This window comes from Talpa europaea (genome assembly GCF_964194135.1).
Source record: "Talpa europaea genome assembly, chromosome: 2".
NCBI lineage: Eukaryota > Metazoa > Chordata > Mammalia > Eulipotyphla > Talpidae > Talpa > Talpa europaea.
This window is the reverse complement of record NC_140068.1, coordinates 58938545-59226902: the sequence shown is the minus strand read 5'-3', so window position 1 is coordinate 59226902 and position 288358 is coordinate 58938545. Positions and strand designations below refer to the sequence as shown.

The following is a 288358-nucleotide window of genomic DNA, read 5'->3' as shown; positions in this document are numbered from 1 at the left end:
GATAAACTATACTGAAAAGGGCACATTGTTCCTAAACTAGAGGATTACACAGAAAAAAAAGTTATCCCAGAAGAAAGCAAAGAAACAAAAACATATGACCTGTGAAAAAATTCAGCATAAAATAAACGCAAATAAAAATTTAAAAAGTAATAATATGAAACATATGGAGGACAACGGGTGCCTGGGTGGTAGGTGAAGTGTGGAGACATGCACTTAAGGAGGTGAGATGTACGCCTCTAAGTCACATACAGTGTTGTAAACCAATGTTACCTAGATAAGAAAATAATTAGTTACAAATAATACTATCAAACATAAGTACATACAAATAGGAGTAAGGATCTCCCTCTCTAAGGTAGTTGGAATAGATCCATTGCAACTGTAACTTCCTTTTGTTCTCAGGAATTGTTAGCTCTGACTATCTGACAGTAATGTGAAAGTACTGGGCAACAGAGTCCAGCACATAATGGGATTTAACAAACGTTGATTCAATCTGAGGTTGAAAGAGCAAAGTAATGAGTAATAGTCGATGAGAAAATTCTAGGTTCCTGTATGAAAAAGGGTCTCAATATGTTAAAGTAGGAGCCGTGTTTTGCTTCTTCAGGTCATTGGTTGTTCCAATGGGATAGATGGTAACAAATATTAATACATAAGTACATAATGAAAAAAGGTGAAATAATTAGATCAAATCTTCACTTCTTAACTAAACTGAAAAAAAAAAACCCAACAAACATGCATATTGAAAAACATGCATATTGAAAAACATGTCAAATGTGTGTGTGTACATGCGTGTATGTGTGTGAATGTGTGTGTGTGTGTGTTTTAACTGAGGAACACACACTCTGGTCTTGTTCAGGGCTGAAGGTCTGTGGCTTGCACCATTCTCCATGTTGCCATAACAGCTTAGCAGATGGTGTTCTAAAAAGTAAACATGGATCTAAAACAGTCATCTATATTAAGTTGTGATGCCCAAGTATGCTTACATTTTGCTCTTGTGGTATAATAAACATAGTTAACTTTGTACACAGTCTGCATATGGTTATACACATGCTCCTCCATTTACTGTGGGGTTGCATCCTGATTAACCCATTGAAGTTGGAAATATGTCTCATACACATAACCTACTGAACATCAGTTTAGCCTAGCACACCCTTAACATTCTCAGAACCCTTATATTAGCATACAGTTGGGCCATGATCTTGTATTTCATCTTCCTTTCTTCTCAGTAGAAGGAGGAGACAAAGATGGGCATTTGTAGACATGATGGGATGCAAAAACACAATATCCAAACATACTGGCAGCACAGTGCCATGTAGCCTGTTGTTTGCTTAGTCTTTATGATAGTGTGGCTGGCTGGGAGCTGCCTAGCATCACATGAGGAATTACTAGCCTGGAAAAAAAAGTCAAAATACAAAATTTTTCCTGAATGTGGATTACTTTCATGCCATTGTCAAGTTGGAAAATTTCAAGTTGAATCATCATAAATCAGGGTCCATCTATACATGAAATTAAGACGATGGCACCCAGAACCAATGCTTCATAGACACACCCTAAATCCAGCAGACTATTCAGCATCTTTAGCTGGAAGTAAACTGGGCACGTATAGTGACCTTCCACCGGAAGAATTAAACAGTAAGGATTAAAGCCCATCCCAGTGGGTCTGGGAGGAATGCGGAGTGGAGGTAGGCAAGGCTTGATACATTTCAGCCTCAGTAATGATAATGTATTTCAGAATACCCTCTACTTTTTGTGCTCAGAGAACTTTGAGAGTGAGAAAGCAGAGAGCTGTGTACAGTGTACTTGACTGAAGACTTGGAAAGAAAGAGAGAAGGAATTTGGGGGAAGATTGTTTCTCTCCAACTCCTCCCATCAGGAGCTCTCCTTGCTTGGTTTATAATTATTCCAGTGCCCACATTCTAAATTAGCTTAATAACATTTAAGTATAAGGTAGATTTACTCTGAAATTGCTGAAGCATAAGCTCACAGAACATACTTTGGGAATTCATGATTAAAATAAATGTCTTTTGTAATCTTGAATGTACTTTCACGCAGAGGAAACTTTGCTTTTTGTAGCTAATCCCATCAAATATGAAATCCTCTAATCCTAGCAAATACCAAATCTCCCATTAAATATTAGTGAATATTGATGGTGCTGTTTAAAAATGAAAATTATGAAAGCTGAATCCAGACTGGCATCATTCTTCAAATTAATTTCTTAAAAGCAGCATAAATTGCAAAGAACTATTGTTTATTCATAGCATTTGCATTGTATTCACATCCATGAAACTGTCAAAGCTTTGAGGTTTTTGTTCTTTTCTTACATGTTCTTATGTTTCATTTAGTCTTTCACCTAATAGCTTTAGATCATGACAGTGAAAGTCCTTTTGTTTCCATAGTGATATGTGGCATTTCACTGATTAGTATGGAGAATACTAAAGGATGAGACAATATGGGTATGTTGATGCAACATAATAATATTTATCACTTGTTCTGTGACTAGTCCACAAACAGCATTGTCTTTGAAGAGCCCTTTGCACTTAACATGGAAGTTTGGTACTGTATCTGGTACGTAGGTCTTCAATCTGATTTTTTTTTAAGTTTTTTTTTTTTTTATAGAGGCATGTTTTCCTTTTTTCTTTGTTTGTTTGTTTTGTTTATACATGCACTGAGTACAGTCAGAAGCGAGGGAGGATGAGAGAATTCACCAGAGCCAGAGCGGGGAGCAGAGCAGGCAGAAGGACCGAAGTACACTGCTGAGGGGAGCAGCGGGCGGCAGGAGAGGTCTGCGCGCCATGTGGGACCCTCCTCCGGTGGCCGGGAAGCAGCCGGGGATCTCAACCGCTGCGCCACCGGGGAGGCCCTTCAATCTGATTTTGAGGGCAACTCTTTCCTCCCCTGCATCTTTACTGAGATTAGTGCATTGGCAAGTTTAAGGTATACAATGTATTAATTTAATACACATATATTGTAGAATGATTACCACCATTGATTAGCTAACACCTTCATCACATCACCAAATTGCTATTTTTTTGTGTGTGTGGTGAGAATATTTATGGTTTAATCTCTTAGAAACTTTCATATGCTTTCTAATAATCACTGCTGTGGTTCCCCAGAGCTTATTTATCTTATATCTTGACGTTTGTACTATCAAAAGCAAAACTGAGGCATGTTAAAAATGTTCAGTTTATTTGAGCAAAAACCATGCTGAATCAAGCAACATCAAAATGCAAGTAGGAGTATGCACTTGACAGGAGAGAAATACATATACAGAGAAGTGGGGAAGGGGGACAAGAAAGGAAATTATTTTACTGTAGTAGCTTATTTATTTTGACAGCTAGTTGACTGTGATTGGTTATCCGGTTAACTTTATTTCTCAAATCTTGAAGCATTTAGTGTCTTAGGTTTTTGTTTACTTACATATGCCACCAAAGTATTAGAATCATCCAGTCTAATGGCCTCCATGTTTAATTAATTTAGCAATATTCTTTGACCAGTATCTTCCCATTCTCCCTACGTTTTTGATCCTGGTAACTATTATTCTAGTCTATGTTACTATGAGTTCAACAGCTTTTTTAGATTCCACATAAAAATGGCATACAGTGTTTGTCGTTCTCTGTCTCACTTTTTTCACTTAGCAAAATGCTCTCCAGCTTCATCCACGTTGTCATAAATGGCAGGATGTTCTTATTTCTGTTGGCTGAATAATAATATTCATATATATAATTTCACATCTTCTTTATTCACATCCATGAGTGGACAATTGTTTCCATATCTTGGCCACTATGAATAGTGCTGCAGTGAACATGGAGTAAAAATATTTCTTCAAGATCCAGTTTTCATTATATATACCTGTTGTCAATAAACTTTTAAAAAGTAAACCCCAAATCAACTAAAAAGATAATCTGGGGCCTCCCAGGTGGCGCAAAGGGTTAAGCACCACAATATGAAGCAATCCGCAGCCTCTGCAGCACAAGTTCAATCCCCTGCCAGCCAGAGAGATACCCACATGGTTCAGCAGACGGCTCCTCAGCAGTGTATTTCAGTCAATCTGACTGTTCTGTTCCCTGCTCTGTCTCTGGTGAATCCTCTCACCCTCCCTCACCTCTGGACTGTACCCCAGCTACTGTATAAATAAAAAATCTTTAAAAAAAAAAAAAAAAAAAGAAGGAAGGAAGGGCCTCCCCTGGTGGCTCAGCGGTTGAGCGCTGGGCTGCAAAGCTGCCCGCAGCCTCTGCAGCGCTGGTTCGATCCCCGGCTGCTCCCCGGCCACTGGAGGAGGGTCCCACATGGCGGGCAGACCTCTCCTGCCGCCTGCTGCTCCCCTCAGCAGTGTACTTCAACGGTCTGCCTGCTCTACTCCACGCTCTGGCTCTGGTGAATTCTCTCACCCTCCTGCACTTCTGATTGTACCCAGTGCTTGTATAAATTAAATAAATAAATAAATAAAAAAGGAAGAAAGAAACCCACCCCACTTGTAAACTCCAAACATCCCTAGGGGTGTGGGTCTGACCAGTCTGCGCCTTCCCCCGCGCGCCTGCGCTGCAGCCTCCGGGCTGTAGGGGCCGCTGCGCACGGCGCTGGCCGACCGCGCGGGGCCGCTCTTCCCCGCAGGCGGAGGCGAGGCGCGGTGCTGCGGTGACCCGGCGGCGGGTGAGCGGCGGCGGGCGAGGGTCGCGGGCCCGCAGGCTGCGGGGTCGCAGGACGGCCAGGTGCGGCGGCCTGGGTGGTATTTTCTCCTCGCCGCTCCGTGGGCCCCTGGAAACCTCACCCAAGACCAGGCGCTCCCCGGCCGCACGCAGTCTCCCCCCTTATTTTCTAGGCGCTTGACGCTGGTCGGTGCCCCCCAAAACCTCCACCTCCAAACCCCTCTCACCCCCCGGGTAGTTTCTCGCTGTCCCGACACTCCAGACTCTCCCACGGAGGAGGAAATAGTTTTGTGACTTTTCAGGTGAGATGCCGCTTGACTTTGGGAGCTCATAGCAGTTTACCCTGCGGCGCGGGGCCTGGAACTCGTCGGTTTGGGGGGTCAGCGCGTCCAGCCCGCTGCAGTGAGGGTGCCCGGCGTGGGGGAGGGTGGGCCAGGGGTGCTTGACACCCGCAGACCGTTTGCAACAGCCAGTGCCAGAGCTTTCCCCTTCCGGTACAGTAAATTCAAGAGATGGAAAGATACTTTTAAAAAGTACATTTTCCATTTAAAACAACATTAGATCATATAAATTTGTTTACAATTTTATGGCACTAGCTTATAAGTGCAGAGTCCTTTTATAGGTGGGGAGGTGTGAGATGGTGGCCTAGGGGAGGTGTGGAAGTTGAGAGACCTGGTTTATTGCACTCTCCCATTGTCAAAGATTCATTTCTTTGAGTGTAGATTTCTCTCTCTCTCTCTCTCTCTCTCTCTCTCTCTCTCTCTCTCTCTCTCTCTCTCTCTCTCTCTCTCTCAAAGGGATTGGATTAGATGGTGAAGACACTGAACATTTGTTAAATCCTTTAAAAAGTGTTAGTCATTTAACCCATAGGTAATCAGTTCTATGCCGTAGATAGCACCCATTTTATAACGGTGGAAACTGACTCTCAGAAGGTTATCACTCAAAGACGTAGAGCTTATACATGCCGCAGTTGGAATATGAGGCTATGCTAGATTACTTCAAGACAGATAGTCCTCTTGATTCTACTCCAAACTTATTTATATTAACTTAAATTATTTTAAGGTGCTCTGCCCCGTACGTCAAGTTATTTCTTAAATATTATGATAGTATGGTTGTGGAACTAAAATCACAAGTGTATTTATATTTTCGTGAAAATATTTCGTCTGTTTTATAATTTCCTAAGCCCCTTAAAAGACTGCTTATTGCTAAGGCTCCTTCTCACTAACTCTTATATGATTCTGGAAATTTGATTTAACTTCTGCTGAGATGCTTATTTCAAAAATGTATGTCTGAAAATTAAGTTTTTTTTCTAAGTAACTCATTTTCTTTATATCAATTTAATTTTTATATGCAATATAATACAGTTATGGCAATGTGAATTGCTTAGTGTCAGCTGTCCAGTAATTTCTGGATCATCCCCCTGAGCAAGAATTTTACTAAAAGAGGGAAAATCACTCAAAACCACCAATACTGTCAAGGACTATCTTGTGAAACTTCCCACATTGTATATTATTAGTACAAAGTGGGTCACTTTTATTACTCACAATTTGAATGACTCTATGGAGTTGTGCAACAGTACAGTCCTTTGTTTCTTCCTTTCCCCTTTACATATTTTCTTTACAAGAGGATAGGTTGAAAAGTTAAAGAACTTTTTATTAGGAAGGGAAATATGAAGCAAATGCAAATTTGTTTAGATCTCTTTTACAGCATGTATGAAAAAATTCCTATTTTAAAAAATTATAAAAACCAGTTTCATATGCATAAAGGAACAAGAAATGGGTAATGGAAAAATGAAAAAAAATTAAGAGTAGGGGCACCTAGACAGATTGTGCAGCCAGTGGTGTCTCCGTGGATAACTAATTTATTGAGTATTTTGCAAACAGGCCCACACATAAACTGATCATCAAATAGCCAGGTGCAGGGCAGTGCCAAGTTCCAGTCTTGCCTGCTAGTCTCAGTGTGTGTTATTTGATATTTCCCTTTTACAGTGCTGTGGGGCAGGCAGATTAAGAGATAAATGAGAAGATTGTTTTGTTTTTATAGTTACACATAAAAAATTCTTGGTTATTAAAAACCCTTTCAGGTAAATGGCCTCGGTAATCTATATTTTTTAATTAAAAATATAGATGTGGTTAAAGTTTATTAGTTCACTTTGGTATAAACAAGTTCATGAAATTTGGCAATAACTTGTAGTATCTTTGGTGACTAGAACTCATAAAGGAGAAGCAGCAATAATATGAGCTTTCTTATACTATTTATGTCACATATAGTAGAAAATGTTATTTCATGCTTTCCAGAAAGTGTCACAAACAATAGAAATTTTGTACATTAAATCTTAAAATATAGTGTAGTAGGTAATGCCTTACTATGTAACCCCTCCCTATTGTTTTTACTTTTCTGATAGACTTTTTGATACTTTTTGTTTGGTTTCTCGTATTTTTAAAAATTGAGATAGTTTACAGTATTATATATGATTTAGGGAAATTGGTGCACACCTCTTCAGGTTTATGTTACATACCACACCCACTACCAAAGCACCTGTGAGGTCCCTTTTATGGTTATTTTGCATGTTGTCAAAAAAGTTGGTGCAAGAAACAGGCATGTAATTAGACCACTTCTTCAGCAGAAAACATAGGATTTTTACCAACCTTTGGGGCACGATGAGTTTCAAACAATTGTGTTGGAACAACTTTCAGGCATGTTAAGGAATTTTTTCAGAAGTTGTCTGTGGTGAAAAAGAACCCAGTGTTCCAGTGGAGAAAATGTGTAATTTGCATGCAGGAGAAAAAAGCAATTGCCAGATACAGTTTGAATGGTGATGAAATAAGTGTTTTCCAGTTGTTATCTTATATAGTTTACAAAGTACCCAAGGGGAACTTCATAAAGGTGGTAAACATAGAGTGATGATTGCTCTATTTTGCTGTAATGTATCCTGGATGAAAAAGATGAGATGACTTGTCACTGATGAGTCAGCTAACCCTCAGTGTTTCAGGAATGTTCATTGACTGCTCTGATTCCAGGTTGATATACATGCCCAAGAAAGACTGAAAACCAAATATGGTATTTCAACCACTCTAGTACCTAGTTACTGTCACTTCATCCCAAGCCAGTTTAATTTTGAAGACTTTGTGGCTCTAGTTAGAAATTTAACTATTTTTGAAAAGTTGGCAAATCCTGAAATTGCTACAGGATTGCTAACTAATGTGAAAATGGATCCAGAAAGTGATGTTCATGATGATGATTATAATGATGATGGCAACAATAGCCACAACATCCACATGGAACAAGTGATGGAATAGCCAGCTATGAACATTTCAGAGACCCTTGCAAATGTAGAAATTGTTGCAGTTTTTTTTCCCTTCAAGGAGATGTTCCTGATGTGGTACTTACCCAGTTAAGTGCTATACTATAGTTGAATATTTAGTTACAACTATACTCCCAATATCTTCTGTAACTAATAAAATTGAAAAAATACTGCTTTTATAAAGTCTATAAAATGGAAGATTTAATACTGGTACAGAAACCCAGTGAGTGTTTAAATATAAATGACTCTTCATAATAGCATTTATTATCTAGTGGGATTTTAGCATTTCCCCCAAATTTTTATTATAATATACTTTTATTATATTGACACATAATATTACAAATACTAATTTCAGCCTTTCTTTGAAAGGTTTCTTTGCCTATCACCTCCCTTAACAAGGAGAAAGAATACAGATACTTACCCTCCCTGTGTGGTACTGGTGCTTGGGTGGGCCAGTGGAAGAAGATGGAGGCGCATGAAGGGAAAAGTAGGCCTAGGGTGAAGTTGTAGGAGAATTTGAGCAAAGGAATCCTAGTACTTCTTTTGATGTCCCAAAAGATCTGTTGGAAGGTGAGGAAGAACGAAAATGAAAGGAAGCAAAGGTGTGGATGACCTACTGGCCACTCCTACCCTTAGTAACTAAGTCATAGAAATAAATACAGTGTGATTCAGACCAACAAATAATTCTATTCTGTTAGAAAAGGAAAAAAAAAAACTTTTGCCTACCTTAAGGGTTTATTCTGAGACCAAAAAAATTAACAGTTTTTCAAAACAAAACTTAAAGCACCATTTACAAAGTCATAAGTTATACAAAGTTATGGGTTACATAAATCAATGAAATAAGTGACAGTCATTTTTTTGGTATTATCTAACCATGAATTCAAAAAGAAAATGAGTATACAATGATATTTAAAGAGCTTTATCAAAGAAACAATCATAAAGGAGAAAAAAATCTCGTTATTTTATTTTGTAGGTAATAATTATCCTAAGTCCAGATGTCTTCAGCACCTGAGCCTCCGAAATCCACAAAGGAACCACCCAAACAGAAAGACTTTCGAAACCCGGGGCTCAGAGGGGTCCGCACCACAACCTTATTTAGAGCTGTGAATCCAGAGCTCTTCATTAAACCTGTAAGAAATATATCCAGGATAAGACTTGATGTTTAATTTAACTAGATTATCAGAAATAGAAAGTTTATGACACTGTAACAGTTGATTTTGTAGAAATTTTATAAAATACAGAGACCTTTCTGAATAAAAGCAGGTAGAAGGAAAAATCAAATACCTTTTCACTGATTATGCATATGTAACTATTTCGAAGACATTTGAGAACTGTAATGGGAAATGTGTGCATTTTAATAAATTACTTCTCAAACTCCTCAATCTATTTAAAATTTTATTTTAATAGTTGCATTAATTTGAAGGAAATTTTTGTTTGTCCCGATACTATTAAGTAATTAAGACCTCCATTCAAACAAGAAAATAAAATGGAAATCTGATCATTCTTCTAGCCTTTATTAATGTTTTTACCTAAGGAATATTGCAAACATTTTGTGACAGATTTCAAAATGTACATTTGTATACTGTTTGGGAGTTAGCTAATCATTTATATTATTCCAAATTGGTGAATATATTTGGTTTGATAAATTTTATTTTATTTTTTAAGATTTATTTATTTTAATGCATACAAAAGCTGGGGCACAGGCCAGAATGCAGGGGGTAAGAGTATTCACCAGAGACAGAGTGGGGAGCAGAACAGGCAGACTGACTGAAATACACTACTGAGGGGAGCAGCAGGTGGAGTGAGACAGGAGAGGTCTGCCGTGCCATGTGGGTTGCTCCCTGGCCGGCCGGGGATCGAACTCGTGATGTAGAGGCTGTGGATTGCTTCATAGTGTGGTGCTTAACCCCTTGCGCCACCAGGGAGGCCCTAAATTTTATTTTCAATAGATATTTGTTTTAAAATAATTGTAAATGGGGCCTCCCCGGTGGCACAGCAGTTGAGCACTGGGCTGTGAAGCTGCCCGCAGCCTCTGCAGCACCGGTTCTATCCCCGGCCACTGGCGAGGGTCCCACCTGGCATGCAGACCTCTCCTGCCATGCCCGCTGCTCCCCTCAGCAGTGTATTTCGTCAGTCTGCCTATTCTGCTCCCAACTCTGGCTCTGGTGAATTCTCTCACCCTCCCATGCTTCTAACTGTACCCAGTGTTTGTATAAATAAATAACTAAGTAAATCTTTAAAAATAAAATAATTGTAAATGAAATCAAATTATTATAAATATGTGTACATGTTCTGAATTTGATTAGAATCTTAATAACAGTGGCCAGTGTAAACTGTTTAAAGTCAAAAACAATCGTTAAATCAAGGAGTATGTTTTTAAATCTTTTGAACTCTATTAATTGCCAAATGTATTTCAAGAAATGTAAATTTAGGCTGTTTTGAGTTTGTCTCCTTTCTTAGCTATTGATTGAAGTGAAAAGGTTTGCCCTTTGTTCTTTGATTAAGGTGTAGAATAATGATAATAACAGAAGTTATGGTAACACAGGCAGAAAATATGAACTATCATTTGTATCACAACTGTGCACTCAGTGTGACCTAAAATAGTTTAATTTGTTGAGTGTGAACACACAAAAGAGAGTGAGTTATAGTAATAGATAAAACAAAACACTTTGTGAAATTGTGAACATCTTTCCTATAAAAATCTTTTTAAAATAAAAAATTTCACAACTGCATCATTTTGCCCTTGTATAGTCTTGGACTTTCCAGCAGTAATTCTAGGTTATTATAACAGCATACATACAGACTATCTGTTCCAATCACTAAATTTCTTAAAGTAATAAAATAGGTTCCCAGAGAACAGTTATTGTTATTTTTGCTGTATCTAACATGTGACATGAAGTGCCTTTTGCCAGTTTATCCATGAACTCACATTAGAAAAATAGCAAATGTACTTTTTCCTTACTTCCTAATAAAATGAACTAATTTGATGTTTGCAGATGGGGATGATTGGGCTCAGAGGCATTAAATAACCTCTCCATTTCACAAAGATAACACTGAAAATTCTGAGCACTGGACCAATCTTACCTCCTGACCTTCATATGCTTCTTCTCCAACTGTCACCTTCCTGAAGGTGAATGTCTGAGATGTCTACAGTAGAAAGACTGTAGAAGAGAAGCAAGAGTCTTCTAGAACCTCTAAATTAACAAAAGTTGTATTAATTGAATAAACACTAAAATTATTAATTGAAAATACTGCTATAAGAATGCTACTAGCATGGTAATAAAGACTTTATGTTTTAAGAGGAATGTGCAGTGTTTGGGTCCTCAAACTGTTAGTGTTAATGAGGCTTTTTAATTTTTTTCTTTAACAGAACAAACCTGTAATGGCTTTTGGATTGATAACCCTTTCTCTTTGTGTGGCTTATATTGGTTATCTACATGCAACGCAAGAGAATAAAAAAGACCTCTATGAAGCTGTTGATAGTGAGGGACACAGTTATATGAGGAGGAGAACATCTAAATGGGATTAATAATGCTGGTTACTACACATGGAAATCTTCATATAAAATCTTCAAATAAAAGACTTTGTAAGTGCACAGATTCTTGTTACGTGTTTTAGATTATACTGAGGAAAGAAGATAGCTGTTGCAAACCAGACCACTATAGTAAATTTTGTTATTTCAAAACTGCAGCAATTATCTTATTCTTTATCCATGGAAAGAGCTTCTCAATATTTTTCTTTAACCCCTCTTGTGGAAGTGCCAGGAGAATAGAAGTCTTTTTTTTAATTTAATAAACTCTATAATAAAAGAACTCAGTTTGTTAAATGTGCATGGTATTTTAAATACTTTGAATTGTGCATTTACCACTGATGTAAGGGCTTTTATTTTGAAATTTGCAAAGGCAGTCTTTATTCTCTAGCTGGCATAGACCTATATTTGTGAAGTAAAGCCTATAGTCAACGTTAAAGCCAAGTAGTTTTTAGAGTCACAGATGGTACATATATTTTGGTTTTATAATAGCTATTTTTGGTCCGCCTTTATTTTAATTGAAAAGATACTCCTACTCAACTACTGAAATAGAGGTGAAATGAGACAATAACCTAAAGTAATTGGAGTTTTTCTTTTTCTTTTTTTTTTTTAAAGATTTATTTATGCATACAAGAGCTGGGGTACAGGCCAGTGTTGCAGGGGTGAGAGGATTCACCAGAGACAGAGTAGGGAGCAGAACAGGCAGATCTACTGAAATACACTGCTGAGAGGAGCAGCGGACGAGACAGGAGAGGTCTGTTGTGTCGTGTGGGATAGCTCCCTGGCCGGCCGGGGATCGAACTCGTGCTGCAGAGACTGCGGATTACTTCATAGTGAGGTGCTTAACCCCTTGCACCACCAGGGAGGCCCAGTTGAAGTTTTTCTTAAAAAAAAAAAAAAAGTAGTATTATACTGAGGTATGATGTTACTTGATTACAACTAAATATTATCTGTTTTAGTTTGTGTAAATTAATGTTACAGTGATAATGTAAGATGAGGCCAAATGTTCTTACATTCATTTAATCTAGAACTATCAGTACATAAGAAGGTCCTGGGTTTATCTTGTATGATTTATGTCTTTCTGACAAGGATTCTGGACTTGTTTAATTTCTAGATATTTACCCCACTCTCTCAATTACTATTATTGGGGCTCAGTAATACATCTCACCTCTGAATTTTATTTCATTTGTTATTACCAAGTAATAATAACTGTACAGGCAGAGTTTATCATCTTAATGTAACTTTTTGATTTCTAGTACCTTATTATGGTTTCGCAAGGTACAGAAAAATGCAATTGTGTCTGACTTGTAGATAATGAAGAGTTAATATTCAGTTATTGACACGCAGTTAAATTAAATTGTTATGGATCCCTAAATATTTCCTTGCTGTCTCTGTATGTAGTATACTATACTTCATATAGTTTAAAATGCACCTAGGTGGTACAACATGCATTTTAATTTAATTATCTTTTTGCTTTTAGTTTCTCTGTGTACTTTGTTAAAGAAATACTGGGTTGTTAGAAAAGTTATGACTCATTTTTTCTATGTTTTCTATGCAAAAATACATCATGACTTTTCCAACAACCCAGTAGACTACATTTACTGTTGTATTATCATTTTTTGGAAATCTTTTGCTATATTACAAAATAGGTTGATATTTGCTTAGGAAGCTGTTAGTTAAATTATCAAGAGCTCATCATGGGGGCCTCCCTGGTGGCACAAGGGGTTAAGCACAGCACTGTGAATCAATCTGCAGCCTCTGCAGCACGAGTTCAATCCCCAGCCTGCCAGGGAGCTAACCCACATGGCACAGCAGACCTCTCCTGTCTCGCCTGCTGCTCCCCTCAGCAGTGTACTTCAGTTAGTCTGCCTGTTCTCTGACACCACTCTGTCTCTGGTGAATCCTCTCACTCCCTGCAACTCTGCCCTGTACCCCAGCTCTTGTATGCATAAATAAATAAATCTTAAAAGAAAAAAAGAGATCATGCCAGCCCAGAAGTGTAGGAAAAACTGTATGGAGTACAGCCCTACGCTGTGTGACCTCTATGTGAATAAACGAGGGTAGCCGTGGATTCAGTGAGACACACCACTCGAAAAAAATGTGTGAGGGAAAATCACATTGGATTTTAGGAACAAGTGCCTATGATACTTTTTACAGAGTGGTTGCATGTAATATCAATAGTATAGTCTGTGTGTGCCTTGTATGTTGATGTTTTCATTCATTCTCTAAGGGAAAATATCACTTTAACAAAATCAATTATATCTAATAGGAAGATGGTCAGGGAAAGATATAGCATTTTGGAGTCTGGATTCAAATAGTTAAAGGAAGGTTTTTCACTACTGGAAAAGTAGATTAGGTCTTGAGGCACGTCTTGATATCAATTGCTAAGCAGCACGTGATCTTTTATTCCCAGGGAAGTACTAATCTGTTCTGTTGGGAGAGCTATTTACCCAGATGAGCAACCTGTTGATAAACTAGCTCTTAAGCATTTCCTCAAGCAAAGAGTGAAGTTATTTATTGGCTTGTAGTCTTACCTTCTATAGGGTGACCAGTCTTTTCCAGTTTGTCAGGCACTGAGGAGGTTCTTGGGGTGCAGGACTTTCCATTTTTAAAAAAGGAAAATAAATTAGTTAACTATGTAATTTTGAAAACCAGGCTTAGTAATTTTGAGTCCTGACTTAATGAAGTAATTTTTCCTTTAAGGTTCTGCTTCCCCCCGCCCCACTTTTATTGCCACAGCACCAAAATTTCACATTTATTATTAACTTAAAAATTTTAACTCTGGGCCTCCCTGGTGGTGCAAGGGGTTAAGATGCAGTCTATGAAGCTATCCGCAGCCCACTGCAGCATGAGTTCGATCCCCGGCCAGGCAGCTACCCACATGGCACAGCAGACCTCTCCTGACTCTCCCTCTGCTCTCCTCAGCAGTGTACTTCAGTCAATCCACCTGTTCTGTTCCCTACTCTGTCTCTGGTGAATCCTCTCACCCCCCCACAACTCTAGCCTGTACCCCAATTCTTGTATGTATAAATAAATAAATCTTTTAAAAAAATTAAACTCCCTCCTTTTTTGGCTTGAAAGAAATTCTTTAAATAACCCATTTAAAAGAAAATTGTGGGTCTTTTCACCCAACCCAGAGAGGAGTCTATGGTGTTGTTGTTCTGGGTTCCCACTGTTACTTAAAGGCAAACTTTCACAACATCCAGACCCCTGATACTCTGAAATTTAGGAAGAGGATGTCCTCAAATTCCTTGTAGCGGGAACCCATTGGGTGGGCAACAACCTTGACTTCCAAATGGAACAGTACATCTACAAAAGAAAAATGATGACACGTACATCATTAATCTCAAGAGAACCTGGGAGAAGCTTCTGCTGGCAGCTCATGTCTCTGTTGTTACTGAAAATCTGGCAGATGTCAGTGTCATCATCCGTGAATACTGGCCAGTTTGCTGTGCTGAAGTTTACTGCTGACATTGGAGCTACTGCTACTGCTTCACTCCTGGAGCCTTCATTAACCAGATCCAAGCAGCATTCTGGGAGCTGAGACTTCTAGTTACTGATCTCAGGGTAGACCACCAGCCTCTCACAAAGGCATCTGTTGATAACCTGCGAACCATTGTTTTGTGTCATAGACATTCCTCTACACTATGTGGACATTGCCATCCTTGCAGTAATAAAGTAGCTCTTTCAGTGGGTCTCGTGTGGTAGACACCAGCCCCAGAAGTACTGTGCATTCATGGAACCATCAATACCCATGGGAGATCATGCCTAATATCTAGATTCTGCAAAGATTCTGAAGAGATTGAAGAGCAGATTTGCTACTAAAAAGTGTGTGACCAAGAAATTTCAGGGTGAATGGACTACTCCAGCTGCCCTATTTACTACTAATTCAATCCAAGGTCAAAACTGGTCTGAAGACATGCAGATTCCTGACTAAAGACTTGAGTGTTTAGCCTGCCTCTGAAGATTGGGCTGCAACACTTAATAGCTCAGGCCACTGAATGGGTAGGAACAACCACTGAGTAATATTAAGTTGTTCTTCCACAGAGTCTGATACAGAAGATGGAAATAAAATTGACAGAAAATAAAGATTTTTTTGTTAAATGAAAGTGTCATATACTAAGCAACACTCTCTCCCCTTTCCCCCCTGCCACCGTTCCCAAAGATGTTCACATCCTAATCCCTGGAACCTGTGAATAGGTTATCTTATAGGGCCAAAGGGATTTTGCATCTATGATAAAGTTAATGATTTTAAGATGGGGAGATTATCCTTTATTATCTGCCTGATATAATTACAATAATATAATAGAACAGGAAGAAGTGATGTTACTATGGAAACAAGGAGAGAAAAGACTATATGACGATAAGTCATCAGCCAAGGAAAGAAGATAACCTCTGGAAATTGGAAGACTAGAAAATAGATTCCCCCCAGAAGCTTCCAGAAGAAACCAGCCCTACTGACCAATTAGTTTTAGCCGCCTAAGGTTCATTTTGGACTTCTGACCTCCAGAACTACATTTTTTTTGTGTTGTTTTAACATCACTAGTAAATTTGCGATGTTTTAAGTTGATAAACTATGGTGATTTGTTACAGTAATAAGGAAACAAATACAGAAATGTTTCGGAAATAAACGACTATACCATACTCCCTTTTATCATTATTTCTAGTTGCTTTTGTGAGCAAAGCTTGTCTTACCTAGCAACAGTTGCTAAAGTTACCATGCTAGCATGTAGGTGGGAGTGCCTGCTTAAATCTTCCCAGATTCAGTGCCCATATCTTACCTGGCAGAGGCTTTCAGTACCGTCCTTTTACATTAGGCACATACCTGCTACCTAGTAATGGCAAATTATTTAATTTCAACCAGCCTCTAGCATTGTCCTAAAACCTTGAACCTCTTTCTAGCTTTCTTAAAATTTCTAGCTTTCCTTAGAAGTATCTTTCTGATCCTAAGAATATTTTAACTATGTATGGTAAAAGACAAACTGAATTATGATCAGAAATTCGACTTACACAAATTTTGTTTGCTGTGCTGTTTGTAATAAAATAGTTCCACCACCCCCCTTTGGTGAAATCTTCAAAAAGATCCATGACTACAAGCCATTTAAGACACGCTTTTACACTCACAAAGATATACTGGGTAAGTAACTTTTTTTCTCTGTTCTAAAGTTTCATGGCATTGTATGTCATTCTTTTGGCTATATAGACTTTTATCAGCTCTATTTCATTAAATGTAAATAGGGAGGCTAATACCTACCTGGTGGGTTATTATGGGACTTTAATGAAATATTTGTACCTACTGTAAAACCTGGCACATAGGAGTAAATAGGAGTTCTTTTTGTCCTTGCCCAAATTTGGGTAACTTCCATATATATAGGAGGGGAAATATCTCTAATAATGGGTGAAAGAAACTATACTTTTTATAACCTTTATTAGTGGCTGGTCATCTAAAAGTTGGTACATACAGATAGCATGAAACTATTTACTATATGTATAATTCTAATAAGCAAATCTAATTGTTAAAGATTTCCTCCTGATCTTTGAAAACAAAAAAAGCTGGAAAGTGGAAAGTATTTCAGCAAAATTAAAATAGGGAGGAGATCAAATTGGAATCATTCTCTAAAAATATTTCTATCAAAATTGATTTTAACTTTCAGTAAATGTTTATATAATCTCTAAAATGATTTGCCTTTTTTACATTCATGACAGAGGACATCCATTCTTAGATACACATTTATTGATTATTTACCTATGCCTTTGGATATCAGAATCCAAACATTAAGTAGATAAATCTAATTTATAAATAAAACTAGTTAGGAATTAATCTTTTATATTCAATATGTTTGTTATTGACTATTTTAAGTCAAAATAATTGAGTTCTTTATTCTTTGTAAGTAAATTCAAAAATATGTTAAAATATCTATGTAAACACTAGTGGGTATTACATAGGACAGTAGTTCCTCAGCCTAGCATGTTCGACAAGACTTAAAAATATGTTTTTACTATGAATATCCAAATACAGACTCATTGGATTTAATTCTAATCCTACATGGAGCCACTAAATTAGAACCTCCAGAATCAGGCTTCAGTGTATGTTAGTTTTTTGCTTTCTTTCTCTTTTTACACATTTAAGTAGATTTTTATTTGGAAATAATTTAAGATTCAATTTTTACAAGTAGAATAGAGGGTTCCCATGTACTTCTTACTTCATTCCTCTCACTGATGTCTTACCTAAAGCTACTGCATTATCAAAACCAGGAGCTTGGCATTGGCACAATGTATAGAGCTTACGTGCCTGCCCCTCCCCCCACCTTGGTGTATAGTTTATGATATTTACCACAGGTGTAGATTTGTGTAACCATTACCACAATCAGGACACAAAAGGGTACCATTGTAAGAAATTCCCTTGTGTTACCCCTAATGCCCCCTAACCCAAATCCCTGGCAACCACTAATCTGTTTTCCATGTCTATAATTTTATGCATTTTAAAGTTATATAAGTATAGTCATACAATATGTAAATCTCTGAAATGGGCTTTTTCCCCCCCATTCAGCTTAATGCCTTTGAGATCCATCTAGGTTTTCCTTTGTGTGAGTAGTTTGTTCTTTCAACAAGTGCATTTTTTTATTTCTGTCTTTTTATACATAATAGGCTTATATTCATATGTAGTGCTTCTCACCATAGGGATGCTACTCAGTTAATACAAATGTTTTTTAAATGTTAAATCTCCATTTCAATATCAACAAAGTTTTTTTTTATACAAGTCTTTTTTCCATTTCAACGTTAGGTAATATTGGATTCATTTCTCTTCCCAAAATAAATAAAAGTTTTTTTTTTAAAGATTTATTTATTTATGCATACAAGAGCTGGGGTACAGGCCAGAGATGCAGGGGATGAGAGGATTCACCAGAGACAAAGTGGGCAGATCTACTGAAATACATTGCTAAGGGGAGCAGCAAGTGAGACAGGAGCAGTCCGCTGTGCCATGTGGGTGACCTTCCTGGCCAGGGATCAAACTCTGCTGCAGAGGCTGCGGATTGCTTCCTAGTGCGGTGCTTAACCCCTTGCACCATCAGGGAGGCCCCGAAATAAAAGTTTTTGACCAACTGTATTTGATATCTAAGTGCAAGATTAACTTGAGAGATAACAAAATAAAAGTGCGATAAAAATAAGGAGGAAAGTCTCCTTAATAACGCAAGAGGCAGTGATTAAAACTGAACAGTGGTGTTTTTCTTGGATTCTGGTTAAGAGTTTCCTTCATCCTACTTCATGTACTTTGACAATTCTGAAACTATGAATGTTATATAGGCAAATTTCAGTAATGTTCCACCTTTGACCCTTTAAATAGCAATGCATTTAACAGACTACATTTTTCAGTGCATTTTTTGTGAAGGAAAAAATTTTCCCCGTGTATATCAATTTGTTCCCATTTATTGAGAAACAATTAAGAATGTGAAAGTTCCCTATCTACTGTTGCCTGGGAACTTTTAGACACCAGAGCTCACTTTTAACCTTAATAGCACAAAGATTTTTAGGGCAAGGTGTGTTTCAGAAGACCCTTCAAAGTGACATCTGTCCATTTCTCTTCCATGCATATATACCCACATGGCACAAATGACTGTAATGCTGAGAACAACATCCAACAAGAAAGCTATTGCATCTCCACTTCCTAATGGAAACTGTTCTCAGCTTCAACAATAGGGCAGCACCAAAGACAGTGAAATGAGGACTAAGAACAAACTTAGTTCATGATACTGGGATCTTGAGGTGTGTAGATCTTGAGGACTGAAGGCTTCAAAGAGATGGTATAATTTGATCTGACTTGAAAAACTTCTTTCCTGGAGCTAAAACTAAGAGATTCCATGTAATAGGACCTTCCAGGAAGCAACCATTACAGGATTAACAGGTATGTTTTTCCAAAGCTATGCAGGGATCCTGCTATATATATATGTGTGTGTGTATATATATATGTGTGTGTGTGTGTATATATATATGTGCGTGTGTGTGTGTGTATATAATCTAAATTGATATATATAATCTAAAATGAGAATAACTAATGTAAAGTAATGGGCTTTAAGCACAAAAAAGGAATAATAGCAGTCTATTCTTGTATCACATTTTTATGAAATGCAGCATGTTGATGGTCTCTGCTTAGTCACATTTCTTCCTAGTTTCATAATTATGTCTATGCACAAGCATGTGAAGAATGTGTCTATCTCTACTGTAGTATGTGCTGTCCTGTTTTTAGACACACAAATTCTCTAGTAGCAAAAATATGATCACCAAACATGTATTTTTAGTTACAGGTAACAGCAACACAACTCAGACTAGACTACACATAAAAGAGAATTTCTCAACACTTTTAGTAGAGAAATCCAGGAGGGATCTGGCATCAGAGAATTCAGTCAGTTTGTGCTTCCTTTCATAGTGAGTTGGCTTAATCATTACTGCAGCCAGGCTCACTGGGAAAGGAGATGAAGTAGTCCCAAACAGCTATAGGCATCAACCACCTCCAGCTTAGAAACTTCAGGGGAAAAAGAGTCATGTTCTCCTTACATTTGTATGCAAAATCCTAGAAAACAGTCTGTTTGACCAGGCTTGAGCAATATCCAATTCTGGGCCAGTTACTTTGAAGGATGGGGGTAAGGACATGTGCCAAGCAGGTTGGCTGCTTTAAGTGACAGAGGGAAGTGCTTGAAGTGAGAGAGGGAAGTTAATGAGAGAAATGGGTCCTGTTACAAGAGGGAGAAAAGAGATGACGGGGAGGCAAGCACATGTGTCAACAATGTACTCTATGCTTATTGCCAAGTGAGGTACCAGAAGAGATGCAGAACTGCAGTACAAGATGTGCTTGTAATTTTAGGAAGTTGATCTCAAGACATAATCACCTAATAAGCTAATAGTAAGTCAGCAAACCTTTGATGTGAGAATTGAATGGAATAAAGAATATGTCCTGTAAGAATTTGGATTGGAGAGAAAGATCATTCTTTCTTCCATGTGATTTCAGGGTTCAAAGTGCTCATCTATCACTCCTGTACAGGTCTTGAGCCAACTTTGACAGCCCATTCAGGTGAAGAAGATAGAGAAAACCCTGTGCCCAGCTCAAATAGCTCAGAATTTATCACCCGGTCCAGCTCTGTTCCTGGCCATCTGATATTGTGTGGTTCTCTAATCTCTTCGGGCTTTTATTTTCTTATCTAGGTTACGAGGTGTTATGGGAATATTTTGGGAATTAAATGAGATCAGTGACAGAAGTCCTAAACCCTTTGTTTGCTCTGCTCAAGCAGCTAACCCCATGAAAATGCACAAGCTAACAAAAGGCATATAGCATATTAAAGAAAGCAATCTGCTACACTTGCCTGACAGAGGTAACACCAGCTTCCAAACAGGATGAGGGAAAGAGGAACTGAATATCTCTTGAATATTCACTCACCATTCTACTTTGGGGGTGTAAAATGTTCTCCTTTCTACCACTTTACTTCCCCAGTTGCCTACCATGTTAATTGGTTGTGATGGAGGGAACAAGTGACCTAACAGTGCTGTGAGTTCCCACCTAGTCAGTTAGGGGAAAGTTACTTCTTTCATTGGTACCTTTACAGAAAAGATTGATGTCTCCTAAAAGAATACATCACTTTGATAATTATTAAATAACTACGTAATAGTGAAAAGGAAAACGAAGAAACAGTCTGCAGATATTTGTAATTGTTTCTTTCCAAATAGATATCGGAGCAGATATTCTGAGTAGAGAAGAGCATTTTCAAGAGGCCTTAGTCAAAGAACTTATTAAAAAAGCAGAAGCTGAAGTATGGATTAAGGTAAAATAAGATGGAAATCAACCTAAATGAATCTTTACAGTTCTCTTAATTTTTGGATTTGTCCCAAACAATATGATCAGGCAGAATTAACTCTGAGTCTTGACTGTCCGTGGGATCTTGGGCAAGTACTTTATCTCCATAGTCTTGACTTCTTTAAATGTAAGAGGAATGGCAATGCTCTCTAGGTTTGTTGAGAGAGTTCAATGAAATAATGTGCCCAGCATACACCGGGTAATGAGTTAAAAGCAGACATGAGGAACTTCTTTCTAAGTTACCCCATGTATGGATCATTCTTGCTCCCTGCATTCTCACTGGACTCAAGCTTTTTTAAAAAGCCATCCTTGGAAATGTCTATTATTGCTTAATGTTTGACATGCAGACCATCCATATGTAGGGTGTAATATTCCTGCATAAGTGCCTATTTTTTTCTAAATGCCTCATCCCAACTAATTCTCATCCCTTCAACTTGCTTTGCTTCTCTCTGAAGTCCTTGATACCTTGTCCAATTGACTGCTGAGTTTCATGGGGCAGTTTGAGTGTCTTGGGGCTCATAGGCAGATCCCAGACACTTAAGGAGAATTTCAATCCTCCACTGCCCACCTCTTGCAGTCATAGATGGAATGACATACATGCCCTCCTAAAGAGAACTAAAACTCTTGAGGCAGGACAAATCACAGTGCTAAGAATGTTATTTCTAAGTTTCTTTATAAAACAGAAATAATATATCACTTCTCAGCCTTTTGGCTAAGATCAAGTGTAAAACAGACATGATAGCAAAGACTGTTGGAAAACTTGATACATTAATAATTAAATGGACTCTTTCTTTCAAAGGCTGATGAACGCCAAAAACTAGCAGTGGAGAAAGCTCTTGAAGAAGCAAATGACAGACACAAAATTTACATAAAGATTCTGGAAGAGGAACATCAAAAAAACTTAAAGGTTTTTATAGTAGCTTATGTGTTCTTTTTTTTTTTATTGAGGCATGCTTTATTTATTTGTTTGTTTGTTTGTTTTGTTTATACATGCACTGGGTACAGTCAGAAGCGCGGGAGGGTGAGAGAATTCACCAGAGCCAGAGCGGGGAACAGAGCAGGCAGAAGGACCGAAGTACACTGCTAAGGGGAGCAGCGGGAGGCAGGAGAGGTCTGCGCGCCATGTGGGACCCTCCTCCAGTGGCCGGGGAGCAGCCGGGGATCGAACCGGTGCCGCAGAGGCTGCGGGCAGCTTCGCAACCCAGCGCTCAACCGCTGCGCCACCAGGGAGGCCCTTATGTGTTGTCTTTTAAGACAAGTTTGTAAAATGCTCTGGCAAGGGTATCAGAGAAAAACAATATAATATGTGCAATAATCTAGATGGATATTCCATGGAGGTTGGTTGGGAGATCCAGGAGTCTCTCAAAAGAGACATTGAATCTATGGCAACAGAGCTGAATGCGTACAGGAAAATCCCATAGCTTTTGCTATAATGAACACAAACTTTTTCAGGGCTCCAAGACCTGAAGGAGTCACCCCTGCTGGCTTGTCTCTTGAGATTTTTTGCCACTGGCTCTCTTTCCTCCTCTCACAGCCCTTCTTTGGGATCTAGAACTTGAACACATCAACTTCCTCCTATCTCGGGGTCTTTCCCTTAATGCTATCCCCACACTTCATCGGATCTTAAATATCATTACTACTCATGGGAACCTTTACCCAACTTATTCTTCTCTGTTGCCCATGCTCTATCCAATTTCACAGCACCTTCATAAGTCACTGTTGTGGTTAAATAACTGTGTGATTACGTGTTGAATGTCTGCCTCCCACGTGGCTGCAGCCCCTTTAAGAGCGTGTGTGTCTCCTTACCTACTCTAGCCCTGCTGCACAGCACAGAGCCTATGCTCAGAAAGTGCTCAAAAGCAGTGGAAGGATGAATCAGCTAGTCTCTTCCTTCTCCTGGGCTCTCTGATTGCATCCTTTGTCCTAAATTTGTAGATACTGCAGTGCCAACAGGAACACCTGAGCTGTTTCTCAAGTAGTTCCTTCAGGACCAGAGATCAGAAAACAAGAACTCTTTCTAACCTGTAACTTATTCAAGTTGCATCAGCTAGGTAATTAGCAAACTTTCCAGCCAGAGACCCAGGGTTTCATTATTTAGTTCAGTACCTCAGTTACAAAATCTGCCCAAAGGAAAAGGAGACATAACTATTTTCACATGTTGGCCTTGGAAGCGACAGGATGGGACATGGTGAAGATGTGATGATTTAAGGGCAGAGGCTGGAGGGAAAGTAGCAGAAGTCTAGAGCCAGGTTTGACCTAACTTAGTAAGACCATAATTAATAAACAATTCAAGGACCATGGACTCATATATTCACAGTTTCAGCAGTGAATACCTACATATATAGTGGATACCTACATATATTAGACCTGTAGTAGGTAAGATTAAGTGGATCATTCTTTCTTGGGCTCCAAAAACTTGCTGGCTGGAAAGGAAGTGCCATCCCAAGGAAGTGGGACCCTTCCTGGTGGATTCCAGTGAACAATCATCCCTGAAGGGTTAGCTGCAGTGATCCATTGCCCTTCCCCTCTTTTGAATGTGAAAAGCATTTATAGCCTATCTTGGCAGCTCTGCTGTTCAACTGGCATATGCTAGAATAGCCAGGCTGGTTCTTAAATTATTGAAATACTTTCTATCCATTGATAAATTGCCACTCCCTAAGATCCTAACACTTTGCTCACCCTGGTTGCTCCCTTCAGACCCCTGGACCTCCTTGAATCTGGCTTTAAAAGGGCGGCCCTTTAGATCGGTAAAGGATTTGACAGAGCCTCTTAGAACCCTGCCAAAACAGGATACACATTTTGAATAATACTCCTGCATTAGGTTGTGAAGATACAAGGATAACAACAGATGTGATGCCAGTTTCAAAGAGCTCACATCCTAGTCTTCCATTAAATACCCCTTACAGCCTTCTGGTACCGTTGATGTACTTAATGTTAAAATAGAAGAAATCTTAAGAAATTTAAAATGAGGTTGACCTTTCTAAAGTTATTATCTAGAATTTGGGAATTTACATTTATACTGTCATTTCAGGAATTTTTTAATGATTTGTCTCAGAAGGACTCATAACATTAGTTGAATTATAAGGTTCTGACCTGACCCTCAGAGCTACTGGCAGAGTTTTCAATCAATAGCCCTTATGATTCTCATACATATTAAAGTTTGAGATTACCAAGGCCTCCCTGCTGACCTAGGGATTAATTCTCAGTACTATCATAGCTACGACCTGAGTTTGAAACCCAGTCAGGGAGTTAACTCACACGGCGCAGCAGACCTCTCCTGCCTCAACCACTGCTCCCCTCAGCAGTGTATCTCAGTAAATCTGTCCATTCTGCTCCCCACTCTGTCTCTGGTGAATCCTCTCACCCCTTGTATGTCTGGCCTACACCCCAGTTCTTCTATGCAAAAAAAAAAATCAATTAAATTTTAAAAAAAGTTTGAGATTATCAGCATATATAGCAGCAAACCAAGTTCTTTGAGAGCTAAATACTATTCTGATATGTACAGGCCATCAGGTAGTGCTCTAATTTGATGCTAGGAATTTGTGGTAGGTCTCAGATGTTTGCTGATAAGAAAAATTTCAAGATTTATCCAATGGATAGTATCTTGAGAAGATATTTATATTATCTTATTCAAACATAATAATATTAAAAAGTACTTGAGAAAAGTTAAGAGAAAGTAAGAAAAGGAAAACTAGAGTAGGAAATGAAGTCAGGCACTAATTTAAAACTTGAAACTGTATGTATGTCTTGTATGTACACCTGTGCAATTATCACTAATTGGCAGTCAATGCCCAGAGGGAAATGCCATGAATCAGGTCATTAGAAAAGCCAGATATTCCTAAATGTGATACTTGGGAGAAACTTCTCCTGAGTAATAAGTGCGTAATAAGTGTCTGTCAAACATCTGTACTGTAAACATGATGGATTTCATGAGGCCGTTTCTTATAACATCTCAAAATATGTTTCTTATAACACACTCAAAATGCATTTCAGTGAAAGTAATTTAATTGGTAGTAATTTGAGTAAGAACACTAACCAACAGTAGGTCACTGAATTAGTTTGATAGCTTTAAATATGTATTCCATCTGCTATGTGAGGCATGAAAATGATTTTAGTTTTTTAAACTATCACATAGAAGAGGTATTAGATTTAATTCTCTGGATCCTAGTTTACAACTGAGCCAGAATAAGGGACTGGGATGTAATTTTTTAAATATTTAAAAATGATTCAAATAGACAAAATTTTATAAGTCTTCATTTATCTAAAATTTAACACTTGAGAGTATCAATTACTGAGAATATACTTGAAAACCTCAAATTAACTTAAAATATCCCATAAGAAGTAAACCTCTCTCTGACTATAAGATAGAAACTTAGACTTTTAGCAGAATCTCTCCATTTCCCCACTCAATTTTTATTTATACTTATTTGACAGCCTGAACCCAACAGACATGGTTGCTTGATTTTACAAATCCAAAATAGATTAAAGGCCAAAAACCAGAAATGACAAAAAGAATTTCATTGACAGCAGCTACAACAGAAGGTCTTTATCCCTATGACATGTGAAGAACAAGAAAAATTACAAAATCAGATGTCAAATCTGAAAGAGCAAAGCACATGGGGTCATTTTTAACAGAGACAAATAGCCCTTGAACTTATACAATAATTAAGTGCAATACAAAGTATCTAGGCCTGTAGTCTTTCATCTTTATCTATTCAATCTGGATAACCAGAAATGTTAGTGTGTTCGTTTTTCTTTTTATGTACTAAGGTAAATGTTAAATACATTTAGAAATATTTCTGTTAAAATATTTTATTGTCAAAAAGTATTAGGGCTTAAAAAACAAAGCTTCTGCATAATGGAAAACCCAGCTAGCATGTCTAAACAGCCAACATTCTCCTGAAATACATTTTCTAAATATATGAAATGAGGCCACTCTGGAGAAGTTCTTAAACTTGATTTCTGTTGTCTAATTTTTCACCATTGCAGTAGCCAAAGGGAGAAGTTGAAAACTTTCCTTCTCAAACAAAGTCAAATAAGTATTTTAATTGTGGAAACATATTTTTAAAGCTACAGTAATTTCAGTTGAAATTTATTCTATTTCAATTTCCCTTAAATCTTACAGTTTTCTTGATTTTCCTCAATTTCATTTGTAGGGTCCACTCAGGAGACACTATAAATTGAGCTGCCTCCATCAGGGGCTCAACAGACAGGGTGGTAGAATTACTTGCTCCTCTTTTCTTGCTTATGTTTCTATTAAAGTGCTTGTGGCACCATTAGGTCATTGGTCTCCTCTGCTGGACAGTTAGCCCTTGAGGACAAGGATTCCAGCCCTGTGTTTATAGCATCTTGTAGGACACCTCGCAGAGTGCCTGGGACGGTGATGTTAGTAGAAATTTCCAAAATGATGATAGTATTTTCATCTCTTCACTTGGTGGAAGGAGCTTGTGAACTGGAATGCTGAAATGACAGTGGGACTGGCAAGCAGGTTCCTACGACTGCAGTAATGTTCAATTGTTTTCTGCTTGAGCCTCAAGTTCCCTCCTACCCAGGAGACACTCAGAAGGCATAGTCATTATTTCCACCATTTTCCAGGACTGAATTCCTGTGGTAGAATCACGTATTTCTAATGATCTATAATATGACACTACAGCATATTTGGACTATCCAGGGCAAAAAGACCTGGATTTTTTTTAAAAAAAGATTTATTTATTATTTATGCATATAAGAACTGGGGTACAGGGCAGAGATGTGGGGGATGAGAGGATTCACCAGAGACAGAGTGGGGAACAGAACAGGCAGACTGAAATACACTGCTGAGGGGTAGCAGCAGGCGAGTCAGGAGAGGTCTGCTAGGCCATGTGGGTCGCTCCCTGTCCGGGTATTGAACTCGTGCTGCAGTGGCTGCTGATAGCTTCATAGGTTGCATCTTAACCCCTTGTGCCACTATGGAAGCTCCAGGGCAAAAAGACTTTTAATCCTCCCCTGTAACCCAAATATATTTCATATTATCTATACACATACTTATGCTATATAGTTTGTGCCTTCCTGGTTTTGTGATATTCTATTAGATTGATGAACTATTATTTTAGTAACCTCTTAGTATGCATTTTAAAAAATCAAAGTGGTAACATCTAAACCTATTTTTGCTGTTGCTTAAGGAAATGGCAGCTAAAACCAAGATAGAAGTGCATCAAGACATGGAAGATGAAATGAAGAGAGAGCACATGGCTGCGGAACAGCGCATGGTCCATAGAATCCAAAGGATCATGATGGAGTGCCACAGGGAGAAGGTCCTCGCTGTGGAGAAAGCCAGGGCTGAAGAAAGACTGATTGCCCAGCAAGCAATTGAGGCCCAGAAAAGGTATTCTAGAAAATGCCTTTGCAGATAAGTATCTTACTCTATCAAAATCCACTTGGAGAGAAAGAGAGACTGTTGAGGCTAATAGGTGGCATGTCCCAGTTTTTGTCTTTTTGCATTTTTATTATGAACAACAGAGAATGACACATTAATATACTATTATATATGTGTATATGCACGTTTCAAAGAAAAATAATAATATGAATACTCAAAGACCTACCACTCATCTGAACGGACTGAAAATTGCTAGCTCTTCTCAAGCTACCAGGTATTCTTCATCAGTTGCATTTCCTTTCTCTCCCCCTCTCAAGCGATATCTGTTATACTAAATATTGTGTTTTCATTCTGTAACTCCAGTTGTAAGAGGCTGAGGAGACTAATCAAGAAATATTTTTCAGTAAACACATAAACTTAATCTTCACGTTCTGTAACCTATATCACAAACTGTTGTTATTGTGTATGTAACTTTTTGATCTTTTTCTTTTTAACACATTCAGTTATGCTATGACAACATATAGTTGGCCTTATGGAAATACATAGCATGAAAATTGCCAAGTTTTGACTTGCTGCTTCCCTATTCACTCCCTGTCTCATGGAGACAATCATTTTAAATAATGGCACAGTATCCTTCCGTACCCTTTTATGTATGTACAGCCATATATATGTGTATAATCCAAAAAAAATTTTACAAAAATCAGATCATCTACATATATGTTTTTAAAAAATTTAAAGTCTTGGACTTGTCCCTTTTGTTTTGCTGCTTGAGATAACAAACAAACGTATTTGTATATAAGTATAGGCAAAATCTTCGTTGTTAGAACTGTTTAGAACAGGGTCATAGGTAAGTCCTGTAGGACTTTTATTTTGCAAAAAATAAGAATGAGGCTGCAGCTCCAGCCAGTTCAGTGATACCACCTCTTTAGCATAGGTGATACACACACAGGTAGTGGGAAGGGGATTGTGAGGAAAGTACTGCATTTACATTTTTCTGACCAGATTTGACTTAGATTCTTAAAGTTACCATCAGATACTCACGAGTGGTCTCAGCCAAACCCATAGCAGGGTGGTTGATGGGCAACCTTCTCCTCTGACAAATGCTTTTTGATTGTTAAGTGCTAATTCAATTCAAAAACTAACATCCACCAGCCTATCTCAGACTGGCGACTCATCATGAGTTTTTCATGTTTCTGTGGCTAAAGACAAAATCTTTTTGTTTTTGGTGGCTCATCCATCTAGCCTACAAATTCATATCCATGTTACCTTTTATAGGAAAGCACTGGAGGAACTTATGGCTACTGGTATGACAGTTATTAAGGATCAGAAGAAGAGTGTAAACCAAATGATAAAGAACAAAGAACATGAAATAAACATCTACTATTGCTTGGCTCAGAAAAAGAAGCAAGAAGAGGCTCAGGAAGTGCTTCAAGAAGCAGAGAAATCACATCAGGCATCGCTTGAAAATGTGATGGATAAACTGGTGAACACTCAGGGGGAGCTGCTGTCTATAGCAAAACAACTGGGAATTATGACAAATTGGAAAGATTTCCTGGAGGAGGAATTACAGGAAACAAGGGCTGCATTTCAGAAATACATCAATTATACATTTCCTAAGCTTTCCCCAGGGCATGCAGATTTTATTATGCCAGAAAGAAAGAAAACACCTGCCAATCTTGCTCAGGAGAATGACACAACTCTTGATTAGAACTCTTGGACTGAAATTTCACTACAAAAGACTTTGTTGCAAAGATTAAATAAATGCACTCAAAAACCGTTCATTGATCTCTGGCTATATGCAGAGTACTATTGGGTTGTGAGCATTGTGATGGATTAAAAAATACTCAAATGCACATTCTAGGCTAGAGTGAATTCCAAGTCTAAGGAGAAAAAACAGGAATCGAAACTGATCAGTGTGGGAACAATCTGAAAAGTGTATCTGGCTTTATTCATGTCTAGACCAGACGTAAGTATCTTGGTATTTGTTGTAGTTGAAAACAATTAAAGGGACATGTTCTTAGAGTGGCCCATTATAGAAACATGTGAGAACTTTCAGCACAGAGGTTATTACTTGGTGAACTGTGATGGCATATGGGAAAAAAACAATTTCCCTCAAAGTCAGTAGGATAAATTTTCAATTTCTGGAAGCCCTATATAAAATAATTCAGAAAGTGCTGACTTATATTTGCCCATTGTGAAAGAAAATATGTGTCTTTGGAGATCATACTCCCTGTCTCAGGAATGAGGAATCTTCAAGTTTATACCCAAGCTCAGGAGTGCTTTGAGCTCATCTCCTTTGAGTCAAAATGCAGAAAATCCTTAAGTACTACAATACTAAGGATAGATACAGGTGAATATCTACTAAATTAAAATTGTAAAAAAATAAAACCCAAGTGATAAAACCTTCAAAAAACTAATATAACATCCTTAAATTATTAATCCCAACTTATATTGGTGTCTTAAAAATTTGGGTGTGATCCATGCCTCTGAATTGTGTACAGTGGTATTAACTGCATGAATTTCAAAGTAGATGGATAATTTCCCTAAAAGCAGAAAACATGACAGTAGACTGAAAATGAAACCTCACCTGAATTTCCAGTATTCCATTTTATGGGCCCTCTCAGCCATCTGTTATGGTACTGGTAAGGATGGTCTGGAATACTGGTAAGGATGGCCCTGATGGATTAAAAAAAGAATGAAAAATATAAGAAAGGTCTTTATCATTTATTGAGCCCCTGCTAGGTTTCAGATATTGTACCAGTTTTTCCTTGCTAAAAAATCTCACAACAACCCCTATAAAGAATATTATTACCTCTATTTTGAAAATGAGGGAACTAAGGCTCAGAAAAGTAAAATCCACAAAATTGTTTGAGAAGTCCAAGGATTTTCCACAGCCACCTAATTTACTGCATATATAAATATTGAATAGGTGTCAAGTATGCATTGCATTCAAAACACATTGGAATTTTTAGGTGAATAATGCTGAATTATTGTGGAGAGCCCTAACTCTTCCTGGACATGGGCTGGGAACCAAGAACGAAGGCGAGCAGAATAGACAACCTCCCTGAATGTGTTTGAGGAGCTCTCCTGATGCCAAGGTGAATTTTTGGTGGGATTCCCTCCCACCAATAGAATGTTAACAAGGACAGATTCTCCCTGAAGTTTCTAGAGAGACCATTTCGCTGCAGCTTGAAGGTGAGAATGGAAAAGCCAAGTGCAAAATGAAATCGAGGTTTCTACTTTTCTGTGCCTGAGATCTCCTATGGGTGGAGATGGGCGTGGAGTCCATTCCGGACATCATTCCCTGACTCAGAGCTTGCGCCTCACTTTTCCACCAATAGAATAATGTCCACAGGGATCAAAGGGCAAGGGGAAATGCTAAGGACAGAGAGAGGAAAGAGTGACTGAGTCTGGATAAAGATTCAATAGAGGGCCTCCCTGATGGCGCAGTGGTTGAGCGCTGGGTTGCGAAGCTGCCCGCAGCCTCTGCAGCACCGATTCAATCCCCGGCTGCTCCCCGGCCACCAGAGGAGGGTCCCACATGGCGCACAGACCTCTCCTGCTCCCCTCGGCAGTATACTTCGTCACTCTGCCTGTTCTGCTTTCGTTCTGGCTCTGGTGAATTCTCTCACCCTCCCGTGCTTCTGACTGTACCCAGTGCTTGTATAAATAAATAAATAAATCTTTAAAAAAAAAAAAAAAACACCAAAACAATTTGTCAGTATTTAAAAAAAAAAAAAAAAAGATTCAATAGACTACTTAGCATAATACATGCGATAAAGACAATACTCAAAATCTTATCATTGTAAGGGCACAGTGCAGGTTTTCTGATCCCATGCAGACCAGGTAAAGGAGGAGTCAGAGTCCTCAGTAGTTTTGCAGGTTTTTTATTGGGGTTCACCAGGCATATGGCAGGCAGGGGTGCTGGCTGCTGGCCTCCTAGCCCCCAGCAAGTCTTCACTCTATCTGGGCTCTCTGGAGTTCGTTCTGCTGCTTCTCGGCTTCTACTGCTGCTGCTGGCGTCCCCATGACCCCGCCCTTAAAAGCACAGTCTTAGCTCAGCTGAATCCCATTTACCTATGCCCACACCCTATTCCAGGTGCCCGCCATCAGGCATGCATTCAGGACAAGGATCCATCATCTATCCTGATGGCGGAAGGGCAGAAAAGCCTGATATTTTCTTTACCCTACAATCATCATTTTTCATTTCTACAGAAACGAGACCACAGTCATATGTGGTTCTGCATTTCTCACACTGATCCGACAGCCTTTTATTCTAAGTTTAGAATGTACCAACTTCACCATAATTTGTTTCTTTGGTTTTTGAATGTGGCTATGAATGATAGCTTTTCTACTTATAGATTTTCAAATATTTTGAGTTAATCATGGGCAGGCTATTTTTATTTTATTTTTAAAAAATTTAATTTTATGAAATGCTTAATAATATTTATTTTAAGAGTTCTTTTACCCAAATCCTTTTTCTCTTCCAATCTGTCAAATTCTGTGAACCAATAAAAATGCTACCATTTTTATTGACTACAGCTGTTAGCACTTTGCTAAGGAATGGAAAGCTTCAAGATGGATAGTGTGCTTCAGCTGAGGGGTTGCATAGAAGCCAGTCATTTGTCTGAAACTTTAAGAACTCAAGTGAAAAGTATACTTACAAATTTACTTACAAATTTAAAGGACAGAATCATGACAGTTTGGATTAAATGACTACAAGATTGTTTCAGATTTATAAAACTTGTAAAAGAAGTTTTATATTTATATAACTTCTAAAAGATGTTAATAAAAGGTATATTCTGCTAAGTCACTTATAATTTTTAACAAACCAATTTAAATAGCTAATGAATATCGCATGAACTGATAAAAAAAAAATTAATGAAGGTATACCAGATTGCTGAGACTCAGATCCCAACACAATAGCCCCTGGCAGTCATGATGCTAAAACTATGCCCCTGGTACCAAAAGTCCCAAAAGAATGAGTTCAGAGACAAAACAGGAAAAGGCTCTGTTTTTCAGTGATTACAGTATGCTAAAGGCAATAGCTAAGATTGAAACTGGAACATATAAATAGAGTAGAAATCCACAAAACTACACAAGTTTGCTATTGCTATGATCTTGGTCCTGGTCTTGGTATTGTTTGAGATATAATAGATATGCTGAGTCTAAATTTTGGGTGGAAAAATATACAGCAAGAATATTTAGGGAAACTCTGACAATAAATGTAACACTAGGCAGTAGCTATTTACTATATGTCAACAGAAATTAAAACAGTAGTCCTGGGCACAAATAGACACAAGACTCAAGGGCACAGAATGAATTTCCGGAAATAGATAAATGCATTTGTTCATTTATAATTTAGCTAGCATATGGCAAAGATGGCTAAGTATATATACACATATATATTCTATGTGTATATACACACATATATATTTTCCATATGTACATTATGTATACAGATATATATGATAATTTATTCACTTAACAGTTTGGGAGCAATTAGGTAGTCTTTGAGGCCAGAAATTACTGAATACTATCTCACATTACATCAAAATATATTCTGGGTGGATTAAAGGTTTAAAAGTAAAAACAAAAATGCAAAAGTATTAGTAGAAAGAATTTCAGAATACTTAAATCAAATTTAGGAAGGCCTTCTGTATTTTGATACAAAACCCATAAGAAAAAAGTATTAATAAAAATGATAAATTAGTCTTCATATTTTTTTTTAATTCTGCTGGCCAAAAATTATAAAGTCAAAAAGAAACTACATATATTTTCTATCAGAGATAGATCAACAACTTTTAGAAAAATATCAAAAACATAATAGAAATTAGAAGAAGTATCAAACATCATTTCAACTTGTAAAAAAATGTTCCAATCATTCAAATGGAATGCAAATTAAAACTACATTGAGAAACTTTTCACCTATTAGATGCAAAGATAAAAAAAATTAAGAAACTGTGTCAGCGAAAGTATAAGAAAACGACATCATCAGACATTTCAAAGGGAGCATAAATTAGTACAAAGTCTATGGAATTCAGTTTGGTAATATCAAAATTAAAAAGTGTATACCCTTTGATTCAGCAATTTCCACTTGTAAGAGTTGATCCCACAGATATTCTTACACATGGAAATGTGTGGAATAGTATATTAAAAAAAAATTGGAAAAATCTAAATAGAACTGGTTAGGTAAACTATGATATATCTCTTCAAAGAAATAATAAGCTTCTATAAAAAATTTATGTGCTGATAAAATATTTCCAAGAATTGCAAGATATATTCACTGAGTGAATTAATATATTGCTGAGTGAAAAGTCAAGATGTAAATAATATACATAATATAGCATCGTCTAATCTATTCTTGGTATAGTATCATAAGAATAGTATAATCTATTTATTCATTCACATTTTCAGCCTCTGAACATCTGCTATGTGTCAGGCATTACACCACACACTTGGAATATGTTAATGAGTACAACAGCGGTGACCTTAACCATAGCAGAACTTACTGTATTTCTGTGAAAAGACAAGCAGCAAGTAACAAGCAGGGACAATATAGAGCATATTAGAAACTGGTAAATTCTTTGTGTAAAAGAAAAAGTAGAGCAGGGTCTGGGAGGTCCCGGGGGCTGGATGAGGAAGAAGATATGTACACTGGTCAGGTCAGGTCTTATAAGGCAAGATTTGAACAAAAACTTGAAGGAGGTGAGGGCTTCGGCCAAAGAAGTATCCGAGAGAAGAGAGGTCCAGGCAGAGGGAGCCAGGGCAAATTCCTAAGGCAGGGATATGTCTGCCCACCTTCTATTACCATTTACAATTTCAAGGTAAGAACTTTGGATGGACACATTCAGTTCATAGCATTATCAAGTTTGCTTTAGATATTTTAATATAAAATATTATAGATAAAAGTGAGCATTCTTTCAGTCCCATTCCTTTTCCCTTAGAGAGAACTACTCTCCTAAAGTGAGTGTGCATCATTTCAATGTTCATTTTACTACACATGTATTCATAACAAAGATATAAACTTTAAATAAATGCTATTATGCATACATTATTCTGCAACTCGTCCTTCCCCCCTCCAACATTACATTTTTAAGATCTATCCATGTTGATATGTCACTGTTTTATTATCCAGAGAGAAGGGGAGTCATAGTAATGTCTATTTAGTTATTTTTATAAAGAAACTGTTTACGAATTGCATTATTTGTTAAGTGCCCTAAAATACTAAGACTATTTTCCCAAAGGTGTGTCAGCTTGCCCCAGGACACTGTAACAAACTCAAAGGGGTATTGTAGGGTACTGTTAAGTTCCAAGGGACATTTGTGATATTTGTCAAATACACACAAAACCACTATTACTAAGCTGTTTATCTTTTAGTTCCTTGTTTTGGCCTAGTTTCACAGTAGTTAGGTACTTTTTTAGGCCTAGGATGCTATGAAAAAAATTATTGAGACATAATGATTACTAGGAACCAGGAAAGTTTGAGAACTTTAAGACTAAGAAACCCATGAACCTGTGTTCTCTGTAAGATCCCATCACCTGGTTTACAATTACAGAACTTACAAGCAGAGTGCCTCAGAGAAGCTGATCAGCCTTGCAAACCTAATTTATTTCATTGATAAAAATAGTAAATGATGATTGGAGCACTGAAAAAAAAATAGTTTAGTGTATTCTGGGGAAATGCTGAAGATAAGTTCTCTAAATTACTTCAAATACATGATTTTTACCAAAAATGCTCCTGGGACTATGACAAAAGATAATGTTCTCTTAGCTATTCATTTGTGCCAGGAGCAGGGGAAGAGTTGAGAGAGGGTCAGGAGAGCTCTTCTTAAAAGACTACAATTGAAGAGAAGGAAGACCTGAGGCCTGGTTTTCTAATGAATATCGCATGTGCTGCACCTGTTATTTCTAAAGATTTAAACTTGTGGTTCATCTCTTCTGAGAAACAAGACACTCAGCTTAAGGATTATTATTGAATACATAACCACCATTTCATCTGAAAGGATAACATCAGGGACATATTTGAGGACTCCATGCATTCCTGCTTGAACATCACTTGGGGTGCTGCCAAGAATGCTCTGAGATTTTCTGCAGAAGGAGAAGGTGGTTAGAAGACTGGGAAGGTGGCAGTGCCACTCTCTGTTACCAACACATCTGCGCATGTTTGCCTCCACAATCCCAGAGTCCAGGCCATCTTACTTGCTTTGCTGCTCCCTATTTTATATAAACTTGGTTTAGCATTTTGCCCCCATGTGCACTGATTTCTATTTAAACAGAGTTTTATAAGAGGGGAAAAAATTGTCATTTTATAAAAAGATAATAAGGATGTTACAGCAGTTTTTAAAAGGAAACAGGAAAAAGCCTGGGTTTGGGTGGAAATTTCTGTACTTGTCAAGGAAAAAAATATGGCTATTTGAAGAAATGCTTTTTTATTTTAACAAAATTGATTTATTAGGTTACTCAGAAGTCTGAGTCAAAAAAAAAAAATACACTGCATTTTCTACCTAAGTGATATCCATCTCCCAAAGGACTATCATGGCCATTATGATAATGTTATTTTGGCAAAAATTTGTGGGCATTAGTGGGTAAAATGTCTTGCATCTTCATAAAGCACCAATAAGACTTTAAAATAAGTGATTATATAACTGATTTTTACTTTCTCTGAGAGAGGGAATCGTCCCAAAAATGTATCAAACATACTCACCTTCAATAATAAATGGATTTAAATGTATTTTTTCCCAGAAGTTAATGTCACATTTTATGACCTATTGTGAAGAAATAATTTGGGGTGCTTTCTGGAGCACTATAATTGAAAAGTGAACCTAGCCTTGCCTTACGGAAAAAGTTTGGCAAGACCTCAAGCCTTCCCTGAGGTCAGTACCAGTCTCGTAGTTGTGTTTGCCTCGTCCTTACTGGATTGTGGGGGCAAGGGTCAGTGCCTCTGGCATCTCTTAGAGAAACACCTAGCAGTGGTGTCGTAAATGCTGAAGTAAAATGTGCTACTCAGTAAGGAAAGTGAGTCCAAGTAGGATGAAAAGTATAGGGTAAGGAAAAATATCAGGGTTTTCTGCCCTCCTGCCATCAGGATAGATGATGGATCCTTGCATGCCTGGTGGCGGGCACCTGGAGTAGGGTGTGGGCATAGGTAGATGGGATTTACCTGGGCTAAGACTGTGCTTTTAAGGGCGGCGTCACGGGGACGCCAGTAGAGCATAAAGAGAAGCCGAGAAAGAAGCAGCAGAAGCTGAGAGAGAAGCAGAGCCATGAGAAGAGCAGAGAGAAGCAGAGAGAAGGCGGAAGAGCCCAGATAGAGTGAAGACCTGCTGGGGTCTGGGAGGCCTGCCAGCCTCCCGGCCCCCCAGCACTCTTGCCTGCTGTGTACCGGGTAAATCCCAATAAAAGACCTGCAAAAACCACTGAGGAGGGACCTCCCCGGTGGCGCAGCGGTTGAACGCTGGGTTGCGAAGTTGCCCGCAGCCTCTGCAGCTCTGGTTCGATTCCCAGCTGCTCCCCGTCCACTGGAGGAGGGTCCCACATGGCGCGCAGACCTCTCCTGCCGCCTGCTGCTCCCCTCACCGCCTGCTGCTCCCCTCACCGCCCGCTGCTCCCCTCAGCAGTGTACTTCGGTCCTTCTGCCTGCTCTGCTCCCCGCTCTGGCTCTGGTGAATTCTCTCACCCTCCCGCGCTTCTGACTGTACCCAGTGCTTGTATAAATAAATAAATCTTTAAAATAAAAAATAAAAAACACTGAGGACTCTGACTTCTTCTTTACCCAGTCTGCTGGATCATAGAAAACCTGCCCTGTGGCCATTCCTGACCGTACAAAAAGCTAATGATAACTTTTTAAATTTTGTTACATCGTTCATTTTTGTACAGTAATTGATTTCTCCCCTCAGAAGTGATGCCCTCCACTCTCTCGCCTGATGGTACACCTATGAACCATCACTCAGCGATAATGTAGGCTGGAGACAGTGGGTTTGGACGTTCATTAAGTTCTTTGGTGCAGTTTTGCTGGGTTTGTGGGGACTCTTAGAGTAGTGGAAGAAGATGGGCTCATAAACAGCAACATGATGCCAAATCCGGGGTATCCCTCCACAGAGGTGTTAACAAGGGACATGGAAGTTTAGAGAAATGTAGTAGCTAGTTTTGGTCTGGGCATTAAAGGAACAGTTCAATTTCCATTGGCAGATTTGGTGAGAAGAAGGTAAGATAATCTAAACAGCGAGAAACTTAGGAAAGACGCAGTCAGGAAAATGTAATAGAGTGTAGTCTATAAGATGGGGGATGTGAGAAATAAGGCTGGAATGAGATCTCAGGGTTTATCATGGGTGTTGTCCAACACCTTGCTAGAGAATTGGGAATTTATTTGCTAGGCAATAATATGATCATGAACATATTTAAAACAGATCACAGAAGATTTCCGCAATAAGATCAGAAAATACAGAACTAACTCAACTAAATAATACTTGAGAATTTGGAGAAGTTCCACCTGCTTTGAAGTCAGCCCTCTAACAGCCCACCTTTGAGGAGAACTGGTGCCAGGTAAGTGCTTTTATCTGGTAAACACAAGATGGAGCCTCAGAAGACAAAAGAGAATCTAGAGTCCACATTTTGCTCAAGTCTTGGAGAGTGGGTCACACCTTGTAGTGAGATCATGGTATTCTTATGCTCTTTATTTGTTTTATTGCCCCAGATTTTGGTAAATTCTGATTCCAGTGTTCCAACCCTGCTTCAGATGTTGTGGACTTTAAAAGCAAGTGTTTAGGGGCCTCCCCGGTGGCGCAGCGGTTGAGTGCTGGGTTGCGAAGCTGCCTGCGGCCTCTGCGGCGCCGGTTCGATCCCCGGCTGCTCCCCGGCCACCGGAGGAGGGTCCCACATGGCGCGCAGACCTCTCCTGCCGCCCGCTGCTCCCCTCAGCAGTGTACTTCGGTCCTTCTGCCTGCTCTGCTCCCTGCTCTGGCTCTGGTGAATTCTCTCACCCTCCGCGCTTCTGACTGTACCCAGTGCATGTATAGACCAAACAAACAGATAATAAATAAATAAGACATGCCTCTAGAAAATTTAAAAAAAAAAAAAATTTAAAAAAAAAAAAAAAAAAAAAAGCAAGTGTTTAGGGGTCCTGAAGGCCAGCAACACTTATTTGTGAGATCCTCAAAGGATGAAGAAATCCCGCTGAGGAAATTCTTCCTCCCACAGCATTCCTAGAGGAAGTCTAGCTTCCTCACTGCATATTCTCCACAGATTTTCAATACTTTTACAGCTATGCACTCTTCTGCAGTGTGAGGGGTAAACCTAGGGATTAGGCATAGGATGGAGTTTGTGTGACTTTAAGCACGTTACTTCATCTCCAGTGCTTCAGTTTCTTGGTTGATAAGATGTGTGTAACAGTTCCTGGGGCCTCCCTGGTGGCACAGGGGTTAAGTCTCAGCGCTATCACCACTATAGCCTGACTTCTATCCTGGCCAGGGAGGTGACCCTCATGGTGCAGCAGACCTTTCCTGTCTTGTCCGCTGCTCCTCTTAGCAGTGTATTTTAGTTAATCCGTCTGTTCTGCTCCCCACTTCTCTGTTGAATCCTCTCACACTCTGCCCCTCTGGCTTACACCCCAGTTCTTCTACACACAAAAAAATAAGTAAATAAATCTTAAAACATACATACACACACACACACACACACACACACACGGGTTTACAACATTGTACATGTCCCATTGCATATTCTTTGCTCCTTTGTCAAAGATCAGTTGTCCATATAAGTGTGGCTTTATTTCTGGGCTCTCTATTTGGTTCCATTGGTTTATGTGTCTGTTTTTGTTCCAATACCAAACTGTTTTAATTATGGCTTTATAGTATAGCTTGAAGTTTGAAAGTGTGATACCTTGTTTCTCCTTTGTTTTCATCAGTAGGATTTTGGGTTTTTGTGTCCATATGAATTTCATCAGTAGTTGTTCTATTTCCTTGAAGAATGTCATTGAGATTTTTATTGGAATAGCATTGAACCGTATATTGCTTTTGGTAGGATGGACATTTTAATAATGTTAATTCTTCCAATCCATGAGCAGGGGATGTCTTTCCATTTCTTTGTGTCTTCTTCTATTTTTAACAGTGTTTTATAATTTTCTTTGTATGACCTTTACCTCTTTTGTTAGGTTAATTCCCAGGTATTTGATTTTTTTTTGTTTCAATTATAAAAGGGGTGGTTTTCTTGATTTCTTCTTCAGATTGATTGTGTATAGGAAGGCTACTGATTTTTGTGTGTTGATTTTGTGTCCTGCTACTTTACAAAGCTGGTTGATTATTTTGAGTGGTTTTTCTGTGGAGCTTTTAGGGTTCTCTATGTATATTATCATATCGTCTGCAAATAGTGATAGTTTTACTTCTTCTTTCCCTATATGGAGTCTTTGTATGTCTTTCTCTTGTCTTATTGCTCTGGCTAGGACCTCCAGTATTATATATATATATATTTTGTATTTTTATTTATTTATTTAATAATAAATTTTATTTTTATATTCCCCATACAATTGCAACCCCCCCCCATTCTGACCCCAATCCCTCCCCTCCCGCCCCCCACTCCCCAAAAAGTGTCTCTGGTTCATAGTTTTTTGTTGATTTTGATTTTCACTTTCTTATAGTTATTCATTTTCCTGGTCCCTTATTTAAGTTTTCTAGATTCCTGCTATGAGTGAGACCATCCGGATTTTTCTTTTTCTTTCTACCTCCAGTATTATATTGAAGAACAGTGGTGAGAGAGGATATCCTTGTCTTGTTCCTGATCTTAAAAGAAAGGCAGGCCTTCAGCTTTTCACCATTGAGAATAATATTGGCTGTGGGTTTGTCATATATGGCTTTTATCATGTTAAGGTATGTTCTTTCTATCCTGAGAATTTCAAGTGCCTTCATCATAAATGGATGTTGGACTTTGTCGAATGCTTTCTCAGCATCTATTGATATGATCATATAGTATTTATTTTTCTTTTTGTTGATATGTTGGATTGCACTGATCAATATTCATATGTTGAACCATCCTTGTGCCCCTGGGATGAATCCCACTTGATCGTGGTGTATTATCCTTTTAATGTATTGTTGGATTCTGTTGGAAAGGATTTTGTTGAGGATTTTTGCAGTGTTCATTAGGGAGATTGGCCTGTAATTTTCCTTTTTTGTGCTGTCTTTGTTTGGTTTTGGTATTAGTATTATATTGGCTTCATAGAACATATTTGGTAGTATTCCTTCTTTTTCAATTTTTGAAAGAGTTTGTGTAGGATAGGCACTAATTCACTGCTGAATGTTTGGTAGAATTCATTTGTGAAGTCGTCTGGCCCTGGGCTTTTGTTTGTGGGGAGTGCTTTGATTACTGCTTCAATTTCGCTGCTTGTAATTGGTCTGTTCAGGTGCTCTATTTCTTCTTTATCCAGCTTTGGATGATTATATCGTTTATCCCAGAACACTTTGATAATTTCAGTATGCCAGGACCCTCTTTGAGACTTGCAATGGGTCCTAAATGGATAGATATGCTTAATGACTATTTTTTGACTTGCAGAATAAACAGTGTAGTGAATGACTTCTCCCTCAAATTTACTGTATATGGTCTTGAATACTACAAAATTTCTGGTCTAGATTATTGAAGAATTTGTAGCAGTAGGATTCCTATTTTGACAGCAGGTGGCAGCCTTGCACATATAGAGGTCAAGTGGCTCCGTGGACTGTGTAGGAATCATTTAAGCCATCTTAGTCGTCACTGTAATTAATGCTGAATTTGGAAGTGATGCTTTGTGTTGCTTTTTGTATGAAAGATGACATTAATAACAGGAGGGAATTTCTTCCTAACTAAGAGCTATGCTTACCCCTGAGGATGACAATGTGATTATTTTTCTTTTGGGGAATGAAAGTCAGACTTTTGGCAGTGTATGTTCCCATTAATTTTCTCATAGAAATTGCCACTTGGCTTTAATAGGACCTCACTCATACATCCTTTAAACATTGCAAATGCGGACGTGTAAACTTTCTAACACTAAAGGACAATTTTAGTAATAGCACTGATGACCTAGCAAAGACCTTTTCATTTTAACTTTCCTTGACATTTAGACTCCGAAGTCAGTTTCATCTTACTCGCTATCAGAGGTAGTAGTTCTTTCTTTTAAACAAGTGGTAAACTCAGCTCTTGTTTTCTCAGCTTGATCCATTATCCATTTCTTAACATCAGCTTGAATTATGCTGGAGTCCTCTGTTTGGGTATTATTAGAGAAAGTCCATAATTGTAGCACATCTGGGCCATTGCAAATTAAAATTAATAGAATTACAAGGCTGGAGGCGACTTAGGGCTCTTCTGTTTCAAATTCTACTTTCCATAAATATGAGGAAACGTCATTTTAGAAAACCATGAAGAGTTACCTGGTCTGTCTTTTCATATTTGCCTCTGTAAGCCAGTCTTCCACTCCCTTTCCTTCACACATCTGTCTTATTTACTGCATTGGCCACATCTAGAATACAGGATAGACTGGGGCAGCAACATACAGGAAAGAGCTAATGCCAGTCTTTGGTGCTACTACTATGCTATATTCTTCAGCCATCCTGACCATTGTAATTAATAATTACAATGTATAATTACATAATAATTTTGAAGTTTGTTTCAATGAGAAGATGGAAAATATGGGTACCGAGATTTGTTACACAGATATCTCCTTGTTATTACCTTCTCATTTGTCTCAGCTGTTCTTAACCTTTATTGAATCAGAAACCCTTTAAGGATATGATGAAACTATGACCCCTTTCCTCCCCCGCCCCCCGCCAAAATGCCATGTACACAAGAGTTTAACTACATTGTCAAGTTCACACAACCTTTGAAGTCCCTCTATACATGTTGATTGAAAATCACGGAGACCAAAAAGAACAGAGGTATCACACGCCCAGACTTCAACTTATACTGTACTATATAGTTATAGAAATGAAAACAGTATGGCACTGGAATAAAAATAGACTCACAGATTAATGAAACATAATTGAGAACCTAGAAATAAACTCACACTTAATAAACCCTTTGCTGGTTCCTCAGCAAAGGAACCAAGAGTATACAATGGAAAAGGGAAAGTCTCTTTAACAAATGGTGCTGGGAAAATTGGGCAGCCACATGCAAAAGAATGAAACTAGACCATTATCTCACTCCATACATGAAAATTCACTCAAACTGGGTTAAAGACTTGCATAAAAGACCTGAAACCATAAAGTACATAGAAGAAAGCATAAGCAAAACACTCTAAGATACTGCTAAATTAACTCACACACTTGTGTACATGAATATAATTGAGGTCATACTGTACATAAATTTTGGTTTTTTGTTTTTAAAAATGAAAGACAAGGTTTTTATTCACATTATTTCGAATGCCTGCCTAATAATTTCATTTTATCAACATTCCTTAAATGTCCTGTTTAGATTTGCAATGTTTTGCTGTTATAGATCTTGCTACTCTAAACATCTTTTGCACACGATCAATTCACATTCTAGAAAAATTTTCTAGAAGGGGAAAATAAAAATCCTTTCATTTTATAACTTGTGTATTCCTGATGTTCAATGTGGATTCATTTCTTAATAATCTGGAAATGTCTTTAAGCAACAAATTTTCTTTTTTTTTTAAAAATAATTTATTTATTTTAAATATTTATTTATTTATTTATTTATTTATTTATTTATTTATTTATACAAGCATTGGGTACAGTCAGAAGTGCGGGAGGTTGAGAGAATTCACCAGAGCCAGAGCAGGGAGCAGAGCAGGCAGAAGGACCGAAGTACACTGCTGAGGGGAGCAGCAGGCGGCAGGAGAGGTCTGCGCGCCATGTGGGACCCTCCTCCGGTGGCTGGGGAGCAGCCGGGGATCGAACCAGCACTGCAGAGGTTGCGGGCAGCTTCGCAACCCAGTGCTCAACCACTACGTCACCGGGGAGGCCCAGCAACAAATTTTCTGTGTAGTTGTTTGTAGTTTAAGAAAAATTACTGGTAGTAACCTGTTCAAAATAAAATGGTGTTGTTTGATGTTCTGATTCAAATATCAGTTTGATCCTATTTCATACTTTAAGGTCCATAGGTGGATCTAAGAAGCACTTTGTTTTAATAGAACAATGTTCCAGACACTACAGACATGGATGTGTCCTAAGTCTTTATCGAACCTATGGTTTTCTCTTCTGGAATCTTGGGCCATCTTGTTACAGACTTCTTTTGGTAGTGGGCCATGAAATAAAATTGTGATCCCTTTTACTTTTTTTTTTTTTTCAAAAGGAGGTAATGTTTATAAGAAATCCATTTCTCACCATACTACCCTCCTTTCCCCATCCTCTTGGAACTGGTTCTTTGCTCTCCCCAAACCCACTTTTAAAGTGCCTCAGTATAGGTCCACGTAGTAGCAAGTCAATACACTAATTTAAAAAAATCTTGTGTTTTACACCCTTATCTACTGGAGGTGTAGTGAACCTGTCTTTTTTCTACTAACAGTTTGGGCCTTTCTGTATTTTGTTTGTTTTGGCTTTTTTTTTTAAAGGGATTTATTCATTTATGTATACAAAAACTGGGGTGTAGGCCATAGTTGCAGAGTGTGAGAGGATTCACCAGAAACAGAGTGGGCAGCAAAATAGGCAGATCTGAAATACACTGCTGAGGGGAGCAGCGGGAAAGACAGGAGGTCTGCTGCGACATGTGGGTTAGCTCCCTGGCTGGGAAACGAACTCATGTCACAGTGGCTGGCCATAGTTTGATAACACTGAGTCTTAATCCGTGGGCCGCTAGGGAGGCCTGTTTTGAGTTCAAAACAGTCTCTCCCGGGCCGCCCTGGTGGCACAAGTGGTTAAGACACAACCTATGAAGCGCTTCACAGCCACTGCAGCACGAGTTCGATCCCCGGCCAGGGAGATACCCACATGGCGCTGCAGACCTCTCCAGCCTTGCCCGCTGCTCCCCTCAGCAGTGTATTTCAGTCAGTCTGCCTGTTCAGTTCCCCACTCTGTCTCTGGTGAATCCTCTCACCCCCCGCACCTCTGGCCTGTACCCCAGCTCTTGTATGCATAAAAATAAAATAAATATTTAAAAAAACACCACCAAAAAACAGCCTCTCCCAAGCTTCAGGGAAAGACTCCGGGTTGGGTTCAGCCACGCCCTCTGGCCCTGCCCCGCCCAAGCCCTGGCCGCACCCCTTCCGCGCGGAGCGTTCCGTTTCTATGGTTACTCCCCGCCGCAGAGCGCGGCCAACGGCCGGCGGCCCGGGAGAAGACCCCGCGCCTGGCGTCCGGCAGGGTCACCCCTCTGGGTGCGCTGCCCCCTGGAGTGGAGGCCGCGAGCAGGAAGCCGAAGGCAGAGGCCTGGCCGGAGGAGCTTCGGCCCTTCGCGGTCGCCCAGGACTGCTCTGCAGCGCCCGGCAGCGCCGAGCAGCGGTCGCTTCGGGCCGCGGCAACCGCGCCCCAGGTCACTCCAAGGGGCGGCGCGGAGCGGGAGCGGGAGCGGGTGCGGGAGCAGGTGCTCTCCCTGCGCTGGGCGCTGCTGCCACGCAGGATAGCGAGGACTTGGGACTCCCACGCTCTGCAGAAGGGCGGGGGAGGGCACAGGGTCAATAGGACCCCCCCACGGTGCCCGACAGTACCTCATTCTGTACAGGCGGAGCTCCAGGCCCTCGGTTTCTAAATACTCAGGAAGATCAGGGATGTGGATTCCCATTAAAACCTGGCTTGCAGTAGTTGGAATTAACCTTCAGGAGTTCATTTTCCCCTCTGCATGCATAGTTCTCATAACATGTTTTGACTATTGTATTTTTTTTTAAAGATTTATTTATGCATATAAGAACTGGGGTTCAGGCCAGAGGTGTGGGGGGTGAGAGGATTCACCAGAGACAGAGTGGGGAACTGAACAGGCAGATTGACTGAAACACACTGCTGAGGGGAGCAGCGGGCGAGATAGGAGAGGTCTGCCGCGCCATGTGGGTAGCTCCCTGGCCAGGGGGCTCTCAAACTCGTGCTGCAGAGGCTGAGGATTGCTTCATAGTGCGGTGCTTAACCCCTTGCGCCATCAGGGAGGCCCCATTTACTTGTATGTTTGTAAGGGGAGGCCCCATTTACTTGTATGTTTGTAAGGAAGAGTCTAAACTCCAACTTGGATGTGCAGGAAAGAAAATTGATCTGAGTAAAATTGTTTCCCAAGACTGTCTTGTAATTATGAGAGGTTCTTTCATCAATGGGGTAAAATCGGCATTTCCTCTTTCAATTTGTACTCTTCTGCCTACACAGGAGAGGGTGGGGGTCTCATTAGTTCTGCTACCCTCCCCCCCATATTGTGTGGTTTATCTTTAAAATCATCATAAAATGTACGTTAGCCATCACCACCGTTTAAGTAAAAGGGGGAAATGTTTCAGCCATTTGACGTTCCAGTTGCTCTGTGTTATCCACAAAGTTCTTCAGTTTTATAAATATGAAGCTAATAAAAAACAGGAGGGACCTAGACAATAACATATTAATAAGTTAATACTGTTATAGAGCAGCCCCGATATTGACCGGGTTGCCTGGCTGTGGGTCTTCACCCACGCGCTTAAAAGGGACTTATTAATACTCCACTGCAGGCACACATAAAAGGTTAATAAAAGGTTTATTTACAAGGGAAAAGGAAATAAGGAAATAAGGAAAATGTACAACTCAGGGAGAAAATAGGGAAATAAAATCTTTAATGCGTCCTACCCAATCCGCCAACCTGGAAACCCAAAAAGCACTCTCGAAGCTGGCCAGACGCTGTGAGCTGGCGGAGAGTCAAAGTGGGGGACCCCCAAAGCCCACGTGTCTGGCTTTATACCAACCTGGCTGCTTAACCCCACCCTCAAGTCCCAGCCACCTTCCCTTTGGTGGTGATGGGATTTGGAGTTCCCAGTGTCTTTGTCTTTGGCCTGGGGTGGGGATGGAGTCCACAAAGCCTGTATGGAATTAGCTTTAGGACATCCTTTCCCCCCTAACAATACCATAACTATAAATATAATAGTGGAGAAATCTAATGAAAAAAGTAATATATAAATGCAATTTTAAAAAACCTCAATTGTTTTATTTAGGCAGAATGCCTCCTACCCAGGCAGAAAGTGTTATAAAGAATATCATTCGAGAAATAGGACAAGAATGTGCAGCTCATGGAGAAATTGTTTCTGAAACTCTAGTTGCTTTTATGGTAAGAATGAATTTTTTTGTGAATTACTGCTTTATTAAAAGTGTCTTATTAATAAAACCATTTTTCTCTCAAAATTCTGTAGAGCTTGTCAAGATGTTATTCAGTTGAAAACATTGAGATCATGGACAAGTTAGTGAAAAATATTTTTTAAAAGCCTATAGAGTTTGTCCGTGTTAGATTTATAGATACTGATTTTATATTTATAGATACTGATTTAGAGTATGAGCTTTAGAGATATTAAATGTCCTGAGTAGGAATAGTTTTAATATATATTTTTGTTTGCTGTTGTAAAAATTACTCAATACTTTAATTCCTTTGTATTTACTTTTTGTTAACAATGCACAATAAAAATATGATAAAATATACAAATAGTTCCCCAATCTAAAATGTATCCATTGCTTTTCAGTCTGTTTCTCCATATAAATTTTCTTATGAATTTGATGTTTATAGCTTTCTGTTTTCAACTTCTAATGAAAGTGCTAATGAGTTGGGTGGTAAGAAAAATAGCTGAAGGATAAACTCCTGAGTGGTTGTTTAAAAATGGAAATATAGTAAGCTAATTTCATGACATGAAATAAAATTATGTAATAGACCGCTTCCTATTCTCAGGTGAAAGCTGTTGTCCTGGATCCAAGTAATGGCTTTAACATGGATAGAACCCTCACGAAAAGTGATGTGCAGAAACTTGTTAAGGTGATTATTCAACACATTTTGAATTATTTATTTTCAGTTCTAAATACAGTATTCCTGTTAGTCTTCAGTTTCTTGAAACCAAAATCCATCAAACAATGCAAACAAGAAGGGATTTATGTTTTCTCTTAAAACAAAATCTGGAGGTACTTAGGCTGTGTTCCTCTGGCTTCTTGGGGTCACCATTGTTTGTTTATGGCTTGCATTCCTTGGTGTTAAGACAGCTACTCCACCTCTGGGTAGGTATAAAGGGGGAAGACAAAGGGTATCCTGTGTGTGCTGATTGAGTCTGTCAATTTCTAACTGGAAAATAATAGCTTTCCCAGGATCCATCCCATTCAATTACACTTACCAGAATGATACTGTAAATGAACAAGGAACAGGATTTTTATTTTTCAACTGAACAAATCTTTGCTCCAATACAAATTTGTATTCTGTTAGTAAGGAAGGAGGGGCAGGGGCAAAGATTCTGGGCAAATACCAACGTCTGCTTCAGTATTTATAGGCATTTTGTCCTAATCTAATGTAATAATAAGAACATTATTGACTTGCCATATGCTGTAAAAGCACATAGTACTAAATTAAGGTTCATGTAATTGTCATATAAGATTTATGAAGTTATTGATTCAGTGTGATTTGTGTTTTTTAATTCGAAAAGAAAAATTGAAACCAAAGCAAAATAATCCAGTTCTGTTAGAAATCAAGAAGATGTGTTTGAGAACCAGTTTTAAAAACTAAGGAAGGCAGGAACTTTAGATATTTTGACTCGTTGGATTAAGGTGCTTAAATATATTTTTCTGAAATATTTTTTTCTGAAGTATTTCCATATGTATATCCTTAAACATTGCTTTTCCTCATGAAATTTTTACCACATTCAGACAGCATAAAGTAAACAATAGATCAAGTTTTTGCCATCAGCTAGTCTGTTAGTTACCTGGGTATGATGATATTGATGAACTCAGGGGAAATCATTTATTACTTTATAATATCAATTGGGCACACTACAAAGCATGACGTCCTCAAAGAGAAATATAATAATAAAGGAGTTTTTAGTGTATAAATATCAGAAAACTACAACTTTGATGTTTCCCTTTATTTTTAAAAATAACTTTAGAAAATACTTCTAAGTGTTTCAGAAAATATGAATGGAAGTACTCATGGGGTATTCTCTTCTAGCTTTGTGTGACTCGACTATTGGATAATAAAAATCCATCCCTGGACACCATTAAGATGCAAGTCTACTTTGATATGAATTATACAAGTCGAGGTAACATAGCTACCTATTTTGGTACTCTTTTAAAAAAGATTCATATTGTATTTCAGGTAAGGAGTGCTTCATTTGGTTGACATTGAAAATTTAATTTTTTTTGGTGTATCTTTTGAAACTGTTACAGGACAGGGAGAGGGGCACCCCAGACCCCGCAAACCTGCCTGCTCTAAATAGGTTCTGCCATCGGCTGCATCAACACAAAACATATGAGACTTTAATGAAAAGGAATTTTAATACAATTAGGAAACAATACAGGAAAGGCAAAGAATACAGTTTCTAGATCAAGCACCCAAAGTTACCCGTCCCCTCGTGGGTAAAAATCCACCCAAGCAGGAGGGAGAGCTAGAAGGAGATCTAGAGGAGGCACATGGAACTGAGAGACACATGAAGAAACTGAGCTTGCCTTTTGGGCGTGGACTGGTTGACCGGATGTGGGTGAGACTCGTGGGGAGGTGACAGTAGCGGTTTTTGTTTTGATTTTGATTTTGCTCTTATCCTCCCGGACTTCTCTGGGTCCCCACTGGAAGATGCTTTAGACTTGTGGCAGGCTTTGGGGCCATGCTCTGGGCCAATCCTGTTTGGGTAGACTTTAGCTATTTAGAGCAGGCAGGTTTGCGGGGTCTGAGGTGCCCCTCCCCCTGCCCTGTAACATAATTTTTTCACACATTGAAGAATCTGATAATGTTGGAAATGATAAATGAGAAAAACACTAATGGCCTAGTGAGTATTAAAAGTAAATTCTAATTATTGTGCCCATAATCATCATGTCTCCAAGGCTCTTGTTTTTAATAAGTGTATCACTAACCCATCATAGTTAGAAATTAAAACATCCAGCCCATATAAGTTAAAAGTTCTTAATTAGCTGATTTTTGTGTTCCTGGTTTATATTAGCTTATATTGCTTACTTAAATTATGTAACTACCTAAAAATAAAATAAAAAATAGGAAATTTACATTTAGAATATTTTTCCTTATTTAATACTTAAATGCATACATCAAAGTCAACCTGGAATTGAGAAAAAGGAAAATAAATTCCTCAGTAGACTGCCTCTGCCCTGTAGTAATGCTTTCATTACTAACCACTTGGTGACTTTCATTGTCTTTGGACCCTCTATTTGTTGAGCTTTCAGTTTTGTTAAACATGTAAAATCATTTATCTTTCCTTATTGCTAATAAATAATGAAACTTCAAAGCAAGAAATAGTTATGAAATTATAATTTAGTTTTTTTAATTTCAAAAGGTTCTAGTTGTTTTGTGCCATAAACTGTACCTGGTTGATATACGGTCCTTGTGAGAGTAAAATGGGGCGTCTAAATTTAGTTGGATGAATTGTACTCCTAGTGGCTCCTACGACGACTAAGTCTAGACCTCAGTATATCACAGCTTCCAGAGGGGAGGGATAGAATTCTTAAGGCAACATCATAGTCTTAGTAATACTATATTCAAAGGAATTTATCTAGAACTAAAATATAAATATGCATAATTGAACAGGAACATTTCTGCTACATATGTGTATATTTATATGTGCTTACATGTAGTATACTGCATGTGCTTATATATCAGTAAAATATATACTTAGTATATTTATATATTGATGTGTGTGAATAGTCTCTTATACCTTTTGCTTAATTGAGAGCTTTTATTTTTTTATTTTTATTTTTTTTAAAGATTTATTTATTAATTTATACAAGCACTGGGTACAGTCAGAAGCATGGGAGGGTGAGTGAATTCACCAGAGCCAGAGCGGGGAGCAGAGCAGGCAGAAGGACCGAAGTACACTACTGAGGGGAGCAGCGGGCAGTAGGAGAGGTCTGCGTGCCATGTGGGACCCTCCTCCAGTGGCCAGGGAGCAGCCGGGGATTGAACTGGCACTGCAGAGGCTGCAGGTATCTTCGCAACCCAGCGCTCAACCGCTGCGCCACCAGGGAGGCCCTAATTGAGAGCTTTTAGCCCTTTCTGATATTTACTGTTTGGCTCATCTAAAGTTTCACATGCTTTGACAAAGTATACTGTTTAAATCACGGTAATATTTTCCACTAGATTTTGGTCTGAAGATTACTTGCTGGCTATAGTTTACTTTTAGTTTTGATTACTACTTCATATGAAAATACTTGTCATACCCAAGCCATTTTCCTCCGGTCCTTCTTTCTTATGTGAGAAAAATTCCAAGTGTCAAATACATGAAAACATTTTTCTTTGCTAATTTTAGAAGAATTTCTGCAAGAACATCACCGGGTTCTGGAGTCTAGATTATGCCCTGTTAGCAGAGAAATTACAGATAACCGAGCAACTGCTAGAGAAGAATTGGAAAGCCTTTACCGAAAGATTGTCAGCTACGTGTTACTGCACTCTGGCCTTGGATCCCCTACAGATATCAGGATTGTTAGAGAGGCAACAGGTGAAAAATACACACCATTTCCACTCCATAAATGATTGCATGTGAATATCGTATCTCATAAATGATGTTAAATTACATGTGTTAAAGATTGACGTTTCCTTTTTATCTGAAAAAAGAATCAGCACAAGTAAGAGGTTAAAACTTAGCTAAACTCCCATTACACTGTATTAATTCTAAAACTCAAGTAGTACCTCTGGAAGGTGAATGTTTTTAGTTTTCTTGGAACTGCATATTTAGGGAAGCATTAGGGAAGCATTAAGGAAGCATTGGCAATATGATTAAGGATACCAAGCTGATTGGGTAACGAGGGCAAGAGGTAAGGAAGATTTTATATTGAGTAAGGGAGTTGAGTGTGTCATCTAAAATAGATGGAGGAAAAGGGCGCTATTTAATTGTCCATTTTCACCCATTTTTATCCTTTGTAATAAGGAATTGGTAAGACTTTTGACTTCCATAATTATTTCAAAACATTAGTTTTTCTATAGAGCCCTAATTAGAGCCTAATGCAAAGCTTTTTCAATGCCCATTTCCAAAAAATTAATGATGGGTGCTTAAATATGCAGTAGTATTATATACAATAGCCCATATGATAAATGATCAATTTTGCTATGTATATACACCAAAATCAAGTATCAGAAATTTAGAGATATGAATAAACATCTCTAAAAACAAGTCTCTCTCTCTCTTTTTAAAAAAGATTTATTTGTTTATGATACAAGAGCCAGGGTGCAGGCCAGAGATGCAGGGGGGTGAGAGGGTTCACCAGTGGGGAGCAGAACAGGCAGATTGACTGAAATACACTGCACAGGGGAGCAGTGGGCAAGACAGGAGAGGTCTGCTGCGCCATGTGGGTAGCTCCATGGCTGGGGATCAAACTCCTGTTGCAGTGGCTGCGGACAACCTCATAGTGCTGCGTCTTAACCCCTTGTGCCACCGAAACAAACCTCTTAACTTTCTGTTAAAAGAGTAATTTAAATTCTAGTATCTGTATTCTAACATTTTGTTGTCCCTTGTGTTTAGCTGCCCTACAGAGTGTTTTTCCTCAGGCTGAGCTTGGGACATTTCTAACTCTTTCAAAAAAGGACAAAGAACGACAGCTGAAAGAACTAAGCATGATAGTTACTGGAATTCGTTTATTTAACCGAGACTGTGGAAAGGGAGGAGAAGGCATTGATGACTGTAGGTATATCAACAGATTAATTCTATCATTTATTTGGGTTTAATATCTAACTTGCAAGGAAAATAATACATAATATTCACTTGCATCCTTTTATTGTTTTGAAGTTTTGTTTTAGGAATAACTACTTTTTGTAATGTATATAGTACTTTTTAATTTTGCTGGAACAAGATTTAAATTTGAAAGTTTAATGCCATGGAGCTAATATGGAAGAGTAAATCAGTGAAAGGAACGAGGAGCCCTGTCCCGAGCTTCTCCCCAGTTCAGTGGGGCTTTGTGTTCTTTAGTAAAAGTCAGTAAAAGGAAATCAAACTCAGTGATTTAAAAAAAATAAGTATCACCCTGGAAAGAAGAGTTGCTGATGATGTTAATATAATAAAAAGGTCCAAGAGGAGGTATCTGCAAATTTGTAAATTTAGGAGCCGTTACTATGCTTTTATGTACTTGATACGTTCATTATTGATAAGCTTGAAAGAACTCATGAAATATTTGATCAGCAACTACCAGCAGAAGTAATTCCTTATGAACTTGGCACGCATGTAGGCCCATTGACAAAGCATAAGGGTTGTTTTTTTTTTTTTTTTAACAGATTACTGATCTAGTACAAGAGAACAGTTTTTTACATTTTCAAATTTGGTATAAGAAGTTAAATTCTTATTCTTCATAAAGATCCCCATCTTGCTGGATTATACTGTTATTTTTTCAATATCCCAAGTTTATTTTTTTAAAGATTTATTTATTTTTGCATAGAAGAACTGGGGTGTAGGTCAGAGATGCAGGGGGTGAGAGGATTCACCAGACACAGAATGGGGAGCAGTACAGGTGGATCTACTGAAATACACTGCTGAGGAGAGCAGCGGGCAAGACAGGAGAAGTCTGCTGCGCCATGTGAGTAGCTCACTGGCCCAGGGATTGACTCATGCAGCAGTGACTGGCGATAGCTTGATAGCTGAGACTTTAATCCCTGAGCCTCCAGGGAGGCCATTTCTTAAGTCGTATACTTTTTTTTTTCTTTTTTTACAAGTAGAAAGGAAGATACACAGGAGGAGAGAGATAGTAATTTTTCTACAGGTACATAGTATAACACATCATTTCAAAGCCTACTTATTCTTTAAGCTCTTTTATATGTTAGTGGCAAAAGCTAATCTCCTCAAACTTTGCTTATCTTTCTGAAGTATCTTTTGTTTGGACTGGTTTTTGTTGTTATTGTTCTTCATGGTATGGAACCCATGAAATATATCCCCTTTATTGTTAAATTGTTAATTTGGTTGAGAACAAAGCTTATTCAACTTGATGTTCAAAATATGACCACTTTCTAGGCTTTTTCTTCTTAATTCTTTTTAAATTCCTCTTATCTCACTTAATATACCTTTAAAAACAGTGCCTGCTATTCTACGCGAAGCAATTCCAGCCACCACTCGCCATATTGATTCCCAGCTTCAGATTGCCCAGGACCAGGCGTACCGCTACACAGCCATCCTGGAGAAAGTAGCCGAGAACCCACTGCTGAGTGAAGAATTTCAGTCCTCTATGTTAAAAGAAGCACTGTATAATGTGCGGCAATATGAGATCTTCCTTCAGATCATTTTGGTGAGTTAATGTCCTAGGATCTGGCCTTTTCCATAGAATATAGTGTTTATATTATGGAGACTTTCTGGCCTTCTCTTCATTTTTCTTTCTATCTTCATAACTTAGCAATATTTTTGGAAGTGCTTGATCTGTCTTCTCTCCATCCCTCTACTCTAAACTGAGAAGAGAACGGTAAACATCCAGATGACTTGACTTCATTACTACAAACTGGGAGTAGTCCTCAGGACTGACTTAGTATCTCTTTGATTTCAGTTTGATCAGGACTTTATTTGCTGTAGTGAACAAATTTGAATTTTCTGGAAAAGAAAAAAGAAGGACTGATCTCAGTCTTATTAACTGTCTTAGCTGAGAGAATGGAATTCCATCCTCTGTGGGCTTTTGAAGTGCAAGGCAGTTGCCAAAGAGGGGAAGCTGTTTATTATTATTGTGCAAGTACAAGTTGTATTTCACAAATATCATTTCTTAAGACATGTACATCAAGACTTGTGTAGACTTCTTCCTCCCAAATTATACTTTCAGGGATTCATTCATAGACTAGACGTCATAGACTTCTTGATTTTTCCTGACAATGTAGGTTAAAAAAATCAGGGTAGAATTTTTGCTTGATTTAGACTTGTTTAAAAGTGCCCATGAAAGAGTATATGAGGAACTTATTAAAAAAAGTGGAGTGAGTGGGAAGAGAAGGAAGCTGTGATCACATTTTCTCTAACATTTGACTGTCATGAAAAACACATTTTTTTACAATTGTAACATTTCTAGAGAGCTGTTTACAATGAAAATGCTACATGATTGTGAACAATTTTTTTTTTTTTGGCAAAATACAGAGTGATTGTTCTAAGACATTGGGAGAAATCAAGAAGTTCTATAGGCCTATTCTGAGAATGGACCCTGCAAATCTAGTATGGTTGGAGAGGAGGTCAAATTTAATCAAACTTTTTAAGAAGCATTACATGTTGTGTATAATTTTCACTTCAGAGGCCACCATTTGCAGATTTATTTCACTTTCTTGTAACTATTGCATAAATCTAAAATACTTAAAGTGCAACATTTCCATCTTTGATTCCTAAAACAAAATTAATGTACAGAGGGGGGGAAATACTGTGGGATAGGCAAGAGACCTAATAAATTGGATACATAATATTCTTTTTTTTTTAAAGATTTATTTATACAAGCACCTGGGTACAGGCCAGATGCACTGGAGGGTGATAGGATTCACCAGAGACAGAGCGGGGAACAGAACAGGCAGACTGATGAAATACACTGCTGAGGGGAGCAGTGGGTGCAACAGGAGAGGTCTGCTGCACCGTGTGGGACCCTTGCTGGCCAGCCAGGATCAAACTGGTGCTGCAGAGACCGCGGAAAGCTTCACAGGGTGGCACTCAACTGCCTGCACCACCAGGGGAGGCGCAGGATACATAATATTCTAACGGAAATAAAGCAGAAGGAGAAGAAATCCTCAAAGAGTAATATGGGTGAAATGAAAACTGGATGCATGTTGCATTTGTGAATTTAAATTTTCATTAGATGAAATATGGTAGTATTTTATAATTTTTATGAATTATTTTTATCATTAAAAAAAGGTCTTATAAAATATAGTCTAGTCAAGCATATGGTTGGGATGCGGGTGTCTGAGAACTTAGAATACCCTTTTTTCATTTCAAATAAATGTCACTCTTTAAAAAAAATAAAAAAATAAATGTCACTCTTTTACACTGTACCAATAAACCCTCACCTCAGCTATTTCTGGCTCATCTCTGGCAGTGCAGTAAAAGTGGGTAAGAACTGGGTTCTGGACTCAGACTCTGGTATAGAACCCTGATTATGTGTTTTCCTAGTTGTAATTCTTGACCAATTTACTTTTATTTTTCTTGGTTTTCTTATTTGCAGTTATACTTTTAAAATTTAATATAGTGCTTATCACATAGTAAGAATAAATACTAGCAATTTTTCAAATTCATCTTTTCACTACCTTATTTCCAGATTTCATTGCTGTATTAGAAATAGATTGCATTGCTTTTAATGCTGTGATTTTAAGCTATCCCTCTCCTTGAATATAATTTTATTAAATGTTGCTATCAAAATAGTTTTCTGAGGAATTCATCTTTGAGGAATGGGGAAATAACAAGTAATCACAGCTGTGTCAGGATCTACTTCTCAGGAATGTAATCTGCTGAATATAAAAGACCATTTGTATACATTTGAAAGCTCTTGTGTTTTAAGAGCTTCATCTACTCAGTAAATATTTCTTGAGCACCATCTGTATACAAGTGCTCTTCTGATATTGGGAATGTCCCTGAGATGGGGTTTCTGTTCTCACTGAGCTTACCTTTAGAGATATGGAGAACATTCAGGGCTTAAAATACAGATGATTTTATAGTGAAATTGTAAAAATCTGAATTTGAATGTTTTCTTCAGTCAGATATAATTACTTGTGCTCAAGAAGTGGAAATGATGGTAAAGCAGTTGGGAGCCCAACTGGAGCAATTAAAAATGACGGTTAAATCTAAGAGTGCTGTCCCAACATCACAAGTCTTTGTAAGTATTTACCATCAACTTTGACCTTTTTTAAGGGTGAATGTATTTTTGAATCTTATAAAACTGGATAAAAGTAATTATAGTTATATATTTACTAAAAATAAATATAAAGTAAATATAAATAAAAAGTAAAGTAAAATATAAAGTAAATACAGTTATAGTTACTAAAAATATAATACTGGTTTTATATAATTGGGCCTATTCTTTATGGTTGTTTTGTAGTAATAGTATAAGTTAGGTGAGAGGATTCCCTTCAAAGGCAATTGCTATTAAAGGAAATGTAGATATGTATTATAATTACCTTAATATAAATATTGGCTGTGGCAACAAAAATAATCCATAATACAGTGTTGAAAATGTGTCCAGAGTAGCTGGTTAGAAATTGCCACCTCTAATGAAGAGATGATAAAATTTGTGACCTTTCTGGAAAGGGAAATAACCATTTTGTTTACTAGGCCTATACTTATACCAACTTTCTGATTGTATGCATTATCTTAGGGGCAGATCTGGTAACCCCAGGGAGGTGTAAGATGCACATGTGGTAATTTATACAGCATATAAAATGCTATATCTTTGATAGTTTTCTATAATCATTCCTAATATTTGGTTTTATTTATTTATTAAAGATTTTATTTATTTTTGCATAGAAGAACTGGGATGTAGGCTGCAGGTGCTGGTGGTGAGAGGATTTACCAGAGACAGGGGAGTAGAGCAGGCAGATCTACTGAAATACACTGCTAAGGGGAGCAGCGGATGAGACAGGAGAGGTCTGCTGTGCCATATATAGGTTAGTTCGGGTATTGAACTTGGGCCGTAGTGGTGATAGTGCTGAGACTTAACCCCTGGGCCACCAGGGAGGCCCTGACAATATTTGATTTTAAAAAGCAAGAAACAAAATGTTAAGTATTTTCACTTATAGGTAAGATCTGGTTAATTTTTTAATTTGTTTCTTCTGTAAATCAGTGACTTTTAATGTGAATAAAAAATTTTTATGTCACTGATCTAAAGTCTTTAATTTGCACCTCAATACAACACATGCCTTAAGATATATCTCTAGACTCTCCAGAATATTTGAATCATGATTTCTCCAGATAAACCTAATTATAATGAGTCATATTTAACTTTATATATCTCTAGAATCTCCAGAATATTTGAATCATGATTTCTCCAGATAAACCTAATTATAATGAGTCATATTTACCAAAAAAGAAGATAATTTCCCCTTGACTTTTTTTTTAAAAAAGATTTATTTATTTATACAAGAACTGGGGTATAGGTCAGAGGCATGGGAGGGTGAGAGAATTTACCAGAGACAGAGTAGGGAGCAGAACAGGCAGTCTGAGTGAAACACACTGCTGAGGGGAGCAGTGGGCGAGGCAGGAGAGGTCTGCTGTGCCATGTGGGTTTCTCCCTATCTGGCGGGGAATGGAACCTGCACTGCAGAGGCTGCAGACAGCTTCACAGCGCTGCGCTCAACCCGCTGAGCCACCAGGGAGGCCCTCCCCTAGACTTTTTGAGGTAAAGTATCCATAAATCTTTCTTTCTTTTTTTTTTTTTAAGATTTATTTATTTATTTATTTAAGCACTGGGTACAGTCAGAAGCACAGGAGGGTGAGAGAATTCACCAGAGCCAGAGCGGGGAGCAGAGCAGGCAGAAGGACCGAAGTACACTGCTGAGGGGAGCAGTGGGCAGCAGGAGAGGTCTGCGTACCATGTGGGACCCTCCTCCAGTGGCTGAGGAGCAGCCGGGGATCGAGCCAGCGCTGCAGAGGCTGCGGGCAGCTTCACAACCCAGTGCTCAACTGCTGCGCCACCGGGGAGGCCCTAAGTATCCATAAATCTTTCTTAGTGGATCAAATGTGTTTGACTTTTTGGGAGTAAATTCACTTTGTGAAAGTCTTACCATTATAAAATACAAGTTTATTTTCTCATAATTCATTAATCCAATTTCTAGCTAGATTCTAGTGTCTGACCTCATGAGATTATCATCGTAAGAATTAATTTTTTTACAAGTAAAATTTGTATTTATTTTAAAAAGTACAATGATTTATATTTTTTTCAGCAGTGACATTTTAAATATTTTTTTTTCCTCAGCCCATCTTCATTGCACTTTCTAATCTGTGGACTGGTTTTCAGGACGAAACTGTTTTAATTAGTGTCCTCACTAATTTAACTACTCACCTTGCGCCCTTTCTGGGCTCTCATGAACTACTCTTTCCTGAGAAAGTATTGCAAGATCTTCTTGAAGGAGTAACTGTGAAAACTGATGTGTGTAGAATGAAAGAACACATGGGTAATGGGAATCAGCCATTATTTCCTTTGCCTCTTAAAATTACTCCCAAAATAAAGTCACTTTTTTGGTATTAACATTTAGTGTTATACCTTTCTGATAAAGTATTAAGCATTTTTCTTGATTATAAGAGTACTTATGTTCCATGTAGAAAATATGGGAAGACAGACATATGTAAGCTGAATCTCTTTCTATCCAGCAAAATCTAGTCCTAACATTACTATCAGTGTGTTGGTTAACAATGGTTTTCTGTGCATATGTATTTCTATTGTAGTCTTAGTGATTTTATTGTTGATATGGGGTAGAAAGGCTATTAATCCTTGCTCGTTTTTTGCAAATAAAGCTTCATTTGTTTGGATTGCTCTTTGCCACATATGTACCTCAGATTGAGGTTGAAATTGGTAAAACAGTAAATTTTATCCCTGTAAATTAATCAAACTTATTTTAGTGCCTTTTAGAGATGCACTGATTTTCTTAGGAAGACTATCTTTATCAATATACTCCTTTTTACTTTTTTGGCTTCTTTTAATAGAAGACAGATTCTATTTTTATATATTTTATTGTATTGTCTATTGTTAAAGACAACTGGAAATTCAGAAAAGATGCCAAAATACAATCTGGGAGTTGAGTTTTTGCCTAGAACCGGAAGCTTTTGCAGAATATGAAATTAGATTATTTGCTCTCTCAATGTCCTTTTCAAATTCTATTTTTGTAAAAGTGGAAAATAAAAATGTAGCAGTAATTTCCACTCTTTTTATTGAATACGTAAAATCTGGAATCTAAGTCAAAGATATTCAAGATGCTTACAGTTCAAAGTTTTTCCTACTGAATTCATTTTATTAAAACAGCCTATCTATGAAATACTAGATGAAGTTGAAAGTTAAAGTCACTTTGTTAGTGGACATTCAACTCATCCATTTTGGCAAGACTGTTTACTTGCAACTTCTTGGATTTAGATGTGTTATTTCCCACCATATTTCAAAACTTTTAGCCACAGAATAGTAGAGGTTACTGCGCCAGTGAATTGGGAGGCCTAATGTTCTTCAGAAAGAATTTAATTTACGCTTGTCACATTGCATAGCTATTCAGGCTTCCAGATGTATTAGGAAAACAAAAACAAAAACAAAAACAAAAACAAACAACAACCAGGGAGGTTCATTTCCCCCAAGGAATAGATGTACCTCTAGTTGTAGCCACAGAGTCATTTGTGGTGTTACAATAGCGCCAGGCACAGAAGTGTAGGTCAGATTGAGAAAGCTAAGAATTTTGGTGGAACAATGTTTTATAAATACAATTTTTTGTTTGTGTAAAAAATTAGCCAATTTACTTATCAAAGTAAATAGGTAACAGTAGGAAGAATTTTTAAAAGTGCAAAGAATAAAAATTATTCATCTTGTTGTCACAACTAAGTTACTAAATTTCCTTGATTCTTCCTGCTCAGAACATTCTCCTCTGTTTCAAGAAATAATAGTTCCTAATATTATAGTCAAAGTATTTTGCCACCTAATATGTTATTAAGAGCTATCCTATCTTGAGTGAAGTTGATCTATAGCAAACTTTACTGCTCATATCATTAGGTCGTTTCCTCTTCTCACTGAATAATGTTTTCCCTGTCCTCTTTTTTCATTTTAGAGAATAGAGTACAACTGGTGGATTTCAGAAAACTAGAATGGCTTTTCCCTGAAACAACAGCAAATTTTGATAAGTTGTTAATTCAGTATCGGGGATTTTGTGCTTACACGTTTGCTACAACAGATGGTCTTCTCCTTCCAGGTATTCCTTAGGAATAATATTGTCCCTCCTTCCCTTCCTTAGTTAGTTTTTTTTTTTTTGTTTTTTTTTTTGCAGAGCACCACCATTTTCAATTAATCACTCTTTAAAACTTTGTAGACTCTGATGGCAAACTAGGAAAGGAGCTAATCTCGTAGTCTGTCATAAACAAGATAATATTATATAAATGATAAGTAATGGTGTGTGTCTGTAGTGGATATGGATGCTATAGTATCATAACATTGGGGCTGACTAACATGCCCCGTGAGGGAGTCTAGACGTGCTACACAGTGTTACTAAAAGATATTATCTTCCAAATAGTTATTTGAAAGAACAACACTATATTGACTGATTTGTTTATTAAAAAATATTCTTTGTCTTTTTATGGTTACATTCCATTAACATAGATCAAGATGTCTATGTAAGACCCCTCTAAGAAAAAGGCCAGTATTTTGTCAAGTAACATTTCTCTATGATGTAGATATTACTAAAGCTTCTCCTAAACAAAAAGTAACTCAGAAATTATGATGAAGTAAATTATTATCCAAAAAATGCTTGTGTTGGGAATAACAGGAAGTCAGCTAGGGCTAGATTCTTCCACCACTAGTCTCTTCCTCCCTTTATTTTTTTTAAAGATTTATTTAGTTATGCATACAAGAGCTGGGGTATAGGCCAGAGATGTGGGGGGTGAGAGGATTCACCAGAGACAGAGTGGGGAGCAGAACAGGCAGACTGACTGAAATACACTGCTGAGGGGAGCAGTGGGCGAGACAGGAGAGGTCTGCTTTGCCATGCGGTTTCTCCCTGGCCAGCTGGGATCGAACTTGTGCTGCAGAGGCTGTAGATTGCTTCATAGTACAGTGCTTAACCCCTTGTGCCACCAGGGAGGGGCCCTCCCTTTATTTTTTAATGTTTCATAATTGGGTATGAACTTTCTTCATTACAAAGAATTGTTGGGGTTGTGTGTATGCAGGCTAACTAATGCACAAATTGATTCATTTTTTTATGGTATCAGATATTTTGAAATGGGAGTAATTAAAGGGTTCATCATGGGGACTGAGAAAATAGTATTCTGAGGCCCTGTGATGGTCATTGGTACTGGGGAGAAAGCAAACAAGAGCCAAGTGGAAGTGAAAAGAGATGGAATGTAGATGTTTTCCTTTCTTTTCCTTGTCTTTTATGTTTTTCTTTTCTTTCTTTCTTTTTATTTATTTATTTGTTTATTTGTTTGTTTGTTTGTTTGTTTGTTTATTTATTTATTTATATAAGCACTGGGTACAGTCAGAAGTGCGGGAGGGTGAGCGAATTCACCAGAGCCAGAGTGGGGAGCAGAGCAGGCAGACTGATGAAGTACACTGCTGAGGGGAGCAGCGGGCTCTGCAGGAGAGGTCTGCGCGCCATGTGGGACTCTCACCTGGTGGCCGGGGATCGAACCGGCACAGCAGAGGCTGCGGGCAGCTTCATAGCCCAGCGCTCAACCGCTGCACCACCAGGGGAGGCCCTGTTTTTCTTTTCTGTTCTTCCTCTTTTCTTTACAAATCAGAAGAGGTGCCAGGAGAGCCACACACAGAGAAAAATATGAAGCTGGTTAGTGGCAGAGGTCACTGACATGCTTGCAAAGTCTATGGGCTAGGATTATGGAGAACCTGGTTTCTAGTTCCAGTTATACCACTGTGAACTGTGGTTATCTTCAGCAAATGTCATGCCTTTGTGCACCTCAGTTTTTGCATCAGGAAAAATAGAAAGACCAAATAAGATGTCTGTTTATTCCCTTCCAAATTCTGCCAACTCTGATTCTAAGAAAGAGGAAGAGAGAGAGAAGTAGAAAGACTTTGCAACTATGGGTTTTTCAAAATCCTCTCTAATTTTGCTAGTCCTGATTACTTTATTTCCCTTTACTACATTATGTCTACTTACTACAATGTTTTTCTGGGCAGCAGCAACCTGCACTACATCAGAGCAATTCTGTAGGATTTCTTTCCTTCCAGTTGGGACCACAGACCTCATGGCTTAGAGCTCAAGGTGACACTGTGGCTTGCAGTCAGATCCTTTTTCAGATGGCTTCACTGATTTGATTGCTTACCATCTTTTCCTTTGCTCAGTACTTCAGTGCCACTGCCCTCCTTTCTATTCTTTAACATTCCAAGCCAATTTTTACCTCACAGCCTTTGTGCTAGCTATTTCCTTCTCTTGGGCAAGCTCTGTCCCCATATAGCTACATGTCATTCTCCTTCATTTTATTCAGCCTTCACTGATTGTCCAATTAAAAATATCAGCCTTCCCTTCCTTCCAGACATTAAACGTTAAAGCAAGTTCAAGGACATTTTGAAAAACCTGACAGATAACTAAAGATAACTTCTCATAAAAGATTTTTAAACATCTGACATCTGAATAGTGAAATATTTTTTTAAATAAAATTATCCTTCAAAATAAGAACATTTAACTTAATAGTCCTTTCACAAAGTAATTTCACATATAATTTAAAATTACTAGTTATAGCTTTGTAGCAAAATAAACACCTACGTAATAGATTAAAAATGGAGTGTATAGAGAAAAGTTCTGTGGGTATACTATGAATATAAAAATCACTTAATACTGCATGCCCAAATCACTTCCTTTTCCTAATTTTCAGGAAATCCAGCAATTGGAATTTTGAAATATAAAGAACAGTATTACACTTTCAATACAAGAGATGCTGCATATTTATTTGCAGAAAATCCTGAAAAGTATATTGATTTAGTTAGAGAAAAGGCGAAAAAAAATGCAGAATTGATTCAGTTACTGGAACTTCATCAACAGTTTGAAACTCTCATACCATATTCCCAGGTAAGCAGGGCTAGTATTTTAAAAATTTGTGATATTCAAAAGTATAATTCATTAAAAAATTTTATTTTGTTGTGGAATGGTTCTCAAGTCCAGGCAGAGAAGAGGTCAGATGAAGACTTTTATAGGTTATCTGAAAATAGCCATGAATAAAATCCACATAGGGTACTGAAAAAAAGATAATGAATCCCATGATGAATTAAGACTGGAAAAATCTGAAAGACAAAGACTGCATTTGGACAGATAAATTAATCGACAGTATTTCCTTATCTAAAATTGAAGGTCCTCAGCACAAATAACATAGGCAATAATTTACTTTATAGTGAATTGTACAATAACTTAACAGGTTTAAGTTACACTAATCTGGAAGACTGCAAAATGGATTGGAAGGCATGTTTCTTTGTATACAGGTGCCTTTTTGTTAATTTATTCAGCAGATATTTACTGAGCCTCTTACTGTGTGCTAGGTACTATTCTTGGCACAGGGGATTTAGCAATGAACAAAAATCCTTACCTGGTGTGGAGCTCTCATTCTAATGCTGAATATTCTCAGTTTCTTCCTCTAGTCTTTCATTTTTATTGTTCACCTTTTAATTACTTAGTATCTCTTCTTTCTCATTCAGTTCCTCTCTTTTTAACTCACTAAAATAAAAACCTAAAAATATATGGTTTAAAATGTTTATTATTTGTTATTTTCATGATCATTATGACTGTGAAGCAGGTTGGTTTGGATAAGTCATCAAGCAGCTGGCAAGAGGATGGTCAGGCTAGTGACAAGTGAAACACGGGGTAATCAGCACTTGGGCAGAAACTCTGGGAACAAGCTATGGACTCAGTGGTTGGATGGGGTGAGGGTGCAGGACAGTTGTGGCATCAGAACCTTGGACAGCTCAGTTGGTGCTCTAGCTCTTGCTACCAATGTGTTCATCTGACACTCCTGCTTCCTTTTGGTTGAGGCAATTCTCCAGAAGAGTAAAAGTTTCTCCCGTTGTGGAGACTTTGGTCTGTTCAGAATCCTTCAGTATGTGGATCAGACAATAGAACTTCAACCTTTGACTGAACTGAGATAATTGCTCTCAAAATTACTGGACCAATTTTAACTCTAGTTTCTGGGGTTTTGTCACGTACCAGTAATCCTGCTAGTACCTGCTAGTACTTGGCTATTATGTGGATATACCATTTTTTTTTTTGCCAATAGGATGGCTATTTGTTTTGCTGTACATCTTTCTGATAGTGAACTTCATCATCTCTTCTTGTATCTGTTACACTTTGCTTTTCTTCATTTCCTTGTATATATGTCACCCATTCAGGTGTCAACTGTTCATACCTTTCCTGGATTTCTTTCTCTGTACTACTCTTTCTGTCTTTAACTTGCTGATTTACAGGAGATCTCTGTCTTCTAAGTATTAATCCATTGTCAGTTATAAAAGTTCAAATGCTGTTTCCCAGCCTGCCTCCTTTCTTATAGCTTTGTCTGAAACCTTCATTGAATAACACACCCTTAATTTTAATGTAGTCATATCTATTACTTTTTTCCTTTAAAGATTGTGCTTTCTGAGGTCTTATTTTGGAAATCCTTCTCTATCCTAAAGTTATTAGTTTTCATTTTCTTCTGTTCTGTTTTTCACATATAGGTCTTTAGTCCATTTGGAGAAAATAAAGAGTTCTGCTTTTGATTTTCCTAATGTAGTAGTAGTATTCTTCATTTAGTGTGCCTGGTTTCCTGATATTATCTACTATAATGTTTGACTTTCCCACTACACATGCTGCCACCTTTACTGTATTGGCAATTAATTCTTATATGAAATGAATTTGTTTGTAGGTTCTCAATTCTGTTCCACTGGTATTTTTGTTAACTCTAGGATGACCCTATATTGCTTTAGTTACTACTGCTTTGTATATTTTATCATCTTATACAACAAGTCCTCTTCTCTGCCTTTTATTTTTTTCAAAATTATCTTATGTCTCATGGATCTTTATATCCTTACATAAATTTCTTAATAACTTTGCCAAATTCCACCCCCTCCCAGATCTTTCTGGGATTTTAATAGGAATTGCATTAAAAATAAGAAAATATTTTTTAAAAAATAACAAAATATTTTTAATGGAGATTCACGTATTTTAGGTTGGGTGTTTCCATCCATAAAAGTATCACATGCTTTTTTTTTGCCATTAATAGTTTCAGTAATCATGATGTGATTAAATTAATTGTTTTAGTATATTTTATCCTTTGCCTACTTCTAAAACAGTATGAAAGATAAATTTAAAATCTAAAATTAAAAAGCTAATAAATATACATGGGGGAAAAAACAAAGGAACAAAAAGATACATGGGGGAAATATGTCCTACTCATTTTAATAAATAATAGAACTGTAACTTTTAACAGTAAAATTATTTATACAGGCCAAGATATTTAGAAAATGTACAATTGTATAAAAATACTAAATACTGTATCCATGGTTTATAACAAGAAAACAAACATTACTATATCTCAGAGCTTGCTGTGTACTCTCTTCAGCCTTACTCTTTTTGCTTTCTCTTGGCACTTATTTGTGAAATTGTTACCATTCATGTACCATTCATTTTTTCTTCTTTTTTTTTTGTGGTAACTTTTTGATGAGCAAAAGGTGTTCGTTTTAGTGTATAATTTGTCACTCCTGTTTATTTGTGCCTTGAACCATTTTATGGTTTAAGAAAGCCTCACATATTCTTAGGCCATAAAAATATTCTCTGTTTTGTTTTTGAAAAACAATTTTTTTAAAAGATATATCCTAAGAATGCTTCAATACTTTAAACAGATGTGATTTTTACCTAATGCTTTTTACTTTATGCCCCACTAGTCTTTAATCCAACTGAATTTGTTTTTTATATCTGGTGGGAGGTGAAATATCCTATGCTCAGTGTAATTTTTCCGTTTGATTCCATTTGATTGGGTGATAGTGAATTGTCCCAGACCATTTGTTCAGTGCTCTTTTCCCTGTTGATCTACAGCATCTTATGTGACAGACTGTTTTTTTTTTTTTTAAAAAAAACTCTATTCCGTCAGGTTATTCCATATTTAAAAAAAAAAAGCTCTATATCTCACTATAACCTTATAATAAGTCTTGATATATGGTAAATTTTCCCACCCCTTTTTCTGTATAGAATCTTGGCTATACCTGATCTATTGATTGATTTGGGGAAAGGAGTTGATCTCTTTTTCTTTGCTATGAGCTGAGTTCCTTAACCTTTGAATATCTATACTCCAGCAACTTCATAGCCAGCATAATCAAACCTTGTTTGAACTGGAATTACTGAATACTTACTATTTAAATAGTGAACCTTCTGCTGGGTGACCCAGCAGAAAATAAACATATTCAACTAAAAAAAATAAAAAATAAAAACAAAAAAAATTAGATCGTAATCAAGCTATGTATACATAATTTAAGATATATCCTAAGGATGCTTCAGTACTTTAAACAGATGTGATTTTTACTTAATGCTTAATAGCTATTTTAAACTTTCCATTCCAACAAGGTATTAATTATGCTTTTAATTGTTAAAATTGGAGAGGAGCATTTGACTTGAGCATGAGTAATGTTAGGTTTACCCCTTCAAAAATACACTTTCTCATTAAGTTTAAAAAGTCAGGCACAAAGCCATAATGCACAAGAAAATAATTACTTTTCTCTGCTGGCATTTATACACATATTCCATGTTCAACAATTCTTGTTTTTCTAATTATTTGCAAGGTTTAGCTAAATATTTTGAGTTACCTATAGCTAATATTTTCCTAAATGTTAATTATAAAACTCCATTTCTTTAGATGAAAGATGTTGACAAACAATATATAAAACCAATTACAATGTGTGAAAGTAGTACACAGACGGATACACACATATTGCCACCAACGATTGTAAGATCATATGAGTGGAATGAATGGGAATTGAGAAGAAAAGCTATAAAACTGGTTTGTAACAATATTTTCTATAATTATAAGTTGGGGAATGTTAAGGCTGTTTTTCTTTTTCTTTTTTCTTTTTTTTTTAAAGGTTTATTTTTATTTATTTATACAAGCACTGGGTACAGTCGGAAGCGCGGGAGGGTGAGAGAATTCACCAGAGCCAGAGCGGGGAGCAGAGCAGGCAGAAGGACCGAAGTACACTGCTGAGGGGAGCAGCGGGCGGCAGGAGAGAGGTCTGCGCGCCATGCGGGACCCTCCTCCGGTGGCCAGGGGGCAGCCGGGGATCGGAACCGGGGCTGCAGAGGCTGCGGGCAGCTTCGCAACCCAGCGCTCAGCCGCTGCGCCACGGGGGAGGCCCAAGGCTGTTTTTCATACAGCTGAATTATTTATGAGTTGTGCATGGAATTTTTTGCTAATATAAAAATAATTAGCATAGTTTATAATTGCCAGCTTTACATTATAAGATTATCTTCTAATTTTAAGCATATATAGAACACAGAACCATGAAACTAATCTTAAATTATGTCATGTAATAACTATAACAATGATAGTGCTTCTCTTCTTTGATCTGTATATATATTTTTAAAGATTTATTTATTTATGCATACAAGAACTGGGTACAGGCCAGAGGTGTGGGGGGTGAGAGGATTCACCAGAAACAGAGCAGGGAACAGAAAGGGCAGACTGACTAAAATACACTGCTGAGGGGAGCAGTGGGCGAGACAGGAGAGGTCTGCTTTGCCATGTGGATATCTCCCTGGCCGGCAGATTGAACTTGCACTGCAGAGGCTGTGGACAGCTTCACAGCTTAACCCTTCGCACCACCAAGGGGGCCCTGATCTATATATTTTTAATATTTTGTATCTATAGTAGTTTTAGCTTACTGTATTAATCTATAAGATACTAGTATTTAAAGTACTCTCAACTTCCTGTAATCACTTAAAGTATATATACCCTTTTATTTCAGGTGTTTTTTATTTTTTTGAGGAGTAGAATGTTACCTCTGTTATATCACAAATACTGTTCCCTCTTGGGCCTCCCCGGTGGCGCAGCGGGTTGAGCGCAGTGCTGTGAAGCTGTCCTCAGCCCTCTTTATCACCAACATGTTCTCTCCAGACACTAGGCAGTTGCATCCTTCTGATTCTCGTTCACATTAATCACAGTAGTACTTACCCTTAAATCCTCTTTGAAATTCTCATCCTTGACTGTCTCAGTGGAATTCTCCCTATTCACCATTTTTTGTAGTATCTTGTTATTTTGAATAGCAGAATATTTATAGTATAAGGGAAATGACCTCATCTATCTATCTATCTATCTATCTATCTATCTATCTATCTATCTATCTATCTATCTATCTTTGTAGCCTTTTCTTAGTACATTTTACCCATCTCTTTAACTGAAATCACTGAAGCCTCTCCAAATGAGAATAAAGACTCTTTGTTCAAAGCTTGCTCTGCCAAGGGAGTAGGCCACAATCACTTGGATTTGGCAGAGATTCAGAGACAGGCAGAGGAGCGGGAAAGCCTTGTAGTGAATACGGGGAAGGATTCAGATATTCTCTAATTAGAGGTTGTTGACATGGGGCACTGGAAACTGGCTAACTGGTTGATAGATTTCTCTAGTTGGCCCTGAATTGGAATTGGGGTGGGGGTGGATGGGTAGAGGAGCGGGGAAATGTGGGACGATAGACCGTGGGGCAGCCAGAAGGTGAGGAAGCTTATCAAATCCTGACTGTCCTGGGCTGGTTGCTACAGAGGTTGTGGGTCAGAGTCCTGTTGTCATATTTGTCTAGCCTTTGTCTCTTAGTCTCTCACGGTTGTCCTACTGTAGGAGGCAGGAATGACACTGAGTAGGTTTTCTGATCCAGCAGAAAAGAAGTCAGAGTCCTAGAGCCCTCAGTGGCTTTTTACAGGCCTTTTTATTGGGTTTACTCGGTACACAGCAGGTAAGGATTCTGGGGGGCCTGGAGGCTGGCAGTCCTCCCAGCCCCCAGCAAGTCTTCATTCTATCTTGGCTCTCCGGCCTTCTCTCAGTTTCTGCTTCTCTTGCTTCTCTCTCTGCTTTCGTTCGTTCTTGGCTTCTACTGGCGTCCCTGTGACGCTGCCCTTAAAAGCCCAGTCTCAGCCCAGGTGAATCCCATCTACCTATGCCACACCCTATTCCAGGTGCCCGCCATCAGGCATGCATTCAGGACCGCAAGGATCCATTATCTATCTTGATGACAGGAGGGCAGAAAAGCCTGACATTTTTCCTTACCCTACACCCACTAACCACATTATTTCCCTTGCTTCTACCCTGTCTGGTAGAAGCTCTTTGGTCTTAAAAAAAAAAAAAAAAAGGATGGCACTTGAGGGGATTATGTTAGGTGAAATAAATCAAAGGAGTAAAAGAAATGTTGCCAAAGCAAAACAAACTCAGATTTGGACACAAAATGGAAGTTATCAGAGGGGAAAGGTGTGGGGACAGATGGATCAGATAGAGGGGTTTGATTGGATGGTGGTGGATATAGCATCTAGACCTTTGGTAGTGGGTGTGGTGTGGCATATATAGTCCAGCTCTGAAGCTATCCACCTGAAACTTTTACAGTGTTGTAAACCAGTGTTACCTCTATAAAAATAAACTTCTATATATTCTCTTTCTACTTAGGCCAATTTGCGTCAGAAAGTGACTCATTCGGTACAAACTGATCTTAGTCACATGAGAAGAGAAAATTATTCACAGGTGTACCCATTAAAGGATGTTGGTACTCAATCTATGAGAGAAGGCAGTACCCGAGTACCCAGACCCCAGATTTACTTAGCTGGTCTCCGTGGGGGACAGACTAAAACCACCTTCGGGGTCAAGGTGAACTTAACCAGAGCTGTTGATGAAACCTAGAGACCATATGTTAAAAATATGAACAATGGTAAATATTGAAAAAAAAATTTCCATCCATGAAAATAAGTTAATTTTGTGGGACTGGCACATTCATTGACTGTATGAATGTTCTTTCGATTCTCATTTACATTCACTGTCAATCTGCTATGAAACATTAAAAGTTGTTTTCTGTATTGCGTTTCATTTCATTAAAATTGTAAAGTAAGAGTCCATCATTTGTTTGTTAAAAAAGTTTGTTAGCAATAATCCTGAAATTATGATGCCATTTAGGTATTAATATAAGATTATTATGACTAGAAGTTTATTTATTTTAAAAATCATGTAATGTTAAACATTAAAATTTTAAAACTTAATATGAACAACTCTTCATATATGTCATGGCCTTTAAATACCACTATTTTCTACTCTTGCTTTTTTCATTCTGTCACCTGGAATCTTATCAAATTCTGTTGGTCCTTAATTTGATCAGATTTTATCTTTTCAGTGAAAATTTCCGTATCACCTTTGAGAGAGTTGTTTCTTCCTTTGGGTTTTCACTGGAATTTACTCATACTCTTAATGCACTTAAAGTAAACAGATGTACATGCATTTGTCTATTCTCCCTGTTAGATTGTGATTTTCTTAGGATTTGAACTGTTTTAATCATTTTTTAAATTCTTGGCATTTATATAGTGTCTTGAATGAATGAAGGGCAAACTAAGCGGCAGAGTTTTTATTTTGGTAGTCAGGGTAGGAGTTGATAAGGAGTTCAGCAGCAAAATCATTGGAAAAGAGCCAGAGAAAGGGAGATTACTTTTGGGAAGTGGTAGGAAGTGAAGGTGGATAAATAAAGGTGGATAAGTTAGAGTTAGTAGCTTTTGCAAGGCAGCCATAAAAGTATGTTGTTAAGACATTAGAAAATCACTGTTGATTCTTCTTGAACAGAAGATTGATTGTGGGAGAGGGGTTTGGAAGTCAGGGAATTCCTGACAATAATTAGGACATGTGGTCATGGATGGTGCGAAGGGGCAAATATGAAATTTAATGAAGGGGGGACATAATATTTTAGGAAAGGGAAGGAAAAAGCAAAGTATGTGTTTAACACTGAATTTAACATTGTCTTTTTGTATTTTTTCCTTAGTTATAAAATGCAACGTTCTTTTGGCTTGTCTGTAGTAATATCCATAGTGAATACTAGTTTTAAAATAATAACATAGCAATTTGGTTTTTGGGTTTTTTCTTAGCAGAATGAAAATAATATGCTTTAAACTGTCATGGAAACAACTATGTCTAGGTGTCTGAATTTGCCTTTTTTTATGTTTAATGCTTTAGTATAGTATACTTTGGACCTTATAACTTTTAATAATTTATTATAAAATAAACTTTTAATTTACCATATTTGAATTTGCAACCTCCTTTATTATTTTTGGTTTTTACCTCCAGCACAGAGGTGACAGTGGAAGATGAGAAAAAGGTAGGTCTTAAAGTTTTAAAAAGTAATTTCTGTTGCTTTAGCAGTTTTAGGGCCATCTACAACAGCTCTGAATCACTAAATCTGATTTCATTTGCCGCCGAACACCATGGTGAAGACTACATTTCCCAGAAGGCCGGTTGGGCTCCCTAGTCTCAGCTTCGCTCGCCAGGTGGGAGTTGCAGGTCACAGAATAACGCCTGGGAACAGAGTTTCACGCTCTTGCTAGCACGGGTTGGGCGGTGCGGGCCAGTCGTCCCTGCGGGTTCTTCCCATTTTAAGGCGTCGCGGGGATTCCTGAACCTACTCGAAGCGCGGAAGCCGGAGGGCGGGCGGCGGGTGGGCGCTCTAGGCCGCCAGCGCTCGTCTCTATGACCGCGGAGGCGGGCCCGGGTGTCCTGCGCGCGGCGCGCGGCGGGAGCGCGCGTCAGTTCCGCGCCGAGCTGTCCGGACGCGATGGCCGCCCCAAAAGGTGAGGCAGGGGCCTGCAAGGTCCCGGGAGCCCGCGGGGGGCGGCGGCAGGCCGGCGGCGGCGCGTGTCCGCGCTTGTCCTCCCTCGGCGGCGGCCGAGCGCCTCGGCGTCCCGCGCCCCGGGGCCAGGCCGAGGCGGAGTTGGTGTGGAGCCGCCGGGCGTCCCGACCCCGCCGCCGGGTCGCGCAACAACCCCCTCCCCGCCGCCCCCCCCGCCCTGCCTCCCGCCGCGGACCCCGCGCGCGCCGGCCCCAGCCCCGACCGCGCCCGCCGGGAGGAGCCGGGGTGGGAGGGAGCCCACTTCACACAGGCCCAGGCTGCGGCGCGCCCCGAGCGGTGGCTCCCCGGGCTGGAGGCTGGACAGTGCTCGCTCCGGCGGGGTCGCGGCTGCGGGGTCGCGGCGGCCGGGGTCCCCGGCGCCTCCCGCGCCGCGGATGCCCGGAGGCGGAAGGGCCCCTCCAGGGGCAGAGCCGAAGCCGCGGCCGGGCGGTAGAAGCGCCACTCAAAACATCACTGGGGCGTGAAAACTGCTCAGAAACCCTAAGGAGAGGGAGAAGGCAGTCGCCGGGAGTTCCTTCCGATGACAGTGTTGTCTGTGGTTGGAAGGAACGCTGATATTTTGGGTGGAAGGTGCCGGCAGTTAAGTAATAATTGCCTTTGGTGACTAATTGCCGTTTCTTGAGGGTGAACCTGATTAACCCCGCAGCGCTTCTGTTGTGCTGAGTGGGCTGTGTGAGTTAGGACCGGACCTGAATTTCTGGATAATAGAGCAGTACCTTGGAAAGGTTGGTTGGGACACACCCATATTCTTTTTCCACCCTGCCACGACTCCCTACCCTCATAGAGCACTTTGACTTCTCTGAATAAATATTGAACAGATGTTTACAGGATATCGTTTTGCATGGGTGCCAAAGTATGTTCCTGGTTGAAGATTCCACGTGTATCATTCAAGTCCTGCTCAGGGGCATTGTCTTTAGTTGCATATGCTTTTCTTATGTAGTCTCCCATGTCATGTAAGTCCCACTCGAAGAGTCTTTGTGTTGCAACACAGGAATTGAAGTCAACATAGAATTGTTTTGAAAATTAACATAGAATGGGGATAGCAAGATTACTGTTGAACGAAACAAATACTAGTGAAGTCAAATCATTATCTGAAATAGTTGCAACAAATTACAGATTTAGGCTTATTGCCAAACATGTTTTATGTGCTTGGGCATGTTGTGACCATTAGAAATGCATAATCCTAACAATTGCAGTTTGCCATAGCGTCCTGCTATTCACAAAGGATTTATCGGAAACTTCCTTAATCTCTCAGTGCTCAAGTATTATAAATAATGTCTATCCCCTCTAAAATATAGTAAAATACAACTGGGGAAAAAAATTAACTTCTCGAGCTTAAAGTTTTTTTTTTTTTTTTTTTTGAGGCAGTTCACAGAAACAAATGATGCAAGAGCTAATGGGAACGTACAAGTAGAAAGACAGTGTAGATGTGCCACTGTGCCAACTCACCAACACAGTTGAGCTACACTTATCGTTATTAGTTTTGGACATGACTGTAATACTCAACAAAATTTACAGTGAATACATAGCATGGACTTTTGCTTTAGCCTCAAAGAACCGAAGTTACTGATTGAAATTTCATAGTGAAAAATTTATGGAGTGCAGAAATATTTTCATCTAATGTTAAGCTGAAAAAAGAGAAAACAGTGCTTAGAAGCATTATGTATTATTTGAGTTTGAAATGGTATTCCATACTAACCCCTTATGTTTTACAAATATCTAAATGTATTCAATTTCTCTTCTGTGTTGCTCAGTTCTTCTCACAAATACAGTATATATTCCCTTATAATCACTTTGCAGCTTTCAAAGTTGATGACAATAATAACTATAGGTCAGAATGAAGGTAGGTTTTAAATAAATGGCTTAAACAGTCACTGTTGTTTTTGGAATCAGGAACCTATTTAATTGCTAAAACAAAGTAGTTTTTAGTTTGGCGGCCGAAACCTCTAGTTTATGAAAGTGCTGATAATCTAGGATATAGTTTGGCAAAGTTTTTCTGTAAAGAGAGCTGGGTGTGCTGTGTCATAACTACTGAAGCTGTGCTATTGCAGGGCGAAAGAGTAACCATAGACAATTTGGAAACTAATATGGCTCTGTTCCAATAAGACTTAATTTATGGACACTAAAATTTGAATTTCATATTATGTTCACGTATCATAAAAAGTTACTTAAGAAACTTTTCCCCACCATTTAAAAATGTAAAATGATTTCAAGCTGGCTATATAGAAATAAGCAGTGAGCTGTAGTTTGTTCACCCCTGATCTAGAGGCTGGGAGGTGTTTTTTCCTATAATGAGTAAAAATTATTGCTGTTTATTTTTGAAGTCATACATTTTTTTCAGTGTAAGAAGGATTGAGAACAAAGGAAGTAGTGTAGTGATTGCCTCCACTTCCTTTTACATTACCAATGCTTTTTAGCTCACAAGTCTTTTAGAAACACAGTTTAGGCAAATACAGGCTCTATTTCTTCCTGGGTGTAGTGTTTTTTCTGTATGACTTGTTAAGACCTGATGTGATTTTTAAAATTTGCCTACAATTTACATATGATTCTTTTATTTACCTGGAGAAAAGTATTTTATTGAGGGTCCGATTTCCTTGTAAGTTCACACCTTAACATAACCGAGCATAATTGTTTTAAACTCCAACTTATATCCCTTTGGAAGTTGTCTTTGAGTTGTAGTTAAGCTCCCAGAGCAGTAAGCAGAAGCATAGTAGCCATGACTAGTTACAGTAGCAGCCCAAAGTTACTCTGTGTCCCTCTGATTTTTAATCTTGGTTTGTAAAAGGTTGATGTATTTGGTCAAATTCAGCCTATTACTTGTCTTTGATGGCCTGTGAGCTAAGAATGTTTTTTACAGATGAACATTTGCAGTTGATTTGATGGAACACTAACTTCGATGAGTGAAGTGAATTGTTACCTCCCAAAAGAATACCATTCTTTTTGATACACCTATATTATAAAGCATTGTAGTCAGTTATTGTATTTTTAATTTGTAAAAAAAAGTAGTGAGAATTTTTTCCTATTATTTAAGTACCTACATTATATTCTTGATCTTGCCTTGTGGTTTGTAAAGCCTAAAATATTTACTATTGGCCCTTTACAGAAATAATTTGCTATTGATCTCTGTTTAACTTGAGCCTGCAGATTTGAACAAAGGTGACAGAGAGCTAGGGAATGACCTGTGGGAGTTGGATAAAGAAAGTAGAAATGGTTTGCGTCTTGATGATGGCAGTATCAGAGCAGGGCCTTGAGTAAGGAGCTATGAGGGAGACTTGTATCCCAGTGCTTGTGGTTTTATTGAAGGTATTGAATGGGCCATGGTATCTGAGTAATGACTACTGCTCAGATATACTTGCAAGCAGTTCTTAAATTGAGTGTTGTAATTTCAAATTTTCTAGAACTGATTTTAATACTTTGTTTTGAAATTATTTATATATATAATGCTATGAAATGAGAGACTAGATGATTTTTTATTATGATAAAGTTCTATAGTAAGTTCCTTTTTTAAAAAAGATTTATTTATGCATACAAGAACTGGGGTACAGGTTAGAGTTGTGGGGGGTGAGAGGATTCACCAGAGACGGAGTGGGGAACTGAACAGGCAGATTGACTGAAATACACTGCTGAGGGGAGCAGTGGGCAGGGCGAGGCAGGAGAGGTCTGCTGTGCCATGTGGGTAGCTCTCTGGTGGGAGATCAAACTTGTGCTGCAGTGACTGTGGATAGCTTCATAGGTTGCCTTTCATAGGTTGCGTCTTAACCCCTTGCGCCACCAGGGAGGCCTTTTTTCCATTAGAATGTACATCATATTTATGTTACTAGTTATACAACCAGTTAAAAAAGAACTTTATAATATTGCACTTCTCAAACTCTATTACATAGATTTCTCTGTCCTCCCTTAATGCAGTCTTAATTTTATAATAATTACATCAATTATCATAATAAGCTGAAACTTAGTAAGGGATAAGCTAGTGAAAAATACACATTTTGGGGGTAGCATTGGTTCACAATACCGTATATAATTTAGAGGTATAGGATCACATCTTTCAGGGGTATATTACCACACCCACTCCCAGTGTACCCATAGTCCTCTCCAGTCCATTTTACCTTCTCCCCTCTTTGTCCTTTACCCTCCCTTCCCCTTCAGGTAAGTAAGCTTACTTTTATCATTCAACTACTTTTGTTTTCCTTCTGTTGTCTTTAAATTTAGAACATAGTTATTTCAAACTTTTTTTTATGCTTTGTTGTCACAAGTGTGAATGATTAAGTATGTAATTTATAACTTCCCAAACTTGAGTTATTATGCTACATAGTCTTGTACTTGAGACATTTTCCAGGAACCAAACTATGCCTAATTGTTGGATATTAGTCAGCTGTGCTTTGTGTATGTATGATTGTGTTCATGCAACTGGAAATTATTGTTTTCAAATAAGTTTTAAATGTCATGGGTTTCAAAAAGTATGTTGTGCTTGAAATTGGAAAACATTTTGATACACTAATGTAGTTTGACTTTTATTAACTGAATATCTTTGTTGCATATATTTTCCAGAAAATGTCAGTTTATTATTCAAGTTATACTGCTTGACAGTGATGACGTTGGTGGCTGCAGTTTATACCATTGCTTTGAGATACACAAGGACAGCAGACAAAGAACTCTACTTTTCAACCACAGCCGTGTGTATCACTGAAGTTATAAAGTTGTTGCTAAGTGTGGGAATTTTAGCTAAGTGAGTATAAATACTTTTTAGTGTGGTAAATTATTATTTTTCCACTTAGTTGAGGTAATTTTTTAATTAGAAAATTGAAGCTGCATCGTTATATTTTTGATTGCTTTAGAGCAGTGTTTCTCAACAGGGGACAATTTTCTTCTCCACCAGGTATTTGGGGGATGCTACTGTTATCTAGTGGGTGGAGGCCAATGATGCTGCTAAACAATGCTCACAACACCCTCCCCAACAAATTATTACTCAGCTGCAAATATCAGTAGTGCTGAGGTTGAAGAACCCAGCTCTAAAGCAGGGACTGTAAACTAAGGCCCATAGTTCAGATCAGCCAGTTTGTTGCCTGATTTTGCTGCAACAGAGACTGTATGACAAAGACTGAAGTATTTTACTATTTGACCCTTACAGAAAAATTTGCTGACACCTGTTTGAGAGAAGAATAATTATAATAGTAGTTAACATTTCTTGAGTGTTTCCTGTGTTAAGTGCAAGGCATGGTGGAAAGGCTTTTTATGAATTACCTCCATTTAACTGTTATACTTTTTTTGGTAAGTACTATAATTAGGAACAAGGGCTTTGGAGTGAGACAGACCTAATTTTAATACTAGACTTACTGAATTATGACTTTGCACATACTTCTTAATCTCTGTAAGCTTCCATTTCTTCATTTTTTGATTGGAGAAAGTAACATAGGGCTATGAGGATGAATAAAGTCTTGTAGGTACATTAATTGGGGAAAGAAGAGTAGGGACGATCTGTGATCTTGAGGATAGGTGAGAATTCATACAGGTTTCAAGATTTGGGTCTCTAAGACTAGGAAAGCAGTGAGGAATAATATGTGTATGCTTTTAGGTAGACATAGATTACATTTAACCACTTTTAAATTTCAATCTGTAAACATATATTTAGTGATAACCCTGTGAGTTTTACAGTATGTTGGATATACAGGTATGAATGAATGAAGTAGATATAGATATGGTTTCCGCTTGCTTGGAACTTAAGTTTAGTGGAAGAGACAAAATATAGCAATAAATGCACACATGATTAATTAAAAGAAACAACTAGAAATAGTTTAGAATGGCAATAAAGAACAGAAAATTAACTTGAGGCTACATGGTAGAAAGCTTTAATATATTAGAGTTTAAAATTTGTATTATAGGTAGAGATATTGTGTCAGCTTAATTTGTTTGGTTGCAAGTAGGGTAAAATCTCTTACCTTTCAGTTTCTTACTTAACAAGAATCATTTTTAATGGAAATTTTGCTTCCATTAGGAGATTCTTCATTCTGAATAATGCCAGATAAAAGGATTTATAGTATCTTGAAAAGACAGTGTTGCAAAGGCAAAAAATCCCTGTTTAAAACACCAGAACAACTTTCACGTGGCAACATAAGAGTTAATAAATTGATTACATTTTAAGGCTTAGCTTTTTTTAAGACAAATACAAAAGGGTAGTGGATGTAGAGGGATGGGAACACATTTTCTTATCCTTGTTCCCCATCTTCCATAGGGAAATGACTTTTGGCTCAGGAGTAAAATAGGATTGTCATGTATGAAATCAACTATTTTAAATTGTAATATCAAATTATGGTTCAATTGTTATTAGCAATAATTTTTAAAAACCAGTATGCAAAGGAAACAGTGAGGCCTTTGATGCAACTCAGAAGTTGGACTAGTGTTCTGTTAACCCACCTGCATAGATTATGTGTTTCATTTTAATGATTTTACAGTTTTGCGTTTGTTTGGTATTTAGTAGTATTCTTCATCTCTTTGATGTTATAGATCAATAGTTTGTTTTGTGGAAACTGTTTTTGGAAATTATATCAAAACCCAAAAATTTCTAAAAATTTATCAGTCAAGTCAAATAATGGTGTTGAAATGACACTGTGGAAAACCAAATACTATAATTCATCACATCATCACCATCAATAATTTGTTGTGTATATCGCCAGCATTATGTAGAGATTCACAAAAGAAGCTCTTTTGTGAACATTTACCTGCAGAGTATATAATGACCATGGACAATCAGGAAAAAGTAAAGAGTTATGACACACATTGCTTTGGTAGTTGGCATTCGACATTATATGACTAACTTGATCTTGACTGTGAAGAAGAATCCTTTAAGTAACGCTGGAAAAAGGCACTGGGAAAAAAATGTGTAAAAAAAGAAAATAGTGAAATGTATTTGAAACTTGGATTTTAAAATGAATGTAATTCTACGAGAATATGTTGGTAAATTATCATGTGTTTATTCAAAAACACATTGGAAGAAATTTTTTTTGACGCATTATTTTATTTAAATACTAATCTGATAACATGTGGTTCAAAAACAGTAATAAACCAAATATAATGAGACATTAAAGACGGGGCTTCAATCTTAGGCAGTGATGCCTGCTTGCCCAGGATTTCACTGACATAAAGCCACATCCACACCTTATTGACCACCATACCATTCAGCAGAGCTCACTTAACAGTGAGCTGTTTGAAGCTACTAGTTTAGCACTATAGAACCTTTTTTCAAGCTCTGTACAGCTGTAGGGATCCTAGGAAAGGTTAGAGGAACCAGCTCAGCTTTGGCATAATGCCAAAATTTGGCCAGCTGAGGCTTCTGGTAAGTCACAGCAGCTGTGGGGGGGGAGGTGGGGAGGCTATTCTTAACAAGAAAATACCGGTTGGAGCAGAGGGTTTACTTTGAAGAGGGCATCTGTGAAATTGTAAATTTCTTGAAATGGTCAAATAAGGAAAGATTAAAGAGTTATTTCAATGTATGTGGTCACAGATTGATTAATTACAAACTGAAATGAGAGGGCATTGCCTAAGCACAGTTTGGGAAAGATACCCAGTGAAAATGTTGAAAGTTGGTTCTTGATCTTGAAAGGAAGTCTGGCTAAAAAGCCATAGTTCTGTCCTCAATGGAGCTAAATTCTTAGCGGCGAACCAGATATCAAGCAAATAATAAATTGGAGTTGTTAAGTAGAGGATGCTGTAAGTAAGTATGGTTTATACAGTGTCACATTTTTCACATTTTTGTGGGTTTTGGTGGTGATGGCACCACTGTTTAAGAAGGCACCAGACTTATTACTATCTAGTGTTCCTTAGTGTAGAAGGCTACGATGTACTTTTGAAAAAATTATATGTTTGGTAAGCTTTGTTCAGGCATGGGTTACAGTCCTGTTGACTGTGTGTTCAATGCTCATGTATTTAAAGATGTCTATAAATAGAAACATGCCCCCCAAATAGGGTTATATATTGATCCCTTGAAAATGTTGCTACCATATGCTCACAGGAACCTAACCCTTATTTCCCCTAGAAGCAACAATTCAATATTCACTAATTCAGTGTCTATGATGATGTTATAGAATATAATTACTGCAGATTATAAGAACCAAGTGTATATCCAATACATCACCAAGTCCTTTAGGTTCTACTTCCAGATCATTACTTAGAGAATTCTAAGATCAGGGCTGTGAAACAAGGAAATTCCCAGGATTTGAGGTGGTAAGGAGGTTCTCTGCCTAGGGAATTTTTAATGTTCATGAACAGAACTCAAGGCACCAATCTAGATGGCTGAGGCTTCTTTCTCTGGTTCTTTCTCTTCCTTTTCCCCTTCCCCAAGTAAGAGTAACAGTTTTGTCCCATGAGGATTGGGTATTTTAACAATGACATTATTAGTGTGGCAGGCTGGAGGGTATGATAACTTGCTAAAACACTGGATGGAAGACAATTGCTTAATTTTAATCCCTAAAGTCTTCCTTGCCCTACTTCTATTTTAAAAAGAACAAATTAAAAAACTAAATTCAGTTAACTTGAAATTGATATGTTTAGGATTTTTAACTTAGAAGAAACAAAGTTGCTTCCTTGAAGAGTGCCTGATACTATTGATGCAAAGAAGATAATGGATTCATTTACATTTTTTCAAAAGATAGTAAAATCACATCTTCCAGGTTGTGATAAAAGAACAGAAGGCAGAGCAATGTATATTTTGGTTGACCTTCAAGAAAACTGGGCAGTAAATATGAGGATTATGCTTAAATGCATTGTTGCTTTAATATATAAAGTTACAAGCTAAAGTTGCCTTTGAAAAACCAAATACTTTGGGGGACTATTATGAAAAATCAGTTTGAAAACCTAAAGAGCAGATATATAGTTTTTTTTTTTTAAAGATTTATTTATTTATTCAAGCACTGGGTACAGTCAGAAGCGTGGGAGGGTGAGAGAATTCACCAGAGTCAGAGCAGGGAACAGAACAGATAGACTGATGAAATACACTGCTGAGGGGAGCAGCGGGCGGCAGGAGAGGTCTGCGTGCCATGTGGGACCCTCTCCGGCAGCTGGGGATCGGCAGCCGGGGATCAAATCACGCTGCAGAGGCTGTGGGCAGCTTCACAGCCCAGCGCTCAACCGCTGCGACACCAGGGGAGGCCCCTATAGCTTATTTTCTTTAGAAAGCAAGTGAATATAGAATACCAAGTTAATCTGTCAGAATGTATTATGTAAAGTGCCAAACAGCTTCCTCTAAGATTGCTGCAACTAAATTTGCTACCATCAGACATTCAAGATTGTTGCTATTGAGAGTGGCAAACTGCCAGAGTAATGTTAAGGAAACATTCTTTCCCCTTGAAACAGGTGAGGGAAACAGGTAAATACAGCTAATTTTCATTTTATTTTTATACCTCTATTTTATCTGTACCTATTATTTCATCTTCTATGATGAGAAGTCTTAAGCTGAGTGCCGTTTTAACTTGCCAAAGGTACCTAGAAAATTATTGGCAGTGGTAGGATTAGAAGACAAGTTCTCTGATCCTAATTTTTAAATTATCAGTCTTGTAGAACAATGAAATCATTGAGCAGTTTTTTGATTAACTAGATAAGCACTTAGCTATTTTCAATAACTTTATTTTGCCTTTTTCTTAAGTTTTTATTTCCAAAATGTTAGCATTTTACCATGTGTTTTATCACATTCTTTCAATGTATGTATGTTTTGTGTGCATGTTACCTATGAACAAGGACTATCACCTGATTATAACAATATTAAAACACATACCAAAATTGATACACTATTTTCTAATTCACAGACTTAGATAAATTTTGCCAGCTGCCTACTAAAATCTTTTAATAGCAAAATAATTATAGTTTTCCTTTAGTTGGCCTGTCTCTTGCTTCCTTCATTCTGGAACAGTTCTGATATTTTTCTTTCCTATCTTTGACATTGTTGGAAAGCAGTCCATTTATTGCTTGCTTTCTTATGATTAAATTTAGGGGTGTTTTTCCTGGAGGAAGAGTCAGGAATATCAGAGAGATGCTGTGCCCTCAGTGCAGCATGTCATGAGGCACATGATATCTCTTTGCTCCATTCATTACTGGTAATTTAACTTTTTTCTGGTTAAGGTAGTTCCTGCTAGGTTTTTCCACATAAAGTTACTAATTTTCTCTTTGTAATTAACAAGTATCCTGTGGGAAGATATTTTGAGACTGTGAATACCTTGTTTCTGTCACAATTTTACTTGATAGTTTTACTATCTCTTGATATTAGACTCCAAAAGGTAACTTCCTAATTCCATCATTCTGTGTGTATTCGTCAGTTGGTGTTCTACTCTGGGAAGGTTTCCCTTCCCTCCTCCTCGCGCTCAGAGTTTCTCTCCCTTTCTCTCCCCTCAACAGCCCTTTCTCAGCATGGATTCATGAATTATTTTATGGGCTGGAACCCATAATTATAATTCATTTTGATGTTCGGATTGTTCCAGATATGGACAGTGGATTGAAGCCGGTGTGCACTGTTAAGTAAGCCCTTGAACCACCAGTTTCTTGTCCCACGACAAGAATTCACAGACTTTTTAAGTAAATAAGCAGAGAGAAGCAAACTTTATTCCAAGAAAGTAAGAAACAGTTTACTTAAAGGAAGCAAGGAAGGACTTCCAGGTGTGCTGTACCTGGGAGGGGCAAAAAGGCTGTTACAGGCCCGTGCTTAGGGGTGGGTATTTAAACTTTTTTTCCTCTATTCTAAAATCTCACCATCCTACTTTGTGATTGGCTCTCTCCCAGTGGCCATATTCCTCTGGGCAGCTGTGCCCATTTTCCGAACTCTTAGAGTTTTGCCTTATCTCCCTTGTCCAAGGTCTCTTAAAATTTACTGTCATTAACCTTCAAATTTACTGTCCTTATTAGCCCTCCCTGATTTCTCTGCCCTTATCTCAGAAGCCTCTTTCAGAGTCCCTGCCTGTAAAGCCCCTGAAGCTACCTTCTTACCCTAGCACTCAGGATCTTCAAGCTTCCTTTTGTTTCTTTTTACATATTTTCCTCAATTTTTGAGCTTTTTCTTTTTAGCATAGCAAGATGTCTAAGATTTAACTTATACTTTTCCCTGCCCCAAGCCCTAAAATCATACATTTTTCCAAGAAACTCTTTTTTTTTTTTTTTTTTTTAAAGATTTGTTTATTGATTGATTGATACATACATACATACAAGCACTGGGTACAGTCAGAAGTGCGGGAGGGTGAGAGAATTCACCAGAGCCAGAGCGGGGAGCAGAGCAGACAGAAGGACCGAAGTACACTGCTGAGGGGAGCAGCGGGCGGCAGGAGAGGTCTGCGCGCCACGTGGGACCCTCCTCCGGTGGCCGGGGAGCAGCTGGGGATCGAACCGGCGCTGCAGAGGCTGCGGGCAGCTTCGCAACCCAGCGCCCAACCGCTGTGCCACCGGGGAGGCCCTCCAAGAAACTCTTGTTCCTTTTTTCCCCAGAATGGTATTTAGAAACCAGATCTGGAAACTAGGTGTGCAACCTTGCTACTAGGGTACTGCTTCCAGGGCTGTTCAGCAGACAGAGCTAGGAAATATATGTGTGCACACACATACACACAATTTTTTTTGTGTTTCTGTATGTGTATATATATGTGTGTGTTTATATTTTGTGTATGTGTTAACAATGAGTTATATATTAATACCTGCACTTCTGATCCAACACCATAGGGGTCATTCTAACCTTCCCCTCCTTTCTATATTTGTTCCCTTCACCAGTGGTGATGAGTCTTACTCCCATTATCCTTAAGATAGTTAATTATTTTCTTAATCCTAGAACACAGAGATTCAGAATTTCTAACAGCTGTGAAAAACCAAACCTAATGTTCAGTAGTTGTATGCAGTTCCTTTGCCTTTAGTTTCAGCGCATATAGTGAAAAGGCTATTTTAGAATACTTACAACATATTGTTAGCTTTTTCTCCTTTAGTGTTATTTTGTTATTTGTTAACACATTGACAGACTTTTTAGTTTCTGTTTGTAATTAATTTTAATTTTCCTGAGTTCTGCTGATTTTACTTACAATTTAGTCTTCTGTATAAAAAGGATATAATAGTTAACTTTGCACATACACTATTGTGCATATGTGTGATTATAGCAAATCATTTTCAAATTGAAAAGGAAGTTACTAAATTCTGTTTTGAGGATAGGGGATGGATTAGCAGTTTGATAATGCAAAAACTGAATAGATTTAAAAATATTTGAATTGCAAGTTGCCAATCTCTAAGTTATAATCTGACTGAAATATAAAACAGTACGTTTAGAACTATTTTGGTTTTTAACAAAACTACTTACTACTAAAATTTGTAGAAAAATTGCTGCTTAGTTAAATACTTTACCAAACCATATCATAGCTATTAAAACTGACATTTTCAAATGGAATTGGTCATCTGTGGCTTGAAGAAAAAGAAGTGAAGACAATTTTACATTATCTTAGAGCAAAGTATATGTTTCATTGTTTGCTGTCTACCAGTCTACAAAGATTAAGTCTAGCAGGATGTATAACTGTACATATACTTTAGGTGTGTTGAATAATAAAACAAATGTATTTTAACACTTTGAACCTCTTATCCATATAAGACCGGAGAAAGTTATTTTACTATTTCCTGGTATTATCTAGAATAGTTAATGTAGCTGTCTGTTACTTATAGCTAACCTAGCCCTATCCTGTTTCTCTTGCTGGGTTTACATTTTTACTGCCTTTTTACACCCATGCTGTAGTGGCTTTAGGCAATAGGAAGTAAAAGTCATATATTTCATATAATAGGTATTTTTGTCTTCAAATGACCTCATTATTGGTTTTTATACCTAAGTCTTTTATGTGAGTTAATTATACTTTGCAGATGATGAGTAATTTGTAAACAAGATTTAAATTTCATAAGTTCCTGTGTAACTTCAGCTGTGTCCCATTTCACATAGTGCTTTGGTAATCTAGCGAAGGATTTTATGCCTTCTAGTAGTTCTCATCAGACCAGGAGCTGAAGGATGAAATACACCTTTGTCTACACCAAGGGCAGAAAGAATTGGTTTCAGCTGGGTGATAGGACATTTAGGGGCAGGCAGCAGCAGAATCTCTGCAGTCAGCAAGGAGCTTCAGTCTTTCATCTGGTAATCTGTTGCACATTGTCTTTTTAATCCAAACATTCCAAGCAGATTGTTCAAATAGGAAATTTAAAGGAAAAACTATGCCTTAAATTAGTTGCTTTTTGATTTTACATGCTCTTTATCAGCGTTTATCAGGCAATGCCATTTATATAATTAATCTGTTTTTAACAAAGGACATTCATTAAAGTGCTTGAGATTTATTTCCAAGAAAATAGCAGGACACAAAAGTAGCAGGAAAAAATGACCTTTTGTTTTCATGTGCAGTTTTTATAGTATATTTAAAGTTGTAGTATGCCCCCCCAGGTAGTAGATACAGAATTGATCATTTATTTTAATCTACTTAATAGTAAAATAAAAGGATAGGCAATATATCTGGAATATATATTGCTGCTTTTTTTTTTTTTACCTTTAGTGAGTAAAGTATACAAGCTTTAGAGTTATATTCCTAGCAAATATGTTAAATGAAGCAGTACTTAATCTATTATTTTTTTATTTTATATATTTTACATCATTTTTCATTTTTGCACAATGTATGCATTTTCATCTTGGTTATAGTCCCCATACAATTCCCACCTCCACCCCTTGTTTTGATCCTACTCCCTCCTCCCCCTGCGTAGTGTGTCTCTGGTTCATAGTTGCTTGTTGATTTTGAGTTTTACTTTATTATAATTAGTCTTTTTCCTGGTCCCTTATTTAGGTTTTCTAAATTCCTGCTATGAGTGACACCATCCGGCATTTTTCTCTTTCTTTCTGACTTATTTCACTGAGCATGATCCCTTCCAGCTCCATCCATGTTGATGCAAATGAGTTTATCTTTTTTGATTGCTGAGTAATATTCCATTGTGTATATGTACCACATTTTCTTGATCCAGTCATCTATTTTTGGGCATTTGGGTTGTTTCCGTAGCTTAGCTATTGTAAATAGTGCTGCTATAAACATAGGGGTGCAGGTCCCCTTTTGAATTAATGTTTCTGTGTCATTTGGGTAAATACCTAGGAGTGGAATTGCTGGATCATATGGAAGCTCCATCTTTAGCAGGTTGTGGAATCTCCACACAGCTTTCCATTGTGGTTGGACCAGTTTGCACTCCCACCAGCAGTGCAGGAGAGTTCCTTTTTCTCCACATTCTTGCCAACATTTGTTGTTGCTAATTTTTTGAATATGTGCCATTCTCATTGGTGTGAGATGGTATCTCATTGTAGTTTTGATTTGCATTTCCCTGATTACAAGTGATGTTGAACATTTTTTCATATGCCTGTTGGCCATTTGCATTTCTCTTTGGAAAAGTTTCTTTTTAGCTCTTCTGCCCATTTTTTGACTGGGTTGTTTACTTTGTTGAGTCTCATCAGCTCTTTGTAGATTTTTGTGATCAGTCCTTTATCATTAGTGTTGTGTGCAAAAATTTTCTCCCAATCCATGGGGTGTCTCTTAGTTTTGGTTACTGTCTCTTTTGCTGTGCAGAAGCTCTTTAATTTGATGTAGTCCCAGCTGTTTATCTTTGCCTTCACTATCACTGCTTTGGGTGATGAGTCTTTAAAGATGTTACTGAGGTGTGTGTCATGTATATATTTCCTTCTATATATTTTATGGTTTCAGGTCTTATGTCAACTCCATTTTGAGTTGGTTTTTGTGCATGGCGTGAGGTAGTATTTAATCTTTTTAATACTAAAGTCATTTATCTCCTTTAAATTTCTGTATGGTTAATTCCCACATTTTCTTTTTTCTTTTTTTAAAGATTTATTTATGCATACAACAGCTGGGGTACAGGCCAGAGATGCGGGGGGTGAGAGGATCCACCAGAGACAGAGTGGGGAGCAGAACAGGCAGACTGACTGAACTACACTGCTGAGGGGAGCAGCAGGCGAGTCAGGAGAGGTCTGCCTCGCCATATAGGTTTCTCCCTGGCCGGCCAGGAATTGAACTTGCATTCGAGAGGCTGTGGATTGCTTCATAGTGCAGTGCTTAACCCCTTGCACCACCAGGGAGGCCCCCCACATTTTCTTTTTTAAATAAAGTTTTAATTTTAATCAGGTGGGGTTGGTTTACCACACTGTATATGTTTTAGGGGTATAAGTTCACATTTCCTCAAATGTTTATCACCCATGCCTACCACCAAAACCCTAACACTCTTCTACCTTATTTCATCGCCTCCTTGCCACCTCTCCCATGGCCCCCAGCTCCCTTCATCCCCCTCTGGTAGCATCAGTTCTGCAGTCAGATTTCTAGGCTTGGTTTTGGATTAGTTTTATCTGTTCCCTGTTTCTTTATATTCCACATATGAATGAAATCATCCTGTATTTGTCTTTATTCTGATTTACTTAGCTTAGTATAATCCCTTTTGGTTCTATGGATACTGTAAATGGCAAGATTTGATTTTTTTTTTTAATTAAACAAGGCTGATAGTGGAACTTTGTTTATTTAATGCAGAAGCATATAAGTCCCTTTATTAGAGAAATTGTACATATTGATGAATATGGTCAATGATCACATCTATGGGTCAGTTCTTCAAAAATCAGAACTAGTATTTAGAATAGATTCTGTGCTCTTCATTACACTGTGAAATGTCTTTATTATTATTTTTTAAAGATTTATTTATTTATACAAGAACTGGGGTACAGGTCAGAGGTGCACCTGAGGGTGAGAGAATTCACCAGAGAGTAGGGGGAGCAGAACAGGCAGAAAGACCAAGGACACTGCTGAGGGGAGCAGTAGGTGAGGCAGGAGAGGTCTGCCTGGCCATGTGAGTATCTCCCTGGCTGGCCGGGGATTGAACTCATGCTGTAGAGGCTGTGGACAGCTTCACAACGCAGTGCTCTACCTGCTGTGCCACCGGGGAGGCCCTGAAATGTCTTTAGCTGAGTAGTATTCCATTGTGTACATATACACTTAGATTGTTTATATAACTTGGCTATTGTAAATAGTGCTGCACATATTTTTCTTTCTTGTACCTCCTAAATATCTTTATCTCACTTTCTAATGTTTTTCTATTATTTTTCAGCTTTTGTTTTTGTGTAAATTCTTTTAGCATCTTCTGCTATTTATTGGTACTTCAAAATATTAGAAGTATATTACTATAATTCTACAGTATCACAGTGAAATTTGAGGTTTCTAGAATAACTGGATTAGAGAAGGAACCAGAAAAAGATACTAAAGCTTTCCTGGCAGTGAAGGAGTAGCTTCTGAGCATCAGCAAAAGGATACAAACAGAAGAGCCTAAGACCTGAAGATATCCTCACACTTTGCAGGTTTGCCACACTTGAAGGGAAGGCTGGCGAGAGGCTTTTTTTTTTTTCCCCTTAAATGTGAAAGCTGAAAAGTGTGGAAGAGATAGGAAAAGTTATAAGGAGAAAAGGGACCACAACCACCTTGATTTTTGATACAGGCATGGTGTTATTAGGAGAGCAATTTGATCCTAAGGAGCCCATATTCTGACAAAGCAGAGAGTAGTTGGTCAACTCTGTTCTCTTGATAGCCAAAAAATTCATTTGATAACTATTGAAGGTTTAGAGTATCTCTAAGGGGTGGAGAGAGCTAAGATGACATGGACATTGCCTATACCCGAGAACCAGGGGGAGGATAAACAGCCGCTGTAAAAGCTTGGAGACTCTTGTCTGGGAGATAAATGCATATGGAAGGAGACAGAATGTGGTAAAAAATACAAACGGGCACTTCTTAGTAGTTCCTAAAGCTTCCACACTATAGTCAGTAATAGCACAGTGAAATAGCACTTTATACAGTCTAAGATTTATATCTCTGCCATCATACGATGCTTACCAGTGAGAATTACATTAAAAAAATGTTCAAGTATGTTTTCTAATATAACACTTTGTTGATATGGGCCTTTTAGTTGCACCTCTTGATTCTTTATTTTAATCTTAAATGTTGTCTTGAATTTTATAATTGAAAACTTTCTTTGAAAAATTATCCTTTATACTCTGTTAAAGAAGTTGAGAAAAAATATGGTATACTTTACATTTGCATTAAAAAGTAGTTTAAAAAGAATGTCATAGTTTTAAAGAGCCAGTCTTCAAAAGTCTATTACATAGAATTGCTCAGTAGAGTCATCTCTGGTATTCTTTCCGTTGCCTGGGTAGTATAATCTCCCAGCAGGAGGTCTACATTACTTTCCAGCATACAGATTTACCTTTGTAATGTGGAACTTAACTGAAATTGGCAACCGAGGAAGATCTCAGTAAGGGGGGATATCTTTAGTTTCTGTGTCTTAGGCCAGATTTCCTGTCTTATGAAAGCATTTTCTTGGGGGCAGGAAGTGTCCAGTGGATAAGCATTAGTGGTCAATTAGACATTATGATCTTTCTGTCCTCCCTCAGAACTTAGTTATTTTTGTACTTCTAAGTATAAAAAAATTAATGTCTAGTGATTATGTTAACCTAAAATGTATAGGCTCATTGTGATGATCATAAACTTTAAGCTGGAACAGATCAATCCCCAACAAGATAGAAGCTGCTGCTGCTGCTTTTTTTTTTTTTTTTTCCCCCCAAATCTAATCTTTCTTAGGGATGTTGTTAGTTGCAGCTAGGATTCTTTTGATAAAGAACATCTTTGCTGTTGATGCTTATTATAAAACATTGTTTTATTTTTATTTTCAGGAAAAAAGTGAACTGATATACAACAGATGTCCTGTAAAATTATATACCTCTATTTGACTTTTGAGAATATGCTTACTTAAATATTTTCCATATTTCATAAGCACTGAACTAATTTGTAAATAATGTCAACCTGAATTTCTCAATTCCTGTCCCAAGGAACATGCACATTTTTTTCTTTTGTTTGTAATTTAAACCTATTACAATCTTGAAAAATGGGATATGCAACTGATGGAGACCAGCTTCAGCTAGATGTCGTGTCAGGGGCCTCAGAAAGGAGAGGACAGCGTCATTGAAATCTTGGGGGGCTGAGGGTCTTAGCGGGTCTTTATTTATACCTTAAGGCGAGCGATACTGAGGCAGAACAAAGACAATCAATACATACTTTCTCATGAACATGTAGCAACTCCCTTGGTCTCACACCAAAAGGGCATTTCTTTGGTTACCTTAAAAAACGTCAGGAACAATTAGTTTCCTAGGTGCAGCTCACTTTCTAACATGATCAATTATATAAGACAGCACAACATTTGGTAACAATTAAGCATTCTATTGAACTCTCCTAGTTTCAGAGTGGGTGTAAAAGTTCTATACTCTATTACTAAAAATCAGCCTATCTCCTTATCACTCAATTAATTTGGCTTATTTATCAATTACTTCAAAGTGGCCTAAAGCAACTCATCAAATCCATGTTAGTTCTACTGAAGTCTAACTCTTAACTAGCAATTCCTAACCTCCACACGGCCTGTGAACTATTGACTTTTTGCATACACCAGGAAATGTGCTGCTGCTGCAAGCATGCAAGCACATAAGCAAGTACCCCCTGGGTTAGGCTACAGTTTCCAAGCACAGCTGGTTCAGGGCAGCTTGTTCTCCATAGTTCTCAGGGCCAAAACATTTCTTTCCTAACTATACCTTTAGCAGTTTGTACTGTCTTTGATAATGATTCAAGTGTAAACAATAAATCAATTAATGTCTAGGTCCGAATTGGGTTTTCACAGGCCAATTAATAACTTACTTTCACATTAACCAAGAACAAAGAGGAGAGCATTAGCAGGCATTGCCATGGAGACTCCCTAGTTCAGATCTTCTTGGGAAGTGCAAGAACTCCCCTCTTCTGGGAAGTATAACTTCTCTCTTCTGGGGAGCACAGGAACTACCCTCTTCTTGGGAGTCTCCCCCAATGCCCTGACCTTGTCAAGAGATAGCATGGGTACCACATGCAACCTGATTAATTAAAAAATCAGGAGGAACGGGCCTCCCCGGTGGCGCAGCGGTTGAGCGCTGGATTGCAAAGCTGCCCGCGGCCTCTGCGGCTCCGGTTCGATCCCCGGCTGCTCCCCGGACACCAGAGGAGGATCCCACATGGTGCGCAGACCTCTCCTGCCGCCCGCTGCTCCCCTCAGCAGTGTGCTTCGGTCCTTCTGCCTGCTCTGCTCCCGGCTCTGGCTCTGGTGAATTCTCTCACCCTCCCGCGCTTCTGACCGTACCCAGTGCATGTGTAAACAAAACAAACAAACAAACATAATAAATAAATAAATAAAAACATGCCTCTATTAAAAAAAAAAAATCAGGAGGAACTTGACGTAATAGCATTTACAGTGGTAGAGATTAATTTTTGTAGATAGTATCAGCAATTCCAGTTATCTGTTATCTCATTATTTACTATACTTAAAAAACAGAGGTTTATGCTGGTAAATCTAATTGTTATATTTTATCAAATAGAGCTTGTAATTGTTTTTCTTTTATGAGGATGTATTATTGGTGTATTTCTTTCAATCTAAAATTAGCTCAAAATGATAAAAAAAAGTTTGCTAAATTAGATCAGTGAGCTTAACACAAAATAGCTCTCCTGTGTGTGAAGGAATCTTATCAAAGGGATGCTGTTCAATTTTCTCCTTTAACCCCAATGATTTCCCTTTTTTGTTTTAAAGAGAAACTGGTAGTCTGGGTAGATTCAAGGCATCTTTAAGAGAAAATGTCTTGGGGAGCCCCAAGGAACTGATGAAGTTAAGTGTGCCATCGTTAGTGTATGCTGTTCAGAACAACATGGCTTTCATAGCTCTCAGCAATCTGGACGCAGCAGTGTACCAGGTAAGTAGAGTAAGTGATGATAAAAAGTGCGGAATCTTAAAAAATGTTTTTATGGTGAAAAGATTATTAACCCTTTGTCACATAATCAGGTAATTTTTTCTTGATAACTATTAATGCTAATCAGAAATAATGTACTTTTGACCCTTGAATATATAACTGGTCACCTTACAGAGAACTTGCAAAGGTGACAATGGAGCTTAGTCTATAGACATATATCCCGCACATATCTCAAATCTTGTCTCACAGGTGTAACATAATTTTAAGGATACTTACTGTAGTTTTTTGTTACTGATTTTTGTTTTCTTGTTGCTACACAATCTGTTTTCTCCAACTTGGTTTTGTTTTCCTTGTTTTTCCTTTAATGTTTAGTATTCCTTATGTTTGAGTGGGAGACAAGAAATCTAATGGGAAAGTCTGAGCATATTGTTTGGGCTTGTTGACTTGGAGCTTTATTGCAGATATGAGGTGGATCTTTGGTTGGGGAGCACTATTGCCTCAAGCTAGCCAAATGCCCCTGGAGAATTGTTTACCACCTTCAGAGGGTGAAGCCCTAGCTAGGTCTAGGAGCTGACTGGTGGACAGCTGAAGAGACCCATATTACGAATGCATGCGCATCAGCTTCTTTAATCTCCCTGGCTTTTGCTTCCCCAAGTTCAATTTTTTTTTTTTAATAGAGGCATGTTTGTTTATTTATTTATTTGTTTGTTTTTTGTTTTATACATGCACTGGGTACAGTCAGAAGCGCGGGAGGGTGAGAGAATTCACCAGAGCCAGAGCAGGGAGCAGAGCAGGCAGAAGGACCGAAGTACACTGCTGAGGGGAGCAGCGGGCGGCAGGAGAGGTCTGCGCGCCATGTGGGACCCTCCTCTGGTGGCCGGGGAGCAGCCGGGGATCGAACCGGCCCTGCAGAGGCTGCGGGCAGCCTCGCAACCCAGCGCTCAACCGCTGTGCCACCGGGGAGGCCCAAGTTCAATTTTTTTCTTCCCATAAAAATAAGACTCCATGTTTCTGTTCAGTTGGGATAAAGAAAATCATAGGAGTAGAGTGTCTCTGGATTTGTTTCCTAAACAGCATGGAGCCAATCCTTATTTTACCCAACCTTCATTCACATCTCACTGCAGAAGTACTTGTTACTTCCTGAGACTTGTGATGGTTTTATTCTGTACATTGTAATGGTTATCACCCTTCCCCACTGCTAGCTTAGAATTCTACTCTGTAGTCTAGGAAATCAGCTTCTGTTTGTTCATCTGCTTTCTAACTATCAGAATTTTGTTACTGTTTTCTCATCTCCCCATCCTTGTGAATTTCTGTTGAGTTTATAATCATGTACAGAATGGTAGCTTGGCACTTACAGAAGGAGTTGGAGTTTAGGGGCACTGACTCCCCATCAAGTTGAAAACCCATGTGTACCTTTTGACTCCCTCAAAACTAACAATTAATAGTTTGCTCATGACTGGAAGGTTTAAAGATAACATGAACAGTTGAAAACATTTTGTGTATGAACTATATGCTGTATTCTTACAATAAAGAAAGCTAGAGAAAGCTATTAAAAATTAAGAGAAAATACATTTATTATACTGCACTATATTTATTCATCTTAAGTTTTATGTCACCTTTTTCTAAGAAAATCCACATATAAGTGGATCCATGAAGTTCAAACACATGTTGTTCAAAAGTCAACTGTATTTGTCTCAGAACTGATGTTAACTGAATTCATTAATTCATTAATTTAGGTGACCTACCAGTTGAAGATTCCCTGTACTGCTTTATGTACTGTTTTAATGTTAAACCGGACACTCAGCAAATTACAGTGGATTTCAGTTTTTATGCTTTGTGGTGGAGTCACACTTGTACAGTGGAAACCAGCCCAAGCTACAAAAGTCATGGTAAGAAACAAGATGCCTACCACAATTAAAATAGTAAACTTCTTTAAGTCTTATAAACTCAGTCATATTGAATGTAGCACAATTACATGTCTTTGATTTAAAGTAATCTTTGCCCAAAGGATAGACTTTTTTGCACTTAGGATAATGTTAATTAAGGATAATCATATTTATTGGCCTTTTTCAAAGAAGAGAATATACATAAAATGTTAAGAGATCGAAGGTAACTTAAACTTAATGTAGTCCACTTCCTTTCTTTTATGGATGACAAAATTGAAGACCAAAGAAGTGAAGTAAATTGTCCAGGGTTAGATAGATAGTAGCTCGGCTGTGAATTGAAATCGTGCCAAACCCCACACAGTACACTTGTTCAGAACTTCTGGACCCTTTTTAAGACATTCTTTAAGAAACATGGGACAAGGTTTTCTCTATCTAATTTTCATTTTTTCATTCAACTTACAAAGATTTTTATCCGTTTGCATATACTGCCACTGCCAGTGATCAGGATTATTGGGGAGTAGTGTTTTTGATAACTAAAATAGGGCAAAAGTGTCCTTGACTTATAACTTTGTTTTTTGGCAGTTAAATGTTAGCCTGCTTTTTATTATTACATGCTTTAATCATTTATTTTCCAAAGAACGGGGAAGTGGAACTTTAATGAATATCTTTCTGAAAGTCAGAATTTTTTCTCTACAATTGAATACCCTATAAAGTAGCTGGGATGTACACAGACCTTGTGAATATAGGAAGTCAATTCCTCTTTAATTAGTTGCTGTTAGAAAATTTTTTTGAGCCTTTAATATATTTTGTCTTCCCACGATGTTTAAGCATGATTATACTCTTGGTGACATTTCAAATCAAATATGCAATATACATTTAACTCCGTGGTACACCTGCAGAGAAATAATTTATGAGGGAAATAAGACAAACATTAGAAGTTAAATGTGAATTTTAAGTATAAACACCTCATACCATTAGAAAATTCTAGGTTCCCCTCACATAGTTATGTGTGTGAAAAACTTAGTAAGCATAGAGTATGGGGTAGTGTATCCTACTTTTGAATCACTCTAGAAGTTATTTCATATTATAAACAATGCAGCATCCTATAACTTCCTCTTACTGCTCTTGTTGTCAGAGTATCTCAAATCCCTACAGACTAGTTGATGATCCTTTGAATGTTGGAGGACAATGTCATCCCCATCCTCAAGTCATTGAGACATCTATTTCTAGCAATAGAATACCTTTTCTGGAGATTTCATCATCTCTGCCTCCTGCTCCATTGTCTGGTATTTGTCTTCTAGGTGCATTCACTTGTTTCTCAGTACAGATGTTGACTGAGTTGTGTGAGGCAAAACTTTCTAATTACCCTTTTTTGAATGTTAGAGATTTATTTATTTATTATTATTATTTTTTTTAATAGAGGCATGCTTTATTTATTTGTTTGCTGGTTTGTTTGTTTGTTTTGTTTATACATGCACTGGGTACAGTCAGAAGCGCGGGAGGGTGAGAGAATTCACCAGAGCCAGAGCGGGGAACAGAGCAGGCAGAAGGACCGAAGTACACTGCTGAGGGGAGCAGCGGGCGGCAGGAGAGGTCTGCGCGCCATGTGGGACCCTCCTCCGGTGGCCGGGGAGCAGCCGGGGATCGAACCGGCTGCAGAGGCCTCGGGCAGCTTCGCAACCCAGCGCTCAACCACTGCGCCACCAGGGAGGCCCTGTTAGAGATTTATTTTAAATATAATTAGCGGTTTTTTTTTTTTGAGGGGGGAGTCTATCTATTATGTATGTTTATATACAACTACATGTAGCTGTTTCAGTTTGTCTCAAATGTGTCTTATGCAGCGGGCTGCTTCTAGATCAAAATAGAGGATGTGTTAGTATTTATTAAACTTGGCTTATTAACTTTGGGTGAGTGGTCAGGCCTTAAAGGTCTTTCCAGTCCTTATCCAATATTAACTTTTTCTTGAGCGTTATGCTTTCTGTAGATTTGACAAATGTGTCCTCTGAGTTGACTGAAAATCTTAGATAGGACCAGAGTTCTCTGGCTGTTTTCAGACTTCTCTTTAGCTTGACATTTTCCCCTTGCTTCATAAACATTTATTCTCACAGTTTTTAATGCCTCAGGAGTTTGAGGGTTACCATAGCTACATAGTTCTGGCTTGAGGTCTCTTACAAGGGTGGTGCAGTCAAGATACAGGGTATGGCTGCCATCAACGGAAGGCTTGACTGGGCGTGGGGAATCTCTTTCAGAGGTGGCTTAGTCACATGCCTGGGAAGCTGGTATTGGGTGTTAGTCTAGCATGATTTTATTTATCAACACTCTGCTGTCTGAATATTCACTTAGATATGAATAGTCGCACTGTTATCCTCACTACATTTTCCTGTCACATTCATAAAAATATTGTGCAAATCTGTCAAATTTCATTATCTAAACATCATTATGCTAAACATCATTATCTTTATGGAATTTCCCTTATCACTTACACTAGGAATCCTTTCAAGTTAGTAAATCTGATAGGAAAGTAGCACTCTCTTATTCAGATTTTAAGTTCTTCAAGTCATCTTTTCTAGAATTTTGCTAATAACAACATCATCAACAGCTGCAATCACTTACATAGCATTAAACACCAGCAGTGTTCTAAGTGCTTTACATATATTAATTCACTTATACCAACACCACTATGAGGCTGGAATTGTTTTTATTTCCATTTTCAGATGAGGAAACTGACAGGTAAGGTTAGTGATATGTTCACAGTCATGTTGCTTGAACCCAGGCAATGTATTTCCAGAGCTTATACTCTTGGTAAGTGTACTGGCTGCCGCAGAGGTCTCAAGCAGTTTTTCTGTAATTTCTGCCTGTGTGAGTATCAGGAAAGTATTTACATAACTCAAGTTTTCTGACATAGCTTTCAATCTCCATTATTCTTCGAAGATTTAGTGAAGTATCTTGATTTGCTATTGTTCTTGGTCAAGATACTACTGAATTTTTTTTTTTTTTTTGCATTTAGCCATGTATTATAGTAGTAAACCATATATCTTGGACTTCACTTACCTTCTAAATGTTTATTTAAAAATTACTATTCACAGAGAAAATGGCAACTAGATTTGAATAGCTCTGTTTTCTTACCATCTAACAGTCTATCATCTAGCCCAAGAAACATACTTTTATCTTCCCAAACTAAGCATTTAAAATTAAATGACTTAAAGTATCTTTGTAAATCTTAACTTATTAGATAGCCTTTAATTACTCATGTTGATTTGTGTTCTTTGCACTTTTCATTAGAATCTCTTAATTCCTCTTGAACCATCTTCCCATTAGCTGTGGAATTCTTATTTGAAGTTTTATTTTAAATTTTGATTTAATCAAGACTGGAGCCCATCTCTCTTAACTGAGTGGCTATCGCTCATGGTAAAATGATATGGTTGCTCTTTCCTAAAGTTTTTATCATGTCTATTTCATTACCTAGCTGTTTCTTTTTAAATTAGAATTAAGTCCAGGGTAGTGTTTATTATTTTTCATAATTATAGATGGGCAGAAAAGCAAGCCAAGAGTTTATCAGACACTTATTTTTAGTAGCTTGAACTTCCTAGCAATTGTTGGCATAGGGGACATTACACACCATTATTTTTTGTCATATTTGTATCAGCCTTGTAACTTGTTAGAAACAATCCATATTTGTCCACAGTAGTCTATAGCAGTGGTTCTCAAACTTTATTGTATATCATAATCATGGAAGGTTAAATAGATTGCTGGGCCCTGTCCCTCCGGAGTTTATGATTCAGTAGGTCTGGAGGGGCCTTGTCAATTTTGATTTCTAACAAGTTCCCAGGTGCTGGTGCTGCTGTCTGGTCCAGGGACTATCCTTTGCAAACCCACTTGTTCTGTATCTCCTTTTACCTTCACAGAAACATTTATTTTTTTTTTAAAAAGATTTTATCTTGTATAGAAGAACTACTCTGGTGAAGACCAGAGTGTAGGAGGAGTAAGGGGGGAAGAGAGGATTCACCAGAGACAGAGTGGGAGCAGAGCAGGCAGACCCAGTGAAATACACTAAGGGGAGCAGGAGGCGAGACAGGATTCTGCTGTGCTATGTGGTTGGAGATCGAAGCCAGGTCAGTATGGTGGGCCAGGGTGGTGATAGTGAGCTGAGACTTAACCCTAGGCCACCAGGCAGGGTCCCCATATGGAGATTTTAGACCAAGCCTTTTCTCTCTCAGTAGTTCACATAAAGTAATACTTTGTATCAGGCCATTAGTTTTGAACAAGGTATCTGTCATTATAGAAATGTATCTTAACCCACTGTTTCAGGGTTACTATTGAGCTAGTATTCATTTCTGATGAAAGCTCATGAAGATTAATTTAGGGGAGAAAGAGGAAATAAAGTTGAAATGATAGACTGGGGTCCATATATATGTATGCACAGTATTATGATAGCTCTCAGTCCCACCCAGCTGTGTATCATCTTTTATCTTCATTCATTTCGTACGTAACAGCATGTCTGGTGCATGGCAGTTATATTATTAGTATTTGATGGAAATTTTAAAAAGTAGGAAATCCTAATCTACTTCATTCTGTAGGTGATTAGAAATAAATTGTTACCTTTTCCATGATTGGGGGCTTGAGTTAGGTGGGTGGCAGTCAAGGAGACAAGGTGACTATGGAAAATTCATTGCTTAACTTAAGTGCTTTGATTACACTATGGGATGGTCTTTTGTTTGGTTCTATCTTACTCTGTAGAATAGCTTTATCTGATATAGTACATACCTTCAGAAGAACTGTAACTGATTTTTGTATTCATTTGTTCTCCCAGATGAATCCTATTTATTAGTCACTGAAAATAACTTTTTGAAAACTGTTGCAGGTGGAACAGAACCCATTGTTCGGGTTTGGCGCTATAGCTATTGCTGTATTGTGCTCAGGATTTGCAGGTAAATCATAAAAGGACTTATTGTCAAAATGTTTGTTCAAAAAGTCAAACTTTAGAGATTTAGTTTATCTCATTTTATTACTATAATTTGATTCCCATTTAAGTTTCATCTTCTTAAAGAGTTTTATTAGCTGTTTTCCAGTGAGTGCCTGGTAGTGATTCACTGAGTTTGGATCTCAGTCATTCACACTTGGAGTTATCTAAGAATATACTCTGTCATCCTTGACCATCCTTTATCCAGCCAAGAATCCAAAAAGTAATGCAAACAGACCTCTGAAAAACTGGAAGAAATTAGCCATCAGAAACTCAGATGCTTTTTCATTTTCCTGGAACTGACACTATCCTCAGACTAAATTCTGCTGCTTCAAGGGTTTAGTTATAGGCTTGGTCTGTTTTTCTCTGGTAATCTCAAATCTTTCTCCTGCTTCAACAGTTTAGGAACCATGGAGTAGGGATGTGAAGGGATGGGTGGAGAGTACCTAGAAACCTAACAAATAAAAGTTAACAGCCAAAAAAAGAAGGGGTAAGAACCAAAACCACTAATGTCAAACAAACATGGAAGTCTGGAATTGTGTAGGGAGAAGTGGTCCTCCACTGACCTAAGAGACAAAGTGTGAATGTTAAATGTAGCAATAAGAAATGAAATATATTCTAAAAGTACTTCCAACGAGAAGAAACTGAAAGTTTTTCTTAGTAAAAAGAGTATTAGTGATAGCTGTATATCTTTATTACTTATCTTATTTGTACTATTTCAAGAATTAGGATTCTGTTTTTGGCTAAGAAACAGGCAGGATGTGGAGATGAAATACTGCTCTTAAGAAAGATTTGGTAAGGATGACAATTCCATTTTAATAATAAACTTAATGATAGTATCATGCTAAAATTTGTTAGGAACCATCAAATTAGAAACAAATTGAGTTATCTGAAGAAGAATATATTTGACTTTTAATACAATTTTTGAATGATTAGATGTTTATGTCTAACATTCTATTAGTGCAGCCTCTCAATAAACAGTTTCCCTCTATGCTTTGAATAGTAAAATATAAGGTGAAATAGAAATAACCAGGTTTGTTTTTATTTTCTGGGTCTTTCCCCATAGGTTCACCGAAAATAGTCTTGTTTTTCATTAGAATTGTTAGTTATTGGTATTACAGTAGTATTTATATTAATATATAATTAATGTCCTTGCTAACCCATACATTCATTTTAAGTATGCATTTATAGTCCTATCCTCAGGCGAAATGTGGTAACTTTATTAGGGGAATCCTGTGCTCCTTTGGAGTATTTGGGGAAAAAATGGATTCTCAAGCCCAGAGAAATGCACATACACACAAAACTTGCTATCAGTTTGGGAGCTCACAGTCCTTTGAAAATTGTGAACGTGGCTTGTGGAAGCCAGTGTTAAAGAAAAATGACTTAACTCAGCAAATTCTATTTACGTTTTTAGTTGTGTGAGAAAAAAAAAAAAATCCCAAGTGGTGGTTACATAGATTATTCTGTAAAGTTAGGCGTTTTCATTACTAATCATCTATTACAGGGATGTAACTTGCCAAAGCAAGTTTTTATTGGCATTAAAACAACTTTTGTGATTTATCTTACTGCTATTTATGTTACTGTGATTTATGTTCTGCCTTAAGTAAAAGGCAAAACCTTTTTTTTAATGAAGCAAAATTTTTTTTTTCTTAAACAATTTTATTTATACAAGCACTGGGTACAGTCAGAAGCACGGGAGGGTGAAAGAATTCACCAGAGCAGGGAACAGAACAGGCGGACTGATGAAATACACTGTCGAGGGGAGCAGCGGGCGGCAGGAGAGGTCTGCACACCATGCGGGACCCTCGCCTGGCAGCCGGGGATCGAACCAGTGCTGCAGAGGCTGTGGGCCACTTTGCAACCCAGCGCTTAAATGCTGCGCCACCGGGGAGGCCCAGAACCTTTTTTTTTTTTTTTTTAAAGATTTATTTATTTATACAAGAACTGGGGTACAGGACAGAGGCACGGGAGGGTGAGAGAATTCACCAGAGACAGAGCGGGGAGCAGAACAGACAGATAGAAGACACTGCTGAGGGGAGCAGCAGGCAAGGCAGGAGAGGTCTGCCGCGCCATGTGGGAATCTCCATGGCTGGCTGGGAATGGAACCCGTGCTACAGAGGCTGTGCACGGCTTCACAGCACTGCACTCAACCCGCAGTGCTGCACTCAACCCGCTGCGCCACCAGTGAGGCCCGGCACAAACTGTTCTTAACAGTAATTTAAGTCTCCTGTCAGTGTAGATTAGAAAGTTCCTTTTTATTTAATTCTATGTTCTTTATAATACAAATTGGTGTATTCATTATGCAGTGTGTGACAACCAACATAATATGCATGTACTTAAATGTTCTCTAGAGTACTTAAAATTAATTTCCAATAATTATCTATTTCATATTTGCATGTCCAATTTTCTTCCAGGAGTGTATTTTGAAAAAGTTTTAAAGAGTTCAGACACTTCCCTTTGGGTGAGAAACATTCAGATGTATCTATCAGGGATTGTTGTGACATTAGTTGGCGTCTACTTGTCTGATGGAGAAGAAGTTAAAGAAAAAGGATTTTTCTATGGTTATACGTATTATGTCTGGGTTGTCATCTGTAAGTATCCAGGAATTAAAAGTTCTGGGTAGATTTATTTTTTTTAAGGTTGATGTCCATTTTAAGCCTTTATAGCATTTTGAAATTGTTCCTTTGATATTGTGAACATCAGTTTGAATTGTAATTTTGGTTTTATTGACTGACTTCTGTGGCACAGCTATCCCAAAGCAATTTTGCCTTCACAATCAGAAGTATCTAATGTGTTAGCAATAAATGTGTACAGTTTAGTAGTAGACCATGTAGCCCTTTGGGCATCTGAAAAATGATGTTGTTTTGTAGAAACTACTATGCAATTTTAGGATAAACTCTCTCAGATGGCTGCTTCTAAGGAAAATAGTATTTTTGTGGGTAAATTACTATGACATCTCTTGGGGATGAAAATTACCTCACCATCATAATGTTTCATGTGAGTGTTACGATTTTCTTTCTTTCTGGATCAAGTTTTTGCAAGTGTTGGAGGCCTCTACACTTCAGTTGTGGTCAAGTACACAGACAACATCATGAAAGGTTTTTCTGCAGCAGCAGCCATTGTCCTTTCTACCATCGCTTCAGTGATGCTGTTTGGATTGCAGATAAGTATGTCTTATTAAGTTTTTAACATGACCTTCTGAATTCATCTTTTATTAAATATAGCAGTTGGTTGTAGTGTTGATGGAAATTCCTAGAAATCCAAAGATGGGGGCCTCCCTGGTGGTGCAGTGGGTTGAGCGCCGCACTGTGAGGCTGTCTGCAACCTCTGCAACATAGGTTCGATTCCCAACTGGCCAGGGAGAAACCCACATGGCGCGGCAGACCTCTCCTGCCTTGCCTGCTGCTCCCCTCAGTAGTGTCTTTGGTCCGTCTGCCTGTTCTGCTCCCCGCTCTGTCTCTGGTGAATTCTCTCACCCTCCCATGCCTCTGACTATACCCCATTTCTTGTGGAAATGTGGGTCAGCAGTATTTAGGTTTAAATGGGCTTAGGCTTAAGCTAAGGGGTAATGGTTATATGAAAAGTGAGGGGGCTACTTAGTTGCTGGAGATATTTTAAAAGATTGTTTTTATTGAGACATTAGTTTACAACACTGTATCTGATGTAGGGGTACAGGGTCATGCTTCTTCAGGTGTATATTACCATCATCTACCATCAAAGTATCATTAATTCTCCACCATAATCTGCTGTTCCCATATCTTTCCCACTTCTATAGTCAGAGTTCTAGGGGTTATTTTGGTGTTGTTCTGTTCCTGTTTTTCTTTATATTCCACATGATTGTAATCATCTATCCCCTTCTGAATTATTTCACTTAGCATAATTCCCTCAAGTTCCACCCATGCTGTTGCATGTGGCAAGAGTTCATTTTTTTTAATAGATGAGTATTCCGTTGTGTATGTATACACCACTTTTTTAGAGTCCACGTTTTCTAAACAGCACTTACGCTGTTTCTATAGCTAAACTATTATAAACAGTGTGAAGCGAATACAGGTATGTGTGTGTATACTTACATCCCTTCAAATAAGTGTTTCTGCATTCTTTGGTAGATACCTAGGAGTGGAACTGCTGGGTCATATGGTAGATCTATTTTTAGTATTTTGAGAAACTTCCATACTGTATTCCATAGGGGTTGGAGCAGTCTACATTCCCACCAGTAGGTGGTTTCCTTTTTCTCCACAACCTTGCCAACACTTGTTTTTGGTCTTTTTGATGTGTACTACTGTTATAGGTGTGAGAAGTGTGGTTCTGATATACATTTCCATGATGATGAGTTTTTTATGTGTCTGTTGGCTATCTTTATGTTGTCTTTGGAGAAGTGTCTATTTAGCAATTTTGCCCTTTAGAGACAGTGCTTCTGCAGCCAGGCCTCTCTCTTCCCTAGGTATTAGAAACAAGGTCAAGGTGAATATAGTGTGATTAGAACACAAGGTAATAAGTACAGGATTTTAGAAAATGATTACTTTCAGCAGTGTAAACTATATAGACTTTGTTTTGAGGAAAGGGCAGAAGAGCTTTCATTTACTCCTTATAGTTTATACCTTCCTGTTTTGGACATGGGGTGTGAGTTGGTTATGAAACTACAATCCAAATCTAAATTTTCTTATTTATACAAGCACTGGGTACAGTCAGAAGCGCGGGAGGGTGAGAGAATTCACCAGAGCCAGAGCAGGACCGAAGTACACTGCTGAGGGGAGCAGCGGGCAGCAGGAGAGGTCTGCGCGCCATGTGGGACCCTCCTCTGGTGGCCGGGGAGCAGCTGGGAATCGAACCGGCGCTGCAGAGGCTGCAGGCAGCTTCGCAACCCAGCGCTCAACCGCTGTGCCACCGGGGAGGCCCTATGAAGGTAAGTTAATGTTACTATAGTTGACATTCTGTCACCACTGCTCTGCCAGTCCTTGTAATATTATTTAAACAGTGATGTTGACTTAACATTTCAGGGTGCTTTTATGCTATAATAATCATTTTCTTATTGATAAGTTGTACCATTAGTAATGCATGAATTAAAGTTGACATAAGTAAAAAAAGAAGACCTAACCTATATTACATGTCATTTTAAAATTGACTCTTACTATAAATGCAAATAGAGGGACACCAACCTTATAGAAATCTTAAGAAAATCATTTTATGGTTCAAATGTTGTGTGTACCGTTTATTACCTGTGCAACCTTGGGGAAGTTACTTAACCTGTGTCTGTTTCTTCACCTGGGGAATGAGAATGATAAAATCACCTGAGATAGGGTTATTTGAGGTGAAGTTCTTAGAATAGTCCCTGGCACATAGTATTATATAAAAAGGCTAACTACTTACCGTGCTTTAGATGCTTTTCTTACCTGATTTGGGTAAGCTTTTAATTGGAGTTTGAATCCATCCTGTGCTCAACAAATCCTTACGCCTCTGATCTTAAGGAATATTTGGGAACAGTATGAAGTGCTTTTTGCTCAGTGTACTTACTGATGGTCAAGGAAATTAATTAGGCAAAGCTAATCTTTCCTAGTTAGAGGTGAACTAAAATTACAGCTTGATGTCATTTCTCTGCCTGCCATTTTTAAGCTGTGTCCTCATTTTTTGAATTAAGGTAAAAAAGACAAGGGTAGTTTAGAAAATGGAATTTTACTTAGTAAAGCATGCACTAATCGTCACTGTCTCTATTAACCTTCAGTCACCTGTGTTTTGCTCGACTACGTTTTTACTCTACATGTTCACAGGTTTCTACAACAATGGAAAAGCCACATTCCACTGTATTTTCTTTTAATCAGTATAAAGGGAAATTTGTATTCTTGGCAAGTGTATAGCCAGTGATTGACGATCTAACTCCACAACTCAAATTTTTCAAAATTTCAAATTGATCTTTAACATGTTGGTCTTAATTAAGGACACAATGCAGATTTCTTTTTTTTCCCTTTCAGCACTCAACTTTGCTTTGGGTACACTTCTCGTATGTATTTCTATATATCTTTATGGATTACCCAGACAAGACACGACATCCATCCAACAAGGAGAAACAGCTTCATCAAAAGAGAGAGTCATTGGTGTATGTCAGTCTTGAAGATTCTTAAAGTTCTTAAGACTAATCTATTTGCATTAAACTAGAGCCTTAAGTCAATCCCAGAAGATAGCTTAAATAAAAACACCAAATTAACTGTGTGGCATAAGCAGTAAGAAGAAAACTGAGTGACTTGCTACAAAGATTTAATGTGACCTGTTTGAGAATGAAGGAATTTTATTATTGTATATAAAAATGTACATACAAAGTATGGAGATATGGCGTTTAAAAAAAAAAATCATGTGACGCCACGATATTCAAGTAACACGGTTTGGGACAATGTTAAGATTTAAAGTGCCAAAGCCATTTCCGTGCTAACTGATCTCTTGTTCAGGTACCAGAGAAGCTGAACCCTCCTTGCTCAACAATTCACATACAGTATTTTGTCTCAGTGGCAGTGAAGACCTAGTCCTTTTCTTACAAAAGGGAGGCAAAGAAAAGGCAGCATGGCTCAGAAACAAATTGAATGTTCTTACGAACTGAATCTATTTCATAACTCAGACAGTGATTTCTGGGTGGTCAAGTAACCCTTCAAGTGCTGTATTTGTGTCATCCATTCTCTGGATTCATAGTCCTTTGCTGTTAGATCTTCAAAACTTTCTAATGTCACTTTTGTACTTTTTTTTAATGAAGTATGTTTAACTGTGGGACTCAACCAGTTGTAAAATTTCAGTGTTTTTTAAAAAACGTTTCTATCATGTTCATGGGAAAATTCAGCAATAAACTTAATTTATTTATATGAAAGTTGATCAATTTCTGTATTTTATATATATGAACATAAGGCAAGATACAAACAGGCCAGCTGGGGCTAAGAGGACTGACTGCATTCATGCTCATTGGACTCTAGGTTGCAGAGTATAGGCTGAATTAATAAAGTTTTCTTAGAGAGATGCTTTCCGAAGGATGGGGCTCTAATCGTCACTGTCTCTATCATTTCACTCAAGATACAAAAATTGAGAGGCTACCACAGATTTGGGAACGTTTGTCCCAAGAAGAGGAGGGGGATATGGGACATGTTTTACATGTCCCAACTGTACATTTTTATTCCCTGGCTGATTTGTTCTAAGGAAATTTAATACTTTCAATAGAAAGTTAGTAATCTGGAAGCTAATTAAAAGTGTGACTGACTGTATAAACGAATCTTTTCTCAGACTAAGAAGGTATACCATACTTGCCAATATAAAACTATGTTCGTTCAACTAGAGAAACTTTGGTTTATGTTTATTGACTGTCACTGGTATTCACAAGAGTTCTAGTAGCAACATTCAGAACAAATTAGAGCCAACCTGAATGGAAATGCTGGATGAAGCTACTAGAACTGATCAAACAGGTCACATTATACTCACGTTACCTAAACAAGTACCATAAAATATACCTTAACAATGTGCAGATACAGGAAGGAAATAAATTAAATTTCAAATATAGCTTAACTGATGAACCAATTTCCATGAAAATATCCTAATATAGAGATACCTGTATGTGTAATTCCTTGCTCTTCAAATGTATCCTGAATTCACGTATTGAGAGTAACTTTTATATATCTACAAAAATATAAGCATAATATCTGTCACCTAGGAGTAGTCGTCAACCTTATTGGGAAAAATAATCCTGATCGTTATTTAATAAATTTATTCAGAACTAGCCATAATTACAAGAAAACTTAGGTTTTTCCCCCTTATTTTTTTTGATGAAAATAATAGCTTTAAGAATAGTCTTTCTGAGAGAATGACACTGTTAAGAAATCTAATCTAAAGTTTACTCTTTTATCTCTGTTAAAGCACAATGAATTTTAAAAAGGTTTAGTATAGTTTTACAAGTCTGTTTAAGTACTTACTGACCCTGAGGGAAACTCAGATGATTCCTTTTTAGGGATATTTAATAATTTGAAAATTCACTTAGTAGAGATTATGATACAGAATAATAGTTTAAATTCTATTCTAAACAGCAATGCACATAAGAATAGGTAACTAGAATTCACCTAGTATTTTAAAAGCCATTTTAATTAGAAATTACATTCTACATACAGGTGTTATTCCAAGAAGTTTCATTCCATTGGCTAGGACAGAACGGACAGCTCTGAAAAGATGAAGTCTGGCCTACAAAATAAATCAAAGAATGATGAACTGTTCGCCAGTAGGCTGGCTATATATGTGAATAAGAATGACCTTAAAAGTATTTTTTAACTTCTTATTTAAAATAGGAACAATATCTCAAAGTACCCATGGGTTTTGCTCAGACAATAGAAGAAATTCCTAGTACTCAAGAGCTGTGGAGTGACAGTGTTATAGTATAGCTTCTGATAAGGGAACCCATCACTCACACTTGATATAGGAAAATGTATTGTGTTGGAAAGTATCTAAACATTTATTGTTTAGTGCAATTCTAATTACTGAGTTTATAAAGTATTTTGCTATATTGAACATTAGGATGCTATTTTAGAAGCATTTACAGGACTAAGTAGTAGTTGCCAGCAGACCTGAATGGAAATGCTGGATGAGGCTAGCAGAACTGATTAACAGATCACACTATACTCATGTTACCGAAACAAGTACAATAAAATATACTTTATCAACGTGCAGATACAGTTTATACAGAGAACATTTAATAAAACATACCCCTGCCACTTCAGAGGGACTGTTCTTTATGTGCAGTGTTTTGTGTGCCACAGCTGCAAGATGACTGCAAATGGAAGAGAAAAATTATGATTAGGGCCAGCAGTAGTTACCAGTTTAGAAACTTAATATTTAATCTTACTCCCTCAACTTAAATCAAAGCCTAGAGCTATTAAAGGACATATCCTAAAATTGGAAAGTTGAGACTAGAATTCACTGCTTTTCTATAACAAGTAAAACAAACTAAATTCAAACTTTAGGTTTTGGTCCTGGCTCAGCTACTGTTCTCAAGGTTATGAGTTCATTGTTAGTTTTGTAAATATAGGGGGATGCCTTTCTAATTATTAGTTTTTCCTCATTTGGGCATTAAGATAAAAGGTACATTTTTATACCTTTTAGCATGGTGTCTGTAGTGAGGAGGTGGGTAGGAACTAGTTACCTGTCTGTTCTGCACAACACACTAACCACTCTTCTTTAGAGCATCTTTTCTGTTAAGGAGTGGAAGCAAGTAGAACAGAGTGCCAGAGAAATGATGCCTTGGATACTGGTTCTAATGATGAAGTGATATTAAAAAGACTTTTATGGCTTCTTCACCTTTATATGGCTAAGTAGAATTTAAAGGAAAAAGAATCTTTCTTCAATCTTGGGAAGAAAAGTTGAAGTTAAGAAAACCCCAATAGGGCCTCCCCGGTGGCGCAGCGGTTGAGCGCTGGGTTGCGAAACTGCGCACGGCCTCTGCGGCGCTGGTTCGATCCCTGGCTGCTCCCCGGCCACCGGAGGAGGGTCCCACATGGCGCGCAGACCTCTCCTGCCGCCCGCTGCTCCCCTCAGCAGTGTACTTCGGTCCTTCTGCCTGCTCTGCTCCCCGCTCTGGCTCTGGTGAATTCTCTCACCCTCCCGCGCTTCTGACTGTACCCAGTGCATGTATAAACAAAACAAACAAACAAAACCAGCAAACAAATAAAGCATGCCTCTATTAAAAAACAAAAAAACAAAAAAACAAAAAAAAAAAAACAAAAAAAAAAAAAAAAAGAAAACCCCAATAGATCTCTAATTTTAGTAAATATTGAATAAAAAATTTAAAAGAAAATTTAAAATTTTCTTTTAAATAGCTTGATGGGAAGATACAGCTGTTGCTACATGAAAGTCGACTTAAATTCTACCCAAAACTTCTAAAAAAGCTACCGCGAAATTTTATCGAAGTCGTACTGACTTGCCTCCCAAATCATTTTCTACCCTCTTGCTGACGATTTTTCTGTGCTTCTGCTTAAGATCCTTTTGAGAATCCTACTGTCCTGAGAAGAAGTCTAAATGCTTTTAAGTACATGGCAAAACAGCCTGTATATGCTTTCGTATCCTTCCTAGAGCTATGCTTGTAGTTTCTTTGTTCTCATTCAACTTTTGGCTTTTTCCCCCTTCTCTGCCACCTTGCTTCTCCTCATTAGTATCTATCACCTTTCTCTAAGAAGCCCTTTCTGATCTCTCAAGGCTGGGCTGAGTGCCCTAACACTGTCTCTTACATCACTATTATAACTCTTATGTGCTGTACTTACCCACCTATGATGAGGGTTTTGGTTCCTGTTCACTAGACAGTAGTGACCACCTCTTATATCACTGAATTAATGCTAGTTTGGAAAGATGAAGCAAAAATTCTTGTAACTTAAAGCATATCACTTTTTGGGTCAAGTGGCTTATTTATAGGAAAACTTTAAAAGAAAGAAAGGTCCTTTGTTAGAGCAGGGCTAAAAATGTCAATTCATACCTTAAAATAGCAAGGTAAGATACCTTAGAGTTAGAAGGTAACTGACAATGTGCCTGGGTTGAAGGTCCTGAGATGATCTATAAAGCACCTCATCGAACCTAAAAGAAAATGACAGGGATAGTTGCCAGGGGAAGACTCCACTTATTTTACTGAGCTAAAATAGTAAGGCAGACATCTTGGATGTAAGATTCACGTTACGTCATTAAAAGTAGCATGGATAGGAAAAAAGGCCTTGAGTACTTGAAGATATAGACACCTTTTTCTTATCAATTCTTTGATGGCTGGAATTTCTCAATCATCTCAATATCCCTTATATATAGCTCAAAGCAAAGACTCAAATCATGGCTGTTAAACTTATGTACAAATTATATAAAACCTCTAGCCATGTTTAGGAATGTAATCTGAAAAACTGAGTCTACCTTCAATGCTAACAAAAGCACATTGTCTTAATTTTCCTCACAAATTAGCTAAATGTGAATACAGTGATTCCTCCTTTGATCCCAGAAAAGATCCAGTGACCATTGTGTGGCAATCAGGGAAAACTGCCTTCTTGTTAACCATGAATATCCTTCCAGAGACTAATCTCTTCAGTCACAAGACTATACCAAGAATGTTTGAGAGAGCGGAGAGATGTGGTCTCTTGCCCAGTGTGGGGCATCAGGTAGATATGTATTTGAAGTTGTGAACTGAAAACAAGAGGAAATGAAGGACTTACTCAGGAGGCAGCACAAAAGGCAGGTTTTTTTCTTTGCTTTTTACAGCAAAAAAGACACGTATCTTTTCAAATCTAAAATGCTATGCTTTTGGGCCTCCCCTGGAGGTGCAGGCGGTTGAGCGCAGTGCTGTGAAGCTGTCCACAGCCTCTGCAGTATGGGTTCGATCCAGGCCACTGGCGAGAATCCCACATGGCGCAGCAGACCTCTCCTGTCTCACTCACTGCTCCCCTCAGCAGTGTATTTCGGTCCTTCTGCCTGTTCTGTTCCCTGCTCTCTCTCTGGTGAATCCTCTCACTCTCCCACACATCTGGCCTGTACCCTGGTTCTTGTATGCATGAATAAATAAATCTTTAAAATAAAAAATAAAATGCTACGCTTTTACCAGGCTTTCCATTTTTATTCATAATTTTGAGGATGTTAGGCATTTAATATTAAGCAGTGATAATATTTTTAAAACCCAAGGAATGACCTCCTGCATGTCCTTTGTCTGCCTTTCAAGGACAGTCATTCACTCTTTGGTCATCCTTCAGTAAAGTCCTGTGTACAGGAGGGGGGCCGGAGCCAGACACTGGCCTATTCACACTGGCAGTGGTCAGGAGAGAGTTATTTTCTGAAGCAGGAGCAGCCATGCTAACACTAGAAAACTTTCATACCTGAGAAGATGCTGGAGAATTGAAACAGACTGTGGCTCTTGTAAACAAGCAGTATTGAAGTCATTAAGGTAACCACATCCAAAAGTCTCTTCCAAACTGTTATCAAAAGTTTAAAAACAAAGGATTAAACAAGAAGTTAGTTGTCCAAGGGCACAGAGTCACAAGTGATGAACACCATCTCAAAATACAGTCTTGATGTAATGTTGTTTGACCAGATGTCTCAATTTTCCCTAGCGCTGTTTCTTTATCTGAAAATGGAATATATTCTTTAGCAGGGTTATTCTGAAGACTAAATAAAGTTTATATATATATATATATATATATATATATATAAATATATAAAAGCATTAAATAGGCACTCAATAAATACTTTAAAAAACTCTAAGAGCCAAATGTAACAAGAGTTCCACTACATTTTAATTAGCTTTAAATACGAGATACTGGAGAAACCCAGAAAACAGAGACTTTGGTCACACCAGAGGCCAGGGTGGTCTGAGTTCCTGGACAGCCCCTTCTCACCTGTGAAGGCGGGCATGTGTGTATTGTAGGAAGACGCCTGTGTCTCCACGACTCTGGAAAACACGATCCCAGCTGAACTGATAGTCAGATAAGAGTAAACCTTTAAAGTCCTAAAATGACAGAGAATATCTTCAGTACCGGGATTTATTCTAGTACCATACAAAAGGATCTCATAGGAAGAAGTCTTAACAGACCTGAATAATAAGCGCTGCAAGTCCAACCTTCTCTGCTGTCTCCTGTGGGTTCTCCAGTTCTTTGGTTGCTGAAACAGACAAAGGCAGCTGTTTTAACCTGCGGGAAACTATAGAATCAGGGACTGAATGGAGATAACATTTTTCAAAAGTGAATATAACAACAAGCAGGTACAGTAAACTAACTTACTTTCCTAATTTGGGGGAATTTAAATAATTTTATTTCCCCTGCTTACATTAAAGAGAAGGAACACAAATTTATATTTCTTGCAAATATTCCCGTTAGATACAGGTGATTTTTCTCAAGGTGAAGTTTCAACAAAGCCATAGGTCTTTTGACTTGTAATTCATTATGTAACTCAGGAACTCTGCACTACCACTCCAACAATGGAATGATGGTGCTGAAGGGTTACTAAAATTGGATTTCTGAAATGAAAAACATCTAAGAGTTCTGGCACCTCTAATTAGCATAAGCTATTGTTGTCAAGGTTAGTAAAAGTTCATTGGAGGGACAGAAGTCCAGCAAAACATAAAAGTGGTACATAAATTGTGATAGTAACAAAAAATGGAATTCACTCTTAACAGAAGCCATGTTCTGTAGCATCCTTAATCGAATCTCATTTAAAACATCTTCCAGAAAAGTAACATCTCCTCTTCGAGTCTTCATTCCCTGCACTACTCCAAAGGGCACATGCTGGCACCTGAAATGGAGTGGGCATTTAGTTAACTGAAAACTAAAACACATCTGGTGATCAAAGTACATAAAATACCCTTTTCAGAGAATAGTCTGAACTTTAACTATCGGAGAGGGGATTTGAAATATGAATGGTTCTGAACAGGCAGTTAGGAACCATGCAGACATTACCTTTCTGCCCAGTCATAGCCCATGATCTTCAGTGTTTGGAAGACTTGCTGGAAGTGCTTTTTTTGCCCTTTATCTGTCTTTAAAAGAAAACGTATTTAAAATAACTATAAAAATAGATTGGACATGCATCAAATGAACATATTGTAGTTTTGATAAAGTCATTGTTGATTGATTTGTTTTAAGTAAACACACAAAAAGAATATTTAAGCTGAGTGCCATAAAAGAAGGAAGAGCTCAGCACTGCACTAAGTCAGGAAGAAATATGGACTTTTAATCCTCTTAGTCTATTTACATTCTTTCTCTCTCAGCTCTTTCTCCTTTTATCTCCAAGAAGGCCACAGTCAAGCTAAAAAGATAATGACAACTTCTTTTTCCTTAAGGGAAAGGGAGGTTATAAATAGGAAGGAAAGAGAAGACAATAGAATACTGCTCAGCATAAAAGGAACAAACTACAGATAAATACAACAGCTTGGGTGGAATTCAAGGACATTCATTATACTGAGTGAAAAGTTTCCATTTATATAACATTTTCAAAGAACAAATTCCTACCGATGTAGAACACAACAGTAGTTGTTACCAAGGTTGAGGATTGGGAGCAGGCGGGAGATGAGACTAAGTAGCTGTCCTAAGGAAGATTTTTTTGTGAAGAAACAGTTATGTATTCTGAATGTGGTGATAGTTAGGCACATGATAAAATTTCATAAAACCACACACAGACACCTCCATGCCCTCACATAAGTGCATATAAAAATTGGCAAAATTTAAATAAAGTCTCTGCCAATGTCTTGGTATTGACTAAGTACCATGGCTATGCAGGCTTTTATCTTTGGGGGAAGCTGGATGAAGGGTACATCGAAACTATTACTTTGAAATGTATTGTGAGTCATATGTGTTTAAAATAAAAAGTTATTTTTTAAAAAGTACATTAAGTGACCTGTACATGTTAATTTCACAATCAATTTCCTGATTTGGGTAAAATGTTTTATTATGAATATGGACTTTTTCATTTTTTTCTTTAAGTATATTTATTGGTTATCACCTTATATACATTTAAGTTGCTAAGACAGTATAACTTAGAAGTTACCACCACCAAAAAAATGATAAATTTCTAAGTAGAGTATGTAACTATGTGATAGATGTAATTATCGTAGTAACCATCTATAGTACATACATATATATTCCATTTTTATATTGCATACCTATAATTACTGTTATATGTCAAATATAGCTTAATAAAAAACTCTTAACATGGAATTCTCTATATAGTTTGACAGAATTATTTTTCCAGTTTTCCAACATGGTATTGTAACAGGGTGGTCCCCAAGAAAGGAGGAAGTTCTAGGTTCCCTGCCCCACCCAAGGGAGGGTGGAGCTGAGCAGGAAGAGGAGAAGTGGCAGAAGAGACTGAGGAGAGAAGCAGGATGGAGCCAGGAGACCTGGAGGAGGCGCATGGAGCCTAGAGACATGTGAAAAAACTGTGCTTGTCTTTTGGTCGTGGACTGGGTGACACAGATGTGGGTGAGACCCGTGGGGAGGTGACAATGGCAGCTTTTATCTTGATGTTGATTTTGCTCTTTTCCTTCTGGGCTTGTCTGGTTGTTTCTTTTCTGTGGGTCCCCACTGGAAGATGCTTTAGACTTGTGGCAGGCTTTGGGGCCTTGCTCTGGGCCGATCCCATATGGATGGAGTTTTACCCACGAGGGGATGGGTAACTTTGGGTGCTTCATTTAGAAACTAGACTCTTTGCCTTACCTGTATTGTTTCCTAGTTTTATTAAAGTTCCTTCCCATTAAAGTCTCATATGTTTTGTGTTGATGCGGCGGATGGCAGAACCCATTTAGAATAGGCAGGCTTGCGGGGCTTGGGCTGCCCCTCTCCCTGTCCTATAACAGTATCAACTTCTGTCTTTGCAGTTTCCATGAGACAAGGATCATAACCTTTTGTTCCTGATTACTTACCACATAAATCATTGTATCAAATTTGTACTTGTCCATTCGATCTATAGCAGCTGCAAGATCTCTGGAAAAATGACCATAAATCAAGAGTTACTAAGCAGATCTCAGTAGTTAACCTGTTTTACCTATTTAATGATAACAAGACCCTTCTAATTAAGACTTCCTATTACCCCACAGTCTAGGGTATAACTACCCAAACTTATATAATGTCAATACCAAACTTTGGTACAAGGCAATAATAATAAAGCACTGTGAGGACCTCCCTGGTGGCGCAAGGGGTTAAGACGCAACCTATGAAGCTATCCATAGCCACTGCGGCGCGAGTTCGATATCTGGCCAGGGAGCTGCCCACATGGCACAGCAGACCTCTCCTGACTTGCCCGCTGCTCCCCTCCACAGTGTATTTCAGTCGATCTGCCCATTCTGTTCCCCAGTCTATCTCTGGTGAGTTCTCTCACCATCTCCCACCCACCCCCCCACCTCTGACCTGTACCCAGTTCTTATATGCATAAGTAAATATCTTAAACTATCATTAAGTACAAAAGATCCAGTTTACAAACAGTATGAGATAATAAAAAAAAACAAAAACCCAGTTTAATGAAAGTTCAAGTAAGGATTAAAAAACATTGAAATTTAAAATTAAAGTTACTTCTGGTTAAAAATATATGACAGTAGTGTTGTAGAGCAACCCCGATACAAAATGGGGTGCCTGACTGTGGGTCCTTTCTCCCTAACAGTAGGATTAAAATGTTTCTAGATCTTTATTTTTTTTTTATAGAGGCATGTTTTTATTTATTATATTTGTTTGTTTGTTTTTTTGTTTATACATGCACTGGGTACAGTCAGAAGTGCGGGAGGGTGAGAGAATTCACCAGAGCCAGAGTGGGGAGCAGAGCAGGCAGAAGGACCGAAGTACACTGCTGAGGGGAGCAGCGGGTGGCAGGAGAGGTCTGCGCACAATGTGGGATCCTCCTCCGGGGCCGGGGAGCAGCCGGGGATCGAACCAGTGCCGCAGAGGCCGCGGGCAGCTTCGCAACCCAGCGCTCAACCGCTGCGCCACCGGGGAGGCCCGTTTCTAGATCTTTAGAAATGTTGGGATCAAACTGTCACAGGACCCACCCTCCTGACCTTGACCTAACACAAAGCAAGCATTCTCAGTGGAGGCAAAAATAGGCTCCTATGAGACACAGTTTTTTTTTTTTTTTTAATACAGAAAGGAAAAGGATGCAAAAAAATACATATAGGTATATATTTGTGGTATTAAAATTCAGTAAGGGTGGGTAAGTAGGAAAAATATGACTAAAGGCTTGAGAGAAGTTATAGTAATAAATATATATATTTACATAATAAATATTAATAGTATTTATATAATAAAACACTAGTATAGAAGATTATCCCCAAATGAAGTCACCAATACCAACATTATCTTTTTTGATTTGCATCAAAGCCAAAACAAATTCTTTGAGCCAATGAAAGAAAAAAAAAAGTTCTAGGTTTGGTTGTCTGAACTGAAATTTGAAAGAAGGAAGAAAAGCCAAGTCTTTTAGGCCAGGTATCTCATTTCATAAAGTAGGAACCATGGCCCAAAGAGTTTATGTTGATGGTCGTGGTCTCAGAACAAAGCAGGTCTCTAGCCCGTGCCCTTGTCAGTATTCTGTACTTTTCCTTTGTTACAATTCCTTTAACCCACGTCCTCACACATACATGTATTCTATGAGGAACCCACTGAAAGGGCAGAAACTAAGCAAGGTGAAATCTGACATTTCAACCAGTGGCCAAAAAGAACTTTTTCCCAAAGCAAAAAAATGTAAGGTAAAATCTAAACCTAACGATAACCCAAAAAATTTACTAGCTTAAGACAGTGATAGAGTAAATGATGTGGCATCTCTGTTCTGAAGGAAAACATCCCAATTTTTTATAAACATTTTTTTTAAAAGATTTATTTATTTATTTATACAAGAACCGGGGCACAGGCCAGATGAGTGGGAGGTGAGAGAATTCAGAGACAGAATGGGAAACAGAACAGGCAGATTGACGAAATACACTGCTGAGGGGAGCAGTGGGTGCGACAGGAGAGGTCTGCTGTGCCATGTGGGACCCTCGACGGCCAGCCAGGATCGAACCAGCACTGCAGAGGCTGCGGACAGCTTCATAGCGCGGTGCTCAACCACCTGCGCCACCAGGGCATGCCCATTTTTTATAAAACACTTTAATGCATACCAGAAGGTGACCACATTTTTTAATCTGACCAGCACTAATCAGCTGGCATGAAAAAATCTGTACTATATACTTTTTTCTGTACTATATTTTTTTTGTATCTAGAAAAAGAAATGTACATATCTAGGCTATTCTTGCTTCCTAGCCCAATTGTATGGAACTGATAAAGGGTAATGCCAAAAAAGTAATATCAAGTAAGAGATGAATTTCCTAAAGGAGAGTAATAGTCAAAATGGTTGCTTAAAGTTGTTTGGAACAAATGATGGTGGTTAACTATAACAAAATATCATTATGCTACAAGAGTGTTTCCTGACCCAATATAAAATCCTGGCCTTGAGATTACTATTAAGGCAGTACTTGAGTAAGGCTGGGTTTGCTTGTGTGTCTCTTTTATTGTCCTGTGTTTTCTTTCCCATTAGCTTTGTCCCAGAAGTAAATAAGAGGGCTTGGTGAGAGCAGTTCTTACAGCTAAACAGAGATTGCTCCTGTCCACTGGGGAAAGCCATGGAGATGGGTACACAAAATAGAAGCAACAGAATCTGTTTCTCTCTCAGCCTATTTTACCACAATCAGAATGAGGTCTGGTATCTGCATGCACATAAATAAGATGGTCTTTACAAAGTGGGGACACCACTGAGTCAGTGTGGTCACCTTCTAGTATACATTTCTTGCCAATGTGCAATCGCAAATTATTTAGTTGATTTTTTTTTTTTTCGTGATTTACAGAACAAGGTATTCCACTGTGGAAATCCTATGATGTTTAATTATAAACAGCTTTTTCAGTTTCTTTCCTGATGATAGTAAACCTCTCCAGGAGCTATAACTGGCAATAAACAGAAAACCAATTGTTGAATGAGCATTATAAATTAGGGTTTGACAAGTGTTGAGAATAAAATTATCTTCTTAAGCATTAATTATAGAACAAAGAACAATGAAGTCATTTGCATATTCTAATGTTGACCTTCACAGAAAATACAAACCTGGTTGCATAGAGGGAAGTCCCATCACTTCGCATTACAGTACAAAATGAGGAGGGGTCACCATTCCTAGAAAGATCCACTATACTTGTTCCTTTTCTAGAAATGCAAAGATGTAATTCTGAAGCAAAATAATGAATTATGATCTGTAAAAGTATAACTATAACATTATCTTTCACAAACTCAAGTACCAATAAACAGTGTTACCAACAAATGAAGAAAAACAAGAAGAAATATGACCATGAATCTATTAAGAGTATGATGTAATATTCGGTTATCTTAGGTTTCTAAAATCTACAGCTCAGGATACTTAGATATTTATGCACCCAGTGAAAGTGAGATTACAACTGCAGCTTAACCATGAAACATTTTTCTAATTCCAGTCATTATAATTCAATATTGGGCTAATTTTTTTTTAAAGATTTATTTATTTATACAAGTACTGGGTACAGTCAGAAACTCAGGAGGGTGAGAGAATTTACCAGAGTCAGAGTGGAGCAGAACAGACTGACTGATGAAATACACTGCTGAGGGGAGCAGCGGGTGGCAGGAAAGGTCTGCGCGCAATGCGGGACCCTCGCCCAGCAGCCGGGGATCGAACCCCTAATTTTTAACATGTCAGAAAGTGCTCTTGATTAATAAAACCATGGATTTTTATTATTTTTCCTGATTGATCAAAAATTATAATCTATATGTAGCAGGGCTTCCATGGTTGCACAAGGGGTTAATTCTCAGCACTATGAAGGTACCAGCAGCCACTGCAGCATGAGTTCAATCCCTGGCCAAGGAGGTGACCCACATGGCGCAGGACCTGACTCGCTTGCTGCTCCCCTCAGCAGTGTATTTCAGTAGATTCGCCTGTTCTGCTCCCCACTCTGTCTCTGGTGAATCCTCTCCTCCCAACACACATACACCTCTGGCCGACACCCCAGCTCTTGTATGCATAAATAAATCTTAAAAACAATCATTTTGTGGCAATCTAAAATTTTCCTTCAGGAGTATTACTGACCATGTTATAAACTACCTTCTCCATGTCTTCCTTTTAATACTTATGCTAGAAGTTGCTCTCTGACAGTATTGAAAAGTACAACTTCCAAGCAACTGGTTTGCTTCAATATTACAGCTGCCTGGTCTGCTATGACTGGTGCTATTTTTGTTTGGCTTACAGGAAATTCAAAGCTAAATCAGATATCTACCTTAAGCAAGAAAACAGAACCTTTGTGCGTGTTATATGATACTCTAACAATCATCCATTAATTCATTTTTTCTGTTCCTGCTTCCTGATTTCTTCCTCTTACCCTTTCAAAGACTTGTCATGCCATTTAATAAGCTGCCTTAACTCTTTTCAGAACAGGATGGGATTTTTTTTTTTTTAAAAAAAAAAGAAGATATAAGATCAATTGTAAGTGTAAGTGTAAGAAGATATAAGATCAATTTCCTTTTCCCCGTTAGACCATTATCAGCATGTGTGAGCTGAGGCAGGTCGCTTGTACTTTCAGTTTCCTCCCATGAAAAGAGGAGACAACATCCTTTTTCCTAACTTACCAGGATTTTGCTATGGCTGCAAAAGACAGCATGTGGGAAAATACTTTGAATAACTAAAAGCACTATAAGCAATGCAGAAAGGCTGCATACCACATTCTGTTTCACTCACTGAAAGAAAATATCAGTTCCAAATTGAAAGAAAAGCAAATAACTTTACTGAATAATAATCTGATCGTACATTGTTTTCTCCAGGAGTCCTTTATTGTCCAGCCACTTTAAGACTTCTTGAGATTTTTCACGATAAAATGATTCTCCTGAGTATTCATCAAAATGTATTCCTAGACGCTAAAGGAGTTCAGAAACAAACAAGTTACTTTAATATCCTATTATCGTCCTTGTCGACAAAGTAGAATGTGCTACAGTCTGTCACACAGATGGGGAAAAAAGACTTAAGTCATTCCTCTGCTCCCCCACACCAGTCAGGTCCTAACAATGGTATTGTGCTGCCCAATCTAGTAGCCAGGTATGTCTATGCAAACTCAAGAAAAATGAAAATTTAGTTTCTGAGTCTACTATTCATACTTTAGGCGCTCAATTTCCATCAGTCTGCTACTATTTCCAGCAGTATAAATATTAAGCAGGAAGCCATATTAGATAGCCCTGGAGTATGTGCTACATCGTGCCCTGCCACACTTCTCTACCTCCTCACTCACTGTTCTTCATCTTGCTCACTCCCTCACACCAGCAACATGACTTCTTGATTAAAACACTCCTTACCCAATACACTCACACAGCACACCTGATCTCCACTGCTTCCCTTTTTCTCCATAGCATCACCATCTATCATGTTACTGTTTAATTTGCTCTGTTGTTAATTTGTTTAATTCACTTTTATCTCCATGCTAGAATGTAAAGTCCACAAGAGAAGGACTTTTATTTTCTTTATTCGCTATTGTTTTCTAGCCCAGCTCCTAAAATGTTCATTAATTCAACAAATTTATACTCATCACATACAGGGCGAAGGAAATAAAAGACAAAATTACTTTAAAAGTAGAAGGACCGATAGAATAAGAGAAAATCCAGACTGAAATGAAGTGTCAGAATGCTACCTGGTGAATATCTCGCCTGTGAAGTTCACAGGTTTTAGGAATGTTTATAGCTCTAACTTTGAAGTCAAAAAACAATATTATAACCCCAATTTTCAACTTGACACAAATTGATTTTTAAAAACATGAGCTTAATATCCAGTAGTACCAGCCAAGAACTGTACCACACTGCAGGAGCACACAAAAGAGAGTGTATCAGTACCTTGTAAATGCGAACATATTCTTCTATGCTCAAATCCCGGAATTTTTGCCACATTGCAAGTGCTTGCTTTTCTCCCAGTTCCAATCGCTGAAAAAACTCATGTGCTGACTTTGCTATACTTTTATCCTCTGCTGCTTCTTTATTAACTTGAACATAAACCTAAAAGTGCAATAGTACATTACAGGCACTGTTATTGTCAATAAAGAAGAAAACAAAACACAATCTTAAGAATTCTCATTTAAAGATTACTCAACTGGGCCTCCCTGGTGGCGCAAAGGGTTAAGCACCGCACTGTAAAGCAATCTGCAGCCTCTGCAGCATGAGTTCGATCCCTGCCCGGCCAGGGAGCTACCCACATGGCGTGGCAGACCTCCCCTATCTTGGCCGCCGCTCCCCTCAGCAGTTTATTTCAGTCAGTGTGCCTGATCTGTTCCCCACTCTGTCTCTGATGGATCCTCTCACCACCCCACATCTCTGGCCTGTGCCCCAGCTCTTGTATGCGTAAATGAATAAATCTTTAAAAAAGAAAAAAGATTACTCAACTGCCTGCATCACAGAATATAATTCTTTATATTGCTGTGGGTCCTTAGGGAACCTAACAGACCTCCTACTCAGAGTGTTTCTAAATGCATAAAATACATCACATTACAAATAATTACATAGAAATACATTTATCCACCAAGTACCTTTACAAATTGATTTATGATGAAGTAATGGAGGAAAATACTAAATTTCTGATAGAGAAAAATTTAATTCTTCTCCCTATCCAAGTTCACAGGTTTAGGCAAAACTAGTGGGGTTTTTTCTTGTTGTTGTGTTTGTTTTTTTTTTTTTTAAAGACTGATTTATTTATGCATACAAGAACTGGGGTACAGACCAGAGGTGACGGGGTGAGAGTAATCACCAGAAACAGAGTAGAGAACAGAACAGGAGGAATTACTGAAATACACTGCTGAGGGGAGCAGCGGGCGAGTCAGGAGAGGTCTGCTGCATGTGGGTACCTCCCTGGCCAGGGATCGAACTGCTGCTGCAGTGGCTGTGGACAGCTTCGTAGGTTGTGTCTTAACCCACTGCACCACCAGGGAGGCCCTTGTTTGTGTTTTAAAGCCAAATTATTATTCCTACAACTTCTGTGAGAAAAGGTTGAAGAAAGTAGGAAGGTACAATCTGGCAAAGCAAAGACCAAATAATGAGTCAGCAGTTGTTTTAGTGAAAGATTTTAAAAGCCATACTCCAAATTATAGGAGACCGGTAAAATATTAATAGATAAGAAAGACCTTTTTGGATAGCTAGTTAATTACACTCCAGCCTGGGCTCCTGAGAGCTGTATGGAGCAACTGCTTCTGGAGAGTTTTTGTACCATCTGTTTTGCTAGTTTTAGTTCAGCATCAACTCAATGACAGAAGTGGGGTTGGGTGGTAAAGAGTTCTTTCAGCTCTAAGATTCTGCATTCATAACCCAGTTGTTAATCATTTTTCAGCCTCTAAAATGCAGTGTTAATAAATGATACTAAAACATCAACATTATAGCTCAAGTATATTTGTATGCATATGGACTATCAAGATTTTAGTAACAAGTTGTAACCTACTTCAAGGTTGAAACATGAACAATAAATTTACTAAGCTCAGATTATTTCCAGCATGAAATAAAAATTGGCAAATAAAATACAAGAAAATATGAAGTCTATAAGCTCTCACAGAAATATCAAAATATCAGGGAGCAGCATTTTGGTAGAAAGATAATTTCGCTGTAGGAAAATGCACTGGGCCAACAGTTTTATCGGTACGACCTACAAAAGATACAGGGCCCTAAACATCTGTCTCAAGATAAAAATGCCTTACCTTTCATAGATGGCTTGGGTTAATTACTGACATGACAGACTTGAATGCTCCTAAATAAAGGTTTAAACTATTTAATTTTTTTTTTCCTCTTGAAAGATTGTGCAGTTATGAGTTACCACAGCAGACCTGAGCCTGCTATCTTTTAAACATCCTGCTTGCAAGGCTGGCTCTGGTCTGACATTGGGAAGTTGGATTTTGGGAATGTTCTCACCAATCTTATTGATCAGAGCAGTTCACAGTGCCTAACCTGTTGGTATGCTTATGCTAAATACCTGCTTTCCTTCTTGGAGTTAGGAATTTGATTGCATGCTAATAAGCAGAGTGCCTGCATGATCAACCCTCAGAAGAAACCTTTGTCATGGAGGATCTAATGAGCTTTCCTGGTAGACATTTCATATATTTCACAATTTGCTGATAGAGAAATTAAGTGCATCCTGTTATGACACTACTAGGAGAGAATTCTTGAAAACCAGGGTCTAGTTTCTTTAGGACCTCGTCCTATGTGCCTTTTTCCCTTTGCTGATTTTGCATTGCATCCATTCTTTCTAACAAATCAGAGCTGTATGACTGAATGCAGAGTCCTATGGTTCCTCTTAGTCAATCACCCTACTTGGGGGTGGTCATGGGGGACCTGACACACATATCAGAAAAAATAAATTTCTATGTAGCCCTATGAGTAAGTCAAAAATAAAGCATACAATGCCCATTAGGAAAGAGGGTAAGAAAATTTTTATAAGGAACAGGAAAACAGCACAGGTGACTTACAAGAAAATACAGTGCAGATTTCCTGACTTTGGAATGACCTATATTCACTGACAACTGCTTAAAAGTTCAGCCCATAGAAGTAAAGATACACACTTAATGTGTGTGATTCAAAATCTCTATTCCACACTTGTATGCATATATTAGCAAATATAAATAAAATGTCCTTGTTTTCAGAACAGAAAAGGCTTTTAGTGCTTTTTTTAAATCTAGGATTCTAAACTCAATCAAACATTTAAACATCTAATATGCATCCAAACTATTAATAAGAAATTTTTAAGAAAAAAGCTCATCAGAATCATTTCCCTTCCTTAAAATTTAAAAATAGAATAATTAATCCCAAACCCCTTCTAAATACTTGAAGAATCTTGGCATTTCAGCATTTGTAGCTATAAACGAAAGATTAAGGAAAATCAACTGGGACTATCAAACAGAACAATAGAGCACCTTAATTAGCATTTAACAATCTGCCTGTAAACACACAGTGCAAAACTTTAATTATTATCATTCATCACTGTTCCAGAAAAGAAGTGCTTTTTCACTTCACAAAATAAATTTTACACTATGTACTTCTGATATTATAGACATGTTTTAATTTAGTTACCAGGAACCTTTTACCCATGAAAAGTATGCATTTGGAAATTTCCTTTTGAGGCATGATCTAGACACAAAGGGATGAAAATTTAAAACTTGGGTTTGATAATAAGGTGGTGTGGCTTAAGTGTTTTTGAGGATGGAAATCCAATTTTTCTTTTAGTTACTAAGATAAGATAATCACTTGTATTCCTTAAAAGAATATTAACCTTTTCATTACTTGTAGATATTGGGACAGTCAAAAAGCCATGCCATTTTATTTCTAATTAAAGTGACTAAAATAATTACAATCAAGTCTTGGGATGATCACCCCAAATGCAAAGAAGTAATTGAAAAATAAGAGTAGGAGATAATCTATTTACTCCCTCTTAATCCCTTGACTTTGATTCTAGAATACTATTAGCTATATCTGCACAGTTTAATTCCTTGGGGTAGGGTTCTAACCCCATCCCTGGTTGTCTGAAAACTGAGAGTAATTATTAAGGATGGTTAGCATAACGGGAACACTAAGGAAGGCCCTATTTATTTGTCCTCTACTCAAAAGGCATTTAAATTTTTATCTCATCTTTTTTTAGAAAACAACATATAATGAATTCATGGTTATGGCTATTGCATTTTACCTTCCACTCATCTAATATTTACATTCTATTTTTATCCTCTGTACCTATAATAAAATCCATATCTTCCACTTTAAGGATGATTAACTTTTTGTAGTTCACCACAGCCTGATAAATACACTTCTGTATTTATTATTATTATTCTGCATGCTGAAAGGCTTTTGCATATTTTAATGGATGGGATAATTACTGAGTTATTAACATGTACCCTGGTCTTGCATGGTATTTCCATCCTTATTTTAAGAACACTCAGATGACAATGAGATACTATAGATTGTCCCCAATAAGAGGGGTTTGGTGGGACAGTCAAGAACAATGTTGAAATACAGAAGCTGCCAGAAGAAAGGAAAGGAGAATTGCCTAGACTAAAGAGTTGGGGAACACTCCCAGGAAAAGCAAATACTGGTGACAGATACTCAGAAGGGTGGTGGCAGATACACAGAAGGAAAAGTTTCATCTATCCAATACACAGGGTGGCTGATCTCTATGCCTGTGGAACTGGGCTACAGCAAGGGCCTCTCAAAGTGTGTCAAAAGCAGACCTGTGAGCCTGCAAGGCCTCATGGAGGCTTGCATACTAGGCATATCTGTCAATACTGGTGTGTACCAAAGACAAGAGGCCTCTACACTTGTCCTGGGATGTACATAAGAGCCTGGGGAAGTCTGTGATTTGGGAAATGTGGAACCCCTAATAGTGACTTAAGTTGACTTATAGCTTATAATTTAAGAGCTATTTTTTGCATATAAGTGTTATAACCAGTTTAATTCATACTACCCATAAGTTTTCCTGAAAAAAGAAATGTGACCTGACTAATAAAGTACTCTTGAATTCAATTCTTTATAAATTAATAATTTTTAAGTGCATAAAATATCTTCTATGTTCTAGAATTGATTTCGACTTGAATTACTTTTTTTTTTTTTTTTAAAGATTTATTTATTTATACAAGCACTGGGTACAGTCAGAAGCGCGGGAGGGTGAGAGAATTCACCAGAGCCAGAGCGGGGAGCAGAGCAGACAGAAGGACCCAAGTACACTGCTCAGGGCAGCAGCGGGCGGCAGGAGAGGTCTGCGCGCCATGTGGGGCCCTCCTCCAGTGGCTGGGGAGCAGCCGGGGATCGAACCAGCGCTGCAAAGGCTGCGGGCAGCTTCGCAACCCAGCGCTCAACCGCTGCGCCCCCGGGGAGGCCCCTGACTTGAATTACTTTTTTTACATAAGTATGAAAAACTGTAATGAGACTCTTTAGTCAGGAAGAGCATGGTCTCTTGTTTGAGATGCAGATACTTCCTCCACATTTTTTTTAAAAGAAACATTATCACTCATTAAATCATGCTTTGATATTTCTTACTTTCTACTTATTACTTTTTTTACTATTGATATAGGGAAGCTCAGGGTCAAATCTCTCCATTAATATTATCTAGTATTACATTATCTCCTGAGTTTCTGTCTTTACTAAATGCCAATCATTACAATTACCTGAAATCCTTTTAGAAAGGGGTATGGTGAAAATAACGAAGCTGTGAGGGTCATTTTGAATTAAGAAAAAAATGTATTCTATTAATGTTAATATATCATGCTACCTTTAGAAATGCCAGTGCTAGGATACAGGGTTAATAATTCATACTTTAATGACATGATTATCTCTTATGAGAAACTCATTTCAGAGGAATTTTTAGTTCTTAAAATCCGTATTATTAGTGAGTAATATGCTACTGTAGCAAAAAAAAAATATATATATTGGGCTATGTATCCTTAAAGATAACAGTGTTAGATGCTATTTAGGTCCATTCAAGTAGTTTAAATCTAGGAGGAACCCCAAGGAATTACTTTTACAAATTATTAAAACAAGAGTAAATAATGATACCCATAAACCCATGGTTCATATTTAACACTTATTTGTTAACTTTTTCCATAAGAGATAAAAGAAATAACTTTTCCTTAAGTAGAAAGACTTTTCCCCCATTGAAGTCAATATTGTGAATTTTAAGCAGAAAATTTATTACTTAACTCATCAGCAAATTCAAGGGGGAGTAACTATTACAAAACTGCGGCAGCCTCTGCCACTGAACGCCAGTGAATTTACTGGAAAGAGGGAGACTTTTATTCAGACACATTAGAGTGAATAAGACTTTTTTTGTGTGTGTGCTGGACTGGACAGTCAATGATGGGTAAGATCGGGGCAGACTAAAGAAGGCACTGGCCAGTCTTATGTTTGTGACTCTTGACAACCTAAGACAGGCGCAGTCCCCGAGGGGCTTAATTATAATAAACTTTGGCATTTAGATCAAACAAGGCTTACATGTCTATAAGTCTAATTTAGGCAACAAGTCCGTAGTAATTAATTTTTTTTTTTTGATGGAAACAAGGCTGTTAAGAGTGTCACCTGTAAACAAGCCTGATGGAATTACTTACAAAGTAGTTTAATTATTAATCATATAGTCATTGTTTCAGAAATAGTAATAACTTAGTAACCTATTTATAATTATATTACTTTTTTGTTTACTTTTTTTTTTTCTATATGTGTACAATTAGTTTTAGGAAATATATGATAAAAAAATAGTGTGGGGCAATAGTAGTTTTATAATAATTACAATACTTTTTACATGAGACAATACCATAAAAATTAAAATGTTTACGAAGAGAATATATTGCTCGTGATCACTAAAAGTAAAAGGTGCCAGTAGGTAAATATCAATGTTTTTGATCATTGTGGTTTTGGGATACGAATCAAGAAAAACTAGCTTAAAGAATACTGTTCTGTGTAAACAAAACTGATTGTGTAGATTCAGTACTTTGAGATTGTTTGCTGTGCCGTGCCATGCCATGGAACATCGATCACATGAACATGAATAACAAAGTAGATGTCTTATGCTGAGAAAAAATTAAATTGTATGAAATCATCTATTGTTAGAAAAGGTATAAAAGTCTATGATGATTTTGAGCACATTACATTCAGATCTTCACTCTTGAAGTGTGTCTGTCTGTCATTTATGCGCCGATTCCTTGAGCATCCTCACAGTTCCTCAATCCTGAGACAGTCCTGCTAGTCTACCGCTGCGTTAGTCCGCGGCACAAAACCACTTCCCCATTTTGTGACAACAAATTAGAACACTGAAAGGTTTAAGTTGCTGGCGAACAAATGACTTTAAGTTCATGTACAACAAAGCCACATGTTCTGGCAAAAAAAAATCATTACAGGTAAAAAAAAATATTTTCCTCATAGAAATGCTATAAGTTCTAACCTGGCTGAGAAACTGAAAAGGGGTGATACTGATCATAATTCAAGTTGGAGGAAGAAGGATGACCAGAAAATCTGCTACCAGATGACCTAAGCCAACTTCAAAACAAATAAGCCAGATGGTTGAAACTGCCAAAACCGAACTACAGCTTTGTCCCTGGTATAGTAATTCAAGGATAAAAAAAAAAGGAAAATGCTATGTTAAATAATTACAACCAGTGGAAATGAATGGCTCAGAAAGGCATTTATAGTTTATGGGGGGAGCACCTAAGGAGGGCAGCCAGATGGCCTGTGTTGGAATCCTGGGTGTTCATCAATAAACTACATAATGAAATGAGTTAGATTCTGACAAATGGTAACTAGTGTATCATACAACAGTCCTACCCTGGAGGTATGCAATAGGTTTTACATGTTTATATGTTTGAGGCTGGTGAGAGAAAATTAGGAAGACAAGGTTCTTTAAAAGAGCTTGCAACTAACTACAATTTGCCAAGGGAAAAAAACAGGGGTTCTACCAGCCTTAGAAAAAAATTTCACAAAAAGAAAAGCACATGCAAATTGTTCTAAAGTGCCAACATTGTTTACTGGTTCACCAACACCACACTTGAAATCATTATCCCTAATTTCTCGTCACCCAGAAAGACGATGAGCTTTATCTATATTGCCAACCTATGCTATTTCTGACACTACAGAGGCGTGACACATGCAAGGACATCTTCCAACTATTAAATATTTCAAGTTGCTTGTATGACTTCTGCTTGTTTTCTTTTAAAATGGGGTAAAAATCATTTATTAATATTTGCTTAAAGCTAAAAAAATAAAGGAAGAAATTCATCACTTATGCTAAAAGTTGATCTTAAAAGTAACCTACAGTGACAACTGTAACTTTAAAATAAAAAGTAGGTCTGCAAAAACTAGCACAAAGATAAAAATAAACCTGGGGGTTGCCATTTTAGACTCTGCATTTTCTCTGTCCTGCAAAGGAAGAAGGAAGAGAGCTGCTGAGTGCTCTAATGGATTTCTAGCTCCTATTACAAACAGTAAGATGGGTGTATTTCACTTGCTCTCCTTTATTAGTGCTGCTCCCCTATGAAGCTATTAGGCAAAAGAACACAGTGAAAGCAACATCACTGTTCCCAGAGTTTTTATTTATTCATAGAGGTACTCTCTGCCCCCATTTCTTTTTTACCTATATCCATCCACCATAGTACCCCCTGTACTGGCTAGTTACGTGTACCTATCAAGTAACAACCTCTAATAAAGATGTATATGCTCTCCTATGTTTTAGAGTCTCAAAAGAAAGTAAATTATATTAAACTGCATGTTTAGGTTTGACTGGAGTTTGAGAACAGAGTTTACTAAAATATTGATAACATTATGGGCAACAGATTTACTATTTTCAGTATTAAAATATTTTGAAGTGGGGGCCTCCCTGGTGCAACCTATGAAGCTGTCTACAGCCACTGAAGCACAAGTTCAATTCCCGGCCAGCCAGGGAGCAGCCCACATGGCGCAATAGACCTCTCCTGACTCGCCCGCTGCTCCCCTCAGCAGTGTACTTCGGTTGATCTGCCTGTTCTGTTCCCCACTCTGTCTCTGGTGAATCCTCTCACCCCCCCACATCTCTGGCCTGCACCCCAACTCTTGTGTGCATAAATAAATCTTTTAAAAAAAAAAAGAGATATGACTTAAAAAAATTTTGAAGTGGGGTGGGAGAAAGATGAGAATAGTAAGTGACATAGGCTAACACATACTCTCAATTGTTAAAAATGTTCTCTCAGTGACACAAGGTGAACAAGCAGATAATTGTCTTTTCTGCACCATGGGCTATCACTGTGGGCCTGGATGTGATTAAAAGGTTGACTGAGTTTATGGTTAAAAAAAAAAAAAAATACCTGCCATTATTCAAAATTTTAAAACACAGTAAAAATTTCAAGCACTAAAATGGTATACCTTATTTATAGACCACGATAAATAATTATTACTATTTCAACTATATTGATAAAATTGTTAATGGGAAAGAGAAAAAATCTTTTGGTTAATATTATAAACATTAGTATTATAGGCATTTAAGATGTTGTGCAGGCAGACTCAGGAGGAAACTACAAACCTTTAAAAGTCTTTAAGAATTTAAGTGTTTTGGGCCGCCCCGGTGGCGCAGCGGTTGAGCGCTGGGTTGCGAAGCTGCCCGCAGCCTCTGCAGCGCTGGTTCGATTCCCGGCTGCTCCCTGGCCACCATAGGAGGGTCCCACATGGCACGCAGACCTCTCCTGCCGCCCGCTGCTCCCCTCAGCAGTGTACTTCGGTCCTTCTGCCTGCTCTGCTCCCCGCTCTGGCTCTGGTGAATTCTCTCACCCTCCCGCGCTTCTGACTGTACCCAGTGCATGTATAAACGAAACAAACGAACAAACAAACAAATAAATAAAAACATGCCTCTATAAAAGAAAAAAAAAATTAAAAAAAAAAAGAATTTAAGTGTTTTTGTTAAATTTAACTATAATCCACTGCAGTAGAAAACGAAGCACTGTCCTTGGCTTTGACTAGAGAATAAAAAGTAAAGAATTACTGGGTCTCCCTGGTGGCGCAGGCAGTTGAACACAGCGCTGTGAAGCTGTCCACGGCCTCTGCAGTGCCAGTTCGATCCCCACCAGCCACAGAGCAACCCACATAACGCAGAAGACCTCTCCTGTCTCGCCTGCTGCTCCCCACAGCAGTGTATTTCGGTCATTCTGCCTGTTCTGTTCCCTACTCTGTCTCTGGTGAATCCTCTCATCCTCCACACCTCGGGCCTGTACCCCAGTTGTTGTATGCATAAATAATCTTAAAAAAAATAAATAAAAGTAAAGAATTACTTTGGCAAGAGTACTTTCCCATGCACAGGCATAACATCTTTAGCTTGATCCCCTGGATGTGACCAATATAGCCAACAAGCTATCTGTGTTTCTTCTTGTAAAGCCAGGAATAGCAGAGACAACAACTGAAACAATGAAAAGGAAATACATCCCTGAGATTAATTGGACAGGGAGATCTTATATTAATTAACTCCAGGAAAGACTGAGGACAGAAGAGCAAAGTATCTAAGGGAGCAAATGAAGCAGAATAAAAAAGGGTTCGCATTGGGCAAAAGTCAGGAGAAGAATCTAAAGATAAAAATTTTTAAAAGTGCACACAAACTCAGATACACAAGCGACTTCCCTATACCAGAACAAAAACAAAAAAGTATAGACTCATTTTTCTCAAAGCAAAATGAATTATAGTTAATACTGTGGAGAAATCTGTGATATATATCAAGTGACAAAAACTAAGCAATTATTGTACTGAATCTATTATCCATGTTTTTATTCTAAGATTTTTTTATACCTTGAGAAATACTGTCCCAAATGAATTAAATTGGTGATAAACACTTGGATTTGAAAATGAAAAGAATCCCATAGTAAAATAAAACCAATATTTTCAATTGCTTTGATTCCATGTTTTAAAGACTAGTCTTTCTTAAGCCTCTGAAACAAAAATGTGTTGCCAACCAAATTGCACTGTACTCTGGGAAAAAAAAAAAGTTGAAGCATTTTCTAATATTTCCTGTCAACTTACTTCAAAGAGATGCTGTAAAGGATTGGACTGGAGTTTTTCTTCATAGCCAAACATTTGGAAGCCGGTTCCCAAAAGACCTACCACAATAATCCATAAATGAAAAAGTTATACAAAAAGTAGCAAAAAGTCATTGTAGGGAACAAATATAGTTCTATAAAAGGATTAACTTTATACAATTATGTATGCTAGGAATAATGCAACATGTTATCTTTTGCTACCCCACTAACTGACACAAGTCAAACTCAATATATTGAGTCACAAATTCAATATACTGAACAGACTGCTGAAATTAATTTCACAGGTACCAATAAATTACCAGCACACCAAAGGCAGGGTCTAGGACTAATTTATCTTAACAGTGCCCAACATTTCCCTAACACACATTAATAGCAAGGATTTACTGAGCTGCTACTTATTGGAAGGACATTATGATGCTAAGGCACTCAAAGCTTGTGAAAACAAACTGATGGGAAATGGCTTGAAAACTTGCTTTTGAAACCTATAAATGTTAAAATAAAACAATGGTAGGAACTGGTTTGGTGTGATAATATCAGTTCTTAAATTAAGGGAAAAAAATAATAAAAGATAAAACTTGAATTATCCCTGGTCATTTCTCCCATTGAAGATGACCAAGCAACAAAATTCTTTTATCTGGCCATATATTTGTCTTGTGCTTGTCAATAACTTTTTTTTAGGTTTTGGTTATAGGTTTAGAATTTGAGAATAGTGTTAATTTGACACTTAAAAATATAGTAATTGAGGTTTGTAAGCTTACAATGAAAATTCCTAATACAGACTGAACATTTAAACTCTTAGACATTTTGCTAAAAGAGGATCACATTATCAGTTTGAAAGATATATGCAGGCTGGGGCCCAGAGCAGCAATAGTTTTATTATTTAACAAATTAATCTGGGGCCTCCCTGGTGCCCTAGGGGTTAAGTCTCAGTGCTATCACCACTAAGGCCTGAGTTTGATCCCCAGCCAGGAAGGTGACCCACATGGCGCAGCAGACCTCTCCTGTCTCACCTGCTGCTCCCCTCAGCAGTATATTTCTTTCAATCCACCTGTTCTACTCCTCTCTCTATCTCTGGTGAATCCTCTAACACCCCCTACCCCAGGCCTTCACCCCTTTTGTACGCATAAATAATAAAAAAAAAAAAATCTGTTTCTACAACCTTATCATCACAAGCTTCAGATCTAAAGGAGCAACTACCACGAGATCTTGCTGATGTAGACTTTTCTGTACAGGGATGAGCAGAAAATGGGATGTCACTGAATAAAGAGATATACAATACTTCAGAACTTAGCCAGGAACTAGAAGAATGACAAATATGAACCAGCTTTATTTACTTTCAAGCTAAAGCAAATGTGATTATAATTCACTGTTTGAGAGCAGCATGTGAGAAGATATGCCCACAGAATACTAAAAAACATAAATGAGAAAAGTAAAGGATATCCTACCTAATACATTTTAAAAAACTAATTTTGTGCTTTGGAACTGTTTGCCAACTTTCAATGGTGGATAGCTGAAACAGTCAAAATTAAAATTCTTCAACAATGATCATTATAATGGAAATGTTGACAGATCATTAAACATAGTAGTCCTTTAGAGAAAAGAGCTATAATAAAATCCTGCAGCTAAGAGTTAATAATACCATAATCACATATTTGCTAATGCCTGTGAAATGACTAACTTGGTCAAACTAATATAAAGCGGATGCCACCTATTAGATCTGACTGTTGAGACAAGAGCCTAAACCTCTGACTCCCAGCTGCTGTGAATGGCAGGTGGATTTTTAAAATACATGGCATGATTTCTGATTCCTCATCAGTAAATAGTAAAGGTACGGTTAACAGGTTCAAATTCTACCCTCTTTTCAGATTTTTGAATAATATTCAGCAAAGGTCATGATAAATTGGTCTTTTGGAAATTTTTTTTTTTTCATTTCACTAGATATGGAACAGAACAGTATTAGCAAATTTTAGAACTAGCAGTGCATGCTGCACTTTATAGAATTAAAATATTTTGTATTCTTCCATTTGAGTTAGTATTGTAAAATACTCCCTGTGATGGATTCATTCATCATTTGGAGCACCTCCTATATGGCAAGCACTATAGACACAAAATTAAGACACTGCCTATTCTTCAAGGAATGTATCATCTTGCAGGGGAGAAAAACAGTGTATCTGAATAAAGCTGAGAGCTAAGAACATGGTGATGGGCAAGGGTGTGGCTGTGTGTCAATGAATGCTTTATATTTAAATTTACTTTTTAATTTATTGTTATTTTCAAATTTACATAACATTGGTTTATATTGTTACTGGTGTTTTGAAAGTATAAGCAACCAACGTATCCACAGTCCACTGACAGATGATGCTAGGTCAGCACTTAATATATACATAGCTGCCAAAGATGCTAAAAAATTTACATTTTACATGCCAGTTCTTCACAATCACAGCAACTTCATTTGTCTTGCCTTTTCAAACTTGGATTATTGGTTTGTATGAGGTAGAAATGATTCTCAATAAAGTCACAACAGTTGAGATCATTTGTTGCACTGAACTGTTTAGAATCTCACTCCTCTTTCCTTTTTGGCTCCTGTCACTGTACAATCTTAGAAGAAAGCCCAAGTATACCACTTCGTTTACTCCTCTGTTACTGTTCCAGAGTGTAAGAACAAATCCACTTTAAGAAAGATGGCCCAAGCAGGTTAGACTTGCTAGACTTCACCAATTATAAAAATGGCAGCACTGTGGTGGGAATGGTATACATAGTCAGACTTACTTCTTCTCTGTATACACCTATATTTAACTAACAAACATGAGCTATTTTTCTTTACTATTACTATTATTTTCTAGATGGAGGTAAGACTGGTTTACAACACTGTAGATGATTTAGGGGATGTCATCACACCACAACCATCATGAAAACACTCATAGTCCTTTACCCTAGACCACTGGGCCTCCTCCCCACTTTGTTTCCATCCCCGCTCTTCCTACTTCTTTTTAACAAAATCAAAAAAGCCTGCATTTATCAGGGCTGCTCTGTGTGACATTTCCTCCCTCCAAACTCACTAATGTAGTGAGAATTACTCTATTAGTCAAGTACAAGATTTAAATAGGAGGCATTACTTCATCCAATGGGATTCTGCCTATATTCTATCCAGATGATCAAGTAACAAAATAACTTATCAATGAAATGAAAAATAGAATCTGAAACTTACTTACCAAACTGCATGCCCCAATCTCCAAGGTAATTCACTCTTGTTACTTGATGTCCTAAAGCTTCTTTGAGATTCGCTATAAAATTTCCTAATAATCAATAAAATACAGTTTCTCAATCTTGTTATCCATTTTGGCAAAAGAATCATGTGCTTGTCTATAATCAAAGCATAACACTGAAAACATGTTTGGCAAAATTTACCAATTTAGTTTTTTTAGTTAAAAACATTGTTGTGTTTTCATCTATGTTATGGGAAGGGAGCAAGGAATTATTCAGGGGACAGTTATCCTAAACAATCTCACAATTTTTACAAGAACAGAATTTTCATCAATATCAAAGGCAGTTTGGGAACACACGATAGAGTAACTGTTATTCCAATTCAACACCAAGGACAGAAAATAACAATCTCAGAAATTAATAAGAAACCTAAAAATTACATTACTCACAATCTCTTGCAGTTTGGGGTTTTAGAAATCATTTAGACGTTGTGTGAGATTTAAAAGGGAAGCTACTTCTATTTTTTTTCCTGACAAGTTGTGGAGCTTTTCTGTTTTATGTCTTCACTAATAAGAGGCCCTTGTGATCTTGACCTGTGATGCCCAAGGAAACTGAAAGATTACGGGGCTGCCCGTTTTGCTAGTTTATATTCTAGTTGGTATGGCTGCAGTAGTGGCAGTTTCCTGACTGTGGTGGTGGCAACTTGGTTCTAGAACAGCAGAAGTGATAGCAGAAAAGGCAGGTGCTCCCTTGGTAATTGAATTCTATGACATCGTCTTGGGAGTCATTTACATCTGCTTAAGCCAAACATTTTTTGGCACTCCCAACAACTCTGTAAATTTTAATATTCTGTAATAGGTCCTTTCCGCTTTTACTAATGTGGATCTAGTTTTCTGCTAATACTCCTTCATCAATACACACAGCTGACTAATTGCTGCAGCTACTTCTTTTCCAGCTTCCTCACTTACAGACTTTCACAATTTATATAGTCCCAACAACAGAAACCACCTTCTCCAGCTGTTACTCAGAATGTATTCCTACTTTTTCTTAGTAATCCAACCAAATGACTTTGGGATAGTTACTTTTGGTATCCTGAGTTTTCTCTTTCATAGATAAGAGTTCACAAAACTTAGCTAACAAGGTTGTTGTGTGAAACTAATTGAGACAATACATGAAAACTCATTTCTCAAGAAATATTACTTCTTCTAGGTCCAAATATTTCCCTTAACAACTGTTAAGCAATTTTTGCTTTATGCATCATTTACTCTGACCTATTCAGTATTTCTTACAGAGTACATTTCTTTTTTTTTTAATATTTTATATAATTTTTACATCATTTTTCATCTTTGCACAATGTATTCATTTTCATTTTGGTTATATTCCCCATACAATTGCACACCCCCCTTATTTTGACTCTAATTCTTCCTCTCCCTGCCCCTCCCTAATCCACCCCCCCAAAAGTGTGTCTCTGGTTTATAGTTGCTTGTTGATTTTGATTATTACTTTGCATTGATTAGTCTTTTTCCTGGTCTCTTATTTAGGTTTTCTAAATTCCTGCTATAAGTGAGACCATCCAGTATTTTTCTTTTTCTTTCTGACTTATTTCGCTGACATGATCCCTTCTAGCTCCATCCATGTTGTTGCAAAATGCATGTGTTTATCTTTTTTGATTGCTGAGTAATATTCCATTGTGTATATGTAGAAGGGAAGGGAATGGAGGCATCACACTTCCAGACTTCAAACTATACTACAAAGCCATAATCATCAAAACTGCCTGGTATTGGAACAAGAACAGACACACAGATCAATGGAATCAAACAGAAAATCCAGAAATAAACCCACAGATTTATGGTCAACTAATCTTTGACAAAGGAGCAAAGAATATGCACTGGAGCAAAGAAAGTTTGTTCAATAAATGGTGCTGGGAAAACTGGGTTGCTACATGCAAAAGAAAGAAGCTCAACTACTACCTCACACCATGCACAAAAACCAACTCAAAATGGATTAAAGAACTAGACATAAGACCTGAAACCATAAAATACATAGAAAGAAATATAGGCGAAACACTACGTGATTTGCACATCAAAGACATCTTTACAGACACATCACCAAAAGCAGTGATAGTGAAGGCAAAGATAAACAGCTGGGACTACATCAAATTAAAGAGCTTCTGCACAGCAAAAGAAACAATAACCAAAACAAAGAGAAACCCCACTGACTGGAAGAACATTTTTGCACACAACACTAATGATAAAGGACAGAGTACATTTCTTATACTTTTCATTCAGTCCTTTCATTTTTTTTCTCTTAAAATGGTGAGAACTTTCTAACAATGAACATTGACTGAAGTTCAATAATAATCTATGCCACAAAGGGCTGATTTCTCCAGTTCTTTTTTTTTCTTTTAAAGATTTGTTTTACTTATGCATACAAGAACTGGGGTATAGGCCAGAGGTGCAGGGAGTGAGAGGATTCACCAGAGACAGAGTGGGGAGCAGAACAGGCAGATCTACTGAAATACACTGTTGAGAGGAGCAGCAAGTGAGTCAGGAGAGGTCTACTGCGCCATGTGGGTCACCGTCCTGGCCGGGGATCGAACTCATGCTGCGGTGCCTGGCAATAGTTTGATAGTGCTGAGACTTAACCCCTTCTGCCACCAGGGAGGCCCTGATTTCTCCAGTGCATTCAAGAAAGGGTTAAATGACTTCTTAAACATGTAATAGACAGATTTCTATAATGGAAGACAGATAAGACAAACTCTAAATTCTCTTCTAATTCTAATATTATACAATTCTAAGTACAACTTTTAAATTATGAAGTAGTATAGTAATTTCTCCTTACTAAATAGCTTTGCTTGAATTTCTAGTCCTGAATACTATACTCAGTTACTCACATGAATGAGTTTTGTTTTCAGAACAAAAGAGATGAGCCAAAATTTGGGTGAGATTACTAATTCCCACATAGTTATTTTTCAGTTTCGAGTCTTTCAGCTCTCCATATGCATACATATTTTTTAACAGAATCATAAATGCATACAAGCTAAAACTGGTTTCTGAGTTAATCTTTTGGATTTGAAACAAATTTATTTCTAAATCAATCCCCCCAGTTCATGTAGATATTAATTACATCAAGCTCATATAAATTCCAAAGGTTTCTGTCCCTTTGTTATTAAGCATTAAACCATTATCATATGTATTACCACATAATGCTCCAAAGACATGTTTCATAATTTTTGCAAAACTAACAACACTTACCTATGATAGTGGAACGCAAATGTCCAACATGAAATTTTTTGGCAATATTAGGTGAACTGCAAATAATTATAAAAGTTATTTTTCTGTTCTAAGAACAAGTGTCCTAAAATTAATTAGGTCATGCCTCCATAGTTTAACACAATTGGGGACAAAGGCCTTTGGCAATTTGGGGAAAGGTAAGTTAAAAATTTGAAATTTAGAGCAAAGTTAAAGTTCATAAACAATCACCTTCAGTGAGACGGTTTCTGTGATTCATGAGGCACACATAGGAAGATACACTTAACGATGATAAAAACATGAAGAAATTCAGAGATATTGTTTTGACACAAACAGCATACTTTATTGGGAATTAAGCTTAGTGTACCAGTTCTCAAATCCTTTATCTTCTTAAAAATTGAGAACTCCAAAGAAATTGTGTGTGTGTGTGTGTGTGTGTGTGTATATATATATATATATATATATAGCTAATGTCTCTCAATTACTGTATCAGAAATTAAAATAGAAAATTGATCCACCACTCCAAAATTAATACATTAATCACTCCCACTCCTGTGTGTTCCTAAGAAACTAAATTTAATAATTTAACAATAGCAAATACTTCTAGAACACTATATTCCACAGGCATAGTCTTATGCACTTTATATGCATTAACTAATTTAATACTCATGAGTATGAGCGATGGATCTATTGTACTTAAACACACTGTACTATTCTGTTTGTGTATGTTTGAAAATTTCCTAAGTTTTGCAATATTAAAAATAGATAAATTAGTATTTTCCTCAATCTTGTAAGAAAGCAAGCCATTTTATTCTTAGTTTATAGATAAGAGACTAACTCAGCAGTCTTTATCATAAACTAATGAGTTTACTCAGAGAGACTGCCTTTTTTTTTGGGGACTGCTATTTCTAAGAAGATAAATGACTAGCAGAGATAGCACAAATGTGAAATCCATAAAATCCACTCTTCTGACTATCCTAAGTTATTAAAAGACAATTTAGAAGCATATTACAACTTCAAGTCATTTCCTGGTAAGTAAAAAATGTACATATTATAAATAGTACAAGGCTTTGTTCTCTGGTAATCAAATTATAATAAAATTCTTAAAATGGTAGAACTATTATCTCTGCCTTAGAGTCTACTAAAATGAAAAACTAGCTCCTCCAAAAAGTAACTGACTTAATTAAAAAAAAAAAATAGCTATTTTTTATTGGAGTCTAAAATTTTAATTCATGGTTTAATGATTTTAAGGAAATGTAATTTCAATGGTTTTCAATTTTTTCCACATACAGTTTCATAAGATCCCAGATGACAATGGTGAAACACCTAGCCTGTCCACTAACTCAATTAACCAACACAAAGTGGTCAGGTACTCACCTGAATTCAACCACAATCTTCTTCGGGGGAAGACCAGAGAAAAGTTCACTTTCTAATCCATAACTTGAACCATCTTGGATTACCTGTTGTAGCACTGTCTGAAAAAGTAAAAGACATAGGATTTAATGATAGGGAAAAAAAGTGCAATTTTCTTAATTATCTTGTTAGTGGGAACTAAATACTGCTAATGTGCTTGTTCTAATTTAATGGAACTGAGAATTTTATAGCGTTGTCAATGGCACCACCTTTGGTTGCTAATGCCAGTGAGGGCAGTAATAACTAACATTAGTTAACATCTACGTGGAGGAGTGGGTCCATGTTCTTCTGAATGTCATGTCTATTCATCTATACAGTAACCAATGATTTAGATTTATTATAGGTGAGTAAAAAAACTAAAGTTTAGTGAGGTTAAGTAACTGCCAAAAATTCCACAGCAAATAGTAACAGAAAACCATAAGTAGCATCCAATAATTTTTTTTTTTTTTTAGATTTATTTATTTATACAAGCACTGGGTACAATCAGAAGCGCAGGAGGGTGAGAGAATTCACCAGAGCCAGAGCAGGGAGCAGAGCAGGCAGAAGGACCAAAGTACACTGCTGAGGGGAGCAGTGGGCGGCAGGAGAGGTCTGCCGCCATGTGGGACCTCCTCCAGTGGCCGGGGAGCAGCCGGGGATCAAACTGGCGCTGCAGAGGCTGCGGGCAGCTTTGCAACCCAGCGCTCAACCGCTGCGCCACCGGGGAGGCCCGCATCTAATAATTATTGAATGCATACTATGTGCCAAGAGCTCTTCGAACCATTTCATATATATTAAGTCATTTAATCCTTAGGATTCACAAGAATCCTAAGAGGTGAGTTTCAATTTTACAAATGAAGAAAAAGTAGAGAGGTTTTAGGTAACTCTCCCAAGGTAATACTATAAAATCAGGTAGCAAAAGGCCTCCCTGGTGGCCTACGGGTTAAGTCTCAGCACTACCACCACAATGGCCAGAGCTCAATCCCAAGCCCTCCCAGCCAGGGAGCTAACCCACATGGCGCAGCAGACCTCTCCTGTCTCGTCCACTGGTCCCCTTAGCTGTGTATTTCTGTAGATTTGCCTGTTCTGCTCCCCACTCTGTCTCTGGTGAATCCTCTCACCACCACCCACCTCTGGCCCACACTCCAGTCCTTCTATGCAAAAATAAATTAAAAAATCAGGTAGCAAAATTTTTTTTCACTCTACAGTTGATGTGCCAACGACCAGTACTACTGCTACTTTAGTGACATGAACGATTACAAGTAGTGGTAGAAAACAAACAAAAAATTTGAATTCAAATGCCTGTAAATTACAGAAAGAAAAAACAATAAGAGTTCTCAGAAACTACCCAAGCATTGACATATCTGAGATTAATTTTCAGTTAACACAGAAATACTGCAGAGTTCACAAAATTCATACCTTTTTTTTTGCTACTAGTGATGACACATTCATGCACAAATTAATTTTTTTAGCATAGAGTTTTGAAATCACTGTTAAAGAGTTTTACTGACTCTTATATTGGTGTTGCTCCACAAAGTGGATTTTGAGACCAAAAACATAGTTGAAGTGAAGAATTTTACTATCATAAAAGTTGGTTAAGATGCTCACTAAATGGAAAAGGCATAGAAGGTAAGAGAAGGCCACAAAGAATATACTCCAACATTTAAGAAGCACCTATAGACTGTAAGATTCAAGTTAGGGTGTTTCTGTTTTTTTGGTCACAATCTTACTGATGGGCATTTTCCATTTAATAGATGCAAAAAACTAACATTTACAGAGTTTGCCCAAGGACACAGAGAAAACAATACTTTCTTCATTCACACTGCAGTAGGACAGAGAAAAAAATCAATATGCAGACATTAAGTAGTGTCTGTCATGTACTAGAGGCCCAATACACGTTAATTATTTCAAGGCTAGGGGTGATAATATTGCAAGTGGGAAGGTAAATGTTGAGAATTCAAACAGATTATTCTACAGTTGAGGTCTACCAATTCCACACCCCTCTTCTTCTTCCAACTATCCTTCTTCCTTGGTTATAACAACAACACTCTACTGATTGTTGTGTCTTAGTTTCCTTTGCAGGCTCCTCTTGCAGTGCCTGCCTCCCATTCCCCACACCCTGTGCTCCGTTCTTGCTTCTAGCTCCTTACTTTACACTTCACCTAGGTGTCAAGTGCTAAGACTTCAACTATTATTTACCTAATAGAATCTCATCTGTGTTATAGACTAATACATCCAAGTCAGGATTGAACATCTCCCAGAGGCACTTCAAATGGAATATACTTCTCTTCCTTCTACATTCTCTATTTCCATGAATTTCGGCCCTAATCACCTAGCTAACCAGGTCAGAAGCTTAAGAGTTTCTAAAATTTTCCCCTTTCCCTCAACCTCCATAACCAATCACTTACTAATCACCATGCCCTGCACATGCTATCTCATGAATGTGATACGCCTCTGTCCTGGCTTATACCCTCATTATCTGTCAGCTAACTACAAAAACAAGTACAACAAAATAATGACACTTATCTTCTCATATAATATACATTTAATCAAGTCTACATTTTATTTTAACTCTTCAATGATACCCTACCATTCAAAAGATTTTTCATTTACTGGTTTGACTTTTGTTTTACATGCATATCAACCTTACTTTTTTAAAATTCTGTACAAATTTGTTAGAAGGTACATTTTTGTGTATGTGATTAAGAAAGGGCCTAATTTCTTTTTTTTTTTTTTTTTGCATGTGGCTGTCCATATTTCTTAACACCAATTGTTAAAGAGGCTTTCCTTTTTTCATTGTATAGTTGTGGCTCCTGTGTGAAAGATTAATTGGCCATATTTTTGTGAGTTTATTTCTGGGATTTCTAGTCTATTCCATTGGTTGGTGTTTCTGTTTTTGTTCCAATACCATACTGTTTTGGTTAATGTTGTTGTGTAATATAGCTTGAAGTTATGGAGTGTGATATTTTTCTTCCTTTCTCCTAGGAAGGTTTGGGGAATTTTGTGGCTCCACACAAGTTTTAAAATTTGTTCTGTTTCCTTGAAAAAATTCATTGGGATTTAGCAGGTACTGAACCTGCAAAGTGCTTTAGGTAACATGGCCATTTTAATGTTTAGTCTTCCAATTCAAGAATAAGGGATATCTTTCCCATTTCTTTTTGACTTCTTTCATTTCTTTAACAGTGTATTGTAGTTTTCAATATCTAGGTCTTTTGCTTTCTTTGTTAGGCTTACACTCAGACATTTCATTCTTTTTGGTGTGACTATAAATGAAACTGATTTTTCATTTTTCTTTCTTCTGATTCATTGCTGGCATATAGAAATGCAACTGATTTGTGTCTATTGATTTTGTATCCTACCACTTATTTATCCTGCCATTTATTATTTCTAGTAGTTTTTTGGGTAGTCTTATAGATTTTCTATCAAAGCCCATGACTAGATGGTTTCTCTAGTGAATTCTACCAAGGCTTCAAAGAAGACCTAATACCTATCCTAAACTCCAATTCTTCTAAGTAAGTAAGTAAGTAAGTAAGTAAGTAAATAAATAAATAAATAAATAAAAAGGCTGGAAAGTCCCCAAACACATTTTATGAGTATAACATTACCTTGATCCTAAAAACAAACAAGGGCAGCACAAAAAGAAAACCACTAAGTACCTCTACAGTACACCTAACATCTAAAACATAGGATTTTATTTGCCTTTTTGACATGGTTACACTCATGTTTTCTTTTATTTCCTATCCCAGAACTGAATTAACTATTATTTTATGTTATTTTCTCTTGAAAGTCATCTGGTGGAAGTTTGGTACCAAAATAATAGTTCTTCATGATGCACAAGTTGGTCATATCATCTTCTAGTTTGGAAAATTTTATTATTTAGTCCCAGACTTGGGAGTTCTTATCAACTTTAATCTCACATTTGACCCTTCTATCTTTGAGAACTAATTTATATGAAGAGATTTTAAGACACTATTAGAGATTTGATTCAAATTAACATTTAATCATCTTCGGTGCTGCCAGAGCTAATAATTCAATTGCAATGCATGAACACACACATTTCATGCAAGCCTAAGTTTCTACATGTGTAAGAAATGACAAATTCACAATTCTCTGCTTGAAGAGCAAGTTTTATAAATTATAAGCTACACATTAATCTTTAACTTCAGAGTGAAAAAATAAAAGTCCTATATGAGCCCTAAGATGGTTGAATTTTTATGTTGATGTGATCAGAAAAATTCATTAGACATGCAGATGACCAACATTTAAGGCCTGAAAATAATGGTGCAAGATATAAATAAACTAGGTTTTCAGAAAACATTTAAAAACTATAACTTAGGGCTTCCCTGGTGGCGCAAGGGGTTAAGCACCGCACTATGAGGCAATTTGCAGCCTCTGTAGCACGAGTTTGATCCCTGGCTGGCCAGGGAGCAACCCACATGACGCAGCAGACCTCTCCTGTTATGCCTGCTGCTCCCCTCAGCAGTGTATTTCAGTCGGTCTGCCTGTTCTGGTCCCCACTCTGTCTCTGGTGAATCATTTCACCCCCCACCCCACATCTCTGGCCTGTACCCTAGTTCTTGTATGCACAAATAAATCTTTAAAAAAAAAACTATAACTTAAAAGATAGGCACATGTAACACTTCCTTTTTAGGATAGGGAGCTCACTATTCTTATAATGTATCTTTGCTACTGTTACTGAATAGGGCTACTATAATCAATCTCCTTGTTCCTTTAATAAAAATCACACTAAATTCAGATTATCAAAGCTATAATAAAAGAAGAATTTCCATGTGAGAAATAGTTGTAGTTCAAAACCTAACTCTTTTATCCCTCTGTTGTCAATTGAAAAGGATTTAGAAATACTTTTAATGATCAAGTTAATGGGTATCCTTAAACTACGGAAAACCTCATTGTTTATAAACTATAATAAAAAATAGAGACTTAATATAAAAAAATAAACTATAATAAAGTATGAAAATGCATGGTTATTGAAATTTTAAATTTATTAAATAAACATACATCATGCCTGAAATATGAACCATATCTTTCAGCTAAGTGTAAGGGCAAAAACTCTTATCTGTTCATAGCACATTTTCCTATTTCAGAGAAAACAAAAAAGGAAAATACTGCCGCCTCTTAGTTGCCTGAAATTTGCAGAGCATTTAGCAAGCTGCTTTTCTACTTCATTAAAATTGAGACAGCAATTGAAAGAATGAATCGCTGATTTAAAAAAGGTAAAGTGGACTCACAGGTTTGCTAAGTTGACACAAAATGTTCACCAAGAGCCCAGAAGTTTGTAGATACTTTTTAATATGCTTGAAACAAATTTCTTCCTTGCCCTTGTGACTGGCTTTGGTTAACTAATTCACCTTGGAATAGGAATTAAAAAAGGATAAAATAAAAAAATTTAGAGATCTTGAGACAAGTATGAAACATTAGCTCTCCTTCAGAAGAATCACAGGCTGATAGGCAATGCCTATAAACTATGTAATTTTGGTAAGAAACTATAGTATTAGGAATTTGCTTTAATTGCTATTTTCAATTGAAGACTGCAGCATTTACTAAGCCCCACCAACCCAATACTGGTGTGTATTTCTATTCTTTTTTCTTTTTTTAATAACAGACAAAAGCAAGTATTATGATAGATTTTAAAGTTCATTTGAGACTAATCTTGCAACAAAAGCTCTCACTATTACTGCCTATCCAGGATTATCTGTCCATGGTCTCACTTGAGTGGATCCAGTTTTTTTAATGAGATTTCCAAACCCCTTCATGTCAACCTGATTTTTCTCTATCTGTGGTCTTTCCTATTCTTATTATATCAATCCCCTCTTTTGCTTTAATATTTGCTATTTTATTAAACAAAGACACTATCTTATGCTTTCTTCTGCATAAATCGAATGCTACCACCTGATCAAAGGCTACCAGGGAAAAGAAACCAGCAGTACTTTTCTTGTATTCAATACAGAATCCATTAATTCACTTAACAGTTATTGCACACCTATGATATACCAGGCACAGTACTAGGACTGTGAATCCAATAGTGAGAAAAAACAGATGATGTAAACTTTAACCGGAATTAGAGTTCAAAGGGCAATAGGAACTAATCGTATAAAAAGAATGTATGATAGCAAGTACAAGAAGCCTGCAAAGGACAGATATACAGTGCTATGGCAGTATATAAATAAAGGGATCAGGAAGGCACTGCCAAAGAAATATCAATATTTGGTCAGTAAGAATTAACTTGGGTGGCACTGAAGGCAGAGGGATCAGAATACTCTAAGGATTTGAGGCAAAAGGAGGCAGAATAAACTGGAGGAAGACCACTGTGGCTAAAGCTGAGACAGTAGTGAAAATACATTATTTCGAATATAACCCGCTCTTACCTTTGTTAAAAGTTCTCTGTTTATTTTGAAATTAATAGTCCCTTGTCCAGTGCTGATTTCACTCACGACTGTATCACATTTTAGCTGAAAAGATAACAATTGAAGCAAAATAAGTCTGTTATAAATAAAGGTTCAATAAGATCTCTATTTCTAACACTAGCCAAACTGTCTTTCAAAGGCAGCAGGTGTGTCATCTCTCAGTCACTTCATGTTCTCTTCTTTTCCTGACTAGAATGTTATTCTGTACTGGGTTGTTTTTTTCTGACTAGAATACTACTCTGTAGTCAGAGTCTTTCTCTTCCTCTTACCTACTGTCTCATCACAAATTCTCCATCTAAAAAGAAAGATAGAGAAGATTACTTTATCCCCACTTCACACAGCTCGACATGTAATGAACACTTTTTCTCTCACCTAGCTTTCAGGATTCATAGAACACTCTGTCAGGACCCACACTGAAACACTTGCACCAATGTGTGAAACACAAATAATTTAAATGCTTTGCCTTAAATGAATATGCTTTAAATTTTTAACCAAGTAGATATTCAAAGCACTTAATGTAGTCATGGAACTTGAACAGAAATCTTTTGTCACCAAAGGTCATTAGTCTTTAAGAACTCACATAGGGCCTCCCCGGTGGCACAGCAGGTTGAGGGCAGCGCTGTGAGGCTGTCTGCAGCCTCTGCGGTGCCAGTTTGATTCCCAGCTGGCCAGGGAGATTCCCACATGGCACGGCAGACCTCTCCTGTCTAGCCCACTGCTCCCCTCAGCAGCGTATTTCGGTCCTTCTGCCTGTTCTGCTCCCTGCTCTGTCTCTTCTGGTGAATTCTCTCACCCTCCCATGCCTCTGTCTTGTACCCCAGTGCCTGCATAAATAAATAAATCATTTAAAAAAAATTCTTAAAAAAAAAACCTCACCTAGACAGGGGAGAGACTAAATATTGTAATTAGGATAATTCAACTACTGATAGTTCTTGATAAAAATCTATGGGGGGAATTTTTTTTTATCAAATATTTACCCAGATACAAAGCTCCTTTAACATAGTAACTTTTTTTTTAAAAAGTTTACCTCTAACTCAGTATTTATTTATTTTTTAAAGATTTATTTATTTATTTATACAAGCACTGGGTACAGTCAGAAGTGCAGAAGGGTGAGAGAATTCACCAGAGGTCCAGAGGGGAGAACAGAGCAGGCAGACTGGCGAAGTACACTGCTGAGGGGAGCAGCGGGTGGCAGGAGAGGTCTGCGCACCATGTGGGACCCTCGCCCGGTGGCTGGGGATCGAACCGGTGCTGCAGAGGCTGCGGGCAGCTTCGCAGCCCAGTGCTCAACCACTGCGCCACCAGGGGAGGCCCTAACATACTAACTTTTTAAACATCTTTTTTAACGAGTATGGCTTTCATTGTTGTAATTCTCTAGAGTACTCAGATACCTCCTCTTTGTCACATGTAATAACCCTATATTTAAGAAAAATCTTAACCAATATCTGTCTTTTCTGATTGTATTACACCAACGACTTAGACTTGGTCATTCTCTATAATCCTTTCAATTACTCTTTTAGGTACCAAACCCATCAGAGAAATTGGAAATGAAAGAGGGTTATTAAATCATCTAACTACTACTTCTCTGCAATCATGACTCTATTTACATCTAATCATTTCTTCTCATATTTTAATGTTCATCTTCTCAGAAACTCATTTTAAAAATTGCAACCCACTGCTCTAATTTATCAGCTTGTTCTCCTAAATTCAGAAGTCCATTCAACTTCAATCTGTAAATTTAATTAACATTTTAGTCCTCTTATAAGTAGTTAATCAAAAAATTGAACAATGTCAGCTCAAGAGGAATGCTTTATAACTAATCTGAAATATCACCCTAACCTTACAGTACATGGCTAAAATGAATTTAAATTGTATTTCCCAAGGCACCTTGAATAAAGAAACGCTATTAAACCCATTATGATGGCTAAGATAGACTGCAGAGTAGTTTTTTCTTTGAAATGATAAATTTATTATAATATCAAAAAGAGATAATAGTGCTCAAAGTACCTTCTCTGCCAGTCTCACTGCTTTATTTTGAATATTCAGTCTTGAATGGTTACTGCTATTTTCCAAAAGAGTATCCACAGAAATCTGAAAATCAGCTTCTTCTCTAAAGATAGACATTAAAAAAGGAAAAAGATGCTGTTACTGTTAAAAAATTACTCATGTAGCAAAACAAAAACTAATCAGTAAGGTTCTTCCTCCACAATGACAATTTTATCAGAAGAAAGTATAACGCTTTCAGAATTTTATAATGCAAAGAAATTAGGAACACCATCAACTTGTATTTATTTAGAATTTTTATCACCTAATAAACAATTTCCTCATCTATCATACAATTGTAGCTTTATGAAAGCTAAATTAGAGTAGCCATCTTTAGAGTAACAATTTTCTTTTGGTATACTGACATTTGGCACATTATAGGTTATTAAATATATTATACTTAACTCTTTTTTTGAAATTGGAACTGCAGATATTGACTTGATCAAGTTTTCTGGGGGAAGATCCAACACTCTAGAAAGCTAAAAACCAAAAAAAAAAGGGGGGGGGCAAATTATTAATACATTTGTCAGGAAATCACCCTGTACCCTCTGAATTATTCTAGGTTAGCAAATTTATATTTCATTTAAACTCATTTTTTAAAATCATAAATAGGTGTTGAATTTTGTCAAGTGCTTTTTCTGCATCAATATTTAGATATCATATTTTATCTTTCTTTTTATGTGATATATTACATTTATTGATTTGCATATGTTGAATTATCCTTGTAACCCTGTATAAATCACAGTCATGATGTATAATTTTATAATATATTATTGAATTTGATTTGCTATGGTTTTGTTGAGGATTTTTTCATCAGACATTGGTCTATAGTTTTCTTTTTCACAATGTTCTTGTGTAGTTTTGGAATCAGGGTAATGTTGGCCTCACAAGGCATACTTGGGAGTGACATTTTTGGAAACACAATACATTTCCCTATCACAGGAAGCAAACCTTGACACAGTGTTGCATGGGCAGTAACAATCAGAGGAGGAACTTCTACAGGGAGATGGAAAAATATCAGCGCTAGTCATAAAAAATTTAACATGCTAAGTCAGAGCCTAAGAGTAATGTGTACCCACAACCAACTGGAGAGATAAAAGTTAGTAAAAAGCTGCAGAATTAATATTTTAGCAAACACATAACTGAGGTGAGTCAAGAAGAAATCTGTTGTGGAAAATGAAGAAGTCACCCACACAATGTGTGAAGAACTAGAAAGTTGGGGCAAGAAACAAAGTCTGGGCGAAGCTGTCAAATATGAGCAAGATTTAAAAAGAAGTCATGACAAATAGTCAAATAAAAGAGTAAGAGGGAGAAGGGGACGATCAGAGGGAAGGGAGGAAAAGGACACACACAGACAGAGACACACACACACACACACACACACACAGAGGAATGTGCCATACAGGAGATCAAAGAGCTCTGTCTAAAAAAAAGTATAACCAAATGATACAAAAAACATTCCTTATAAGTACTACAGAAATTGGAACTTATTAGGAATGTAAATATAATAAACAAGAATTAAAAGACAAGATGGAAAAAATGGAAGAGATTAAAAGGGAGTCTACATATCAAATAAATTGATGATCAAACATCTTGTTATAGCTTTAGAAACAACAAGAAAGGAAAGTAAATTGAAAATAAAAATGTGACATAGAGGGCTAAAATAGGGCCTCCCTGCTGGGGCAGGTGGTTGAACGCAGCACTGTGAAGCTGTCCGCAGCAATCCCCGCCGGTCATGGAACAGCCCACATGTAATGGCAGACCTCTCCTGTCTCGCCCGCTGCTCCCCTCAGCAGTATGTTTCAGTTAGTCTGCCTGTTCTGTTCCCTGCTCTGCCTCTGGTGAATCCTCTCACCCTCCCGCACATCTGGCCTGTACCCCGGCTCTTGTATAAAAATAAAATAAATCTTAAAAAAAAAAAAGGTAAAATCTACTAATAAAAATACAAAATTAAAAAAAAAAGGCTAAAGTAATCAGGTAACAGATCTTTAAAAAATATAAAAGTTAACTAGAAAATAAAAATTGGGGAACAAGATAATCTAATGTTAGGGTAATTGGTCTCCCCAAAATATTAAAATAAGAGCAGCAAAAAAGCAGACAGGAAGGTAAATTGGTTCTCTAGTAGCAAATACATAAGGATACAAACATAAAGCCCAAAGTTACAAAATTAAAAAATGATAGCAAGACAAGACATTTAGGCTTTTAAAGCAAAAAGGAGCAGCTTTTTTTAGCAGTTTCCTGATTTGGTCTCACTTATTAGAAGCTAATAGATCAATCAGTAAAACCCAAGGACAATTAAAGTATTTATATATCTTGGCTTCCTTAAAAGCAGGTCAGATGAGAAGGACTTGTTTGCAGATAGTTTATTTGGGAAGTTATTCCTAAGGGCAGCAGTGGTAGAATGAATACGAAGGAGGAATAGTTGATATAAGATTATACCATCAAAGTCATTGCTATAGGTAACGGGGGCTTAATTTCCATGGTACCTTCTACAAAGTACATTACATACAATGTCTAGCAGAATTGTCCACACAGAAATAGGAAGCAGGAACTTCCATTCACCATTGAATAACGGCCATTCTTCAGTGTTAATTCCATCACACTTTAGCTGAGTAGGGTTGGGACCAGCAAGTTTCAGACAGGATAGGTATTGTTAACAACAAGTAAATGGACATACATGTGAAACTGTTTGCATGAGTGTCAGCTGGGAACAGAGTTGTGACCAAGGAAGATGGAAGATAGGATGCAATATAGAGAAACCAGGAGAATGTCTCTATCTAGATTACTGCCATAGCACACCATTTAGCAGTAAAATGAAATTAGACTTCCTCGCAGCATTATAAATTGTTTTACAAAAGTTGAGGCAAACAAAAAACCCAATTGCAGAAGGATAGTTGCAGTTTGATTATAACATATAAAATAATTTGCAAAATATTACTGTTTATTGATACATCCAGTATCCCCATGTAAAATGACAAGCACAAACATGATTAATGAAAAACCTCTTATGTGAGGAAGAGTTTGCAACAGGAAACAATACCCAGGGTATTTTAACATTATTTATGGTACTTTATTTTACCTCATTGTTAAATTATTTAATTAAAAAAACAATCTACAGATTAAAATAAATTACTATGTTAGGAAAATATAATACAGAAAGTGCAACAGTAAGAGACCCTGGTAAAGTTACTAAATTTCCAAAAATAGCACCCAATGAGGAAAACTCCAGAATGAAATAAATACATTTAACTTTGTAGCCTGTTACCTAGTCATAAAAATCACAATCTGATTTAGGCAAATAATTTAGTGAGGATATTATATAGGACTGAATTTATATACTGGAAAAGCTACAAACTGATGTTTACCTGCTCAGTTGTTTAAAAGTCTAAAGTAAGCTACATAATTTTTTAGATTTTAGGGAAGTAGTACCTAGCAGAATTTGGCTGAAAAACTGGAAATTTTTACAATAACATTGGATTGTTGAATACATTTGCTATCAGTCATGAGAAAAATTAAAATCAGAAATAAACAATCTGCTGTTACTCCTTTATTTCTAACATGAAGCTTCTTGATATTTCTAAATATATTATTTTGACATTCTAATTTTTCACAATTTTCTTACAGTTAAATTCTCACAATTTTCTCTCAAACTTCTTGAAAGATTATTTTTATCTGGGAAGTCATAATTTCTTATAAAACAAAGTAGTTAAAAGTCAAAGTTAAAAAAAATAAAGCATCAACAGTCCTTTTTATAATCTACTTATAAAGAAATCCAGCCAATTAAGTCACACATTAAGAAAAGGATTAGTAGTCACATCTTATCTAATTCAACATAAAATATATGAGACAACATATGTTCTAATCCATCAAGGGGTTAATAATTTCTAAATTTGAAACATCGTTTTTTAAAAAACACTCCAAACTGTAACATTCTTCATAATCTCTTTTCTTAACTACAAGGACTCATTTAGGAAATTCATCAATAATTCTTTCAATGCTCTTTAGTTTCTTTTCTTTCATACAGTCCAATTTTTATAAAATGCAGATCCAGTTTCCTTTCCTTTTATTTTCCCTGTATATCTGCAAATATATATATAATATAAACAGCAACCAATGATAATGATAATTTGATCTAGTTTAAAAATGTTTCTGTACTTTTTTAGTATCAATACTTTCCAACAATCAGATTATTTTTTCAAAAACGAAAATTTTTTTTTTATCAGAGGATAACTTTATAAAAGTACTATTAAGGGCTTTCTATTGAAAATTAAGCAGTATGGTTTAGATATGTAGCTTTCTCATTATCTAACTTCATGTGGGACTAGAGCATTCACTTGGGCTAATACTTAGGTTCTCCCCATAAAAGGCCTCTGAGAGATGCTAATATAACGGCTATATTTGAGATGAGGAGCCTCTTGGATGTGCTTGCTTCTCTCCCTTTTGCACAGAGTCTTTGCAAACAAAAACACTAACAAAAGCGCATATAAATAATTGCTTAACAATTAATGGCAAATCATTGCTTAACTCCCTGTCCCGAGTAATTTCTGTTTTAGCCATCCGTTCAGTGTCTACAAAGCAGAACAGTTGCTGGCCTGCAGTCAGACCAGTCGGACCCAGTCGTGGCATGTGCTTCTTGAGAAGAACCCTGAACTTCCTTCAACCTTGATTTCATTATAATACTAAGATCTCTGCCTCTGAATGGGATTTGCCCTCCATTTTCTGAACACATGGCACATGAAGAAGCATGTTGTCCTACTTTACCTCTGCAAGGTTGCTCCAAAACCGCCTCCCTTTCCCTCCCACATATAGAATAATGTCATCTCTTGTGTTAAGCTATAGGAGACACTCACGCTGGAGATCTCCCTGGAGCTTTTTGTCACAGTAAATCTCAGCTTCAACATCATCTGCTGTGGTTAGAGTCTGCATTTATTCTTGAGGAGCACAAGAACTCACTATTATTGGCCAGTAACATGTTTATGAATGCATACAATGTACCGAGTAGAATCCTAAGCACTATATTAATTCGATGAGAGGTCTAAAGGTAGCTACATAATTTTTTAGACTTTGTGGAAGCAATACCTAGAATTTATGAGCCTACAGAATTCAGTGGGATTTAAACCTATGCACCTTCCACAATGTTCTTAATTCACTTTGCTGCTTGACTCAAGGGATCTTTAGAAAATACTGGTATCAGCCTGGCTCCCAGGTTATCCCTGGTTGGTGGTTATCAAGCCTGGATGATTACTAAAATCATCTGAAGACTTTTGTATATTTACGCCTCTAACTGACCCCGGACAACAGTCCAAGATTTAGGCATCGATAAAATGGAGAGACTTCAAATATCATAGAATGATTGATAAGATTAAATGAGACAGTATTATTGTTTACCTTATATGCATACCACAAATCTCTATTACTGTCGTATATTTTTGAATGTCTTGTCATCAAGACACAAACTGCCTTTTGTTATGGTTAGGCAATAAGATCTTCAAGGATGTTTGTATAGAGAACAGATGTAGAAGAAACAGTGTCTCACTCTAGAGCAAAGGGGAATATGCTTAGTGCCCATTATTAGACTCAGGGTTCCTCTCCAGTAAGGAAGCACACTGCCTGTGTATGTATTGTCTGACCCTATTTATTTGTCTTATGGGAAGAAGAGAGTCTTGGGGATCCATCACAAGAAATGTTGCTACTCTTTATATAGATTTTCTATGGAGTCTGATTATTGTTATTGCTGTAAATAAAATCCTTTTCTTACCCATAAGTCTCATGTTTTTTGTACTCAATCATGGAATTATGTTTAACTTATCACAGACCCCTCATAGTTCTCGACAGGAAGCATTTTGTTAACTTTATCTCATTACATCTTATCAACAGCTGCAAAGTTTAGTAAAACACTGCATGGTACAAGCGAGGTACTCCAAAATAGTAACAATCGTCATCATTGTCATTAGGTCTTGCAATAATTTGGTAAACATGGAATCAATAATTTCATACTATAGCTGACAAGTTAATTAACCAAACAAGAGTCAGTCAATCACATAAATGATGGGACAGGAATTTTAATCCTTTTCACCTTTATCATGTCATCTCACAGCCTTAAAATTATGAACTCATTTGATGAGGCTGCAAACTTTATATTACATCACAATAGCTATTCATTCTTCAGTTATGTACTATACACTTCTATGTTTTATGCACTTTGCTGGTGCTGGGGAATTATTTAACATGCTGTTTTCAGCAAGCTTACAAACACAAAAACAAGCAGAACAAAGTAATGAAATAATCAAACTCATACATTGTTATGACAAAAGTAAACAAGGGACTGAGAGTTGGAAGACATATTTTTCAAACTATAGGTTGCCAGTTGGGAATAAATTCAATGAGCCCCATGCCCCATTTTTTTTTTAAGATAAATTAAGCATTACAAGGTAAGTATTATTGCGTGAAACTTCCCCAGGGTGGGTCATGATGTAAAATTTGGCACAGGAAATAATCTACAAATGGGAATGTAATAGGAATGGAAAAGACCTGGCAATGTTAGAAAAACAAATAATATTGGGGCTAGAATCCTACAGAAAGAAGGGACAGAGTTGTATGGATTAAGGTGAGAAAGATGTTAATATTCTGGAAGAGGGTTTGTAAAATGAATGCAGTTTTAAACAGCTAAGTGGCAGGATTTGGTTTACTTTTTTTTTTTTAAAGATTTATTTATTTATACAAGAACTGGGGTACATGCCAGATGTGTGGGAGGGTGAGAGGATTCATCAGAGACAGAGGAGTGGGGAACAGAATAGGCAGACTAACAAAATACATTGCTAAGGGGAGCAGCAGGAGAGACAGGAGAGGCCTGCACCATGTGGGCATCTCCGCTGCCAGCGGGGATTGAACTGGTACTGCAGAGGCTGCAGACAGCTTCACAGCGCGGCACTCAACCGCCTGTGCCACCAAGGAGGCCCTGGTTTACATTTTAAAAGTCACTTTCCTTGCTACAAGGAGACTGAATTGGAGGGCAAAAATAGACTCACCAGAAGACTGTTGTAAATCACTGTTGTAGGTGATAAGGGTAGCTTGATTTGAGTGGGAAAAGGGAGGGGCAGTGTAGAGTGGAGATGGATTCAAGATGTTTTGAAGACAAAATCAATAGGCCTTGCTGAAGTGAGGTGTCAGACACATACTCTAAATTTTAGAGTACGTATTGTGGTTCCATGAATATATCATGTTCTCCCATGGGTCTGTATGTCTGCACAAGCTATTCTCTCTATACTCTACCCTCTGTTGTGCCAGCATGCACAGGGCAGGTTCACTATTGATTCAGGCAGACAAAGGTGAGTCCCGGAGCCCTCAATGAGTTTTCCAGGCTTTAATGCTCTCTCAGGGAACCAGGTACATGGGCATACCAGACAGGGAGGGTGGCATGCCACCGGGCCTCCCAGCCCCTACAAATCTTTACTCCCTGACATTCTCTCATGATCTCACCTCTTCTGTAGTCACTCATCTTCCCACAGCCGTCCATCTGAGTGATGCCACCCTTATACATGCCTCGCCTCCAGGCTCAGGTGTGCCCACTTACACAGGCCCATACCCTGCTCCAGGTGGCCACAATCAGGCACACGTGCCCTGTACCACACTTCTAAGTACCTTGTGCATCAACACAATCAAGGACGCAGGTGACAACCATGAGGCTGACTGTGCAAAAAGCCTGAGTAACTCACCCTACACCCTCTCAAAGCTCTCACCCTGTTCTCTTGGCATACGCCCACCCATCCTCTGTTTAGGACTGAGTCCGAACATTAGCTTTTCCACAAAGCCTTCCCAGAGACTTAGAAGCTGTTTTCTCCATGTCTCTCTAGCACTTCACACATGCTTCTCATACAGTACTTGCAGATTACACTACAATTACCTGTTTATATACATCTCTTCCCAAGTTAGACTGGAGCCATCCCAGGACAGAAAATTCTATTTACTGTCAATCTTGGCACTGATGATAGTGTTTAGAAAACCACAGACTTGTTACTGGGCAAAGGGTCTAACGATTGTCACTGGATCAGAACCTCTCTCATTGGTTCTAGGTCCTGCCACCTGCTACCACAAATGTAAACCAAATGTGCTTTGGTGCAGCAAAAGAAAAAAAAAAAAAACTTATTTTAACCAACAGGGCAGAGAGGCAGAAAGTCTAGTAACTGATGGTGAAGGTGGAGTTATAGCTACACAAGCCTGCAGGGCTGCCATATCTGTGACAGAGGTCTGCTGTTGCTGAGGTGGGTCCCTCAATCCCACCCACTGGCCTGTGGCCAGTCAACCACCAAGTAGAGCCCACAAGCATTACTCCCTTTTAAAAGCTCCCAGAAGTGACTGTTTGGCCTCACCTCCTTCTCAGCAGCTCAGGAAGAGCCAGGTTCAGACCTAGGCACACTTGCAGTAGTCCCCTCCAGTGTGGGCATTATTTGGATAGCAGAGGGCATAGGTCAGCCACTGGTATTGGAGGGAAAAGCTGTGTGGTTTGTCACCCTGAGGACTTGCAGGTGCAGGGCTCAGTTAAATTACGACTACGTAATCAAAGTTTGCTGAACAAATATGCCATTTCATGTAATATATTCCTTTAATACTAAACTATTAAAGGGATACTCATTCATAAAGGTACTGCACATATTTTTACTTATCCTTCAGATCATCACTCAATGACTTGATATTTGTAGAAAAATAGATTTCTTTAGTCCGTGTTGTCATTATTAAAAGACAAAATTGATCAGAATAAATTTAGAGATCTAATTTTCTCTATTAAACAATTCATGAATTGGGCAGTATCCCATCCAGCAAGTAGAATGGTTATGCAAAGGGACCAGCACAAAATAGAAGGTTGTAATCGGCAAAGAGGGTGGGATAAAATCATTATTAAAAAAAGAGAAAGATTATTTTAAGCACAGTTGGAAAGACCAGTCCTATTTTACATATTATTTCAGCAGTGCTGATCAGTGACTTTCAGATTGATTGGTTTATGATTACACTTTTGATAGAGGTTGAAACTGATTAAACCAGGCTTTAAGTCCAGGTGAGGACTTAATGAATGACTCCATTTTGGGCCTGTTTTTCCTTTTAAACACCATATAACCATATTAGATTCTGTTTAATGATCAGATTGTGCTCCTTGTCTTTACAAATTGAACAGCTAATAGGAAAAAGCTGGTTTGAATTGAGACAAATTTGTGCTCACAAAGTAACTCTCCAATTTATCGATTGGAGATACTTGGATAGATACTTAAATTCTTTGGATCTCAATTTGCTCAATTGTATAACAAGGTTAATATTTCCGTCACTTTGTAGTTTCTGCCCACAAGTAAAACCTAGCTAAGAATCACGTATGACAAATTTTCATGTCCCCAAAGGCATGTTTTTTGACAGATCCTCCCAAATGAAGATTAGGAATGAATGATGAGGCTGGTTGCAAGGAATATAAAACGGAAGACTCCACCACCAGAAAGACAGACATTCCTGGCAACCCCCTCCATCACGAAATACTATGAAACTACCTCATTGTCCCTTCCAGGAGGTATTTTCTTTGGAAATGTTAGTTTTCCTGTGTTCTTTCCTTGTCACAAGGAAATAAATACTTATTCTTTGTGCTTTACTATTCTAGGAGACCCCTGCCCAATTAACTTGATTGTTCATTATAGGAATGTTCAGAAAAAGTTATCAATTCTTCGAGAGACCATTAAAAGTTTATGGCCTAAGACTCCTTCCCTCCTCACCTGGCTCTTTTTATCAATCTTAAAACTTAAGATCTGTATTCAATTGTAATCAGGCCATCTCTTACAATCCCCACCCACTCTCCAACTCTCCACCCTCTACTCATTAAAAGACCAGATTTAAACCTGTGAAAAAATGCACGAGAGGAGTCAATTTAAGATAGGGATAAAGTAAGTCATGGGAGAAAAAAACTCCTTTCTGTCCTCAAACTGAACTGAACCCTGGACTGGGCCAACCTGCGAACATTACAAGCAGCTAGCAAGAGTGAGAACAGTTTGAAAAGTAATGATAAAAGTGAATTTTCATCATGTCACCTTTTGATTCCTTCATGTGGGGAGTTATTTAACCATTACCTCATCCTTGTTTTACGCTCTGTAAAACACCCCCTTTCCAACCTGGGCCCTTCTTGGAACATTTGGATTTCTAACCTGTACTGTTTCCTGAACTGCAACTCTTTGATCCCAAATAAATACAGTTTGCCTTGTTAATGGCCTCCTGAATTTTTAATTAACAAACTATACTTCAAATTCTCAATAAAATTTAACCTTACCTTCCCAGTCCAAGGCACTACCAAAACTGTTGAAGTGTTCTCCCTTACCACAGGAAACCATAAACTCAGCTTTGTCTTATCCAAAGGTCATATTCTGATATTTGGGAAGCAAGCGTTGCATAGGACAGTACAATTATAAGCAGAAAGCCGAGGCACAGAGATATACCCAGGAAAGACCAGAAATACTAGATGAATTAATGTCATTAATAAAGAAATGGGTTTGTAAAGACTATAGCAGGAAGTTTCCTTGCAAATTCCCACAGGTGGCCAGAGTTTTTGAGGAATTTCAGATTCACGTTGCAGTTTTTTATTCCCTTCCTCATTACAAAGATGTTTAAATGTCTCTGAATCAAAAAAATCATGGTATCTTTGCAGCTACCGAAAGTAATGCCAGGACAGGATGCCAAAGTGACTGAAGTTTTTAAATTACATATTTTCGACTGGAAATTCACATCCATCATCAACTTCACTAAGTGTAAGGAACGCTCATTTCTACAAACCCTTATCATGGCCTAGTGACTCTCCACATGGGTAAGGCACACAAAGCTGTGGGGTGGGAAGGTGCGAAGGAAGCAACATGTGCTGGTCAAGGTTTACTTTTCACCCAGGGCGATTTATCTGGGTCGCATTCCCGACCCCCTATCCCGTTGGCCTCGGCAGCCGCAGCAGCTCCACAGGCGGGGCAGAAAGTGGCAGAAACAGGTTTTCTGCGGAACGTCCCTCCTTCTGACAGAAGACAGACCCTCCGCGGTGAAAGGGCTTCGGGGTGCAGGCGGCCCTCCCGCCAGTTCTCGGGTTCATACCTGACGAGCGATGGACCTGCGGAAGCCGCACGCCATGTCGCGTTCTAGGAAACGTCCAGAAGCCGCCAGGTCCAGCGCCTCACCCCGCCCTCCTCTGCATGCCCCGCCTACTCCCGCCGGAAGCCCGCCCCGAGGGTGCGCCCAGCCAATCACGGAGCCGCAAGGCCACCGCTAACCTCTGCCCTGCTGCCGCGAGGGCGCGCGGGAAATCCCGAGCGGGGCTGGAATCCCGCGGGCGGCTGGGGCTATGGCCACTTCCTCGGTGTCCAAGGTACGTGCAGGCGGGCGGGCGTTTACTGGAGCTCCGCCGCCGTCCCGTTCCCCTCTGAAGAAGGAACCTAGCGGAGGTTACGTAGGCTTCGGGTGTGCGGGCTCGAGGGGAGGGAGCGGTGGCGTCTTTGCTCCAGGTGCACTTGAGGCCAACTTTGCTTAGGGAGGGAAGACGCTCGTCTGCCTTAGTGGTGTGGCTGGGAGTGTTGCAGAATTCTAGCCTTTTATCCAGGCAGAGGAAGAACAAGCGGTACTTCAGGAATGGTGAGGTCACGAGCAGCTTTATTACTCATGCATGAGGTCCCAGACCTGCGTAGCCCCGTAAAGTCTGAGCACCTGTTTAAAGACCAAGGGTTCCTTTTGTACACAACTGTCTCCATATCTGTTACATTGATAGCATCGTTTTTCAGCAGGCACACCACCAAAGTCCCTAGACAAGGGGGTGGGGGGGCAAGGCAAAGGGGGAAAGATGCACGCATTCGGGGATGGCCTTGGAGAGAGACCAGCTGGTTGGCTGCCGGCCCTTGTAGGTAAGAGTGCTTAGGTCCTGGCCATGAATCTTGAAAGGGAAGGAACTGTAAGTAAGCAAACTTGTTAATTATGCCTGCATTGGAGTGTTCATTGCACCTGGGCTGGAAGTTCTCCTGGAATCTTTATTATATTCATTTGCACAATAATATATTTTCGCTTTAGGAGAATTTGTAAGTCCTGCTTTGTGAAGGTCAGACGCCTCGAGGCTGTGCTCTAGTCTTCCCTCCTTTTTCCTTTTCATAAATATTTACTGTGCGCCAAGCATTCCATTAGCTGCGGAGATAATGTGGTAAACAAAATACTCCATTTCTGTACTCAAGAAAGGTGTTAAGCACAGATAATCACTAGTGATTATTGTTAGCTAATGAAAAAGTTCTAAGCGAGAGAACAGTAGAGCTACAAGACCCTAATATAATAGATTGCCTGAGGTCAGCGAAGGCATTTTGAAAAAAGTGACACATAGCTGAGACCTGAAAAATGAGTACAAGTTAGGCAGAGGATAGGGAGACTGTCCTACAGATAGACATATTCTTTGATTGAGAAGATAACAGGTAAAATGGCATATTAAAAGAATTGAAAACTTAATATAATCAGAATAGAAATAGAGGGAATGTTAGGAAAAAGAGAATGAAAAAGTAGTGTGTTTGTATGTGTGAGAAAATAGAAGCGTCCTCATTTGGGCTGCCTGGATGATGGGGGATTTCGAGACATGATAGTGTAATTGGTAATGAGAGAATAAACTGGAGCTGTATTGGCTTAGTGTGGTGCCATTAGCAACAATTGGTTATTTAAATTTGAATTAATGTAAAATTAAATATTAAGTTCTTGAATTGCACTAGGCACATGTGACCTTGGCTACCATATTTGCACAGTTCTATGATATTTCCATATCAAAAGTTCAGTTTGATAGTGCTGCTATAAACCAAGTGAACCCTTTAGTAATATTATGAGTGCAGCCCAGAAGCCCCTGAAGTTAAGCTATTGCTATCCAAAAAGCTGCAAATGCAGATGAAGATGCTGCCAAGACTTTCTCCCTATGTTAAAACAGTAGATTAATGAAGAAGGCTATCCAGTGGATCTAATTTTAAATTTTGATTAAAATTAAGAGAAGTTAGGCTTTCCAAGACTATGTATCAAATAGGAACTACAAGTCATAGAGTTTAAGGTGATAGAGGATTGACTGATGGTAGGTACAGATGTCAAAAGCGATGTAACTGCTAGTATTATTTTTTATTAGGAATGGTACTGTTTTTAATTGATAATTTGCCCTGGTTATAAAATTCAATAGGTTTTGTGTGATCTGTCCCTTCATTCTTTTTGTTGCATAAGCCTCATATTTTTATGTCTTCCAGAATTGTGATTTTTTTTTCCTTTTCTTTTTTTAAGGAAAACTTTTATGGCATTGTAACAGAAATGCTTGAAGTGAAATGCTTATGAAGTGGCCTTACATAAATAAGAATCTTAGAGAACTGTTTCATGGAACTGCCAACTTTTTTTGAAAATGTATCTAAACCTCTCTTTCTTTTTAATAGTTTCTGGGTGTTGGCTCTCCTAGACTTCTTCCTCTATCTCAAACACCATCTCTTAATCAGTATTTCGAAGTGGTTAACCATGCTACCTCCACCATATATTAGGACCATTCCTGGCACTCTTCTATCTTATTCCTTTATATCTCCCTTTCCTTTACAAATTTCAGGTGAATATAAAAAGGAAGCAATGACATGTTTGCCATGGCATTGCATAATTTTTTTAAATACATATTTATATTTCAAATAGTCCCACTACTTGCAGATACAAGAGTACACGGCACAATTCTTATACTGTAACCTGTAATCACATGAGCACTTTATATTTGCACAGCTCTCTTTAGTACTATCCCAAGGGGACTTTTTCTAGTTATAATTTTTAAATTTTTTAGGCGGTTGAGCGCAGCACTGTGAAGCTGTCCGCAGCCTCTGCAGCACGAGTTCAATCCCCGCCAGCCAGCCAGATATCCAAATGGCACAGCAGACCTCTTCTGTCTCACCCACTGCTCCCCTCAACAGTGTATTTCAGTCAGTCTGCCTGTTCTGTTCCCTGCTCTGTTTCTGGTGAATCCTCTCACCCTCCCGCACATCTGTCCTGTACCCTGGTTCTTGAATGCATGAATAAATAAATCTTAAAAAAAAAAATGGTAATCTTTAAGAAACTGTCCATGATGTCTGGCTTTATGATTGGTAGAATAAACGTAGAACTAGAAGTTTGGGGGCTATATATCACTAGTCAGATAATAAGACAAAACTAAATGCAGGAAAATTACTTGGCAAGTATTCATTCACTTCATATACTGATTGCCTAAAGTATATGTTAACACTGTCCTAAATATTGGGTAAAGTTATGAATTAAATGCAATTTGTGCTCTGACAATACTTCCAAGATATTTGGGGAGGCAGACCCATAAATAACTATGACATACAACAAAAGTTATTTACAACAGCAAAACAAAGATATTCATCTTGGGATTAAAGACCTCAGGGGAAGGAATAATTCTGACTAGAGAACTGGGGAAGGTTTCCCAGAGTGGTTGAGTTTGATTCAAACTGAATTAGATAAATGAGTAAGAGTTTATCAGATGAAGAAAGATATGTAAAGTGAAGCAATGGCCAAAATTATCTACCTCCTGTCAAGGGTATAGATATTTGGAGTCTAGTTAAATAACAAGTAATTTGGAGATAGGAGAGCATAACAATTTTTTTTTTAATTTTCTTGATCTTCATATTAATTATTAGTACTGATTCTCTTCTCTAAGTTTTATAAAAATGCAACCTTTCCAGGCTTAAATATCATCAGCCTTTATTTTCTTTGCTGTGTAGATCAGGTCCCAAAAAAAACAAAATCAAAGATAAGCATCCCATGAGAAGGTGGTGAAAGAAATGGATAGCCCCTTTGTTTAAGAATTTTCTTTCTATAATTCAGATGAAGAGATGTGATTTCTTAGCATTTTGCAAAAAACAACTTTAATAAAAATCCTCTTTCCTGTAAACTTTTTGGTTATCAGATTTGTCTGCTCCTTGGCTACTTTGACTTTATGCTTTTTTTTTTTCTGTCTTTTTAAAGGGCTGTTTTGTGTTTAAGCCAAACTTCAAGAAGAGAAAGATCTCTGTCCCAGTAGGTAAGCTGACTTAATAATAAATGTGTTAAATTTCCTCTCCTAGAACTTAAACATTAAGAACTAAACTAACCCTAATTGAATTTACTAGAATTTGCTAGTCCTCTTGTCGAAGCTTGGCTTACTTATTTTGTTAACATCACAAATGTAGGTCAAGGGATAGTATCCCAGGGTTCTAAGAGGGAATCCAAATATACCTTCAAAAAGCAAAATGGGAAAATACATTTTCCTCAGAGGATATGTAACATTTTTTAGAAAGATTATCTTAAAATCTCAGTGCTTTCCTAGGGTGAGGTGGAGTGGAATTGACTGCGAAAGGTCAAGAGGGACATTTGGAGTAATGGCTGTGTTCTCTAGATCGAGGGGGTAGTTACTCGAATGTACATTTTTGTTAGGATATACCAAACTTAAAATCGGCATGTTTTATTGTAAGTTATATCTTAGTAAAATTAAATTACTAAGAAATTCTTTCCTTTTTTTTTTTTAAAGATTTATTTATTTAGAACTGGGGTACAGGCCAGAGGTGCAGGGGGTGAGAGGATTCACCAGAGACAGAGTAGGGAACAGAACAGGCAGACCGACTGAAATACACTGCTGAGGGGAGCAGTAGGCGAGTCAGGAGAGGTCTGCAGCACCATATGGATAGCTCCTTGGCTGGGGATCAAACTCGTGCTGCAGAGACTGCAGATAGCTTCATAAGCTGTGTTAACCTCTTGCCACCAGGGAGGCCCACTTCCTTTACTTCATTTATTTCCTGATGTCTGTTTAGTGATCAAGTTAAGACTTCTTCGAAGAAAACACAATATTATTGTCAGAAAGTACTTATTGCCTTGGTTCCCAGTCATGAGTGCACATTAAAATCACTTGAAGTTTTAATTTTTCCTCCCAATATAGTTATAGTTCACTTGCAAGAAACAAAGAATTCCCCTGTAACCTTCCCCCATTTATCTCCATTTTGTATAATATAGTACAGTATCCCAACCAGTAAACCAGTATTGCTACAACCCACCAACCTTCCTTGTATCAATTCAGGGAACATTTTTAAGATACCAATACCCATTGTCTAACCAGATCAACTCTGAGAGTAGGATCCAAGTGTTTGTATTTTTTTATAAGCTCTTCACAGGTTGAGTATTTTTATTCAGTATTCAGCACTGTGAAGATTAATTTCAATAGAAAAAGTATGCAATGGAATTAAGCATACTCATGCACTAGTTTTGAATTTAAAAAGAAAAACTGAGCTATGTCACTGCTTGATTAAATAATAAATAACTTGAATATTTAGGAGTTTTCTAAAGCATCACAGGATGCATATCTTACAGTAATCTTCAGTTTGAGATAAGCTAGATAAGAGACCTGTGTTCAAGAAGAAAATAATAAAATATTGGTTCATAATGAGGGAAACTATGAGTAGAAAATCTGACTTACAAGAATCCATTTTCTCATTAACAGGAAATAAATAGTAATCTTGAACTTCGCAGCCTTATAGACCTACTCTCAGGAAAACCTGATGTTTTCTGTTCCTTACTCTTCTCTCTTCCCAAAAGGAAAAGTGACAGTGATGAACTCAGAAATGGTAGACAAAGAATAGCTCCATTATAAAGTCTCTTATTTTTAAGTAATTGAGTTACAAACATATTTCTTTAGTGTTCTTTAGGATATTACTAAACTTAACTAAAAATAGTTCATTTTCAGAGAAAATTCAAGACTGTTTCCCCATGTAATATTTGATATCATTAACAATGTTATTGTAATAAAATAGCTAACATTTGTTTATTATGTTTATTGTTTAGTCCTCTTAGCAAACAATGAGGAATGTATTATTATCTCCATTAAAAAAAAGGAATCTATCTATCTATCTATCTAAATAGCAGAACTGGGATATGAACCTAGGCTGTCTGATTCTAGAGCCGGTACTCTAACCATTACTTAATGCTGCCTCTCACTATTGAGGCAAGTTTTTGCTTAGAACTCTGCATTGAGTTTCAGCTACAATTTACTAAGATCTGTTTGTTTTAGTATTCGGAAACTTAATGTGTGTAATTTTATAATTTAAGCTTTGCTTTAGAAGGACATTGTGTGTGTGTGTGTGTCTAAGAGCAACAGATACTGGCATAATATGAGAATTTTAGAGGAACCAATCTTGATTATAAGACAGATGGAGCAGAAGTGAGGAAAATACACCCAGATTTTAGCACTTGCCTTCACTGGCTTCAATTTTTGAAACAGATTGCTTGAAGAAATAGGAAGATGCTCTGCATTTTCCCCACCATCTGTTTCCTGACTTGAAGACACTTGGGCATATACTAAGAGAAGATTGGTAACTCTCCTTCCCCTCAGTGGACGAATGGTTGTACCTCCTAGAAAACAACTGGGCAGGAACTTGTAGGGGTGGTACAGAGAGAGGGAGAGAGACCCTGTCAGTGAAGTAAAACACTGAGTGGGAGCAGGAGGGAACCTGACAACAGTGATTGCTTACATTCCCCAGCACTTCCCAAGGCTTTTATTTTTTTTAACCTATCTGATCTATAAATGACTGAGAGAAGTCATGGTAACAGTTTAAAATGCCCTACTGCTGTTGTTTTTCAATTTCTTCCTTTTTTTTTTTTTAAGATTTATCTATGTATGTAACTGGTGTACAGGCCAGGGGTGTGGGTGTGAGAGGATTCACTAGAGTGGGGAGCAGTACAGGCAGATTTGACTGAAATACACTGCTGAGGGGAGCAGCAGGCGGGACAGGAGAGGTCTGCTGCACCATGAGGGTAGCTGGGGAAAGCTTCACAGTGCTGTGCTCAACCCCTTGTGCCACCAGAGAGGCCCTGTTTTTCAATTTCTAATAGTTCTTTTGTTAGGTATTTTGATGTGGCATTACTCAGGAGATAAATTCATGTCTTGATTTGCCACTTTAACATTTTATTGTGGTTTTATTCATTATCAAAGTTATTTCTGCTTTATCTAATAGTAATATCGTATCTCCTTGCTTTTTCTTTGTTCATATTTTTTATACCATAACTTTATCTAACATTTAACTGTGTAATGACTTAAGTATATTCTAAGACTCTTGATACAGTTGAAAATCATTATTTGCTAAAATCTGTATCAATATGACTAGGAGAGCGTTCTTAATGTGGATGAGACTTTCTGTTCCAAAATACCAGTTAACATATAAAGCTATGATCCAATACTAGAAGAATCTCAGTAACAGTAGAAGTAAAAGATATACTTCACATCATTATTTAATCCTGTGAAATTCCTAGCTATTATAATAAAATACCGAACAATAAAAAATAAGGAAAGTAGAAAACAATAAGGAAGTAACACAATTGGTTATAGTTTTGGATAAGTTTTTAACATTAAAAATACCACTTCTCCCCCAAATCAATCTACAGATTTTATTTTATCCAGTCAAAGTACCAATATAATTATTTTTTGAAACAAAAATTGTCTGCAAAAAGATGATTGATGGTGATAGTAGGAGGAAGACCTGAGTTTATGTAACATTAAAATGGACAACAAAAAAACTACAGTAATTAAAGCACATCAGGGGCCTCCCCTGTGGCGCAGTGGTTGAGCGCTGGGTTGCGAAGCTGCCCGGCCTCTGCAGCGCCAGTTCGATCCCCGGCTGCTCCCCGGCCACCGGAGGAGGGTCCCACATGGTGCGCAGACCTCTCCTGCCGCCCGCTGCTCCCCTCAGCAGTGTACTTCGTTCCTTCTGCCTGCTCTGCTCCCCGCTCTGGTGAATTCTCTCACCCTCCCGCGCTTCTGACTGTACCCAGTGCATGTATAAACAAAACAAACAAACAAACAAATAAATAAATAAATAACATGCCTCTATAAAAAAAAAAAAATTAAAATTAAAGCACATCAGGACTGATATGGGAATAGAATAGAATTGGATTCAATAGTACAAAAGAAAAATTCAAAAACTCCCCAAATATGTGTAAGTAGTGATGTTACCGCGAATCAGCGGGAGAAGGGATGGATTATTTAATAAATTAATTATTTTTCAAACTCAAAGTTATAACCCAAGTGTGATGACATCTGTTTACTGGGTCATTATCAATCATAACAGAAAAGAAAACATTTGCTATCACATGATAAGGATAAGTATAGTTCTGTGAAACTTATGATTTTGTTTTTGTTATATGTATGTGTATTGGATTATGAGGTAAGACATACTCCTTATTGTGGATCATGGTTTGAAAACCAGTGCAATAAATGATATTTTGATAAATGACTATCCATATAGAAGAAAAATTTTAGAAAGGATATAAAATATATAGCTAGACTAAATAAAAGACTGGGCTAGACTAAGTTAAACAAATCAGCAAAATAGTATTAGGAGTCATTTGATGAAGGAGAATACACAGTAAATATATGAAGCAAAGTATAAAAGGCCTTAGCTTAAGAACATATAGTGAAAATAGTTAATATTAAAGGTATTATCTCAAACTAGAATCATTAAATAAAACTTACAAGTTCAAAGGTAAATGATAGAAATGTAATTAAAAATTTAAAGGTACAGTTAATATGGTAAAATATATTATATAAAATTAAATACAAAGGGTATTTAAATGTTACCTTTCCTCAAATATATATATTTTTGTACATATATAAAAAATATTCTATGCCGTGAATAACTTTGCACAAAGATTTTCTAACTTGCATTATGTAAAAACGGATACTGACCTATTTCTGTGTTTTTAGAGAACTATTTTAATAAAGGGAAAAATGAATCTGAGGACAGTAAGCTGCGATTTGAAACTTACCAGTTGATGTGGCAGCAGATGAAATCTGAAACTGAGGTGAATATTATTTTTTAGTAATTTAAGATTTATACTACAGACCTATTTGTTGCTTTCCATTTACCTTTCCACCAATTTATTTTTTTTAAAGAGTCATTTTTATTTATTTATGCATACAACAATTGGGGTGTAGGCCAGAGGTGCAGGGGATGAGAGGATTCACTAGCAATAGAGCGGGGAGCAGAACAGGTGGATCTACTGAAATAACACTGCTGAGGGGAGCAGGGGTTAAACAGGAGAGTTCTGTTGTGCCATGTGGATTAGCTCCCTGGCCATTGTAGCTGACAGTAGCTTGATAGTGCTGAGACTTTAACCCCTACACCAGCAGAGAGGCCCCTCCACCAATTTATAAGAGTGTTGATGAAATATAGGTAATACTGGCTAAATATAATCTGTATAATCTTCAGAAAAAAACAAAACTCTGGCATGTTTCAAGTATTATGTGTAGCTTCAGGTACTGGAACATATGTTTATAATAATAGCTGCAAAGCAAAATGTCTTGTATATACCTATTTTGCATATGTACTTTTCAATGGTGGCAGTCTTTTTATTTATTTATTTATTTATTTATTTATTTATTTATTTATTTATTTATTTATTTTTTATAAATTTTATTGTTATATTCCCCATACAATTGCAGCCCCCCATTCTGACCCCAATCCCTCCCCTCCCGCCCCCGCCCCCCTAAAAGTGTCTCTGGTTCATAGTTTTTTGTTGATTTCGATTTTCACTTTCTTATAGTTATTCATTTTCCTGGTCCCTTATTTAAGTTTTCTAGATTCCTGCTATGAGTGAGACCATCCGGTATTTTTCTTTTTCTTTTTGGCTTATTTCGCTGAGCATGATCCCTTCCAGCGCCATCCATGTTGCAGCAAATTGCATGTGTTTATCTTTTTTGAATGCTGAGTAATATTCCATGGTATATATGTACCACATCTTCTTGATCCAGTCATCTATTTTTGGGCATTTGGGTTGTTTCCAAAGCTTAGCTATTGTAAACAGTGCTGCTATAAACATAGGGGTGCAGGTGTTCTTTGGAATTGATGTTTCTGTGTCCTTTGGGTAAATACCTAGGAGTGGAATTGCTGGGTCATATGGAAGCTCTATGTTTAGTAGGTCCAGAAATCTCCACACAGCTTTCCAACAATGGTGGCAGTCTTTAAATTACTCATTAAGTTACACAGGTAAGAAACCAAGCTATTTAGAAATTATTTTTATCCTCATGTTTTCACTTCCAATACTCATATCCATTTACCTTACTCTTTATATTCCAACTCTGAAAAATTTCTCCACTACATCACATTTGTAGCTCTAGAGCCAACGTTTGAGTGGACTTGTTTGGCCATCACAGTGCTATATTTTTTTGTTTGCTTTTTTTAATGCCTTGGGGAGAGTGATGAACTTTCCATTCTTTGTTGCTTTATACTTACTGGCTTTGCTATTCCATGTGACTCTTGAAGTTATTTGAATTTGTGGCTTCTAATTTAAGGCGAACTTGTTTCCTAACCTGAATTGTCATACTACCCTCCTAATCGATATCCCTACCTCTGATGTCAAACCCTTCAGTTCTGTTACTAGCCTCTATAGCACCATTAGTTAAATGAAAAAGTTTTCTATCGTGTACAGCCCTATACCAAGCTACAGAGATTTTTCTAGCCTTTCTACCAGTCTAGCTTTTTCAATATCTTTTAATCTGGACTTCACAGTGATGCCAGAAACCCGGGTTTAAATTGTATGTCTGTTTCAAATCCCATTAGTGGTTCTCTTCACAGGAAAATACCCATACCCTTTACATTATATTGGTTGTGGTCTGTCTCCTTGCTTATTTGTCCAGTCTCATCCCCTGCTACTTCTGTAAGCTAGGATATATCTGTTGTTCTCCAGATGTTTGGTGCTTCCTTCCTTCCTTGGCTCTTCCACTCCCCATTCTTTAATCTTTGTTTTTTTCCTACAGTCATCTCATCTATCAAATGCACTAGTGCTTTGGCTCAAATATATCACCTCCTCAACTTAAGTTGGATGGCCCTACTCTTTGTTCCTTTATTATGATAACATTACACAATGTATTTTATTTTATTTATTTTTAAAAATATTTATACAAGAACTGGGGTACAGGCCAGATGCGTGGGAGGGTGAGAGGATTCACCAGAGACAGAGCGGGGAACAGAACAGGCAGACTGACAAAATACACTGCTGGGGGAGCAGCGGAAGACACAGGAGAGATCTGCTGCGCCATGTGGGATTCTCACCAGCCAGCCGGGATCGAACCCACGCTGCAGAGGTTGTGGAGAGCTTCACAGTGCGGCACTCAACCGCCTACACCACCAGGGAGGCCCTACACAATATATTTTAATTGCAAGTATTATTGCTCAGTTTCTCTGCATTTTTAGAGAACACATTTTATTTGTAAGGTGATTAGCAATGTTTGTTGAATGAGTTAAGTGAAATTCTTTAATGTGAAAATCTAAAGCACTAATCATTGAGATTTAAGGAAAAATCATTTTTTAATTTCACCCATCTTACAATCGTATTACATGTGATCTTTGGGGTAGAACTAATGTAATGTTTTTTCCCCCAAACTGGGAAAGAAACATCACATTTATACTAATAATAATTCATGAAATTTTGTTTTCTTTCAGCAACTACAAGAGGAATTAAATAAAAACCTGTTTGATAGTCTAATTGAATTTCTGCAAAAGGCTCATTCTGGTTTCTGGAAGAATTCAAGAGACTGGGGCTGTCAAATAAAACTCAGAGAAATTCCAACTGCTGCTCTTGTTATAGGTATCTATGTATATGTGTTTGTTTTTTATTTGGTGGTTTTGTTGAGCCTAGAGTAGATTAACTTGTTCTGGTAAAATATAATTTTTTTTCCTCTTTAATTATAGAATTAAAACAACTGTTATTTGCTGTGCATACTTATAAAACCAATAAAAATTCCTTATACTGATTTATATATCTCTAAATTAAAAGAGATTCATGTGGGATCAGCTAGTACCCTCCACCTGTTCTGTCAGAAAAGTGGAAGGAAAATATATTTGTGCTATTCTTTTTTCCTTAGTTAATTTAGGAAAATATATAAAATTTGAGTAAAGTGATAAATTACCAGTATGTTAATTGCTTTTTATGCTTTTTTCTGCCATATCTTCAGTGGAATTTCTCTATGGCCTTAGTTTTATTTCCCTTTGCCTAGTTTATCAATCTGGAACTGTTTTATAATGTGTATTAATTATTTAGAAGAGGATTTGGATGAATTTTTTATAATTGCTTTCAGACTGGAAGTTGCAAGCTTTTTAGGTACTTAAGTATTTTCTAATATCTCATTTTATTTTATTTTTCCTAATATCCCATTTTATTTTATTTTATTTTTCCTAATATCCTATTTTAAACAAATATCTTGGTTGTAGGATAATGGAAGAAATTTCATTGAAATTTTGAAAAGGTAGTTGAATTCGATTCCAAACATCATCTTTATTTCACGTCCAAGTTATTTATTCAGGTTTTGTTATATAGTGGGCTCTCAGATAAGAAATTAATTTTATTGTTTAATACTGCCGCTAAAACTATTCATTGCCTACATCTTATCCAGAGTAGTACTTCTCAAACTTTAATGTTCCTACAGATAAACTCCAGGGGATCCTAGTGAATGCAGAATTTCATTAATATATCTGGGCTGGGGATTGAAATGCTATATTTCTAACAGGTTTCCTGCTGATGCCCACTGTGCTGATCAAAGGACCACATTGATTAATAAGATTCTCATAATGTGATTAATGTATCTCTATGGTACAACCTGCCTTGATTTCAAAACCTTTTCTACTTATGAGAAACTGAGGCCCAGTGATGACTTGCTTGTACTTTTGGGTGCTTTATGTCTCTTCATCAGGTTACAGCATTCAGAAATGAGCACAGGACACAAGAGGGATGCCCTGATAGATTGTTGTGAGAACATTGTTTAAATCCCTTTTCTGCCTATTGCCAAAGGGAGAAAAGAAGCTAATGGAAATCATATTTCAAAGTCAGTGGTTGAAGAGAACATTTTTCCAGTTAAAGATGTTGATTGTCTTGTTTCCAATAGACAGATCTGTTGTTTTAAGTTTATAAAGTTAGTGAAAGATACATCAGTGTTTTGCTAAACTTCTAAATTTGTTCAGACATACAGTGTCATAATAACAGGCCCTAATGCCTGCTAGAAATACTTTTGATAGATCAAAAAAAAAAATCTATACACAAAAATCGCTTAAACACAATTACACATTTTTTTTGTTTTCAAAAAGGTATATGACCATTTAAAAAACAGCCTGCTAACATGTATGTTGCATACTGATAGCCTGGATGATTCTGGACCTTTTTTTTTTCCCCAAGCAGTTGAATTTTTATGGTAGCAAATATCAAGCAATTTTAAGATGCCTGCTGCTGGTTCTTGCTGAAGCATAAAAGCACTTTCTAGATTATGATATTAGGGAGCATATCAGTTAATAAAATATTTCCCAGACTAATGGGTAAATGTCTACTCAACTCCAACTTCAGACAGAGCACTTAAATACTAATAGGTGGAAATAAGAACACAGGATTCAATAAATACCAAAAGGAACTAGAGTTTTAATTTTTTTTTTAGGTTCTCCCCTCAGATCAGTGTAGTTACATTAAATTTACCTGATCATCAGTAGTATTAATGACTGAATTCTCAATTCTTTTTAAAGATTTATTTATGCATACAAGAACTGGGGTACAGGCCAGAGGTGTGAGGGGTGAGAGGATTCATCAGAGACAGAGGGGTGTAGAACAGGCGGACTGACTGAAATACACTGCTGAGGGGAGCATTGGGCAAGGCAGGAGAGGTCTGCTGCGCCATGTGGGTTGCTTCCTGGCCAGGGCTGCAGATAGCTTGACAGTGCTATGCTTAACCCCTCGCACTACCAGAGAGGCCCTGAAATCTCAGTTGTTAAGCCAGTATGACAATAAGGCTAGAATCTATAGTCCCTTGTTTTAGAATGATTATTTAAAAGAGCTCTGTGAATTTGACAAAGTGATAAAATTATTCCTAAGATGTATTCAAGAGTTAACTACACCTCTCCAGTAATTTTTTAAAAAAGATAGATTTATCTATCTATTTATTTATTTATTTATACATACATACAAGTACTGGGTACAGTCAGAAGTGCGGGAGGGTGAGAGGATTCACCAGAGCCAGAGTGGGGAACAGAATAGGCAGAAGGACCGAAGTACACTGCTGAGGGGAACAGTGGGCGGCAGGAGAGGTCTGTGAGCCATGTGGGACCCTCGCCGGCAGCCGGGGATCGAACAGGTGCTGCAGAGGCTGCGGCAGCTTCGCAGGCCAGCGCTCAACCGCTGCGCCATCGGGGGAGGCCCTCCAGTAATTTTTTTAAAAGACAGATTTTTGCCTTCCCATAATACACTGTCTTACCATAATACACATATATATTAAGTGTGCCTCTATTGTTAATTAATGTTTTAAAATTTTTTAGTGATTCACCTGATGTGTTAAACAGCTTTTGCTTTGTTAAATTATTTTTAATAAAAATGATGGTGTTATATTGATGTATTATCCCATAGGTGTGAATGTAACAGATCATGATTTAACATTCAGAAGTCTCACAGAAGCCCTTCAGAATAATGTCACACCATATGTAGTCTCATTGCAAGCTAAAGATTGTCCAGGTAAAGTATGAAGGTCATCATAACCTTAGAGAGGTGTTACAAATCTCATCCATTTCCCCTCCTCCTTCTCTCTCTTCCCCTTTTTTTCTCTTTATTTGTGGGAAGAACACATTACATTTTTGACAAGGCGAGGTTTTATACCTCACAGAGTAATCTTGACTCTTGTAGGACTCTGCCACCTTTTGCTTTGCTTGTTAATGACCCTACCCCTGCCATATCAGTTTCCCTACCAGTAATAGTCCCAGTATTTTACAAGATGTGTTCCTTAACCCAGTGAGATTTTAATTAGTAGAAGGTTTTGACAGGGAACTGAGCATTGAGGGCTGGGGAGCTTTATTTAACTCATCAGAGAGGTAAACTATGTAGGTCTTATATTAAAGCCTCAAATCACCATATTAACTTGCTTTGAAAGGCCACCACGGTAAAAATGGCCCATTGGCAGAACTAATCCCAGGTATTTGAAGCCATTCAGTCATAAAGATGTGGACACTAATGTAGTAAAATGTTCACATTTGTATTGTTAAATAAGGGCTTTATGTGCTTATTTCACTGTCATATTCATAAGCTGATTAAGCTGATTGAAATTAAATAAAAGTCCATAGGTCATCTTTAAAAATGACCATAAGGCAGAATTGTAATCAGAAAAAATAGTTTATGTAGGCTTTTCATCTTTTGGGGCGGGGGGGACTTTTAAAACTTTTCATTGCTCAGTATAAATGCATATTATTCCTAGTATAACTTAGTTTTTATGTGTACATACTAGCCTAGGTAACACTTACTCTAGACAGTACATAAAAGTTTTGCCCTGCTGTTAATTTGATTTAATGAAATTTAAATAATGAGGCTGTTAATGGACATTAATACTTAATATGTTAAATGTTAGTTATATTAATGCTAAGTATAGAAAAACACATTCTACCCAAATAATATAACATACTAATCAAGAAGTTTCAGGGGTTTTTAGATTTGTTTTAAGGGTAATAAGATTTATCTTTCATATTCTGCAGATATAAAACATTTTTTGCAAAAACTGGTCTCCCAGTTGATGGATTGCTCTATAGATGTAGAATCCAAAGAGGAGGGAAATGTTCAGCTCACCCAGAAAAAGCCACATTGTTCAATGGATTCACTTACCAGTTGGTATAAGAGTGCCACGCAGGTAAATGTAAATTGACCATTTTCTCCCAGAAAATTAGCACATGATGAAGAGACTTGGAATTACGTTAAACCTATGTTTGTTTTTTTCTAATAAGGATATGCTTATGCAGATTAGCTATTAGTTCAGTAGTAGCTACTTTCTTTTTCTAAGGCTACTGGAATTTACAAGCATTCTTTTATTAGTATATAACCTAATACTTTGTGTTTAAGTTCTTACAAGGCAATTTAATTTGTGGAAGAATGTCATCTAATGACAAAAGCAGCATTACTTCTGTGGCACATTTTATCTCTATGACAATAGCTGTACCTCAAATGTGTTATCTCTTAGGTTCCTCAATATTAGTTTTTGTGGGCCTCTCCGGTGGCGCAGAGGGTTAAGCACAGCGCTGTGAAGCTGTCCACAGCCTCTGCAGTGCGGGTTCGATTCCCGGCTGGCCAGGGAGAAACCCACTGCAGACCTCTCCTGCCTCACCTGCTGCTCCCCTCAGCAGTGTCTTCCGTCTGTCTGCCTGTTCTGCTCTCCACTCTGTCTCTGGTGAATTCTCTCACCCTCCTGCGCCTCTGACTGTACCCCAGTTCTTGTATAAATAAATAAATCTTTAAAAAAAGGATTAAAAATTTTAAAAAATATTTGTTTTTGTGCAGTAGAACCATGCTCCTAGTATCCATTGTCAACTAAGTCTGATCAGGAATAATCACTTTTTCAAAAAAGTCTAATTTGTTTAGAATTCTTGGGGACTGAGTGCTCTGTAAGAAATATATGTTGAACAAACAATATATAAAAAGAATTACCATTCTATGATGACAGTATCTGGTAAAAATGAGTTGCCTACATGATTCATGGGTAACTGTGCCATAGAACCACAGTCTTAGTTTATGATATATAGCCACTATGGGAAAAAATACTGTGGTGACATTTTCTGAAGAACACATTGTTGAAATCATCATAAGTGATATTTCATTTCACTTTATATAGGGATTTAACTGGCTCTAATGCTTGCCATAGTATCTTAATGCACAGTTTCAGATTTACTAGAAATCAAACAGTATTTGCAATTTATGTCAGATATCATTAAAAGATTAGGGTTGGGCCAACTTATATTTAAAATGCTTTTCAACATGAAATTTCATCGTAGTGCAGCAGCAACTAGTGTTATTTATTAGGCCTTTTAATTAAAAATTCTAGTTCTCATCGAAAGCACAGCGAAATACGACTTTCTGCCAGCGGAAAATCAATTTTATAGAAAATGTTCTCTTCCCCTCATGCATTTCCTGTCATTTCCTTAGCAGAAAATATAAATATTTCATATGAGTTATAGATTGTACTGAACCTTTTCTTCCTGGTTATTATTCCCGTGTCAGACACTGAAAGATTCTGTTAGTAACTGTTGGAATGTTTCTCTTTATTATGTGGGAGAAATAAAAAATAAAGCAATGTTTTTGTCAAATGTAAAGGAAACTATATCAACATGTAGTATTATTATAACATTTATTTGGGTGATAAGACTTACTTTTAACTCATTCTTTCCACAATGGTTTAAAAGAAGACAGACCCAAAATTACCAAGGAAAAAGAGGACTACTGCTAGCCAATGGCAATTTCCTCCTGTTGTGCTTATCTTAAAGGATCTGGAAAGCTTTACCACAAAAGTACTCCAAGACTTCATAATTATTAGCAGGTAGATGGTATATCATCTGAATTTTGTGCAAAATTTTCTTTTTATTAAGAAAACATAACTTTAAAAGCAAATTTCTTCAAAGAAAATGAATGGCAAATACATCTTTATTTTAATACCAACTTGATAGAAACCAACATGATTTCATTCCTTGTACTTGAGTGTTCATAGACCACCTATGAGAATTTCATTTGCTTTTTGCCCCAAGAATGAAAATCAAAAGATTAAGGCTAACCAATTTTTCTTAGCATAAGATAGTATGAAATGCAGTTTTTCTCAAGGTTGTCTGTCCCTTACTTGTTCAGAAATGGATAAACTATTCCAGGTTGAGGTATTTTTGTCAGATCTTGTTTTCTGGTATGTTTCCACCCTTAGAGACTCTTGAGTTACATGTAACTCAAGATGTTTCCTAAATAAGGATGTTTCCTAAATAACATTTTAAAATATAAATATAGATAGTATTATATATAATAATTGCAGTGAGAGACTACTTTCATGATCTCATTGGATTTTCAAAGCTATCCTGTGAGACTCAGAGTTGAACTAATTAATCCTAATTTAAAATCCAGTCAGATGCATTTCCCATGGTACATTTTTTAGGATATAATTTATTTTGGCTTCATTTTTATTTTAACTTCCTTAATAGTTTTGGCTACATTTGTTTAAAGTTATATTGTATTATATTTTATTAACATAATTCCTATTTTGATGAGTATCCCTTTTTTCCCATTGATATTAAAATTTCTGGATACTGAGACAGTGCTAAGATTGAACTATGCACAGTACAGAATAGTGACAGCAAAGTAGTACTTTTTTGAAGTTCAGAATTTTGACCGCTTTAATCATCAAAAGTATTGAAGAAGATCTTAGAACAGTAAGAATCCAGACACTTTATTGACTTCAGAGCCAGAACATCTAGGAAATAACTATATGTGTCTTAGTAGTTATTAAGCGAGTGAGTGACGTGGAAATTTCAGTACTTAGAATGCTGCTTGACACTGCCTGATGAGAGACACTGAAATAAAGGTTATTTAATTAATACGATGTACTGAAATATATTCCCTAAAGAAATTCCACTCTCATATTTTCCTTTGAAAACTAGTCAACATCTACATGAATTTCCACTGATACTCATTTTTGGAATCGCCACATCTCCTATTATCATCCACCGGTTGCTTCCTCATGCAGTATCATCTCTACTGTGTATTGAACTATTCCAGTCTTTGTCTTGCAAGGAGCACCTGACTACAGTACTTGATAAGGTAAAACATTTTACTGGTGAAATAGAATGAAAAGGAAACTGCCAAAAATATATTGTAAAAATAAATGATAGTGGTGAATTTCTACATCTCTCATAGTATGATATTGAACATATTTCATCAGTTTATATTTAATGATTTTTATAGGAGTATAGTATTGCCTCTTCAGATAAAATATAAGCTTATGAAAAGGATAGTATCTGTCTCTACCAACTTTATACTGTCAGTCATTGTTCAATGAAAAACTATAGATTTTTAGAATAAACCATTACAGAATTTAGGCTTCCTAATAACAATAGTAGTGTTTTGAATCTTACAACTTATATAAAATGATTTGAAGTTTTTAGTGAACTCTTCTGTCATGCTGCTCTTGACAAAAAATAAATACTAGCATTTTCTCAGACCTTGCCTCTATATTTCTATATAGACAGACATAAGATTCTGTAGTTTTGATCTTCCACAAATTGATGCTTCACTCAGGACTTTTAAGGTGTGTTTCATACTTCTTTTGTAAGGTAAACTAATGACAACTCTTCATTTGTTTTACTTTTTTTTTTTTTTTTCTATAGAGGTGTTAGCCATCATTTTATTAACATTTTAGGGAAAATTTTTCCAACTTCAGTGTTTGAAATACTTAGTTATGTTCAAATTCAGTTGGCTTTTTCATAAAAGCTGCTTCTCTTTATTAATGTGCATCAATAGAGGTGGAAATAAATCTTATTTGATAATAAGTGTTACCAAAGCCTGAGGTGGGAAAGAAAAAAAAATTGTATAGTCAAAAAGCAGTATTTTTTTGAGTTACAATTTATATAGAGGGTGATAAACATCTTTGATTCTGAAGATGTAGTATGAATAGCTTCTTTTTTGTTGTTACTGTTGTATCATTAAAAAGTCCTTGTTATTTGACCTTAAAAACGCATTAACTATTATAGCTTTCTTAGTTACTGTGCCATACTATCATTCTTACTTATATTTGATACTTACGAAGCATAAAAACTAACAATGAGTGTGTCCTTCGTTTTATCTCTTTTAGCTACTTCTTACAACTCAGTTTCCCTTTAAACTAAGTGAGAAAGTGTTACAGATTCTGACCAACATTTTTTTGTATCATGATTTCTCAATTCAGAACTTTATAAAAGGACTTCAGGTAAGAGGACACAAATGGATTGAAAATTGACAAGCTGATTCTAAATAATTTGCATGTTATTCTTAATTGATTAGTATCCAGATGTTAAATATTTTTGGCTTAGCTACACATTATGCTACACATTACACATTATATGTTCTCTGTTGCATATTCTTTTTCTTAAATAACGCTTTAAGTGTGAAAAACATTTCATAGGCAATGTAAAATTATATTTATTTTTATAACATTGACAATACATTTCTGAATTGTTAGAAGAAATTCTGAATTTTGAATTGTTAGAAGAAAATCCATTAACTTAGCTTCATAACATCTGTTGTAATCTAAAAAATGGACCTTATTCTCTAGTTGTTTAAAGTTAACATTATTTCCTTCTGTTGACAACTCTCTAAACTGCCATAGCAAAGTGTAATCATTGTGAACACACTCCAGTTGTCAAGTTCATTAAAACCTACATATTAGTGACCTTCAGCTCAAAAGGTCACTAATATGATAATACCTCATACTATGGGAGGGCCATTGTGGTGGTAGCACTGAGACTTTACCCCTAGGCCACCAGGAAGGCCCTAATATGTCTTTTTTTTTCAACTTACACTTTTAAAAATGAGTATTTTGAGGGGGCCCTCCGTGGTGGCACAGAGGTTAAAGTCTCAGTGCTATCAAGCTATTGCCAGCCACGGAGGCATGAGTTCAATTCCCAGCCAGAGAGTTTACCCACATGGCACAGTAGACCTCTCCCTTCTCGCCACTATTCCCCTCACCAGTGTATTTTATTAGATCTAACTGTTCTGCCCGCCTCTCTGTCTCTGATGAATCCTCTCATCTGCAGTACCTCTGGTCTCTACCCCAGTTCTTCTGTACATAAATAAATAAAAATATATATTTAAAAAAATAAAAATGAGTATTTAAAAATAGGAAAACATTAGTTTCAGCAATATGTAAAATTAAATGATATTAAGATATAATAATTTGCCAATTTATTTCTCTCATTTCATTCATTCATTCACTAACAAATATTTACCAAGAGCCTACTATGAGCCAAGTACTTTTCCTGAGCCTTGGAGATGCAGAGGACAGAGATATCTTTGCCTTCAAATTGCTTGTCCTTTAGTAAAGGATACAGAAGAATAAACCCACATTTACATTTCTGAATAGTCAGTGCTATGAAAGAAACATGCCTGGGCATTCCATAGTTGGAAGTGTATCATAAGGAGTAGAAGCCTGCCAACACACAATAGGAAGAACATTCCAGATAAAAGCAACTGTGGGAGAAAAGAGGGCTATTAGAAGAGTTATTGTAGTAACTAGACAAGAGCTAGTTACAGTGAAGCTAAAACTAAACAGTGAAGAGGAAACTAATCTGAGGATGACATAGAATTGACAAAATGTGTGGACTATGTGGATGTGTAAGAGAGAACCATAGATGACAGACATACAGGTTCTATTTTGCCAGATGGATTGGAAGTTAGTATTTATTAGTTATACATACTAATGCAAAGCAGAGTCAGTTAGAAAAGAATGAGTTTCTTTGTAAATATGGTTAACTTAAGCATATTTTGATGTAAAGATTTAGCAGTTGAGAATTATTTGGACTAGAAATACTTAGGATTTATCAAAGATGATGGTTGAAGTCATGTAATGAGGGTGAATCATCACCCAGAGAAATGAGGAAAGGATTAAAGGTCAAACCCTATAAGAGTGAGCAACAGAAAAGAAAACTAAAAACAGTATGGAAAATGAATAGAAAAGTAGAACAACACTGATGTCAAGGATTTTAGGAAATACTGTAGTCTTAAATACCATTGAGAAAGTGAGTGAAAAAAAGGACATTAGCTAAATTAATTTTTAGATCTCTGTTTTCTCATCTGTAACATAAAGGGGTCAGATTAGATAATTTTATAGATCCCTAATAATTTACTAAGCACTGGTTTTTGCTCAGTAACTTACTGAATATATACCTTGTTTGATTAATATGTATTATTTTTTTAAGTTTTATTTTATTTTTTATTTTTTAAATAATAAATTTTATTTTTATATTCCCCCATACAACTGCACATGCCCCATTCTGACCCCAATCCCTCCCCTCCTGGCCCCCACCCCCCAAAAAGTGTCTCTGGTTCATAGTTTTTTGTTGATTTTGATTTTCACTTTCTTATAGTTATTCATTTTCCTGAATATGTATTATTATCCACAGTTTTGCACATGAAGAAGCAGATACTTGGGTTAAGTAACTTGACTAAGGTCACACAGTTGATAAGCGACAGGCAAACTTTTAAACCCCATTCATCCAGTTTCCCTGATCATTAGTGTAGGTACTGGCTCCTGTAGGAGGTACAATAGGGCATATAATGTTTGCACCCTTTCCTCATTAGTTGGATATGTTAATCAAGTTGTTAATTGATCTGGATATTGAGAATACTCTTGGACAAAATTGTTATGATAGTAGATTCTTATCCTATCTATAGACCATTTATAACTTGTCTTTCTTAAATTCCTTTCGCCCAGCAAGTCCTTTATATTTGGCTTTTTAAAAATAGTGTTAAAATTGGAATATTATATTAATGTAATTGCAGAATATAAGTAAGAAACAATATAAAATGTGCAAAAAGAATTTTAGCACTTGGCATAAACTATTGCTTTTTATTTTGTCCTTATTTTCAAGTTAGGCTTGCATTTGCCATACAGTCCTAGAAAATGTACTATTTTGTAGGAATTCCTCTTGCTTTGTGTATTTGGTTCTCAGATCTGTGGGCTCAGAAATTCATTTTCAGCTTACCTAGGAGGGGACAAGCTCAAAGTTGTTGTTTATAGCAATTAGATGCCTTAATCCAACATGTTTGTTTATTAATTTGTTGTGGGGAGTGCTAATTGCAAGTGACTAGAATATGTTTTCCCACTATCTAGCAATACCTTTTGGTATCAAGGTATCTGGAAAAAACCCAAATGGATCATAAGAACTTTGCTTAGATTTAAGGTATTTAATGATCTTGTATCTTACAAGTTATGTTTAAATCTGGAAAACCGTTCCCACTTCTATTGTGAACACACTGTAGAGACCACAGCATTCTGGTTACTGGAATATTTATATCTGACAGATGCTGTACCAAGTTTTGCTATGTGAGATAAAACTGAATCACAAAAGATATTTATTATTTTTATCAGTAGGCAAAACTTCAATTGCTGTCTTAATTTAGTTTGTTTAGCAGACCAGTTTTTACACAGAGCTTGTCATCAGTAGTGGCATCTATTAGACTGTTAGGTCATACCCCAGATCCATCCCTACCACAATTACAGTTATTCTAAGTGAGTTCCACCTGCACATAGCTAATTTATCCATTTATATTAGTTTCTTTTAGTTTATGCCTTGAGATTGCAATTTTCTGACCTTGAAAACAATTGGAGCCTTAAATATTAAAGGTACATAACCATTTATGCATTTGTTTGCAGTATTATGACATTATTAAATATATTAGTGTCATAAATATATGTGCTATTTTAAAAAAACTTAAAATTGAGCAGACAAATTATAAGAAATATATTTAATCTTTGTATTTCTTTCAGCTTTCTCTATTAGAGCATTTCTATTCTGAGCCTCTTAGTGTTCTGTGCTGTAATCTTGCTGAAGCCAAAAAAAGAATAAATTTTTTATCAGATAACCAATGTGAAAATGTCCGACGTCTTCCATCGTTTAGGAGGTAAAAAACAAATACATATATAACATATATTATAAGGGAGTTTGTGGCAAAATGAGGGATCCTAAGGGCCAGTTATTTTTGAAGTGGGAAAGGATAATAACTTTTATTTTTAGAGGAAAATAAATCCCTTCTGTTTTCCATTGTGAGAGTTCTTTTATTGGATTTGAAAATTTGGCATAAGGAAAATGTTCCAAGAAGAGGACATAATTTATAGGTTATTGAGAGTTTTTTAATAAATAACATTTATAATTTCTAGAGTTTATAATTTTTCTTTATGATTAGACCCCTATATTGTGAGATGCAGCTGATTTAAGGAGTTAAAAATTACCATTAAACCATCACTGTCATATTGAATTTATTTTTATAAGAAATAAAAGAATGTGACCACCAATCTAGGCAAATACTTTCCCCCTTATGCTACTCAAATATTTGTAATATTTAATTTTTTTCTTTTTGTATATGGGATGGTAAACATTTTAGGCATGTGGAAAAGCAAGCTTCAGAAAAGCAAGTTGCACTGTTGACCAATGAGAGATTTTTGAAGGTAAGAATACAAATGTATTTGTGTCAGTTTTACTGTTTTCACTTTCTTCATGAGAAAGAATATGCACGTAGCACTTATTGAGTTAATTTTATGAAACATCTGTAAATCTTAACATGCATTGCAGAAAGAAGTACTAGGTTTTGATCATCATAGATAATTAAAAATGATAAACTACAGTTCTAAAAGATAAGGCCTTTTTTTTTAACATCAAGAAAAAAAATTATAACACTAGGTTTCTCTGTGGTCTATTATGAAAACACTTCTAGCTCTCAGCTTTCTTTCCACATAACAGATTGCAATCCACAGGCAATCTCACTTTAATGTTCTTTTAAAGACTGTCATAAATAAAAGTGCATAGAAGCCATGCAGTTTAGGGAACTACTATGAAGTAGGTATTGATTTGATTTGCAAAAAATATCATTATACATTGATGACATAATGCCAGGGAAGAAATAACGAGCTTAAAAAGTTCACCATACAACATAAGAAATATCAAATGAAGGAGTTTAATTTTTCTTTTCTTGAGTAAATAATACTTGGACATGGTGCATAGTCCAAAAGGTAAAAATAATATTTAGTGAAAAGACTCCCTGCTACCTGTCCTTCAACTACCCATTTCCCTTTCTGGATACAGCTGGTGTTGCTAGTCTAAGTATCATTCTAGATATATTCACCACATACTCAGATCATTTTTTTTGGTATTTATATGTATATATGTATGTGTGTATATAATTTCTTCCCCCATAGGAAATTACAGAAGTATGCATTGTTCTGTACCTTGTTTGTTTTGCCTTTAATCTTAGAAATCATTCCATATCAGAACTACAGAGTATTCTATTTTTATTTAACAAGTACTTTACTGATGGGAAATTTAAAATGCACAATGTAGTACTTATTTTTATACTCCTCATACCTTTTAGGAAAAAGTTGTTAGAAAGTTAAAATTCATCACTAGTGCTAAGTATGAGTTTTGTCTATATATACTATTTTCAGAGTTTGAATGAAAGCCATGGAATGAATGTTAGTTCCTGGAGGGCATGTGGTTTTACCTTATTTTTGTGAATTTTCCAGAAAAAAAATTGTGACTTTCATTAAACATTATTTCTAATGCAAAAAATGTACACTGGGGGGCCTCCTTGGTGGTAAAAAGGGTTAAGCATCAGCACTATGAAGCAATCCACAGCTACTACAGCACAAGTTCAATTCCCGGCCAGGGAGGTGAACCACATGGTGCAGCAGACTTCTCCTGTCTTGCCCGCTGCTCCCCTCAGAGGTATCTTTCAGTCATTCTGCCTGTTCTGTTTATTCCCCACTCTGTATCTGGTGAAACCTCTCACCTCCCACACCTCTGGCTTGCACCCCAGCTCTTTAAAAAAAAAAGACACTGGACCATAATATAAAATCACTTTCATGTTGCGTTTAATAATAATTTTAATAATCTCTAACCTTTTCAGAATAGTATAGGAAATCCTGTTACCCTAGTGCAGGTTATTTCAGTAGAGGGGAAGTGTAAGAGCCATTGGAAATGGATGTATGCATGTTTACTGAGTCTTTTAAGATTACATACATTAGTTCTCTGCTGTGTCAGCTAGTTGCCAAGTGCATTTCCTGCTAAAACATTTTTTCTTTCAAGAGTGTGATTTTCAAAAACCAGGAATAGATTTTTAGAGCACCTTTAACCATTGAGGTGACAGTGGGAAAGAATATTTAGGATGGCGTATTAGAAAAATAGCCTGACATTTATCTCTTTTTCAGAGACTTCTTGTGTATTTTCTAAGCTTTTATTTATACTGTATTTGTTCTTGTTGCACTTATCAGTCCTATTAGTTATCTTTGTTATATTCAGAATTGAATATTCTGTTATTTAAAGAGATGTTTACTGGACATTTACATAATGATAACTGCGAAAAAACACAAAGTTTGTACTCTGACCTTGAAAAAGTTATCTGCTAGCTACTTGCTAAATTCAAAGGACACAAGATGGCTATGAAAAAGATTAATGTATCTGTTGATTTCTTTTGGTTAGAATGAAAGTATCTTTTAACATTTTATTTTCTCTTTGTAGTTTAGTAAAAATACAGAATGCTATTATGTGTATTTTACTATAGTAAAAATAACGGAAAAAAACTCCATGTAATAATACAGTACTGCATGATACAGGGAAAGATCCTGATCTTGTCCTCAGAAGTCTTGCATTTGAACACCAGTTATTCATTAGGCATATTACTTAAGAAAATCACCTACCCTATTTGAGCCTTAGTTCCTTTATCTATAAAATGGGGTAACAGCTCCTAGTATGATTTCCTCATAAGTTAACGATAATCAAAATCTGTTCAACAGGTGAAAGTGAATTAAAAACAAAAATAAACTTTTATAAATATACATAGATATTATTATATATTTTTACTGATACAATTAAGATATGAATACATACTTTCATTGTCTATTGTTACACATACTGCGAGTAATATTATATATGGTACTCTGTTATATAGACATATAGATTGTATAGTTATATAGACATGCTTACCATTGCAGTTTATCATTTTGTACCCATTTTTTACTCTCCAGTTCCAAAGACATAGATAGACCTACAAAATATACTCCTGAGAAGTATATACTCTGTATCTACACTGTTTCTGCCCTAGAATCTGTTTTGCTTTCTAACTAAACCAGTGGTTCTGGTTTAGTATATATCAGAATCACCTGGAGTGCTAGTTAAAACAGATTTTTGGACTCTATCCCCAGAGTTTCTGATTTTGTAGCTCTGAAGGGGGTGTGAGAATTTGCGTTTCTAGCCAGGTCTTTCATGATACTGATGCTGCTGATCTGTCAACACTATTTGAAAATGATCAAACTAGACTCTCTAGGAGAAAATGTTTATTGTTTTTCGTACTAGATTTTCTTCAATGTAGAACTAATTTAAATCCCAGCCTAAACAAATGAGTCATCTTAATTATCCACTGATTGGACTTAAGTTATTAATAAAACTTTAATCCCCTTAAAATTCTAGATCTTTATACTCAAAGATACTGCTTTAAAACTATATGCCAGTCTTGTATTTTATAAACTTAAAGAATGGGTTTTTTGAGAGTATACTTTTAAATTTAAAACAGTTCAGCTATATAAACCATTTCCTCAGTTATATCATTAGATGAAATATTCTGTCATGTAATTTGAAAAAAAAAACCACATTTTTTAAACCCTAGAATTCCAATCAGCACAGGGAAATAATTAAACATTGAGAATTATGAAGGGGGAGAAAAGCATATTAATATTCATTTTTATACTTATTGTAGTATAGTTGCTGAGATTGTAACATTTCCTGTGAAGCATCCAGGTAAATTCAGTAAGAATAGTCATTTCTACTGTATCACCCAGTTATTTGTGCATACTGTTGTTCCATAAAGCAAAAGTAATATGTAATATAAGTTGCATAAAGTATGAGTGTTAATCAGTAATAGATTCCCTTTTTCGAGAATTTGCTCCCTGTTGAAAAGGTCTTGAAAGCACATGTTAATTAGTGGCTTTACTATCTTTATGTTATGCTTACAGTAAAAGTAGAAATAAAGTATACTCTCTTGATGGTTGTTAAATTACCCATCTCTTTGATTATAGCATCTTTTGTTGTGTTAGGAAGCCCATATTTTTGCAATTCCCAACTCAAATGGTGGGAGGAAAAACATTTTGTTTAGTTCTAAAGTCTTTTCTTTCATTTGCCCTGTACTTGCAGGTAATGACTCATAGATTGCTGACCAAGGGATAGATTTCACTTAGATTTCTAAGTGAATTAGAATTTAGGAAAAGCTATCAGATAGGTTAGATTTGCTTGAATTTATTGATATCTGATGTTTTATTTTCTGCATGGCTGAATGTTAAAAATAGCAAGATATTATTGAAGAAAAGACAGTCCTATCACTTAAAGTCCTTTATTTGACTTCCTAGAGAAAAAATTTTGACCTCCATGCCACAGATCATAATCCTCTAAAGAAAACATAACAGAAGTCAACAGTTTTAAAAGTATTTGAAGCCTGAAAAGCATTTGGTGTGGTGTAGTGTTTTAAAATAATTTTTAAACTGAAAAGTTCTAGACGACAATCTCCCCCAACCCCAAATAGTTTTGAAATGGATTGTTTTCATCCCACAGATTTCTTAGTAGACTTACATCTTGTCATACGTGCTGTATTCTAAATTTATAATATTTGTTGGCTTTGCATTCCTCATTTTTACATTTTTTTTTCCTTAAGTAGGAAAGTGAATAAACCAAATATTCGGGATTATCCCCCAAAAGGGCAAAATTTAGTAAAATCTTCTGCGGTGTTTCTTCCACAGTCTTCCCTTTCAGACATAACTTGAGCGGTATTTCAGGAAAATAAAGTACTTGTTAAATTTAAAAAAGGGGGAGGGCATCAGAGGCAAAGCCTTAGCAACTGTTATTACATTGTTAGTGGGCTCTATATGGATCTCCATACCCTTCTGATGTGAGGTAGAGAATAATCAGCTTTTTTCACTGTGGCACACACCAGGTGACTGCCACAGGCCAAAATCCAGCACAGTGCTCTTTTGCACACTTGTAGACTGGGGGGCTGTGGTATAGTGGCAGTGCTGTTGGTAGGGGGAAGTGAAGTTACAGTAATTCTGGTGTTTCGACAATATCTTCAGACTTGATAGCCCTGACTTAAAATGCCAGGCTTCATTCTGGATATTTTGTGCCTTACATTTACTTAGAATTAAGGCTGCTAATTGGTAATTGTGAATGTTCTCTTGTCAGATTTTCAGAAATTATGTCATTGAAGTTGATATATTTTAATTACTGATTTACATATTTTTAATACATTCTGTGGTTTTTAGGAGGAAATACAGTCATTATTAGAAAACTTGCATGTTTACCATACGAATTACTTCCTGGTTTTGAGATGTCTTCATAAGTTCACCTCTTCTCTTCCGAAGTATCCATTGGGTCGACAGGTAACCAGAATTCCCTCATTTAGAGTCTGTGAAGTAAGAATATTAGTAATTTCTTCCTTTGATTTTTGTAGCATTAAATATTATTTTGAAATGGATCCAAAATTACAGTGAGAGCACAAACTCATTTCAACTGTGCATATAATTGGTCATTGAAAAAAAGTATTATTTGTACTGACACCTACAACTGAAACAAGCACACTGAATTCTAGTAGTGTTGCTTCTTCTAAAATGTATTTGCATTAAGATTTTGTCACTTTCTTTAATACTTCTTTGTCTCATATAATAAGAGAGCAGGTTCTCCTCTGCCTTGAAAAAGTGGGAAAAGGAAGCTACTTGACAATGCTTAATGATTGACCTTGCATTGTACCAAGTACAAGGGAAGCAATATTTCTTACTAACTTATGTTCCCTTGGCCTTTGTATAATACCATAAACCTGTGAACCAGCTGTAGAGTAGATGTTAAAAGAATTCTGTATTCCTAGCTCTGCATCCTTAATTCAGAGGTTTAGAGAACATATATAATTATGTTAGAATGAATTGTTTATGAGGTGATTTCTGTAAGTCTTTTTAATCATATTATCATTTTATCATTGAACAGTGACCAGTGATATCAGCCAATCCCAATATAGTCTCATTTTATTTTTATGTAATTGGTACCTTTATAAAGCCTAATTCATTTAACATGCAAGTCTGTTGTTATCTAAAGGAAATGGTTGTTTTTATTTTAATTGTTTAGGTTTTCTTTTTATATATATATATTTTACATCATTCTTGATTTTTGTACAGTATATGCTCTCTTCTCTCAGGTGTTCCCTGTAAGCTTCACCCATGCACCCATAGTGCCTTGTGCTCTTCCTGCCCCTGTTTTGATACTTCTCCCTTACCCTCCCCTGCAGAATGTCTCTGATTTTTGCCTGTTAATTTTGTTTTTTTATTTATTATGTATTTTTTACCTGATCCCTTATTTGGTTTCCCTGTATTCCTCCTATAAGTGAAACCATCTGATAGTCTTCTTTTTCTTTCTGGCTTATTTCACTGAACATAATCCCTTCCAGCTCCATCCATGTTGCTGCAAATGGCATGAGTTTATCTTTTTTGATTGCTGAGTAATATTTCATTGTGTGTATATACCACATCATCTTTATCCAGTCATCTATTTTGGGGCATTTGGGTTGTTTACATATCTTACCTATTGTTAATAGTGCTGCAGTAAATGGAGGGGTGCAGGTATCCTTTTGAAGTCATGTTTTTGTGTTCTTTGGGTAGATTCCTATGAATGGAATTGCCGGGTCATATGGAAGCTCCATTTCTAGTAGTTTGAGGAACCTCCACGCAGCTTTCCATAGGGCTGGACCAGTTTGCAATCCCACTGACAGTGTATGAGAGTTCCTTTTCCTCCACATCCTCGCCAACATTTGTTATTTCCTGTTTTTTTAATATGTGCCATTCTTACTGGTATAAGATGGTATGTCATTGTGGTCTTCATTGCATTTCCCTAATTATAAGTGATGTTGAACATTTTTTTTATATACCTGTTGGCCATTTGAATTTTGAAGGAAATGGTTGTTTTTAATAACAATTTTTCTTGTATTGATCATTTATAATTTTGCCAAACTAATAGTGTGCAAACAGTGTATCACTCTTAGTTCTTCATGAATGTGCTATTCACTTACAGATCAGAGAGCTGTACTGCATGTGTTTAGAAAAGAACATATGGGATTCAGAGGAGTATGCTTCAGCCTTGCAGCTCTTGAGGTAGGTGGTTTTTTTTTCCTTTTTTGTCTACTTTAAGCCTTCCAGTTAACACCTTCCTCTAAAATTCTGACTCTCATGAAGTTTCAAAAATAGCCATGTTTTGTCTAATACTTGTATATATCTTGAAATTTATGTTTGTGGCTTGTAGTGTTTTTAACGTAGCAACCATCTATTTTTACTGGTTTTAACCTTGTTTTTGAACTTGCGGTTTCAAAAGTAAATTTAGTGATAGTTTTGTCTTAACATCTACACTACATGAGGAGAACTTAAGTATACATCATTTTAATCCAGCCAGCTTGACATTATGGCAGGGGGGAAGGCATCAGTACTCATGGATAGAGAGCTTTGCTGTGGCCCCAACCTTTTTGAGAAGGGGGAAAAATATCTCTATAGTAGTATGCAGCACTGTTGGATGAAATGCATCCTGTACCTTGATGAAGAATAACCATGCAAAAGCAGTTGCTTTGCAACCTGAACGTGTTCTGTTCATACTAACATTCGATAATATATAAATTACGTACCTAATTTTATATTAATAAATATTTTAGTGTTATTACAAGATAACAAATACTATTTCTCGTCTCTAACAAATTTACCTATTTTTTTTTCCCTTAAGATTTATTTATTTATGTAAGAACTGGGGTACAGGTCAGATGTGCAGGAGGATGAGAGAATTCACCAGAGACAGAGCGGGAAACAGAACAGGCAGACTGACTGACTGAAACCACTGCTGAGGGGAGCAGCAGGCGAGACAGGAGAGGTCTGCCCCGCCATGTGGGTATCTCCGCGGCCGGTGGGGATCAAAATGGTGCTGCAAAGGCTGCAGACAGCTTCACAGCACTGCATTCAACCACCTGTGCCACCAGGGAGGCCCCAAATTTACCTTTTAATGTTATAATCATTAATATTCCTTGGCTAATTATATGTCTGATGACATTGTAGTCTTTCTATAAAAATAATGACTATTTGGATAGTGAGAAACAGAAAGTCAAGTGTGAGCTAAGTTTCTGCATAGTCTTATAATTTTTCCTTAGTGAATGTAAGTACTTATATGAGAATATCATAAAGAAGTCTGAGAACTGAATGTTTATTAAGTCTTGGTTCTCCCTGGGCCCACAGGAATAGAATAGATGGGCACAGTAGGAGGAAAATTCACATTGAAAGCACTTTAAGTCCACAGACTTAGTAATACAAATGTTAGTGATCTAGCAGGTGCAGCTTAAGATAGGAAACTAATTTCATGCTATCTGGAAAAATAACTCTCCATGGAACTAGTTGCCACTGAAAGCTGTCTTTCATTACATTTTTTTAAAAATGCCAATAAGTGATCACTATATATTTAATTCAGTTTAAATATTTCTAAGATATCTTTTATATTCCATTTAATACACCTGTCTTAAATATCCAGTTGATTTTTGCTAGGTTTCCTCTTTAACCTTTGTGATTATTTTCTTCCTTCTCTACTTGGGTATTCCCAAATTTCTTTGTCAGGAATGTATTTGTCCTTTTCTTTCCACATCTCCTTGGCACTGGTATTCTTAGGTTATTAAGTCAGGGATCAAGAATGCCAGTTCTATGTTAGAGTAAGGAAACCGGCAATAGTAGTGACCACTATTTATAAAGACCTCCCATGTGCAAGGTGCTGTGTTAGACACTTGTAGTACACTTTGTCATCGAATACTCAAGTGTACCTTGTGGTCAATACTATGAACTACCTTTACAGCCCAGCAGACTGAAGTACAAGTATGGTTTAAATGATTTGTTTGAGATAGCTTAGTTGCTTATGGAACCCGTGTCTAATCCAGGTCTGACTTCAGAGCTTTTTTACTTCCCACTATTCTTTATTAAGATCCACAATAATGTCTGGGGAATATGAGTAAAACAGAGCAATAAATAGAAAGTGAAGTTTCAGTCATTTTGCTAAGCTGAGATTAGAAACAGGAATGTGAAAAGCACTGAAAATCAAATATAGCAGCTACAGCATGGAAAGGCTTGAGTCTCAGCACCTCCAAACTGGAGCGTTGGTCACTTTGCAGTATATACATATATTGAGTCATCTGAAACTAATATAATGTTATATATTGATAATAAACTTTTAGAAGGAATTTGTAATCATTGTAATCATGTGGAAGAATATTTATCATATATTTATGGGTGGAAAAAGACCCACAGAATTCTCTATCACAATCATTTTTAAATGTATACTGCAGTCATGTGCATGGCGAGTATGAAAGTATGCCTTTAAAAAATACCAGAATTTGATATTAGTGCAGTGATTCTGCATATTGTCCACAACCTTTGATTGCTCTGTCAACTCTCAGAATATGAAGAGATACTGCAAACCCAGCAGTGAGCTATGTGAATTTATTGACTTTTCCTCGTCAACTATGAAAGACCATAAGAGGAAAAATTTACCTTTCTATTGGTGGAAATTTCTAGACCATGGATTTTTAAACTTGAAATATGGAAGACTTTGCTTCAGTGAAAAGGTTTTAAAGGTTGATATAAGACATAGAGTCCTTAACTTAGAAGATCATGGTGCTGGACCTGAAGGATATTGCGCTTGTACATCAGTTTCAGTGGTTCTCTTTAGCGGTGTTTCTTGGATTGGCGGTAGTGGAAAGTGTGCCCCTTTTAGGGAAGTTTACTCTTCCCCCCACTCTGTCAGCTGAGAATTACTCATCTATGAGTTATCACATTTTTACCAATTATAAGGAAACCAAAGCCGGAAACATTGAGTGACTTCTGTAATTGACAGAGCTAAAATTTAAATCTGAATTTTCAAAGCCAGTGCATTTTTCAATTCTATTCCAATTATTGGAGAGGTGGTAAAAAGGGAAGTTTATATGGGTTTGTGGTCAGTAGTCCATGTTCAGAACATACCCCAAATTTTAAAATGAGCCAGCAGAGCAAGTATCTATTTCCACACTAGGCATCTTAGCATAAGTTACAGATATATCAATGAAAGGAGCCACAGTATCTCATCTGCCTGTCCTAAGTGGAACCTTATGAGCTTGCTACAGAAACATTTATAAATTGAAGCTGATTGATAGCTGAAGGAATTTGTTAGGGTGAAAAATTATTTTAATTTCTGAATAATACTTTTGAGTTAAACAGTGAGGTCAGCTTTCATTGAGTTAAAAATAAAACAAAACATTGATCCCAGTTATAATAACATTTGTTCATTTCAGTTTAGGACTTTGGGATCTAAAGAGTGCATTGTTTCGGGCCTCCCCGGTGGCGCAGCATTGAGCCCTGGGTTGTGAAGCTGCCCATGGCCTCTGCGGCGCCGGTTCGATCCCCGGCTGCTCCCTGGCCACCGGAGGAGGGTCCCACATGGTGTGCAGACCTCTCCTGCCGCCCGCTGCTCCCCTCAGCAGTGTACTTCGGTCCTTCTGCCTGCTCTGCTCCCCGCTCTGGCTCTGGTGAATTCCCTCGCCCTCCCGTGGTTCTGACTGTACCCAGTGCATGTATAAACAAAACGAACAAATAAATAAATAAATAAATAAAACATGCCTCTATTTAAAAAAAAAAAAAAGAGTGCATTGTTTCTTGACTCTGCAGATCAACTTTAGTTGATTTTTTTAACTAGCTATGAAAAATGACAGCTCTACCGTCTAGTAGATGCTTCCTAAATAGCAATAATCTTATTTTGTTGATCTAGATTTATTCATGCATAAACTGAGAATGCACCATTAAAATGTAATTTCTCAATGAACAAGGTTTCTCAGGTTGCAAATCCTGAATTTGTATCACATCAGATTCTCCACAATTGTCTTTAAACTTCTGGTAAAATACAAACAGAAAAATAGTAATATTTCATTTTAAAGCATAAGATGTTGAGAGTCATTATAAAGTAGTGGTTTTCAAGGTTTGGTTTGCATAGAAATTAGCTGAAGTGTATTAAACATGTTGATCTCTGCCCTCTTACCAAAGATTCTGACTCTTGGGAACATGTATGTTGGTTAGCAAGAATCTTCATTTAAGCATATTTAAATAGTTGGTCCTGGGACCACACTTTGAGAAACACTGTTATCTAGAATAACAGATTTTTAAAAAGTGAGGGAAAAATGTGAAGCTGTGAAAGGAAGTCTTTGTGTAGACACTAGATGATTTTATCTATTGTTTTCATTTGAATAGAGTACAGAGTCTTCAGAATATCGGAGGAAGCATGATGACTTATTTGAGGAGATATGGAATAGAGTTTTTTACTGTATTTGCAGGTTATTTTTTCAATTTGCATTTTTTTTAATGGAGGTACAATGGTTTGCAATACCACATGTGATTTGGGGGTATGGGTCATACTCCTTTCGATGTATGTTACCACATCACACCATCAAAGCACTCATAATCATCTACCTTAATCCACTGGACCTTTTTCCTTTTGTTTCCCAGCCCTCCTCTCCTCCTCTGGTAGCATGGGTTCTACAGTCAAATTTTAGGCTTTATTTTTTGGTTTGGTTTTGTCTAACCCTTTGTTTTGTTTCTCTATCTTCCACATATGAGTGAAATCATATTGCAATTGCCTTTTTCCTTCTCTCTTATTTCACTTAACATAGTTCCTTCCAATTCCATCCAATTTTGCCAGGTGGCAAGATTTCATCTTTTTATATAGCTGAGTAGTACTCCATCATAAATATATATACATACGTGTGTGTGTGTGTGTGTGTGTGTGTGTGTATGAGACACACATATTGCATTTTTAATCCACTCATCTGTCCTTGGGCATTTAAACCTAAATTCTAAAACTTGGCTATTGCAAATAGTGCTGTATTGAATATAGGAGTGCCTATGTTCCTTTGAATTAATGTTTTTGCATTCTTTGGGTAAAGAATATGGAGTGAAATCACTGGATCATGTAGATCTGTTTTGAGAAACCTCCATATTATTTCCATAGAGACTGAACCAATCTACTTCCCGACAATAGTGTATGAAAGTTCCCTTTGGAGCTGGATGACTTTAGGCAGTTGATCTCAAATTGGTTCCAAAACTGGACTGAGGTACTCCACTACTTAATAGTGAGAAATGGTTTTAACTCAATAAAAATTAAAAATCTAAATTTATATTTTAAGTTTTTCTTTATTAGATGTTTAGTATCTACTACCATTTTTCTCTAGTAAAGGTGAGCAGGTATCTAAGAAACATTAAGTTTAAAAACAAATAGCCAATCAAACTTTGATAACTTATTTTTTCTTATGAACTCAAGGTTATACTTTTATAGTACATCAATATTTATATATTTTACCTTACTAAAGCTGTTCCTAACCATATCACAAAATGAAATACTCATTTTGACAAAAAAGAGTGTGGTGTTCAACAAAGCACATCATGACTTCCAGTTGCTTCCCCACGTGAACTAATTTGAAAACAAACTACACTAAAACCTGTGGTCATGGACTTTATCACTGAATGACCATTACCTTGTTCACCTATTCAAAAGATGTTTTTTTAAACATGCTTGGATACAGAGACAGTTGATCTCTGTTTGGGAGGTTACGCAGTTTCTCAGAGGCATCTAATATAAAATATCAAGGTTTCAGAAAATGCACATTTTGGGTTTTGTTTCACTAATTTTTATGATCATAAATGATAACTGTGGTGGTGTTTTTGAAGAATATAGTTTGTGATTTTTTTTGTAGGCTCTTTTTGTATTTTCAGGCTTCCTTTTTCAAATTTTTTCAAAGGTGCTTTATAATGCTAATGTCTGTTTAGAACTTGAGAACTCCTTATTCAGAAGATCTTTGCATCAGCCATGGATTGACCAGTTTCTCCTTATAGCCTATTCTCAATCAGATGTTTCTATAATCAGTACTTAGCCAGAAATTACTGGCTTTCTGCATGATGAAGCAGAACACTCCATTGCCCTGCAGCATGATTGCTTTTAATGATTTCTGTCCTAGTTAAGGAAACATATTTTTTTAAACAACAACCTATAAAGCTTTTAACACATTAAGTATCACAGGCATTTTTTGAACCATTTACTCAACAGTGACATAATCACCTAATCAAGTTGGTTAAAGAAAAATCTTAGATGTATTTTTTTTTTTGTTAATATAGTGTGGTGGCTTTCAAACTTTGTAATTCTGTTTTCATTTCAATTTCACTCTTTTAAAGAAAAGTGACAGATAGAATCTACCAAAATCTGAAACTATTGTCACATTGTCTCAAGTTTTCTCTTATTCTCCTTTCAACTGATATGGTGTTTGCACTTCACTGAAGCTATTTTGATCAAGGTCACCAGTGACCTCTATGTTCCTAAATGTAGTGGTCATTTCTCCCCCTTCATTTGTGTTAATCGATTGTCAACATTTGATATAGTGGATCACTCCTACCTTAATGACCCAGACTCTTAGTTTTTCTCCTACTTCAGTGCATCCTCCTTCTCAGCCTTTGGTGATTTCTCTTCTTGACACCCTAGCCTACACTGTGATAGCACATCTTGCGTTACTTAATTTTGAGTGCCTGTTGTCCACTGTTAGTAATTTGTACTACTAGATTTTTTTTTCCAGGCACAGACATATTAAATCATACCATAAATGGTGTTCCACAGCTTGTATTTGTTTGTTTGGTTTTTGTTGTAGTAGTTGTTTTGCATCTGATAGTCTACCATGGACTCTTTGTCTTCAAATAAATTACAGCATGGCCAGTAAGAGCATAGAGGCCAAGCTGGGCTCGGTTTAAATCCTAGCTTTGCCAATTACCAGATGTGGTGTTCTGAACAAATTACTTAAGTTTTCTGTGCTACTCTGGAATCAACAAGAAAATAATCTTTGAATAAGAAAAAGAATAATAACTATCTGAATCCCTAGAAGTTTACCTCTGAGATGAAAGATCTCTCTCTTCTAATCAAACACACTACATTAAAGGTTATGACTAAGAAACTTTAATTGCAGAATTTTATGACATAATGGCAATTTTTCTTACACCCTGAAAATAAATAAATTGGCTTTACCTTACCAGGTATTCTATTTTTGTAAGCTGCAAACAGATATGAGGTATGGCACTATTAATCTGGAAACTGCTTATCAGGGTGTTGCTGATATGGGTCGCGCATCTCTACCAACATTCCCCTCAGCTCCTTTGCTTCTGCAAGCAGGGTTCCTTGAACCCTGAAAATGCTGATCTTGTATATTTGAGTGGAGCTTAAGGTCAATTTTATGTTGCTTTTCGTTAACTCTTTAAACAGTGTAATTCTATCTGGGCAATAGAAAGCCAGAATTTCAAATACTTTCAAATGTAATCAAGAATTAGTGTGTTGGCTTCATTTTCACTGACGTGTTACCCTCATTTCCAGATAAAGATTATACTTTGGGTAATTATTTCATTATTGTAGATGGAAGATTTTAAACTTTTCCTTAAAACTCGGGAGATGTTTACTTTTTGTCCACCCCTACTGGCTTCTGTGTTTATTAGCTGTATGACATTTTTTATTTTTTGGTTTAGGTTTAAATTTTAGTTGAAATAACCAGTTTAATTTCTCATAGACTACTTAGTTTTATGCCTTTTTATACTAACATATTAATTTTAGTATTTTCTCTAAATTTTTTATTGTCAGATATGATAGAGGTGTCTTATAGAATGCCATCCTGGATTTGCCAAATTATTTTTGCTTTCCTGATTAATATAAGAACTTTCAGTCATTGTAGTCTCTAGGTCTTTTTGCTGAGAATAATTTGTGTCATATTACTTACTAATATTAACCTAATTCCAATTCTTTATTCATTGTTACTGAATATGATCTTAGTGGAGAGATTCTATAGATGACTGAGTATAAGGTTCTAATCTTACAAAATATCTGTGTTCTTTCTTCATTTCTAACAAAGATTTCGTCTATGACCTTGAATGAGTTACACAATCCTTCTGTTATAGAGCAACCCCGATATTAAATGGGTTCCTGGCTGTGGGTCCTCACCCGCGCGCTTTAAAGGGACTTATGAATACTCTACTACAGACACAGGCAAAAGGGTTAATAAAAGGTTTATTTACAAGAGAAAAAGAAATAAGGAAAATGTACAACTCAGGGAGAAAATAGGGAAATAAAGTCTTTAATGCGTCCTACCCGATCCGACGACCTGGAAACCCAAAGTCACTCTCAGAGCTGGCCGGACGCTGCGAGCTGGCCGAGAGCCCAAAAATGGAGAGCCCCCCAAAGCTCACGTGTCTGCTTTTTGTATCCACTTGGCTGCTTAACCCCACCCTCAGGTCCCAGCCACCTTCCCTTTGGTGGTGATGGGATTTGGAGTTCCCAGTGTCTTTGGCTTTGACTTGGGGTGGGGGTGGAGTCCCCAAAGCCTATATGGAATTTGCTTTGGGACATCCTTTTCCCCCTAACACTTCTACCTATGCTATAAAACAGAATTGCTTAATATGTTTAAAGTTCAGTCTGATATTTGTGATGTCCACAAATGTAAAACTTACCTAAAATGGTGATAGAGAAATGGTTGTGATACTTACACATTTGGTACTTTTTTTTTTTTTAAGATTTATTTATTTATGCATACAAGAACTAGGGTACAGGCCAGAGTTGCGGAGGTGGGGTGGGTAAGAGGATTCATCAGAGACAGAGTGGGGAACAGAAAAGGCAGACTGACTGAAATACACTGCTGAGGGGAGCAGCATGTGAGCCAGGAGAGGTCTGCTGCGCCATGTGGGTTGCTCCCTGGCCTGGGATCAAACTCGTGCTGTAGTGGCTGCAGATAGCTTCATAGATTGTGTCCTAACGCCTTGCACCACCAGGGAGGCCCTACATTTGGTACTTTAAAACAGGCTTTCATTTAGCACAAGAGTTATATTCTCAGTAGATACTTGTATCATTGTTATGTTTAGACCTGAAGGAAATGGGAACTAACCTTAAAGGCCTAAGGGTAGTAAGCACTGTGCTAGATTCTTCAGATGTATCTTCTCATTTAAATTTTAATTCTGCTAACTTGTGAAATATGTTAATTCTATTTCCACTTTGCAGACAAGGAAACATAGAATCAGAGATGTTTAGTAACTTGTTCTGTTTAAAAACATGCATGTCAGAATTAGGCTATGAACCTAGATCTTTGAAAATGTCCTTACTTGAGCTGTATCCTGAGAATGCTAAATACTTATTGTCACATACATTGAGGAAAAGCTCTCTTTAAAAAGTTGATGGCTATTAATGATGAATTTACACTATTTTCTCCTAACCAGAAATACTTTAATGGGCAATGGCTTTTAAGTATATTAAGTTTCCAATGATATTACATCTTCTGTCACCAATTCTGTTCTAGCATGTTGGCAAAGGATGAACTGATGACCATTCTTGAGAAATGTTGCAAGGTTTTTAAGTCTTCTTCTGCAGCGCAGCTTGACAGCACAGCAAAGAGAATAGAGGAATTCTTGGTCCAGTTTCAGAGCCTTGATGGTGAGAATATAATATCTTGCTAGTTCTTCTGGTATGAGTCATTTAATGAAAATAACATGGAAAACCCCACATTCTGATATGAGAGATAAAGAAATAAAGTAGTTCATGATCATTTAGTATACTAAGCCCCAGAATAGCACATCATGACAATCACAAATAAGCCAAGTGCTTATCCTCCAGATTGGGCCTAAACAATGAAAAGCACCAAACAGGAAGGAAAAAAAAAATTCTTTCTCCAGATGGAGAGTTTGGAGGACTTACCTTAAAAAATAATAGCAACAAGAAGAAATTAAAAGACTAGAGGAGGGTAGCAAGGCATCATAATTAAGGACTCTTTTTAGATGTTTTTTCTTAAGCTTTCCATCAAGTTCTTTATATATTTCAAAATCACTGCATAAATCATTTGTAAGCCTGAAAATTTAATAGCTGTGAACTGCTTTCACAGCAATGAAGCTCATTGGTATGCTGATTACCAAAATATGCATGAGGTTTGCTTTAATCAGATTTACAAAAGCTTGAATCTTTCAGTCCTAACTGGAAGAAACCTGGCATTCTTCCGTGTTGAAAAGTTAGTTTCCTTTATTTTGTATGGCCTCTACAGGATCATTTATATTTGCTTCTGAATGCTCAGGATGAGCCTAATTGTGTATAAATAGCCATGTTCTCCTTAAAAGCCCTAGGACTTCTTTTTCTAATGGGGTACCATGGATTGATACTGATCATTAACTTCTTTTGCTCTATTTCTAGCACCCAAATGTATTATGTGTGCACCTTTTATTGTCCCCTGTTTAGGGAAATTTAGTGGTGTTTGGGGCAAGAGGTGGTTTGATGTGTAAGCACATATATAGGATATGGTGGAAGGATTTCACTTGAAATGTCCATATCATTGGAATTCCAAATTCACGTGGAATGCTAAACTGTGTGGCAAGTATTAAGTATTTGTCTTGAAAGTCTCACTGGTTTAGAAAGTGCTCTTACTGAAATCCCTTCCTCTCCATAGCTGCAATGCTAAAATACCTGGTTTGTACTCAAGGTCCATCAGTGGAAGATGAAAGACAAAGTTTGCTGAAAGTGACATGAAAATGAGAGAAGTACTTCACAGGGACTAATAGGGTTTCCACCAGGTTATTTAGATATTGCTCCCTGCCATTGCAGCATGAACTGAACTATTTATTAAAGCATAAAAATGTAAAGGGCTAGAAATTGCTACCATAGAGATCACTGAGTGCAGCTACAAAAAGGAATATGAGCCCAGAAAGTGAAAGTTAACTTGCTTGAGATCCCTCAGCTAGTGGCAGGTCCCAGCTTAAAGTCTACCAGCTTATTGTTTTATTTCCTCCCCTGATTCACAATTTAAATGCCCCCAAATTGTGGCCATTGGGACAGTGAACTGTTGTCCTTAAGGACATAAATAGGGTAAAAGACTTAAAATAATTTAATTAGGTAAATTTCAGTTTTGTACAAAATTGGCCACATAGAGATTTTTAAAAAGAAACTGCAGCATATTTATTTTAATTAGAATTCATGTATTGTAAGTTACTGAACAAATTCTGTGATGTTCTAATATTAAAGTAATGTAGCTTTTAGAAATGGAAAGGTTGGCAATTAACATGATTAAAAGTCTAAAGAATTTTACAGGTTGAAGAAAGCCAATCTCGCAAAGAAATGTCTGTATTTCACTATTTTTAAAAGAGATACATTGTCAATAAAATGAAATTAAAATCCCTCACATTAGAAGTGGAAACATTTGACTATATATTACTGACTCCTTATCATTTATTCACTTATTAGAGTCTGGGCTTTATGTTTGGGAGGTTAAAAGTATATCATATTGCCATCAGATTTATTTTTAAGGCTCTGCTACATGTTAATGAAATGGGACAAAATTTTTTAGATATTTTAACCTTAAATAATATCTTCCTTGAACCTAGAATTATTTATAGCTAAGAAGAAAATTATTCTTTGAGAACAATGTTGATTCTACAGCCGCATCCTCTTAGCTTACATTAGACCGAATAAGCTATGTAAGTGTATATAGTTCCTTAAACCTGCCCAGTGCTAGGAAGAGAGTATTAGAGCCATATGCTTTCTAAAAGCACAGCCAGACATTTACCAGATATTTTAAAGAATAATCTGTTTAGTAGATTATTTGAAAATGTTTACACACTACCCTTTTCATATGCAAATGACGGGGAAATCCTGATTTGCAAGATCAAGGCCAACTTTGCCTGGGTATAGTTCTGTATTGTTACAATCTTGCATAATCAAAGAATACGATTTAAGCTTTTTTTTTTTTTTTTAACTGTTTACAGCAGATTTGGGGAGTGTTTGCTGTTGGTTTATAGGATTTTGTTTTGTTATTGTCACATTTTTAAAATTCAGGAATTGTTTTCTTTTGAAGACATCTCTACAGTATAACTAAGTATTTATTAACTTCAGCTTCTGGAAGAAATCATTTATCTGATGGAACCTTGATCCTTTGCCACATTAAAAAAATATAGGTGAATTTAATTTCTCTTGGAGTAGTTAGAATGTTTGTTCTCTTGACTTCAGTGGGTTTACCCTAGTTGCTGTATATTGGTTTTGTATTAAAAGCAGAAGCCAAAGAGGAAGACAATACTTCAGGGTCACAGTCGAAGGGACTTCAGAAGACAGACCTCTATCATCTTCAGAAGGTCAGGTCATTTTCTTTTCCATCCATGTACATCCGGTGACGCTCCCTTTTTGCAGTGTACTGTAGATTAAGGGTGTTTCGTTTTCAGTTTTAAACCACAACCAGGAACAAAGCAGACTTTATAAATTACAAGTTGAACACCCTATTTGTCCCTCTGCTACCCCCATTCTTCATATACACCATCTGAAATTTGCTATTTCATATAGATAGAAACTGCTTTTATAACCTCACACAGAGACAGAGAACTAACCATAAATGAAAAATGGGAACATGTTTGCAGAAAGGGATCTGTTTATTTTTATGATGTATTTTCTGTTTGGTCAAACTGAGAGATCCAAAAGAGACTTAACTTACTAGGTTTAGATACTGTTCTTGAAACTTATACTGCATACTCAGTGCAATAGAAATTAAGCTACATTTAAAATAAAAAAATAAATACAATTGATTTTGTTCTAGTTCTTACTCTGTACATTCTGTCTATGGAAAGGGTATCCTCTCCCTCTGCCTTAACAACAGGGCTCTCAGGGGTTTTCTGTGTCAGAATCATCAGAAAAAAAGTGGTTTTTTTTTAATCCATAGTCCTTATTGGAACTGAAGGAGTTAAGAAGAACAAGTAAGAAGCAGAGTAAGTTTGAAGTACTCAGAGAAAAAGTTGTGAACTTCATTGACAGTCTGGTAAGGTGAGTCTGTTGCTCTTAAGAGTTAAAAATCATGCTGTTCTTCCATGTAACACTGATGTGACAGCATCCCACAGCTGATCCAGGACACCTTCTCCTAGATTAGGCCTTGAGCTTTTCAGGTGCTTCTGTTCAGCTTAAAATTGTGATTTTGAACCCTTTGTCATCCTTTGTAAGATGTCTCATCAAGTGACTTAATTCACTCTTTTACTGCCAGTTTAAGAACGCTGGTTTAATTTTAATCTAGTTTATTAGGCTAGGGCAGTGGTCAAAAAGTAAATGTTTTCCCCTTTCTTATAATGACTTGTTTGCACTGTCCTTGATCTTTGCTGGGAGTATGCTGCATCTAGACCAAGCCCTTGTGCCACCAGGGAGGCCCCAGAAATATATTCCTAAGCCACTCTCCAAGTCTGTACTTGGACAGAAACACTAATATATGATGATGTTTGTCACTGTTCAATGAGTGTAGCCCAGTGGAAGCAAAATACAGGCAGGTATTTGGTTTAGTCTCTGAGTGAGGTCCTTTGTGGATATTCAGAAAGACTGTTTTGCTTTGGGATTTACCTGAATTTCTAAATGTTAAAATTAAAATGTTGTTTAAAAAAGGGATTTCTAGTCCTTGTTAGATTTCTAGTCCTTATGACATAAGCAAGGATTGCCACAAGGTCTTTAAGCGACACTTTTATATACGTGATTGGGAAGAAACAGCCTGAGATTGGTGTAGGAAGAGTTTATGGTAAGAAATAACTAATGGGCAACCCAGTCAGCCATCTGGTGAGGCAGTCAGCATCACAAAAACCATTTCCGAGGCTACAGCTAAATTAACTTAATCTTGAGTAAAATGTTAACAATATTTGAGATATAGAATGCTGTTTCTTAAGGCCAAGTCAAAATGATAGTATTTGCAAATGGGTTTTATTTCTGTTGATACTGAAGGAGCAGCATCTGAAGTGGAAGGAGCAGAGAGCCAGGAGCTCTGAGACAAGAGGGAGATGGTTAGGAGTGATGTACAGGGTTAATACCCTCTTCACTTCTCTTCTGAGGTCACTGACCACATGACTGGAGCAACTGTAGTGGGGTTTTTTAGCTAGTTATATCCTCTCCAGAAGGTGGGAAGAAAGGTCACCAGAAAGAAGAGGGTAATTTTCCTGGCTGGCTGAGGTAGTTCTCTCTGCACTGGTGAGAAAGGGATCTGACGTAAGTCTGTCATGTAGAAAAATAGTTTAAGCCTAGGACTGGACAAGCCCCAGAAATTTTTATAAAGACATGTGAGTTAACTACATTGTTAACTAGCAATTGCTTTAACTAACAATTTATTACTCTGTCTTTGGGTTGTGTATTTCAAAGCTTCTGCCTTCTAATTTGCTACCCCACAGGTTACCCAAAAGTGATGTCTTTCAAGGCACAGACCACTTGATGGGCTTGTGATACATTCAAATGCAATTTTTTAACTCTTTTTTTTTAGTTTGTTTCGTTAAATTTGCTTATCATGCAATTAATAAATGACAGTTCCAAGTTAGTGGTTTTTTTTAATTGAAATTTTAATGATAGCTTGCTTTTTAGTATTCTTCAACTAAAATTTAAAGTATTTTTAACATGTAACAAACAAAACTTTCAGGGTATCATTTTTATGATGTCAATTTAAACATTTTCTATGATCCCCCAAAATTTTCCTAAATTCCTAGTGCCAGACCTTTTAGCTGTTAAATGTTTGCCATGGTAAGGAATGTGGTCATCTCAGTTTTAATATAATTGACTTTAAGAAATGTATCTGTATTTTAAAAAAGCATTCAATAATATTTTAAGAAATTCTTCCCAAAAGATTTTTGGTATAACTAAACCGTATGTTTGTAAAGTTTTAGGCAAGGACTAAAACATAACAGTTTTCAAAAATACATGAGGAGGTACAATTCTGAGTGAACCTACTACATTGGACACTTCGGTTTTGTTTCATCTGTCTGTGTTTTGGTTGTTGGTTTTGCTTTTTAAGTAAATTGCTCTATCCTCCATAGATAGACAAAGATATTATATTGAAAATGAACTTCTGCTTACCTAAAAGGTGATACCTGACTTTGGCTATTTCAGAGAATACCTTCTGCCTCCAGAGACACAGCCACTGCATGAGGTGGTATACTTCAGTGCTGCCCACATCCTTCGTGAACACTTAAATGCGGCTCCACGAATTGCCCTCCACACAGCACTCAACAATCCTTATTATTATCTCAAGGTAAGAAGCAGATTCATTCTCTGACAGTTTAGTGTAGACCCTGCTCTTCATTTTTGCAAAAATACTGTAAAGTTGCAATTCTCATGAGTAGAGAGTTGGCAGCTTAGGGTTGCCCCTCTTTCAGATAATTTAAAAAAATTCTTTAGACTTTCGAGGATATTTTCTTTTTTTTTTTTTTCTTTTTTTTTTATTTTTATTTTTTATAATTTTTTTTTTTAGAGGCATGTTTATTTATTTATTTATTTGTTTGTTTGTTTATACATGCACTGGGTACAGTCAGAAGCGCGGGAGGGTGAGAGAATTCACCAGAGCCAGAGCAGGGAGCAGAGCAGGCAGAAGGACCGAAGTACACTGCTGAGGGGAGCAGCGGGCGGCAGGAGAGGTCTGCGCGCCATATGGGACCCTCCTCCGGTGGCCGGGGAGCAGCCGGGGATTGAACCGGCGCCGCAGAGGCCGCGGGCAGCTTCGCAACCCAGCGCTCAACCGCTGCGCCACTGGGGAGGCCCTCGAGGATATTTTCTAACCCAGTCAGGATACCAATCAGTAGTCAGCTGATGTTGTCAACTTTTGACTGTTTAAATGTTTGTGCCGTCATAATTTGTACCTTCATATGATAAAACCAAATCATAGACACTGACACTTAGAAGTATACTAACACTGCTCTTGTGAAAATAAAGGAAATGTTTTCTACAAACACAATAGATAATGTGTCAAACAGTATGGCCTAATGAAACTACTAAAAAGATCCAAATAGTTGTTTCTTAAAAAAAAAAAAGATTTATTTATACATACAAGAGCGGGGGTACAGGCCAGAGGTGTGGGGGGTGAGAGGATTCACCAGAGACAGACTAGGGAGCAAAACAGGCAGATCCACTGAAATACACTGCTGAGGGGAGCAGCGGGTGAGACAAGAGTGGTCTGTTGTGCCATGTGGGTCACCTCCCTGGCCCGCAGGGGAATCGAACTTGTGCTGTAGTGGCTGGCAATAGCTTGACAGCACTGTCTTTAACCCCTGAGCCACCAGGGAGGCCCCCAAAACAGTTGTTTCTGATGAAAAAAAATTCTGTGATTTTTAAGTCAAAGAAAGATATACTTTCATAAATTATCTGTAGGACTAAATACAGAGGGTGGCCAGAAATCTGGCAGGGCTAAAATGCCTAAAATCCAAGCACATTTGCTGGTTTTTAGAAGTTGTTCTTTATAAAGAGTTCAAGAAAGAATTTTCAAAACTGACTTTCTTATGACCAGTTAAAGTGATTACCTTAAACATTTCAGTCAAGCTCTATCTCAATGAATATACATGAAATGTGTTAATAAGTAACAACATCAACTAAGCAGCTAGAAATCTTACCACAAAGGATACTTAAGAAATGACTGAAACCTGTGAAGAATGTTCCAGTGTACTAGTTTCCTGTTTCCAAGATGACACATAAATGACATACTAGTAAGTACTATAAAAGACTAAGAAGATAAAAATCAGTGATTTTCAATGATAGTGATAGTGGGTAGCTAGAATAATTTCGTATTTAAGTAACAGATTATTTTAATTACATAAACAACAAATTAAAACTTACAAAATCGGTCTTCTTGGCTAGTGGTAGTTTACAGCAGTCTCTGGAAGAGTGTATTCTCTCCAGTTGTGTGCATTAGAGACAGAGGTACTTGTTTCTGAGTTATGAGATGTGAATTTCAAATAGTTGAAAACCCGTTCATGGTTTATGCAAGGGTTAGCATCTGCAGTGTTGACAACATAGCCTTTTCTTTGAAAATTAAAGCCCTTATTGCCATATTGGTATTTATTCAGACAGTTTAGTAATTGCCGCAATTCAGGTAATTACAAATGTTAGAAGTAACATTTTATTGCAAATCCACAAGAAATTCCATGAATCTTTTAGGGAACCCAGAAATACCTTAAGGCATATAAGTAATTATTAATGTAATTAATAATATTTAATGAGGGGCCTCCCCGGTGGTGCAGCGGTTGAGCGCTGGGTTGGGAAGCTGCCTGCAGCCTCTAAGGCGCTGGTTCCATCCCTGCTGCTCCCTGGCCACCGGAGGAGGGTCCCACATGGCGCGCAGACCTCTCCTGCCGCCCGCTGCTCCCCTCAGCAGTGTACTTCGGTCCTTCTGCCTGCTCTGCTCCCCGCTCTGGCGAATTCTCTCACACTCCCGCGCTTCTGACTATACCCAATGCTTGTGTGGATGAAGAAATAAATGGATAAATAAAAAAAAAATGAATAAATAAATAAATCTTTAAAAAAAAATAATATTTAATGAAGACCTAATCCTAAACAAACAAAACTTTCAAGGTTTGAAACTAGTTAACTATTGAACTAGTTAAATTGAGGAGTAAATGCAACTCAACTAAATCCAGGAAAGCAAAGATTCCATTTACTGGCTTACTAAATTTAGATGAGGGAGTTCATTAATATCTGATTTTGTTCCTAATCATTTCTAAAAGGTGGTCATCATAGTTTACTGTTACTTTTAGAATGAAGCATTGAAGAGTGAAGAGGGCTGCATTCCAAATGTTGCCCCAGACATCTGCATAGCATATAAATTGCATCTTGAATGCAGCAGGCTAATCAACCTTGTGGACTGGTCAGAGGTAGGTCAGGGGGAAAAGAACATGTTGTATATTTGTCTTACTATTCATGCAACTTTCCTGGAATGTTTTTATGCTTTTGGAATTTTGGAGCTCTTTTTTATTTTCTTAGTGCGCTGTCTTTTGTTTATGGAAAACATAAATCACTTCACACTTCAAAAGTTCCTCCAGAAAAGCAGCAAACTCCTCAATATTCCCACTCCCAATCCCATTCTCTGATCTGGTGCTCCTCAATTACAGCAATTCTGCATTCACACCAGGTCAGAACAAGTATATGATCTAACCTCAAGTTAACAGTAAGTGAAAGCTAAACAATTTATGTTAGTTCTATGTAACACCACAAAATAAAAAAGTATATTAATCAGCATTTCCATTATTGCATAAAAAGAGAAAAAAGCAATGGAGTGAACCTCACAGCAAATTTAGCAATCAGGAAGTACAAGGCATACTTGGCAAGCAAAGGACAACTGTTGTTTTTCTTTAAATAACTATTTTTTTCCCCCTCAAAAGCATTTTAGAAGAGTTTAACTCTGATGAAGGCCTTATTTGACATGTTTTAATCACAACTTAAAAGTATGCATAAATGGCTGCTTGTAAGAATAGACATTTTCCTGGGAGGTAGTGGGGTTGGGGAGTAGAGGATGAAAGCATCCTTTGCTTTTTATTTAGCTATGACTGGCTTTGTTTCTTGCTTTCTTCTACACACTTCTTAGTTCTCAGAAACATGGTTATTCTAGAACCATTTCATTATCTTTTAATATGTACTTTAAATATTTAAAGTAATCAGTATAGTTTTGATAATCTGAATTTGGTGTAATAAAATTGTGCCAGCTTTCAGCAGCAGCAGTGCTTAACCTGACTTAATACAGAGCAGTCAAGGAAGTTCACTAAAAGATTTTGGCAACTGTTGAGATTTTTTATATTCTATCTTGTCTCTTGAAAGGCTTTTGCAACAGTTGTGACAGCTGCTGAACAAATGGATGCAAATTCTCTAACCTCAGAAGAAAGGAATGAAATTATTCAGTATCCTTTTTAAAACCAGGTCTACAACGTCCAAGTACACATTTAGAATATAGCTTTATTTCTCCAGATATGTATTAGAGACTTCTAACAACTGCACCAGACCTTATTAAAATGGTAACCATATCATCCCAGAATAATTCATCACTAGCCTGAATATATTGAATAGCCTGAATTTATTCTAAAATGTGATCAAACCTAAAACAAAAGGTTTGAAACTTATATTAAGATCCTACTCTATAATTCACTAAAATTGTCCAAAGCCTGTCATTATGGAATTACGGTTTTCTGAGTTTATTAATGTTTTTAGAAGTTTGGTTGAAGGGAAGGAATTTTCATGTTATGTGAAAAAATACAAATAGGTAAGCATTAAGCACTTTCCCATGCATGTCATTGGTGAATTCTAATGTCTGATGTTTTCCACTCAGGGTTAGCGTTTAAGTTAGCATTATATATTTGAACTATACTTATCAGCCAATATTTTAACACTGAGATTTTAACTGTTTTTTGTCAAAAATATAACATGGTGCATTTCCTTAGCTATAACCTTCAGTGCTCGGTTTATTAGAGCTGTTTCTGAATTAGAACTTTTAGGATTTATAAAACCTACCAAACAGAAGACTGACCATGTGGCAAGGCTAACTTGGGGAGGCTGCTAGAAAGCAAATTAGTGAAGCTAGAAGGATCATATTTATCTTAAGAAAAAAAGGAGATCAGTCATATTTACCACCACAAAAGAATAACTGTTTGGCAAGAGAAATGTGGAATCCCCATCTGATGTTTAAACAGAAGGTAGATTGCTAACCCTAAACAGGAATATATCAAAATTTTTGAGGTACTTTAGAATCTAACAAATAACATTCTTACATTATATCTAAAATCTCTTCTACCTTATCACTTATCATTTTAGTAATCATTAAATTATGAGTAAATCATTCTTGAAAATACATAGTATATAAATGTAATAAATTCCTTTATCCAGAAGTATAAAATATTTTCAGTTGATTTAATAGTACTCATTTCTGCTTCCCTAGTTTCTTACACTGCCATTCACTTTAATTGTGTAGTAATTTTTTTTGCTCAGATGAGGAAAGGCTCACATGAAATTGATATTTGGTTCTCTTCCATGATAAAAACTCAGTCAAGTTCATTATTTAATGTCCTGTTCCCAAGACAATTCTGGGATGTCTTTAAGACATCCCAAAATTGGTATAACAAAATTACCAATCAAATATGGTATGGACAGGAGAAAAAAGTCCAAACTCAGTAAAAATTGTTTTGGATAGCAAACTTTAGAATTATGTAATTGTAGGCTTTTTGTTTTAGCTCTGGGGACAAATTTAATGTTTGACTATTTTTTAATGTAATGTAAGCAAATTTAATATAACTTAAACCTCACTAATTCTGAAGTGTAAAAAGGAGGTAATAATGAATATAGCGTATCTGGCAACATGATGGGCTGAGATGACATTCATGGATAATTGTTCCCTTCCCCTTCCTTCCACTCCCAAAATACAAAAATGCTAGGTGAAATTTATCCCCAAAACAAACTGGGAAAATATTGCCAAGGTTAAAGAAAGGGAATTCCCAAGATACCAGAAATAATCAGCTGCAAACCAGAGCAGAAAGCATCTAGCTCTACAGAGCTTTGAGAAAGACAGTTAACAGTGCAGCATTAAGGTAGATTAAATATCTTTATCTAAAAGATGCTAGGATTTCTTATTCAGCAGAATTAAACACATGTACATATGCACAAAGGGCTGTAAACTTGGAAATTATAATATGCAAAAACAATAAGGAGGAAACTAGGCTCTTGATATCTTGGAATCCACGTGTTAAAGGCAGTGCCTCTGTCATCTTAGGAAGTCCCTGAATGGAGGCATTTGGAAAAGTCTCTGCCATTAGATATGGTCAGAGCAAAGAATGCATTCCTGTCGTGTGAAGTGTCCATGATTTAGTTCACAGCAACTAGTTCCTTATTTTTTCTCAGTATTCTATAACCATTCCCTTCCATTAAATGTGCCATCAACCATATGCCTCATTTTTGTTAATGTTGGTAAACAGGAAAAGGATGATGTGTAGATGATTTTTAAGGATTTTTTTTTTTTATCTGTTGCTTATTTAAGTCAGTCAATAATGGAATGTTTCCCTAATAATCCAGGTCTTACTAAAACGAAGACACCATTGATATGTACAAAGTGGTTTCCTCTTTCAAATGATACAGATGAGCACCGGATAAAACTGTTGTTTAGAAACCATTTCTTTCAACAGATTCAGATAGCAAAATGCATACATGTTAAGGTAGAGTAGCTGGCATCATATAGACAAGCAGATTCACATCTATGTAAGGCACAGGGTCCCTGAATAGAAGTAGCCCTGCTTCATCAGTTTTTCTTCTGCTGGGTACTTAGTGAATTTATATTACCTAAATGCATGTCATACAGTGAACTACTTTGATTTTTCTTATTACCTATTTAAAGATTATGTAAGATGAAAACTGTCCTATTTTCATGGTGAATATCCAAAAGGCTGTAAAATTAAAACATGAAGCTCATTGTGGTCTTCACTAATAGAGCACAAAATCCTCAAGCCAGTTTATGGTTTTTCAGCTCAGTTCTCTCTCCATTCCTTAATTCCTCAACCAAATAATCTTACCTCACATATGGACTATTCTAATTGACTGTGTCAATACTATTCAGAAAACTCTAAATTGAAGAAGTTTGTTTATTGAGCACATGTCACATGCCAGGCACTGTTCTAGGCACTCGTGATACTTCAAGTGAACAATGATCCTTGCCTTCATTTCATTCTAGCAGAGGGAATAGAACAGTTATACTATTTGTTACAAAGAAAAAAAAAAAAAAAAGAACAGAGAGAACCAGAATATGCTGCAGTTTTAAATGGTGATCAGAGCAGGTCTTGGTGAGACATTTTCGTTAAAGGTTTACTCATGAAGTATTATGGGAGAAGTGATTGTAAGCAGGTAACAGCACTAACAGAGGTTGTTAAGGAACACACGACTATGCAAACTGCATTGAGAGATTAGCAAAGGTACCAGTGTGGAATAGGCAGAGCGAGCAAGAGAAAATTAAATGAGGTGGGGTGGAGTACAAGGGGTAATTTAAGGCTCTGTAAACTGTTGGAAGGTCTTTGACTTTTACTTCACTAGGAAGCCACCTAAGTATAAGATATAGACCTTTGAAGGCTCACTCTGTGAGAGTAATAATAGGCTAGAGTAGGTAAGGGGACACAATGAAGCAACACAAAGGCCAATTAGGAAACCACTAAAATGCAGGCAAGACATGCTAATATCTTGGACAAGGGGTAACAGTAGAGATGGTGAGATTTTAGATGGAACAGAGATTAGATGAAGGATGTGAGGAATTCAAACTTTGGGCCAAGAAACTATTAGAATGGAGATGCCATTAATTTGATTGGGAATGAGGAGGAAAAGATTGAGAGGCAAAAATAAAGTTTGGTTTTGAACATAAATTTTCAGACTGCTGTTAGATACCCAGGTAGAAACGTCACATTGGGAGGTGACATTAACCTGATGTCTTCAGAATTAGGTGAGATCACCAAAGTGATATGAACAGAAGAGGCAAAGAGCCCAAGGCTGAACTCCGGGGCATTCCTGTTTTCAAGTTCAGAGAAATGATGATTGGGCTGGAAGCAAGATAAGATGAGAAGGTGCAGCCAGTGGAGGAAAATCAGGCAAGAGTGGTTTCTTTTAAAACAACTGAAGTGTTTTAAGGTCAAGTGGTGATTTATAAGAGTAGACAGACTAAACCTGATAGGCTTCACCTATCAGGTAACCTAACAAGTCTAGTTTTATCACTAGCCCTGGGAAAGCCTGGTTATATGCTAAATATTTAGACCATAGCATCATCTTGCACAAAAAGCTTTACCCTTGAAACTAATAATAAAATCATTAAGAACTCCCAGTTTACAGGTTGAATTAATGACACAGTAAAGACAACAGGCCCATTTGTTACAAAATTTTGATGGAATTCTACTCTAGGGAGAAAAATAAAAAGCTGCAAAAGACATTTTAGGGACAGGCAGGGAAATCTGGACTAGATGTTAAAATAGGTTATTGTAAATGGGGTAATGGTATTAAAGTTATAGATTCACTTAGGAGATGCCTCATGTCTGCAATTTTCTTTGAAATAGTTGTACACCGTAAATGGATTATTGGACTGTTCTTTCAGTTTTTCTGTTCAAAATTCTAGTAAGTTTTTCTGTTCAAAATTCTAAGAGAAGGGGCAGGGCAAGGATTGAGAAAAATGTATTATAAAGGTTAGAACACAAAAATAGGTAATAGCTAGAGAGGGATAAAGGATCAAAAGATTTTTTAGTAGCATGTTTATTATGCTTCTGGGAGTGAACTAGTTGAGAAAGAAAATGGATGTAGGAGAGAAAACTGTTGGAACTGTCCTGGGGGGTTGGACCTAATACTCCATAGCTAGGGTGGGAAATTGCTGGAGCAAGGTCTGTGAGCGACAGACTATTAGATGTTAAAGCAGAATATTAACACCAAATGCTATGGGAGTAGAGATCCCAAATGAGACAAAGAATAATTCCCAGTCATAGCTGCTCAGACTACCTAGGGAGCTTGTTAAACATTCCAACAACTCCCATTATCCCCCGTCTTCTAAAGCACTTCTCACGGTATAAACTGGAATCTTTCCTGAAAGGTCTCCAGGTAATATTGCTGATGCAATTAATGTCTCATTTGAAAACCATTTTCTTTAGGGCTAGATATAAATTACCATAGGCCAAAGGTGGCTTTGACATTTTAAACCTCCAATGTTTTGCTCAAAATTGCGAAGAATTGTACCTACCTTATGTGCTCTTGTCTATGATGGATTTACTGAATACATCACAGTAACTGAAGTATAGCACCCTAAATTCTGTAGGTACACTTAACCTATTAAAATTTCAGTGATCTTTGGAAATTCAAAATCCTTAGGTAGCAAATAGAATCTCTGTTGAGATTAAGTGTGGTTGGTATTGGATTAGGCTCATCTAATTGTAACTAAATTCAAGCAGTTGCCTGTATTTTTTTCCCATAATTATCTCACAATACTTAAAACCAGTATGTTGCCCTTAGGATTTCCTGGTGACATGGTAAGCAGAAATTCAACTACAGGGGAAATTTGTCTTGATCAAAGACGAATCTACAATTAAAACCAAAGCTCTGTTACTTGTATTTCCATTCATACTGCCAGCACTGATTTTCCCTTTATGTATGTTGCCCATCGAGTATGAAAATCAACTTACAAATTTACATCTATGAAAATTCTCACGTAACATAAAAGAATGGGCATTGTTTTGCCCTTACTGAATGTAAAATATATTTACATTCACTTTACTCACATACCTCTATTTCAACTGACTGCTTGCTTTCTCCTAAAAATGCTGCCATGCTATACGTGTGGTTTTCAGCTAGAGACTTCTTCCCTTACCCCTCACATTTGGTAATATCCGGAAATACGTTGGTTGTCACAACTGGAGTGAATGCTACTGGCATCTAGTGGTAGAGGCCAGAGATGCTACTAGACATCCTACAATGTAGAAGTAAGTATAATCTGGCCCATTTGTTCTCAGAGAATCAGTATAAAATTGAACTCACTTTATATCTACATTGTGCTACACACCAGTGTTTCTTAAGCACTTAATGAGCATGAAGATTACCTGGGGGATCCTAACCCTTTACTATTTTTTGGCCTTGTTTTAAACATAGAATTGTTGAAATGTAATCATCAAGGTCAAAAAGGAGGGGAAAAAAGCATTTATTTTTCCTATTAATTATAAATACCTATGTCCCAGGACATGTATGATTGGTTTAGTGGAAATACACTAATAGAATTCAGCAGAAGAACTCACAGAAGCATTTTTGCTCACTTCATTTATAGGACAGCTGTATTTTAAAGTGAGGTAAGTTTGCTAAATTATGCTTTCATACATCCTTAAAAAATAAAAAAAAAACCAGCCACCTTAGATTGTATCAATAATATCTTTGAGGTAAGAATTCTACAGCTATTAGCCCCCCCCCCCCCCCAGCATGGTGGTAGAGTGCCGGGTTGCGAAGCTGCCTACTGGTTCGATCCCCAGCCGCCGGGCGAGGGTCCCACATGGAGCGCAGACCTCTCCTGCTGCCCGCTGCTCCCCTCAGCAGTGTACTTCGGTCCTTCTGCCTGCTCTGCTCTCCACTCCGACTCTGGTGAATTCTCTCCCCCTCCTGCGCTTCTGACTGTACCCAGTGCTTGTATAAATAAAGAAATCTTAAAAAAAAAAAAAAAGATTTCTACAGCTATTGAACTTCATCTGTTTTATAACATTCTATAATGCAGTTGAGTTATGAAGAGAAGCAATTTGGAATCAAAATTCAATTTTTGAAGCGAGAACCGATCTTAGAACATTAATTTCTTATTTTCTTAGAAAGTGCTTTGCATTTCAAATACTGGCTTTATTCAAATACTAGTCATCTATACATTAAAAAAACAAGCAGATTAGAAGTAAATGTTTTATTCTTTCAACTAAATTCCAGTACTACAAGGGCAGTAAAACAATGATACACTGGAAAAAAATGCAGCAATAAACATTTGTTAAAAAGATTGATAGAATAAATAAAACTACCAAAAAAAAAGTAAATCATATAAATCCATTCTGAAGCCCCAAGAAGTCCTGGAATACAGAAATGCCCTCCTCCTTCACTATTTCACAGGAAGCACTGTAGGCTAGTTGCTTAATAATATTCTGGGATTACAGTCTAAATTATTAATATCTGGTTACAGCTTGGTTGTAGTGCACAATTAAAATCACACTAACTTCATCTGAAGTGTCATTCTACGGTTTTATTTACACAATCAGTGAAGGGCATGTTCTTAGAATACCAGCTTTAATCCTTTTCAGACATTAATGTAAGAAGCCAAATTGTAATGATACAGCAAATGGGGCCACTGGTATTAATACAGGTAGCAAAGGTCCACTTCCGGGTGATATTGACATCAGGGAAATTCCAAAACCAGCTGCTGCCTAAGAGTGGTTGCCACTGATGAAAGCTTGAAGTAACCTGTATTCACAGGGGGGTACTGGCATTGCTGCATGTCATAATTGGGACCTCTTGCAACAACTCAACAAGGAACAAGGCAGCCCAGAAAAATGCAGAAAACGTGATTCATGAAACATCTAAATGGGGAGAAAAAGAAAATTAGTACCAAATCTATGACAAAATTCAAATATTAGGTTTTTGTCCCCAATATTGCCCAAGGTATTTTATCAAGTGAGCCTTAGTAATGTATTGTCTATTTCCTTCAGTTTTTTCATGATTTGTGCTAAATTCTCTTATGTATGAAAATAATAATTGTCCTCTTAAAAGGTTGTCTTGTTTTCAGTTTAAGGATTAAATACTTACAACTAGCAGGCTGTTCTCCATATCGTCGCATTATTTGATCATGCGTAAACTTCACAAATGCATCATATTGTTCTACAAATAAAGATATACATCAATTACATAATACATTAGAGCCAGGTAAGCTGAAAAATTCAATACTTATAGTGGAAAAATTCAATACTTATAGTGAAAAAATTCAATACTTATAATGAAACAGTCTAATCAGACATCATCATAACTTCAGTAATAACTAAGCAAGGAGCTTATCATGAGTCAGGAAATAGTTTTACACTTGATCTTAGCCTAAAGGCCGAGAAGCGATAGCAAATAGTTTTAGCCCAAGTCATAAGATCTCATGATATATAGCCTGGGTGGTATTTACTTCTTAACCTATGGGCTTGAAATAAAAAGGTATCTGTCTGCACTGAAAGTTTACTGTAAGTGGCCTATGAATAATAATCTAGTGCAATAATAATCTAGTGCAACAAAAGCTTAACAAAATATGAATTTCAAAAACACCTTAAGCTAACCACAAAGACTAAACTCTTGCACTACATTAGCAAATTCTCTTGCTTCCATTAGTACCTTGATTTAGTTATCAAACAGCTTACAATTCCAAAATCTGTGGCTTAAAATTGGGGGTGGAATGACTGGTTTTTGGGTTACCATACATAAAAGTTTATTTCACTTAAATATACCAAATTTTACTTTAAAAAATTTTTGCATAACTAAAACAAAACTATGCTGTAACACTACTAAAAACACAGTGCTGGTTAGATTATTTCAAGTGTCTAAACTAATGGCAAAATTCTCATCCATGTTATTATACAGACCAAAATTCCCAACCAAATTGAGGTAAATAAATAGCCAGTCAATTTTTAGTATAGGGTACATCAAAAGAAAAATCTAGTTCACTAATACTGCTGCTGATCTAGATGGATAATAAATATTGAGGACACTAAAGTGGGTTATGTTCTTGAACTGAAATTCTCTGGTTCTTAGAAGGTTGAAGGTTCTTCGTGGCTGAAGAATACCTGGGGGGGGGATGACTTTCTCAGAGAGAAGTTTCTGAGACTAAAGTAAAAACAACTCATACCTGCAAGTTTTGTGTTCAATATTTCTTCATACTCTTCTCGAACTTTCTCTTCACGTTCTTTCAACAAACGTTCACATATCATCCCAACCTGCCGTAGAGTGAATAAGGGCTGTTCTTTTTTTAATGGTGAGGACGTTGCTGATGAAGTCCCTGTGTATAACATGAACAAACAAACAAAAAAGGCACCTTATATACAGAATCACAGAATGGTTTCTTCTAACTGAAGATTTCATTTGGCTCCTTTTAATGTTCATATGAAAGCACTATGTAACAGTGTTATTAGCAGAGTATTTCCCAATCAGTCTTATAACAGGTTTAATCCTACTAACTTGTGGTTATCATAATGTAGCAAGATGTACGCACCTAAGAGAAAACAACTAAAGGTGAGTGGAGAAAAACTACAAGATACAAACAAAAATTAGTAAGTTGTTCTTTAATGACATTAACTAGGAAAACCATTCTGTAAAAACAAATACTGGGAATATATTCATAATATTAAACATTAAAATTCATAGTTTTTAAAGATTATTAATTCTAACTGCCACTAGGTTTACCAGACTTTGCTGAGAACTTTACTAAAGGTAAAAGCCACTTTTGATGGTTCTTTTTCAATAAGCTCTAATTTCCGACTTCACTTCAACTAGCTCTCATTTTTCTGCCTTTTAGAAAAGTACATTTCCAAACCACTCCTATCAACAAAAGACAGATTTGAAAAATAGAATCAAAATAATCCTCATTTAGAAATCTATCCTAATAGGACAAGTGTATGAGGACAAATGTATAAGGACATTTTTGTAAATGCTGTAATAGCAGAAATTCTCAGTCTAATTATCACTAATGATATCTAAATAATAATGGGAAATCCATAAAATGGCTTAATATTCATCTATGGCAAAGTACATTTATACCTAACAAGAAGGCACAATATATTGCTAATCTTTTTTTTTTTTAAACAGAGGCTATAAAATCAAAGCACAGAGGCAACTATTATGTACAGATAGTTGTCTTTTGGCAGTAGGAATCCAGGTGATGCTTACTTACTTTGCACCATGCTTTTAAGACACCATGCATTACTTATGTAGATATTTTTACAAATCAAGGGCAGAAAACAGCAGCTTAAGTGACAAAAAGCAATTTGGATTATCCTTTCCCATACTAAATAGTGCTTTTCACTTATTACCTGGTGAAGCTGGTCCACTGAGGAGAAATGCATGTGGCTGTGCATCGGAAGTACAACATGGATCTGTCTGTTGGAAACTAGTCTCTAAATGTCTTCTCTTCTGCATGCGTTTGTACTCTTGTTTTATGTTGTAGAGAATTTGTTCTAAAAGAAAAAAAAGTTAAAAATTGGCAAGATTAAAAGCTTTTATTAAAGTTAATAAAAAAGACTGGGCTTCCAACAATTGATAGAACCGGTCTACTAAAAATACTCTCTTCAGATAACATCCAGAAAACTGGGATTCTGGGAGGAATTAATTTCAGCTCTTCTACAATGCTCCTTTTTTTGCAAAGCACTGCTTTGCAAAAGAAATTTAGGTTTTCACTCAATGTGAAAGTAAGGGAGCTTATGAACTAAAACACGGTATTTTATAGAGTCTTAAGAGTCCCAAATGCAAAGATCAGTAGTCACCACAAAATATAGAACTATTATGCTAGCAGACTTTCCCCAAACCACAATAATCAGAAGGGGGGAGAATGATGTATACAGAAGCATAAATCAGTGAGAAGTGACTGCAAATCAGCAAAAAAAAAACAAGAGTAGATGGGAACTAAAAACTTACATTAAATGGCCATGTACATTAATATTAAGCTCAACATAACCTATGAATACTACACAGCATTAGTAGCAAAGTTTTGTTCTAAGTCCTGGGGGTAGAAACACACAAAGTCCTTCACATTGGTTTATATCAAGTACTCAAGAGAATCACTGTACCCCAGCACCATTATCTTCAACTACAACCATAACACAGGTAAATTATGAGTATATTCTCTAGGCCAGTGTGACTCATTTTAGAAAGACTTCTAAACTACTCCAACTAGTTACTACTACATCTGTCAAGAAAATCCCTCCTTGAAGTTTTCGCTCCCCTCCAAATACTTGCTCACGATCACCATATCTTTTAAATTGAAAGATTATCCAGGGCCTGCCAGGTGGCGCAGCGTTTGAGCACTGGGCTGCAAAGCTGCCCACAGCCTCTGCAGTGCAGGTTGGATCCCAGCCGCCTGCGAGGGTCCCACATGACTCGCAGACCTCTCCTGCCACCCGCTGCTCCCCACTCAGCAGTGTATTTTGTCAGTCTGCCAGTTCTGCTCCCAGCTCTGGCTCTGGTGAATTCTCTTACCCTCCCGTGCTTGTGACCGTACACAGTGCTTATAGAAATAAATATTAAAAAAAATATTATCCATAGGTAATCCCAATAAGTTTATTAATCCCAATCCAAAGCAAGATTAAGCTGAAATTAAAAGTTAAGGTGGCAACTAGTGGCAATAAAATGTGTATTATAATGGAGTGTAACTACCAATTCTACAATGTGCATTAATTAAAAAATAAATGAAAACTCAACAGAAGCCTCCAAGCATATGTAAGATGACAATCCTCCCCTTTAAATTTAACATTAGTGGTTTTCTCAGGTATATATTTTATTGTCATGTCACTTTCCTCCCGTTATGTTGTTTCCTGAGTAAAAGGATTTTTGAGGGATCAATTCTGACGTTATATCACCCAATCTGTTAAACATTTTAAACATTTAAGATAATGCCAAATTTTTATTATTTAATTGGGGGGGGAGGAAAATATCCAGTGAATATTCCACTTACGTAGTTTGTGTTTAAGCAAACCTTTCTACATGAACATGCGAGTCTAAACACAAATTGGAATGATTAATTTGTGTTGGAATGATTAATTTCAGGATGGTTGCATGTATGTGCAGTGCGTTAGCTGTATATAACATCGCTCAAGAATGTTAACATTTGTTTTTATTAAAGTCATTTCCATTTTTTCCCATCCATTTGAAAGTTTGTAATTTAGAAAAGATTTACCAGTTTCAAAAAAAAAAAAAGTTGCTCACTGAACACTTAAACACCTTGATGTAAAGTGATGCCAGTGTTCAAGAAATCTAGTGCAAAATCCTATCGTGTAACCAAGACAGCATACATATTTTTAAATAACAGAATTCTCACTAGCAGTATTATAAGTTATGGTGTACATATTATAAGTAATGATGTACAGATCTAACAGACAGCAATCATCACTCACACTGACCAAAAGTGTCATTCAAAACTTCCTTCACTACCAGACTTCATCATATGTACTAGTTCAAACAGCCTGACCCAAGTATCTTTTGTGGTATATTCTTTGAGGACCATATTTAAGTTTCCCCGTTGAACTAAGATATACAAAAAAAAAGCGACAACAAACTCAATTTGTTCAAATGACAGTCTCAAAAAAGGGGGCAGATCTAAGATTAAGATACGGTGTAACTTTAGAAGTTTATTGTAAGCCTCCATACCATACCTTATGAGACATCCTAACAAGCTAAGGAATTTTAAGGTTTAACTCAAAACATTTCAACAATTAAAATGTACAATTCTAAAAGTTATGACAAATGTATGTACAATGTAGCTTGAAACGGCCACACCATGATAAAGAATTTCATCACCCTAGAAAGTTCTTTCCTGTTCACCAACTTTGTCACCCACCACCATCTACTGTTCTGATACAGGTTTTCCTTTTTTTTACATTTCACATAAATAGAATCAGAGTAGTCTTTTGTGCCTGATTTCACTCAGCAAATGCTTTTGAGATTCATAGATGATTGTTATGTGTATCAAATATTCCTTTTTATTAATACTGCACTGTGTGTGTAGAAATTATTCACACACACACAACTTACCCTTTTTCTTTTTAAATTTCTAAAATTTTTTTAAAAATATGTATTTATACAAGAACTGGGGTACAGGTCAGAGGTGAGGGAGGGTGAGAGAATTCACCAGAGAGCAGGGAGCAGAACAGGCAAAGGGAGCCCCCATTATCTTTTTAATGGACATTGGCTCTTTCCAATTTGGGGCTATTACGAATAAGGCTATTATGAAGATTCAAGTACACTTTATAGGTGGGTAAGTTTTCAGTTCTTTTTGGTAAATATCTGGGAGTGGAGTTGGATTGCCTGATTACGTGGTTTAAGTATAAATAAAATAGACCAAATCTAGAGCTCTGAACTTCATACTAGGTATTACCATGTCTATTTTATAAGGTACTCAAGAGTTGCTGTGGCCACCTATCTTTGAAAATTAACTATTTTCCCAGGATCACCTGGTTCAGTAACTGTAAAACATTTTAGATTCTCCACTAAGGGAAATTAAGGACATTTGCTTATCCAGCCAAGAGCTCTCTGATTGAAAGGAATGACCTGGTAACATTTTAAAATTTACTTTGAAATTACTGCTATATTAAAGGGACCTGAAACCAAATTTAACATAATATGGTCAAGTTATAAATATTACTCTGTTTGGATCAGCATGAATCCTAACAAACATAGTAGTATAGCTGTACACAATTACATGAACATTAAGGTATTATTTACAGTACTTTAAGAACAACTTGCTTAGGGTCTAAATTTATACTATGTAGCATTTTACTGCCTAAGACATTCATTTATCTCCCCACAAGAAAAAAAAAACTAATAACTACAGGTCAAATCCTATTATTTCACTGGTAGTGCAATAACCAATTATCTATTTGAAATAAATGATTCAATTTGTTAAAATTTCGCAGATACTTATAAATTTTACAAATTAACTGCACAATGAATTCTCACTACTGCAAGGAATCCAACAAAGTTCAATCAGCAGGTGGTTCCTCACTGATGTTCAAGAAGTTTCATAGCTCTAATATTACACTAGACTCTAAAGGGATGTATTAACTGCATTGCTTTTGAAAGCATCTTCTCAAACAACTAGGAAAATTCAGAGTAACCAGAACAATAACAACAAATATATAGTAAATGGGGAAGAGAAGGTAAAACCACCATCCAACATAGGCATACTATAGGTACAAGTGCAAGCTGACAAGTCCAACTTCTATTCCAATAAGCCATGCCTTGTGAATACGCGGTTATGGTTTAGAAGGACTGAAAAGAATAGACTCCTTGAGGATTCTTGGGCAGCATAATCAAAATGAAGAACAAACCTGTTTCCGGTAACAACTTGTTAAGGCACGAAAAATATGTATTAGCACACAAATATTGATATTTGAACTGTAGTATACTGGAAACCAAAGGCTGCAAAATGATGATTCATAGGATAAATCAAATTCCAAGACATGTTTACAGTAAATACTTTCTTTTTTAAAACAATTTGTGGCCAACATTTAAGAGTTGGGAGATTTTACAAAAAAAAGGGGGGGGGCTACTTTTGGGGTGGCTGCTACCTTTTGTGCCAAGTTCTCAAGTGCTTCTAAAACATTAATGTCCACAAAATCACGTGGTGATTTTATTAAAATGTAGATTCAGACAATTGAGCTTAAGATTCACTAATCTCCACCTATTCTTTTTATTACCATAATACTTTATATTACTTGCCTAGAACCATGAGCATTTAAGTTTTTTACCCCTTGTTTAAAATAACAGTACCCCCCACTGCAACAATTAAGAAAAGTAGTTGGTTTCTTTATTATTGGAAATACTGCAAATGAAGTGGAGGAGAATGAAAGCAGTAGCAGCACAGATTATTACAAGTGCAAATATTTAAGGTGTTGTAAATTCATGCTGCCACTTTACCTGTGTGACTTTTGTAGTTGTAAGACATACTCCTCCCTAGCAGGGAAATATTCCGTAAGTCAGTTTAAACTTGACTGAACCTATTTATGGAAATCATTACATGGCATTAACATATGTATATTGATTCACTTACCTAAAAATATGAAATTCATGTTCATGTGACAGTGAATAAAAGCATTTGCTTTTCTATTACATCTATTGTCAGCAGATGGTTCCTCGCTGATGTTCAAGAAATTTCATAGCTTTATTACACTAGATATTCCACAAGACTACCTCTCACACCAAGAGACACTGATTGGAAGTCCACAGTTATCTTTTTTTTAACTATGAATTTTGTAAATTAGGTGTATTTAAAAGCCAACAGATTTCACAAAATTTTGGCTTCTAGGGGGAAAGAGGACATGTCTAACAATGACATGTCCAAATTCCTGTTGGGCTGAACCAAGAGAAATGATCTGAACTAAAACTATAAACTACTCCTCTGTAAGAGGAAACTGAAGTCGAGAACATCCTGCTTAGGGAGCTATTAGATATGAGCAGAGCTGAACCTGTAAATAAGAAACTCCTAAGTTTAATGGCCAGATGAAGACAGAAAGAGCAGTGTGGAGGAAAATAGCGTCACAGAAGGAAAAAAGTATTTCAAATTGTTTGACGGGCATAGTTAAGAACAAGATTTTTGGAACCAAGTAAGACAATATGAAAGCTCTGAATTTGGTTTTGAAGTTGAAGGAATCTGGATTATTGGGAAGGGAAAATGAGGATGTTTTATTTACTTTATAATGGCAGAACTGAGAATATTTAAAGACGAAAGCAAAGATCCAGCTGACAAAAAAAATAAGAGTATAAGCTTCCTTTGGAGAGAAGTGGGCATCTTCCCTCATTGTGTAAAAGCACTTTAATTATACCACCTAATCTTCTAAATGACACTTAAAAGGGGGGCACAAATGTTGGTAGAGTTGGTACTAAGAAAAGTCTGCCATCTGATGGCTTCTATTTTTTCTGCAAAGTAATTCACCCAAATGGCAGGTTTGCTTGACAATGGTAAGGTCCAATTTCAGGTTGCCCTTCTGTGACCATCTCCAGCACTCAAACAGAAAACGAGTCTCAGTCCTCACCACACTAGGAGGCAGATACTACTATAAAGTACATGCATTTATAAATGAGGAAATGAGACTTTGCATCAAAACATCTTAAAATTCATAACTGGGAGACAGCAAAGTAAAGCCTGACCTCAAGGCCTAATAATAAATTCTTAACCTTTACTGCCAGCTCCAGTAATTATTTCTACACCTAGCCAATATTCCACAAGTACCTAAAACCATAATAAATCACAATGAGGAAAGCTAATTAAAAAAAAAAAAAAAGCCAAAACCTGGATGTCAGAACAAAGGATTACTACCATGTATTATTGATACTTGATACTTCACTTAGACTAGAAAGAAGGCACCAAAGCCCTAAAACTGCATCACCAGCAATAACAAAATTACAAAACAATTACAAGAAATCTTCATGTTACTCCAGTATAAAGGATACTTCAAGAGTCTCTAAACGACCCCTCTTAGGAAGACAATGTTTGATTTGTCAGGTCAACAAAGCCACACATATAGCATCAATTACAATGCCAAGCTCTGATAATATATTATTTCTCCTTGGGCCATAGATGGTTGTTCAGTTCTGTCATAGCAACCTAAAACTTCCAATACTTTTAATAACATTTATATCATTTAGAAAGTGATAATTATAGTTCTTCCTCCCAGAATTATATTTTAGCATTTGAAAGCAATTAACAATGAAAACACAAAGTACAAGGGCAGTAATGGTTGAAATACTGGCTTTCCATTCTACACCCTATTCTTCAATTGCTAGATCTGTTCAATAATACTTTTTTTTTAAGAGAGAAAAGAGCAACTCTTTCAGTTCCCTCCCTCCAAGCTTTCCCTTTGATTTGATTTTTTTGGTGGGAGTTTTCTGATTAACAGTGATGGAAATGAAAATGAATGTTAAACCAAAGACAATACATATTTACTGAAACTTTACCACCAAGTAAAAAACCACTTTTTAAAAAGTCTTCATGGGTTGTTAAAATGTGATTAAAGCTTTTCACTGAAAGCAATTTTCAACAGTTGCCAGAGGTGAAAATGCTGATGTGGATAAATGTTCACAAGTAACTAAAACAGGTATGTCAGTAAGTCAAAAAGGTTACAGTATTTTTATTCAAATTTAACTGACTAATATGTATCAGCAGTGATGGCTCTTTAAGACTCTTCTCTCTGACTAACCTTAGCACAATCTAGAATTCAAACAAGGTTCATAGAAGTTTAAACAAGTGACTTACAGAGTAGGTGTTTAGCTTTTAATAATGTTGAGGGGAAAAAATAGACCTAGAAATTAAAAATCAAGCCAAACCCCAAAATTTGTATTAATGAAAAAATAAAACTGTCATTTAGTTGCAAAGCACTAGTACATTTCAGAATGATCTACCTATGACAACTGTGACACACAAAAGCTAATAACTTCAATTTTTAAAAGGAGAAAAATTTCAAAGTAAAATTATACCCCTACACAAACTACAAGCCTATTAAGAGAGCCCCTTTTTCTAACATTGTAAAGTTAAAAACCACTACCACCACCCAAAATAGCCTACCATCTCAAGAAAGATCACTTCTGGAATACTGCAAAAAATGGATCAAAAGGTCTGAAATAAACACCAGCGCTGACAACTTAAAAACACTACACTACAATTTTACCTGCAGAGACTCTTCCCTGCTCAATATAGCTTCAACATGATTCTCATCACATGAAAATTTACAGTAACTTAAATCATTACTTTAGAAAAAGAGATCAGAACTTTAGATTCCAAATTATCTTCTCCTAAACTCATGCAAAGTCTTTAAAAATTTATTTTCTCAAATGAGCAAATCTCTGAAGATGGTGATGAGGCTATTTCAAATAGTATAATGCATACATTCACTGTCCAGAAAGAGTGAATACTGAGAAGTGTACTTCAAACTGCCTCAGGAAAAAGTGTTCAACAAAATTCTATTTATTATTGCTCATCTGAATCACATTTTTTAAAAAATGCATGTCACACAATGTTATAATAGTGTCACAAAATAACCAAAGAGGAGAAAAGATTTAAGGTATAGAAGAACTGAAGTTATGTATTTTTTAACCTTGGCATCTATAAGAACCATAGGAAATACCAGTTTGATTAACTCAACAAATCAATGACTATTTTAAAAGGTTGTGATAAGACATTAGGAGGGAAGGTATGGAAGAAAACCTTGGAGGTTAATTGTAAACTACGTTAAGCTCCACAGCACTCCAAATCCAGTGGGCATTCCTGTTAACAGTTTTCCTATGTCACAATGCCAGTGATGGAACAAACATATTTTTCAGGTATGTTTAGAAAGCTAAGTAATGTCGTAAGCTGAGTTCTACACTCTGTAGTAAAACTAAAGATGCACTTCTCAAACTGAAAAATAATTTATGAAGACCTCTACTATTTGCAAATGTCAGAGAGATTCAAATAGACTTAAAACAAGTATTCAACTCTTCTGAAATTCACTGTAGTTTCCCATATGTATGGAGAATATTCTGTGAGTTCATAGTATTAGTAGAGTGTTAAGATAAAGACTGCAGGAACCACAAGTTGCTGGTTAATTCAGTTACACATACTTGGGAAAAAACCCAACACGAACATTATAATCAGAGGTCCACATTTAAGCCACATCATTCTGTATTTTTCTTCAAATGGAAGAACCAAAAGTTTCTTTTCAATTAGGAAAAATATTCTGAAACAATACTTCCGCTGAATCTTTTATTTTCAACCTTTTGAAACAAAAGCGTTTCTATCACTTTGTCTTCCTGGATCTATCTACACACTTAGGAAAGACCTGAGTGATAAAACGCACCATGTACTTTGTCCTAAAGTTATTTAAGAATTGAAGGAATTTATCATTTCCCTTTACATCTCAGATTGTACTCTCTGTGGCAACCATGGTAGGTAGTAGCATCTATATAAAAAGAATTGTAACCTCTCTCTACTCTTACCCATGTTTAACCTATGTGTTTCTCAGTTCAAGTTACACTTTATATTCTACTTTAAAAACAATATAGCTCAGTAATACAACTGCACTGTTTTTAATGGCCATCAACTTACAAGATTCTTAAATGCATAATTCATATGAAATAAATGCAGCCACATACATAGTCCTAAATAAAATATTAGTTTTAAAATCCAAAGAACAAAGACCATTAAAAACAGTTTATTTGCCAAATCCACTAAGAAACTAGAAGTAACTTAACAGCTGTCCAAATAGCCACAAAATATTAAAAACACTTCTGGCTCAATATAAATGACATCTGAAGTGAAATGCTGCCTCTTCCAACAGACATCTCATTTGTTTGCCTAGAACAATTTATACTTCATTTAAGCCAGCTGGTGTCTCTGTTTGCAGGCATGCATCAATGTCTACTGAACAATCTAAGTTCCTGTAAACCCTTTCCCATTCACAAGCTGCAATTTCCATTTTTAATGGCTAGTTTCCAGCAAATACAATGAGTTCTTACAAAAGAATTTAACTCTTCACCCAACTCAGTTCCTGAGGAACACTAGAGCAATGTTAGCAAGACATAAACATCATGTACAAAAGTGCCTAATAAACTCACAAATAATTTGACAAAGAATGTGCTCTTCACTAGACCAGTCATTCACTATACAAATTATGAAAAACATGCTGGATTTGAGGAGACAATCTCGTGTAATGCATAAAATTCTGCTTTTATTAAAATAATTTTGTTCTAGGAAATGTCATGATAACCTTTTTGGCCAAATGGTACTATTTTGAGATGTTGTTTAAAAAAAAAAAAACAGTATAGGAGGACAGAACACTTTCAATCTGTTTTCAACTAACTTTACAGGCTGAGTATCACTACAACTAGAAAAAGCATTCATTTTCCCAACCCATAGTCAACCACACCTCACTGTCATTCTCTTTCCCTTTCCACATCTGAGGGTATTATAAACCTCTCTGCCCACACCCTAAACAGGAGTAGACAAACTTTTTTAATAAAGGACCAGACAGTAAATATTTGGGCTTTGGAAAAATACCGTCTTTGTCACAGATAATCAACTCTGCTGTTATTTAAAGAAGAAGAAAATAGCATGGCTGTGTTCCAATAAAACTTTATTTGCCAGCTCTTTCACGTTATTGGTACTAAGTTGCAATAACATGAAAAACAGCTATTTTAACAATAGTCATCAAGTCAAACTTTGGATCACCTCCCTGGGATGACAAAATTAGTAACTAGGGTTTAAAATAGTTCCAAGTTCCTGAAACTATGTCTGAAGACACCAAGTATCCAGAGAAGAATAATGGCAAAATATCCATTTTACACCTACTCTGAAAAAGATTCATTACTCTAGTTCTAAATTAAACTATATCTGAACTCACAGAAATGAAAACAGATTTTCCAGCATCCCAATCACCCGCCACTTGTAATCTCAGTCACTTATTCAGCAAAGGATACATGTATACTCATTCACTCTTGTAGAGATTCAAGAACCACCACTATTAATTAAAGGAGGAATCTAAAATCTAGGTGCTTGGGAAAATTATTTCCAAGTTTAGTGACATGAAAACGAGGAAACGTTATACTTTAATACCTGCACAACACTGCAGCTCCCATAATGACAACATTATTACAAAAGCCATACAGTAGCATAACAAAACTAGTCAGGCAAACACAAAAATTAAATTACATATATAGAATGGCACTCAAAATTATGGCAAAAAAATAAAATTTGAAAAGTTAAGACATTAGCAACTTTTAACTGCTTTTCTCAAGTCAACTTTTTGTTACATTCAAATTAGTTCAAGTAACTTCTTAGCAGACTTAATAAAAATACTTTTGAGTTCAGAAAATGATCAAAACTTCCAAGAGCAAATAAAAATACCTTACAGAAGACAGCAGTATTTTAAAAAATGTGAATATGAATTAGGAGGCATAAGCAATTCTAGTACTCCCAGGCATTTTATACTATAGTTCATGTAATTGGAATCTGAGAGAATGCTAAGCCAACTGCATTAACCAATGCCACAAATAGATCAATGAAATGATAACATTGCAAAATATCACAATTCTTTCTGAATAGGTCTCTTTAAAGTGAGAATAAGTGCTATATATATAGCCTCTTGACTAGTTTACTATACGCTGCAAATTATTTCAGCACTGAAATATACTGTAATTCCCGAATGTAACAGTGTACAAACTCACCCCTCCACTGAAATTCGCTGCTGGCTAGCAGCTAGAGCTATTTTTAAGTGGCCTTATTAGTTATATTCCATGATATCATTTCAATTTTCAATGGTATCATTACATTTAAAAACGCAAACTCGAAGAAAGCTACCCACCAGGAGTGTATTCATTCGAGTTGTTTCTTTTTTAAAGTAAAGCCGAACAATAAATCAAAGAATGTCTTCACTCAGAAGACAGTTTAGATATGATCGTTATGTAAAACTGTCTGGGAATTCCTGAAAATTTTCTACAACTCTAAAATATAGCTCCTTATGTGAGATCAATCATCCAATAGCGAAAAAATGGTAGCCTAAGTGTCTGAAGATCTTCTCTTTATATCTGGGGAAGCACATTTAAAATACTGCCCTGATTTTTTTTTTAAGCTAATGATGACGAAAACACCTATGAAAAGGCTTTGTCTACAGGTCATATTATTACCAAAGCCTCACACAGAAATCTTGCACGCTACACACAAAGGAAACAGACTTGCACTTCCAGTCTACAAAAGCCTATCTCAGGACTGTGCCAGGGGCACACAAGTATTTCCAAAGTGCAGAAAAAACTGGGCAAACACATGCAGCACAAAGCAGCTGAAAGGCATTTCCCCATAGTCACTTTCAGGAAATGTTTCAAGATGAAAAGCAAAAATGGTCTGAAGTCCCTTGGCATCTTGGGTTGATTTCTTTATAATTCTCAAGACCTAGGCTGTTTTCTCCCAACACACTCTGATGGACAGAAATAAAGCACTTCCAACTAAAAACTACTTACTCCCAATTTTCGACACAATTTGCTTTACATATTAAAAGTTAGTTTCTCAAGGTCTACACAGATAGTGTGATCACATTACAGTATTCGGGAAGAGCATTTTCTTTGTTGTTGACCCTGCTAGGGAAACAGGTCTTGACTCAGCCAAAGTGGCGTTCTTATGGGTGATTAATGACAGGCCTAGATCTCGCCCCAGTGACATCCATCCCCACCCCCCACCCCCTCGGTACTAAAATCGGCCATGTCTGAGCTGGAGGAGGGGCGGCAGCCTCGCCTCAAACCACCCAGAGTTAATAGCTGCAACCAATCGATTCAGAAAGACAGAAGCATTCAGGTGAAATGTGACTCTTCCCTCACCTAAATTTATGAACAATATCGCCCTCTGATCATTTCCGCTGGGGCTCTCCCGACTACGGAAACCTTCAATTCCAGTCACCCGGCCCTAAGAAAAGGATCTTCCTCTTCCCCACAATACCCGGCCAGGGCCGGCCTCTCCCCCCCACCGACCGCCCCCCGCCCTTGACACCAGGCCATTTCCATTGTGTCCCCAAAACCCGGATAAACGAATTCAAAGAAATGTGGTCCCCAGCTTCCCTAGCCAAGAGCGTGGGGGGCACTCAGGCACCCCACCTCTGCGGCCTCCCCCGACGCCCCGGGACCCCGGTTCTCCAGGACCCCCCCCGGCCCCGGCGGCCGCGGAGCCGAGTCCCACCTGTGGTGAGGCGCGAGGAGACGTCGCCGAAGGGGGACGGCTCCATCCGGAGATACTTCTGCGGCGAGGCGGCGGCGGCCGAGAAGGCGGCTGCGGTGGTCGCGGCGGCCGACAACGGGGAGGCGGCGGCCGAGGTGGGCGCCGACACGGGCGCGCATCGCCGCCGCTTCGGGGACGCCGGGCTCAGCAGCGGGTCGAAATCCAGAGTCCTTTTCAAAGTGGCTCCGCACGCCATGGCTGGGGCGGCCGCGCCGCTGGGTGCGGGTGGGGTCGGGGAGGGGTGGCGGGAGGGGAGGGCGAGGACGGGGGAGGGAAGGGGGGACTCGCGGGTCGCCTAACCGACGGGCTCAGCCGCAGGCAGGCGAGAGGCGAGGCCGCGGGGAGAAGAGACGCCGCCGCTGCCTCCGCGGCAGGGGCAGTGGCCGGGGGCCGGCCCGGGCGGGAGCGGGAGGGGCGGTGGCGACAGCCCACGCCAGCCGCGTCAGGGGGGCTCTTCCGCCTCCTCAGGCGCGGATCCCCCGGGAGAGGCTCCGGCCGCCCCCGCCGTCCGTTCGGGCTTTGCGCCGCGCCTGAGGTGCTCCTGCGCGGAGACCGGCTCCCTTCGGAAGTCGATACCAGCCGCGTGAGGCGTGAGGCTGGGACGCGGCTCCTCAAACGCCCAAGGAGGGTCAGAAGCTTGAGAGCGGCGATCGATGCGGAGGGATTGCGAGGTGGAGGCGGCGGCGAGCGCTCAAGGGAACACGTCCAGTCGCTTCCCCCTCCACTGTACGACTATTCCACCCGCCGCCGGCCCCAATATGGCGTCAATAACAACGCCGCCGATTCAAATCCTGCGGCCTCAGGGCGCGTGCGCAGAGGGGTAGCCTCTACCGAATGTGCATTCTGGGAGTTGTAGTTTTTCCCGTTGGGAAGGACTCAGTGTCAAAGGCGGTTAGGAAGGAGTTGCAGAAACTACGACTCCCGTCATTCAAGACGCGCGAGTCCGAGTTCCGGGTTGGAATTTAAATCCCCCTACACAGCTAGAGTGTGAAAGGAACTAAGGCAAACAGAAAAAAAAAAAAAAAGAACCGGCTCTGAGAGTAGGAAAGAGGAAAGCGAACCAGTGGGGAAAGCAGACTTTTTTTTGACACAAGAAGAGAGTTTTAAGAAGAGATCTTAAAATTTCATGACAGTTACCCTCATACCGCTCCCCGTGAGATTTAACACCAAGAAATAGAACACGAAGCCAACTTAACAGATTGATTTCGGTAATAAGAGTGCCAAAAACAAAACCTGTCACGTCGAGGGGCTAGAAAATAATGAGATTATGGCATCTATTTAGTACAGAAAGTGGGAGAGCGCGCGAGCGCAATAATAGTATCTTATTATAGGATCCATGCTTGAACTCGATGCTTTGTCTTTCCCAGGTCGCTGCTGGTATCTGGTTATCACATTATGTAAAGTCAGCTTTATCCTGTAAATGAATAGAATTTGAACGACGCATAGAGTCAGATTGTTTTGCTTTGAATAAAAAGCGAAGGGTATCAGAAATGTATTAATCTCTGTTGAACATCGTGAATGGTAAAAACGAAACCCAGACAACGAAGTGTCTAGATAGTAGATATTGATCCCTTTTATAAGAGAAACAATTTACTGAAAAGTTGTACTTTTACTCAGATATCTGAAATAAGAATCAAATACGTCATTAATTAAAAAAGATTATTAAAAACTGTCACCAGTCCAATACAAAGCTAGTTATCTTGTATAATGCCATTGTCAAATGATCGTAGTTATCAAATACTGGTTTTTTAAGCGATTTAGTTATTTCATTTGTTAAGTAAAAGATGTTTTGTACCGTTTTGTCTATATTTTTGTATCAGTTTTGCACAGTAGTTTGATATGTTTATTCTTGTTTTAAAGAATTAGTCAACCCTTCAAAGATTCATAGTCCTGACCACACTATTTGTGTCAACAACTGAGACATGATCATTTTAAGACATTATTCTGTTTGAAAAATATCGCTTGAGAAGACAAGCATTTAATAAAACGGGATCTTAGCTATGACACCTAATAGGTAAATTTCTTTCTACACTCTTAACTCTCCATGAAATCTATAATATGTTAAAATTAATAGGATATGCTTATCTTATTATATGAGAAGGGAAAAGTAAAGTCAACCCATGGAAAACAAATAACAAAGAATTCGTATTCCTGGTAATTTTTTTAAATTAAGATTTGACCTACAGTTATAAAAAACTTACATCAGAAAGGGAGTATTATGAGTTGAAACATGTCTGCTCAAAATGGATAGGTTGAAGTCCTAACCTCTAATACCTCAGAATGTTACCATATTTGGCAATAAGGTAATTTCAGCTGTAATTAGGTGAGGTGGGGTCATACTGGAGTAGGATGAGTTCCTAATCCAATATAACTAGTATTCTTATAAAAATGAGAAATTTGAACACAGGCAGAACACCATATGAACATAGATCAAGGTGATATGTCTACAAGACCAAAAAAGCCAAAGATTGCCAACAAATCCCCTACAGATTCTCTCTTACACTCTAGGGAAGGAAACAACTCTGCTAATAACTTGATCTCAGAGTTCTAATTTCCAATACTATGAGACAATAAATTTCTGTGAAGTCATACAATTTGAAGTATTTTGTTGTAGCAACCCTAAGAAACTAATATAGGGGACCTTCCTGGTAGTGCAAGGGTGTTGTAGAGCAACCCCGATACAAAACCGGGTGCCTGACTGTGGGTCCTCACCCAAGCGCTTAAAAGGACTTATCAACTCCACCTTCAGGTCCCAGCCACCCTCCCTTTGGTGGTGATGGGATCTGTCTTTCTCAATGTCTTGATGGCTTTAGTCTGGAGTGGGGGTGGGGTCCACAAAGCCTGTATGGGATTAGCTCAGGACATCATTTCCCCCTAACAAAGGGTTAAACACCGCACTATGAAGCAATCCACAGCCTCTGCAGCACAAGTTCAATCCCTGGTGGTCCAGGGAGAAACCCACATGGCAAGGCAGACCTCTCCTGTCTCTCCTGCTGCTCCCCTCAGCAGTGTATTTCAGTCACTCTGCCTGTTCTGTTCCCTATGACAGCCACTGCAGCACCAGTTCAACCTCCAGCTGGCCAGGGAGCAACCCACATGGTGCAGCAGACCTCTCCTGCCTCGCCGGCTGCTCCCCTCAGCAGTGTATTTCAGTACATTCTGCCTGTTCTGTTCCCACCCTCTCTGGTGAATCCTCTCACTCCCTCCCCCCACCCCCCACCTCTGGCTTACACCCCAGTTCTTTTTTTTTTTTTTAAAGATTTATTTATTCATTTACACAAGAACCAGGGTATAGGCCAGATGCACTGGAGAGTGACAGGATTCACCAGAGGCAGAGCGGGGAACAGAACAGGCAGACTGATGAAATACACTGCTGAGAGGAGCAGCGGGCGCAACAGGAGAGGTCTGCTGCACCATGTGGGACCCTCGCTGGATGGAACCAGCGCTGCAGAGGCTGCTGACAGCTTCACAATGTGGTGCTCAACCGCCGCCAGGGGAGGCCCCACCCCAGTTCTTATATGCATAAAATAAATAAATCTTTTAAAAAAAGAAAGCTATCAATATTCATTAATAAGTTAAATCAGGTCACATAAATGTAAATATATAGTATGGTTAGTGGTTCCAGAGAACTCACAGACCAGACTTGCTCTTGTTGTGACTAAAAGACTGATAGCAAGTTGTAAAGCTTGAGATGCTTAGTTTTGCCACAATCCAGCCATTAGTTTTGGATTTGTACAATGTTAGATGCCTCTGAAGGCTTTTAAAGTCTTGCTTGCTATTAGACTTTTCTAACACATCCCAAGATATTCTGCAAGATCTGATTTTGATGAGTCATTCTTTGAATAAAGCCAGTGAAAGTAGTCATAGGTAGATGATACAAAATCTCATCACCCTGAGTCTGAAGATCCTCTCTCTACCATAAATAATTTTCAAACAATTTTCTGATTTAAAGTAAAAATAAATGCAGATGTAAAGTGTGGAGAAGTGTTTGCTGACTTTTCATGCTGAGTTTGAGTAATCATAAGCTCAGCACTAGGAAATAGAAGTTCTAATTCAGAAGTCACTTCAAATCTATATTCAGAGCAAGCATTGCCTAGGGCAAAAAAATGTTTAATCATTGTGTAAATGAGTGCAGTAGGAAAAAAAATAGACATTGTAATTCTTTCCACCTAAGATTTTACAGGCTGGTTGGAACCTCTTCTAAACACCATATTTGAAAAACATAACATTTTCCACTGTAGATATTACACTGGCTAATTTTACTTTGATTTTCTTATTTTGGATTTGGTTGTTATTTTGAGTTGATTGGATAGATCAACACAGAGCAATCAAAACTATTTATCTGTGATTTTAAAAGGTGACCTAGTGTAATCCCCTGCCTGAAGGTAAGATCAGATGACTAGGTAACTCTTTAAGCCAATTCAGTAGATATCTGAGTCTCCCTCAGCATTTTCAGGAACACCTCAAGTCAGGCTCAAATGTGAAAATGCAACTAAAAAATGCCCATAGCTACCTTTAACCTCTTCTCCCTCAGAGGCTGATTTCTACTTATATAGTGCTCTGTGGAGAACCAAGCACTCCAGGAAATAAGCTGTCATTTGTGCTGAGGGACTTTGAAAGAAAACACAGAATCATTTCTGGGCAGACAAATTAAGTTTTTGTGAAGACCTTGTTTTGCAATTTACATATTTTTCTCAAGAAGGTATCCTCAAATATTTGTACCCTTATTCAACTATTTACTCTTATCAAAAATTAAATCATGTGTGGGGGTTTGATTTTGTGGTCCAAATCAATTAAAAGAATCAAATGTAAGGAGATATAAAGGGGACTTGAAGACGCTATACTCTTACTACAACAAGCAATACATTCATTGGAAAGCAAGGAAAAAGATTACAAAACATAAAATTCAAAGAGCACAATGGCATTGAAGTACCAAAGTGACAGGACAATTAGCCCTCCTATAGCTCACCGGCACCTGAGGCATTCACACAATAATAGTAGGGCTGCCAGATTTTACAAATAAAAATATAAGATGCTCAGTTAACTTTGAAAATCAGATAAATGTAGAATAATTTGTTGGTTCAAATATGTTCCAAAAATTGCCTGTGTTTATTTATAATCTAAAGTTTACCGGGATTCATGTACTTTATCTGGCAACCCTGAGACTGTGACCCCAAGTCATCAATGAAACACAAAGTATGTTTAGTATGCAGTTTAAAAACTGTGTTACATGTACAATTTAGAAAATGTTTCATTGATCGTATATCAAATTAAGAAAATAAACTTTCAGTTGTCTAGAAACTTAATTTATATGAAATGCTTTGAGTTATGCATACTCTAGCTGCAGCTGAGTGCCAGGCATAAAATAAACACTCAATAAACATTGGATGAAGAGTGAAAAGCTTAACCCATCTCCCCAAGCGGGGGTGGGGGGGGGTCACTTCAAGCCCCAGAAGGCTGTCCCTAAGCCCTCCTAGTCACTTGCTTTTAGAATTCCTTCACACCTGTAGCAGGTATCACTCCTGTTGTCCTGCTTGAGTTCACGCCTGACTCAGAGTTGCTGTCACTGTCCTTGTCAGGTTTGTGTTCCCTTTTGCGTCTGCTGTCCTGGGCCTGCATGATCCACCACAGACCTTCCCTGATGAAGTCTTTCCAGAGAATGAAATGATGCCTACTCCGCCCTAGTATCTTGAGTTCTCTTCTGCAAGTCCCTAGTTACAGGGTCCGTCAGATGTGGAGGTATGAAGAAAATGAAGAAACCAGCCCAACTCTTTCCCTAGGAAAACCTTTTCCAACTATACCCACTGATACCCAGCATCAACCTAAAACAATTACGGGTCCCTTACAGCCCTGGGGATTGGTATTAAGGCTGGTGCTTTACAGGGTGCCCGAGAAACTTGAACATTTCATTTTGTGTTCCACAGTTATTCCTTCTGGTCTGATTAGTTCAAGAACTGTCCCCATCTGAGATTTAAAGGAGCCAGTTTGTACTCTTCACAGGACTTTCCTCTGAGCAGTGAATCATAGCGTTTGTGACATGACTAATCTTTGAGGGTTCCTACCCTCAAAGAGACTACTTTCTAAAATAGATGATTGTCTGAAGATGCTTTTATAAAAATCCCACTTAGTCATAATTATTTGAAAAGCAAAATATAGTTTTCTGGAAAAAAGTTATCTCAGTTACCATCAATCTGAAAACTAAAAACCAGTACATCTCCAAATGGTGCCTAGTACACAGGAAACACGTAGTAAGTGATGGCCATTATTATCACACCAAGGCAAACTCCCAAATTCCCCCAAATCCAAGGTGGTGGAAGAATCTCAAGAGTACCTCTTGGCCCTTAGGCTGCGCACAGGCCAATCATGCTGGGGTCCAATTTCTTTTTTTTTCTTTTCTTTTTAAAGATTTATTTATTTATGCATACAAGAACTGGAGTACAGGCCAGAGATGCGGGGGGTGAGAAGATTCACCAGAGACAGAGTGACTGAAATACACTGCTAAGGGGAGCAGCAGGCAAGACAAGAGTGGTCTGCTTCACCATGTGGGTTGCTCCCTAGCTGGCTGGGGACTGAACTTGTGCTGCAGAGGCTGCAGATTGCTTGATATTGCGGTGCTGAACCCCTTGCACCACCAGGGAGGCCCCTGGGGTCCAATTTCTGACCCAACCTCCTCAAAAGCTCTGTTCCCTTCCTTTGGGAGGGAACTCAGAGAAAATCTAGATTCCAATTCTGTATAGTGGGGTTACCGAGCCTCATTTTAATCCCACTTAGATAGGTGAGTTGGAGCCTAGGTTGGCAATATTTGGAAAGAATAAAAATGTTATTCACAGGCATACTGCCATGTCCCAGGTACTTTCTGAGTTTATACTAATAAAAATTTCAGGTAGTAGTGTGAATCCCATTTTACTGTTGAACCTATAGTTCATGCCCATTAGTGGAGTTGGGACTATTCCCCAAGTTTGTGAGATTCCAAAGGTGTGTTCTTGCACTGTGTGCTGTTTACCTGGACAGCAAAGAAACCAGAAAGAGATGGATTCATTCAAAATTTACAATGGGGCCTCCCTGGTGGTGCAGGCAGTTGAGCACAGCGCTGTGAAGTTGTCCGCAGTCCCTGCAGTGATGATTCGATCCCTGCCGGCCTCGGAGCAACCCATATGGCGAGCAGACCTCTACCAGTCTCACCCGCTGCTCCCCTCAGCAGTGTATTTCATCAGTCTGCCTGTTCTGTTCCCTGCTCTGTCTCTGGTGGATCCTCTCACCCTCCCAGGCATCTGGCCTGTACCCCGGCTCTTGTATAAATAAAAATAAATCTTTAAAAAAAAAATAAAATTTACAATGGGGCCTCCCTGGTGGTGCAAGGGGTGAAGTACCACACTATGAAGCAATCCGCAGCCTCTGCAGCATGAGTTCGATCCCCAGCGGGCCAGGGAGCAACCCACATGGCGAAGCAGATCTCTCCTGTCTCGCCCGCTGCTCCCCTCAGCAGTGTATTTCAGTCAGTCGGCCTGTGTTCTGTTCCCCACTCTATCTCTGGTGAATCTTCTCACCCCACACATCTCTGGCCTGTACCCCAGCTCTTGTATGCATAAATGAATAAATCTTAAAAAAAATAAACTTTACAATGCATCGTAATAGAAATAAGTAGCAAGTGGTTAATTAAAAACTTTTTTTTAAGGAGAGTGTCAATATGTGGACCAAAAGAATAAATCCTGACTGTTCCACTGTGTTTTGTTTCTCCATGGAACCTGATACTTGCCTATCAAGCTTTAAAAGATAATTGATTGCTGCCATTTCACATTGCTATTCTAATGCAACAGTGAGTTCCCAGACAGTATTGTAGAATCACATGTGGCCCACATGACTTATTTTCCTTTCTTTAAAAGGCCTTTCATCGCATCTCCAAAACAAGTAGCTACAGCTCACTAAAATCACTCCTGTCAGTTAACCACATCTTTTACTTCATTTGCTAACAAGCAGCTCAAGGGAAGTTCAGGTTCTTTTTATCCTTGTTAGATGCTTGCTACTCACGTGACCCATGGACCAGCAGTAGTGGCATCACCTGGGAGCACACCTCCAGCTACTGAATCAAAATCTGCTTTTTAACAAGGTTCCCTTGGTGACTCACATCACTTTAAATGTGAGACGCTCCACTGTAGCATACTTCACCCTCCCTGGCAGATGTGCTAATAACACTGTGCCATAGGCCCCAGGTGTGTGCCAGTCCCTCTGTGAAGCCACAGGACACTAAGAAGATTAAGGCATGGTCCCTGCTATAGAAAGTGGAATAAAAGAAAGGGAGACCAGGCAACTTGAAAATGCTCACCTGGATCAATGAGAATGCCTGGGTTTAAATGTCTTTCTGCTCTGTGAAAGAGTGTAGTTCAGAATGACTTTCAGTGGAGACATGCCTGAATGTTGCATTTGCTTTTCAAAACCTCATAAGCCAGTAAAGTAAGAAAATAATAGGAAAAAGGAAAGATGTCTACCTATATCAACTGTGCTGTTAAACTGGAGGGTCTTTCCCTAGTAACTACCTCCAAAGCACTCCAACAGAGATTGAGAAGCTCAGCTTCTCAGCGTTCACTTATTAACAGATGTTTACTGAGTGTTTGCTCTACACCCATCTCTGTGTTAAGTGCTCCACTTATAGAGGAAAAACTATGGCGTCCCAGGCTCGTGGCGCTTCTAGGTGAGTGTGCACACTTGCTGCCCAAGCCTGTATGACAGAAGGTGTGGCCCGCAGGTTGAAAGGACTAAACCTGCCTCAGTTTTATTTGCTTTGTAAACTTTGTAACATTGCTTTCCAGGCCTAGGTGTTCTTCTCAAGAATTCCTTTAAGTGGAAATGGTCTTGATGAAAAACTGAAGCGTCATTTGCCATCCAACAATATTTCTTCTAAAATAGAGCAAATCATCGTCCCAGCGCTGTAGTCCATGTCAATGTCACTCAAAGTGTGGCCTGTGGGTTTGTTTCCAGCCACAATGAGATAAATGTAGATGTAAACAATGGTATTTTAGAAAATTTTATAGCAATTTGACATTGTCACTATATGCATGGGCATCTTGAGTCTCATTAAACAGGATGCCACAAGTAAAATGTTTCTGTCATCCCAAAATTCATGGGTTGAAACCTAATTCCCAGTGATTGATTTAGGGGTGGGGCTTGGGGGAGGTAATTAGATCATATGGCCTGAGCCTTTAGGAATGGGATTGGTGCCTTTATACAAGACACAACAGAGTCTCTTGTGAGACTTCCTTGCCCTTCCATCGTGTGAGGATACAGAGAAGGTGCTCTCCAGGAAGCAGAAAGTGAGCCTTCCACTGAGGCCTTCATCTTAAAATTCCCAGCCTCCAGAACTGTAAGAAGTAAATGTTTGTTGTTTATATACCACCATACTTACGGTATTTTGTTAGAGTACCTTGAACAACAACATAGGGTATAGTGTGGGGTATTGAACTGAAAGGGAAATCACACGTGACACAAGCTGCATACTAGCAGTCCCCAGTAGAACCACATGTGATATTTCAAGGATAATTTGTCAACTATAACCCCAAAGTGTACAAAATTCGAATTCCTCTTACTCATTTATTTATCAAGATAATTTAAATTGAACTTTAAAGGATCAACTTTGGAAATGACCACTGATGAAAGAGTGAAAATGAGTAACTATAGAGAAAAGTAAAAGGAGATAAAAGCAGTAAAGTTCTAGATAAAAGCAAAAAAAATGCATATCTGGTGCTTGCAGAAATTGCTTTAAATCTTCTTTTTCTTTTCTCATCACCACCTCTATGACACTGGTTTCTCTAGTATGAATGTTATTAATACAAACAGAAACTGTTTAGATATATGTGACCCCTCATCATAGTGTTGTCATTTGTGCAACTTAGGTTACATAAATTAACAAGCAAGAGCAAGGCCACATATCACATAAAGTCTTTAATTATTCATCTCCAAGGTGTTTTGTTTCAAGTATGTAATGCCAGCATGTAATAGGAAGAATTGGTATTTCCTTCCTAATTTTTTGTTTCATCACAAATGTGGGATGACAAAAAAGGAGAGAAGCAAGACTAATAGTTGCTGTATCCAGGTTTTCAAGGAACAGTATACACATTTCTGGGGTACACACATTCTGATTACATCAATTGAAATATGTCTTTTGAATCTAATAAAAATAGATTCAATTTATATATTTTATATAAATATTTTATATATATATATTTTTAATAGAGGCATGTTTTATTTATTTATTTGTTTGTTTGTTTGTTTTGTTTATACATGCACTGGGTACAGTCAGAAGCGCGGGAGGGTGAGAGAATTCACCAGAGCCAGAGCGGGGAGCAGAGCAGGCAGAAGGACCGAAGTACACTGCTGAGGGGAGCAGCGGGCGGCAGGAGAGGTCTGCGCGCCATGTGGGACCCTCCTCTGGTGGCCGGGGAGCAGCCTGGGATCGAACCAGCGCCGCAGAGGCCGGGCAGCTTCGTAACCCAGCACTCAACCGCTGCGCCACCGGGGAGGCCCCTATATTTTTATATTTTATGTTTTTCCTTTTTTATTTCTTTTTTCATTAATTCATTTTTGTTCTGATTATAAAAGTATTGGGCCACATGGATTGTGGGAAAAACTTGGTCCATTGCTTCAGCTCATTTGAGAAAAACTTCTCTAAGTCATCTACTTGTTAATAATTATTAGTATCAAGTTCAACATGGTGAAAAAAAAGACTATTAACTAACATACATATACACTGTTGATTGCCTGCCGAGCAAGTTCTGTGTGCTTTATGTATATCAATTCATTTACTCTTACCTTATAAGTTAGGGGCTATTTTATCCCTGATAAGAAAACTGAGGCACAGAGAGGTCGAAACTCTTGATCGAGGTTACATAGCTTCAAAGTAGCGGAGTCCAGTTCCAGATTTCATGCTGTTACCTGCAAGGAGACATAAACCAGGCATTGTCATCAAAGTCCTTCACCAAATACCTATGGGTTTACTTGAGCTAGTTAACCTCTGTAAAAGAAAAACAAAAAGGAAGACTTAGAGTAGGTAACAAAAGTACATTGCAGAGCCCTTACCATGTGCCAGGCATGAGCTAAGTGCTGTTCATGCATGATCTCAGTGTCTCCTAAGTGTGGAGTGATACGGGAAATGATTTTAGGAAGTAGGGGAGATGATTTAATGGTGTACACATAGGGCAAAAGTCAAATTGCATCACATAATAAGAAAACTATTCCTTCTGCAAGTCTGACTCTGGATCACCTTTGGCAAAGTCTCTCTTCAGTGCAGGTCTTGAATGACTTTCTGACATTGACTTATTTCTTTTTGTTACAAAAGGAGAACAGGCTTGAGGCTGTATTGTATAAACAATACCTCTGGCAATAAGATATTGTTTATTTTCCTTATACCTTCAAGTGGAAACTGCTGGTTTCCATTTAAAATAAGGATTTATAATCTTCTTTTAATTAGGTATTTAAGTTTAAAAAGTAAGCTATGGCAAAATATAAAGAGAATAGTAGTATAAGTCTTACAAGGACTCGGCAAAAGTAACAAGAAATGAAGCTTGGAGAATACTTTATTGTCTCAACTGAGTAAGGTAGCTATTATTGGTCTCTATTTTTAGGTTGGAGAGCTGAGATTTGGACAAATTCAGTTACCTTCCCAAGGTCACTCTGTAGGAAAGGGAGGAGCTGGGAAGAAGTGTCTGCCTCCAAAAGGAGTGCTTTTAGACAGTACATATACTGCAGCCCTCAGATGATGACTGAGCATGTCTCCTCCCGGCCAGCACACAAGCACCCTCTGATTGTACCTCATGCTTAGAAGAAGCAGTTCTCAAAGTGCAGTCCTTCTGGTGGTTCTTCAGATAAAGGTAATTTTATCATAATATAGGATACTGTTTGTCTCTTTCACGCTCATTCACTCATGAGTGTACAGGGAGGTTTTCCAGCAGCTACATGACTAGTGCTGTCTCCACATGCTGAATTCAAAAGCAGATATGAGCATCCAGCTGCCTTCTACTAAGCCAGACATTAAAAAGATTTATAAAATTTCAACAATGCTATTCTTCTCAATGAATCTTTCTTGTTGTTTTAGAAAATATGGTCATTTTAAATAAAAAAATATGTAATTCATATTAATATGTAATGGGTTTATTATAATTTTAAATGAGTAAGTAAATACTTTATACATTTGTCCATCTTAATGTTTTTACATTTTCTTTTTTTATTTTTTAAAATAAACTTTTAATTTTGAAATAATGTACTATTTCGTGACCATGAGCCTTTGAGGAGTTCTGCTCAGATATTTCATAAATGTCTCTCAGTTTGAGTTTGATGTTTTCTTGTGGTTGGTATGTGGTTGTAAATTATTATCAATGCCAAGCATTGTTAATATTTATTATCAACATCATTCCAGGCATTAGCAACTGTGTCAATGGCATCCTAAAGTCTGAATTTTTTAGGCAGTCTTTCCTTCGGAGGCACTTGTTTACTGCAACAAGCAAGCACCTAGAACAATACTTTTTGCTGTTGTTGTTTATGTCTTAGGTTTTTTTTTACTTGTTTGTCATAGCGGGTAAAACTCCATGTTGGCATTTAAAAAGCTCAGGATGGAGTGTGGTGCTCTTTTCTGGAGCAGTGAAACCCAACTCTCCCCTACCCCCACCCAGGGCTACCTGTCTGCATTGCACTCCTGCTGCCTCAGTGAAATCCTTAAAGTGGCCAGTCATGGGGTATTTCTCTGGTTACCCAGGTTTTGTTTTTCTAGCAAAGCCCAGATAAATTATGTACATCTTCTGAACATCTTGAATCTTGTTCATTCCAACATTTTCTTTTTTGAAATTGAGGTAACATCGGGCCTCCCCGGTGGCGCCGTGGTTGAGTGCTGGGTTACGAAGCTGCCCGAAGCCTCCGTGGCGCCGGTTCGATCCCCGGCTGCTCCCCGGCTGCTCCCGGGCCACCGGGCGAGGGTCCCGCATGGCCTGCAGACCTCTTCTGCCGCCCGCTGCTCCCCTCAGCAGTGTACTTCGGTCCTTCTGCCTGCTCTGCTCCCCGCTCTGGCTCTGGTGAATTCTCTCACCCTCCTGTGCTTCTGACTGTACCCAGTGCTTGTATAAATAAATAAATCTTAAAAAAAAAAAAAGAAATTGAGGTAACATCACATACGCTCAGACACATGGGATCACACCTTCAGTTGTGTGTCACCAACCACACACACCACCACCAGGGCACCTGGTCCTCCACCATAGTCCACTGTACCACCTCCCCTCTTTATTTTCCTCTCTCTTCCTTCCCATCTTGTAGTCTCAATTCCACAGTCAGATTTCTAGGATTTACTGTTGGTTTGGTTTTATCTGACCCTTTGTTTGGTTTCCCTATAGCCCATATGTAAGTGACACCATCCAGTAATTGTCTTTCTCCTTCTGACATTTAGCATAATCCCCTCGAGTTCCTCCCATTTTGTCCTAAAAGTCAAGTGTTTATCTTTTTTTTTTAATCACTGAGTAGCATCTTAATGGAATCTTTTCCTCCCAATATTTCTATCCTCCCTACCCTCCAGCTCTCCCCATGTCCCCACCTGTATTTAAAATGGTAATCCCTGTGATTCATTGCTTCAGGGGAAGAGCATTAGCAAGTAGAAAGCAGTAATAGTGTCCAGTTTTTGTGTTTCAAAAAGCTCAGATCCACGAAAGAAGTTATGTTAGGTGTTATGAAGCAGTAATGTCAAAATACAAATGCCACTGATAAAAAAAAAAAAAAAATGACTGTTTTGAGAGAAGGTAGTTCTCCCAGTACTACTTCTCACTTCTTAAGGGTGGGTGTGGAGAAGAACAAAAGCAAAGAGTAGTCAGGAACTGGAAGGAGAGGACTGGGCTGGCAGCAGTGGGCAGGGCGCTGTCTCTGCTCAGCCACAGAGGAGCATCTTCTGTTGTCTAGAGTCCATGTGGGAGCTGGAGCTGCCTCTGCCTAAATCCTGTGTCCCTGAGAGGCAGTTTCCTCTCCATTCCCATGACCGTTGTGGGAGTGACACCACTGATTCACCCAGCCTGACAAATGCATGCTCAAACCCTCTGTGCCCTGCGTGGAAGGTGGCTGGGGAGTTAGGTAATAGGTCTAACCCCCGTAATTGGAAAGTTGGACTGCAAGCAGCTGCAGATCCTCCCTGGGCTGAGCGAGTGGTTCCACAAACCGTATCTCAAATGTGAAAAGCGTCAAACAGATCTATTGGTCAATAAGCCAAAAGGGCCTGTGTTGCCTTTTAGCAGAAGTATCACACTGATTGCACTGTTGTTGAGTGAAGCCCGCTGTGAGTGTTCTTGGTCCCAAACCCGGGGATTTGCTTTGTATGTTTTCATTTGAGTGCTTATGGAAGGAGTTTATGCAATATCCAGGCCCACGATCCTTTCCTCATTTAGACTCTTCACTCATCTTGCCCCTGAGGACATCTGGGTTTTCTGATCCCTGCTACACAAAGTGATTGACTTACAGTAAGTAGGAGGACTCCTGGAGAGGAAAACTTGAAACTGTACAGAGTCATAAATCTGCATTTTTCTAAGGAGAGAGTCTTAGTTTTCATTAACCACTTAAACGAGTCTCTGACACCTTGGTTGGAATCCTGCTGGCTGTGTGACCTTGAGCATGTCACTTAACCTGTCAGTACCTCTATTTCCTTGTCTGTGAAATGGGAATGTTAGTAGGATCTAACTCTTAGGGGCTGCTGTGAGGAACAAATGAGCTGATATATTAAAAAATGCTGTGAAGGATAAACTCTTTGTAAGTGTTGGACTGGCTATCAGTACAGAGGAGGTAGATCTGGGGTGGGCTCAGGAGCATGTCAGAAGGGTTGGTCTAGGGTAGAGAGGTAAGGGCACCATTGGTGGCCCCAGCCTATCGGGCAGCCCTCAGAACTTACTTGTTCAGCAGTTGATCCCAGTGCATTGGAAATGAGCAACAAGGCTTCACATCCTGTGGCCAAACAGACTGCCAGAAGCTGAGATACGAGTGTGCCTCTTGTTCTGAAAAAGATGGACATCTGAAGGTGGCAGACAGTGGGGACCTGCAGCCGTGATCTTGGACACCACAGTTCTGTCCTAGAGACAAATGCTCCCTTAGTTCTAGACTCTAGACACCGAGCTATAGCAGCCCAGGGAGCAGAAGCTATAACAGAGTCAAACAGTAGAAACTGGAATCCTACTTTACCACTTTCTTGCTGAATGTTCTTGAGCAACTTACTAAACTTCCCCAACCCATAGCTTCCTCTTTTGTAAAATTACCTACTTCACTGGTTAAATAAATAACATAGCATATGCAAAGCACTTAGAAAGTATGTAGTAGGTGTTCAATAAATGGAAGCATTACCATGGTAAGGTGTACACTACTGAGGGTTCCCAGGAAGCTGAGTAGCAGCAGGGGTCTGGGTGTCAGGTTGCAAGGGGAGTCCTAGAAGAACAAATCTATGGACCTCTTCAGTGAAGACACATTTGACCCATGGCGCAATTATGGTCTCAACTTCCCTTCATGCTCAGTAATCACAAGATTTCTTACGAAAATCAATATAAAAATATTTTTCCAAAACTATCTTCCCCCCCAATATTTCCACAGTACAAAATTTATGTTACTACTTATATTAACAGAAAGTCATTCAAACTAACTTAAGGAGACAAGAGCTTTCTCACAGGCTGGTAGGACAGGAAGCAGTACTCAGTGCCATCAGTTCTCATCTCTGTTTCCAAGGTGTGCCTACTTCTTTCTTTTCTCTTGCTGGATCTACTTTTTTTTTCTTTTATGATTGACATTACCAAAAATAGCTGACCCAGCCCAGTTTTGCATTATTTTCTGGTTTAAATATGGCAGACCAGAGCTCCCTGTTCAAATCCAGATTCCCAGCAGAGGGAATTTACTGGCCTGGCTCCTGTCATATACACAAACCTGCAATGTACAAAAATGGGGTGGAAAATGGAGGAAACAGAGCAAATGGTATAGAGACACAGGTTCAAATGAATTATAGAAAGAGAAAACCAAATGACTCATGAACACCTGAAATGATACTTATCTTCACTACTATTCAAAGAAATGCAAATGAACACAACTATGAGAGTTGCTAATTTTTTCTTTTTGGACCATCAGATTGGCAGTATTGAAAAATAAAGGTAATTGCTGGAAATTTGCTAAGAATATAAGATGATTTGGTGTACTATTGAGCATGGTGTAATATTTTAAATGTGTATAAATTTTAATTAAGTAATTTTAGTTGCAGGAATTTATCCTAAAGAAGTAATTAGAACATGCATAGGCATATATGTACATAGATCTTTATTGTAGTATCTTTAATATTACAGAAAACATTAGGACATCATTAATGCCCTTCATTGGAGGGTAGAGATTATGGTACAAAGGAATACTGAGAAGGATGAGAAAGATTCATATGTAAGAAGTATATGACAAAGTGTAAAGTTAAAAAAAGAAGAAGAAATCCACAGAAAAGGATAGATATATGATTCCATTTTTGTTAACACACAGTATGTAATAATATATTTGATTTGGACTATGTACAAATATACATCTATATGTTTATGCTTATGTGTGTGTATATATAATATATAAGGCTATGTCTAGAAAGGTATTATGTATATATAGACCTGGAAAGATGTTATATGTACATACATATTATATCTGGAAGGATAATTGAAAAATAACAATTATGGCCATCTCTGGGAATAGAATTATGGAGAGTTTTCACTTCATGACTTACTCACTTTTGTATTATTGAACTTTTTTTGGAAAGTGCAATTGCAGTCCCCTATTAGCACAACTTATACAGTTGAGTTTCCCATATTTAGGGATATTGGAGGAATCAACACATCCAGAGCACAATGAGGAAGCCTCCCCCTAGGAAAACCACCTTGGTGATCATTTTATCTGCCCTGACAGGTAAGTATATTAGTGAACTTTTTAAAAAGCATGAATTTCTCTTATAATCAGAAGAAAAATATCTTGTTTAAAGGAAGACCTCAATTTCACATATTGAGAGATAGCTAGCTTAATTTGACATAGTTTTAAAGCAATTTCAATTACAGTCTTTTGTCTTTATTTGCCTTAGGCAGTTCACCAATAATGCATTTGAGAACTTTGTTTACAAACAGCATTAGAATTGATTCAGTTCACCCTATTACTTTTTCAAGCCTCTATCCTTGACAGGCAAACTCTTTTAGAACAAGGTCTGTTTCTCCTCTGCTTTTAGAATTCCAACTCTAAGCAAGAAACATTTGCTGAATGCCTACCTGGGGACTTCAGCATTGCTAGCGCATATAATAGCCTTCAAAAAATGTTTACAGTAATGGTAATGTTGGGGATAATACACCACTGGACTTATTGCAAAGACAGATTTTTGAATGATTGTTCCTATAAAACCTGCCAAATCATTGATATTAGAGTTGGTCATTCCTTACATTATGAGATTCTGAAGATGAAAATAATAATCATGGACTACAGGAGCTAGAAGGTCATCTTATTCAGTTCCCTCTGGTTACATAGAAGAAATAAGTCTCCATGAGATTAGGACTGTTGTCTAGACTGACACTAAAAAGTGGCAGCGACTTTTTTTTAAACTCCAAATCCACTGCTCTTTTTATTACAACTAGGCAGGCCACTCACAGACCCATGTCTGTCTCTCAGATGCCAAACATTCCCTTCTCCCTACCCACATTCCACCTTGGAGACTCTGACCCACTCATAACCCTGGGAGGGACAGTACTACATGCCATGTGACTCTGCCCTGCCAGTCACAGTCACTGACTAGGGATAGACATCTGACCTAAGCTGGGCTGATCGGATACTCTCCCAGGAATTTGGAATTGGGCCAAAGAGGCTGAGTCACTAGCTGTGCAGAACTAAGCTGCAAGGTCATGCCCAGCTGGCCCGCCACAGTAGGCCAGAGCCTCATGCTGGCCAGAATGAGGGTGAAAGCTAAGAAACTGTGAGTCAGCAGAAAAAGCTGATGTGCAAGTAGAGGAGCAGATATATAGAGATCAATGGGGAGACTATATATTTCAAAAGGCAGAGGTGGGGAGCTGGAGCTGGGGAGGGGTAGAGTGGGGAAGGACCTGTGTAATCTCCTTGCTTCTACAGCACTGAGCTAGAAGTCCTGCACTGGCTTATTGTAACCCCATAAACTCTACCTTTCAATCAACCCTCTTTTTATTTGAGCTAAATGGAATTGTATTCTTTGCATCTAAATTCTCTCTAAAACACTGCACAATTCATAGTGAATACATCTTTGGATGGAATGATTACTTTGTTTTTTTATGAAGATTATGGAAATTGAAGTCTTATCTCAAAACAAACAAGAAGATGAAGATGAGTGGTTTTCTGCATGGTTATTGTTAACTATCTAGATTCTGCAGAACCAAGTTTCATAGGTGAATAGTTTCCAGAATTTCAGATGGGAGCTAGTCTCACTTTGGGCCTTCCCCAAAGGTATCCTAGAAATATTCTTTTCAGATATAGAGACTTTTTTTTTTTTTTTAGAAAAGATATATTTATTTATGCCGGTAAGAACTGGGGTACAGGCCAGATGTGTGGGGGGTGAGAGAATTCACCAGAGGCATAGTGGGAAACAGAACAGGCAGATCCACTAAAATACACTGCTGAGGGGAGCAGTGGACAAGACAGGAGAGGTCTGCTGTGCCATGTGGGTCACCTCCCTGCCAGGAATCAAACTCGTGCTGCAGTGGCAGTGGCTGAGGATAGCTTCATAGTGCTGCATCTTAACCCCTTGCACCACTAGGGAGGCCCCAGATATACAGATCTTATTGGGGTAAGTATATGTCAGATCGTCTTGGAGTTTTTCCATTTAAATTTTCCAAGGGTGAGCTTGCTGACTCTTAAAACCTCTTTCTCTTTAGTTGTACTTGTAGAATCTCCATAGCCCCAATGTTGACCACGGATAGGAGGTGACCATATTCATGTAAAGTTCAGAGACTATTGTTATACTAATCTCTTAGAATAATGGAGTCTTTTGAAAGATTTCACTTACCTTTTCAAAATTTTCAGAACTAATCAACACATAAAACAATGGAGAAATGATTGAGTAAATTAGGGTTCATCGGCTGATGCAATACTACACAGATATTTAAAAAGGATAACTACCAGAATTAAAGACTGTGGAAAGATATATCTCATTCAACATATGAGGGAAAAAAAGCACAATACAAAGTTGTAAGTATCAACCATGTGAAAACAGGTTCACATAAAGACATTTTTCTTGATAGTCCTCAACAAGGTAATTGAGGCAGCTACAACCAATCCACAAATCTGGTATGTAGGATAAAATCTATTAGGCATTTCTGCCTTGGATGATTTTGATTAGGGGAAATCTGCTGTCCTGATTCAATTCAAGTTCTGAATTTTTTCTTATATTCTGATTCCATGCTGATCCATTTCTGTGCTGCTCCATTGTACTCCCAATTGATGTGACCCACAGATGGAGAGTTCTCTGTCTCTCTGTCTGCAAGTCTTGTATGGAGACATTTGGCTTTGTATCACACAGTTACATTTAGACTGCTTTCACTAATATTCCTTCATTATTTCTCAAATCTGTGACAAGGTGGAGGTGTGACTTTCCACCAGTGTGCTGATAACTACTGTAAAGTTTCTTGGAATACTCTCCAAAGCTGAGGTGATATTGTAGATTTTGTATCTCTTCTTGTACTTGGTAGGAAGAAAAAAATGCATAGACCAAAAACAACCCGAAAGATTTTCTTTTTTAACAGAAGAGTCCGTCTATAGCTGTTTTTTTGTGGTTTTTCTTTTTGTCACTATCATGGCAATTCCTCTTGACCAGCAGAAGCAGTTAAGTACTAGCCTTCTGCTGGGCCTCCCTGGTGGTGCAAGAGGTTAAGGACCACACTATGAAGCAATCTGCAGCCTCTGTAGCACAAGTTCAATCCCTGGCTGGCCAGGGAGCAAACCACATGGCGCAGCAGACCTATCCTGACTCGCCCACTGCTCCCCTCAGCAGTGTGTTTCAGTCAGTCTGCTTGTTCTGTTCCCCACTCTGTCTCTGGTGAATCCTCTCACCCCCCACATCTCTGGCCTGTACCCCAGCTCTTGTATGCAAAAATAAATAAATCTAAAAAAAAAAATACTAGCCTCCTGCTGCTTTACAATGAGTTGGTTACCTAATTATCTCATAACTATTGCAGTAGACATTGGTTGTGTTTGTCGCCACACATCAACTCTTGAAAGCCCTTCCCATATCAAGAAACTTATATCTGATGAGATCTGCCTTCTCAGAGTAAAACTATTCTAGTCTTCTTTGCAACAAGAAGTGCAAGCATGTGATCCAGTTTCTACAATCAGATGCAGCCAAGTAAGACTGCTATGCAGAAGAGAAAACCATGAGAAAGTAGGTGTCATGCAGAATTGGTTTTCTGGTGAGGGCTGTGGAGCTTATCAGAGGGACCAAGGCAGAAATGGTAGCAGCTCTCCTGTTAGCACCCCCAGGGGGGCTATGGGTGCAGCCGAGGTGCCTGCAGCAGATCTAATGCACCATTGGGCGGTGTCATTTGGATATAACTTCTTTCCAAGTAGCCTCAGATTGTGATTCTCTGACCCTTCCATTCTGCCTGCCCGTTAACATCCTTTATCCATTCTTTTTAATTTTAAACCAGCAAGAGTGGATTCTGTGGCCTGCAACTAAAGATATTTAATATACAGACTTTCATGGCTTTATATTAAGTTGAAGGACTTAAAGTGATTTATCTTTCTTATTTTTCATCTTCACCAATCTGTAGATACAAATAGAGTTATATTAATGACAAATCCTAAGTCTTACTGGCTCATCCTGCCACCTGTGCAACAAAAATTTTCTGGCCTCACCAAAGTCTCTTGCAGAATCTGCAGGGTTGTCTTCTGTATGCTCACAATCAGTTCTTTCCATGTCCTTTGGCTGTCTGGGTTGACTGGGCCCAAAGCCGTTTGGGTGTGTGGTTCAGTGCTATATCAGTGCCAAGCGTGATGAGACTGATGACCACGTGAAATGTGTGTGGCTCCATTGCTTTCACTCTGTGTCACCCCTGGGCCCAAAACACCACAGTCTACATCCACTTGTTTTACAGGTGTCTCTTAACGAAAATATTTCTTAAGTGACCACAGAAAACCCTTATCTCAAACGTGCAGAAATTAGTACCTGGGACAAGCCGAGGGATCAAATAGGGTTCTGTTTATCTTCTCTATTTCCTCTTTCTTTCTCCATCACCCAGGCTCTCCTCTGTCCTCCTCCCATGCATATCAACTCATGCAAATACACATCTGCAAGTAGACACCTCTGGTTGTAACATTATAGTTCATCATTCCACTCTTGTCCTATCTATGTCTTCAAAGTGAGAACAGTTTAGGATTAAGCTGGTGCACTTCTAAAGTCTTTTTGTTACTGTTGTTGTTTATTCTTCAACATTTCCCAGTTGCTGTTTATAAGGCGATGATTCAACAAGTAGGAAAGTAGGGCCTAAAACAGTCCACATTCCCTGTGAGATTTATGCTGACATAGCCTGCCTTTGCCAGGACTTTCTTACAGATGTCTTCTTCCTCTATACCCTCGGGCAACTGTGTATTAACAGAACACAGACAACTTCTTTTGTAAGAGGATTCAGAATGCCAGCACAAGCTCTGAGTCTTAGGGAAATGGAACAATTAGGGAACTTCTCAGCAGTACCACTGCCAGTTTTCCCTGGGTACTTGTATCAGTGTTTATTTTAATGACTTCAATCAGTATCTTTTATTTGCCCTAACTTAGAGGCTCAAGATTTTAGAGAGCATCAGAGGATTGAATGTATTATTGTCTTGCTTTGCAAAAATTGTTGGGTGGAGTTTTTTTGTGAGCAAATGGAGCAGTAAAAATCCCTTCTTTCCACTGCTTTCCACCCCAGCGTTACCATTTGGCACCTGTCCACCCATAGTTATTTCAACAATTTCGGCTTATGGTTCATAAAAGGTCATAAAGCAATATTATACCCACAGATTGAATCCTGAAAATAGCATTCGAAAATCTCCCCTCTAGAAAATATTATTATCAAAAATGCCTCCGAATTCTATGTGTACAAGATCTCCATTGCTTTTTGGATCTGTTTCATGATTCCTTCGGGGAAATGGTTTGCTCTGATGTAGTGAACTCCTGTAACCTTTTCCAAATTTATCTATCTATCTATCTATCTATCTATCTATCTATCTATCTATCTATCTATCTATCTATTTATTGTGGGACCCTCGCTGATGGCCAGGGAACGAACTGGCGCTGCAGAGGCTCAACTGCTGCGCTACTGGGGGAGGCCCCCTTTTCCAAATTTATTAAGGAGCAAAGAAAGGAAAGACTGGTGAATGTCAGAAGGGACATCCAGCCATGTTCTGAGAGAGATTTCACAAGTTGCCAAAGCAGTTCAAAGAAATTAAAGGGAAGAGTCATTCTGAGGAAGGAAGCAGCTCTCTAGTCGATTTCAAGTAAAGATTCATTCTGGGGAGATCTGACCCTGGAAACAATATCTCAGAATCTCAATTTACTACCACAATCACTAGTCGAATCCTAAAGGAGAAATAAGACATATTTTGAGGATGCAGTAGGAAGGCAAGCTACAGGAGAAGGGATAGAAGATGGAGAGGAGAAATGTGACTCAAGGTGTAAGTGAGGGATAGTTTGACTTTTAGGGAAAAGGCGATTCTTTCATCAATATCTGTTTCTCTCACTGGAATGTGGTATCCACCCTCGCTTACTCTGACAACCAGTTTTTCAAGACAGCCAGAGGGATATGTATAAATAATTATCTAACCTATCTTGACAAACATGAACTAAGCATCACATTTTAATGTTTATGAAATCCATTATCAGATTATTTTAGCAGTAGTTATATTGAAATTAGACAAGAGATAGTGAGTGGAGAAAGATACTGAATATATGTAATTTTTTTTAGGAAATCAAGTGTCATGGGTGTGAATGGTCAATCTGAAACCTTAAAATGCATTAATTGTAAAGCTTAAGGAAATCTGAGATATGATTTTGGTTTATATCCATAAAATAAAGTTTGAATCTGGGGTACATGAAGACATCTTCCCAGATATTGTGCTTTCATTTTCACTTTATTAGAAAAGTATAAGATAAAGCACAAAATGTATGGAAAGATTAAACCTTTCCAGCATCTTTCTGAAGACAAAAGAGCGAATGAGTCACTTGCTCAACACTAGCCCAGAAATTTTATCTAATCATTGAGAAAAAGAAGCATCAGCGGGCATCTCTCTGTTGGTAAGAGGATCTTTGAGTCTCGTGATGAAAAAGGGAGGACTGAACCTGCAGCACTCTCTCTCCTCTAGCTGGTTTCTGTCAGCTTTCTGGTACACAGATTGTCCTCTACTGTGATTCTGCGTGCAAATTTCCAGTGCCATGCCCTCAACCCATCCCATTTGTTTCAGAGCCTGAATCTATTGTTATGTGCAAATGTAAAGACAGGCGGATCTGGGTCAGTTTTACTTTAGGACAAAGAGGAACATAACTCTTAGTTTCCCTGGGAATGGTTTGTGCAGTTGGCTGCACCCCAAGATTGAGGTTATCTATGTGATTCCTGGAAAGAGACATGCAGTGTGGGCATCTGCAGCCTGGGCCAGGTGCCTTAAATCATACATTTTACAGCAGGAAATATATGCTGTGGGTTTTGAGAAGGAACAGGCAAGTGAGCAAGGTTGTAGGGTGCATGCAGACACTTCCACTAGGGAGATATGTGAAGGCGTGTGTCCTTAGCGGGGTCACCGGGCTCAGCAGGTCCAGCAATACCAAAGCTCAGCAGCACAGCATTAGAAATCAGATGAGTCCCAGTATCCAACAGCCCAGGCTCCTCACCAGGAGTGCAAGTCTCCATCACCTTCCTTAACGAGGGGGCAGGGGAGCCCTTCTCTTTACTTTGAATTTCCATCATGATAATTACACAATCAAAAGGAACTTAGAAGAAGGAAACTCTGTGGTTTCCTTGGTGAAGTAAACCAGTTTTGACTAGAAAGAGGTGAGTAGCCAATGTCAGAGTAAAAACAATACTTCCTGTATCCCCTCCTGAATCATCATTGTATAATAGGCTTCTGACATGTAAAAAGCCCTGAAGAAATGCAGCAGAGAAGGAAGTGAATGAGCCAATTGCTTTGGCGAGGTGCCCAAGGAACACCCTGCTTTGAGGATAAAATTGCACCTCTTGTGCCAACACTTTGGACAAAGAAACCTAGATAAATAATGTCTGGAATTCAATGGAAGAACAAGCCAAAAGAGGTCTTGTAGGCATTTAAAAAAATGGCCTTGAAGATTGTTCTGTGGCTAGGTTTACTGGCTTGCTTGCTTTTGCTCAGGTGATGAGATGAGGGAGTAAATCAACCCACCTTGTTCTAAGCAGCAACTGTTTAGGTGACACACAGGGACGTCATCCAGGTAAAAGAAGGTGTGGAACCTTGCTACCTCATACCTCCCTCCCGGGTAAATGAAAAGCCATGGGCTACAATAAAAGGTAATTTGTATCCAGCTCTTGAGGGAGGGATGTATTTTTGCATTGCGAATGTCACACTCCAAATTTTACCCTAGCACTGTTTCCTGCTTTTGCTCATAAAGTGATTCACATGACTTTTAGTAGCTTTAGCTTCTCCAGACTGGAGGAACCAGCAAGCCAGTGGCCACCCTTGTGGAATTACACAACATAGTTTATTTTGGAGGAAAGGGAAGTCAAGATGAGGATCCTTTATTTCATCAGCCTCATGATCACAAAAGTTATCCAGGCTAAAAATGGTCTTTAGTCATTCTGCCATTTATACTTTTTCCCTTGCTTCTAAATTCTCATAGTTAAATTCTTTTTGTGAAAGCTACTTTTAATTTAAAAGTTCTTCCTTCTGTCCTTACTTTTCTGCCACTTTTCTCCTCATTTAATCTCTTCTATTATCCAATAATAGAATTAAGATAGTCTAAGGAATTGAGGTGGTTTCCCAACTCAAACCTAAACCAGCGAGTGAGAAATTCCATGGCCCAATTTCTTGACTGAAATGGGAAAAAAAAAAAAAACACAAACCAAAATGTGACCAGATCCAATCAGGTTCAGTGGAGAAAACTGTACTTTGGTCAGGTATATTACAACTAGACTGAGATAGTAATGAACACCAGGATGGTGGTTTAACAATGGAGACCCAAAGATCAGGGGGTTAAGTCTCAGCACTATGAAGTTATCGGCAGCCACTGCAGCATGAGTTTGATCCCAGGCCAGGGATCTGGCCAACACGGCACAGCAGACCTCTCCTGTCTTGCCTGCTGCTCTCCTCAGCAGTGTATTTCAGTAGATTTGCCTGTTCTCCTCCCCACTCTGTCTCTGGTGAATCCTCTCACCACCACCCCACCCCACACCTCTGGCCTACACTCCAGTTCTTGTATGCATAAATAAATAAATCTTTAAAAAAAATAAATGTTGTGGTCTCTATTAAGGGATATCAAGGCCTCAACAGAGGTCTTGACAGATTCTCTAGGCTCCATACATTCAGATAAAATAGTTCTCAACAGGAACTGAAGTAGTTCAAGTTTATTAAATGTGCCAGGAAACGAGCCATGAAGGGAGGTCTATCAATGTCCTTACTCTACTAGTGAGAGAGCTGAGACTTGGGGTTTACTTGCCCAACAATTTTATTTTATTTATTTTTTTGCCCAACAATTTTTACCCAAATTTATCCCTAAATTAGATAAACCTGAATAGCTGAACATAATACATGGAAAGAATTTTTTTTTAAAGGTTTATTTATTTATTTATACAAGCACTAGGAAGTGCAGGAGGGTGAGAGAATTCACCAGAGCCAGAGCAGGGAGCAGAGCAGGCAGACTGATGAAGTACACTGCTGAGGGGAGCAGTGGGTGGCAGGAGAGGTCTGCACACCATCTGGGACCCTCGCCCTGTAGTCGGGTATTGAACCGGCACTGCGGAGGCTGCGGGCAGCTTCGCAGCCCAGTGCTCAACCACTGCGTCACCTGGGAGGCCCTTAGAAGTAATTGTAGAGTAGGTTTAGTGAAGAGGTAAAAGGAGACCGGCAAAATGGCAGGAGTTTACACTCCTTGTTTTAACAGGGATGTTAAATTTCTGCTCTGAGATGTTTTAGTTCAGTGATGTAAACCTTTATCACCCTCTTCATCTTCTCAAAACTTTTGAACCTTCAATAAAGTCTGGCATAGAAGGATCTCACATTCAGTGTGTGTCTAAACCACAGAGGGGCTGCCCCAACAGAAAACAGGAATTAGCAGAGGCAAGAAATCAGAACTAGAGTCCTGTGCTACCATTCTCTAAATTCCCTTCACACCCCACTGCCACCTGGCCTAGAGGAATTTGCAGAACTATTTAGGAGGTTATTGACTTCCCACAGGCCTGGAAAGGGATTTGAGTCCAATCCATTTACATCTTTATGGAGAGCGAGATTCCAGATGACAACTGAGATGCACATGCATGGCAAGAAGTTTATTAAGAGAAATCAAAATGATAAAAGCAGTAAGATAGGCTGAGGGGAGGGAATGGGGACATGAGTAGTAATTTTTTGTGTGTGTGTTTCTTGGTTTTCAAGACATATAAAACAAATTATGTATTACCTTTGTACTCTGCAAAAAGAAGGGTAAGTTATCAAGATCATCAGTGTCTGTTGCTCCTGTGTTCCTGATTACACAGACTTTTATGTCTCTTGGGTATGCCCAGTCACTAAAATGAAAGTAAACGCATACCACACATAAACCATGTCACTGATTCATATACTTACTGACGAAAGTTTACATATGGAATGAAGACTCATTACTTTAAGGTCAGAACACCTGAAATATTTCAGGTGAATATCATGGGTCGAAGAAGAGCAATGGGTCTTTAAGACTTAAAGTTAATCCTTGAGACTTTGATCAGGCTAGGGTTAGTCCTGATTTGATTTTGACTCATGTAACTTTGAGTGTGTAGGTAATTTTCTTTTCTTAACTTTCTTAAGCTCAAAGTGACCAATATTTGTAAACAGAAAATGTTTACAAAAACTTAAAATGTTTACAAAAACGTTGAGGTTTCTGGATTAAAGATTCCATATAAAGGGATAACTATGATTATGACATCCTTCATGTTACTGATCAAGCAAATAACCAACAATCAGATCAAAAACAAACAGATTCATAACCCAATTTCCTGCTTTTTTAAAGAAAATATTACAGGTCTTAGTATTTAATGAAAAGGCTAATTTAAAGCATAAGTTTTTTTCCTTATTCATCAAAAGTATTTACAAGAAAAACAAAGACACACTTTGTTATTTTCAAAGAGCTCAAATATTCTGGGATGCAAAGGGATGAAAGAAACATGATTTCTTGTCTTGAATATGTTTTCTTTGACTTGCTAATTTCCGTACTTGGGCAGAAAGTGGTTGAAAATGAATACCCTTTATTCTTTTAGAGAAAAAAACAAACACATCCTGAGCAAAGACACGCGCAAAGTGTCTTTAAAAAGAGAAAGGCAATTCTGTAAGCCCTTAGATCCACCATCTCTTGAGTGGCAAGTTGAAATGTGCTTGTTTCCCTCATCCCTCATGCATTAGCCTAAACCTGGCCTTGAATATTTGCCCTTCCTTTAGCTTAGATGATTCTTTCTGTTAGGTTGCTGCTCTTGTTGCTGAGCAAGATTTATTTCTAGGACTCAATTTATAAACAAATTTAAGTCTTATGGTGATTTTAAGATTTCCTTTTTGCTAGTAAGGACTTGAGAATCATGAGGATATAAGTGTTAACAGTGATGGTAAGTGTTAGAACTGAAAGAACTTTCAAATATCCTGCCCATTACGAGGCAGACTCATATGACACCCATTTACAATAACAGTAAAAAAAAAAAAAAGTTTCTTTTTAAGATTGAGGGTAAAATTAAAAGGGAAAATTTCTATCTAAAATAATGGGGCCCTCAAAGAAAGCATTGTCAGGCTGTCCCCAGCCACCGAAGCACAAGTACAATCTGCAGGACAAGTTGGATCCCCAGCCAGCCAGGGAGATAAACCACATGGGGCAGCAGCCTCTCCTGTTTTGCCCACTGCTCCCCTCAGCAGTGTATTTCAGTAGATCAGCCTGTTCTGCTCCCCACTCTCTTTCAGGTGAATCCTTTTCCCCCCTCCTCCCCAACCTGTGGCCTACACCCTAGTTCTTCTAGGCATAACTAAATAAATCTTTAAAAAAATAAATAAAATATTAATACACTATTTAAATTTTTTTCTGCACAATCTTTTAAAAACTTGTATATCTGGGCCTCCCCGGTGGCGCAGCAGTTGAGCGCTGGGTTGCGAAGCTGCGCGCGGCCTCTGCGGCGCCGGTTCGATCCCCGGCTGCTCCCCGGCCACCAGAGGAGGGTCCCACATGGCGTGCAGACCTCTCCTGCCGCCCGCTGCTCCCCTCAGCAGTGTACTTCGGTCCTTCTGCCTGCTCTGCTCCCCGCTCTGGCTCTGGTGAATTCTCTCACCCTCCTGCGCTTCTGACTGTACCCAGTGCATGTATAAACAAAACAAACAAACAAACCAGCAAACAAATAAATAAAGCATGCCTCTATAAAACAAAAAAACAAAAAAACAAAAAAACAAAAAAAAAAAAAAAAAACTTGTATATCTGCTTAAGGTACTGGTTTGGACACCAGTTATCGAAGACATTTTTGGAGTATTTGGAGGAAAGTGTGAATAATAGCTGATATTCAGGGAGTTAATGATGATTTTGCTCAGTGAGTTAATCTTGTTTAGTTATGAAGGAAAATATTTTTACTTTTTAGTCATGTGTACTAAAGTAGGTGGAATGTCAGTGTGTCTCTCATTTGCCTTAAGAATTTCATACGGGGCCTCCCTGGTGGCACAAGGGATTAAGATGCAAACTATGAAGCTATTGGCAGCCACTGCAGCACAAGTTCGATTCCCGGCCAGGGAGGTAACCCACATGGCGCAGCAGACCTCTCCTGTCTTGCCCACTGCTCCCCTCAGCAGTGCATTTCAGTCACTCTGCCTATTCTGTTCCCCACTCTGTCTCTGGTGAATCCTCTCACCCCCACACCTCTGGCCTACATCCCAGCTCTTGTATGCATAAATAAATAAATCTTTAAAAAAAAAAAAAAGAACTTCATACAATGAAAATTGTGTGGAAAAAAAATTTGTTTCATTCTATCATGATCTTTGTTCATGATTTTTCTTTTCAAAACACCTTACCTTTTCTTATATTCTTATTTATTTATACGTTTACTACTTTTATTATAAAAGTAAGTTAACAATATTACAAAAATTGAAAACTTCATAATCCCACTTCCTCATCCCAAACATTATCAGGTATATTTTCTTTCAGGTTTTTTTCCTAATTATATATATATATATATGTATATATATCTTTAATCAAAGGGTATGTACAATTTGGTTTCCTGTGTTTTTCCCTTACTGTTGTATCTTGAGTTTTGCTTTCCCTAAAATTTCTGAGTATACATACTTTCACTGCTTCTAAAGGGCAGACTATATTTAACTTCTCCACATGCCAGGCCTGTTCCTGCTCTCTGTCTCATGGCCAGTCGCACAGGTGACTATTTGCAGAAAACAAGTGGGTGGCATCACAGCCAGCGCAGCACAGCTGTAATGGGCAAAGCAGTGACACCATACACTGGCGTCTACAGTGCTGCCTCCCACACTTTATACAGCACAGAGGCAGCTTTTAGGTCTCCTGCAAAATGGGGAAGAATGTTACATATTTGCATGATGTCAAGGGATTACTCCACAGATTACTTTCCATTTACGAGGCAGGAAAACAGAACTTCACAAAAATAAAATCTGGAGATCACCACATAAACCCAGTGACCAATTTTGGCGTCACCAATAGTGAGACACTGGGCATTATGGGCTCTTGATATGAAATACAGACCTTTATCTGTGAAGCATTGCTGCTAAAATGTTCACTTTACATCCAATCAATCCTGCTACAGTTACATTTCAGGTTTTTTTTTTTTTGCAAATACAAAGGATTAAGACTGATGGTAAGTGATGTCACAAGGAAACAATCATACAAATCTACAAGTAGGGACACTTTATAAAACAAATGGCCCAAAATTCTCAAAAGCCAAATCAGGTAAAAAAAAAAAAAAAAAGGAGAAAAGAGGCTTAAAAGCTGATGGAGGAAAGGAGATACAAGATCAAGAACCTAACTCACACAAGGAGGTAGGGGTAGAAGGGATTATCATAATCATAATCCATTAACCCAGTTATATAAACCAAGACCCTTAGGCATCAATGCCCAGATCAGGAGGTGCAATGTCCAGAAACCATCAGACTGCTCTAGGGAATGTCAATGGCACAAACCATCCACCTACAAAGATGAGCCCCTCCCTGAAAATGATAAAAACCTAAATCTGCCCCCACAAAGGGGCAGCACTCCATCTGCCCACCTGTGACTATGCAGGTGCTTCTTTTCACCAACTCTCTCCTTCTGCAGGGCAACAGCCTCCCTGCCTGCCTGTGACCTGTACCTGCCAGGACTTCTCACTGACCTCCCTCAGCAGAGGCAGCTCTCCTCAAGGCCACCCACCTGCAACCATACAGGCCTCTTTTAGCAAAACTGTTCCTTCTGGGCAGCTCTTTCTGCCCACTTGTGTGTATGCAAGTGGCTTTTACTATCCTATTCCTTTTCTAATAAACCTGCTCTTTAAATATCACTACCATCTCTGTCTCATGGAGAAACTCTCTGCGTGATGCTGAAATGGGAGCTCTGGTGAAACCTTTCCCAGAGTGGACCCAAGTATCCAGTGCTCTACAAAACTCCGTCTCTCCTCACACATTCTTTCCACTGAAATCTAAGGAGAGCCTCACAGTGTTAGGTCTCAATTCAGTTAAACAATAAAGAAGCAAACAAAACAGAATAGAAGACCCCTTGTACTTCAGAGCTCTTTTACAATGCTGAATGTTTTATGCATTATGAAATGAGGTCACTTTTATTAGAGTTTACACAGAGTTGAGGTAGTCAGTAGATATTCTAATTACCAGAAAAGCTGTAACATTTTTTTGAAATCGCCAAAGATTTTTCTTATTTAATTAAAAAAAAAAGACATTTATTATTATCATGCAGATCAATGCTTTTGGTGTTATGAGGGATTTTGAAAGATGGCAGAGATAGTCTTATTTTTGGAGCTTATCATCTAATTGAGAAGATGTGTCAATCTACATTACAATGAGTGGATCAAAAAAATGGGAGTCAAGAGAAGCACTAAGTGTGAAGGGGTCTTTTAAATATTCTGTCTCAACAGTGGTGGATTGTAGTGTTTCATGTGGGCTGCGAATTTCATTAGTGAGCATGTTATAGGACAGGGAGAGGGGCAGCCCAAACCCCGCAAACCTGCCTATTCTAAATGGGTTCTGCCATCCGCCGCATCAACACAAAAAACATGAGACTTTAATGGGAAGGAACTTTAATAAAACTAGGAAACAATACAGGTAAGGCAAAGAGTCTAGTTTCTAAATGAAGCACCCAAAGTTACCCGTCCCCTCGTGGGTAAAACTCCATCCATATGGGATCGGCCCAGAACAAGGCCCCAAAGCCTGCTACAAGTCTAAAGCATCTTCCAGGGGGGACCCACAGAAAAGGGTCACAAACAACCGGACAAGCCCGGAAGGAAAAGAGCAAAATCAACATCAAGATAAAAACTGCCATTGTCACCTCCCCACGGGTCTCACCCACATCTGTGTCACCCAGTCCACGACCAAAAGACAAGCACAGTTTCTTTACGTGTCTCTAGGCTCCATGCGCCTCCTCCAGGTCTCCTTCTGGCTCCATCCTGCTCCTTCCTTCCTCAGTCTCTTCTTCAGCTTCTCCTCTTCCTGCTCAGCTCCACCCTTCCTTGGGTGGGGCAGGGAACCTGGAACCTCCCCCTTTCCTGGGGACCACCCTGTTACAAGCAGACTGAGGATGTGAATGATTAATATGTCATCTTCCTTTGGCCTAAAGGAACTTGCAGTCTAGTGAGAAAAATAGACATGTAAATACATGGATTACAATAAACATGGCCAAAACTACAAGAGGTAGAAGTGAAATGTGAGAACTAAGAGAACAGAGTGACTAGCGCTGTTCGGGAAAATAAAGGCAGGGTTCACACAGAAGATGACATTTTAGTTGTGTCAATGAATGTAATGGTTTTAAAATATGTACACAAATTTTAAGAGTTGAAATTAATTTCCCTCCCCTTGAATGTGGGCTGGACTTAGTGACTTGTCTCTGAAAGACAATAATAGAATATGGTAACTGAAACAGTATGTGTTGCTTCCAGGACTAAGTAACCAACAGCATTATGGTTTTCTCCTTTCTCTGTTACTTGGCTCAATCACTGGGGGCATCAGCTGCCATGTCATGAGGACACTCAAGTAGATTATAAAGAGCACCACATGGCAAGAAAGTAAGGCTTTCTGCCAATAGCTCTGTGAGTGAGTCATCTTGGAAGTGGCTCCTCCAGACCCAACCCAGCTCTATAGTGATAGCAGCCTCAGCCAACATCTTGACTACAGCTACATGAGACTCCAAAACTAGACCACACAGCTAAGCCACTCCAGATTTCCTGATCTGCAGAAACAATGAGATAATACATGTTCATTCTTGATCTTAAAGTGAAATACATTTGGTATAATTTGTTATCTAGCAATAGATTCCTAAAATACCAGATAAGTGTTGGTTTTCCACTTTGGCAGGTGAAAGGCATTCAAGTAGAAGAACTGAAAGTGTTGTACTGAAGGGTTGAGTGTGGCTAGTGTGCAACACATGCAAATGTGCTTCCTAAGCTTTTAGTGTGTTAGTAAATCTTCTTTAACAGGGACTAATTTTAAATAAATGAATACCATTGAATGTGGCTTCCCATTCATTCCATTGCACTTAGGAAAAAAAAATCTAAATTCCTTGCCATGACCTAAAACCTATGTATCTAGCTCACCTTGTGCAACAGTGACCCTTGCTCCCTACACCTAAGTCACACTGGTTGGTTTCAACTCTGTTTTCCCCAATAAAACTTGTGCACTTAGTTTCCTCTGCCTTGGTTTCACCTTGACTTTTGACTGACTCTTCCTCCTTTTATAAGAACTCAGTGTGCTTCTAGGAGACCCTTTTCCTGACCTTCACACCTATTGTTCTCTATTGTAGCCCTTGTTTGTTTCCCTCACAGGAGAAATCCCTTCTCATCTGTTTTCATGGTTTTGTCTGCCTTCCCCTCCACTCATGCTTAGTACAGCGCCTAGCTTGGAGTGGGTGCTTGGTAAATATGTATTGTGGCTATCTTCTTTTTCCCCCTCGGCAGTAAGAGCTTTGTTTTAGGTGTGCCCTTTTTAAGAAGGCTTACCTGTGTTGTCCCTACTCAAAGAGAAGTAAATAAAATTAAATTCTATCACAAATTTTGGAAATAGTCTGTTTAACATTGTGTCACTTTATATTATGTGATAATCTCATCTCCTGTATCTTGAACACTACCTCAGTTAATATGATAGCAGAAAGCCATAGAAACAGGCCATCCTGCACCTAAAGAATGTATCCTTTGCCCCGCCTCCACTCCATCCCCAGAAAATCTTTTTAATGATAAAAATTTTAAATATACTAAAAAACAGAAGAGTACAGTGAATTTTCATCTCCAACAAATAAAGGCATTCTCCTATGCAACACACCTAACAAAATTTCAACAATTGCTGTTAGCATCTGATACCCAGATTCCCACATCTGGTTTGAACAGACCAGGACTCAAGCAAGGAACACACATTACATGTTGTTACTATAAAGCTCAAGTATCTTTTGATGGGGTTTTTGGAGTGCTGAGTCCTCGGGTTCACTCTGGGAAAGGTGTCACCAGAGCTCCCATTTTGGTGGCACGCGGGGAGTTTCTCTGCGAGACAGACTGTAGTGATATTTAAAGAGCAGATTTATTAGTAAAGGGATAGGATAGTAAAAGACACTTGCATAGACACAAGTGATCAGGAAGAGCTGCCCCAGAAGGGACAGGTTTGCCAACAGGCCTGCATGGTCGTAGGCGGGCATCCTTGAGGAGAGCTGCCTCTGCTGAGGGAGGTCAGTGAAGAGAAGTCCCGGCAGGTATAGGTCACGGGCAGGCAGGAAGCTGCTGCCCTGAAGAAGAGAGTTGGTGAAAAGAAGCACCTGCATAGTCACAGGTGGGCAGACAGAGTGCTGCCCCCTTGTGAGAGATGCGTTGGGTTTTATTATCTTCAGGGAGGGGCTCATCTTTGTGGGTGGATGGTTTGGGCCCCTGAAACTCCCTAGAGCAGTCTGATGGTTTCTGGATGTTGTGCCTCCTGATCTGGGTGTTGTTGCCTAAGGGTCTTAGTTTCTATAACTGGGTTAATGGATTATGCTAATCCCTTCTCCCCCTACCTCCTTGGTGAGTTAGGCTCTTGAACTTGTATCTCCTTTCCTCTGTCGAGGAGAACTTGTTTTAATATTCTCTTTAAAAAAAGAAATGAGAAGCCATATTCCCTTCCATAGTTACAAAGTTTCATCCTATTCTTGACCTTAGTTTATACGTTGTTATCAATTCAGATAGTTTTATCTAGATTGAGTTGGAGACTTAGATGAATGTCCTCAGTTCTGATGACTAGAAATTGTATGACATCCCAAGAAGTCTTCTGAGGCAGAGTCTTTGATTTTGGAAGCAGTGGTTTTGTAACAGGGTGGTCCCCAGGAAAGAGGAAGGTTCCAGGTTTACTGCCCCACCCAAGGGAGGGTGGAGCTGAGCCGGGAGAGAAGAAGCTGCAGAGGAGACTGAGGAAGGAAGAAAACAGGATGAAGGAGGAGGTCTCCAGAAGGAGGTCTCCAGAAGGAGACCTGGAGGAGGCACATGGAGCAGAGAGACATGTGAAGAAACTGCGCTTGCCTTTTGGTTGTGGACTGGTTGACACAGATGTGGGTGAGAGACCCGTGGGGAGGTAACAATGGAGGTTTTTGTCTTGATTGTGATTTTGCTCTCTTCCTTCCAGACTTGTCTGGTGGTTTCTGATCCTTTTCTGTGGGTCCCCACTGGAAAATGCTTTAGACTTGTGGCAGGCTTTGTGGCCTTGCTCTGGGCCAATCCCAATTGGATGGACTTTTACGCATGAGAGGATGGGTAACTTTAGGTGCTTAATTTAGAAACTATATTCTTTGTCTTTTCTGTATTGTTTCCTAATTGTATTAAAGTTCCCTCCCATTAAAGTCTCATATGTTTTGTGTTGATGCGGCGAATGACAGAACCTGTTTAGAGCAGGCAGGTTTGCCGGGTCTGGGGTACCCCCTCCCTGCCCTGTAACAGACTGACCAGCTCTGACCTGTGACAGACCCAGGAGGGGGCCAGGGTGAGAAGAGGGGAGCAGAAGATGGAGCATTGCTTGCCCCTTTGTCCTCTATCCCCTTTCACCTGACAAAGAAGTTCTTTCTTACAGTTCCTCATTAAAAATCAAGATTACTGCACATTAAAATTAAAGAAGAATAATGGAAGAGCCTCCAGAAAAAATATCTAATGCAGCACATTAAAGGGTCACCTTTTCGAAAAGAAAAAGTAAATGTACATTATCCTTTCCTTTCTGTCTCTGACCTGTAAAGACAGAATTGCTTTGACAATACAAAAATATCTGCTTTCACTGGCCAACCCTGTTGCTAGGTAGGTGAGCTATTCATGCTAAACCAGATAACATGGCAAGCCCAGAGCGTGGAACTGGCACACAGTAGGATCTCAGACAATGCTGGTTGCTCTGATGTTTATAAAATAATGTTGGTTGGATTCCTTGATATTATAACAACTCAGCTGTAATGAAATTCTGGTTGACTTCTTCAGCAGGAGAGCAAATGGATTTTGAAAGAAGAGTCAGGGAATCTGGATTTCACTAGGTGGTATTTATTTGGCCTAGACACATTCACATTTTACATGTCTCAATTAAATACCACAGTAAACTTGAAAGAAAGAGGTAGGCTTTTAAAGATGTTTGAAAGAGGCACCTTCTGAAACCTCCCTGGGGGTGCATGGCAGGAGGTTCTTGAAGGAGCAAGACACCTCCACCCATCTCAGAGAGAAGACAGAAGGGTGTTTGTTTTACATAGGAACTGACAGCATGAATTACAGTTTTCTTTGTTAAACAGATTTCTGAAACATGTTAGTACCTTGTTTTACTATTGTCTCAAGGAGTGGAGAGCAAAATATAAAACTGCAAATTGCTGGTTAGTTGTCCAATATTTGAGTTTTGACAAATCTGGGATTTATGCTTATGTTGTATTTAATTTTAAATTTAATATTAAATATATGTTTATTATACAATTTATTCAAATTAATAGCAAGATTTAAATCAGAACATTTGTTTACTATTATAAATAAATTGCACATTAATATTCAAATTAATATATATCAATATCTAAATTATTTCAAATTTCAAATGGGCTGGAAAATCTTAGTGACATCAATATAAATGATAAATGAGTTTAAAAGTAAACATAAAAAGGGCCTCCCCGGTGGTGCAGCGGTTGAGCACTGGGTTGTGAAGCTGCCCGCAGCCTCTGCAGCGCCGGTTCAATCCCTGGCTGCCAGGCGAGGGTCCCACATGGTGCGCAGACCTCTCCTGCTGCCTGCTGCTCCCCTCAGCAGTGTATTTTGTCAGTCGGCCTGTTCTGCTCTCCCCTCTGGCTCTGGTGAATTCTCTCACCCTCCCGCACTTCTGACTGTACCCAGTGCTTGTATAAATAAATAAATAAATCTTTTAAAAAAAAGTAAACATAAAAAGATCAAGACTTTAAAAAGAAAATCATTTCAGTTAACATACTTTCTTCCCTGTGGTTCTCTTTTCTAAGCCAACTGAAAAATGTTTGATCACGTGCCTTTAATTAAAGCTTTGCACCCAGGGAGAGGCACAAAGTGGAGTTTGTTTGGTTTAGACAAGAGTGTCCAATGATTCAGTTGCTAGAAAACTGATATTTAAAAACATACATTTCCAACAGAGACTCCCATTTTGTTTCAAGTTGTGAAAAATCTGAACCTTGCTGAGGGAATAAACAGCCTTCAACATCTGTGTTTATGTGTGTTTTTTTTACCTTTCATCTCATTTTTAGTGATTATTGCTAGTGTTATTAACTGAGCCTGAACATATTAAACACAATTGTCTAGGTGGGAGAAAACACTGAGATTCATTCACTAAGAAACACCTACTTGGGCCTCCCCTGGTGGCACAGGCGGTTGGGTGCTACACCGTGAAGCTGTCTGCAGCCTCTGCAGCCCTGGTTCCATCCTGGCTGGCAGGCGAGGGCCCCACATGACGCAGTAGACCTCTCCTGTCGTGCTCGCTGCTCCCCTCAGCAGTGTATTTCAGTCAGTCTGCCTATTCTGTTCCCTGCCCTGTCTCTGGAGAATCCTCTCACCCTCCCGCGCATCTGGCCTGTACCCTGGTTCTTGTATAAAATAAATAAATAAATCTTAAAAAAAAAAAGAAACACCGCTAATTTCACAAACTGCCCATACACCAACCTGGAGACATAGATAAGCACTGTCTGACTTACCAAATGCTGCACCATGAGAAGAGGAGCAGACCGGCGCTGTGTGGGGTAGAAGGCATGCTGGCCTGGCAAGCAGATCCTCAGTTCCAGCCCATTCTGCTGGGAACAAACTATAAAACGGGAAAGGTCCTTCATCCCGATGGTCTCAATTTTCTTAAGTAGGTTGGCTAGATGGTGCACAATATGTTGCTAATATTTAATGAGTCTTGCAGATCTGTACATGGCAAGTTATCATGATGCCCAATCTGATGCCCAGCACAGGATCTGGGACAAGGCCATCTTGGTTCAGAGTGACTGTAGGTGACAGAGCTTACTGGTTCATCCCTCAGCTTTTGCATCTGTAAAATGGGGATGGTTATGGATTCCACATTATAAGTCTATTGTGGGGTCTAAATATGAGGATATGTCCAAAGTCCTTTAGAAAAGAGTCTGCTGTAAATGTTAGCTGACATTTGATTTAAAAAATGATTCCCTTCCCAGATGGATTTCAGGGAGTTCAGTGCTTTTGCCTGGTCACCACCCCCAACTGTCTGGAGTGTCCATATGTCCTCGGTGAGTACTTTGTGACTTTTATTATCCTGTGGAAGTGTTTGATGGGTGTTCTATCTGGCTATTAGAGTTCTCATTTCACACTGTGAAAGCAAAAACCGAAACTTGTTAGGGAAAAAAAACCTTAAGATTCAAACACCTTTAATATTCTCCAGTTTTAATCTCATGTGCAGTGGCTGCTGTTTAATGGCTCTGTGTGGAATTAAGTATCAGGATCCAAAGATTAAGTATCAGGATGTGAATAGTGGTATTAGAAAGGCTGCTGATGGCTCCCATGGCTTTACAAATCACTAGACCTTGCTGAGGCCCCAACTCAAAGGCATTTATGCATGCACAAGCTTTTATTGAGCACTTACTATGTGTCAGTCACTGAGCAAGATAAATAATATCTGGTTCTTCTTTTTGATGCACTCAGCGCCTATGGGGAAGATAGAAGAACAATTTTATAAATTGCCCAAGGTAGTAAGTGCTGTTACAGGTCATGAGAAAAATGCTGTTGGAGCTCACAGAACTGAGCAAGTAATTGTTCCTGAAGGAGCCAGGAAGTGACAATTGAGCAGAGCCTCCTAGGCAAGTAGGAAGTTTGGGGTGATTATGCATGTGTTTGCCTGGACATTTGAGGGAGGTGTTGGATAAGGGGCTGAGGCCTGGTGAGAGGCACAATCTACATTCCTTGAAAATGCTAAGCTTTTAAAATTTTTAATGAATTAATTTTTTATTGAAGTACCCTTGTTTTACATTCTAATTAGTGTTTCATGCTAAGCATTTTTTAAACAGTAGGAAAGAGAGGGAGAACAGCTCCATTCCACCTTCCCTCAGGGATGAGAGAATTTATATCAGATATCCTAATGGTAAGAGAATATCTCTGTACATTACTTAAATGTTGTCTCCAACTTAAAGGTGATTTAGAGTCTCCCAAGAGAAAATGGAATAGCCACAAAACAGATAAATTCATGCGAAAATGTGTGTATTATGGGATGACATCCACAATTCCCAAAAAGTCTTTTTTGGGCAAGGAGTAAGGCAAGGAGACAAGGAATCAGAATACAGAAGGTAACCTAACTCAGGGGTTTTAGGCACCTAATACATCAGTACAACGAGCATTGTTCTACGTATCGCCCAGACCCAACAATCATTAACATTTTTTCTTTTCCCATATTTGGTTCTTATGTGTATGTGCTTTTCTGAACCATTTTAAAAGAAAGAAACCAACTTAATATTTTATACTGAAATATCTTTGTAGACATGTTCCCAAGTTAAGGATATTTTTCTATGTAACCAAACAGCAGTATCACACCTAACAAAACAAGCAAGAACTCCCTAATTTCTAATAATGAATTCATTTGATATTTTCTTGCTGTCCCAAATAGACTTTTATAGTTCTTTTTTCTTTAGCAAGGCGGATATATCTTTTTAATGGGTGGCATACGATTTTTGGACTTCTTGGTCACGAACAAGTTTAATTTCTACTTTAAGCTGCATTTTGCACAATGCCAGATTTCTTTGAAGCCTGAAATATCAGTTAGGATTATGTAAGTACACATAAATGCACAAGTAAAATAGGATTAATCTGTGATGGAAAGCTAAAGAAAAGAAGAGCTGGAATTTAGAAAGTAGTGACATTCTAAAAACCTGGTTCCTCCAGGCTGAGTCTTTCAGAAAAGTTGGTTTGCCTTTTTCTCACAGAAAGCCCTGGAGAGATTTATCTGATGGTAAAACAAAAATGCTAACAGATGATACTCAACTTCCCTTCTTGACACTCCACAGTGAACTTGAATATTTTAATCAGATGTTAGGAAAAATAAAAAAAGCGAAGCAAGAACATTCTGATTGCTTTTCAAAATCGTTTTCTCACACCTCTCCTCACCATGTCACACCACCCAGCATTCAATCAGTGCTGCAGCCAGTCCTGCCAGACTCCAAGCCCCAGACACAAGACCTCCTCAATGAAGCTGCTCTGGCTCCTGAGAAAATGAGAAAGATCTATTTCTATTAGGACAATTGAAGCAACGGTTGGAGGAAGGAGATCTAATTATGATATAAGAAAAAGATTTGAGAGCTAGTGGTATACATTGAATGTTTTTGAAATGATGTCCACCTTGTCCACCTTATAGAGAAGTTATAAATACAGTATGAAGAATCTTTTTCCCAGCACCTATGAGAATAATTTTACCAAACAAATGATTCCCATAAAGCCTTACATTGGCATCTCCTGTTACTGCGCTCTGTGGATTTGGGGCTTATTACAAGTGGAAAGTTTGTGGCAACCCCGTGAGGGGAGCCTGTTTCCGACAACCAATCATGTTAGTATTTTTAGCCATAGATTATTTTTGAAAGTACATTGTTTTTTACACATAATGTCATTGCACACAATAGACTCTACAGCATAGTATAAACATAACTTTTATATGCACTGGGGACCCAAAACATTTGTGTGGCTGACTTTATTGCAATTTTTGCCCTGTGGTGGTGGTCAGTAATCAAATCTGCAACATCTCTGAGGTGTGCCTCTGTTAGGGGGAAAAGGATGTCCTAAAGCTAATTCCATACAGGTTTTGTGGACTCCACCCCCACCCCAGGCCAAAGCCAAAGACACTGGGAACTCCAAATCCCATCACCACCATAGGGAAGGTGGCTGGGACCTGAGGGTGGGGTTAAGCAGCCAGGCTGGTATAAAGCCAGACACGTGGGCTTTGGAGGGGTTCCCCCATTTTGGTTCCCCGCCAGCTGGCAGCGTCAGGCCAGCTCGGAGAGTGCTTTTTGGGTTTCCAGGTCGTCGGATTGGGTAGGACGCATTAAAGACTTTATTTCCCTATTTTCTCCCTGAGTTGTACATTTTCCTTATTTCCTTTTCCCTTGTAAATAAACCTTTTATTAATCTTTTGTGTGTGCCTGTAGTGGAGTATTAATAAGTCCCCTTTAAGCGCGCGGGTGAGGACCCACAGCTAGGCAACCCGTTCAATATCCGGGCTGCCCTAAAACACCTCCACTTTGCTCTCCTGCATGACCACAATGCAGCCATTGAAATTAGGAAATTTACATTGATATACAGTGCCACCAGCTAACACTCAGATCCCATTCAAGTTTCACTAAATTCCTTTATAGCAAAAAGTTCAGATCACATGTTGCTTTTAGTTGTCATGTCTCTGACTCTGATCCTCCTGCTTTCCTCTTTTTTTTTTTTTTAAAGATTTATTTATTTATGCAAGAACCAGGGTATAGGCCAGATGTCCGGGAGGGTGAGAGGATTCACCAGAGACAGTGGTAAACAGAACAGGCAGACTGACTGAAATACACTGCTGAGGGGAGCAATGGGAGCGACTGGAGAGGTCTGCTGCGCCATGTGGGTTGCTCTGCGGATGGTGGCTGGTGGGGACTGAACTCGTGCTGCAGAGGCTGTGGACAGCTTCACAGCGCTGCACTCAACCATCTGTACCACCAGGGAGGTCCCAAGCTTTCCTCTTTTAATTTTTTTATTATTTTTTAAAGATTTATTTATTTATGCATACAAGATCTGGGGTACAGGCCAGAGATGTGGGGGATGAGAGGATTCACCAGAGACAGAGTGGGGAACAGGATAGGCAGACCGACTGAAACACACTGCTGAGGGGAGCAGTGGACGACACAGGAGAGGTCTGCTTCGCCCAGTCAGTTTCTCTCTGGCCGGCAGGGGATCAAACTCATGCTGCAGAGGCTGTGGACAGCTTCATAGTGGGGTGCTTAACCCCTTGTGCCACCAGGGAGGCCCAAGCTTTCATCTTTTTAAAGGAACTTTGTAATCATATTGAACTTCACCTAGCTCATTCAGGGTAATCTTCCCATCTCAAGATACTAAATTTAATCACACCAGCAAAATTCTTTTTGGCACATAAGGTAACATACTCACAGGTTCAGATCTTAGGGGTCCATACATAATAAGTATATAGCTATATACACATTTATTTCTATATCTATATAAATGTTTTGAAAACACTGAGCTTACCTGGATACTTCCAATTCCAACCTAGCAACTACAGGGTTCATTCCAGGATTATCAATTTCAATATTTTTAACTCCCTTCACTAACAGTGAGAAACCTGGCTCCCATTAACCTTAATAAGTTACTTATTTGATTTATTGCTTTTATGTAACCAGTTTCCTATTCCACTTCACTCCTTTAACCCATGGACTCCAATAACTTACCCTAGGCATGCTTTCTACAGAGAAGCTCTCCACCAAAGCTCTGCTACCTCAAATCAGGCTGCTCCCCTACAGGAACAGACTGGCAGGAACTGACACTCTACCCCCAGCTCTCTTCTGACTCTCTTCTCACCTGGACTTCAATACCTGGCTCTGACCATCATGGCCCCCCTCCTTAGGTGCTCTGTCCCACCTAGTGATTTTGGGTGCATATTGTGGAGAGAGGGAAGAGAAGAGAAAGAAAAGCCCAGACAACATATTTTTAAGAAGGAGAAAAGGCACAGAAATCCTAACCCAAAGAAGGGTAGGGAAAGTGGAATGCTGCTGGAGAGCAGTGGGGAGATACAGTTGCGGTGGGCAAGAGTGGACTTGAGGCTTGAACAAGCTGGCCTGGCACTGTTCTTGGGCCTGTTTGAGCATCTGATGGGTCTACTCATATTTTTCTGGGCTGAGAATGCTGCCACCAGCCGGATGGAGCCTTATCAAGCTGCTTTTTATTAAATAACCACCCTTTGGCTCCTGATGTTTTTTATGCTGATTAAGAACACTGACTTGGCTAAATGAACAAAAGGGCTGATTGTTTCTCAGTCTCTTGAAGCAGAAGAGGCTTTTGATCAAATTGAGTGGGAGTTTATGTTTGAGCTACTTTAAAAAATGAAATTTGGAGATAAGTTTATGAACTGAATTTGAACTTCATTCCAAGCTCATTGAACAGAAATGTTTCAAATACTTTCTGAAAAAGCCCATCACAAATGCCCTTTAAGTCCCTTATTTTTCTTTAAGATAATGTTCCTCAAATTGCTTATCATTTATCTACCTACTGAAAAGGGCACTTCAAAAATTAAATTCTGAAGTGTAAAGCTGAATTTCTTTCTTTAGAGATGATGAGCATGTTGGTTTGGGTGCCTTCTCCCTTCCCCCAGCACCAGAGCAAGGATGCCGTGGGCAGTGACTTAGGGAGGATCATTTCCCGGTTTCAAGTGGAGTCACATTCATCTGTACAGTGTGGAGCTGTGGGATGACTGCCCAGAAAGCAGAAACTTGTGGTTTCTAATCGCAGTTCCTTCACTGACTTCCTAGTGACTTTGGGCGAGTCATTTAATTTCCACATGTTTGGTCTGTCCCAATTGCGTATGGTGTTAATGATACCCCTTGTCTCCTTATCTCATAAGGATGTTGTAAGTGTTGATTAATGTACAGGACACTCAAACATTCCACATGTGTGATGAACTAAGAAAAGTGAGACCATGAGCCCAAGCCTCTTTAAATTAGAGGTGATCTTTCCTTTCAGGAATGAGCTATGCTTATGGTGCTAGTAGTTTTTGGCTATTTCTCTGTTTGTCTTATTAATTCAACTCATGCTATTACTAATTATATATATAATAGCACGTTTGGTTCAACACAGATGAAGTCATCCACTTCAATTATTTTTTGTGCCTCCTATATGCTTGGCAGTCTCTGTGTTGGAATTGACAACCTCAGTAAAAACCAAACTGTGGGAAGAAGAGAAAATGTGAAATATTTACAAGCAAATTCATGTTAATGTTTCTACTGTTAAGTCTGATGATTTATTTGTTTGAACAGAGTCTTCCCTTTTATCACAAAACTTATCTGAGGGAAGCTGAGTTTCAATTTCCTGAGTATTTATGAAACCCACAGTTTAGTTTTTTAAAAGAAGGGCTCTCACGAACCATTCTCATAGAACAGTGCTCCTAAAAATGTGATGTTCACTGTTAAAAAGAACATTAATCTAAATTAACCTAAGTGGGGCTGCCTTTTTCAGGCGGCAAGCACCTAGTAAAAATGAACACCATCAGTATATCTTCCACATAGGAAAGTTAAGTCAGATTGTACACAAACTGAAAACTACACTGAAAAGAATTATTTCAAACTCCTAAAAGAGCCTCATTTAGGCACACACAGAAAAAGTACTTACCTCAGTACCACCCTGACCCCTTGCAGATGGTCATTGCCTTCGATGACATTATCTCTGAACAGGCAACAGGAAAGCTTTGTGCTTTTATATTGATTTGCGCTCTTATATCAGCCAGAGCTGACATCCAAGTTCAAAATGCCAAGGGAAAAACAGAAAAACACAAAATAATGCAATACAGAAGGGAAATAAGGGCTTGGCAAGTTTGTTTCCAGTTGTTGGCTTTGGCTCTGAGTAGGGCTTCTGGTTGGCTGCTGTCGGAAAACTTTTGGACTATTTTGGACAGACAGAATAGGCCAGATGAAATTTCTATTATTACTTCAATCTTGGCTGATTCTAGTGCACAAAACCAGCTGCTTTCTGTCCCTTGTCCTGCAGCATGTCATTACTGTGTATTGCTCCAACACACAGGGACCTCCTCCAGAACTTATTTCAGGATCATTTCCTCTTAGGGTGAGACCATCTCCAGTAAGGTTTTCTTAATACTTGTAACTGCTGCTACTTCTGGAGGAGAATGATGTCTAACCTGATTTTTCTTTCTAAAACTATGTCATAACTGACTGTTGTGTCAAAATCTGAGGCACCAACAAACCCTTTAATCAGAAATTAGATAAAAGCCTATAAGATTGCAGCATCGCTTTCTCTACAATTGACCACATACTGGACAGAAGACAACTACCAACAAACTCATGAAGATTGAAATTACACCAAGCATCTTCTCTGATGATAAAAAGTATTGAACTAGAAATCCACTGCAAAAAGAAGGCAGGGAAATCTGCTAATATGTGGAAATTGAGTAGCACAATACTGAAAGAACACTGGATTAACAACGGAAATCAAAGAAGAAATAAAAAAATCTTGAGATAAATGATATTGAGGATACAGCCTTCCAGAACATATGGGACACAGCAAAAGCAGTAATAGGAGGAAAGTACATAACAATACAGGTGCACACCAAGAAATAACAAAGAGCCCAAATAAACACCTACTCTCTTATCTCAAGGAACTAGAGAAAAAGAAGAACCTACCCCCCAAAACCAGCAAAGGAAGAAAATAATACAAAACTAGACTAGAAACAAATGAAATATCATAGAAATCAAAAAGATAGTTCAAAAAAACAATGAAATTAAAAGCTGGTTCTTTGAAAAAATAAACAAAATAGGCAAGCCTCTAGCTAGGCTTTACCAAGATAAAAAGGGAGAAGACTCAAATAAATAGGATCAAAAACAAAAGAGGAGAAGTTACAGCAGACACTGAAGGAATACAGAGGATAAGAGATTACTGCGAACATTTGTATGCAACAAGTTCAACAACCTAGATGAGATGCACAAATTGTTAGAATTGCACAATCATCTGAGGCTGAATAGGGGAGAAATAGAAAACATAAATAAACCAATCACAAACAAGACAATTGAAACACTAATCAAAACTCCTTCACATTGCTTCACAAGTGAATTTTACCATAGTTTAAAAGATGAAGTAATACCTATTCTACTCAAACCCTTTCAAAAAATTTAGAAAGAATATTTCCAAACATATTCTGTGAGGCCTACATTACTCCCACACCAAAACAAAACAAAACAAAAAAAACCCACACAAAAAGAAAAGTACAGATCAATCTCCCTAATGAAAATAAATGCAAAAATCCTCAATAAAATCTTAGCAAACTGAATCCAACAATGCATTAAAAGTATTATACATCATGACCAAGAGTGTTTCATACCAGGGACACAAGTGTGGTTCAATATTTGAAAATCAATCAAGGTAATTCACCATATCAATAAGAAGAAAGCTAAAAACCACATGATCATATAAAAAGATGCTAAGAGAAGCATTTGTTAAGAGCAAACATCCATTTATGATACAAACCCTTGAAAAACTGGGGATTAATGGAACATGTCTTAAAATAATAAAAGTCATATATGACAAACTCACAGTTGACATCATTCTCAATGGTGAAAAACTGAAAACCTTGACACTAAAATATGGCATAAGACAAGGTTGTCCACTCTCACACTAATATTCAACATAGTATTGGAAATCCTACAAAGAGCAGTTGGGCAAAAAAAAGAAAAAAAAAAAGATATAGAGGAATCCAAATTGGGAAAGAAGAAGTAAAGCTATCATTACTTGTAGATGACATGATCACATACCTAGAGAACCCTAAAAACTCCACAGAAAAACTAGTTAAAACAATGAACCAGTTCAGCAAAGTGACAGATTACAAAATGAATACACAAAAATCAGTTGCCTTCCTATAGGCAAACAGTGAGCTAGAAGAGAGAAAAATTAACAAAACCATACCATTTACCATCATTCAAAAAAAAAAATTTAAATACTTCAGAGTAAACCTAACAAAGGAGGTGAAGGACCTATACAAAGAAAACTATAAGACATTGTTAAAAGAAATAGAAGAAGACTCGAAGAAATGGAAATATATTCCCAGTTCATGGAATGGAAGAATCAGCATTGTCAAAAGGCCATCCTACCAAAAGCAATATACAGATTCAATGCAATCCCAGTAAAAATGTCAGTGACATTCTTCAGAGAAATGGAACACATATGGAAATTCATATGGAACCACAAATGATCCTGAAGAGTGAAAGTTATCCTGACAAAAAAGGGGAAAATGGTGCCATTATAGCTCCAGACTTCAAACTATACTATAAAGCCATAATAATCAAAATAACGGGCTTCCCCTGGTGGTGCAGGCAGTTGAGCACCGTGTGTGAAGCTGTCCACAGTCTCTGTAGCGCAGGTTCAATTCCGGCTGGCCAGCGAGGGTCCCACATGGCGCAACAGACCTCTCCTGTTGTGCCCGCTGCTCCCCTCAGCAGTGTATTTCGTCAGTCTTCCTGTTCTGTTCTCTGCTCTGTCTCTGGTGAATTCTCTCACCCTCCCATGCATCTGGCCTATACCCTGGTTCTTGTATAAATAAATAAATAAATAAATCTTTAAAACAAATCAAAATAACATGGTACTAGAACAAAAACAGACACGCGGACCAATGGAGAAAAATTGAGAACCCAGAAATAAACCAACGCACATATAGACAGCTAATTTATGACAAAGGACCGAAGAATATACACTGGAACAAAGAAAGTCTCTTTAATAAATGGTGTTGGGAAAACTGGGCTACCACAAGCAAAAGAATGAAACTAGACCACTATCTTAGAGCATACACAAAATCAACTCAAAATGGATAAAAAATTTCTATGTGAGACCTGAAATCATAGAATATGAAGAATAAAACAAGCAAAATACTCCATCTTTGTGGGTTTGTCCCTAGCAGCAAGGAAACAAAAAAAGAATACGCAAAATTGGAACCACATCAAACCAAAAGGCTTCTGCACAATAAAAGAGACCAGGGCCTCGCTGGTGGCTCAAAGGGTTAAGCGCAGCATTGTGAATCTATCCACAGCCTCTGCAGCACAGCAGCGTTAGATCCTGGGAGGGCCAGGAAGCTACCCCCATGGCATGCCAGACCTCTTCTGTCTCGCCTGCTGCACCCCTCAGCAGTGTGTATCAGTCAGTCAGCCTGTTCTGTTCCTCACTCTGCCTCTGGTGACTCCTCTCACTCCCCACATTTCTGGTCAGTACCCCAGTTCTTAATAAAAAAATTAATCTTTAAAAAAATAAAATAAAATAAATAAAAGAGACCATAACTAAAATGAAGACACACCCTACTGCATGGGAGAAAAAAATATTGCACACTATATATTTGATGTCAAAGATCTACAAAGAACTCATAAAATTCAACCAAAAAAAAAAAATCAAACAATGGACAGAAGATTTAAATAGACACTTCTTCAAAGAAGACATGCAGCTGGCCAATGAGCACATGACCAAATGTTCATCATCACTTATCTTCAGGGAGATGCAAATCAAAACCACAATGAGATACCACCTGACACCTGTGACAATGGCCCATATTAAAATCACCAGAAACAATCAGGAGAGGATGTGGTGAAAAAAAAAAACACTCTTACAAAGCAGTGTGGAGGTTTCTCAAAAGACTAAAAATGGATCTGCTATATGATCCAGCAATCCCACTCCTAGGTATGTATTTCAAAAATAAATTAAAAAATATTAATTTGAAAGGAAATCTGAACTCCTTATGTTTATAGCAGCACTACTTACAATAGCCAAACTATGGAAACAAACTAAGTGCTTGAAAACAGACAAGTAGATCAAGAAGATGTGGTATACATACACAATGGAATATTACTCAGCTATAAAAAGATAAATTCATGCAATTTGCAGCAACATGGATGGATTTGGAAGAGGTGAAAATGGGGTTACAGAGAGAGGAGAGCACAATGGATTATGGTGGAGAACTATGGGAGCTTTGGTGGTGGGAGTGCTGTAGTGACTACACCTGAGGAAGGACATCCTAAACTGTCAAAACATTGGAAAGGATGTGAAACAAAAGAATTTCAATAGTGCCTCCTTGGTGGCGCAAGGGTTAAAGTCTCAGCACCGTCAAGCTATAACCAGCCACTGTGGCATGAGTTCAATCCCCAACCAGGGAACTGATCCATATGGCACAGCAGACCTCTCCTGTCTTGCCTGCTGCCCCTCTCAACAATGTAGTTCAGTAGATCCGCCTGTTCTGCTTCCCAGTCTGTCTCTTGTGAATCCTCCACCCTCTGGATCTCTGGCCTACACCCCAGTTATTGTATGCATAAATAAATAAAATAAATCTTAAAGAAACAAACAAAATCCCGAAAGTACTTCAACGACAATAAATAAATTTTAAAAAGTATTCCACTTCCCAAAAAAATTACAACATTTGAGATCAGAGCATATTTCTTTTTTTCTTTTATTTTCTGTAGAAACGGGTGTAGGCCAGAGGTGCAAGGGGTGAGAGGATTCACCAGAGACAGAGTGGGGAGCAGAACAGGTGGATTTACTGAAATATACTGCTAAGGGGAGCAGTGGGCGAGACAGGAGAGGTCAGCTTTGCAATATGTGGGTTAGTTCCCTGGCAAAGGATTGATCTCAGGCCATGGTTGAGATAGCACTGAGATTTAACCCCTAGGTCACTAGGAAGCCCTAGGGCATATTTCTAATATGTATTAGAGAATCAGGGAGAATGTTATCAGTTCCCTAAGCAATTCCCACATGGAGAGATTGATTTTGTTCCCCAGACTTTATGTTCTATTCTTAGGGAAGAAGGATGAGGTAGTTTAAAGGAAATTTTTGGAATTTAAAGAGTATTAAAAACATCTTGTGTTTAAAGTAATGATTCTTTTAACTGTATATAGTATAGCCTAATATACTTGAACAACAGAGGCCTGTGGTCCTAACTGCTGATGTTCAAGTCTCTGCCCTCCTCCAGTTCAAGAAGAATGTCTCGGTCATTTCTCTGGACTTTGAACACCGTGAAATTCACTCTTTAGTGTGCTAGAAGGTTGGGGTTGACTGGTTTCTATTTTTATCAGTAATACAGAACTTTAGGACAATGGCATTTTATCCAGGGGACAGCTTTGCTTTGGATATTGATTTTCTTGCATAGGTTCCACTACCTTCAGAAAAATGATGATGAGAGAAGGTATGTCTTTATACAGCTCGGTTGATGGAAAACTTAGGCCAGGAAAGAGCCAGGATTCTAGAGTGTTCTGGACTTTGCACTGCTTCACTTATTGAGTGACCTGAGGCAATTCTCTTCCTTGCTTTTCAACTCAGTTTCACTCTCTGTAAAGTGAGGGTGCTGACATTCATTACACAGGTAATGGCAAGAGGGTTGAGAGCATGAACTCTGGAGGCAGATTGTCTTGTTGGAATTCTAACTCCTCCACTTCGAACTATTTGACACTGGGCAAGTTACTTGATACCTCTACACCTCAGTTTTCTCCTCTATATAATGAGGGTAATAATAGTGCCCACTTCTTACGATTGTTGTGAAGAATACATGTGGTGATATTAGTAAAATGCCTGGCACATGTTACCCCATCAGCATTAGTGTTGGTGTTGTTTTACTTATATGGGGCTTGGATTGGTATTATTATAATAACCTAATCAGAGAACTGAAGCAGAGAAATCTGCATGAATAGACGTTTACCTTGAGTCTACATTTTTTTTTAATCTTGTCACTTTGAGCCAACATTTCAAGAACTTTTGCAAATGTGGATTCACTGTAAACATTTCACAACTATCTCCATGTGATGTCAGCAAACATGTAAGGAGAAGCAGAGTGATGCAAGGTCAAGGAGCAGAGTGGGAGGTCCCTGCTTCTGTTCCATGTCCAGGGCTAGGTCAAGGCGGGATCTCCAGCAACATCTCCATAACGATTACTTTAGGTGGCATTTGGATTTTATAAACACTAATTAGTTACTTGGGTGAGGTGTGCACTATGTCACTCCCTAGGCTGGGTTAATGGAGTAATAAATAAACAAATTCTTAGAGATGATGCGTCTCTAAGTATTCATTCACAGAGAGGGGAAAACCCAAAGCAATGGAAATAAGACCAGAAATCAGAGAAACCTGGCTCCTGTTTTGGTTTTGTCTTACCTAGGTTGGCTCTTCTCTATCTGTTCAGGGTTTTTTCTCTATTCCTCAAGCTATCCGCTTCACTCTCGTTAGCTCTGCCCCCCATGGTTCCATGGCTAAGATGCACCTTGGCTTTTCCCTATCAGAAAACTTACACTTTTCATTCTCTGGTTCTTATTTTGCTATCTTTTAAGAATGAAAGGACTTAGAGGTCTAAAGTTTTAGGGCCTAAAGTTCTCCTCCATACATCTCTCCCTTACTATGCTTGCCTCATGATTTCTCTCAGCTTTTAGAAGAATTATATAACCCCAAATAAGCTTCCATTTCTTTGCTGTATTCATTATTACATGACTGCATGCAACAAATACATTATTTATGTCCCTCTTGCATATTAATTGAATTTCTAAAATGTGTCACATTTATGTTAGCACCCAAATGATGCTAACATAGATGGATATTATTCTCATTTCATAGATGTTTTTAAAATTGAAGCTTTAAGATATTAAGCTGGCTCAACACCCCACAGCTAATATGTGGCAAGGGTGGGATATTAATCTGGCTCTGGCCTTTTTTTCCATCTTTCTATAGAGAATCTCATGCTGAATGTGAACAAGCCATGGAGAGTAGGTAGGAACAGCAGAAAAGTCTTAGAAGATCTGAAGATGAAGCTGACAGAGGAATTAGTATGGGTTACCAGATTTAGTAGGTTGGTGTGGATGAGCAGTGTTTAGGACTGAGGAGTAGGAAGAATAAAAGTCCAAATGGACTGCTTTGGAAGCTCAGATGGAAATGTGGCCCCAGAGGGGGACAGGGGTCAGCTCTCTCTGGCCACCTGTCTGTTGGGGAGATTTGTCTAAGCTTGTGTTGATTTTTGGCCAGAGGCCTGGGGCCAGTGTGGGAGTTTCACCAAATAGGAAAATGGAAGATTTAAGGGATGATTCTAAGCTTTCCCTCAGAAGGAGAGAAGGTCAAATTGGGCTGCTTCTTCCTTCATTAAACCCAAGCAGTGAGAGTGGGATCAGAACCAGGAGCCAAAGCAGAGAGTCAAGATGTGGGGCAGAGCTTGGGCCTAAGACATATTTGATGAATAGAACTGGTGGGCTGGGGCACAGCTGAAATAGCTTTATGAGGCAAGGGTGGACCTATGAGGTGCAGAACCTGGTATATGAATGTAATGAAAGCTTTGGGTGATCATATTATGGGGTAGAGTCTCTCATTTCTCTGACATCAGAGTAAATTGTCAGGGGTGAGGAGTGGAAGTAGGAAGCTGGATTCTTGGTGGCAGAATTAGTTTAGAGTCTCAGTAGAATTAATTTTGTTTATTAGGAGCAGCAAAGATATGGGTGGGAGGTCCTATCCCAGAATGGTTTCAGTTATTATGGAGTGAAATATGTCTAGGGGGTGCTACCTTGGCTTCGATGTTCTGAAGAAGGGCTTCTGCAGGGAAGCCAAGGGATGTTTTGAGAGTTTGTGCTTCTCTTCCTCTCACAAATATTCCACTGTTTATTTATGAACTAATTATCAGCTGAGCACATAACATTTTGCTAGTTACTGATATAGGGATTGGGAACAGTGAGGACCAAGGCATCCACATTCCTGTGAGCATGAGATTTATTATAGCAGAGGAAACAGACATGGAACAAATAAACATACAAATTAAGGTTTAAATTTGGGAAGTGAGTGATATGAGACAGATGATAGAAGGATTTGGTTTAGATCAGCATGAGTGGGGAGGCCTCTCTGAGGAACTGATATTTAAACTTAGATCTGATGGATGAGCAGGAGTTAATCAGGCAAAGTATGAGGGAAGAACATTCCTGGTGAAGATAATAGTGTGTACAAAATCTTTGAGATAGGAAAGAACTTGAAGTTTCAAGAGAAATCAAAAAGGTCAATGTGTTATTGGAATTCAGTGACCATAGAGATGGGGCTGGAGAAGCAGGGATCAAATGGATCTGCAGAGTTTCAGAGCTCAGATTCAGGTTTCCCTTCTAGCCAAAGGGAAGCCATTAGAATCAGGCTTCTGATTGCGGCGTCAACAGCTCAGGAGGTGAAAATAGGAAGACCAATTAGGAGGCTACTGTAGAAGTCCAGGAAAGATGAGTAATGGTGGCGATAATGAAGACAGATGGCAAATGTGGGATATGTAGTATTTTCAAAGTATAATCCCTCGTGAAATATTATCATTTCTGAAAGTAAAAAAAAAAACAACTTCAAAACTATATGGAATGCAGAGAATCTATGACTATAAATTTTGTTTTGACTCCAAAGTTTCAATGAAGATGTTGAAGATGCTTGTATTCTTTCCAACATCTTCCAAGAAAAGAAGCAAATCTGTGTCTTTTTTTGATGATCCAAGAAAGTTGGTGCATTAGGATATGGGCTGTCAAATCTGGAGGCGTTGTATGCTTTCCTAATGTTCTCTTAGTTGTAGCCATTTACCTTTTGTCTACTCTAGTTATTTGTTTGTAGGAGACTACAGACCGGATGAATTTCCTTGGATGTGTGTCTCATTGGTGAAAGAGTCACAGAGGAACAGTGAGCATGTTATATAAACTGATATAAGACAACAGACAAAGCATAAGGCAGAATCTGTATCCCTCCAGGACTGCCTGATGCTGTGTAAATGTGCCTGTGTTTTGGGAAGAACATCTCCTTAGAAAAATATTCTTCCTAGCAAACTGATTGGTACTTTAGAAAATTTAGCTAATAATATATGCTATAAATATATAGATGACCTTAGCTTTCAAAGGGTGTAACGGTGAAAATAGAGAAGAGAAAATATGAAGAATCTCAATTTGACAAACATGGATGGAGAAATCTCATGGGTGAAGTTGTCTGCGATAAATATATGGTGGTGAGGATGTATTTTTGAGATGTGAAAAAAGTACAAGGCAACAGCAAAAATACCTTTCATCTTTCTTTCCATGTATCTCTTCCTTACTCACTTACAATTCAGGAAAACATTTCAAAAGAAAGAGCCAAAGGCCAATCCTAGCTTTTCTTTCACTTCCTCTTGTTTTCCTCTCTCCCCACCCCCACCTATCCTCTCAAAGAATCGAGGTCTTAAAAAGAAAGACTCTGCTAGAAATCAGTTCTGTGGGAGTCTCTCTGGATATGCAGTTTGTGATTACATTGCACACTTTCCTAATTCAGAATGTAGGGATGGCAGCAGAGGGGAAGTGAGAGGAATTCTAATAAACTAGGAAAGCTAAGTCTTGTCCTTTTGAGACTGGAGTCAATGATCTGGAACTAGGACACCAAAGTGAGCCTATCAGAATGATGAACCTGGCCCCTGGGAATTTTTAATGTCCCTACAAGACAGACAGCCGGGGTTTTAGGAGAATAGAACAGTGGAAGAAAGAGAATGAATGGAGATGAAGCCAAAAAGAAGCAAGCAACCTCAACTCACAGCTGTGAGTCTGTGTGGGTTAGAATTGTTCTAACTACCTAAGAAAGAAGGTAAGTTGGCCTCCCATTAGACATCTTTCTTTATAGCTAGAAATCAATGTATCTGTTGTAATAACCAGTAAATATTGGAGCGCTTAGACAAGCCAACATTAGTGAACTATACAGAGATCTTTCATTATCATTTTTAAGAAAAATATTAGCCCTTGTTCAGTATGGTGCCATAGAAAGCGAACCAAGCCTTTTTTAGCTACAAAACCTTGATTTAGGTTTATCAGTGTGTGAACCTGAATTAGTTCCTACTAGAACATAACATCACTTGCTTGACATTACTGTTAAGCCAGCATATATGTAGTAGGCACACAATAAACACTTGCTAACTGAATGAAGTCATTTGTACTTGTGAACTTTTGTTTCCTGATATTAAAGAAGGAAATGTAATACATTAAAAAGTTGACATGAAGATAATGAATGATGTAGTGCAAAATACCTGACCAGTGAAGACAGTCTGGTTAGTTATTTCCTTGGAATAACATCAGTGGTATTGCTGCCTCCAGGCATGATTAGTTCTTGTTTTCCTCCCTTTGAAGTTTTCTATTTTGCATTGCTTTTACCAGTTTGCTCTTGAACCTTTTATCTCTCCATGCTAGCACCACCTTCAGATAGATTTTTAGCTCTACTGGACAATGCAGGCAATTTTTCATTAAGCTATCAACGAGAAATAGACTCTCACTACACAGGCTGCCATTGGGCAACCTCTTAATAAAGTGTTAAGGGAATATTTATCTAAAATATAGTGTACTGTTCTTTGGTGACTTTTAGCCCATCTAAACAAATGCTTTGAACAAACAAGATGTTTCAGCTAAGTCCTTTTATCTCCATGTCTGTCTCTTCTCATCATTTCTGTTTTCTAGCCACCCTATGTTGCTCTCAGATCTTAAATAAACCACATTTTTTCCTGGATCTCTTGATTCACATGTTTCCTCTGCCTAGATTTCCTGTCATAGCACTCCATTCTTTAGGTCACATTTTAAGTGTCATGTTCTTGAAAATGACTTTTCTAATCTCCCAAAGTCGCTCAGGTCTCTCATCATATGATCCTATAATATCCGTGCCTTCTCTTTCAAAATACTAATCACACTTGCTAGTACTTCAAGGCTCTTTCACACTATATTATGTGTTTTATGAGGGTAGAATCTGCTTTTTTCACCATCACATCCTCAGTGTCTGGCACAAAATAAACTGCAAATTTTTGTTGAATTGCATGTAAGTGAGCAAACTTAAACCAATGCCTCCAAAAGATTTCAGTCAGAAGGGCTCTCAAGGGTATAGTGATATTTTCTTAAACAAGGGGCAGAAATTTTGTGTCTGGTAAAGGATTTTGTTTTTAATTTGTTTTATTGTTTATATGAACATTTTAATAAACATAAAAAAGAATTTTTGGTTGTATATTTAATAATTTGATTTTATAAAAAATTAAAATTACTTGACATTTTGGTACTCCAGAAATATCTGGTATGAATACTTTTTACACCTAAAGTTACCTAAAGTTCAATAAAATAAAAGCTTTTGCTGTAGGTTAATGTTTTTCAAGTACTAAAACATTTTTCATTGTGGTAATTCCTAGTTGTTCCACATTGCCTTACTGCCCTTGATTCTAGAACCAGACAGCCTGGGCTCAAATCCAGTTTCTGCCACTTTAGTTCTTATTGATTTTAGGCGAGTTACTTAAACTCTCTGGCTCATATTTTCTTTTCTACTAACTGGAGCAATAATAGTATCTGTTTAATAAAATTATTTTGGAGATAAACTGAGATAATACATGAAATTATTAAAATGATGCTTTGCACATAGTTCTCAATACAAGTTATATTTTTATTATTCTTACCACTATTGCTATCATCATCATTATCACCAATACCATCACCATCATCATTATCATCCAGAGACTGGGCAAGCATAGTTGAAAATAAAATTGCGATTGCATTTTAAAATGCTTTAAAACAAGCTGTAATAGAGGACATCTGCAAAAATGGCAGAGGAAGAACTTCCAACAATTCTTTCTTCCATGCAAGTAGTAAGAAAACTGGCGAAAGAGTCTCAGAATCAATTTTTGGGGAACCGTGGAAATTGACCAAAGGCTTGTAGCACTCCAAGAAGCATTTATTCAAGAAAAAAGCTGAATCTCAATAAGAACTGAACTTTGTGGCATTTTAATTAGCCCTATTTTATTAATGACTCACTCTCAAGTTCCATTGTATCCTGATGGCCAATAATTCACAGTCAAGATGAAAACTTTGTGGTAGCCTTTAGAGAGGGCAGAATGAGGTTGTAGCTCCTTCAAAGCTACATTCCCAGAAAATTGTCATTATTTGATGTGTCTGGTGACTGAACCCATTTGTAAGACCGTCTTTACTTAACCTAACTTGGAACTAACCCATTGCCATAGCAAGGGACCTTTTTCTTGAGATGTTATGTTTGTCCCAAACATTTAGAGTCAATTGTTTAACATTGTGGCTACCTGGGGTGAATAACAGTAAGCTAAACGAAAGTCTTAAAAGGAAGTAAGTGAGACCCTAGATATCTATAGGGGGCTTTGACTTATTTCTGGGAATTTGAAGTCCATGTGCATGTGCAGGACTGTGCAGGTGGCAGGTGAGGGACTGTGTATACGCTTGGGGATGACTGAGAGAGTTTTAAGCTCTCACCTCTGACTGACCTGGAAGCTCAACAGAAAGTGAAGGCTAAGGCAATGTTGTCAATCATGTGACTAAATATTGAAGACGTGTCCCAACACACAGAGCCTTTCAGCAAAGGCTGGGAAACTTATTGGATCCAGATACTTAAAGTGCCAGATGTCTAATCACTAGTTGGCCACTAAGTGAAATGAGCAAAGACTTATCACCCAAACTCTGACTTTCCAAAATTGGTCAAGAAAAGTCACTACACAGGCCTCCCTGGTGGCGCAAGGGGTTAAGCACCACACTCTGAAGCAATCCGCAGCCTCTGCAGCACAAGTTTGATTCCCCGCCGGCCAGGGAGCAACCCCACATGGCACAGCAGACTTCTCCTTACTTGCCCACTGCTCCCTTCAGCAGTGTACTTTGGTCAATCTGCCTGTTCTGTTCCCCACTCTGTCTCTGGTGAATCCTCTCAACCCCCCCCCCCCCCCGTATCTCTGGCCTGTACCCCAGCTCTTGTATGCATAAATAAATAAATCTTTTAAAAAAAAAGTCACTACAGAAAAACAAATAGCAACAGTGACAACCCCCCCAGCAAGAAGCAGAATTTGATTTCCAGAATTGCTACATTATACTATTTTAAATGTCTAACTTCTCAACAGAAATTCTAGGTTATCACAAAAGAAAATATGGCCAATATATAAGAGGAAAAATCAATAGAAACTGTTCTTGAAGAAGTCCAGACATTGGACTTCTTTTGGAGGTAAAGACTTTATATTCTTAAAGACTTTAAATGAACCATAGATCTGTTTAGAGAACTATTGGGAATTATGTCAAAGAACTAAAAGAAGCAGGAGAATGAAGTCTCACTAAATAGAGAATATTAATAAAGAGATAGAAATTTTAAAAAAGAACCAAGTGGAAATTCTAGATTTGACTGAATTGGAAACTTCACTAGAGGGATTCAATGACAAATGAGCAGATTTAGGAAAGAATCAACAAATTTTAAGATAAGCCAATTGAAATAGTCAGTTGGAGGAATAGAAAGAAAAAAAAGTAAAGGAAAATAAGCAGAGATTCAGAGACCTACAGAACACCCTCAAGCACACATATGTATAATGGGAGTCCCACAAGGAGAGACAGAGGTAAGAGGACAAAGAAATACTTAACGAAACCTCTCCAGATTTAACAAAAAGTCTATAATAGAGCTAATAGCCAGGAGTCAAAGAGCATTTGGTTTGAAAGAGCTAGGGTTTGCAAGGAGGGAACTCCTCCCTGCTCTATTGTTTTTTTTTTCTTTTTTAAGATTTATTTATTTATGCATACAAGAGCTGGGGTACAGGCCAGAGATGCAGCAGGTGAGAGGATTCACCAGAGACAAAGTGGGAAACAGAACAAGCAGACTGACTGAAATACACTGCTGAGGGGAGCAGCAGGCGAGGCAGGAGAGGTCTGCTGCACCATGTGAGTGGCTCCCTGGCTGGCCTGGTGATCGAACTCATGCTGCAGAAGTATTGTTTTTTGAAGGCAGACCATTTACACCATGTGTAAGGACGCAAGGATAATGATGTCATGTTTCCAAACAACGAGGAGATGGGACCCCCTTTCTGGGCTAGCTGGAGGAGCTCAGAGCAACTGAAGAGGAAAATTAACATTGAGATGTTAGTGTGGGGTTTTGTACTCTACCTTCTATCTTAAGGTAAAAATTCTGGTTAGACATGAATGGAAATTTCAGATAAGACAGGATTATCTGACGCTCTGGGAAGAATGCCACAGGCCAATCTTTGGATCACAATTGAAAAGAGATGCAAGTGCAGTATGTTTAGGTGGAGAGGATTTGAAAGAGCTGGTTTATTTATTCTCCCCCTCTCTATATTTCTCAGTTCATGGGATTGGAACAGAGCTGAAAAATTATTTTGTAAGTCTTAGTGGGACCATTATAACTGAGAATGGGTGTGT

The 288358-nt window shown here is 37.8% G+C and overlaps 7 protein-coding genes across 11 annotated transcripts; 5 read left to right on the top strand and 2 right to left on the bottom strand.

Annotated features, from left to right (window-relative positions):
* Positions 1–8942: 8942 nt before the first annotated feature.
* Positions 8943–11476, top strand: SMIM8 (small integral membrane protein 8; the record flags this gene model as incomplete). Its single annotated transcript, XM_084228211.1, has 2 exons — positions 8943–9077; positions 11318–11476. The coding sequence occupies 2 exons, from the start codon at positions 8943–8945 to the stop codon at positions 11474–11476; spliced, it is 294 nt and encodes a 97-aa protein (XP_084084337.1).
* Positions 11477–16465: 4989 nt separating this feature from the next.
* On the top strand, positions 16466–29383 carry LOC311188471 (uncharacterized protein C6orf163 homolog; the record flags this gene model as incomplete). Its single annotated transcript, XM_084259584.1, has 5 exons — positions 16466–16613; positions 21194–21288; positions 22120–22227; positions 27482–27684; positions 28951–29383. The coding sequence occupies 5 exons, from the start codon at positions 16466–16468 to the stop codon at positions 29381–29383; spliced, it is 987 nt and encodes a 328-aa protein (XP_084115710.1).
* Positions 29384–46749: 17366 nt separating this feature from the next.
* On the top strand, positions 46750–70219 carry CFAP206 (cilia and flagella associated protein 206; the record flags this gene model as incomplete). Its single annotated transcript, XM_084227797.1, has 12 exons — positions 46750–46857; positions 47467–47550; positions 48724–48814; positions 51026–51214; positions 52235–52393; positions 53773–53981; positions 56397–56516; positions 58611–58809; positions 60439–60579; positions 63209–63402; positions 67205–67348; positions 69989–70219. 12 exons carry the CDS (start codon positions 46750–46752, stop codon positions 70217–70219), a joined length of 1869 nt encoding a protein of 622 aa, XP_084083923.1.
* A 6534-nt stretch (positions 70220–76753) lies between these two features.
* SLC35A1 (solute carrier family 35 member A1) lies at positions 76754–104965 on the top strand (the record flags this gene model as incomplete). The annotated part of the gene is made up of 7 exons (XM_084258582.1): positions 76754–76926; positions 91857–92016; positions 93750–93902; positions 98761–98827; positions 101274–101450; positions 101892–102026; positions 104826–104965. Exons 1-7 carry the CDS (start codon positions 76790–76792, stop codon positions 104963–104965), a joined length of 969 nt encoding a protein of 322 aa, XP_084114708.1. The 5' UTR covers positions 76754–76789.
* A 1840-nt stretch (positions 104966–106805) lies between these two features.
* RARS2 (arginyl-tRNA synthetase 2, mitochondrial) lies at positions 106806–158346 on the bottom strand (the record flags this gene model as incomplete). 4 transcript variants are annotated; one of them, XM_084228533.1, is made up of 20 exons in its annotated part: positions 106806–107058; positions 107578–107641; positions 109360–109434; positions 110706–110801; positions 111225–111334; positions 111419–111486; positions 111992–112116; positions 112281–112357; positions 114239–114299; positions 117433–117528; positions 119153–119259; positions 120223–120381; positions 130864–130940; positions 134093–134176; positions 137339–137394; positions 138713–138810; positions 145114–145197; positions 147160–147262; positions 147601–147674; positions 158296–158346. In XM_084228533.1, 20 exons carry the CDS (start codon positions 158329–158331, stop codon positions 106972–106974), a joined length of 1737 nt encoding a protein of 578 aa, XP_084084659.1. In that variant the 3' UTR covers positions 106806–106971. The 4 variants fall into 4 exon arrangements, with proteins under 4 accessions (XP_084084659.1, XP_084084657.1, XP_084084656.1 ...); XM_084228531.1 differs by having other exon boundaries at positions 147160–147257; positions 147596–147674; positions 158296–158331; XM_084228530.1 differs by having other exon boundaries at positions 137339–137421; positions 158296–158331.
* A 181-nt stretch (positions 158347–158527) lies between these two features.
* ORC3 (origin recognition complex subunit 3) lies at positions 158528–208312 on the top strand (the record flags this gene model as incomplete). Of its 2 annotated transcripts, none has more annotated exons than XM_084228529.1 (20): positions 158528–158566; positions 162193–162247; positions 166952–167049; positions 169689–169833; positions 172627–172731; positions 173739–173890; positions 175434–175567; positions 176667–176826; positions 177857–177970; positions 181529–181662; positions 182143–182206; positions 187058–187174; positions 188850–188929; positions 198187–198320; positions 200916–200995; positions 201574–201674; positions 203757–203898; positions 206390–206506; positions 207447–207526; positions 208077–208312. In XM_084228529.1, the coding sequence occupies 20 exons, from the start codon at positions 158543–158545 to the stop codon at positions 208180–208182; spliced, it is 2142 nt and encodes a 713-aa protein (XP_084084655.1). In that variant the 3' UTR covers positions 208183–208312. The 2 variants fall into 2 exon arrangements, with proteins under 2 accessions (XP_084084655.1, XP_084084654.1); XM_084228528.1 differs by having other exon boundaries at positions 158543–158566; positions 200919–200995.
* A 6722-nt stretch (positions 208313–215034) lies between these two features.
* AKIRIN2 (akirin 2) lies at positions 215035–229807 on the bottom strand (the record flags this gene model as incomplete). Its single annotated transcript, XM_084259583.1, has 4 exons — positions 215035–215060; positions 216019–216168; positions 217199–217342; positions 229573–229807. 4 exons carry the CDS (start codon positions 229805–229807, stop codon positions 215035–215037), a joined length of 555 nt encoding a protein of 184 aa, XP_084115709.1.
* Between the last annotated feature and the right edge of the window lie 58551 nt (positions 229808–288358).